Source organism: Aulonocara stuartgranti (assembly GCF_965226115.1).
Source record: "Aulonocara stuartgranti genome assembly, chromosome: 8".
NCBI classification, from domain to species: domain Eukaryota; kingdom Metazoa; phylum Chordata; class Actinopteri; order Cichliformes; family Cichlidae; genus Aulonocara; species Aulonocara stuartgranti.
Genome location: NC_138959.1, coordinates 20,312,706 through 20,591,824, shown reverse-complemented (window position 1 = coordinate 20,591,824; position 279,119 = coordinate 20,312,706). Strand labels below are relative to the sequence as shown.

General features: G+C 41.2%; 25 protein-coding genes and 1 long non-coding RNA gene across 38 annotated transcripts in view; 13 read left to right on the top strand and 13 right to left on the bottom strand.

Annotated features, from left to right (window-relative positions):
* The window catches only part of nptx2b (neuronal pentraxin IIb), a 5,967-nt gene extending 5,454 nt beyond the window's left edge, over positions 1-513 (top strand). The window contains exon 5 of the mRNA XM_082544005.1: positions 1-513. This exon is cut by the window's left edge and continues 794 nt beyond it. The gene's annotated coding sequence lies outside the window, so the exon portion shown is untranslated.
* Positions 514-8,160: 7,647 nt separating this feature from the next.
* On the bottom strand, positions 8,161-16,832 carry tmem130 (transmembrane protein 130). Of its 3 annotated transcripts, none has more exons than XM_082544378.1 (9): positions 16,768-16,832; positions 14,527-14,567; positions 14,373-14,455; positions 14,116-14,287; positions 13,880-14,025; positions 13,384-13,468; positions 13,011-13,213; positions 9,047-9,153; positions 8,161-8,662 (listed from the first exon to the last, which is right to left on the bottom strand). In XM_082544378.1, exons 2-9 carry the CDS (start codon positions 14,532-14,534, stop codon positions 8,522-8,524), a joined length of 945 nt encoding a protein of 314 aa, XP_082400504.1. In that variant the 5' UTR covers positions 14,535-14,567; positions 16,768-16,832; the 3' UTR covers positions 8,161-8,521. The 3 variants fall into 3 exon arrangements, with proteins under 3 accessions (XP_082400504.1, XP_082400505.1, XP_082400503.1); XM_082544379.1 differs by lacking the exon at positions 16,768-16,832 and adding an exon at positions 16,412-16,429; XM_082544377.1 differs by lacking the exon at positions 16,768-16,832 and having other exon boundaries at positions 14,527-14,747.
* A 56-nt stretch (positions 16,833-16,888) lies between these two features.
* Positions 16,889-46,729, top strand: baiap2l1a (BAR/IMD domain containing adaptor protein 2 like 1a). 2 transcript variants are annotated; one of them, XM_082544376.1, is made up of 14 exons: positions 16,889-17,194; positions 18,369-18,444; positions 18,637-18,723; positions 28,072-28,133; positions 34,362-34,433; positions 35,160-35,294; positions 38,133-38,285; positions 38,378-38,521; positions 39,016-39,136; positions 39,437-39,650; positions 41,117-41,176; positions 41,280-41,433; positions 44,981-45,021; positions 45,121-46,729. In XM_082544376.1, the coding sequence occupies exons 1-14, from the start codon at positions 17,144-17,146 to the stop codon at positions 45,191-45,193; spliced, it is 1,443 nt and encodes a 480-aa protein (XP_082400502.1). In that variant the 5' UTR covers positions 16,889-17,143; the 3' UTR covers positions 45,194-46,729. The 2 variants fall into 2 exon arrangements, with proteins under 2 accessions (XP_082400502.1, XP_082400501.1); XM_082544375.1 differs by having other exon boundaries at positions 41,277-41,433.
* A 265-nt stretch (positions 46,730-46,994) lies between these two features.
* On the top strand, positions 46,995-62,023 carry tecpr1a (tectonin beta-propeller repeat containing 1a). The gene is made up of 24 exons (XM_082543471.1): positions 46,995-47,207; positions 49,749-49,988; positions 50,512-50,694; positions 50,779-50,901; positions 50,991-51,110; positions 51,392-51,566; positions 51,647-51,747; positions 52,215-52,316; positions 52,443-52,591; positions 52,680-53,275; positions 53,435-53,580; positions 53,666-53,821; positions 53,992-54,141; positions 54,280-54,437; positions 54,536-54,766; positions 56,818-56,914; positions 57,117-57,196; positions 57,316-57,372; positions 57,634-57,808; positions 58,432-58,567; positions 58,708-58,800; positions 58,945-59,051; positions 59,268-59,387; positions 60,494-62,023. The coding sequence occupies exons 2-24, from the start codon at positions 49,764-49,766 to the stop codon at positions 60,635-60,637; spliced, it is 3,624 nt and encodes a 1,207-aa protein (XP_082399597.1). The 5' UTR covers positions 46,995-47,207; positions 49,749-49,763; the 3' UTR covers positions 60,638-62,023.
* bhlha15 (basic helix-loop-helix family, member a15) lies at positions 62,022-64,196 on the bottom strand. Its single transcript, XM_082543472.1, has 2 exons — positions 63,961-64,196; positions 62,022-63,363 (listed from the first exon to the last, which is right to left on the bottom strand). The coding sequence occupies exon 2, from the start codon at positions 63,312-63,314 to the stop codon at positions 62,763-62,765; it is 552 nt and encodes a 183-aa protein (XP_082399598.1). The 5' UTR covers positions 63,315-63,363; positions 63,961-64,196; the 3' UTR covers positions 62,022-62,762.
* Positions 64,197-68,007: 3,811 nt separating this feature from the next.
* LOC309712376 (uncharacterized protein) lies at positions 68,008-80,453 on the bottom strand. Of its 3 annotated transcripts, XM_082543100.1 has the most exons (5): positions 73,441-73,536; positions 72,331-72,383; positions 69,293-69,972; positions 69,049-69,142; positions 68,008-68,399 (listed from the first exon to the last, which is right to left on the bottom strand). In XM_082543100.1, the coding sequence occupies exons 3-5, from the start codon at positions 69,674-69,676 to the stop codon at positions 68,215-68,217; spliced, it is 663 nt and encodes a 220-aa protein (XP_082399226.1). In that variant the 5' UTR covers positions 69,677-69,972; positions 72,331-72,383; positions 73,441-73,536; the 3' UTR covers positions 68,008-68,214. The 3 variants fall into 3 exon arrangements, with proteins under 3 accessions (XP_082399226.1, XP_082399228.1, XP_082399227.1); XM_082543102.1 differs by lacking the exons at positions 72,331-72,383; positions 73,441-73,536 and adding an exon at positions 80,384-80,453 and having other exon boundaries at positions 69,293-69,940; XM_082543101.1 differs by lacking the exons at positions 72,331-72,383; positions 73,441-73,536 and adding an exon at positions 80,384-80,434.
* Positions 80,454-86,213: 5,760 nt separating this feature from the next.
* On the bottom strand, positions 86,214-88,077 carry LOC309712511. The gene is made up of 2 exons (XR_014278310.1): positions 86,509-88,077; positions 86,214-86,422 (listed from the first exon to the last, which is right to left on the bottom strand). It is a non-coding gene; the product is annotated as an uncharacterized lncRNA (long non-coding RNA).
* Positions 88,078-96,747: 8,670 nt separating this feature from the next.
* LOC309712339 (parvalbumin beta-like) lies at positions 96,748-98,983 on the top strand. Its single transcript, XM_082543063.1, has 5 exons — positions 96,748-96,877; positions 97,349-97,416; positions 97,778-97,910; positions 98,355-98,464; positions 98,556-98,983. The coding sequence occupies exons 2-5, from the start codon at positions 97,356-97,358 to the stop codon at positions 98,579-98,581; spliced, it is 330 nt and encodes a 109-aa protein (XP_082399189.1). The 5' UTR covers positions 96,748-96,877; positions 97,349-97,355; the 3' UTR covers positions 98,582-98,983.
* A 2,938-nt stretch (positions 98,984-101,921) lies between these two features.
* pvalb9 (parvalbumin 9) lies at positions 101,922-105,245 on the top strand. The gene is made up of 5 exons (XM_082543479.1): positions 101,922-102,192; positions 103,027-103,094; positions 103,587-103,719; positions 104,189-104,298; positions 104,965-105,245. The coding sequence occupies exons 2-5, from the start codon at positions 103,034-103,036 to the stop codon at positions 104,988-104,990; spliced, it is 330 nt and encodes a 109-aa protein (XP_082399605.1). The 5' UTR covers positions 101,922-102,192; positions 103,027-103,033; the 3' UTR covers positions 104,991-105,245.
* Positions 105,246-106,206: 961 nt separating this feature from the next.
* On the top strand, positions 106,207-120,906 carry ccz1 (CCZ1 homolog, vacuolar protein trafficking and biogenesis associated). Its single transcript, XM_082544285.1, has 17 exons — positions 106,207-106,390; positions 107,874-107,949; positions 108,919-109,015; positions 109,108-109,205; positions 109,474-109,567; positions 109,711-109,791; positions 109,880-109,927; positions 112,227-112,310; positions 112,940-113,115; positions 113,701-113,782; positions 114,289-114,350; positions 116,679-116,790; positions 117,140-117,173; positions 117,340-117,457; positions 119,448-119,606; positions 120,150-120,277; positions 120,416-120,906. The coding sequence occupies exons 2-17, from the start codon at positions 107,936-107,938 to the stop codon at positions 120,469-120,471; spliced, it is 1,443 nt and encodes a 480-aa protein (XP_082400411.1). The 5' UTR covers positions 106,207-106,390; positions 107,874-107,935; the 3' UTR covers positions 120,472-120,906.
* Positions 120,907-122,709: 1,803 nt separating this feature from the next.
* On the top strand, positions 122,710-128,759 carry dlgap5 (discs, large homolog-associated protein 5). 2 transcript variants are annotated; one of them, XM_082543551.1, is made up of 19 exons: positions 122,710-122,845; positions 123,738-123,985; positions 124,069-124,250; positions 124,425-124,499; positions 124,614-124,653; positions 124,752-124,829; positions 124,951-125,040; positions 125,155-125,235; positions 125,356-125,393; positions 125,487-125,737; positions 125,987-126,148; positions 126,240-126,328; positions 126,476-126,636; positions 126,726-126,827; positions 126,996-127,248; positions 127,336-127,913; positions 128,040-128,205; positions 128,366-128,409; positions 128,550-128,759. In XM_082543551.1, exons 2-19 carry the CDS (start codon positions 123,748-123,750, stop codon positions 128,658-128,660), a joined length of 2,739 nt encoding a protein of 912 aa, XP_082399677.1. In that variant the 5' UTR covers positions 122,710-122,845; positions 123,738-123,747; the 3' UTR covers positions 128,661-128,759. The 2 variants fall into 2 exon arrangements, with proteins under 2 accessions (XP_082399677.1, XP_082399678.1); XM_082543552.1 differs by lacking the exon at positions 128,366-128,409 and having other exon boundaries at positions 128,550-128,748.
* Positions 128,760-128,911: 152 nt separating this feature from the next.
* Positions 128,912-134,369, bottom strand: rsph10b (radial spoke head 10 homolog B). 2 transcript variants are annotated; one of them, XM_082543553.1, is made up of 17 exons: positions 134,031-134,369; positions 133,861-133,936; positions 133,625-133,693; positions 133,230-133,403; positions 133,070-133,155; positions 132,873-132,993; positions 132,597-132,773; positions 132,375-132,471; positions 132,165-132,280; positions 131,904-132,093; positions 131,706-131,814; positions 131,456-131,535; positions 130,988-131,127; positions 130,338-130,442; positions 130,105-130,242; positions 129,606-129,681; positions 128,912-129,145 (listed from the first exon to the last, which is right to left on the bottom strand). In XM_082543553.1, the coding sequence occupies exons 1-17, from the start codon at positions 134,135-134,137 to the stop codon at positions 128,979-128,981; spliced, it is 2,028 nt and encodes a 675-aa protein (XP_082399679.1). In that variant the 5' UTR covers positions 134,138-134,369; the 3' UTR covers positions 128,912-128,978. The 2 variants fall into 2 exon arrangements, with proteins under 2 accessions (XP_082399679.1, XP_082399680.1); XM_082543554.1 differs by lacking the exon at positions 133,230-133,403.
* A 486-nt stretch (positions 134,370-134,855) lies between these two features.
* Positions 134,856-140,366, bottom strand: pms2 (PMS1 homolog 2, mismatch repair system component). The gene is made up of 15 exons (XM_082543466.1): positions 140,162-140,366; positions 139,922-140,061; positions 139,726-139,812; positions 139,538-139,640; positions 139,269-139,452; positions 138,520-138,687; positions 138,273-138,370; positions 138,085-138,184; positions 137,919-138,003; positions 137,683-137,835; positions 136,319-137,189; positions 136,067-136,234; positions 135,873-135,973; positions 135,606-135,775; positions 134,856-135,233 (listed from the first exon to the last, which is right to left on the bottom strand). Exons 1-15 carry the CDS (start codon positions 140,173-140,175, stop codon positions 135,090-135,092), a joined length of 2,586 nt encoding a protein of 861 aa, XP_082399592.1. The 5' UTR covers positions 140,176-140,366; the 3' UTR covers positions 134,856-135,089.
* Positions 140,367-140,773: 407 nt separating this feature from the next.
* eif2ak1 (eukaryotic translation initiation factor 2-alpha kinase 1) lies at positions 140,774-153,816 on the top strand. Its single transcript, XM_082543467.1, has 15 exons — positions 140,774-141,194; positions 143,133-143,300; positions 143,425-143,561; positions 143,720-143,754; positions 143,844-143,943; positions 144,092-144,172; positions 144,265-144,358; positions 144,456-144,504; positions 148,407-148,788; positions 149,238-149,346; positions 149,504-149,610; positions 152,693-152,807; positions 152,898-152,977; positions 153,152-153,385; positions 153,548-153,816. The coding sequence occupies exons 1-15, from the start codon at positions 141,026-141,028 to the stop codon at positions 153,671-153,673; spliced, it is 1,986 nt and encodes a 661-aa protein (XP_082399593.1). The 5' UTR covers positions 140,774-141,025; the 3' UTR covers positions 153,674-153,816.
* On the bottom strand, positions 149,617-153,624 carry LOC309712576 (ankyrin repeat domain-containing protein 61-like). Of its 3 annotated transcripts, XM_082543469.1 has the most exons (6): positions 151,687-151,790; positions 151,402-151,496; positions 151,056-151,227; positions 150,681-150,881; positions 150,058-150,342; positions 149,619-149,943 (listed from the first exon to the last, which is right to left on the bottom strand). In XM_082543469.1, the coding sequence occupies exons 1-6, from the start codon at positions 151,786-151,788 to the stop codon at positions 149,737-149,739; spliced, it is 1,062 nt and encodes a 353-aa protein (XP_082399595.1). In that variant the 5' UTR covers positions 151,789-151,790; the 3' UTR covers positions 149,619-149,736. The 3 variants fall into 3 exon arrangements, with proteins under 3 accessions (XP_082399594.1, XP_082399595.1, XP_082399596.1); XM_082543468.1 differs by having other exon boundaries at positions 149,617-150,342; positions 151,687-152,696; XM_082543470.1 differs by lacking the exon at positions 151,687-151,790 and adding an exon at positions 153,542-153,624 and having other exon boundaries at positions 149,622-150,342.
* Positions 153,817-153,880: 64 nt separating the features above from the next.
* usp42 (ubiquitin specific peptidase 42) lies at positions 153,881-163,357 on the top strand. Its single transcript, XM_082543461.1, has 18 exons — positions 153,881-154,490; positions 155,726-155,975; positions 156,561-156,767; positions 156,870-156,980; positions 157,215-157,314; positions 158,283-158,350; positions 158,450-158,520; positions 158,612-158,694; positions 158,802-158,913; positions 159,030-159,170; positions 159,404-159,504; positions 159,688-159,853; positions 159,952-160,635; positions 160,743-160,822; positions 160,985-162,064; positions 162,314-162,621; positions 162,714-162,767; positions 162,853-163,357. The coding sequence occupies exons 2-17, from the start codon at positions 155,735-155,737 to the stop codon at positions 162,761-162,763; spliced, it is 3,603 nt and encodes a 1,200-aa protein (XP_082399587.1). The 5' UTR covers positions 153,881-154,490; positions 155,726-155,734; the 3' UTR covers positions 162,764-162,767; positions 162,853-163,357.
* Positions 163,358-163,649: 292 nt separating this feature from the next.
* LOC309712571 (cytohesin-3-like) lies at positions 163,650-194,932 on the bottom strand. 2 transcript variants are annotated; one of them, XM_082543460.1, is made up of 13 exons: positions 194,555-194,932; positions 179,366-179,448; positions 178,915-178,979; positions 177,328-177,394; positions 176,989-177,107; positions 174,732-174,812; positions 174,522-174,634; positions 173,341-173,489; positions 173,098-173,209; positions 169,863-169,939; positions 167,830-167,901; positions 167,527-167,681; positions 163,650-165,732 (listed from the first exon to the last, which is right to left on the bottom strand). In XM_082543460.1, the coding sequence occupies exons 1-13, from the start codon at positions 194,571-194,573 to the stop codon at positions 165,660-165,662; spliced, it is 1,185 nt and encodes a 394-aa protein (XP_082399586.1). In that variant the 5' UTR covers positions 194,574-194,932; the 3' UTR covers positions 163,650-165,659. The 2 variants fall into 2 exon arrangements, with proteins under 2 accessions (XP_082399586.1, XP_082399585.1); XM_082543459.1 differs by lacking the exon at positions 194,555-194,932 and adding an exon at positions 186,922-187,062.
* An 11,551-nt stretch (positions 194,933-206,483) lies between these two features.
* On the top strand, positions 206,484-212,402 carry rac1a (Rac family small GTPase 1a). Its single transcript, XM_082543841.1, has 6 exons — positions 206,484-206,858; positions 208,733-208,804; positions 208,970-209,087; positions 209,611-209,673; positions 210,076-210,235; positions 211,011-212,402. Exons 1-6 carry the CDS (start codon positions 206,824-206,826, stop codon positions 211,139-211,141), a joined length of 579 nt encoding a protein of 192 aa, XP_082399967.1. The 5' UTR covers positions 206,484-206,823; the 3' UTR covers positions 211,142-212,402.
* Positions 212,403-212,828: 426 nt separating this feature from the next.
* Positions 212,829-216,928, bottom strand: crym (crystallin, mu). The gene is made up of 8 exons (XM_082543840.1): positions 216,624-216,928; positions 216,379-216,529; positions 216,236-216,298; positions 216,037-216,138; positions 213,983-214,166; positions 213,695-213,816; positions 213,514-213,598; positions 212,829-213,401 (listed from the first exon to the last, which is right to left on the bottom strand). The coding sequence occupies exons 1-8, from the start codon at positions 216,911-216,913 to the stop codon at positions 213,328-213,330; spliced, it is 1,071 nt and encodes a 356-aa protein (XP_082399966.1). The 5' UTR covers positions 216,914-216,928; the 3' UTR covers positions 212,829-213,327.
* Positions 216,929-217,925: 997 nt separating this feature from the next.
* LOC309713458 (NHP2-like protein 1) lies at positions 217,926-219,394 on the bottom strand. Its single transcript, XM_082545100.1, has 3 exons — positions 219,179-219,394; positions 218,880-219,000; positions 217,926-218,399 (listed from the first exon to the last, which is right to left on the bottom strand). The coding sequence occupies exons 1-3, from the start codon at positions 219,179-219,181 to the stop codon at positions 218,137-218,139; spliced, it is 387 nt and encodes a 128-aa protein (XP_082401226.1). The 5' UTR covers positions 219,182-219,394; the 3' UTR covers positions 217,926-218,136.
* Positions 219,395-219,909: 515 nt separating this feature from the next.
* uqcrc2b (ubiquinol-cytochrome c reductase core protein 2b) lies at positions 219,910-225,588 on the top strand. Of its 2 annotated transcripts, none has more exons than XM_082543456.1 (14): positions 219,910-220,039; positions 221,091-221,192; positions 221,409-221,558; positions 221,864-221,928; positions 222,020-222,076; positions 222,322-222,446; positions 222,709-222,806; positions 222,898-222,955; positions 223,045-223,140; positions 223,279-223,478; positions 223,608-223,688; positions 223,782-223,858; positions 225,012-225,165; positions 225,249-225,588. In XM_082543456.1, exons 1-14 carry the CDS (start codon positions 220,007-220,009, stop codon positions 225,330-225,332), a joined length of 1,380 nt encoding a protein of 459 aa, XP_082399582.1. In that variant the 5' UTR covers positions 219,910-220,006; the 3' UTR covers positions 225,333-225,588. The 2 variants fall into 2 exon arrangements, with proteins under 2 accessions (XP_082399582.1, XP_082399583.1); XM_082543457.1 differs by lacking the exon at positions 221,091-221,192 and adding an exon at positions 220,987-221,055 and having other exon boundaries at positions 219,926-220,039.
* A 95-nt stretch (positions 225,589-225,683) lies between these two features.
* On the top strand, positions 225,684-234,936 carry LOC309712570 (modulator of smoothened protein-like). The gene is made up of 3 exons (XM_082543458.1): positions 225,684-226,529; positions 232,166-232,378; positions 233,661-234,936. Exons 1-3 carry the CDS (start codon positions 226,424-226,426, stop codon positions 233,843-233,845), a joined length of 504 nt encoding a protein of 167 aa, XP_082399584.1. The 5' UTR covers positions 225,684-226,423; the 3' UTR covers positions 233,846-234,936.
* A 2,448-nt stretch (positions 234,937-237,384) lies between these two features.
* On the bottom strand, positions 237,385-245,383 carry tmem235b (transmembrane protein 235b). The gene is made up of 4 exons (XM_082544899.1): positions 244,885-245,383; positions 244,714-244,794; positions 244,476-244,613; positions 237,385-237,997 (listed from the first exon to the last, which is right to left on the bottom strand). Exons 1-4 carry the CDS (start codon positions 245,060-245,062, stop codon positions 237,768-237,770), a joined length of 627 nt encoding a protein of 208 aa, XP_082401025.1. The 5' UTR covers positions 245,063-245,383; the 3' UTR covers positions 237,385-237,767.
* Positions 245,384-245,605: 222 nt separating this feature from the next.
* birc5a (baculoviral IAP repeat containing 5a) lies at positions 245,606-249,716 on the bottom strand. Its single transcript, XM_082543219.1, has 4 exons — positions 249,529-249,716; positions 246,764-246,873; positions 246,105-246,222; positions 245,606-245,926 (listed from the first exon to the last, which is right to left on the bottom strand). The coding sequence occupies exons 1-4, from the start codon at positions 249,634-249,636 to the stop codon at positions 245,834-245,836; spliced, it is 429 nt and encodes a 142-aa protein (XP_082399345.1). The 5' UTR covers positions 249,637-249,716; the 3' UTR covers positions 245,606-245,833.
* A 270-nt stretch (positions 249,717-249,986) lies between these two features.
* Positions 249,987-254,962, top strand: faap100 (FA core complex associated protein 100). Of its 2 annotated transcripts, none has more exons than XM_082543218.1 (8): positions 249,987-250,338; positions 250,606-250,724; positions 250,829-251,730; positions 251,919-252,075; positions 252,188-253,130; positions 253,210-253,326; positions 254,323-254,409; positions 254,619-254,962. In XM_082543218.1, exons 1-8 carry the CDS (start codon positions 250,183-250,185, stop codon positions 254,733-254,735), a joined length of 2,598 nt encoding a protein of 865 aa, XP_082399344.1. In that variant the 5' UTR covers positions 249,987-250,182; the 3' UTR covers positions 254,736-254,962. The 2 variants fall into 2 exon arrangements, with proteins under 2 accessions (XP_082399344.1, XP_082399343.1); XM_082543217.1 differs by having other exon boundaries at positions 251,916-252,075.
* A 3,837-nt stretch (positions 254,963-258,799) lies between these two features.
* fscn2b (fascin actin-bundling protein 2b, retinal) lies at positions 258,800-269,929 on the bottom strand. The gene is made up of 7 exons (XM_082545318.1): positions 269,038-269,929; positions 268,639-268,737; positions 267,791-268,517; positions 262,363-262,519; positions 261,939-262,060; positions 261,671-261,838; positions 258,800-261,545 (listed from the first exon to the last, which is right to left on the bottom strand). The coding sequence occupies exons 2-7, from the start codon at positions 268,729-268,731 to the stop codon at positions 261,340-261,342; spliced, it is 1,473 nt and encodes a 490-aa protein (XP_082401444.1). The 5' UTR covers positions 268,732-268,737; positions 269,038-269,929; the 3' UTR covers positions 258,800-261,339.
* Positions 269,930-279,119: the final 9,190 nt, after the last annotated feature.

Below are 279,119 nucleotides of genomic sequence, written 5' to 3'. Positions count from 1 at the left end.
TTGCGTGCTGTGTAGGAGGAAAGATTAAAAGGGTGGCTAATGTTATGCCACCTCTTTAACCAAGCAATAGCACTGAGCCAACAGCAATCTGATCCTCACATGTTTGGCTCTTTTAAAGGGATAATACTAAAAAAAACAAAACAGAAAAACCCAAAGACCATATTTCATGTGGCACTGATGGATGAAGCACATCAGCGATTGAAATAAATCTGTGTAAGACATGCTGCTGATTTCATTTTATAGCTTACGTAGTGAAAAACAAAAGTGGGATGCATATCTGTCACCAGTGCTGCTGCTCATCACTGTTCTCTCTTCCTGGCTTTTTCCATCACAGGAAATGGTGAATCATTTTGAAAACATACACACAGCTTCTGTGTTGTGATGACAAAGAGTGAAAAAAAAAATTAAAACCTTATAACATGTGCTTGAATGTAAATTTGAATGTAACTTTCCATTATGTAACGTCTCTGTCCAGAAAAAAAAGTATTTTTTTAATGTGGTCTGTTTTTAGCACATTTGTAAGGCTTTCTCCACCTTGTCCTGTGGCCTTTTCATAGAAGTGCCATTAAATGTTTTCTAAGTGTTTCCAAATGTTTACCATGTACAGAAAATGTGGAAAATAAAGATAATTATTCCTGCAAAATGAATTTACAAGTGAACACAAGTACTCTCTGTGAGACTGTTTAAAAAAAATCATGAATCTTATATGCCAGTTTTAAAACCATCTTGTTTGTTAGGCGTCACACGAGTAAGACAGACTTACTGTCTTACGGCTGTTCAGACTCTGATGGCTTCAGTCAAACAGCAACAGATGTCCCGGGTGGATTTAGCAACTCTTAACAGATGAGAAAGGTCAGGGGTGACATCACGGACACTCTCTATTAGACAAGTCTGCCACAGCCTTGAAACTACATGACACACATTCATTATTTGAGTTATTTAAGTTTAAGTTTCACTAAAATCCAGAATTATGAAATCATATAGAATACCATCTTTTTATATGTTAGCTTAGCCGCCCAGCTTGAGCAAAACAAAGCAATCGGTTAAGTTTGACAGGTGAAAAATATTTTTTGCATTTCTCAAAACCAAGAATTGTCAAAACCTGTTATACTCTAAGGGTCTTTGAAGATGGGAATATTAACTGTGCTCTTGTGGATTAGTAGCGAAGAATAATTTATATAATTCACACAGGTTGTTTTCAGGAGAGGTAAGCATTTAAGAAGCTTAGGCTGGTCAAAAGAAAGCAAACCCTTAAAGGTTCAGGACATAATAAAAATAAGCTGGTTCTTAGCAGGTCTTAAAAATGTAATAGACACACAGAAGCAGTGTGTAAAAACTAAGTACACCCTTCCTGGTTCCACAGGAATTAAGAGGGTAAGTATCAGCCAGATGCTGCTTGATGAATCCACTTGATTAACTGATCATCAGAAAGTGTGGCCATTTCTATGAAAGCAGAAGCTTTTGCAGTTCGCTGCTCTGGAGCATTCAGGTATTTGGTAACACAATGCCAAGGAGGAAAAGCATCAGCAAGGATCCTAGTAGAAACAACTATTGCTGCCCATCAATCAGGGAGGGGTTATAAGGCCAACAGATTGAAGTCCATTATCTGCCAATCTTCTCAGGACTGTGCAGTGCTCAGAGAAATTGAGCACTAGACAGTGAGTACATCAGGAAGATTACTAAGCACACTGTGAGTTGTGGCAAATACCTCAGGCAGCAAAAACCTAAGAAAGAAGAGGAGCAAGCCGAGGAACCATCATGGAAGGACAGGCCCCTGCATGATACAGTGGGGCAAAAAAGTATTTAGTCAGCCACCGATTGTGCAAGTTCCCCCACTTAAAGTGATGACAGAGGTCAGTAATTTGCACCAGAGGTACACTTCAACTGTGAGAGACAGAATGTGAAAAAAAAATCCATGAATCCACATGGTAGGATTTGTAAAGAATTTATTCGTAAATCAGGGTGGAAAATAAGTATTTGGTCAATAACAAAAATACAACTCAATACTTTGTAACACAACCTTTGTTGGCAATAACAGAGGTCAAACGTTTACTATAGGTCTTTACCAGGTTTGCACACACAGTAGCTGGTATTTTGGCCCATTCCTCCATGCAGATCTTCTCGAGAGCAGTGATGTTTTGGGGCTGTCGCAGAGCAACACGGACTTTCAACTCCCGCCACAGATTTTCTATGGGGTTGAGGTCTGGAGACTGGCTAGGCCACTCCAGGACTTTCAAATGCTTCTTACGGAGCCACTCCTTTGTTGCCCGGGCGGTGTGTTTTGGATCATTGTCATGTTGGAAGACCCAGCCTCGTTTCATCTTCAAAGTTCTCACTGATGGAAGGAGGTTTTGGCTCAAAATCTCACGATACATGGCCCCATTCATTCTGTCCTTAACACGGATCAGTCGTCCTGTCCCCTTGGCAGAAAAACAGCCCCATAGCATGATGTTTCCACCCCCATGCTTCACAGTAGGTATGGTGTTCTTGGGATGCAACTCAGTATTCTTCTTCCTCCAAACACGACGAGTTGAGTTTATACCAAAAAGTTCTACTTTGGTTTCATCTGACCACATGACATTCTCCCAATCCTCTGCTGTATCATCCATGTGCTCTCTGGCAAACTTCAGACGGGCCTGGACGTGCACTGGCTTCAGCAGCGGAACACGTCTGGCACTGCGGGATTTGATTCCCTGCCGTTGTAGTGTGTTACTGATGGTGACCTTTGTTACTTTGGTCCCAGCTCTCTGCAGGTCATTCACCAGGTCCCCCCGTGTGGTTCTGGGATCTTTGCTCACCGTTCTCATGATCATTTTGACCCCACGGGATGAGATCTTGCGTGGAGCCCCAGATCGAGGGAGATTATCAGTGGTCTTGTATGTCTTCCATTTTCTGATGATTGCTCCCACAGTTGATTTTTTCACACCAAGCTGCTTGCCTATTGTAGATTCACTCTTCCCAGTCTGGTGCAGGTCTACAATACTTTTCCTGGTGTCCTTCGAAAGCTCTTTGGTCTTGGCCATGGCGGAGTTTGGAGTCTGACTGTTTGAGGCTGTGGACAGGTGTCTTTTATACAGATGATGAGTTCAAACAGGTGCCATTCATACAGGTAATGAGTGGGGGACAGAAAAGCTTCTTACAGAAGACGTTACAGGTCTGTGAGAGCCAGAGATTTTCCTTGTTTGAGGTGACCAAATACTTATTTTCCACCCTAATTTACGAATAAATTCTTTACAAATCCTACCATGTGAATTCATGGATTTTTTTTTCACATTCTGTCTCTCACAGTTGAAGTGTACCTCTGGTGCAAATTACTGACCTCTGTCATCATTTTAAGTGGGGGAACTTGCACAATCGGTGGCTGACTAAATACTTTTTTGCCCCACTGTATGTATGACTGGCAGATAGAGCAAGTAGCAGACATCCAGAAATCCTACCAGTTGCTAGACAAAGCTGAAAGACACCAAAGAGGCAAAAATCATGGCAGCACAGGAACAACCAAGTACAAGATCCATAGAGGCTGCGGTCTACCACACCAGGCCAGACCCCAGGTGCAGGCTGTGTAAAGATGCCCCTGAGACAATCCAGCACATAACAGAAGGATGCAAGATGCTAGCAGGCAGAGTATACATGGAACTCCATAAATAAGTGGCCAGCATAGTATACAGGAACATCTATGCAGAATATGGCCTGGAAGTTCTGAAGTCAAAATGGAAGAGGCACCCAGTGGTGGTCAAGAATGACTGAGGTAAGATCCTGTGGGACTTCCAGATACAGACGGACAATCTGGTGGACAAACGGACAAACCGGACATAGTAGTGGTAGACAAGCAGAGGAAGACAGCCGTAGAGATAGATGCAGCGATACCGAATGACAGCAACATCAAAAAGAAGGAACACGAAAAAGTGGAGAAGTACCAAGAGCTCAGAGAAGAGCTCGAGAAGATGTGCAGGGTGAAGGTAACAATGGTCTAAATGGTAATTGGAGCACTTGGTGCAGTGACCCCCAAGCTAGGGGAGTGACTCCAGCAGATCCCAGGAACAACTTCCGAGATCTCTGTCTGGAAGAGCGCAGTCCTAGGAAAAGCTAAGATACTGCAATGGACCCTCAAGCTCCCAGGCCTCTGATAGAGGACCTGAGCTTATTTTATTTTATTTTTTGTTGCTTTTTGTTGGTTTCTTTGTATTTTACCATGCCTGCATCTGTGCATGCATCCATATCAGTTATGGCACCTTGCCAATCAAGCTTCGTCGTGTTAGTTTATAACTTAGCAATTCACTCTTTGGTCACTCTAGCAGCTAAAACACAGACCTTGAAGTTACAAAAAGATGGTGATGAAAAAAGAATCAAAGTTTGAAATTTGAAAAGAGAAGAAAAGAAGCAAAAACAAACAAAAAGCAAGTCCCACATGTCTAATTAAGTCATTAAAGTTTTTTTTACACATCAGTGATATGATCCATACTGTATGTATATTACATATATGTTCATATGTTTACATTACCACATCCAAACCTCAAACGTTGGTTTCAGTAGATATGAGTGAATATAACAGAGCTGAAATTTAATGACAGATTTTTCTCTTAAAAAATGCGAACAGCTGCAGACGTTAACTTTTTTTTAGCTCAAGGTCAGCCTGATATTCATCTTAGCATCTGCATCTCCCCGCAGTGTCTTTGACAACCAGCATTCATCAAAACACTCACAATTAATAATGCTGACGTCTCTAACAGAGAACACACTATCATTAAACACCATCAAGGTAAAAAACTGAATAAAAATAACGTGACTGATGCTAGAGGAGTTAGAAAAGATTCAAAGACTTTATGTAAGGTTAACTTTTACAACTCTTCCTGTTTTTCTACTGAATTTGAATCGATCCTTTCTTTCATCTCAGGCTGATGCTTCATTTTGCAGTAATTAGAAACAATATTGCTTTATATTTTTGTGTTTCTATCACAAAGTTGAATTTAAATAATTTTGATTTGTTTTGGTTATGATAAAGTTTTATTAAAAGAAGGTAATATGGCTCTGTGGAGGACTGGTCAGTCATTACCTCAGTAACTGCTGATGACACCACATTCATATTTGTGGCATTGATTTCTCAACAACAACTGGGTAATGGCTTAATCAGTAATGAAGAGAAAACAAACAAACCTGCATTCTGGTTTTACACAGGACTCAAACCCTGCCTTTCCAGGTGAAGGTCTTTTGTTGCCTAACCATGCCGTATCACTACTCTGCTTTTTAAACAAGTTTTTGCTATGCTCACTAGATCTGGCTTGAAAGAACTTGTCTCAAGCCTCGTGAGCTAAGCCTAAAAACAAAACCAGAGGAGGCGATTGAGTCTAGAGCCATATGAAAAACAAAGTACACCCTCTTTTTATTCTAAAATATAGCACATTAGTACACACTCAAAAACAATCTGTCAGGGTTCGGGTCCGTGACCCAGTGTCTTGAGTTTATTTTGGATTTTCTTACGTTATTGTAAAAATGCTAGTTCTTGTTCTTGTGCTATTATTTAGTCTTCTCCTCTTTGTTTAACGTTTAGTTATGCCCATGCTTGCATCTCCCTGTGCTTCATGTCTACCCAGTCTGTCATGTTTCTTGTCTGTGTGTTTCATGTTGTCAAGCTTGTGTTATTACGTCTTCGTCTCTCCATGCTTCCTGTTTTATTTTGAAAGGCCTGGTGGTTCCATGTTTAGTGTGTTAGGGTTTTACTTTTCCCTGTGGCGTCATGATCATTTGTGTCAGCTGTGTCTCCTCAGGTGTTTCCACTTCCCTCATTACCCTTCTGTCCTCATGCCCTGATTATCTCACGTTAGAGTTTTTCATGTTCCAGTTCAGGCCCTGTTCATGTCACAGTTTTCATGTTTTAGGTTTTCTCAGTTTAGGTTTCCAGATTAGTTTTTCTCCAGTTTGCCTTGCCTTGTTTTTTTTTGTTACACTTCGTTTGTCTCCCGTGTCTGCATTTTTGTCCACACCTCAAACACACCGGCCTGCTCGGCTGTGACAAATCTGGTCCATACCAGGTTCTACAACTGCTTAAAGACAGATGAATAAGATGTGACGTATTATATTAGGTATTTATTTAATAAAATAGCACTGTGTGTGTTAAACTAAGTACACCTCACCACATGGTTCACTGGTACAAGCTAATGAAGTAATGGTTTTCTGTATGACTTTCTCACATTGTTAGGAAGTTTGGCCCACTTTTCTTTGCAGCAGTTCTTCACTTGTCCAGTTTTCTCATTTTAAAAATCTAGGTAAAGCAAATAAGTGGAAGACAAAGGAAGAAGTAAATCAAGAACTAAATGCTATGTCCTTAAAAATATGACAAAAACTGAGCAAAGACCTAAAAGAGGACCCAGAGATACATTTGGAAGGCTGTAAAGAAGTCATTCATACAGAAAGGAAACAGATCAAATTGTCATTAATATATATGCAGGACGTCAGAGAGCTGTACAACAGTGAGTGTCTACAGCCATCTGTAAGATGGGTTGGAAGCACAGAGTCCAGAGCCCGGACCTCAACATTATTGAAGCAGCCTGGGATCATCTTGACAGAACTGAACAAAAGGCACCCAACAGCTAAAGAAGGGCTTTGAACAGGGGTGGGCAACTCCAGGCCTCGAGGGCCGGTGTCCCTGCAGGTTTTAGATGTGTCCTTGAACCAACACAGCTGATTTAAATGGCTAAATTAGCTCCTCAACATGTCCTGAAGTTCTCCAGAGGCCTGGTAACGAACTAATCATGTGATTCAGGTGTTGACCTGGCTTTGAATGTCCTTCAAGAAACCTAGAGAATGATTCTTGAAGACCAACTCAAGAGTATGAAAAAATGTGTTTTTGTATAGAGTTAGCATTTTCTCGCCGTGTTTACATGGTTACTCTCATGGTCTGTCTGTGGACTCAGTGGTTTTGGTTTTGATTATTATCTTATGTTTTAGGTTCATTCCTGTTAGGAATTTCTTGTTCTCAGGTTTAGTTTCTGTTTTGTATTTCGAGCTCCTTTTGTTCTGTCTCTCTGCCTGCCTGGTCCCGCGTCTTTGTGCTCCCTCCCTGTTGCCATGTCTTGTGTTAATTCTCGTGTCTGTGCATACCTGTTGTATTTCCTGTTTTATTTTGAAGGTCCTTGTCTCGTCAGCCTGTCACCTCCTGTATCCCATTCCCGGATTGCCCCTGTGTGTATATAAGCCCTGTGTTTTCTCCTGCTTGTTGCTGCTCCGTCTGCGTTGTCTCCTCGAGACTCCCTGTGTTTCTGCCGTATGATAGTTTCAGGTCAGTTTTGTTAGTTTTCTCAGTTTAGGTTTATCTGTATGCCCTTCTCCGTTCCTCCTGTATTGTGTTCACCTCACAAAATAAAGCTCAATCTCTGCATCTACGTCAGTGCCTGCATTTGGGTCCTTACCTCACCTCCACACGGCCTGCCTCGCCAGCCGTGACAGTTTCTCTCTAGCTTTCTCCCACAGTACAAAGACACATATGGCATTAGGTTAATTGGTGATTCTCAATTGACCATAGGTGTGACCGTGAGTGATGTGTTTTGTGTTAGCACTGCAGCAGCTGACAGATTAGCAACCTGTCCAGGGTGTTGCCTGCCTATTGCCCTAAGACAGCTGTGATAGAAACTCTTGAATTGGTTAGATGAAAGAAAATGGATGAACAGGTTGATTTCCTGTCCAGTGACACCAAAAACATGTTACCTACCACAACCTTATTGAAATTCAGTTCATGTTCATGACATGACCCAAATTTCAATGTAACATTCATTCATAGTACATTGTATTGTGTCAATATAACTGATACAAAACACAAGGTTTATAAAAGATAAAGAGCTTCACATGTACTTTCTGTAAAGTTCAAAGTAGAAGTTGTTCAGATAAATATGCTCATTTGAATTGTGAACCTGAGCATCATGCATGATAGGACAGAGTCGAGTATTAGCTCTCTGCAAAAAAATATATCTTGTGCAGCTGTGCCTCAGCGTTTAGGAGTGCAAGATGAAGGCCAAAACAAATATTTAATTGTTTTTCTAGAAAGTAACACCGACGCAAGGCCTCGATTCATACATCAATTAAAAACATGGAATAAATGAGTGGTCCAATCCATTCACAGCATGATCATTAACACTCATTGTTTAAACATGACCTGCGCTTGAGCTGTTAATTTTTTATGAGTTTATTTGAATGTCAACCTGAGTTCTGTGACTCATCAGTTGATCGCCATCATTATTTTATGACAAACGCAGTGTTTGACCTATTAGCCTACTGAACATTTGCGGTGAAACCACCAATTAACCCAGCTTAGAGGATAGTTCTAAATACATACAGGCACTTTATTTCTTCTTCTTTTTTCAAAATACAATATCAAGCTACTTGATCATGCACATATTAGCAAAATATATCTATAATCACACATGCAAGATATGCAGGGTCACAGTTATTAGTAGTTTTAGATTTTTCTTTGCCAAACACATGTGTATGCAGCCACAATAAGAGGGCAGAAAGAGAAGCAGTGTGCTGGTTAAGAGCGGCCTTGAGTCCCATATTGCAACAGGAGTGGCTCTTTCTCTGCTTTCTCAATGTTGGAGAGCTTTAAAAGAATTAAGCTTTGACCATCAGATTCTTGGTTCTTCAGAAATACGGCATTACTGGAAGCAGCAATCTGCAAAATGACATTTACCAGAAAAACATCAGCCAGCTTCAAAGTTGCTTTTAGATAAAAATGCAGTGTCACAGTTAAGTAGGTTCAAATATCTGAGCTTATGTGGTTTATAGTTTGTTGTTGTTCAAGTGTGATTTATTTCTGGAAATAGGCAGCCTCCTTGTGGTCATACACAGCAATTAACTGCAATCACTGGCACTCATTGAGCTACTGAAAACTAGGATAACAGGCTATTTGCTTAAACTCTAACCAGTGGGATACACAGTATTGATGAAGTACACAATTTTATAATCATTTACTAATATGGCCCTTAAGGTTTTTGAAGGTTTTGCATTGTGCCTTTATCTTGTTAATATGTGGTTAATGAACCACAAACATGTGTACCTTAAGTTTGCTGTGAAGATGAGGGTGACAGGCGATGACTGCGATGAAGGAGAACGTTGCCACAAGAATGGCAGCACATGACAGGATGAAGAAAATTTGAGCACCATCTATAATTAAGGAAGAAAGAAGCAGACAGAGTGTGGGTCTGTTGTTAAAGATGCAGTAAAAACAATTATAAGCAAATGAAACAAATATATCTCATATACTTATTCTATGAGTCTCTACTCTCCATGCTACACACTGTAGCTAGGATGCTGTGTTGGCTCTTTATTGTAAATGAATATGGTGGTTTTAGCAAGCGTACAATTTTCTTACTGGCTTTATGACCCTGTTTGGTATAATGATAGAAGAAAGTGAGGCACTCTGTTGTGTGTTAAGTAGCACAACACACTCTAAAACTGAGTCAAAAGTTCCAAATTTGTCCCAGAAAATCTGTGTTTCTGAGTAAGTAGGAAGCAGACGCTAATTTTGGCTCAATAGAAACTTTAGTAACATCACAACAACGAATCGATTGAGGACAGCAGACATGTTCGGACCCGCCTACTCTGATACGCTTGGATTCCTCCATTTTCACTCTTTCATCTGTGTCTGTGGAACTAACACAGCTAAACAGCACATGAAACACCTCATGACACAGCACAGCTGACCTTTGTTTCAAAAGATTTTGCTGTGTTTATTTAGATTTATTGTGATTGAGTCAAACTTTATTAAAGCAGAAGGTACACGATGACTAATACAAAAATAGTTCATATTTAGAGCCAAGAGAACTTTGCAAATGGCCTTAAACTTGCTAATTCATCTTACAACTCCAGTTTCAAAAAAGGTGCTGGTCTAGTTTTGTTTCATTGTGTTCAGTAGCATGTGTGAGTGTATATGTTCTGATGCTGACGACCAATAAGCAGCATTAACATTGCAAATGGTTTTGCATGTGATGTCTGCAGGCAGTTCACTTTAGGCTACTAAAAAATCTTTCTAATAGAAATTTCGAGACCAACATTGCATTGAAAAATGCATTAAAAGGGAAAATAATTGACATGAACATCAGTTCAAAATTCACAGAAAGTATTCATCTGAAATTTACAAACATTGTCCAAATATGCTTATCAATGTGTTTACAACCTGAAACGTTTGGACCAGCTATGACGCATTTAAAGTGCAGTTTCTGTGCAATTTCTATGAGCTAAAGGAGCAATGGTAAAAAAAAAAAAAAGAAAAAAAAAGGCAAAAATGCTTTAAGGATTTTTATTAGTAAATGTTAAAAGTTGCAATGCTGGATAAAATGTGAATAAAAATAGAATGCAGTGATTTGAAAATCTCATAAACCCACACATTATTCATAATAAAACTCATTAAAAGTACTGGTTTATTTTGAATTTGATCGCAGCAGAGCATCTCAAAAAAGTTAGTTCCGGAACAGTAAACGGATGGAAAAATAAGTGGTAATAAAAGAAACCGCTGGAAGAACATTTTGCAACTAATTAGGTTGATAGCGGTTCACCAGTAAGCCAAAACTGCATCAAGAAATTGTGGAACGTTCCTCAATGTAAAATTGTGAACATTTTGAATCATCAATATCTTTAAAGGATAGTGAGAATCTGGAGAAATCTATGCATAATGCAGATCTTGTCTTTAGGCAGGATCATTGGACGGGCTGAGGAAGCTCTATCATGCATGAAGACGACATATGTAAAAATTAAGTCAAATCAAGAAACGCTGCCATCTTCTCTGAGCCATTTAACATGAACTGAAGCAAAGTGAAAAAGTGCTCCGTTATAAGACAAATCCATTTTCTTTCACTTCTCTGATTCAGGGTTGTAGGGGGCTGGAGCCAATCCCAGCTGTCATGGGGCAGAAGGCAGGGTACATCCCAACACAGGTTGCCCCTCTGTCACAGACTAATTGGCTAACAAAGAGAGGCAAACATACATTCACACTCACATTCATGCCTATGATCAGTTTAAAATCATCAGTAAGCCTAAACTGAAGCATAACTTTGTATTCTGGGGGGAAGCTGGAATACCTGGACAGAACCCAGACAAACACAGGGAGAACAGGCGTACTCCACACTCAAAAGGTCCCAAACTGCAACAGCGAGGCAACAGTGTGTCGCCCATCATACAAATCAAAGTTGACAGCTGTTTTTGTAAAACATGGATTTCACGTTCTCTGGACTGAAAAGGAAAGAGACCTTCTGGCCTGTTATCAGCACTCAAGCCTGCATCTCTGATGGAGCCGCAATAGTGCCTATGGAATTGTTAGCTGCACATCTGGAAAGGCACCATCAGTGCTGAAAGGTATGTAACATATGATCCATCCAGAAGGTGTCTTTTTTGGAGAAGGCGTTTCTTATTCAACAACACTGTGCTAAACCCTCACTGCATCTCTTACAGTAGCATGGCTTTGTAGTAGAAGAGCACAGGTGCTGAATGGCCTGTCTGCAGTCAAGACTTTTCACTGGTTAAAAACATTTGGCACATAATGAAATAAAGAATGCAACAGAGTAGAGGACTGTTGAGCAGCTAGAATCCAATGCAAGAATGGAGCAATGTTCCTCTCCCAAAGCTCCAGCAGCTGCTCTCATCAATTCCTAGATGTTTACAGACTGTTGTTAAAAGAAGACGGAACTCTACACAGTGTTGAAGATGGCCAACGTTAAATATCACCTCATATCTTTCTTAACATTGAGCGTTTTCTCAGTTTAAACATCCGTATGTTAGAGTGTGAATGGAATATGTGATTTAAAAATCTTTGCATTATGTTTTTATGTACATTTCACACAGCACCCCAACCTTTTTATTGATGTATAAAAAGTAAAACAGTAAAAAGTAGATTGAGTAAATTTGCAAATTTAGGGGGTGCGGGGGACTGATGATATTTGGCATTTCTGACAGTTCATTCAGAAAAGAAAACAGACAAGATATCAAATATTTGCTGTGCTTTTGTTTCAGTTATGTCTCCCATTCCTTTAGTTATCCGGTAACCTTTTTAATTAACTCTGAGTTAATAAGTGAAAATGAAACCTCTTACTACAGGCTGCCACAAAGAGAGGAAAATGCAGCTTTTGCATTTTGTGTTCCATGTTGTACTTTTTGAACAGTAAAAATATGGTTTTCTACACAGGGTGAAGTGATTTGTCATGCGGCATAAACAGATTGTAAATGTTATGGGAGTAATTAGGGAGTCTTAAGGTTTGATCATATGTGAAACTTCAACCTGCCTCCCTTGTTTTAGATTAGTAAAGCTGGCCTGAACACCTTGGATGTCCCCTTTTTTTCCAGGTTGGCCCTTCAGGTTTACCTATAGCAGCAGTCAGTTGGCTTCCTGTTAGGTGCATTTAGAAGTCATTAAGCAGAATCCATTCTCAGCACTCAAAACTGAATATGCTGCTGAATCGTGAGCTCCTCTGTGTCATTTTTGATCAAGTAGCTTGGTTCCGCTAACTTTCCCAATAAATTCATCTCCCGACTCCTCGGTACTCTGTAGTACTAATGAAGCTATTAGGAAGATGCAGTCTTATGTTGATGAATGGGGCCAGTTTTCCAAAGTTTTCCGGCTTTCTTAACTTTTATTTCTGTTCTTTCTTTATTCTTTTGTATTTTTCAGCTGTGCTTTGGTTAGGCTTTGATTAGGTTCTGGTTTTGGTTAGGGTGTGAAAAGTTTACTGCTCGAGTTAAAAAACAATGATTAAATCCAGCAGAGCAAGTCTGGCAGGGAGCACTGAACGTACACTTTTCCCATGTGAGTTTCAGCTGTGTTTTCTGATATCATGACAGTGCATTTTTTTACGTTATCCAACACATTTTGTAACAAGGTTTCCTCTAAACGATCCTCTGCCCTAAAAGCATTTCGCTGCCACATCAGTTTATGTCTTTTCTTTCTCTTCTTCCCAATGTCCTCTGCTTTAATGTCACAGAAAGCAACATGTCTGCAGGTATTTCTGCTGGTGTTGTGGGTGGATACTTACTGTTTCTCCTGACGTAGAGGCTGAAGGAGGTCTGCAGCTTACTGATTTCGTTCCGGACACTGATGTCCAGACAGTGGTAGCCAGCAGAGGCGAAGGTGAGGTTCAGTTTCAACATGTTGTCATACAACATGGTCAGCGTGCAGCCCTCTGTCACGTCCGGCATGCAGTTGGGGAGAAAACGCCAGCAAACCCATAAGGGAGGACTAAAATCACACACAAACACAGGGTTGAGGAGCTTTTCTTTATAATACAATAACAAAATTAATATTAAATAAAAAGCTGAATGCAAAAGAAAGGGCACTATTCAGGGTCACGCTATTTTAAACTTGCATTGATCTAATATATAGCAATGTTCCTGGTAAATGCAGCTCACCTTCCATCAACATGAAAAATCAGACTGGCGTCCTGTGACACCTCATATTCTGATGGCCCCTTCAGCTCGATGTTCTTGATGGCATCTACAAATAAGTTTTAGCTATTAGTCATTTCGTTCCTTATTGGGAAAACTTTACAGAAGTGTTCTAGTTTCCCCACACAAAGACCACAAAATCAAGATGATAGCATTTTGGAAATTTTTCCCTACATAAATCACATTAATTCAACTTAATTTTACTCTATGCCCCGTCTGCACCATGAACTCCCTCCCTCAAGTTTAAGAAGTACTACTTTGAAACCACCTTAACTTAGAATTGCTACCAAATCTGCTTTCTTATGAATCCTGATAGTTACATCAGGTCATCACGTCACAGTTCAAATTAAATTTTCCAGAAATGTTGAGCCTACAGCAGACTGCTTTTTCCTATTGAAAATGACTGAAAATAATTTATACAGGAATATATTAATGCATATATGAATTCAAAGCCACAAACCAAGCACTTGAACCTCTGTGGAGTAGACTTTGGTCACCGGAGGTGAATATTTGGTCACATTTGCTCCCACTTTCAACCACATTGTGTAGTTTCCTGATTCTGGGTAATAATAGCGGACAACCGGCTCAGTGCCGTTAATCACTTGTCTGTATCAAAGATCAAAAAAGAATATGAGACAAAGAAAATCATCTCTAACATTTTTTTTAATCTATATTTAAAAATGTAAGAAATCATACCCGTTCCCTAAGTCCCAAGTATAGGTGAACTTTGCTGAGCTGAAATTCTTTTGGGGATCAAAGAGTTCAAACATAGTCTCTGTGGGAACATCTGACGCCAGTTCACCTCTGTCTCTCACGTAGGTGGCATTTCCCTCCATTTGATAGAAAACAAGCTTCCCTTCAATATTTTCTGGTCAAAAGAGAAGCTGTATTTAGTTGCGGAGTCAAGAAGAATGAACAGTAAAAGAGAGACAGATAGAAAATGGATGACATACTCAAATCTATCAAAGACTCTGTAGTCTCTGTTCCACCCAGGAGAACCAGTATGGGAAGCATCAACATCCACACGATGTGTTTTCTGGAAGCACGCGTATGAAAGTTTGAAAACGTGTCAGTTCATGATGTTAATGTGGTGGATGTTCGACTTACCCGTCCATATCTGCTCGTCCTCTCACAGTATGAAGTTAGTTCTGAAAACAGGAGTCGAGTGACATTGGGGAGAAAGGATGGAAGGCTGTTACTTCTGGTCAGTGAGATTCAGAGATAAGCGCCGTAAAGGCTTGAAATCATAACCATGCGTTTCAATCACATGGATGATGAGCAACAATCGGCTGTTGAGTAGGTGGTTCCGGCCTGGGTCACATTACTGTCAGTTACATGGGACAACTTCTTAAATGTGGTGGGTTTATCTCTGTGTTTATCAGATCTGGAAATTATCATCAGCTCAACAAAAATTGCACAACTACTGACTTGTTACTGGGACAATACTTAAATTGAGTTAACCCTAAAGAAGACTGAAGCATGAAATAATTGCCTGAAAATTTTCATTTTTATTTTTTTGAACTTTAGTGTTCATCAAACCTTCTGACATTTTTTTAAAGAGAGAAGTTAATTTGTATCATTTTTGCTTCATTTGGCCTTTTTTTGCAATTGTAAGAGGGTTACAAAAACAAATCACAAAGACGTACGAGATATACGTATGAGATATGACACACTGGATGTTACAGGGCTAGGTTTACTGTTGATTTTCTTTTTTTCTTTATTTCTTTGTTGTTGTTTTTTTAAAGTCTCTCTTACATGGAATCTGGTCAAATTACATACTTGGTTATTTTCCTAAATGATTAAATATTCAAATACATAAACCTTTCATTTAACATTTTTATGAGGGTAAAACATCAGTTATTTAGTGTAATTTAACTAACTTATAGATAAAATCCTAAAGGTCTTGCTTCACTTAGAGTTTAATTTTTCCCTCTTTATTTTGCACACTCTGTCACCAGTAGCAGTCAGGCTGTTAAGGTTGCAATAAAATGTAAAAAATGTATAGAAAATAATTTAACTTTTCATTTTTCCATTTTTTCACACACTTGTGTTTTAAAAATGTTGGTACAGAAACAAAATCACTAATGTGTAGCAAGATGACATGCTGCTGAGACCTATTGTTCTGGAAACTATACAAAGGTGGGTTTGAGTTCATCTGCAGGTGTAGTGCTGCATGTCTCTGGGCAAATTTTACCATGACAAAAGATACAGTTATGCAACTTTACAAGTCCATTGTTGATATCTAAATGAAGGCTAGTTTCAATGATGGGCGTGGTTTGCAACTCACTGGCATTGAGATTGCTGTGATTACGTCACAGAAGGTTCAGATAGTTTTAAAGCTTGTTAGTGTGGTGGGAGATCTTAGACCATTTTTAAGCACTGAGAAAGCAACAGGCTCAGTGTAAATCAGCATAAATTGTACCTGCTTTGAACTTAACTGCACATAAAGTGAATACTCAACTGGAGTGTGACAGTTGCATTCACCTCTTAGTATTCATGTTTATAACTTCCATGCATCCATCCTCTTCCACTAATTCAATTCAGGGTCATGGGGGAGTAACTATGTCAACAGCACATGCATGTACTTAAACAGAGCATGCTGGTTTGTGAACTATAGACATATTGTGTATAAATAAAGATACATAACGCAAGAGAATGGTGCAAATTGCATTGTTAAATAATATGTATATTACCTGAAGGTTTACAAGCTGATCCTGAACATTGATATAGTATGTGTCAAAATATGGCAGTGTATTTTTAACTGTAAATCAGTCTGGATTTACCACTACTAGGCTTGTGATTCATTATATCTTTCAGAGTCTAATAAAGTCCTAGTGTTTTGTACTACTGCTTTGGATGGATAGGTCTTCCTAATTACTCATTAAAATCCCCAAACATATAGCCAATCGTTTAAGAACTCATAGGTTGATGGGATATTGATGATGAATCACAATTATATAGCCCACATAACATAAAAAATATACCCACTGACCTTTCATGTACAAAGATAATATTCTGATGCATTTCACCTGTTGAGAGCTACTGATGGTGTATTCAGCATTAGAGGTTAAAAATCGCGACTAACTAAAGTTTAAAGAGAAGACTAGTTTGAGTTGAGAAATAATACGAGTTCTCGTTAAAGTACAGATTTCCAGTAAACCTTCTACGATTTATTCATGGTGCAAAACTTCCTTCGTCACTGTGACTGTACTAATTATTGTACAGCAGCGCCCTCTCCAGGCCAAAAGCAATATTATATCTAAAACCCACTGACAAAATACGTCACATTTCTATGGTGTTTTTCGCTAACAGTCCTGAGAATCAACAGCCCACAGCTTTCTAACTCACCAGCTGAGAACTTTGACCTGTGTAACACCTCTTGTGACGTCACCCTCCTCCACCACCACCACCCTTCCGCGCTGCCCCCCTCCCCCCCTCTTCGCCCCTAAAGGCACGGGGAAGTCTCTCGGTGTCCCAGTCAGTTCGTCCGCCGCCGGCTGCACGAGCGTTTCAGCTTGCTCGCGTGCAGTGTACAGACACGGAGCAGGATTCGCTGTGGGATTTATTACTCGGACCGAGACAACTCCTGGATTACCAAGTGTCTTTTTGTTCTCCGCTTTGTTGTTATTTTTTTAAATATAATATTTATATTGTGTGTATATATATTTTTCTTTTTTTTATTTCATTTTTTTTTAATTCTGAGATTAAGAAACAACCTGCCGTGATGGCTCGGGATCCGGAGCATGTGAGCAAGCTCACTGAAAGTACTTTTAAGGTGAGTGATGCATTCAACATTTAAGGAAATACCTGTTGTTGTTTTTTTGGGAGGGGTCGCTTTTTTAATGTAGTTCACTTCAGGTGTAATCAGAAATTTATAGTTCAGCGAGTCTGCTTTGTTGCTTTTCAACAGTGGCTGTAAACCACAGGTAAAGTACCATAAAATAATGAAGTGTTTCCCTTACCCTTTGTTACCTCTTGTTTCAAGGACCTGTTTTGTGAGGGGGTGGGAAAAAGAAACTGATCGAGCAACTGAAACTTTCTGTTGTTTACCAGGGGAAAAGAAAATTCAACAATGCCACTGCCACAGCAGGGACACTCCCTGTTATTAAATAATTTCGTAAATCACAGTGAACCACAGAAGTGTTAAAGCTTCTCACAGCTCAATCAATCTGCTGTGGCTTTATCAGAACATCTGAAATCACTGGAGCAATAATTTGAGTGTAATCTTGATTGGTTGTTCCTGGCTAATCTAATCAACATTATACTTCTACCTCTCAATGGTGATAAGCAGTGAGCCTTCACTGTCTATGACCTGAAGTAGAAATAGACAACAGTTTAGAGTAAAAGTTTAAGTACGACAGTTAGGTTGAATTTCGGTGCATTTTGAAGTGCCCTCTCTGGTTTGGGGAGCAGGGAAAAAGAGACTGAACTAGTCCTACCTGTAGTTTACAGTAGTTTACTGTTTTTCCTCTCAGCTGCCCCCCACTCATGTAAAGCCATACCTGCCCCCCTTCATTGTTCTATTGAGAGTGTGCCAGGGGAATAGAGGCAGGGGGTGAGCAGTGCTTGATTATTGGGAGATTACAATAGAGGGAGGGGGAGATGGGTGGTTTGGTGAGAGTGATGAAGTTGGTGCTGCAAATAGCTGGGACTTTGTGTGGGACTTCGCTCTTTCGAGGGAGTTGCATGACATACGTGAGGGGTCAAGTTAAAGATTGAAAGTTTTATTGTTCTCACATGGAGATATTTATAGAGCAACTGCACAAACACTTGCTCTTGTTTTCATGGATTTCTCTTCTCCACCCACTCCCACAAAAATAGCCTTATGAGGGTTTTATTGTTAATGACGAGACCTTTCAAAAAGGGGAAAACAAGTCTTAAAGTTAAAGTTGTTTGTTTGCTTTTTCTTGCTTTTATTCACAATAATAAGACTCTGCTCTTTACCCCAGAATGTAATGGAGCAGTTCAACCCAGGCCTGAGGAACCTGGTCAACCTCGGAAAGAGCTATGAGAAATCAGTCACAGGTAAACACAGTTTTCACCCTCATGGGGGACAAAAGGGCATAAACCCGTAATGGTCCGTAACCGCTACAATGAATTTTGGTGTACCTCAGCTGTTTTTACACTGGCAGCACTTTTAAATGGTCGAAGCAGAGCTATAAATGATCCTGGAAATCGTCTGGAGCTTAACAGTGTCTTGTCTGTCTGCCCGCCCAGCAATGGCTCTTGCTGGAAAGGCTTATTTTGATGCAGTGTCAAAGATCGGAGAAACTGCTATCGTGTCTCCAGTCTCCAGAGAGCTCGGTGAGTATTATGCAAGTCTACTTTAAATCTACCTGCAATGTGGGAGCTCTCGAGAGGGTCTGTCTGATATCCATGCTAGAAATGTCTCTGCTGTGAGATCGAAGCTTTTAAAAGAATGTGACTCTAAACTTCCTCTTATGTTTAAATACAATTAAAGGAATAGTTGGAGATCGTGGAATAATTATTTTATTAAAATTAATTTTAAGTTAATGTCTCTACACGAAAGTAAGAATATAGCCAGAAGCCATTAGCTTATTATAGACCTTGAAAATAAACTAAACCAACAAAATCCACTTTGCTACCCCAAAGAACAATTCACAAATATTCTGTGTTACTAATGTGCAAAAACACCAATTTGTATCTTTACAGCAGGGTTATGTGCCTCGTTGTTGTCAACAATTAGTTTGTGAAAGACCATTTTGAAGCCTCAGTTTGAGTATTTTTACAGTCACCATGAAAGACCTTGAAAGTGTGTACTCATACAGTAGAAACTAGCCGGAAAATGTCTGTTTAACAGATTATAATACCTGTACCCTGAATCATACCTTGTTCAGTTGTCCCTGTTAGGGTATTCATGTAAGTCGAGGAAGTTGAACACATTTTACATGGATCCCACTTTAATCTTAAGTGTTCTGGTAGTTTAACTGCACATTTAATCCCAGAGAGGACTTGATATATGCTAAAGAAGTGCGCGTCTCAGTTTTTCTACATGATACATACTATATAGGAGTAAATTGTAAGAAATAAATGAAATAAATTACAAAACATTTTCTGGCAGCTCGTTGCCCAGATTGTGCTGTAATTAACAACAATTACTGTTAATGCGTTAATTCACAAAAAATGTCCTTTTTTATTTATGCATTTTACTGTGAAGACATTGTAAAACATAAGGCCCAGGGCTGATTCTGGCCGCTGCTCAAAATGATAATTTTTCAAAATAAGCATTGTGCTCTATTAAATAAGACTTAAAATTAGTAACTGAGACCTTAAACACATTAGTAAAGTGCGTAGTCATGTCATAAATCAAGTGCAAAGTAACTTCATTTTCTCATAAATCTATATACAAGCAAAGTTCTTTTTACCAACCAGACAAGTCGCCCCCTGGTGGCTAGAATGTAGGTTTAAAGTACTGTAGCAATGGATTGACTTTGCAGACTTGAAGTTTAACACTTGTGCTTTGATTAATATCAGTGTGACAGATTTATTTTTGTTAGCTTGGGAAAGGGCAAGCTAACAAGTATAGGCTTCCTGTTTTCCTCTTGATTACTCTATTTGTACTAGCTGTGCAAAAAACCCCCACAAACCCTACACCTGTACAAGTTGACAACATTTGATAAGAAACCACTTTGTTCCCAAACATTTTACATATATTTTCCACATGGTTGAAGTTTCTCTTGAAATGATGCTAAACTCTCTCACATCCTGCCAGTATTACGTGAGCTGGACACGTATCAAAATGCTCTTTCCTGCAGTTTCAGCGTAATAGTGACACGTTCTGCTTGCATCACCCAATATGCAAGTTAAATATACAAGCATCTGAAAATAACAACGCTTCACCCCTGGAGGTGAGGTACTTAGCAGAAATTCATTATTATGTCCTGTCTATCTCTCACTCCAACTGAAGCACTTTCTCTTTTCAGCCTCCTCTGAGGCTGCCATCGAGCACGTACAGGTTGTTTTTCATCCATCCTCTGAGTCATCTCCAATTATTCTATTAGTGCTGAAATTTGGAGCCGACCCGCTTTGTTCGGGGGTGTGGGAGGGGGGGGGGGTCATATTGCAATTCATTAAGTTGCTTTTTGTATTCTGCTGCATCACTCTGTAACGCCGGGCTTTGCAGTTCGGCCTTTTTATGAATCAGAGTGATGTGACAGGAAATCAGAGCAGGGTAGTTAAAAGATGATGCTCTGTCAGTGTGTTGTTGGGGGTTTTTTTGTTGTTGTTTTTTGTAAAGGACTATTGTGATGACAGTGGTTGTCCCCTGTGTTGTGATTTCTTCGCTGTTATTTCTGAACAAGTTTTCTTATTTTAAATCAAATCTGCTTTCCTTTAAGCCTTTATTAAGCTTTGATAAGATTTTAGACTAAAAATCAAAGAATTTTTAGAAGAAAATAAAAATTTCAGTGAAGGACAAAAGCAGTCGTGGTAAAACACAGAGATGAAGAATGCGTTTTAATGCTGAAGTAGACTCCCAGACAAGATTCTCAGACTTTTCTTGCTCAGTTTCTTTTTCTGAATTTTGAGGATAAAACTCATAAAATAAAAAATCAGAAAAAAGCATAGACTGAAAAAGAATAGTGCAGCCCGTCTAGCTACAAAGTGGCAACGCACACAATGGAAATTTGTATTTTGACATTCTGACGAGGGCTGAAATGTTTTAATGTAATCGGAGACGTCTCATACTGCGCTGTTATGAAATGCTGCCCATGTTTGTTAAGGCGCTCTTGTCAGCGAACAATAGCAGTTTTCATTTCTTCATTTAACAATATGTTGGTGTTACGTAGCATTGTCTGAGCATACCAGAACCGCTGAAGTGAAACGGCTTTACGAGCACTAAATTCTACTTTCTTTCTTTTTTGTTCTCTTTCCTGTTGTGGAAAGTCACAGATGGGAGGACTCTGCGCTTTCTAGTCAAATCTAGCCTTATTGAAACAGACCCCTTCTGGTTAACAAATGCTCAAGAATAGAGTTTGTGCTACATGGTTTGTGTATTCTTCCTTTAGGTGCATTCGTCTGTATGTACTCCCATCACGTTATGTGACTTCAGTCATAAAAAAAATCAATTCGACTTTGAATAAGAATGAATGCAGAAATGGCAGGTGAAGTGTTGAACTCCAGGCTCCGTGGCCGTTCCTTCACCGCCTGGCGTAGACGACATGGTGGTGTGAATTCTCTCACCCACTGCAGCACGTAGAGTTGCAAACGTGCTGAACAAACAGACAGACAGGCAGATAGACAGAGGAGACCGTCTACCCACCGCTGATCCTCATCCTCATCCCCCTATCCCTCCATCTGCCTCTCCAAACGGTCTGAAAAAGACGATGCGAGTGTTTAATCTTTATTTACTCTAAGCAGCACGACTCTTCAGAATGAGGCACCTGATAGATTACTCTGCACTTCTCTGCTGCAGACACCTGTAAAGATCTTTTCTCTGTAGTCATAGATTGTGTTGTTTTTTTTTTTCTCTTCCTCCCTCAGTGAATGGCACAAAGGTTGTGCGCCACAGAGGTTAGCAGGTATTTGCTGAAAGCTACCCGAGGCTTTTACTTGGGTGCTGCTCAATTTCTCAGATTCTTGCTGTGACGGATGTGAAAGTAATAAGAAAAGATTTTTTTTTTCTTTTTGAAGAAACACTAAGTGCTCAGATGAGTGAAAGCCTTTAACCTGTGTCACTCTTCTTGCACTCCTTTAATTTCATTTAGTGGATTCATAAAAGGCAGCACTGTGGGGAATTCACTTTATCAGTAAGTTCCTTGGATAATGAGCTTTTCAGCCATGCACTCTTTTTGTCCCACATCTCCTTCCATCTGTGATCATTCAGTGCACTGCTGCTACTAACTACTGCTGTCTGTCTCTGCATAGCTGGTTTGCAGACTTCTATAGCTGTCACCTGCTTTTGCTAGTCCTAAATTACATTTCAGCAGGTCATTACAAAAAGATTTCTTTTGATTGATGAATGTCATATCCAGTGGGTTTACATTTTGAAATTGCCTATGCATGAGCAAACGGCCGGACTCCACAGGGAGCTATTCCACTTTGAAAAGCAGCAGGTATCGAAAGGCTGAAAATGTTACAGGCGAATGAATAGCACGAACCGCACCCTTTCCACCTTTTCTCTGCACTGTTTGTCAAGCCTTAGTTCATTTAAAAAAATAAATAAATATTGACGTAAACTGTCTGCAATAGAAAAATGGTTATGTCAGCCAGAATGATTTTTCTTTCACTTTAGAGAGTGAGAATTCAGAGCTGGGAGTCTGAGTGTGTCCTGCTGATAGCTTTTGTAGCAGGTTTCTGCTTTTGAGAGGCACCATTTCTTCTGGAGGCTGGTTAATGTTATGGTGAATAAGACTTTCTGGCACTTCAAATATCTTTTTTTGTAGCTGTTTCAGAGGATGGCTTTAATCTTTAGACAAGCCTATGTAGTCAGTGTGCAATTAAGCGGTTTATTTTTACTAACAAGCAGAAATGATTCAGAAAAGTCAAAAATGTATCTTGTTTGGAAGAAATCCTGCCCCTCAAAAAAGAAAAAGAAAACACGTTGCAAACTTAGGCCTACAATATTCTGCAGTGTTGAACTTTAATGAGCAAAAATGTGTTTCTCCTTATCAAATGTATTTTTATGATGCACGTTTTAGCTGGAGTGATGGTTCAGCTTCTTTAAGTGTCTCAGAAAGGTATGCTGGTGAGTCAGCGTGCACTTTACCATGACCCTGGAACCTGATCAGCTTAAAAGGAGCAGTCATTTTAAGTCATTAGTAATACCTGTGTCTTTCCTTTGGTGACATACCAACATTTTTTTTTTTCTCCTGTGGAGAATCATCTGTGATGGCGTTTCTTTTTTGCCTGGCTTTTTCAGGTCAGCTGTGTTTTAAAAGCGCTGTTCTCAAAACAGTGGTGCTGTGATACATTATTTACGCCCATTTTGAAAAATCAAAATCATTGCCATCATGATTGTGAAGTAATAATGGAATAACAGAAAATTATAGAAGTTGAGGTAAAACAAAAGTTTAATATTTCTTGAGAAAATGTGTTTGTTTCGTTCTGGGGGTTTAGCAAAACGATTGATGTCCTCTTTTAATTCAAATGCTATAACTTGGAGGAAATGGTTGGGTATAGCATGACTAAATTTGTTGTGACCACGTGCAATGAACTTGCAATCTCATTGCAAATGGCTGATGAGTTGTGATAATTAGCATAGACTGACTGAGATTGGAGCGTCCTGTCTGTCTGTGTTTAAAAAATTAGACAGCACTTACTTGCAAACCTTTACCAGTCTGTGAGCGACTGCAGACAGTCCAAGTCAGACTGCAATTGTGTGGAGACAGGTTGCTTCATCCCAGGTAACCTGTGGAATCGCCTTGCCTTCAAAAGTGGTCCCCCAGAGGCTCTCTGGCAATTTAGCTGACACAGGTACTAGCTGTTTGTCCCCAAGTGTAGAAATGTCCAGTTCAATCAGTGGATTTTTTTTTTTTTCCCAATTTCTTCTTCTTCTTCCCTGGAGACAAGGAGGTTGCTGTCCTATTTTTATTCTAGTGTGACTGCGCCATTAATTTACAATACAGCAGCCGGAGATCGTTAACTTATTTAGTTTAAAGACTGTAAATGAGAACATTGCTAACACTGTCAAGAGGTTAAAAAAAATCTACCAGCCTACATCTCAAAATCACATTTGGACTACTTTTACATAACATTTTATTTGTGTTATCTTTCTTACTCTCATACAGAGATTGGCTAAGATGAGAAATTGAGGCTGAAAGTTCTTTACGTTTATTTGCAGACATGGTATATATCCTACTGTCTAACCATGGGCGTGATTGAACTAATGAATCATCCAAATTAAAGTCTTAAAACCTAATATCACAGTGTATGAGAAACTAAACAGCTGACATTGTGCTTGATATGAAACTTCAATTGTGTATACTGTACATATGATGATTGTTTTTATGTAACAACCTCAACTAACCTCATCTAACCTTTAGAAGTCCTTTGAAGCTGGTGTTTAATTTAATCTATTAGGAAAATTGAGACTCATTGTGCTCGGGGTATTATTGGCTCTGGTATTAATAAATGATATTCTGTACTCTATGTGACGGCAAGTCATTGCTCTTTGTCAAGTCAACTTACTCTGATATTTATTGTCCACAGACCAAGTAGATATTTATTCACTGTAACTACTCAAACCATTAAACAACATTCAACCAAAAAATGTTACTGTGGGTGATTGTTATTGAATAGAAACTTACAATCAACACCCAAAATTGCCTTATGTAAATGATGATGATGACTGAAAGATTCAATCCATAATGCACTAAGCAGATAAGCACCTTCATACGTGTGAACTTTGAAGAATTTTAGGGGAATCAGACTACGAAATATTTTAAGTACACAGGAGGAAGCAGTCAAACTCAGAACTGTTCCTGCTACTTGAGATCTCAGTGTGTGTTAAAGGAAAGGAAGAGATCTGGTCAGAAAGTGTGTGTGTGTGTGTGTGTGTGTGTGTGTGTGTGTGTGTGTGTGTGTGTGTGTGTGTGTGTGTGTGTGTGTGTGTGTGTGTGTGTGTGTGTGTGTGTGTGTAATCATCTAGAAATCAGGCTTCCATTAAAGAAATCTCTCACAAGTCGGCTGGAGAATATTTGTTTGATTTTATGCCGGAGGTTTTTTTTTTTTTTTTTTTTTTTTTTTTTTTTGGAGGTGGGGTTGACAAAACTGCCTCACTTTAAGTGCCATTTGTTTAGTCATTCTGAAGCTTTTGATCTCTTAAAAAAAACAAACAAAGGATATTATAGTAATCAGTAAATGTTTGCCAAGCTATCATATCTGTATTTTCCTGAGAAGAAAAAATGTAAGCACATTTTCTATAATTTATTTTATTTGTAATGCAACTATTTGCTTTCTATTCATTACTTACTACTGTAAAAAATGTCTTCTTTGTTTCTGGCAAACCTTCAGCTGGCAGTGCCTAAAGAATCTACCTTGGTGGATTATGCCAACACCCAGCCGGCAGTGTGAAGGGAAATCACGTGAAACACTAGACGTACTTCATTTAATGTAGTCTACAGTTGCACTTTGTTCATGTAGTCATCTGGATGGATGAACTGCATATTGCGGTTCTCATTATCATCCTCGTTATCATTGATTACAGTGACATCATTATGTTGATATTAAGGGAGTAGCTCCTCCATGGCAACCCCCAAACACAATCCTTGTCCCACCTTCATTGCGATGTTTATAACTTGGATCCTGATTCACACAGGAGGCGGCCATGATTCACTGCAGACACTGCATGCTTGCTGGAACAAGCCCAGTGATGTGTCTCAGTGATTGCGAGACGATGGCCGATGACTGGGGACACTTCCTGAGCTAGTTGATTGCTGTGTACACTCGTTGAATGGGTGAAACATTAGTTTGATCAAACTTTCAAACAAAGAGAGTCTATGCTAGAAAAGTCAGTGCCGCTGTTTGCCATGCCAACATCACCTCATGTTCCTTATCTAACTCCACATAGGCGGGATTTTTTTTATTTTTTTTTATTTTTTGCTTTTTTGTTGGCACAGGCCATATCCGTCTCATAAAAGTCACCTGTCGACAGTGTCTAAGGCCTTGTCTACTCTGCCATGTATCAGCAGTTATTCAATAGTGCCAGTTGTGTGGAAACATGGTGCTGTTTGAAGTTTAACATAATCTCAAAGAAATGTCTCTTTAGGGGTTCATTTCAGCCTTTGCTTTGTTTTACAGCGCAGTTGGGTTATAGTTTTTCTTGCTTTGTTTAAGCTTCAGATCCTCCAAACAACATGTGTTTGATTAAAATCCAAAGGTCATTTAATGGCGTCGTAAGACACCTTATCTGTAATATACAGGCTAGAGTAAATTCTACATGGACTCAGCGGGTGTTGAATGAGGGGTTCGGCATTAATAATAGTGAATCACAGGTGTGAATCATGTGTGCTTTTTCCACAAGGATCTTTTCTCAAACTTGTATTAACCTGCAAAAAAAAAAAAAAAATGAACGTGGAGTTGTTCATTTGAAAAATTTGAGGGGAAGTTACACTGATATTCAGACACAGATATTCAGATGAACTGAAAAGCCCCGTTTTCTGTTAAAATTATGTAGTCAAAGACTTTTTTTTTTTCTTTACCTGCACTTAAAAAAAATGAAAAAATTACAGACGTCATACATTGTGCTGTTTTTCTTAACTCTGATTCAGCCGTCAGTTGTTCATGCACCCTCTGATGACTTTCTGTAGCATTTATCCTCACTGAGGCAGGCTTTCACACCTTGTTCACCCCAAAGGTGAAACTTGCAGGTGTACAATGGCCTCTTTGAACCCCGCCGCCTCCCCCTCCTGGCCTTTCTCAGCCTCCCCCTTCCACCCCATGTGGTCTGTTGTTGAGGCTGTGCAAACAGCTCAACATCCAGTGGCCACCCCCCACCAACCCCCGGGTCGAAACACAAAGGCAGCATTTACCAGTACGTTCTGGTGACCTTCAGAGGGCAATGTTGTTGTAGCTGGATGCTGCCTGCTGGACACAGACGTACACTTATGTATCGTTACGTTTGTTTGCTCTGAGCTGGGGAGGGGGTGTCATATAAAGAGGAATGTCAGGTGTTGGATCGAATGTATATGAGTAGGTGTTCAAAGGTGGAGTGTGCTGAACAGGGTGACTTATAGAGATTTTTTTGCTTTCACCTAAAAATGACAAAGTGAAACTGATGCTTGTGCTTTGTACACTTTCTTCACAAGGTGTTGAAATCCATGTAGGTCATTCACTTTTGCCCTTTTCCCTCATTGACTATCACATGTTCAGAAATGAGGTAGAGGGTGGGGGGTGAGGTGTGCTGTGCATGTTTTGCCGGTTTCACCAGAGCATTTTGCCCTGTAATAAACCTCGACTCTAGATTTCACCCAATTGTGATAGAGGTAGCAGTATAAACTGCTTGGCTATGATTGTCCCCTTCTGTTTACAGTATTGAGTCACTCCCATTGTTTCATGTCATATGCTGCTCGGTCTGTGCTTTAGCCTGTCTGTGAATGGAGACTGTTCTGTAATTGACTGCACAATACCAGAATGTTTCATAGGAGATTACTTATTGACAGCTGTTCAAATATTGAAACACGAGAGGTCATCTGTAAAATATGGACTGTAACAAATGTATGACAGGCTCGATGGATTTATACACAAAGTTTCTGAAAAAGTAATAACTGTTGATATTATGTTTTCGGATCTGTGCCTGCTGGTATCCAATGCTGTCTCCTACCCCTCATAAAGAAACAGGTTAAGATTCATGGTATTTAATATTTGAGGATTTGCTGCGCAAATTTTGATTAAATGATCGGCTATCTTCTTGTGTCCCTATAGTAAATGAAGTTAGAACCAGCAGTAAAAAATAAAAACAAGGTACTTTTTTGTGGGTGTAGAGCAAAATAATTCTGTCAAAGGGTGTTCTAACAATAAATCTCTGCCAGCAACTTTAAAGCTCAGTAAACCTTTTGTTAGTAAATCATTTTTAGAAATATGTACAAACCTTGTTTGGGACCAAGGATTGCATGTGGAACCCCACATGATACACAAATCAATGATTAGCTGTAATTACTGAAATACTAAATCTTCTCCTGAATTTTTCCTCAGGTGTGGTTCTGATGGAGATTGCAGAAGCCCAGAAGAAGGTCCATAATGACCTGGAAGATAACGTAAGTACCTTTTTAAAGAAGAAGTCATATTTTTATAATTACTGTCAAGTCTCTCACATAGCATTTTTAAAATATGAGTATCAAAGACGGAGTCACAAAGTAAGGAAGTATTGCAGGGCAAAAACACAATATGTGCTGGCCTTATCCTGAGCAAGCTATTAATTACATTAATTACTAGCTAGAAGTATTTATGGTCACAAATGCTTATCTCTAAATGTTAGTGAACAAATGCAGAACTTTTTTTTTCCCCTCTGTACTCTCGCTATCACAAGCCTCTACAAACTTTTGAGTTTAAAATCGTTGTAAGCAAAAGTGTCAGAACTGCCGACAAAGTAGAAAAGCCACATGATTATTTTCCGGACCTGACGCCTTAGGGCAGGGGTGTCGAGCTCCAGGCCTCGAGGGCCGGTGTCCTGCAGGTTTTTGATATCACCCTGGATCAACACACCTGAATCAAATGATTAGTTCATTACCAGGCCTCTGGAGAACTTAAAGACATGTTGAGGAGGTAATTTAGCCTTTTAAATCAGCTGTGTTGGATCAAGGACACATCTAAAACCTGCAGGACACCGACCCTCGAGGCCTGAGAAGATGCAGCAGCAGATCTCAGAGAATGACTCGGCCTCTGTGTGGAAAGGTTTTAGGAATATCACCAACTACAAGCCTAAAACCCCCCACTCCACTGATGACTTGCTCTTGGCCAACACCCTCAACGACTTTTACTGCCGTTTTGACGAGCCATCAGACAACTTTCACACCTTCAACGGCCCCAACAATAGAGACACTTTGGACACTAATTCCCCCACCTCTCCCCCCTCCATAGAGCCATCACCACCTTCAAACACGTCACCTACAACACCCCCCTCCTCACCCCACACAAAAGAGGATTTCACACCACCTCCTCCCACCACAACTCTTCATATTCATGAAGTAGGTGTGAGGAAGCAGTTTAAGTCTGAATGCTCGAAAAGCTCCCGGCCCAGACGGTGTGTCTCCTGCCACCCTCAGACACTGTGCAAACAAGCTGGCCCCAGTGTTTTCTGGCATTTTCAACTCCTCACTGCAGGTATGCCATGTGCCTGCCTGCTTCAAGTCCTCTACCATAATCCCTGTCCCCAAGAAACCTAGGATCACTGGACTAAATGACTACAGACCCGTGGCTCTGACATCTGTGGTCATGAAGTCATTTGAGCGTCTGGTTCTCGCCTATCTCAAGACCCTCACGGCCCCCCTCCTGGACCCCCTGCAGTTTGCATATAGAGCCAACAGGTCTGTAGACGACACCATCAACATGGCCCTACACTTCATAGAATAGAATAGAATAGAATTCAACTTTATTGTCATTGCACATGCACAGGTACAGGGCAACGAAATGCAGTTTGCATCCATCCAGAAGTGCTTTAGTGATATAGATATATTACAATATATATTAGCAATAATATAGATATGTGAGTATATTACAGAAATGGGTCTATTATGGTATGTTATAATGTACACGGTATGAAGTATGTTGTGAATATTCTATAACTATAAGTATGTACAGGCTGTAGTGAGTACAAGCTATGTACAGGATATGAACAGGATATAAATATGAAAAACTATACAGAATATGAAATAAATAACTTTACAGAATCTGGGATATACAGCTATACAGAAATGGGAACTATGCAAGTTGTAAACAGTTGTAGGATTAAAGATTATCGAATGTACAGAATGATTATTTACACAGAGCTATACATTAGTGCAGTTAAGATAAGTGAGGGTGTAGATAGTTTCTACAGAGGCTATATAAAGTGCTAGTGGTTGTGAGTGGTGGTTCAGTCCATGTTATTATTGTGTTTGAGGGTACAGTTGTCCATTGTGGGTGTGTGTATGTTCAGTCCATGAGTTTAACGTGGGTCAGATGTCAGGAGGCAGAGTTCAGGAGTCTGACAGCTGTGGGGAAGAAGCTGTTCCGGTACCTGGTGGTCTTAGTCCGGAGGCTCCTGTGGCGCCTCCCAGAGGGCAGGAGGGTGAAGAGTCCATGTGATGGGTGACTGGGGTCTTTGATGATTTTCCCAGCCCTTTTCAGACACCGCTTCCTGTAGATGTCTTTTATGGCAGGAAGTGGTGCTCCGGCGATGCGCTGGGCAGTTTTCACGACCCTCTGCAACGCCTTCCGGTCCGAGGCAGAGCAGTTCCCGTACCAGACTGTTATACAGTTGGTCAGGATGCTCTCGATGGTGCAGCAATAGAAGTTCACCAGGATGTCTGAGGACAGGTGGTTCTTCCTCAGAGTCCTCAAGAAGAAGAGGCGCTGGTGAGCCTTCTTGACCAGCTTGGAGCAGTTGGTCGTCCAGGTGAGATCCTCGGAGATGTGGACTCCCAGGAACTTGAAGCTGCTCACACGCTCCACAGCCGTCCCCTTAATGTGGATGGGTGGATGTGGGTCAGCATTCCTCCTGTAGTCCACGATGAGCTCCTTGGTCTTCTCGGTGTTAAGCAGCAGGTTGTTTCTGTCGCACCACTCAGCCAGACGATCCACCTCCTCCCTGTAGGCGGCCTCATCGTTGTCACTGATGAGGCCAATCACCGTGGTGTCATCTGCAAACTTAATGATGGTGTTGGAACCATCAGCAGGTCTGCAGTCGTGGGTGAAGAGGGAGTAGAGGAAAGGGCTCATCACACAGCCTTGTGGTACACCGGTGTTCATTGTGATGGTAGATGAGCAGTGGTTATCCAGCCGGACATGTTGGGGGCGGTTGGTCAGGAAGTCCAGTAACCATTTGCAGATGAGGGAACTGATACCCAGGTCTGTCAGTTTCCTGATGAGTTGTGAGGGGTGGATTGTATTGAATGCTGAACTGAAGTCTATAAACAGCATTCTGGCGTAGGTGTTGTTGTTGTCCAGGTGTGAGAGGACAGAGTGCATTGCGATGGAGACTGCATCCTCTGTGCTCCTGTTCCGGCGGTATGCGAATTGGTGGGGGTCCAGGGTGGGGGGGAGACAGGATTTGAAGTGTGCTAGGACCAGTCGCTCTAAGCACTTAGTGATGATGGGGGTGAGTGCTACTGGGCGGTAATCATTGAGGCAAGATGGGTTGGAGTTTTTGGGTATCGGGACGATGGAGGTGGATTTGAAGCAGGCCGGTACCACAGCGTGGGCCAAGGACAGATTGAATATGTCTGTGAGCACTCCTGCAAGCTCCCCAAAACACGCTCTGAGAACACGCCCGGGGATGCCATCAGGGCCTGCAGCCTTGTGGACATTGATCCTGCTCAGCACCGCTCCTACATCGGTGGGGGAGAGAGTCATAGGTTGGTGGTCTGGCGTCATGTCTGCTTTGGTTGTGGTTGTGGGGTTCCCTCGCTCAAAACGAGCATAAAAGTTGTTGAGCTCGTTTAGGAAGGAGACATCAGAGGATGCGGGAGAGGGTTTGGTGGTCCTGTAGTCTGTGATGGTCTGGAGTCCTTGCCACATGCGTCGGGGGTTGGAGTTGGAGAAGTGTTCTTCTACCTTCTTTTTGTAATGGTGTTTGGCTTTTTTGATGCCCTTCTTTAGATTAGCCCTGGCTGTACTGTAGGCGTGTGCATCTCCTGACCTAAAGGCAGTGTTGCGGGCCTTCAGGAGGAGACGAACATCCCGGTTCATCCAAGGCTTCTGGTTGGGGTACATGGTGATCCGTTTCTGGGTGGTGACACTGTCTGTGGTTTTGGAGATGTAATCCAGTACAGATGAGGCGTACTGGTCCAGGTCTGTGTGGGTGAACATATTCCAGTCTGTGTTTTTAAATCTGTCCTGGAGCACTGCGTCTGTCCCCTCTGGCCACACTTTAATTGTCCTCACAGCAGGTTTCACACGTTGGATGAGTGGTGAATACCGAGGTGTGAGGAACAGGGAGAGATGGTCCGATTGTCCAATGTGGGGGAGGGGTGTGGCTTTGTAGGCTCCAGCCAGGTTGGAATACACATGGTCTAAAGTCTTGTCTCCTCTGGTGTGGCAAGAGACATGTTGGTGGAATCTGGGGAGGACTGTCTTTAAGTTGGTGTGGTTGAAGTCGCCAGCAACAATAAAAGCAGCCTCGGGGTGTTTATTCTGGTGTTTGTTAATGGCTGCAGAAAGTTCTTTCATGGCCAACCTAGCATTAGCGTCGGGGGGTATATACACGGCAGTGAGTATGATCGAAGTGAATTCTCTGGGGAGATAATAAGGTCTGCATTTGACCATTAAAAACTCCGCATTAGGTGAGCAGTGACTCTCAGTAGTAGTGGAGTTCATGCACCAAGCATTGTTAATATAAATGCACAAACCTCCACCTCTGGTCTTGCCGGAGTCATCTGCTAGCCTGTCGGCTCGGTGTGTGTGGCGTCCTGCTAACTCGATAGCATTGTCCGGGCAGCTGTTGTTCAGCCATGTTCGGTGAAAAACATGACATTTGAGTCCATAATCCGTCTGTTGTTAGTGATGGAGAGCCGTATCTCATCCATTTTGTTTGCCAGAGAACGGACATTGGCGAGAAAAATACTGGGTAAAGGCAGCCGGCGTGGTGTTAGCTTTAGCTTAGCCCGTAGCCCTCCGCGCCTACCTCGCCTTTGTTTACGATCTCGGCGCCGTCTGCGTGCACTTCCGCCCAGCCGGGGAGAGTGGGCAGCCTCCGGTGTTCTGGAGATCTCTGGGGTGAGTCGGAGATCGGCGATAAAACTGTTGGAGTAGATAAAAAAACCGCTAAATAGCAGATTCTGGAGAGACACTGAGCCTCGCGTTGTTCACGCGCCGCCATCTTCATCCTGCAGCATCTGGACTCCCCAGGAACCTACGCCAGGATCCTGTTTGTGGACTTCAGCTCTGCCTTCAACACCATCCTTCCAGACCATCTCCGAGACAAGCTTTCCCAGATGAATGTGCCTGATCCCATCTGCCGGTGGATCACTGACTTCCTGACGGACAGGAAGCAGCATGTGAGGCTGGGAAAGAATGTCTCGGACTCCCGGACCATCAGCACCGGCTCCCCTCAGGGCTGTGTTCTTTCTCCTCTGCTCTTCTCCCTGTATACTAACTGCTGCACCTCCACCCACCAGTCTGTCAAGCTAATCAAGTTTGCAGATGACACCACCGTTATTGGACTCATCTCGGACGGGGATGAGTCTGCCTACAGGAGGGAGGTTGAACGTCTGGTGTCCTGGTGCAGCCACAACAACCTGGTGGTGAATGCCCAGAAGACAGTGGAGATTAATGTGGACTTCAGGAAGCACACAGCCCCACTCCCTCCCATCATCCTGACTGACACCCCCATCACCTCTGTGGACTCATTCCGCTTCCTGGGTACCACCATCACCCAGGACCTGAAGTGGGAGCCCACCATCACCTCCGTCATCAAGAAAGCCCAGCAGAGGATGTACTTCCTGAGGCAGCTGAAAAAATTCAACCTGCCAACACGGACGATGATGCAATTCTACACTGCAATCATCGAGTCCATCCTCACCTCCTCCATCACCGTGTGGTACGCTGGAGCCACTATCAGGGACAAACAGAGACTGCAGCGTGTTGTGCGCTCTGCTGAGAAGGTGATTGGCTGCAGACTCCCATCTCTGCAGGACCTGTACACCTCCAGGACACTGGGGCGTGCAGCTCGGATCTCAGCTGACCCTTCTCACCCTGGACACAGTCTGTTTGACCTGCTCCCCTCAGGCAGGAGGCTCCGTTCCATTCCCACCAGAACCTCTCGCCATAAGAACAGTTTCTTCCCCTCTGCTGTTGGACACATGAACAATAACCGTATGACTGTTCCCACCACTAACACATGACCCTACGCTGTGTTCACTGCATCATTCCATGTTTGGCACTGATCACCACCTGCACTCATGTATATATCTATCTACTTAGCACTTTTAATTCTTATTCTTATTTTTATTTTCATGTCTATTTAAGCTTAATTTATGACAGCATGTTTGCACTGAAGCACCGCAGCAATTTCCCAATGTTGTAAACCTGCTCAACATTTGGCAATAAAACCCTTTCTGATTCTGGAGTTTGACACTTGTGCCTTAGGGTAAAATGCTTCAGATACCTTGTGACAACATATAAACGGAAGACAAGTATTCCCAAATGAAATATGTCAACAACTGAAGCCATTATCAAATATTCCAGAAGATCAATCCATGCTTACTGTACACAACGAGTGATGTGACTGAACTGAACTGTAACTTTGATGTATGTATCAACAAATTCGTGATGTTTCCTATCTGCAGTTCAAGAGATTCCACAGAGATGTTATTATCGAGCTGGAGAAGAAGACAGAGATGGATGTCAAATACATGAACGTACGTGTCTCCATAGAGAAAACAGCGTTTTTCTGTCTCTAAGAGATAGGCATGGTGACCCTGACATCAACAAGTATTTTTAGATATCACATTTTGAACCCTTAATTTTAGCATTTTGATCATAACCAGTAGTTTGGAACACAGGGTAGACTGCTATGTTATCAGAAATGTGTACCAGAGTTTAAGCTTGGATGGTCTAGTAGTACAAATAACCACAGTGCAAGGCATATTTGTATATAATAACTGCATTACAAATCTTCCAAAATCATCAACACAGGTCGAGAGTTCAGTGGTTCTAATGATCTGAGGAGAAGCCCAGCAGGAAGCTACTAGCGACAAGCACCTGTCAAGAGGTCTACATGTACTTAATGTGGCCACACTCTAATAGTACACAACATTAAGCTTTTATTACAATTAAAGCTTTAGTTGGAAGTTAAAAAGAGCAGCTGGTATAAAAAGAATTTTATACCAGCCTTTTCATACCACATGTTGAGTTCTGTTGGAAAGATCACTTTTGGAGCCAACTAAATTGATTATTTCAGCAAATGCAGTTTTAGGCATTTCTACTTCTTCTTTTTTCCAGAAGTTTCCTCTTGCATAAATCTTGTTTATGTAACTATATTTCATGGAAGCTAAGCGTCCCTAAGGGAAGCATTGATGATGGTTTAGTTCTTCTTGTTTGTGTAGTGAAATGCCTGTTTTCCTCTTGTTAAATGACTCCTGCAGGCCACCTTCAAGCGCTATCAGTCAGAGCACAAGGTGAAACAGGAATCCCTAGACCGTTCTCAGACAGACCTGAAGAAGCTCAGGAGGAAAAGCCAGGGAAAGCACTCATCCAAATATGACCTCAGAGAGAACGAGGTGAGCTTGAAACAAAACCAGCTCCAATCTTTCCTGAACATTAAAAGGCGACTGTGTGCTAATACTTTGGATGTTTTTTAAAGTATGTGGAGTTTGAATGCTGACACTCGGCTGGCTGTGAAGACTGGATGACTAGTATAACATTTATTTGACAGGGTAATGAATTGAGGCCAAGGCTTCTCGTGATAGGGATTAGTTTGCCTGTAATATTAGGGCAACTCATTGGAATGAAATTCCATGTTTGCTTTTCAGTTATTTTTTTTTCTTTTGTATTACATAATAGCGCCACTGATGACAGGCGTTTGAGAAAGGACACCCTTGGTGTCTTCAAATGTTTTGACTTATGTGGGATAAAAGGGCATTTTAAAAACCTTTCATGTAGTAATAAAACTATCAAAGAAGTCACCGTGGTCAAAGCTGCGTGCAGTTCACCTGTTTTTACATGGTGCACAATAGAACAATCATATGGCTTAAATGACTGTTTTCATAGAAGGTACACACACCCATTTTTTGTACAAAGGAAAGCATGCATGCAGGCACAGATTCAAACCCTGTTGAGATTCAGGTTGTATTGGATGCAGCACATCTGATTGGTCTACTAATAAGTTTCATTCATGTAAACCACAAATGTAAGCAGTGATTAAATAAATACAATTCCATTTAGAAAAACCTACAAAAACAGTCAAAATACTGTTTTAAATATCCAGTTATTACTGACTGATGGACTAGTTAATTTGATTAACTTTGAATGCACTCAGGTGTGTGTGGGTGTTGTGTTGGTATATAAATACTACCCCTCCATCATTCTTATCGTTGATTTGCATTCTGCTCAGAAAGTTTCCATCCTGTAAATATGTTTTCTTATGACAACAACAATCATTTCTGTGGCTTTTTAACCTTCAGTCCACTCTGGAAAAAGTGGACTGATATGCTTATTGTGCAACGTAGTGTGATGCATTTATCTAAGTACGGAAACTTAAAGTGGAGTCCACAGTAGTGTCTACAGGTATAAGCTATTTACATTTAAGTATTTGAAGATCCTTTTTAATAAAATGTTCACAACCAACACCAAAAGTGAAAATTATTAAAATGAATGTCAGTTCAAAGTCCACAGTAATCGAAGGCAAAGTAAGGAAAGTGTGTAGCTGAATATTCAAATATGCTCACTAAGGCTTTTATTATTATTGCTAGCATAATGCTTCATAGTTGGTACTGTACAGTGCTGTTCATCTGCATTGTATAAAGACAATGCTAATGCTAAACTGGATCTACAATGACAGCATGGCTTCATAGTAAAAGTAGAAGAGTCTGGGAACTTGCATGCCTGCAGTCCAGACCTAAAACTTGTGTATTATGAGATTCTTTAAGGAGTAAAAACAAAGAGCAAAAGAGATCTAAGTGTTCTAGGTTTGCTCTGTTGTGTTTTCCTGCTGCTAAACTCTGTATCAGTCCTCTGTTTATCTTTGCATTTGAATGGCACTGTTTAAAAGACACCCATACAATAAGCCGTGTTGTCTGGGTGGAGCTTGATAGCCTGATCCTGTTTCTCAAGCCAGGTTGAAACTGGGGCCTTTCTTTCCACAGAATGGACTTTTTCATTATCTGATAAAAATGACACCAGTGAGCTACATGCGAGATGAGTCTAACTGCCCAGCTTTCTAATAATGTGTAGGGCTTGAGTAAGGGGCCAGTAATGAGCTCAGCCCTGTCGGCCTGCTCTTCCACCTCACGTCTGGGCAATTTTAGTGGTGAAAATGGGAAATAAAGAGCTTTGATTCCGTGTCTGAGAGAGAGACACACATAGAGGGAATGAGACCAGACAGTAGGGGATGGTCTTTGACAGAGCCCTTAGAGATAGGCTGCTTTACCATCACCATGACAACCTGGGGAAAATGAAAAAGATTGGGGGAGTAGGCGTTGAATAAAAAAGGGATGGAGTGAAGGTTGGGAAGTTTATTTTAAAGGGTTCAGTGTGCCTTGTGTCAGGGTCCAGCTGCCCGTGTGTGCGGCGTGACGCGTAGACTCAGTCTCAGGCTCTCTGTGGGGAAGGGGAAGACTGATTTGGTCTCCCGCTGAGCTAAGATTGATCCAGGGGCAGCAGGAGACTCAAATAAACTTGTCCCTAAGTGCAGGGACTTTGACTACAAAGCTCATTAGGAGCGTGATTTGTGCATCTAACCTGAGGACCCAAACAGCTTTTGCTCACAGGGAGCCATCAAGAGTCAGTTTTCCCAATCTTGGGTGTTAAAGCAACAAAAGTCCCCCGATCAGAGGCGTTGGCACCTGGTAGCAAAGAATTAAATAAAATAAAATAAACAGCAAGTATTTTGAATAGTCACCTTACTCCATTTAAAAGAGGATTTTATTTATGTTGCAATTATGGCCTGATACAGATGTGACTGAATATATGTGTATATATAAATGCAAAGTTTAAAAAAACAAAAGGGATAATGCATGTTAAAAAATTGCAAAAATACTTAATTAAATGGACCTATATTAATACTACAATAAATAAACTACAAATAGAATAAATAAATGTACATCAATATTAATGATAGTAATTAAGTTAATAGCTCCACCCACATGTGGTTAAACCCTTTTGTTTGTCATAATCTTTCTTCTGACATTTTTTGAACTGAGATAAAGATTATTTTGAACTGTGAATCATGCAAAGCTACTCTAATACAGCCAAACAAAACTATGGAGCTGAAAATTGGCTAAATAGATCCTCTTAACTATAAGCTCATCAATGCATTTAATGAACCCGATGAAGCACAGATTAAATTGTTGTTATTCACCCTATTCTGTAACCTCTTGTCCTGTGACCACCTTCTGCAGTACTTGCAGACTATCTCATCACGCCAGATGGACATGCAGAAGTTCATTGCTGACGGCTGCAGAGAGGCTTTGCTGGAAGAAAAGCGACGCTTCTGTTTCCTGGCGGACAAACACTGCATGTTCTCCGGTCAAATTAGCAACTTCTATGAGAACGTAAGCAAGGACTGAGATGAACATCCAGCACAGCCGCATCACACCTTCTATAATGGATCATTTAACTTGCTCTCATTCTCTGGTGCTTCCAGGCCAAAGAAATACTGTCGGTGAAGATCCCCACCTGGCAGGAAAAGTGCAGCGACATCACCAAGGTGCCAGACTCTGTGGTGAGCATGATAGAAGGGCTGTCCGTCGTTCCACAACAATCACCGCTGGTTGATCACTGTAACAGGGTTAGTTTGATTTTATTATTTGATTTGTAAGTGTGAAATCTGTAGATGTTAAGCATTCTTCTGTCATGTATTACCTTGTTCTATCACATATTCTCATCGTACCATGGGGGTAGTTTAGATTAAAACTGAGGATAGAGCATGCTGTAGTGCATAAGGAGAACAAAGCATTTGTAAAAGACTGGCCCTGCGGGGTTTTTATCTTCTCAAGTTGTTGTGTTGTAGTTTATCTTGTTAAAGTAATGAAATCTGTTGTATCAGATGAAAGCTGTTGTGTAAAGTAGTAAGACATGGGTGATTGTTATCAGCAGGAATTCTCAGATGTGTTGTTGCTGTTGTGTGGTGTTAAGGTCCAGTGAGGCAACAGCTGTTTAGTGCTTCGCACTTCACTTTGTGACTGTTTGATTATAGCACTAAGGACCTGTTGAGATCTGAATAATGCCAATTCACTTTGTCATATTGATGCATCCGCTAATCAGTCTTTGTGATCTCTTCAGGTCAATGTGGACTCTGGCCCTCCTCCAGCACCACCCCTCAAAGCTCAGTTCAGCCCACTTGCCAACATGTTTAATCAAGAGCCCACATTTCCATTTAACTCCTCTTCAGACCACAGCTCAGGTAAAGTTGGCTTATGTGAACTGCATAAATAAATATATAATCTTTATTGGTGAAGACTAAATCAACTTTGTTATCTACATGATGTGTGATTTTTATTTTTTTTCTGTCTAAAATAGGCCAGACTCGCTCATATTTCCTGTATATGTGTAAAGGAAACATTCTCATGCCAGAGCTGTCCATTAAATAGCTGCAGAAACAGCTAGCCATCCCCCCAAATTAAAAAAAACAAAACAAAACTTCGTTTACAACGGTTCAACAGAAATCTGGCAAAGTCTCATTTCTAGTCTCTTCTGCCTCCAGATCAGGGCAGTATTGGAGATGGCAGCCTGTCGAGATCTACATCCCAGTCATCTGGTCTGAACGTGAGCAAGAAGTTCCGGGTTAGAACCATTTTCCCTCACACAGCAGGCAACAACGACACGCTCCTGAGCTTCGATGAAGGCGACATCATCACTCTGCTCATCCAGGACGAGAAGGACGGCTGGTTGTACGGAGAGCTGGAGAAGACGCAGCAGTGAGTCTTCATCTGCTTTTGTATTCAGGGCTGTGTTAACGGCTAAGAAAACCTGAGCTTAGTCTCCACAATCTCATTTAAAGTTACATTTTGTAATCTAGTTATCGTTCATTTTATTCACTCAATAGATTTGTTGTCTACAAATCCCAAATATCTCTAGTTGAATATTATTTTTATTTATTCCTTTATTTATTCATTTTTAGGCAATATCAAAACATTAAAGGTACAGTTTGTAAAATCTCACCATTAGATGTCAGTGAATTGCAGATTGCAGTCAACTGAATTCTGTTTTCTTGTCCCTACCAGTCAAGTGCATAATCTTAGCTACGGTGGGCGTTTTAGCGTTTTAAAAAAATGTTAACTTGTTGGTACACCTAAGACAGGAATGATACTTCCATTACAAGAAAGACGTAGCAGTCGTGGCACACGGGTGGTTTTTTTTCCCCACATAACTCAGCTGACAGTACAAGTTTCTCTTTTGTGCTTTTGCTGCTTTGTCATGCTAGTACCACATGCCTCAAAATACAGAGTATGTCCGGTATGTTCAACACGACATTCGTAAAGCCTGATCTTAGCTCACTCACGTACACATGCAGAAAAATGGGTGCAAACATGCAAAAAAACCCAAAACAAAACAAACCAGGAGGCATCTTCTCATGTAGATTATACAACAACAACATTTTCCTTCCCCAAACACAAGGAAGGAAAATATTTTAGCTGGAACTTTTATAAATTCCAATGAAGTCAGACCTTTTTAGCAGCTGTGATTACATGTCACCTCCAGAGAAGGTGGAAAAATGTTCACAGGTGCTAAATGAAAGATCTCCCTGCTTTTTATTCCCTTAGACAAACATAGCACCTGTTAGCTTTGCATCCACTTGTACAAAGGATCAGGCTTGTTTATGTACAGCAGGCTGTGTTTGCATATGTGGCTGCAGCAGCATTACCCTCCTTCTGTGTATAATTACGTTCATATTCATCCTTGCCAGATCACTTAGGGCTCATCATGCAGGATTATGGAGTGCTTTCAGTTTGCGTTTGTCCCACTTTGAAAGAATTTACACGAGCCTTATCTGCTTGTTGTGCGTGGCATTAGGCGGCCTTTTTAATTTCAAGTGATTTTAATGCAGTCAATGGCTTTTTTTTTTTTTCCTTTTCTTTTTTTCCCCCAAGAAGAGGCCGTGTTGGGAGAAATCAGTGCTTTCTGTTTCTTAGCAACAAATCCACTGCATTGGTCTGATAAGCCATCGTTTTCTCCAGACGTGACTTGGAGACAACTTTGGAGTCTTAGTGAACAAAATCTTCTATTCTGTGTCTGATGTTAGAATTTTATTCAAGTGTTTTGTCTGCTGCGGTGATTCTCTATCGTGATGGATTCCAGATGACTGCTAAGAAATTGCATGACTCGTTATGTAATTTTATTTTGACGTTTTTTTAAAGATGAAACTATGTGCTTCTGTTCCCAGGCGGGGCTGGTTTCCCTCATCTTATTGTCGAACTTACACTGAGTCGGTGGTATCAAATAGGTAAGAGGTGTCAGAGCCAAGCATTGAATCAATAACTTTTTTTTTTTTAAAATTTCACAGCTGCTGTTGGATAACTGAAGCTTTATGTAATGTGTCTCAGTAGTAATCTAGGCACGCCGGTGCATCGTCTTAGTACGATTAGCCTGCCAGAGACTGAGGAGGAGGACGACGAAACAGTGTTGCTGCCACCACCAGACTACAGCGACGACGCCCCCTCCCGCCCAGTCATCCTCTCAATGCCTTCGCCAGTAAACACGGTCAGTATCAGCACTCGATTAAGTAAACCACCTGTCATCAGCTGTATCAGGAGCATTTCCAGAGCGTGACCTGATATCTTTTTTCCTCATGTTTTGATAATTCGGGTTGATATGACGTATCTTTAGGTGGCAATGCTTTGAAATAGTGCTGCAGTTAAGCAATTTGAGTTTTGTAGGTATTACCAAGAACACGTGCTCTAGAAGAAAACGGATAAACAACATGCCTTTACACTGGATGTTTTGCTGTAACACAACAAGCATGTATGGAATTTGTGCAATTTCACAAATGATTGATTTATTATGATGATCAGGGTTGTCATTTAGGGAAGCTGTTCAGTGAGTGTGCTACTCAGCATTTTTCTGAATCTGCTCTGTAGTTTTCCATTACATTGTAAAACAATAAGTATACTTTTTTTTCTGTGTATTTCACACTGCTTATAACAATCTTTCACATTATCATTTCTGCTCTTGGCTTTGTATGGCTGCAGCTATCCTTGATACGGTCTAATTCACACATCTCTTGGTGTGAGCACAGAAGCTGCTGTTAAAACCTTTTGCTTGTGAGAGGTAGCCAATTGCAGGAAAGCTAGCCAAGGGAAGCTAAAACAGCTTTATTGAAAAATGAGCATAAGCATTTATTTTGAAAAAAGACCTATGCAAATGATCAAAGACCCCGCAGTGGCAAAAAACAGCCCTTTGAGATCATGATCTATCCAGCAAATTCAGTAATCATTTCCAGGTGCCTTGAAAGCTAGTGCAAGACCTGCCTTTGCCATTCAAGTCCATTCAAGCAGCGTCTCACTGAGCCACCTTTTAAAAACAGGGAGGTGATGTCGATTTCCAGTCCAATAAAAGTAGTCTGTTTGCACCAATCACGCCTTCCCTCAGGGCTTTTCTTTGATGGGCCTTGTTCCATCAGATACTAACATGCTGTTAAGTTTAATATTAGGCACCAACACAAAGAACAGCTAAGAGTGACTGTTGAAAGCTTGGAGCGAAAAGAGTAGCTGCTCGTCATCTTCAGCCCTCTTTGCTATTAGAAATAGGTCTGAGCTAACTGCAACCCCATATCTCACACATGCCCTCCCCTCTCTCTGTTGAGTTTTGACACCCAGTCTGTGAACAGAAAGGAGTTAGTCTGCTGAAAAATCCAGAATGCAGTACTTGTCAAAGGATTGTCAAATACGACATGGTATGCTGTTCAGAACAGCTGTGCCTCAAGCACAAGCAAGTTTTTAGTTACTGATTTCAGTCAGATTTAAAGAAAGGGGTTTTTTTGGGGGGTGGTTTTTGGTCAGCTGTGGTTCTCTCTTCCACTTTGGACCACTCTGAACCACATGTCAAACTCTAGGCTACTTGGAGATAAAGAAAAAGAACCACCAGAGTCATTGTGATTCACAAAAATGAATTTCTGCAAAGTTTGCATGGGAGTCTTGATATATTTAAGTCCTCAGCAAACATTGCACTTTGTAGAGACATTATAAAAGCTAATATCCTGCAGCTGCTCTGTAATGTGACATGCATTTCTCCCCGGCTGCTGCTCATTGGCGAAGTTTAATGGCTGAAGTTTGTGGAGTTAGTCATCATTTTAACACAAGGTTATTTCTTCCTGATGGGACACGTGCCCTTGCTGGGTCGTCACTCCACACATGCACCATAAATGCCATCATGCAGGCAGAACTTTTAAGTCGAACTGATCGCGTCTTATCAACATCTCCTTAGTGCGCAGTCACCGGCTCCACGCCCTTGAAATGGCACAGCTAGAAGCACACCTGTGTTCTGTAAACAAGGTTCAAGGAAATGCGCTATATTTATTAAGACTATAGTTTCCACGAAGTATGTTTAATCTTCAGAGAAGTCACATTCAGTAGGGGCCTGTTTGTAATTTTGACAGATACAGGCATGACCACGGTACCTAGAAGAAAAGTGTAAAACAAATCAGGGAGGAGAAAAAGGTGGTAAAATACTCCCAGACAGGTTTTGACTAGAGAAGAGTTACAGAGGGAAGCATAAAAGATGAGAGAGTACAGTCTCAATTTAATTTTGTGACTGTGCTGTGCTGCCTGACTGGAAATGAACTATCTGTTGAGCCAGCAGGCAAGCCCAGGCACACTTCTTTCTCATCACCTTCCTTTCTGTTCTGGACTGTCTGTACTGTCCTCTGAGTTTGCTGCGTCAGGGTTTCACTATGAAATATACGACAGTGGGGGAAATACCAGCTCAGCGTACCCCAAAATTTTACATCCTGTTTGAGAAAGTAGGAGCTACAAATTTACCACCAAAAAAGTGTTTATGTTCAGATCAGCCCTATCAGCTAGCTATCAGTTACAATAATAGAACCCCCTGGGTGTCCTGTGAATTGTGGGAGGTAGGACTTCTTCCAGCACATCCCAAAAACGATCAGTTCATTTGGGATCTGGGGCTTTTTGAGGTGGGGTTAGTTTGTGTTCCACTACAAAAGCAATTCAGGACTGTCTCAAGGAACACATTGCCCTTCCTTCTTACCATATCCACTGCTAGGAAGTGCTGTTGCCATGGGGGTGTGTACATTGCCTGGTATGTGACAAAGGAAAAGCTGTGCATTATTCTAACAGTGCACAGTCACAATGGTCAGGGGTCACTTTACATCATAGTTGATCAGTGTGTGTTGGACACAATTATATTCTGTGCTGTTTGAGGGGGGGAATTGCAGGACACCTTTAAGCAAGGTTAGGGTGGGGTTTTTTTGTGACATAATCAGTTGAACTGGAGAAGAAATTCTGTTTTTTAACACAAATTTGATTGAGGTTTTCTCTTTGTGAAGCAAATCTGTGCTCATTTATTTGTGATTCATCTAATCAGAAGTAAAAGTTTGCTGAGAACTACAAAAAAGCCAGGATGTTTCAAACAATGAATGATGAATGTAATGCCTTCAAAGCCCGTCTGTGGCTTTAAGAACTGTCACATTTTTTTTTTTGTTGACACCTGGTGTTTCCTGCTCTCTAGGGGAAAAGATGGGTAATGTCTGTTTCCTACAAAAAACGACAACAAAAAAGGCCTTCTCATACACATAATAAAATTATCTGCATGAGCTGATGTGACCTACCATGAAAAACAGAAACCACTGATGGTTCATTTTAAAACCTTTTGTCACGGGACATATTGTGAGACTACGGCAGCCCTCGGGGCATGCAGCTCAGAGATTTCTGCTCCTGAACCTCGTTGTTTTCCATGCTCACCTTTCACTCTGCTGGCAGTAAGATTATCACCAACCTAAGGTGAGAGAGGGTAAAAAAAAAAAAAGTGTTTCAATTGCCAGCCTTTCTAGATTGTCTAGATTACAGGTTCAGTGAGTTCTGAGTTTTGTGGTGTAATTATATGTCAAAGGAAGGGGGGGGGGACAACTGTTGATGGGAAGTCTGATCAAACTAGTCCGACAACTAGTGCTTTCTTAATAGCTGGAGGCAGTTTTTGGAGATTGCAATGATGCCTGTTGAACTTTGTGTTGTTTCCATTTTGGTGACTTGAAGTTAAAGAGTCATTTCTTCTGCTTTATCTTTAATAACAGGTTTCTTTAGTCAACGGGACTCCAAAGGCTCCTTTTCTTGCGTGAGTGACACAGCTGGCAGATTTTCACATATCCATATGACTAATTAAAAATCTATTTGACAATAACCTCATACATCTTTGTTCATTTTCTTTCCGCAGAGGAGGGAACCCCTTTGCCATGGTCAAGCTGAAGCCGACTGTCACAAATGACAGATCTGCACCACTCATCTAACTCTAAGCTTATTAGGGTGGTGGGGGGGGGTTCTTCACCGCTGTTATGCCTTCAGGGGACTCTTGTACTGGAATCATACAACCCCCTCTGCGACACACTGACTATCTCCCCAACCCAACATCTCACTAGCCTGCATTTGCATGTTTTTTTCCTCAGTACCAGCGCGTGTTTTATCATCAACAAAATGAACATTTAGACTTCCCTCTGATCCATATCGTTTTAGTAAAAGTAGCATTTAAATTGGTGAACGTGTTGCATTTCCTGTGGCTGCTTTGCAGTGAAAGCCGCCATGTGATCTGCAGTGCCATTAGAAAGTATTTGCTTTACGTTGTTTACCAGGAACTTAATATGACTGCTGATACTGAGCGGAGACAGAAAACTGTAAACAGTGAGGCTGTTATCAAAGTAATCAAATTGTACTGAATTGCAGTCATGCGTCTTTAAAGCAGTACAGAGAAATCCACTAGAAGATTTTCCTCTGTCACTACCAGGAAAAAGTGCACATACACAGCTACTCCAAGTAAACAGGTTGAACGACCATTGCTTTTTACTCCTCAGTCGTAAAAGGCTGATGGGGTATTGTTGTCTACAAAATTGTTGTTACTGATATGCTATTTGGTAGATGAAGTCTTTGTTTTCATTTTGGAATGAACCAGTCTCTTTATTGCTTTGTAAGACACTCGGTCAGGCTTGTTTCAATGAAAAATGATGAGATCCAGATGTAAACCTTTGCTACCTGATACTGATGAAACAGACAAGCATACAGGTTGTCTTCCTGACTTGCCAAAATATCTGTATCTTTAGTTCTTTCTTTTTTTACTAGTTATTTTACTAGTTTTGTTTTTTTGTTTTTTTTAATTTGTCGAGGTATTTAGTTGTGAGAATGAAGGGAGAGTGATATTGGGAAAGAAGGGGTTTGTCATTGGATTAAAGGCAAAAACACTAAGTCACAGTTTTGAATGACAAAGGTATTTATATATAAAATAAGTTTGTATGAAATATTTAATAAATCTGTAAACAAAAGTCAGACACAGCAGTCACCACGCTCAGTCCAAGCCATGGATGCTACTTTCTTTTGTTGGTTTTTTTTTTTGTTAGGCCTGACTGCTGCTTTTGCATATTAAATGGATAAGATGACCTTTTGATGAAGGGAATTATTTCACTCCTCATTGTTTGTTTCGTAGTTGTTATATGTAGCTTCTGTGCACAACACAGTTTATGCAAAATGAGAATGTACTTTAACGGCAATCATTTGAAATGTGCATAAGTAAAATAACTCATTGTTTGAAATATTCAAAGTGTTATTTTGTGAGGAAAATGACTTTTCCCCCCATGAATTAGCTTTTCTGAGTTCAGCTGTATGATGAGCAAGTGATTCATAAGACAGTTGATTGAATCGTATTAACTCACTGATGTAAGTGAACCCATCACACTGCCATAATGAAACATGCTTTTCTTCCGAGTACCTTGCCACTGTGTTGACCGATAGTCTTTTTTTTTTTCTTTTTTCAATAAAACATAAAGCCTGAATGTTCATTTTCTGTTGTCTTCTCGCTAATTTAACTGTCTGTTAGCTGAAATGAAAGAAAGTGATTATAATCATAACTTAAGGACTGGAGTGAAAACAAGTGAAAAAGCAGCCAATGCCCAAAGAAAGACTGGAGAACTATTGCTCAAGGAAGTCTGGCTCCTTAGAAGCAAAATATAAATACAAGAGAGCTCGGGATATTTGCACAGTACTACTCCTGAATAGCCTGAACATGAATTATAGCTTTACAGCGCCCTCTGCTGCTTGTCTGCTAAACAGCACCTCTACAAGCGCCTGCTGCCACGGAAACTGCCAGTGGGAACAGAAGTAACAGCACTTCCTGTTTCAAACAATCATTTCTGTCGTGAGTGAGCAGCTACGGCACACAGAATGACTCGGACAGCTTACGATCCTTCTCCACTGGATGAATGAACAGCTGTGACTTCTCACCACCGCCGACAGCCGCTTTATGAGAGGAGGCTCAAGGTTGGCTGCTTGAACTCTTTCTGTTTGCTATTTCTATCCGGCTAAGCCCGTAAGCCTGTACCAAAACAAACTGAGCATCGTTAAATCATAGAGCTGGCTTTACTGCACACCTTCGTTTGGGGGCATTTCATTTCACATGTCCCTCTCCTGTCAGTCGCCTCTACAGAAAATAGTCCAATATTTCAAGCTAATCTTACACCGTTGCTAATAGGCAGCTACGTACTTTATTACTTGGTAGTAAGCCCCACGGGTGAACAAGCGCAGTCGCTTCAAACGTGTGTGTGTGTGTGATATCTCTATGTATTTTATTGTTACCATCAACCTGGTGTGTGCTGCATGTACAGCTGTGAGTGACAGGATACGCCTTGTAGCAGCAGCAGCGTCCCTACTTGTTACGAGATGCTGTGAAACAGTTGACTGCCACTTAGCTAGCCCAGAGCCCACTCTGTGATCTGTGTACATTTCACATACAAGCTTGGTTATTACAAATGCCACACGTATAGTGTGTTAAATGTGGGTCAGCAAATTGCGCTGAGTAGACATCGAGCAACGCAGTGCAAAGGTCATCGCCACTACAGCGCATGATCCAAACAACTAGTTTACAGATGGGTAAACAACTGTTCTCTAAGGAGGCCATTTGGCCCTCATCTCCCTATTTTCCACACACACTTTGTTCATATTTGTGTATAATTGTGGCCTGCTTTTTCCTTCTGTACTGTTGGTGGGTTATGTCTTCAGGCTCCTGCTCATTTTAAATTGTGTAGTATGCTTTGCTTGATATGCAGTGGTCATGAAAAATATATTTATATTAATCAAGCATGACATTCTGACCACTGACAGGTGAAGTGAATAACTCTGATTATCTCTTCATTATGGCACCTGTTAGTGGGTGGGTATGCTAGGGAGCAAGTGAACATTTTGTCCTCATAGTTGACATTTTAGAAGCAATAAAAATGGGGAAGCAAACAAACAAAATCGAGTCCATCACAGTTTGTTGCATATGGGGCTCCATAGCTGCGGACCAGTCAGGGTGCCCATGCTGACCCCTGTCTACGCCTGAAAGCACCACCAGTGAGCATGTGAGCCACAAAAGATGTGCCTAATCTGATGAAGCATGTTTATTTGATATCATGTGGACGGCCAGGTGCATGTGGGTGTTTTGCTGGGGAACACCTGATACGACGATGGACTATGGGAAGAAGGCAAGCCGGCTAAGGCAGTGTGATGCTTTGAGAAATGTTCTGCTGGGCAACATTGGGTCCATGTGGATGTTACTTTGACACATAACACATATCTAAGCATTGTTATAGACCACGTACATGCTTTCATGGAAACGGCAGGATAATGCGAGAGGCCTGAGTACAGAAAACATTCAAAAATTGAGACAGATAAATAATAAAAGACATGATCACATATTAAGAAAAAGATATGCAAAAGTAGTTGCAGATAGACAGATGCAACCATTTAAAATATTCCGCTGAAATCAGAGAGTACAGCTGCATTTTTAAATTTCTTTGTAGCTCTTTCCATTATTTATCAGCAGTGAAGTATTTCAATCCAGGTTTTCTAAGTTCAGACTGATCAGGAGGTACAGCTAATGCTAAAATGTCCCATGAACTGACATTGTAAGTACTGGTTTAAATTCAATCAAGGAGCAATGGTAAGCTAAGGGAATCTTGGGAGCAGAGCCTTGTAAACAAACATCATACATTGCTGCTCTCTGCGATTTGCTAGGGAACACCATCCCACTTTTTCATATAAGATATAGTGTTGAGGAAGAAAAGAATCACTTGTGATAAAATCATAATGCACTGCGATACAGTGAGGGAGATTGGTGGGGGAGGCAGATGGACCGGTATAGTGTCTGCAGTATTGTAGAATCACTGTATCCATCTGTTGTGATAAAGAGACTGTTTACTGTGAAAGCAAAACTGTCAGTTTTACTGGCTGATCGATGTTCCTGCTTTTATTTATAGTCATGTATGGTTTGGAGTGACTGAAAAAATGAGATTGCAGATAGAAGCAGCTGAAACGTGTTTCCTCCAAAGTGTTTCTGGGCTCAGCTTTAGAGAAAGTGTCAGGAACTCACTCATTTACAAGGGGATTTAAGGTGTTTTAACCATCTGACTAGGATGATGTTTCACACATGTCTAAAAGGGAGGGACAAATCCCATGCTGGCATCGGAACACCATGGTGTCTCCCAAGAGAACTAGAGGAGACGGCCAGGAAGTGGGAGTTCTAGACTGCCGGCTCCACGTACAAATCCACGCATGGACCAACTGTGAAGGATTCAAATTGAGTTTTTACTGATCTGCTTAAAGTGTCCAACCCTATCTCTGAGCCAATTTCGCTTATTTTTGCCATGTCCAAAACATTTTTATGAGGCCCAGTGTTTTTAAACACATACTTCAGCATATTTACACAGCAGCTGATGCCAAATGTTGTGGCACACGTCTCAGTGTTTTAGCCATTCATTCTGGGAAATTGTACAACGTAATTTCAAAGCCACATTATCAGCATTAACCCATTTTCTTCGTCAGGTTCCAGGTGCAGCCATGCCCGTCTCACTGCTGTGGGCTGTGGACGTCTATGGGCGGGTCTACGGCCTGTCCACGGCGGGGCAGCAGTGGGATCAGTGCCGCGATGCCCAGATGGAGTTCAAGCGGGTCACGGCGGCACAGCAGTGCTGCTGGGGCATCGCCTGCGACAACAACATCTACCTGAACGTTCACGCTTCCGACCTGTCCATCCGCTACCAAGAGGAGACCTATGAAAATCAAGTGGGTCTCTGTGACTAGTCGGGGGCTGTCATTCTTTAATGACTGTAATTACATTAAAATAAGTTATTGTAAAAGCCAAGAAATATGTAATAAGGAACCCACATTATTTGTCTGTCTTTAAGCAAGTTTGTAATACATTTTCTTTTTATTATTATTGCACAAGTAAAATTGAAAGTTAAAGTTCCCCATTATATGTTCAGCATCCTCATATGGCAGAGTCCCACTTCTCTGTTGCTAAATCCACAAGCCATTAGGCTACGTGCTTTAACAAGTGAACCTTAGAAGCATCCTAAACCAGTTTTTAATGGGAAAAAATTCTCACAGTGCAAGATCACGAAACCTTTTTTTAACACTGCTCTTTCAGATTATCCCCATTAGGTCGACACTCAGTCATTTTCATTCTTGTGGCTACATCTTCATGGGATATCTCACTAAAAGTGCTCTTGTTTTCCCTTAATATGAAATAAAAGGCAACACCACCGGCTTTAACGCAGTTCACTTTCTCTGCCCAACTTTTTGTCAGCGTTGGAATCCCGTAGACGGTTTTTCTGAACGTTTGCTGCCAAGCGACCGCTGGCAGTGGAGTGACGTCACAGGTCTGCAGCACCAACCTCTGGACAGCTTCCAGCTGCCCTCCAGCAGCTGGGAGTGGGAGGGTGACTGGTATGTGGATGAAAACTTTGAGGGAGAGCCCACAGAGAAAGGGGTGAGTTTAAAAAATGCGTGTCTGCTTCAGTTACTGCCCTTTTTTCCTTTCTCTGGTGTGACCTGTTCAGATGTTTGTTTCCAGGGATGGACCTATGCCATCGATTTCCCTGCCACCTATACTAAAGACAAGAAGTGGAACTCCTGTGTCCGTCGCAGGCGATGGCTCCGCTACAGGAAGTACAAAGCAATGGACACCTGGGCTAAGGTGGGTGTTACTGCATAACATATGCATGTAATGAGTGCTGATGGGTGAATGTGCATTTTAAGTTCTTGTTTTCCTTGTGTGCATGGCAGATCCCCTCACAGCACACAACTCTACCAGATCCCTTCAGCGACATCAGCTGTGGAGGTTGGGAAATTAGTGAGGAACCCAGGGGCCGTCTGTGTCTGTGGGCTGTATCCCTGCAGGGCAAGGTATAGATTATATATACAGGGCAGCACCTACCTTGTTTTAGGTATCAGTGGCAATGTTATTATGCTGCTATATGCTCAGATTGAGAATTTCTTGACTGTTGAAGTAATTCGTGTTTATTAACTGTGTATGCTTCAAATCATTTGCTATTAAAAGCAGAGTTAGACGTTAGCAGCATGGTAACTACTTTAAAATGATCCTGTCTCACACATACATTCGTGTCACACCAAAATTGTTTGATAGCAGCTCTTAATTTTCGGAATCTGTCTTTGTCACTGTTCAGGTGTGGTTTAGAGAGGGAATCTATCACCATAATCCTGAGGGCGCTTCATGGGAGGAGGTGCTTCTACCTGGAGAGGTGGTCCAGATCAGCTGTGGCCCAGCAGACCTGGTCTGGGCTGTGCTCTGGGAGGGGCAGCTCATTGTCAGGGAGGGCATAAGCAGAGACTGCCCTAAAGGTACAAATAGGCTCACTGATGGGAGGGTGACGTGGTGTTTCTGAGTAAATGTTTGAGAATTAATATTTCCTGCAATCCAGGTGCCTCTTGGGCAATAGTGGAGTCTCCCAGCTCCGATGTGGGAGCTACACACGTAGCCGTGGGAAACAACGTGGTCTGGGTTGTGACGAAGGACAATAAAGTAAGAAAGTGCTGCAGTCACGTAAAAAAAATCTGCTTTTAATCAGTGGAAGTACTTCCAAGATTTAGCATTTTCCTTTGTCAGTGGCTAATTCTGTTGGTCAGTTTGCACTAGCTGAATGTGCAAAGATGGCAGTGTGACCAAGCTAAAGCTTTCAAATGTTTCACTTATTTATTTATAATGAAGATTTATTTCTTTCCTCAGCTCAGTAAATGGAGCATAAAGACCAACAAATGCGAAGTAAAAGAACAGAAACAAATATTAGGAGCTGCTCTGCCAATCTTTTACTTTAATAATCTGTGTTGGCACTTCACAGTTCACTCCTAATTTCAACACTGTGACTGACACAACATGAAAAATGTCTAAACATAGTTAAACAGGCTTGTAACAGCTTGTTGTTAAAACTGCAGGGATTAAACCTGCGATGTCTTCAGAATACCTCTCACTCTACGCTCCTGCTTTACCAGGTGTGGTTCAGGCGTGGCGTGAATTCTCATAACCCGTGTGGCTCCGGCTGGATCAGCATGGTTGGAGAAATGATCATGATCAACGTAGGACAGAACGACCAGGTGATTCAGTGTGTCCTCAGTGTAACTGCTGGGAATCTTATAAGGACTGCTACATGGCTTTATTACTGCATGTTTGCAAGTGATGCAGTCATGCTGAGGTTTTCTGAAAGTTGCTGGTGTTCATAGGTGTGGGCTATCAGCTCTGAGGACCGAGCTGTGTACTTCAGACAAGGCGTGACCTCAAGTGAGCTGAGTGGGAAAACTTGGAAGGCTATTACCGTTCCCCGAGACGGAGACCGATCCCACTCCAGCGCCAGCGCAAACAGCCTGCAGAGGTGGATGCGCCTCAGAGGACACACACTCTAGTTAGCTTTTTAAAAATGTAATATTAAAGTTAATTCTCTCTCTGTCTGTGTTTCTCAGTGCCGGATGTTTTTTCTGTGGTGAGGTGCGTGCTCCGTCAGTAGCAAGTGATGCAGAATCAGACCTAGAGAAAGGATCTGCAGATGGGCCCGGTTGCCTGGTCACCTCCACCTCCCCGGATACCTTTGTGGACGCCCCATCTGACCCGCCCACTGACACTCCCAAACCCCGTATCCCCAAGGTCACCAGCGACAGCTTCATCTCTGAACTCGTCTCCGATCGAGAATCGGGGAAGACCTCGAGAGATGTTGGAAAAGCCACTCCCACTGTCCTAGAGGAGGACACCATCTCACACGAAGGAGATGCCAAAGCCCCCTGCGCTGGTGTTGCTCTCTCTCCTAGCCAGTCTGGCAGCCCTCTTGATACCCAGTGGAGTAATGTGGATCTGGAGGAGGCACAGAGCCAGCAGGCTCAAACTGGAGCAGTGCTGGACTCAGCTGACACCTGCAGCTTGTCCTCAGTAGCCACTTACACCCTTGCCATGGAGGATCCTTATGGTGGAGACGAGCACCCTCTGTGGGCCTGGGTCAGTGGAGGAGGCTGCTCTGTGGACAGTCACTCCCAGCTCAGCTGGTTTAACTCTGTGAACACTGCATGTGAGTTCAGTGAGCTAACTCACCGGTGATTGAACGTTTAGATTTTTATGTAACTTTAAGTAACATGTAACTTGTATAAAAGGATGATAAGTCAGTGCTTATGCTCAGTTTCAATGAAGCAGCATTGATGTCATTATTTTTGTCTTTTTATTCATCCAGCCTTAGTCCAGTCAGTCCAGTCCATGAGTTTGTCAGTCAGTCCAGCCCAGACGGCAGCTTGGCGAAAACAAATCTTTGAGCAACTCAGCGAGCGGACCAGGAGAGAGATTGATAATTTCAAACATTATGAACAAGCCATAGAACAGGTACCTTCTCAACCATGCACTTTACCACCCGTTTCTTTCATTAGCATGTCATTTGATTCGTTCACTTGATCCAATCCTGTTGCAGTCTGTGTGGGTGAAGAAGGGAAGCATGCAGTGGTGGAGAGACTGGAAGCCACATAAGTGGATAGATGTTCATTTTGCCTTGGAGCAGTTCTCAGGACCGGAGGGCAACAAGGACGGCATCCTGTTCATCTATTACAACTATTATGAGGAAAAGAAGGTTAGACGGAAGTGTGCGTTTGTTTAGTAAAAAAGTGTCTTCCTTAAGTTTCATGTGTTAACTTTTCTTTGATTATCATTTACCGCTGGCTGCGACATAACACCAAAGCAGACTGGCTTACTGAAGGCTTACTGTATATTTCAACTTCTCTTTTCTAACACTTCTTTTAGTACCTGCATGCCTTTATCAATGAAGTTACCATCCTGGTTCCTGTGCTAAATGACTCCAAACACACTTTTGCCATCTATACTCCTGAGCGGACCAAACAGAGGTGGCCTATTCGATTAGCGGCTGCCACAGAGCTGGAAATGCATGATTGGGTGGGTATGGAAAGAAAAAATAGCACAGTGGAAAGTAATAATGTAATACTATGCAGCATTTATTCATGTATATCATCTAAAAATGTCATTTGTTTCTCCATCTTTGCCTCCCTCCGCCTGCTCTGTCCTGCTCTTCAGCTGGCATTGTTGAGTGTGTCATGCTGTGACTCAAGGGGGATCCAGGGTCCTCCCGCCAAACAGGCCATCTGGTCCATTACCTGTAAAGGGGACATCTTTGTCAGTGAGCCCTCACCTGGCCTAGAGGCCGTGCCTTACCCGACACCCTGCGACCAGATGTAAGAATGAGCTGCACGTCACTAGACTGATGGCTTTAACCTTCTGCTATATGACTTTCTATTCTAACCACTTAGCTTTATTTCTTTCCTCTCTGCAGGTTCTGGCGACAGGTTGGAGGCCATCTGCATATAGTGGAGTGTAACAGTGTTGGGATAGTGTGGGGGATCGGCTTTGACCACACAGCCTGGATCTACACCGGGGGCTACGGAGGAGGGTTCTTCCAGGGATTGGCAAGCAGCACAGATAATATTTACACCCAGACGGACGTTAAGAGCGTTTACATTTATGAGAATCAGCGGTGGAACCCCGTTACTGGCTACACCAACAGGTACTGTGCAAGAGTGGAGCTTCTGTCGCTTTATTGTTGGAAAGTGTTGTCAGAATATATGCGATAATTTGTTTTGTAGAGTTAATTCTGCTATGTCAAGGACACAGAAATATCCAGTCTAATACCTAGCTGTACAATATGTCCACTGTGTAACACAAAGTCAGTTAAACTCCAGGGATACCAATCTGTCCTTTTAGGAACCATAAGAATTAATTTAATCTAAGCTGGTGCAAGTACAGGAGCAGGTGCACCGGAGAAGCAACAGTTCAATTCACTTGTATTTATGTAGCACAAATTCACATCAACAGTCACCTCAAGATGGTTTATTTTATATGGTAAAAACCCTACAGTAAAACAGAGATAACCTCAACAATCCCACAACCCCCTATAAGTAATCACTTGGTGACAATGGGAAGGAAAAACTCCCTTTTAACAGGAAGAAACCTCCAGCAGAATCAAGTTCAGGGAGAGGCGGCCGTTCCCATGACCATTTGGGGGGTGAGCGGAGGGAGACGGGACAAAATAATTTAATGATTACTAATGGTTAAATGCAATCGAATATAAACATAAAGAGGTAAGTGAAGAAGAAATACTCACCCACTACAGCCTATTGCAACTAAGTTATGGTTCAGGCTTAACTATAAGCTTTACCTAAAAGGAACGTTTTAAGCCTGATCTTGAAAATAGAGAGGGTGTCTGTCTCCCAAATCCAAACTGGGACCTGGTTGCACAGAAGAGGGGCCTGAAAGCTTACTTGAAAACTCAAGTAAGCCAGCAGTCTCAGAGTGATGTGCTCTGTTAGGATACTGTGAAGTCTCTAAGATCGGAATTTTAGAAAAGGATTTTAAGAGGGAGCCAATGAAGAGAAGCCAGTACGAGAGAAATATATTCTAACTGCTTCCTGTCAGTGCTCTCGCTGCAGCATTCAGCTGAAGGCTTTTCACCGAGATTTCAGAGAAACATGATAATAATGAATTACGATAGTCCAACCTAGAGGAAATAAATGCATGAAAATTTTTTTAGCATCACTCGAAACAGGATGTTTGTAATTTTAGTGATTGCACAAATGTATGAAGGCAGTTCTACATATTTGTTTTATGTGATCACTCCTGACTGAATTTACTCTAGTTTTGCTTTTTGGCATTTACATTGCACCGGTAGTACAGCTTGTCTAACATAGTACACGCATAAGTAAAATTGCAAGAATGTTTTGAGAGAGACAGAGCGTCAACCCAACAGCAGGACCGGTATTTGCTCCTTTGTGCATGGAGAAAAAGGAGCCCTACAAAAATACTTCTAATAGGCATGTTCATGTTTCTGAGCAAAACTGCCCAAAACAGACTCTGTGACGGTTTCATCCTTTAGTGGGACCTGTGCTCATACCAGTCCTGCTTCTGTGTTGATGCTCTTCTAGGGCCCTATCCAGCACTCCTCCTGTAACAGCCCATCTCCTGTTATCTCCTCTGCACTCAGACAAATATAACTGTAAAGAGGGGAAATTTTCACATGTAATAAATGTAATAAATCTCATGCATTTGTAAAAGCTGCAGTAGGTAGGTGTCATTTTTTTAGTCTCTCCCTGCCAACACCAGCAGGTGCAGGTGTTTCACTAAAAATAAGTTAATCGAGAATTTCTGATCCCATTCTCTTCCACTTTAACTGTTACAACAGTGGATTTTAGTTGTTTGTTTTTTTTTACATTAATATATGTGTGATTCTTATTTTATTTTTGTATTTTGGGGGGAGACGGAGCCCAGAAAAGAAACAGGATCCTAGTTTCCACAAAGACCAGCTGATGAACAGTGTACTGAAAGGTTGCCTAGCTACACCAAAAGCCAACATCTCATCAAGTCCATTTGAGATTTCTTTATTTTATTTTATTATTATTATGTTTACATAAACCGAGCAATTGTGGAAACATTTAAAACTTTGCCATTGCACTCTGATGTGACAAATAGACAATATATTTTAACAGTCATTTCAGCTGAATCACATGTTGTTTTGATTTGTGTGTGTTTTCTGTCATTGAACGTTGCTATTCTTTCTTTTAGAGGCTTACCAACAGACCGCTACATGTGGAGTGATGCTTCAGGGCTACACGAGTGCACCAAAGCAAATACAAAACCTCCCTCCCCTCAGTGGACATGGGTAGGCAAACACACCCACAGTGGGAGATTCCCCGTGTTGATCTGCAACCTTCTCTGTGATAATTACAGTAGCTGCTATTCTTGCCTTCTAACCATTAGTTTGAAAAATACTACTATCTTTTCTTAAATATATCACACATAAGGGGTGTGGCCAGATCTGCAGGTGCGTTGAGTGTTTCACTTCCCCTGTTTGCTGTTTTCAGGTGTCAGAATGGGCTATCGACTACAGCGTGTCTGGCGGGACGGACAGAGAAGGCTGGCAGTATGCAGCTGATTTTCCAGCGTAGGTTTCATATGCTGTTCCTGAAACCCCACCTGCTGCTTCACTTGGTTCAAACTATGATCTTGATTTATTTATCTTTCCTTTAATTCATTCTTTCGCTTCCCCATGTGTCTGTGCAGGTCATATCATGGCTATAAAACGATGAAGGACTTTGTGCGTCGTAGGCGATGGGCAAGGTACTATAAAAAGCATTGGTCTGTGCACTATTTATTCAGCAGGTACACAGCACTCTGAAAGTTGCCATCCCTGTGTTTGTTTTTTAATCAGACTGGGACAAATGGGCCATAATCAGCACAATATATTATGGTGTTAATCATATAACGTTTGTTACTGTAGAATTTTAAATTCTGGAGAGAATCTGAAATAATGTGCAGGAAGGTATTTAACTGAAGAGATTTGTTGTCAAGGACACCTGTTTATTTGGCCTTAATGCGCAGGAAGTGTAAACTGACCACTACAGGACCTTGGCAAGAAGTTCCCCCCATCGCACTAAGTGATGTGACCATCCTGCCATGTGCAGCTCAGAGCACCGTGGACATGGTTCCTGTGTGGGCGATCAGTAACAAGGGCGACGTGCTTTGCCGACTGGGAGTCACCGCCCTGACGCCTGCTGTGAGTCATTAATAATATGCAAGCGGACACCAAATGAACTGGTTTAACATCTTTGGAGAGCAACCATTAAAGCTTATTGTCATTTTTTCCGCTTGCATAACAAATGCACGCAAAGTACAGAGAGGTGCATTAGCACGTTGTCACTTATTTTTACTGTGGAGGTTCTTTTAGTTCTAATGTGGGCTTCTAGTGTGGAGAGTTTGAGAGATATTTGCATTTATTTCAAATACAACCACTTCAGTCAAAAGAAGATTGTAATTTCTATCAGCAGGGCATTAATGACAAGAAATATGATATGATGATAATGATGACTGACTAAGTCAGACGTTCCATGAATAGGAGCTGGTTGTGGGTTGAAAAGCGGCTTGCGGCATGCAGATTTGCCAGAGTTAGGGTAGCTATATTTGGCTTAATTTCTCATTTGGAGAAAGATAATTCTTGTATTATTTTATGCTAAATTTATTAGTGCTTCTAAAGACAAAAAAGGAAAGGGGGGAAAAAAAGAAATGATGTTTATCAATGGACCAAAAACCTCCAAAGTTTCTTTTATTTCTGTTTATGAACATCTGAATATGGAGAAGCAGGTTTTTGAGAGGCAGTGCTTTCTCTGTCTGCTCTCTCAGGGATCTTCATGGCTCCACGTGGGAACAGACCAGCCTTTCAAGTCCATCTCCATTGGGGCTGCCAGCCAGGTGTGGGCTATTGCCAGGGACGGAGCTGCCTTCTACAGGGGATCTGTGTCACCACAGAACCCGGCAGGTCAGTGGGGAAAAAATGAAAACTGACAGTGAAGGCTGAAAATTTTAATTGCATTTGTCATGTCTGCATATTGAAATAAAATTTACTCAAGCAGATGCATTTTACCTGTGTTTTATGTGTGCGGGTGTCTCCCTCTGCAGGAGATTGTTGGTACCACATCCCATCTCCAGCCAAACAGAAGCTGAAGCAGGTATCTGTGGGAAGAACATCGGTCTACACTGTAGATGAGAACGGTAAAGCACAAAACGCAGCACAGATTTTTATTTACAGCTTAGGTTTATAAGTTACTTTTATAGATGAATGATGTAGTGTGTTCTGTTTATAGTTCCTGGTATGTATTTTTACGAGATGTCTGATGTGGGTGTTTTTCTATCAAGGTAACCTGTGGTACCGACAGGGTGTGACCCCCAGCTACCCTCAGGGCTCCTCCTGGGAACACGTATCTAACAATGTCCGCAAAGTCTCTGTAGGCCCTCTGGACCAGGTAGGACATTATGGCACCACCTTCATCCATTTCATCCTTAAAAGCTGAATGCAGTCAACAGATTTTACCTCACATATTTATAGGCATGGAGGTTCAGACTTCTTGTCTTTCTAATTTGTGGCGCTTGTAATGTAAAAGTGATTCAGTTCAGGGAACACGTACCACACCGCGTGTTTATTTGTGGGTGATTTTGTTGCTTTTGTTTTGGGGCTGCAGGTATGGATCATAGCAGACAAGGTGCAGGGCAGCCACAGTCTAAGCTGCGGGACGGTGTGCCATCGACTCGCAGTCCAACCCATGCAGCCCAAAGGACAGTCCTGGGACTATGGCATTGGGGTAAAGAAACCGAACAGTATGACTGGAAAATAACAGTTTCTGAACAGTTTCTAACTTCTATGCTAGTTTCATTTTAGTGGAGAGAAAGAATATCAACCAAAAAACACATGATCTCAATTTATTTATCAAGATCCTCAGTGTGCTGAAGTCGTCATGTACCCTTTGCAGAAAAACAGCTCCAATATGAAAGCAATTCAGTTTCCATCCAGGTGATCAGGAGTATTTGCGATTGACTGGACTGATTGTAATCTGTAATCTTAGTTCAGTCAGTGATTTGCAAATCAATTTATAACTTTTAACGTAATATGTTTTTTCTGGATTTTTGGTTGATATATATCTCTTTCCAGTAAAGTAAAACTACCATGACAAATTAGAAACTACTTGTTTCTTCGTGAGTGAGCAAACTTATTCAACATGAGGTCCAATAATTTCCTCTACTGTATATGTGTCATGAGTGAATTGTCACCATTTTTTTTACTGATCCTGTCCTTCCCAAAATGCAACAAAATAAAGGCATATTGTTATCACAGTAATGCAGCATTTTATTGGTAGTTGTTGATATTTTGAGCACGGCAGTCTCCAGCAGATATATTTATACATCACATTTTCCCACAGACTTAGATTTTTTTCTGTTATCTGCTGAAGTTTGTCTCCTTGTTTTTTAATGCTAAAAAGCATCATCAAGCATCCTGTGCAGCTTGTTCAAGTAAAGTAAACGCTGCACATAATCTGGGGTGTGTTCAACATGCTAATTGTAATATTATTTTCTTTTGGCTTGTTTATTTTTTTCATTAAAAAAGAGGGGTCACATTTTATATATGCAGTTTTTATGGGGGATTTTTTTAATATGAGTTGGATGGGAGGTGTTGAAAACTACAATTACCAACACAAAGTATATCAAGCTTATTGCCGTTTGAAAAAAACAAGAACAGTAGAGTAAATATTAGTTGCTGGAACACTTCAGTCTTCGTGTGCAAACTGCAGTAGAACAACAACAGAAAGGTGTGGCTCCCAGTTTTCAAGGCTTTGTTTAGTGCTTATAGACAGATGGTAAACAAGCTTATCCTCAGTAATAATAATTATCACCCCTGTGTCACTGTTTTTAGGGTGGATGGGACCATATCACAGTCAGAGGGAACTCTGTAGAACCGCCCCACATCCGTTTTCCCTCTCTAACAGACACCTCATCCCCTCGGAGCCTGCTGGAAGTCAGGAACACGGAGGTCGACAGCAGTACTTCAGGATGTTAGACAAACACAAATTTGTGCACACAAACTGTATAAAAAGAAACAAAACTCAGATTACCTTTGTAGTATTTTTTTAAAGCACAGCTTATTTTAACACTGGAATAGCAAGGTGATCCTTAAATCCTGAGGTTGGAGTTTTCACACCTTGTGAGCCGGTGAAACAGAGCAATGGATCTCAGACAATCAGAGCCATCTCTGATGACAAACATGCTTATCTGATCTGTCCCTGTGTTGTTTTTCATTTGTACTAGGCATTCATGTGATGGTCACGGCATTTTTGTGTCTGTTTCTGTAAGTGCGGTTAGTCTTTTGCCATTGAACTTAGTGGTCTTAATTCATTTTTGTCCTTATTTATTAATCAGGATGTGATGTTCATGATATGTGTGGTTTTTGTGTATAGATTACCACAACAAGTTAAGGTTAAGATGGTAGGGGGGGTTTATATGAAAGATGTATATTTTTTAAAATGTGCTTGAATTGTAGTTGAATAGTTGCTGGACCACCAGCTTCAGAATGAGTGTTATTTTGCATTTTATCCTGTGAGCAACAAGTCAATAGGGCCAGTTAATCTGAAGTTTTATCTTTGTTTACTTGTCTGCTCCTTTTGTCTGCTGATCTGGCACAGCATCTGCACTACTGAATACTTTTATGTGCATCTATGTGTCATCATTTGGATTCTGAAGACAAGAATTGGGGTGATTATTGCATGTAAAAAGTCAGCTTGTGAGGTAAACTGAACCCACTGTTAGCTGAATGATACTGGCTGAGAGAATTGTAAAACTACACTCCAAAACACGCTGTGTAATTAGCATTAGTCACTTCTAATCAGTCAAGTATTGTTTCTAGACAGATCGTAGAGGTTTACCCATGGACTGCTATTTGGTGCCAGGATGTAGCAGCTGTTAGAACACCTACACTGGTTTAAACTTACACATGCCTTGTGCAAAGACTTCTGATGTTATTACCTAAAAAAAATATCTATCATTATCATGAAGCATGTACACTGGTGAATATTGTAAAAAAGAGGAAAATTACTGTAGTCTTATAGCTGAAACGCTCAAACTGAACCTTCCTCTTTCTCAGGAGTGCTGCATGCTGTTAACTTCCTTTGACATAATGGTTGTAGAATGACTGAGCAGTAAGGGGGAAAAAAACATTATCTTTTGTTGCAAGATTGCAAAATACTAGTATGTACTCAGTATCGTGGCAGTTGTTATATTACACGGACTACTAAACATCATGCACGGGCATCAGTTTATGTCAATAGCTGCTTAAATGCACCTTCGCTGTCTAAACCTGCTGAACTATTTGTAAATGTTGCAAGTGAGATCTCTATTATCTGTGAATACTGAACATTGTGTGTGGTCAAAAAAAGAAACAGTCTGTGTCAATAATAAATACATGTATTTATTAATAACAACTTCTCAAATGTTTTTTTTCCCCCGTTATGATGTTTCACACAAAGTTTGCAGCTTAAACACACATGGAAACACAGCAGGGAGAGGGGATAAGCAAGTAACATACACGTTAAATAGCATCTGTGCCTTTAAGAACTCTTCTGTGTGCAGAAGAAGAGAAATGAGCTACGCGTTCAGATCAAGGGTGGATTATCATTGTGAGCGCTTTCTTGCAACAACACCTCAATATTTAAGCCTTCTGCTTGGTTGTCTTTCTTTCATGGATGCAACAGTTATGGCTCGAGGTTACACTGAGCAGGTTTCTCAAGAGTCGATACAAGAAGATGGCAAGATAACACAAAAGAGAACAATCCCCTTCCCCAGTTTAAACCACAACACGCAAGAAGAAGAAGGAAAAAAAACATGAGGGTGGAAAAAAAAGCAGCCCTTCTTTCCTGGGCACATACATTACACAACTATGGTCCATTTGGTTTCACTTTCCAGTCTGCATTCTTCATGTCTGCTGTATAAAATCCTTCCATATTTTGCATGGAGTTCTGCACAGCTCACCTCTTGCTAGCATTTATTAGAGGTCTATGATCTGGGGGGGGGGAGCCCACTTCCTACAGAAAACACAGCTGAACGTCTCTAAGAGTGTGACTGTAGGAAGTGGGTAATGTTTGATTTGTCCAGCCCTCCTCCTGGTGGCTCCCCTTGCTTTAATCTTACTGTTAGCTTTGCTGGCTGAAGCTATGCATACTGGTGAGGTATTGGGTGAGACCTTCCTCCCCCTCTTCCTCCAGGTGCTGCTGGTAGCACTGGAGGAGCTTGGCAGCGCTGGCCTCTGAAGGGACCCCGCCAGCAGGCAGGCAGCCCCCTGACATATCCAGGATGATGGTGGTCAAAGCCTTGATGTAATTCTTAGCCAGGGTCAGCGTTTCGATCTTGGACAGCTTCTTCTCGGTTTTCACATGCGGGATGGCCTCGCGCAGTGCTTGGAAGGCGTTGTTGAGTTTGTGCATGCGCTGGCGTTCCCTTTCGTTGCTTTCCAGTCGACGGATGCTGCGCTCTTTGGTGCTGGAGCCGTGCTTGCGTCGCCGGCCTCCTCCCTGCCTCTTGCCATTGCCGCTCCTCAGAGAGCCCCTCCAGGAGCCACGGATCCGGACCGAGGCCTCTGAGCCTTCCTGCTCACTGGAGCCCGGCTCTGTGTCTGGCTCGAATTCCGGCTCCGGGTCGGACCAGTTCCTTCTGGATGGCTTCACAGCCTTCCCTTTGGATTTCATCTTGCTACTCCCCTTATCTCTGACAGAACAGATCTCAGGTTCAACAAACCTGGAAGACAAGATAGGAGTGTTAAGGACAAGAAAAAAAGGATATAAAGTGGCCCGCTTCATAGTTTTCCTTCAGTCAGCTCCAGTTTAAACAACTTGGCATCCTGTTGTATCTAATCAGACTTTTGCAGTGTGAAAACTCCATGATGTTGGTCTGTTACTCCACACTTCTTACCCCACAGTTCAGAGATAATACCCATGTCAAGGTTACACTCACAAAAACAGACCTGGCAGCTCACAGCAACAGCAAAGCTTTTTAACTTCACTTTAACTCACTGCATAGTTTGGTTTCACATAATAAGACTAAACCATCAGCTCCTAAACTTATTTAAGAAGAGGTTCTATTACTATTATATATTTTAAATGTGAATTTACAAACAGTGACAGTTTAAACTATACTATCACACGCTGTCAGATAAAGCTGTTTTACATAGATAAGTACGCACAATAAAAAAAAACGTGTATGTCTCCATCATCGTCATTATTTCCCTAACCTCAGCTTAATCACACCAACGGCAGTGCTGTGACCGATATGAAGATGAGTAGACACAAGTCAAATTCACTCACAACACAAATGGAAGGGAACTAAAAGCCTTACCTGGGAAATTATACTAATATTCTCCTTCCTGTTTCTTTTTACAGAAAAGGCGTCAGCATGCAGCCGGACATGATCAGCGACATAAAGTCAATTAAAGGAGCAGTGGGAATGAAGGAGCGCGAGAGCAGCACATCAGCGCGAGGCTCACAGATAACTGTCACACGTGAACGGCTACCTGTTGCTAACAGATGTACACGTCGCGCTGTTCAGCCAATCAGAGAGACAGCCCTTTCCCCCGCTAGCTCCGCCCTCAACCCTAAACCTCCCAACAACCTGCTGCTGTTGCTGCAGAAAGCCACAGATGTGCAAGAATTATACTGAACTTACATTTATACTAGGATGTTTTTGATTTTGATTTTTGGGGGATTCAGATTAACTTTGGCTCCCACTAATGTTTTCCAACGATACTTAGTAGTTGGTGGAAGCAGCATTCAAATCCAGGGATCATCTTATATAGACATGGTTAGGGAGACAGATCTAAGTGTCCTGCAGGCTGTGTGCTTTAATATCTGTGCTGTTCATTTGAGAAAAAGCACAAATAGCAGTCAGAACACGACTATTCAGTTCAGAAAGTGAAATACGTGGAGTACTTTTATAAAATATTAACTAAATAATTGGTTGAATATGCGTACTTACCATTCACAAGTTCCAGCTGACATTTGCATAGATTCTGAGAACAGTGAAAATTTGTGTGCAGTAGTTCAGTGATGAAAAAAATATTTAATTGAAACCCTTTCAGTGTTAGTTTGGCCAGTTTACCTGGTGAATTAGGAATATTCTGATGTGATATTTTTGCGTTTCCTGCTTCCCATTTCTAGAAAGTGTAGTCGTTTTGCAGTTGACAAGCAAAATGTTAAGGATTTACTGGCTAACTAATGTAACTGAGGAGTTTTACTTTACTGTATTTCATTTAAAAAAACAATTAAGGCAATATAATGAGATTGCAGTGGTGGAATTGAGTGGTATGGTCTAATATTTTAAAAACCCTTACAAAAACTGCTCTTTTTTCCATACTGATATGCTGATAACACGCTCAGCAACAGCATTTCCAACTGTGAAATGCTTTTTTATTCATTCAGGTGAATGCAAGTAAACCTTCTTCTTTTTCTGTTAAGCTGCAGACGTGCTCTTACCTTTAAGACAACTGTAGTAAAGTTAGTTCGTCTGAACAGTTAACATATTTTCCATTGTGACTTATCACCTTCTGCTGCTTCATTTGAATACAGTCCTCCAGGCTACAGCTGAATGTAGGCCTCGTTTAAACTTTGCTCCAATATTTGCTTTTCAACAGACAAACTTTTTGAGCTGCATTTTTTGCATTACATTACTTCTGATGGACAGCCTCAGGCCACTAGAAAACTAAAAAAAACACACACATTACAAAAAACATGCCATAAAAGAAAAGCAGAACAACTGCAATTATTAACACGCTCCTTCTTCACATGGAAATGTGATCTGCAGTAATCCAACTGTTTAACTTGGCAGCCTAATGCAGCTGTTGGCAGTTGGGATTACCTTATGTTGTGGTAGCAAGACTACAAAGACAGGGAGGAGTCACTACGGTGAGGTATACTGACTGTTCATCAGTGACTGCATTTGCAGTGTCTGCAAACATCTGGAAGATTATTGACAAACCCTGATGGTTTTCAATTCCACATTTTGCTTCAGTGACACATATACACAGGCAGAGAGACTCACAAGGTTAAATGATTGCAGTTATGCTATCGCAGTGCATAGATACTGGATGTTTATATATCAGGTGATGATTCCTCATTTGGGTAGGTAGGAATACATAAAAATTTAAAACGATGTTGGGGAAGGGCTTAAAGTAATGGGGCAATGGGCTTGTCGCTTCAAGCTACCTGCTTTTAACATTTGAGTTTTGGTGTTTTGAAATTCAATGTGGCGAATGAGAGGTGACTCTGACTGTGAATCTGAGACACAGTGCAGGCTCGTGGGATAGCAATTTGTCAGTCATAAGACTGACCCTGCTTTATCCTCCCTTTCGACTCTAAAGGCACCCATAATTTCCAGAATTAACATCACGTTTGATTTGGGGAGGTCTGAAGCTAGTGATGGAGAACATAATCTGATTAGAAAGGTGTTTACTGAGTTCAAAGGTCAGGAGTGCCCGAGGGCTGTTTTCTCATAGACTTCTACAGTATCAGCACAGTATTCAACAGTATCTATCTTTTAGAAACCACAGGAGTTGCTCCTGACTGGCCTCCACATATGTGGACATCACATTTTGGGTTATTTAGACCAAAATACTAAATTTTGCTCTACAAGGGCCTGATATCTTGGCTCTTATTTTTCTTAAAAACAAAAATAAGGTAAAAAAATCCCCAATCAGCCCAAATATCAAAGAGAAGTTAAAAATGTGTGCTGTGGAAGAGTTCGGGTCTTAGGAGGTTAAGACACATCCACATTGGCCTCACTTTTCAGATCTGGACACTATGAACCAGTTATGCGTTCATAGCTTTGTGTGCTTATTCTTACTATATGGCCTACACACTCACAAGACCTAAACAATGGTGTTGCTGTTTGTGACGAAACAAATCTCTAGAAAACATACAAAACCTCATGTCTATACACAGAAACCACACTGCTTCATGGCAGTTGGCCACTACATTTTTTCTATTCAACAAGTTAATGGTTAATGGATTTCTTATTATTTTAGTTACTCCCTTTAGGGGTCACAGTGGATTATCAGCCTCTATCTCACTCTATTTCTATCATCCACATTGGTCACTTCAACCCACTACTTGTCTTCCTTTTCTCCGTCCATGAATCTTCTCTGAGGTCTTCCTCCTTTCCTCCTGCCTGGGAGCTTCATCTTCAACATCTTTGGTCCAATCTTTCCTCTGCACATGCCCAAACCATCTCAGCCTCACCTCTCTAACTTTTTCTCCAAACCTCTTAGTCTGAGCATTAACAACATTAGCACAGTGTTGGGATGTCACAGACACAGCAACGTTACAGGTGTGAAGCTCCCAGCTTTTAGAAGCAAACACTTCCAGCGTTTGATGCCCTTGAGCAGCTTGTGTGCGTTTGTGTGTGTGTGTGTACTTCTATTACTCGTGTTGTGGGAACATAAACCTGTTTACACAGTCACACAGTGGGGACTCGCCTCCCACATAAGGACAAAAGCCCCAAAAGTCCACATAATGTCAATCATTAGAGGATATTTAGGAGGACGCTTGGCTTAAGGTTAGTATAAGTCTCATATAAATGAATATAAATGAATGGGATTTATTTTGATATCTTCTAAAGAGTGTGTGTGTGTGTGCGTGTGTGTGTGTGTGTGTGTGTGTGTGTGTGTGTGTGTGTGTGTGTGTGTGTGTTTGTGAACAGTAAGACAGGTCCTGCCAGGTTTCCTTCCCTCCTCAGCTACATTGTATCTAATCAACCAAACCTTGCTGAAGTTGCCTCTGTGGAAATATTATCTTTGCGCTTTAGTGTGCACAGTTTCTGCCTCCATTGGCCCTAAGGCTTACACTGTTTATTTTACCACAGCCGCTGATATGTTCTGAGCTCAACACACTTCAGTAATGAGGCAAGCAAACAGGGCCCCCGCAAGCATGCTCTGTTTGAGCAAAACAAACCATATAAACAACATATTTTCTTCAACACCAACATTAGCCTGAAAACTACAGCAATTTAAAGATAAAGTGCGACTGCAGAAGCACACAGGAGTTTGTTAAACACACGTAAGTTTCTGTTTCCTACATCGAGTCCAAGGACGCAACCTGGCATAAAGAGTAGCTTCCAAAGCAGTTTGCAGCTGGAAAGGCACCAGCACTCTTATGCAACTCTTATTTACCGTTATTTGACATCATGGGCAGTAATCTTGTCATACCAACAACTGTGAAAACTGAATGCGCTGTCAGAGAGTCCTGCTCGGCTGTGATGTCATGAATGGCAAGTGCGCTGAATCTATTTGGAGCAAAGACGGAGTGAAAAAAAAGCTATTAAAATCCCTGACTCATCATAAAAGGGGGAGGGCGGGTAGGAGATGAGTTAGGGTGAAGAGGAGAGATCTGGACGGTTAGTCAGTTTTTCCATTAGGCCAAGGCTGGCTCTCTGAAAGAAAAACAAGTGTGGATGTCACATTAGGCCATGGCGACAGTGAGATGGCCTTAGGCTGAAGGCAGACATTCTGATAGAAAGGCTGTCTTTACTTTACCACGTTTCATAAAAATCACCACATGCAGCTCAGTATGTGTGTGCATTTGCGTGTCACTCACCCTTATCTCACTCGAGGTCGGACTCAGTGACATAGGTGAGGAAAAGGCAGGTTTGGGGTAGACAGCCATTCTCTGGTCTGGACTGGGCAGTCCGGTTATGTGTCTGCAGTAGGCTGTAGGGATGAGAGTGCCCGTCATACTGAAAATGGCAGCTCTTCTCCAAAGCCGAGAAGTCATCCTCCCATTCGAAGGCTGCACGCAAAACCAACATGTATAATTAGCCACACTGACAACTGTGTGATATCCTGCAGTGCACGGTGCAACCCTTGGTCTTTTTACATTGTCATAAGCCTTTTGTTTGATACAGATAAAAAGATAAAACTGTTAATAACACTGCCAAATATTATTTAGAATTATACTGCTGTTGCTGATGGTGATAACATCACCATCATATTTTATGAGCTCATTGTTCCATCTCTCTGTAAATAAAAAGGAAAAAGTAATGTAAAAAAAAAAACACAGTAACTTCAGTGTAGCATTACTTCAGTCAAACTGATGACATGGCTGATACCCTTATCTCCGTCAAATTGATAACTGTCATGTACGTCAGCCTTTCTACAGCTTCATCTGCAAGCCACTTTGCAACCCACCTCGAGCCCAGCTCCTTCTTTTCATGCCGACCCCAATTTTGTTGCTATGGATACCTGCAATAGTGAGGTATTGCTACTGCTCTCTCTGGCTCAGCTTTACATGATGATACTACTAAATATAAATTACAGCATGAATGAATGTGTTAAGTAAAAGTGCAATATGTTTCACTGGTACAGTGTGTGTTTTGCTCTTTTTCTAAATAATGGCATACAATCTACAAAATCACTTGTGTAATTCTTGAAGACATTACCATTATCTTCTAATGTGACGCCTGGCAGGTTGGAGGAATAGCTGCTCATCAGAGACGTGTAAGACTCAAAGTGCATGTCCAGAGTTGGACTCTCCTAAGAATAAACAGGAAGTATTCAGTATTCAGTAACATGGTTGAAACAGTCCTGTTAAAAACATTTAATAAACACATTATTAGCTACAAAAAGATAAAAAGCCTCAAAATGCATTAAAATAAAGGTTAAAGTAGAACAGGAAATCAGTACCTGATCAAACAGGTAGACAATGACATCATCATCAAATGACACACTCTTCCTTATTTTCACTTTCCTGTCCCGTCCACATGATTCTCCTGGATGATTGTAGTTTTGAGAGGATGTTGGAAGTCTTCTTTGGTTGGCAGTATTTAAATTGTCTCTGTCAACATTTTCCCTCTGGTCATTCTCAGAGTTAGTGTTCGGACAGAAGGGGCATTGGGCAGTGGAGCTTTTCATAGCTGTCGTATTGTTGTTGTCACTGATAAGACAATCACTATTCCCAAGAAAAGTATTGCAATTCTGCAAGGAGTAAATGTCATTAAAAAGTTGTGCTGGCATACAGTCATCGCTGAAACTGATAAACTTATTGTGGTGATCTTGGCGGGCGGCCATATTGAAATTTTTTGTGTTAAAACTGTGTCCCACACATTTAAACTAAGTCTTGTCCAAGTGGGGAATCTGTACCAAAAAGATCAAGCAAAGCAAACGCTAGTTGCTTGATCCGTCGGCGCTGGCGACAGAGGGAGAAGGATGATGATGCTGTTACCAAGCTTGATCTGGAGTCAGTGTTCCTCCACGGTTTACAGGTTGAGCAGCATCTTTGAAAGCAGAAGCAGGTGACTGGTAGTCCCTCCTCGTCATCCTGTATCATCTGACCTGAGGACATCCACAAATGAAGCTCTTCATCCCTGTATGAATGATTCACAATGACTCAAACAGCTTCACCTCAAACGAATTAACGCACTAACCTACTGTCTGACCACCTACATGTGTTTCTTGCCTTGGTGTTGTCGTGGTGATGTTTGTGCTCTCAGCATATTCACAGATTGGCAAATACTTCAATGAATACAGAGATAATACAAATTATATTAAAATAAAATTCATTATGTAGGCCAATACACTCACTATGTTATAGTTATAATTAAAAAAAAACCCAATCTATATAGAATATAATTTTACTGTTTGCTCATTTTGTAAATTCTTGTAGCCAAACTGATTTTACCAGCTACAGAGTACCAATGTTTGTTCCACTTATTTACAGGTTTATTTACCTAAGAATGTATTTATTTACCTTGAGAATCTTAAAAAGCATATAGTGAAATGATAGTTGGGAGTGGAACAATTTATTATATTTTGTACATTTAGCATACACTAAATCCAGACATGTGACTAATGAAAGAAAGAATCTTGAACTTGTGACTCCCTAAGTTCTACTTGGAGTATTAGAGGGAGGGGGCACTGCAAATCATCATAAAGTGATTTACCTTTATCCTATGATGTAATATTTCTATCCTGTTAGAAGACTTTACACTCCTACATAGCACCTACTTGAGGTGGTGCATTGATTTAAATACAGAAGTTTCACCCTTGCAAATATTTTTGCAAGGAAGCACCCCCCCCCCCCCCCCCAAATTCATGCAGCATGACCAAAGATTTGATTCTGCAGTCATGACAGAATAAAGATGGGAAGAAAGAAGTAGTGTGAGGACAAAGCTACAACACGCATGCCTTTATTTACACCTCCAAATAAGTCCATATAACAACATTGGACCGTCACTGCAGTCCAGTAGGGTTGGAGAGGCATGTAGCAAAGGAAGAGTCTGAAAATTATGTGAATAACATGTTTGAAGTCATCAGATTTTTATTATTAATCCTTTATTTATCCAGGTAAAAAATCTCATTGAGATTAAAAATCTCATTTCCAAGAGAGACCTGGCATCATGGCAACAAAAGTCACATACCACATAGGTATATAACATTTAAAACAAATGTCAACCCAAGATCTCACTTGAGAGACTGGTGGCTTCTTTTTCTTTCTTTTTTTTTTAAAGAATGGCGCACTGTCGTTCCTGAATAGTTCGAGAAACAAAGAAAATCAATTGCAAGGAACAATGAGGCTGTTCTGGAGGTCATGCTGGTACACTTAATATTGGGTTTTCCTTTAATATGTCACCAATCTCCACAGTTTCATCACCTACCACCTAACGGTGTTGATGGCACATGCCAGTTAAAATTAAGTAGTCAGTGCTCAGGCTCAAATTGCCTTTTAAAAATTATGCCCCAGTAGCTTAAATATTGAAATGGACTTTTTATCGCCTGGCCAAAAACATTTGGATGTTGATGGTGTGAGAATGGAACCTGTCGCAATTTTAAAAATATGACTAAAAATGACATGCATGCTTTTTCTAATTAGGATTCTCTTTTGCGTCTCCTCTAAATACAATTCCTTGGCAGTGTCAGCTTATTAAGGGTTCAGTTGCGGTACCCAGACATCCATTCAGTGTCTCTCAATAACAGGATGTGCTGAAACTGATTTGTCAGCCTTTGCCCGTTGGCTGAAGCAGTAACCGCAGATGCACGCATGCACACAAACACGTACATTATTTGAACACTCACTCCTGAGCCTGAATAAATATCGAAGCCCATCCGTCCACGGAGACAAAGACGCAATAGGAAACTTTCACCGCTCTGCAGTAACCAAGCAACCACTGGATGAGTGACTCAGGAAAGGAAGAGAGGAGCTGACTCACAGCAGCTGTGACGTAAACGATGTGAAAAGACACACACACACTCTCATGGTCGCACACACACGTATGCAGCAGGCCGTAAAGCCTGTAATCTGCCCTGTTTCGGGTAAATTAACACCTCACTGTGTAACAGGTGGACAGACTCGGGATAAGATTATAAAACTTCCAACCAGCCAAACCATGAACAGATACCTCAGTAAGAAAAGGAAAACACTGCACATTACACCCTTAGTGTCTCCAATTACTACACAGACTCCAAGGCATTATTAAAAAGCAAATGATACCTTTTCCTTATTCCTTTGTTAGTGCATTTCCTCTTAGAAAGCAAGTTTAAACTATCCAATGAAATCACCAGTGCGGCTCCACCCCCGAAATGTTTTAACTCCGTAAAAATAAAGAGAAGAACCTGTTTATCAATTTATATGCGTTGCTGCATCATGACACTGCATAATGTGTTGCACCATAATCTCTGAGCAGCAGCAGCAGGCATGCACAGTACCAGCACATGTCTTTTCTTACCTTGCATTCAGTCGGCCCAAGTAAGTCCCCTGATTTTAATGCATTGCAGGAACCTTATCGAGGAAAAAACAAGAGAGATAAGCTAAGCATACTGAGACGAGAGAGAGAGAGAGAAGAGACGGAGAGATGCACAGAAAAGCAGTTGGTGGGGGTTGGATGTGCAGTACACTCTTCCGGGAGAATTCCCGGCAGCAGAGTGCAGGACGGGGATCAATAACTTATCCCGTCTAATGTAACACATCTGTCCTTGCTGATGGAGAATAGCAGCAGAGTGAATGTCACAGTGACATGTAGACTTATAGAAAATCTGTGATACTTTGTGGCTGTTACATTATTCTCAAAGATGTTACAGCATAAAATATGTAAACACGTGTGTGTTGGCAGCATTTCTTTACACTTTAAAATAAAACGATAAAGCATTTCTTTATGTTTTCCTAGGGAAATGGAAAATGGGTGCAATGATTTGTTGAATTATGTGCAAACATATATGGAGAAACAGTACATAAAGAGCCTTTTGTTCTGTCCTCTGTCGAGATGATCCCACAATGCTTGAATAATGTTGATGTCCAGGCTCTGAGGATGCCAATTCATTTTTTTGTCCAGGTGCGCCTTTAATGCACTGGCAAGGTTTTTGCAACCACTGTCATGTTGAAAAACGAAACTATGAAACTGTTGTCAGTCAAACTCTTCTAAGATGTATTACAGTATTGAATAGTGGATCAAAACCTGACGGTACTTTTATATGTTCACAGTTACACAACTTTTAACAAGACCCTCAACATCACTGGCAAAAAGCAAAAAACGCAACTCCAAACCATCACAGTGTTTTCACGTGGTTGTACCTCTCACTTTCCTCTCTCCTGAAAAAGAGCAGTGCAGCATTTTCCAAGATTTACATGAGAAGTAATTTTGTGACACACTACACTGCTGACATGCACACAAAGTAGGGCAAGTCAAATCTCAGAAGTAGAACCATTTACAGCTTAACCTTAATATTTGCATATTTGCCAACAAAAGTGTTTCCCTTGAAAAAGGAGTTTCAAATAAAAACACAACATGACCAAAAGATAACTTCATGCATTAGAATAAAGTGTCCAGTTTGTGTCTGACCTGCTGAAGATAAAAAAAACACAAAACCTGTCTCCTTAGCAGTGATCCTAAGAGTATATATTCCACGCATTTGTAAGGCCAAATACTTGGAAAGACCCCGACAGTCTCATGAGTATTGTTTCAACAATGAATAGCGCTCCCTCTAGAGGTTGGAAGCAGAATAGCAGGCAGTTTTAGGAGCCGTTCCTACTGAAAACTGGAGACCTGGCATAAAAAATAAATACATTCAAACCCCGATATGAAATACACTTCCTACTTTATACATATTAGACTGCTAATGTTGCTGTAGGCTATAATATGTTTCACCTAAAGATGGAAATAATATTAAAGCTGCTTCTGCTGGATCATTGCAGCTATAAATAATATGTTTACCACAGCTGTTGACACTGCTTCTGCACATTGTTCCCCTTTTTTTCTGGTTTTACTTTTTATTATCACCATACAGCTTTTCTGTTGACTTAGTCCTCCCCTTGGCAACAAAATCACTGATGCTGGAGTTCTGCTTTACACACCCAGACAGCATCAGGATGTTGTTCCCAGGAGGAAACAGCATTCACCATTCAGTCCATCTCTGCTTTTCAATAGGAAAAAAAAAGGATGTGAACCAAGCCAAAGAGACGGACAGATGGTGTTTCCATACAGAATCCATCCTTTTTGCTTATTGCCAAACTCCTCCTTCCGCTCATTTCACCAGTGTAGAGTCGTCTTCCCGGGAATCATGTCGCACGGCAACCTTCATCCATATCAGGTCAGCCAGGGCACCCTGACTGCTTACAGTACAGTGTTTCAGTACAGTCAACGTTTTATTTGACTGGACTTAGCAGTACATATGAGAATGTGATGGAGTGGCAGAGCTGAAAGCCTTCTCACTGGCACAAAATGCGAGCTTGTTCCGCTCTATTTCACGTTCTATTTTCACATTGGAGCAATGATGAATGTGTCCTGTCTGAGTTTCCCATAATCAGATATGTCGACAGCTTCTGCATCCAAATGTCAGATGTATGATGCAGCTTTAGTTTCGATCAAACAGGAAGAAGGCCGGTAGCTGTATTTTATTATTTGCTGTAGTTTATTATTTCTCTAAAGTACTGGAGAAGTGATGATAGTCAAGCTGGCTTATTTTGGGCCAACTCATCATGGCACAACCTGTGACATCGTTTGGAGCAGGCATCAAGAAGTGAAGGAAAGGAAAGACAAGAATTAGAACTGTGTTAAGCTCAAAAGGGGGGACACAGTACAACACTGACTTGACACATGTGACTTGAAGAGCTTTTGAAATTCATAATTGGCTAGTTTGGACTGGCTTTGGGTCACCGCTCCAATTGAGTTGTAAGGAGCACAGTGCATGCCAAGAGATCTGTGCGACTATCCTTTTACACTGTAGGCGCAGAATCATCATATTCAGCCGGCAGACGGCAAGTGACACCAAACAATCCGTGAGAGGAGGGTAATTGGAGATCACTGGGCTTATTCTGAGCGTGCCAAGTACACGGTGCTCAAGACCCCTGAGAGAAACATATGGAGCTCCAGTCCCTAAAGCCACTGTCTTGGCAGCCGTGGAATGAGACACGGCAAAGCACTGTGGGTAATGTACAGCAGCATCGAATGCCGCTGGTGCTCTTTGCAGCCTTTATTTGGACACGGCTCGGTCTCATGGGCGCAGATGAGAGAAGCTGAGAGGGAGTGAAATGCTACACTAAAAAAACATCATAAAACGTAATAAATATGTCACCCTGTTGGTTTAAGGTGTGCAGTCCTAGCAGTAATAAAACTGTAACATCCTCTTTTTTTGGAAAACTGTTTGAAGGAAAAGCCGGTGTGCCAGCTCTGCATCTGTGAAATGAATGACTAAGCTGCTTCGCATCAGCTGTACAGTGCACAGCTCCCTTTGCAGAGAGAAAATATTTTAATAGTGGCTTTTATATGAACACATGAGTGTGTAATCTGTCTCAGATCATAGGCCCTCTGTTGACAGCAGTACACCTGCTCTTCCAGATCTCTGAGAACACTGCCAGTCTGTCTGAACTAGCCAGTGCCAGGGGGCATACTGCATTGGGGAAGGCGTGACTGTGTGTTTGAATAAAAAAGAAGCGGACAGACAGATATAGGATCAGACAGGAGTGTATGAGAAGCTCGGATCTTTGTCAGCTGGGTAGGGATGAGGTGGAGTTGGGTGGGATCTATCTGAACTCATTCTTTGGTGATATGAGGACATAAAGTGTAATATATTAGTCTAAAAACTGTAGGCTACTTCAAGAATGACTTGCACAGGATGGGAAATGTGAATCATTTTAATATATCCATACTTTAATTAGATATTTAAGCCACGAGCCCATTATTGTTCTATTTTGGGCATGTCAAACATTTGGCCTCCAATCTGATACCCAAATCTGGCTCTAGCTTTTTCAGTAAATTTAAACATTTGTTTATGCCATTTTAAGCTCAAATAGTTGAGATATTTCTTTCGTTTACTACAGAAGCATTTCTTTCTCATGTAGAAAAACTGGTGTATACTGTTGAAACTGAACCGCTTTATCTCATATTAAGATCTCTGACAGATTAAATGTGTGATTAAACTTCTTTGCACTGAAAGCAGGGGGGTTTCGCCGATCTGGCCCACTTAAGGTCAAAAGTGGCGCATGGTGCAGAATTGCTTTGACATCCCTGTTCTACTTCCTTGGGATTACTAATTAGACCTGGCCTCTGAATTTGACTCCATAACCACTAAATAAAGGAAGAAGTGAAAAATATGAAGTGAAAAAAAGTTGAATGACTTTGTTTAAGGAAAATGACATAAAAACACAAGTTTGCTGATGCAAAGGAGCTGACCTTTATTAAAATAAACTTTACCTTTAACATTTTTTTTCTTAGTGATTAAAGAAAATCACACATTTAGGCTTAAAAAATGTTCATCTTATGAAGTGGATGTTTTTTTTTAAATACTGGTACAGATCATAAGAAACATTGAAAACAGGAGAATAGTCCAGCCTCCTACCACTTGGTGGCAGTAGAGTGTAAAAGTTAGCCTCAAGTGGCGTATTAAAAATTGCTAAGTACTTTATTTCACACACTAACACACAAACTGTAAAGCATCCTAGCAGGGAAAATTGGTGATGCTACATTTGCGATATTTGATTTTCCAGACATTCAGAGCAAGGAGGAGAGCAGCTTTTATCACTTAAACCGCTACATCAGCCGGTTGGTGCAACCAACAAACCAAGTGGTGAAAGGCCTGACCTGTCTGTCACTTGGTAGCTGTCGCACTTATCCATGTAAACACTTACCTCATCCAGTGCTGTAATCAAAGTGCTGCTAAGGGCTCAGCTCAGCAGGGCAAAGTGATACTTCAGCATTAAAAAAAGTGAACATGCAGAGTTCATACATGTGAGAAGGAATTTCCTTAAACTGTCAGGACTGCTGGCGAGCCAACGACAGAGAGAAAAACTGTTAAAAGGCTTGACTGTGACCTCTGACCTGTACATACACACTCACATTTAGGCACACATACTTGATCACAGCTGCGGTGCTCCTCGACTGGTTTGAAGTGTTTTTGAAGGAGCTGAGTTCAAGCACTCGTTGACAGAGCTCTAATTTACACACAGGCACACAGACAGCCCTGATCAGATAAGAGCAGATCTGTTTCAGCGGCTAATCTTACATGTGATGAGATTTACAGGGGCTTGTGGCATTGGAATATACATAACTATCTTTATTTGGGAATCAAGCTCTGCCCAGGGCTATATCCTCTATCTCACACTATAGGAACAGGAAACAGGACACTATGCTTTCATGATGAATCCTTTTATATAGTGGCTTGTTTTGGTCTGTGGTTCTCAGCAGTTTTTGGTTAGACCCTGTAGCAAACAATAAAGCCTGGAACACTTACATAAATCACTGTCTGTGAACACAGTTCACCGTGCCATCCTCGAATCCAGGTTAAAGCTCTGTAATGCAATGAAGCTATGTGTTGGCCGATTCAGAGACAAACCTCACTTAAAATGGACTGAGGCAAAGTGGAAATAGTGAAATGCCTCAGTTTAAACATTTGAGATGTCTTCTAAAATATGGGTTTTTGCAAATCAATGCATTCTCTTTTTAATTACATTTTGTGCAGCTTCTCTACTTTTTTGGAATTCTGTTTGTATATAATTACATTACCATAGACTATAAAGCATTGTTCAGTCCACTTGAAACACTGTTATATTAAAAGGCTACAGTGTTAACCAGTTACCACCTCCAAGCAATTTTTAGGTTGCTACTTTGCACTAAAACGAACACCATGCGACACAAACTGCCAACATGTAACTGAAAGTCAAGGGCTGTGCTTTGGCCAAAATTATATGTAAAACTGCTCCTCAGACAGACCACGCAAAAGAGTGTCTCATGTCTGCTCCCACATGACCTGGGCTGCTCCCACTGGCTGCCACTTGCTGTCACTGAGACACTTCCTAACAGGGCGTGGGCAGCTCATTAGCAGTAAAACAGCTGATTTGAAACAGGGTTAAAACCAGGGACATTGTAGAGATAGCATAACAGACAATTTATAAAGGATTTCCACCTGAAGATATTTAATTTATGTCATTTCCTTATTTAAACAAATGTCCCCTTTAAAACGTAATTGTTTACGTGTCACACAATAGGTATGTTATGTAGTGCTGTGCATCCATACATAGACCTACTTTAATCAGGAGGCAAATCAAGTTCAGGTGGCACTGGTCTGTATTCACCTGAAGCCTGAGAAAGGGAACACTCTAGTATAATATCCACACTGGAGTTAGTTGGTTGTGGTTGCTAGGTGTACTAACATGGGCTAGAGTAAGCTCATACTGCAGTGCTTAGACCAGGGTGACACCCCAATATGTACATTATAAATGTCAATAAGTCTTTGAAGCATCACAGTTTACTTACTGATTACCCCACAGGGTACCTTTCTTGTTCTTCATTATAAACATATTACATGTATGTGTGAGTTTTATAGCTTTAAGCAACTTAAAGGCAGCAACATGAACACACACTCAAGCAATATGCTTTGGGTTCATTCAAAATTGCGCACACTGTCTCATTGTACTGCATACGCACACTAACCAGTTGCACAAGAGTGCATCAAAACAGTGCATGGATGAAATAGAATGGCATGCACATGCACACTGAATGCCACAGACAATCACACATTTAGTGCTGAAAGACAGGTGCCAAAACAGAAGCACAAGACTAAACTGTTCCAAAGACAGAGGGTGGTGAGCAGTCCTGGAGGGTGGAGTTTAAGAGTACTTTTGAAGGGCTGGACTTGGCTGAATTTCAGAGTGTCTCTGACATGCCCACACCGCAGCTGGTCAGATAGAAATAGTCAAAGGTGTAACTGAGCCCAAAAAGAGGAGGAGCGACCACTTTCCCTGGACGGAAGGACGAACAGGGTGCCTCTCTCACTCATGTCTGAGAGGCCGAGCATTGCAGGCATTAGTGGGGGACTTAAAGATTTAGTTTAGTATCAGTGGAACATTAAGTCTAACCTGATGAGCCATCATAAATAAATAAAGCAGATACATGATGTCAGGATTTGATATCAAGACTGTAAAGTGCTTAATAAAATATATAAACATGATTAATAGTACATTTAGCGAGTGATTCAACTGATCAGTCCAGATTTGATCAACCCTCTGACTCTTCAAACCTTTTGGTAACATTCAAGAATTATACTACAACTAACTACAACTGAAAATTAGGCTTCATGACAAAGTAAAATGACATCAAGAAAAAATGTGTCCAGGGCCAAAAGAAAAAGGAAACTAGCCAAAGGTCCTGCGGGAGGTGCAGGAAGCCGTAGAAGAGCAGGGAGCGCATTGTTTCACCTGCACTGTGGAGAGCCTTCCTGCAAAGTCATCATAAAAATCCATCATCTAACGCATGCACCTGGATAAGCCAGGACCATGATGGAAATAAGTCTGTTGTTGGGAAAGAAAAACTGTGGAAATAGTCTGCTTCGGGTAAACCTGTGCACTTTTCGGTGGTGCAGAAAGTGCAAACGTCTGCAGATGTCAAAATTACTGCTTATTGTCACAGATTTGCAAACTTTGCATAAAGCTGTTTGTAGTATGTCATCATGAGACACTAAAAACGGGGGGTGAGAAAAAAAATTCTTGCTCTGTAACAAAAAATTGTGAAAAATTGTAAAATCCAGAACTGCAGTACATTTTATTACAGTCCATGTCTGATAAAAAGCAAGTGTTACAATTTTCAAGGTGATGGCACATGTTTAACATAAAGGATATTTACATATTCAAGTGTATGGTAGACACATTATGGCTAAAGCTGTAAATAAACAGCTGGTGTTGGTTCGCCTGGTAAATGCAATTAGCTAACTATTGCAGATTTGTTCAGGAAAAGCATTATATGTTATATGGACTCCACTTTCACAGCCAGTGGCTCCCATAAACCACCCATCTTCATTTAAGCTTTTTACTCAGGGATACTTGTGCATGCATGTCGAAGGAGCCCAGGTTTGAACCACCTGCCCTACAAATCAATCAAAAGCCCACTCATCCACCCGTGCCACAGTCATTAAATCACTCGTACTGAGACTTTATGAGCAAGATTCACAGAAAAAGCCAATGATGGGACAAAACTGAGAGTCGGGGATGCTGATAAAGTGAAAGTGAGAAGAAAATATTGAGAGAGACAAAGAGAAAAAACAGAAAATCATGAGCATTACATGTCAGCTGACTGCACCCAAGGATACAAATTTCCAAAGCTATAAAACTGAATACAACTGTCATGATGATGGTGAGATGATGCCCATTTAAAAAGTTTCATATTTGTATAGTTTTAGATTTTCATTTAAATCATAATGCCAAATCTCCGTGGTTGTTTATGCTAATAAATTAGATGCAGATACACAGAGAGAAAATGCTGTTTTTCTGCCTATCAAAGGTGAAGTGCAACCTACCTTCTGTTAATGGGAGCTTTACCTCTTCTTGTTTCCAGTCCTTTTGCTGGTTGTCCCATTATTCAGTGTTTCTCATTTTTGAAGGGAAAAAGGGGGAAAAGGCAAATATTGCTTTTTTGATTTGTGAGTGCACAATGTTCAAATCCAAGTCCAAAAAAACGAACTTGTTAGTACCCGTGAGAACTGATTGCCTTGAATAAATCCTTGTAGCTCATCAGACCACTCCCTGCTAAGCTGCCTTACATGAGACAAGACTTTTTGCAGGTGCAGTAGACAAAAGGTAAAAGCATGAAACGTAGCAAAAGATCTGCATTGTAATTTTCTCTTCTCTTGTTGCTTGGACTCCCTTACAGCTGCTCGTCTGTCAGGAAAAGAAAAAAGAAACAAAATGCCCCAAATCACAATGTGTTTTGGACTGATGCCTCATCCCTATCTGTCTCGCTCTGTCTGTCTTTTCCTGTCTATCCCATCCCCCTCTTCCTCCTCTCATCCATTGCTCCATCACACAGGAAGTCTGGTCTTCCTGAAAACAAGTCTCCGAGCATGGAAAGGGACAAGGACAAGGGGGGCAGGTACGTGTGGGGGCGCAGAGGATGTTTTTGTCATTCCACTGCCCCTCTGGTTACTGCAAGCCTCAATGTAGTCCATCCTGAGGAAGCCAAGCCCTCGTCACTCTGGTCAGGCCTTGGGCCCACACGTGCTCCCTCGTAGGGCCGGTGTGACGCAGTAACTGTAGCGCTGGAGTAATCCCTCCAAACAAACGCTGTTTCTTAAAAATCATAAAAGCTTTAACAAGCAGGAAAAAGTCAGCAACAATCACAGCAGACGATCAAATGTAGCATACAGCAGCGCTGTGTGGTGAGGCTCAGTGTTAGAACAAAAGTCGAAGACTTTGCCATCTATCCAGCCTCCATTTCCTGTATGTAATCACTGCAATCTGCCAAGCCACCTGCAAGTGTGGGAATTTATCTGCACATGGTTTTCCACAGAGTCCCACTGACTGATTTACAGTGTAACAAAAAAATGGACACATTGTCCAAAATGGGAAGTTTTAGTAATAATCTTCAAAAGTAAAAACATTTACTAACGTAGCTATGCTTTTACAGTTCGGGTGAAAAAAACTGAATACGTTTCATGCTCTGTAAAAAGCTGGATATTAAAGGTGCAGAGAAGTCAGGCTGCTTTAAATGCAACAATTCAAATCATTTCAGCGACATATTAAAGTGATAAAGGGAAAAAGAAAACATTTAGCTGGAAATAATTAAGAACAATAAAGAAATCCTAGAGTGGGCACAGAAACACCTCCGTCAGTGACTCTGCTTCATCTCTGCATCCACAAATATAAGTGAAATCTGCAGCCTGAAAAGAAAAAAAAAACATATTTAGAAGCACAAACGTACCGCATTACTGCAGTTATTACCTCTGCCATGTTTTTGGTAATGTTTACGAGTCTGTGTGTGCGTCAATCTGTCTGTAACACATAGTAACAGCTTAGCAGTCCAATAACATTTGCCTTACATCCACCAAAGTCTTCGAGGTCAAATTATGGTGGGTCAAATTGACAGAAAGCCTTATAACTTAGAAACTATGATTCTTGTAAGTGTAGTGTGCATTGTCAGCATATAGAAAGTATCATATAAAGATTTAAATATCATGACACATTTGACGTGTGACCTCTCATTCAATGTCAATAGATTGAGCTGAAAGTCAAAGTGATAATAATGCCAAACAGAGTGTTTATTCAAAGGTAAAATTATAGCCATTGTTTGTGCTGACAAATATAGACATATAGAAAATAATATTATGGGATTCTAAATATTACATTACTTTGGACCTCTGATCTCTTCAAGGTCGAATAAGGTCAAACTTTTTTTAAAAAGCATTTTATTTTGAAAACTATGCTTAAAATTCTACTTCCTTTGTTTGCATAAAAATCACGTTGTCACAATTTACCTCTGACCTTACTTTACGATTTCACATCTGCCTTAAAGAAACTATTTGGAAAGAAGTTTAAAGTACAGTGTAATTAATTTCAAGTAGAGTGTAATTTAGCCGAAGAACAATGATCTTATATTGTAAGTACACTGTACTTTTCAGGATGTGTTATGGAGCAACCTGCCTTTTTATATCATAATGTTTTACATTGTTATTTAATATTTATTCTGCGGATGCACACGATGAATAGTGTATTATTTAATTCATCTTTTCTTAAGATTACTTAATTTACTTATAAAAATTGCTTATACACAAATAAGTTACATATCATTTGCTTCTGCTTTCTTGTATAATACCTGGAAGTTAGGCAAGGTTAAGACACTTCATAATGCGTCACATGCAGAGAAAATTAAGATGCTTTTACCAATTACCAGGAAATTAAGCCGTTTTTAAAAATGCTTACAGTATAATTATTTTTTATTTCTTTGTAAAAACCTAGTGTACCTATTTTTAAGTATTCGTAACAGCTATAACTATGTTGCAATGTGCATATTAATACAATTACACCTTTAATGCATCGTATCTAAAAAATAATAGTACTCAAAATTATCTCATGTGTATTAAAGTATATTAAAGAATTAAATTAAAATTATTATTTTTTAAACAGGGCAAATAACAAAAGCCTGTACTGCAAACTTCTTATAGTCAGTTTAAAACAAAGAAAACAAAATTATTATGCATACAAAATGCATTACTATTCCCTTAAAAGCAAATACTGCAGAGAGTGTGAGCTGCCTGGGCAAATGTTTGTAGTTTGCAGTGTTTTGCCAGAGTAATACTGTGTGAATATAATAGAGGGGGGAAAAAATCTTACTTTAAGACGTGCGCTTCTCTTTATTCTCTGAACACAGTAAGAAAACGTTCGTGCGACGTGTCAGTATATATGCTAGTATTTCTGAAACACATATCATACTTCTCCAATGTATGCTCAATCATCCAACTATGTCCCACTTTTTGGGGCATACTTTTCCAAGCTTGTGAGAAAAGGCACAGCGATCCATACAAAACTAAATGCATTTATATAATGTAAGTCTAGTGTGAATGTCTATTGTATGTTCCTCATTTTCTAAATGCTAAATGTAGTATTGCTGGAAACAGTGTGGCTGTGAGCGGAGACAGCTCCATGGAGCAGAGCCTGAAAGTGACAGACTCCATAATAACAGGATGTTTACAGCATGCGGAAGCCCTGCCAGGGACAACCACAAGCAGGCAGCAACTTTGGCTGTGGCTGGAAACACGAGTGAAGAGGAAATGCAGGCCGGCCAGATTCCCTCCAGATGCACCGAATATAACCTCACTGACTGCTGTTTTGTTTACACAGAGTCTCTACCTGCTTGGGGTCTGTTTAAGTCTTTCTTTTTTCCACAGTGACCCCTGGAGAAAGAAAACACAGCTGTATGATGGCACACAGTGATGGCTGATGGGGTCAGACAGACAGAAATTGGTGGTTTCTGACATTTAGGGTGGGTTGAAGCTTGTTCACTGTCACCAGCTGTTTCTTTTCGACCATCAGTGTTCAAATTTTGCACCAGACATCACTTCTCCAATGAGCACTTGTGAACTTGAGTAAATAGTAGTGTAGGGTGTGAATACTTCCTGTTTGCCATAGGACAAAAAGGCCTTCTGTCACCTGGTGGGTATCATCATTTCATCTGAGTTGATCTGATCAGATTCCTTTGGTGTAAAGAATTTTATCAAAACAGTTATAAAAGAGAGCTTGAGTGTGTCTTTAAGCTTTTTGGACCAGGACAGAAGTGGCTACATAGAACAGGGTGAGTTACAGTTGAGTCACATGCACAGAAAGCATTCTGATCTGATATATAAAATCACCTTTTGCCAAGACAATTTTAGTGTGTTGTTCGTTTCTGTGTTTCTTGTTCACTTGTCACTTCACTGCTCTCGGTCAGGCTCTTCTTGGAGAACTCTGTGAAGGAGCAAGACCTCTGACCCCAGCAGACACCAGAGCTTTCCTCCTGGAGGGAGACTTGGATGGTGACGGTGAGATCGGCTGGGAAGGTCAGTGTGTCTGAGCACAACTAACCAAAGATATAGAGTTCACATTTTTATTTTTGTGCTTTTTCAGGCATGTGTATTTGATTTGATGCCATAGTCACACATCTGTCTGCTTCCCAGGTGTTGCTGCCCATTCTAAGCTTGACATCACTTCCGCTTTCCCACGATGTAAAGCTGATTGTGACATCACTAGTCTCGTCCAATCAGCTTTTTGCCAGCCTTCTTCGGGCCAATCAGCTGTGATTCTGTGTACTTTAAATCTCACTGGACATTAGTCATTGTCCCTTGCAGATGCCTTCATGCAACCCACCTCCTCCCCATCATCACCTCTCGCTCATCTTTCAGGCTCCATTCAAGCCTTCATCTTCATCTCCACCACCAGCATCTAGACTCCAGGGGGTCCTACCATAATCCCTATAACTGCTGGGATTTCGTTCAGTGACGCGCCATCGGAGTCTAACCACCAAATACCTCAAACTGAATTCTGTATATTAATAAATTATGTTCAGTTCCATCATAAATGATCCCTCCTTATTGAAATGAAGACAAGCACTCCTATAGAAAACAGTAGGAACAGCTTTAAAAATAGGTCTTTAGTCATCACATGTTTATTATATAATTCAATTCTAATTTATATTGTACCATTATATTTATTCACCAGCCTTGTGGTCAGGTCTTATTCTGAAAAAACAAAAATCATTTTCACACTTTTTTTTCTTTTTGTGGTTTCTTTGTTTATGAAAATAATAAAGCGCACTCATCATTAACAACAATAAGCAGTGATTGCAAAGAAAAATCTTTTCCTGATTATGTCCGTTGTCATTTTGAATCCCAGATCCCAGGTGCTGGTATCAGTGGCAGTCACCAGCTATAACATGATCTCTTGACAGTGATCTGTCAACCTTACACTGTCTTTTACTTTGCAAAGCTAAAATGTAGCTGGTGTCTTCATCTAATATTTTTATTTTTCAGAGTTCTGGTCAAGTCTGCACAAGATCTGAATGATTTACTGCATGGGGATGATCCTTTTCCTACAGTAAACCCCAAGTTAGATCTCGCTTCTCTGCTTTGTGTCCCTGCTAGAATATATGTTTCTTCATGGTGTGACTTTTACTAGCCAGTGAGAGACACGGATGAGTAGTTACAGTAAAACCTATTGTTTTGATGTTATATTGAGCACTGGGTCACATCCAGGCTAGCCAAGGGGGTTGGGGAGGAGTACACAGGAGACTTTTGAGTCTCCACTTAACCGCACGTGCAATTTTCCAATCAGCAAATGAAGTCGCCCCAGTTTAACACTCCGTGCGCAGTAATTGGTGTGAATATGTTTACATTTAGATTCCATGTGTTCAGTATTTATCCCGTGTTCCTTGAAATCATTTTAAAGAGGTGATTGATTGATTTGCTATAGATGCCAAAAAAAAAAAATCATCAAGACTACAGATGAGCCATTAGAAGAAATGGTTTCTTCTGCCTTTACATTTTACATTCTCGTACAGCTAATGCAGCACAAGGCTCTGGGTTAATATAACTCCTTATTTTAACAGATCGACTGCATGCATTCATTCCTACACCGGGTCTTTAGTATCTATGGAGAATATTAACAATTAAGGTGGGGATCGTGCAGTTTAATTTTCACTTAAAGTTTAACGTTACAAGAAAAGATATTCAGCCAGCATGCAACCAGCTTCAGTTAGAAAACAGTTTCCCAAGCATATCACATCTATTTGGTTTTTTCTTATTGTCTTTATAGATGAATGCTGGACAAAAAAGCTAACTTGTTACAGTTCGATGGTGAGGGCTCAAGCGCAGGACTCCAGAATCAGCTGTACACAATAATTTATTTGCAGAATCCACATTGTGTATTTATGGGAAGTGCAGGGCAGTGCTATATACAATTAGGTGAGGGACGGGGCTCCGGGGAAATCCACGGGGGTAGTCACGCATTCTCCAACTCTCCACACTCACAGCCACAGGTTCACTCTTCCACACTTGACACAAAGAATCGCACGGGGAGGGAATCCAGGAGGTCTGTAGACGGGGAGACGAGGATTAGTTACACAGTTCACTTTTAAACACTTGAGCTTAGCTTAGCTGTAGACTTGACATTCACTAACGCCTGGCAGACAACAATCCAGCGAAGAACAGCAGTCACCTCCTGGCTTAAATGCTGACCGCCCTGATTAGGCTCACCGACGGCGTGAACCCACAATGACTTCCGCCTCGGCGATAGAGAAGAGGAGAGAGAGAGAGTGGAAGTTGGAGAGAAAGACAGAAAAAACCTCAGATCAGCTGGACGACATAACTACATTATCACCAAAAGGAATTCAGATTGTTAAGAGTATAAATGGTCGTGTAAAATGGTGCTTTACCACTAAAAGTCCTGCATTTATTTGTAAGTAACAGAAAAATGTTCATCAGCTGTTAGTAAATTACTCATTAATCGTGGATAATGGAAGTAAGATATACCAGTGTAATCACAGACACATGACTACAGAAAATAAAATAATGAAAAAATGAATAAAATTGCACTTTTAAAAAGCTAGAGATAGAAAATTTCACTAAACTTTTGTTCATAGTGAAAAAAAAAGTTGTATTACATTTCCACCAAACTGTTTCACTGCAGTAGTAAGACGCAGGGCCAGATAGGTTGGATCAATACTAGTCCAACTTTATTTCTTCTTCTTCTTCTTCTTCTTCTTCTTTTTTTTTTATCTTACTTCAAACACTACAGACTAAAAAAAGCTTATTGGTGCAAATTGCACCAGGGGTGCACAAGCAGGGCACAGTTGGCTCATGCAACTGATCTCTGGCAAACAGGAAAGTGGCTGTGAGGTGACTGGGTGTCTGGCAGAGCTTCGGAGTACCTGCATGACCCAGCAGAGAAACTCTGCGACGGGATTAAATTTCTGATCCGACGCATTTACAGTTCTTTTTTTTTTTTTTTTTTTTTTTCCTAAATGACATCAGAAACAGCAGTATGCGACATTACGTGATGGCAGAGCTTCAGTTCATCCTTTGTCTTTTTTTTTTTTTTTTTTTTTAATAAATAGGACAGGGGGAATGAATGAGAGAAAGAGGGGGAGAGAAAGAAAGAAAACCAAAGGGGAGAAGAGACGGTGAGAAGGGGGGGGAAGAGAGAGAAAAAAAAAAGAACTCCTGGGTCACCTGTATGGAGAAAAAAAAAAAAACAAACAAAAAAAACAAACAGAGGAGACAGCAAACAACAAAGAGCAACATAATAATAGAGAAAACAAAGCACCATCACAATAAACTAGCTAGTCATAGATATCAATATTTACTAAATAATAAACGATATTGTGCAGCACGCAAGATAGACAGCGCACAGTGTGCTTTGAGGTAGCAGCCAAGAAAGCTTTAGTCCGCATCTGTGAATACCCATGTGTGCATACCTGTGTGGATCAGCATGCTTGCATTCCAAAGGTTTCTCCATGTAATGATCTGCTAGGGAGTGTGGGGGGGCCACAGCCCCGTCCTCCAGGGTGTGAAGCGGGTATGGAGGAGATCAAAACTCCAGACATCCAGAGGCCCCCAGAACACAAGAGACCATGGAAGACCAACAGAGGGGCAGCCGCGCCACTGTTCCAGTAAGAGCTGAGGAGAGTCCCAGATGAGGGCTCGCCCAGCAGCCGCGGAGCAGAAGTCAGGGGGAGTTGCAGTGACGCGCCCGTGAGCTCCGCCGGCCCCCAGCTGTGCCTGAGTGACCGAGCCCCAGGCCGAGAGGCCGGGGGCACCCCACCTCCAAAGGGGCCCGAGCGAGCCCCAGGCCCCAGGCCCCGACAAGCGGCCGCCAAGGAGTGAGCCGGTGTGTACCCGGACGCCCACCCCCAGACACAAAGAACCACCAACACACCGACACCTGAGGGAGTCCGCCACCGGCAGGGGAAGTGGTGGTGGGTGGAGATAGGCCTCCAAACCTTGGAGGGCCTGAGGTGTCCCCAGAGAGGTGGCGTCTGATACCCAACCTGACATATAGACACAGACATACAGGCACACACAGACACAAACATCCATTCCCACCCTCATGCTCTCATATGCACTCACTCCACACTCAACCAACGTGGAGATAGACATAAAGAGACGCTGTACACACAATCACACTCCCCAAGCGTACTCTACAAACCGGGTCTAGGTACCCTTGCCCCTGGAGGGGGGAATTGCACCCAGACCCAGGTGGTGTTACCCTTTTCCCTGCGGTGGGGAGAGGCAGACCACCCCGACTCCGCAGCAGCAGGGAGGCCCCACACCCCAGACCGCAGTCGGACGGCCAACTCCTCCTACTAGCCCTCCCGCTCCAGCAGGCCGCAGAGAATGGGGGTGGGAGAAGACTCCAAACCTCCCTCCACCCGCTCATTGTAGTGTTGATGCATATGTGTTCTAAGGTGCAATTAAAACCCAGGAGGGCTTGGAGCTACCTGCCAAGGAGCAGCAGGTAAGCGCATAGTCCCTCCTGCTAGCCCTCAATGACTAAGTGTATTTAAAATTGAGAGGTGGGCAACGACGTCAGGGGTGAGGTATACACCCTGATGGTAATTTGGACTCCGTGATTGTGCCCACCCCCAAGATCCTATATGTATGTGTAATGAGAGTGTGAATAATGTGAATGTCTAAGTTGTGGGATAAAATTGAGGCAGAGGCAGCCAGAAGGGGACGGGGGGGGGGGGGGGGGTAGCCTCCTCTGCACCCTGGTGACATACCCCCACTCCAAGGCCCTGCATGTGTGGGTGGTTGTGGAGGAGCGGGAAGAGGGAGGCAGCTGGAGATGGGGAGGGAAGGAAGGGAGGGGCAGGTAACCCCTCCCTGGGGCCAGCTCCCCCGCTGACCCCAGTAGGCACTCCCACCCTCCGCGACCCGCCAGGGAAGGGGGGCCCAGGCCCATCAGACCGGGGCCCAGTGCAGTAGCGCCCTCCGGCTCCACAGAGCCCTGGACAGTCCACCCAACCCCACCACAGAGAAAACTGCACCCACCCCACCATCCACACATCTTCCAGACTACATAAGACGGTAGACGCCCAGGCTGAGATCTTCCTCCACCTCTCCTGTATCTCCCCCTCCTGCAGAGAGTTCCTGAAGAGAAGAAAGCTCCTGCAAGATGTGACCATCCCCCCCACCAGTTGAAGAGCCCCCCAGGCGGCTCGACGCACCGGCGGCACCCTGCTCCAGGGCCGGGCCCCCATGCACCCACCCGCCCACAACCCCGGCAACACACCAACCAGGACCCAAGCCCCCGAGGCCCGGCCCGGGCCCCAGCCCAGAGACGGAGCGCCCCCAGAACCTCACGCCCATCCCGGACCCACCCAGGGGCAGCCAGGTTGCCAGGTCAGTAACCCACGTCCGTCAGCACAGACCCTCCCCTAGCCCCGCTGCACGCAGCCGCGAGGAAACAGTCACCTGAGAGCCAACAGAGCCCCCAACCGGACGTGACCGCTACCCCGGGTTGAGCCCCCCAAGGAAGATGCCTCCGGGGAACCCCCCGACGCCCTAAGCCTGTCCCTACCCCCTCACCAATCACAACAGTGAAGGCGGGACCAAACTATGACCCCCCACCCCCACTAGGTGATGGAGCTGATAAAAGGGGCCCAGAGCAATTGATCTAATGTGGTGGCAGAGGCTGTGTCAAGACTAATGTAATCTAATAGATCATTTCTATATTGGTTAGAATTAAGATTATTTTTATTTTTCCAGTTCATGAGGACTGTTTTCTTGGCTATGCATAGGGCAGTGAAGATCATATGGGCTATATTCTTTTCTGAAGTGACATTATCTAAGCTGCCCAGTAGACACACTAAGGGGGAAGTTGGAATGTTACATTTCAGACACTTTGATAAGTCTTCACATATCTCGCGCCAAAACTTTTGCACTGGTGGACAGAACCAAAGAGCGTGGATGTAATTGTCTGGTGTATTGCCTTGACAGTGTGAGCAGTTGTTGGAAGATGTAAAGCCCATCTTGAACATCCGATGACCTGTATAGTGCACTCTATGAAGTATTTTGTATTGTATTAATTGCAGACTGGGATTTTTAATTAATTTAAAAGTTTTTAAGCAAATCTGAGACCAGAAGTTTTGGTCTAGGTTGACTGATAAATCTGCTTCCCACTTTGCAGTAGGAAGGGATATTGATTCATCTAATTTAGAAAGTGTTCTGTATATTTTAGATAATAATTTGGGGGATTTAAGAGTAAGAAAATGTGCCGCACTTAGTGGTGTTTGTAATTCAACTTGACTGAGGTTAAATTTCTTTTTTACTATGGATTTAATTTGTTGATATTCTAAAAACCTTGTCTTGTTGATCCCATATTGTTCAACTAGTCTGTCAAATGGAATAAATTCTGTTCCCTCTAATATATGTTCTAAGTATTTAATTCCTTTACAACTCCATTCTGGGAAATTAATCATATTATTGTTTTGTAATATGTCAGGGTTATTCCAGATAGGTGTACGTTTGCATGGGATTAATGAAGACTCCGTTATTTTTAGAAACTCCCACCATGCTGTTAGAGAAAAGCTGATGTTGATACTTTTAAAGCATTCATGTCTTTTGATGTTTGAGCTAATAAATGGTAGGTCTGAAATCTCTAGATCCTTGCATAGTGCCTGTTCAACATCTAGCCAGGGCTCAACTAAGAAGGTATGTTTTAACCATTCTGAGATGAACTGAAGCCTGTTGGCTAAGAAGTATTGGTGAAAATTAGGCAGATCTAATCCTCCTCTATCCTTGGTTCTTTGTAGCGTTTTTAAGCTAATACGCGGGGGTTTATCTTTCCAAAGGAATTTGGAAATATATGAATCCAGAGATCTGAACCAATCTTGTGATGGTTTGTTAGGGATCATCAAAAATAAGTAATTTATTTTTGGCAAGATCATCATTTTTATAGTGGCGACCCTTCCCATGAGTGATATGGGTAAAGATTTCCATCTAGTCAGATCGCCTTCTACTTTCTTTAGAAGTGGGATGTGGTTTAGTTTAGTTAAGTCTGAAAGCTTAGGAGAGACATTAATACCTAAATATTTAATATTTCCGGATTGCAGTGGGGCAGAGGAAGAATTATGGAAGGAGCAGTTAATGGGGAGAACTGTAGATTTTGGCCAGTTAATTGAATAATCTGAAACGCTTGAAAACCAGTTTATTAAAGTAATTACCTCAGAGAGGTTGGTTTGTGTGTTTTGCAGAAAAAGCAACACATCATCCGCATAGAGACTGATTTTATGTTCTATGTTCTTACATTTTATGCCCTTAATTGTTGTAGCCTGTCTAAATGCTGCTGCTAGAGGTTCGATAAAAATTGCAAAAAGTGAGGGGGAGAGTGGGCATCCCTGTCTGGTGCCCCTCAGGAGACAGAAGCTGGAGGATCTCTGGTCATTTGTTCTGATACGAGCCGTTGGGGAATTGTATAATATTCTTATCCAGTTTATGAAAGAGTTTACAAAACCAAATTTGTGTAAAGTTGCGAATAAAAATTTCCAATTGACTCTGTCAAATGCTTTTTCTGCATCTAGAGATAATATTATGGTTTCGATGTTTTTATCGTATGAGTAGTCTATTAAATTAAGTAATCTACGAGTGTTTGTTGAGGAGTGCCGACCTTTTATGAAACCAGTTTGGTCAGGATGAATTAAGAGGGGGGTCATTTTCTCTAATCTCTTTGAGAGAGCTTTGCAGATTATTTTAAGGTCTACATTTAAAAGAGAAATTGGACGATAGCTTGAGGGAAATAAAGGGTCTTTGCCTGGTTTTAGCAGGAGACTAATGTTGGCAGAATTCATATTTGGTGGTAGTCTGCCCTTTTCCTCGATTTCCTGCAACATGCTGTGGAATACTGGTGCCAAAATTGTCCAGAATTCTTTGTAGAATTCTGCAGGGAAGCCGTCTGGACCTGGAGCCTTATTATTGGGCATACTTATCAGGGCTTCCTGGAGTTCACTTGGCGTCAGTGGCGAATCCAGTTCCATTGCTTGACTGTCTAGTAATTTTGGAAGAGTTACGTTGTCAAGAAACAGATCAATTTCATTTTTAGATGGGTTTATTTGTGGTGAGTATAAAGTTTCATAGAAATCCCTAAAAATGTTGTTTATTCTTCCAGGATCATATATTGTGTTCCCCGATAAATCTTTAGCAGCACATATAGTTATTTTTTCTTTATTTATTTTTAGCTGGTTAGCTAGAAATCGACCTGATTTGTTACTGTGTTCAAAATTCTGCAAGCGAAGTCTTTGTATAAGGAATTGTGTTTTTTTATTAATAGTTTCATTTAATTCTAGTTTTGTTTTGCATATTTTGTTCAATGTTTCCTGATCTTGGTGGGACGCGTAGGCTTCTTCTAGTGATTTGATGTTTTTTTCTAATTCCTGAATATTTTTGTTTTCTTCTTTCTTTTTGTGTGATGAGAAAGAAATTATTTTACCTCTCATCACAGCTTTCCCTGCTTCCCATAGAACAGAAGCAGATATTCCGGGAGTGTCATTAAAGTCTAAATATGAAGTCCATTCCTTTTTAAAGTATTTAATAAAGTCTTCATCTTTAAGTAGTGATATATTAAATCTCCAGTTTTTACTTGGCGTAGTATTATTCTTGTGCATTAGTGTTAAAGATACAGGAGCATGATCGCTGACAGCTATAGGATGAATCTCAGTGTCTGAAATGTCACACAGCAGTGAGCTGCTGACCAAAAAATAATCCAGACGAGAGTAAGAGTGATGAACATGCGAGAAAAAAGTATATTCCTTACTGGTGGGGTGAAGAGAGCGCCATGCATCGCAAAGACCAAAGTCGTTCATATACTGTTTGATTATATTTGTGGACTGCCAATTACGCTGAGTTCCTGTTGTGTTGAGCCTATCCATTTCTTCATTTAGTCCAAGGTTGAGGTCACCGCCAAGAATGAGTGTGCAATCAAGGTGTTCAGAGAGTGCACTAAAAAAACCGTGGAAGAATGAGGGTTCATCAACATTTGGACCATATATACTAACAATACATAGTTTTTTGTTCAATATTGATAGTTTAATAATTAGAAATCTACCCTCTGGATCTATAACTGTATCGAGTACTGTAAAATTAACATTTTTATGTATTAAAATTGCTACTCCCCGTTGTCTAGAATTATAACCGGCTGCAAACACGTTAGGAAACTCAGGTGTTTTAAGTTCATTTAAACCTGTGACAGGTTTGTGAGTTTCTTGTAATAAAACAACATCTGCCTGTAGTTTTTTAAGCTGGTTAAATATTTTTAACCTCTTTCCTCTGGTGCCAGCTCCATTTACATTCCATGTGACAAACCTCAGCATGCCCTTAATTGTGCGTGTATGTCTAATGATGTATGCTGGGTGTTTCGTTTAGACAGGTGGAGAGAATATGGAAACATCCCTTGTTTGTAAATAGAAAGAGAAAAAGAAGTGTGGTGAGAGACTCCATAAGTCTGACTATGTGTGTGAATATTCACTAATATGAACAAGCGTGGCTTGCTTATGTGTCCTGCAAGTCTGTGCGTGCTGTGAGGCTGTTGTGAATGTGCTGCCGTTGAGCTGATGTGTTTGCGTGATCGTGTTGTGAAAATATGGAGAAATAGAGGGTGTTGTTTGTAGGTGAGTGGGGAAGTAGGTGACCACAGCAGTGAAAGACAAGAGAAAGAAAGAAACCACATGAACTGTGAGCGACAACAACAAAAAAGAAACGAAACGGAAACATTCCAATTAAAGCAATGACGGAGGGTGACGGTGTTATATCTGCTATGACATCATATTGATATTACTAGCTTAAACTCATGTTAAAGGAGAGAGTGTGAATGAATAAGAAAAGAGTGTAGCGGGTTCTTATCTGGAGTGCAGTTAATATAACCACGGTGTGGTGCCGAGGTCGCGGTAAAGCTGTCCGTCCACGTAGAGCCGGTCCACGGCGATGACAGCACGGGAGCCTTTCTGGATGAAGCTACGTCGAACTGGGAACAGGACCTTGCGTCGTTCCAGGATCTCTTTGGGGAACTGGTCGACGCATTTACAGTTCTGTCAATGATGCACATTTATTTGCAACTTTCTCCCAGACGGCGAGTCACTCACCTGACTGGCAGAGGACAGAGCGACAGGAAACAAGGGTCACTTCTATTTCTGCTGCAGCACCAAAGAGCGACCTTCTGCTCTCAGGCGGAGATATTGATTCAATATGTGCACTCTTCTGCACACAGAAGGCAAAATATCTCTGTGGCCTAAACCCATTTCACAGGATTTTCTGAAATGTACATTTCAGAAGACGTCCTATGATCATTCGTTGCTGCTTCAGATTACAGGCTTGGTGGGTTTCATTCCTGCTGTGAGATATTTGTAATTTAAGCCTGATATTGAAGAAGGGCAGAAATAGTTACAGTATCTATGGCTGAGTCGTTTGAGGTGAGAGACCTCATTTGACCACAGCAGATGTTAAACGCCAAAGATTAGTTTTTCCAGAGTTTTTAAGAAGTAAAGAAAAAGCCCAGTGAAACACATTTTAAGTACAATTTGTGGCTTCTTGGACAACCTATGCCTGAAGACATTTCTGTGAAAGACTTATGGAGAACTGTAGCAGCAGCTAAACTAACAACGTATTACGTGTCCAGAGCTTGAAATTAAATATGTTTAATATAGATTCTGTTATGATTTGTACACACAATTAAATTCTGCTGGTATTTCAATAAAACTCCTCATCATCTCAATACTGCCACCTGATGTAGAATTACTGCATAACACCTGGCTATCCTAAAAAAAGCAAACATGATAAGGAAAGTCCCCAGGACTATCCCCGTTTAATTGTCATTTGTTTTGATAGTACGTGAGAACTCGGTGTCATTATGCAACCATCCGGTGCCAAACTGGATTAGTTAAAAGGATGATGATGATGATAATGGGTGCGATGATACCGAGGGTATCAGCTTTCAGCGTGTCCCCAAATAGCACCACAAATAGTTTCATCGCCATATGGAGAAATGGTTTGAATGGATGTAAGAGGTCCAGAAATAAGTTCCGGCATGAGAGCCGGTGGCTGTATGTAGGTGCATGATGATAGTGGTGATGTACTATTAAATTAAAGCGTTTCAATTAATCCCTGGAGCTCCCCACTTCATATAAACGTCTTCCTCCTATTCATAAGACTATAACTCACAGTTTGGCGTGGAAAATTATCATAACATTGTTTTAGTTCAGTATTGCTATTATATACAAGTCCCCTCTACGCATTCACGGCAATAAAAATGAATGAAACTTCAAAAAATGGGGCACAATGTGCATAAACATACATACGAATTAGGAAGATAGAAATCATAAAGACTCATAGAAACCGTAGTCCATAAGTTTGACGTAGATTTATATATATATTAATAATTCATATAACAATCATACACACATAATTGTTTTTATCAAGGGAATAGATAAGCAGGACAATGTTTTTCTCCATAATATAGTAGTATAATAGCTGATCAGCCTAGTGTTCTCAATGTTGCCATTATGTGAAGCTAAGAACAGCTGGAATAGGGAAAAGTGTTAAAGGCATTCCCCTGTTGTGGGCTAAAAATCCAAAGAACAAATAAAGAAATGAACGTTTACATTTTGAACGTGGTGTTTTAACTTACGTAGGTTTTCGACTACAACGTCCCTACCTGCAGTGATCAATCAGACCAATCAGCCTGTTCTGACATTGGAAGGTCAGCAAAGTCATCGCAGACGTTTTACGCACGCCAGTTACGCACAAGCGCCGTTTCAACCAAACCGTGATCAGCGATGATGGTGTAAAAGCACAGAGATAATATTACCAAAATGTACTGAGTGTTTGGGGGGGTTTACAAAAAAACAACAACAACAAAAACACATTGCTTTATTAAAGGAACTTTTCTGAAGGTTATTTAGAACCAAAGCTGGTGAAGATAGCTATTTAAGGTCATTTAAAGAGTTCATAATCAACACAACGCTTTTTCACATTAATACATTTGTCATTTAAACATGATTAAAGACAGCGTTTGAAACGACATTCATTAAAGCGCAGTCAACAAGTGAAATTACATAAACACAAAGCAAAAACAAAAAAATAATAACAGTATTAAGTACGGTTGACTTGGAATAAGACTTTCTGGCTGTCAAAGATAATATAAAAGTTTACCCCAGCTTTCACTCTGAGGTGTTCTGCACACTTTAACAGGCTGCAGAGTATGTTTCAACCAAATCAGCAACATATATTATTAGCCTTATGCAATATTAAGCACTTTCACATAGGCCTACGCTTAGCCTACCATTTAAGCATCTTCATTTATGTTCATATAAATAGAACAGCTCTGTCTACTGGACACATTTTTTGACTGACTGCTTTGCACACAGTGTCTGTTACATAGCCTATGCATCATATTTCGGGTGAGACAAGGTATATAAGCTGGTGAGAGTCGCTGGGGGCTTTACTGCAGTCACCAGATTCATCTGAGCGAATCCACTCTAGTCTTAGCCAGACCCTAAGGTGAGTTTCACTGAAGAGTTGCAGACCTGTAGGCAAGTCCACTTCCTGACTCAGAGAGTTACAGGGCTTCTACTTCTTCATGCAATGGGATGTAAATCATGTCCAGATTTTGAACATCACAAGGCCAGATTTCAGCTTTGGACTAACAGAGGAACGAAACGGAGAAAGAGAAAAAAAATTCAACTACAGATGCAAAGGAGATTTAATCTTTTGCCTTTTGGAAGGCTTTATTTTGGAGAAATTGGACTACCTTTTGTGGCTTGGAAGACTCACAGAGAGGGACTGTGAATTATACTGCATGGCATAATGAGTATTGCATGAAGCTCTGTAACTCTGAGCAGTGCACTACAAAGTGCACTGAGGGAAGTTAAAAGGTGGCCTTAGATTGAGAGTAAAGCTGCTTCATCGTGTCAGATTTCCCCACAGCCTGACTGACTAACCGATGACTTGTCCTCTTCTCTCCTCCCTCAGTTAAAAAATGGCATTCGCCGGAGTCCTGACCGAAGCTGACATCACTGCAGCCCTTGCAGCTTGCCAAGGTAAACATGATGAAACTCATAGCATTTTAACCTAGGGAAAGCCTAGACAACAGCCAAACTGTGACTGCAAAAACTTCGCATCCAGTTGCAAAATATTATAAAAAAAAGAAAAAAAAATCTCAGGTGTCTGCCAGTAGTATAGAGAGCTTTAAATGGCTGTATGTCTCAGCATAAAGCATGCACCAGTGCATCTACTGTAAGAAAAGCTGACCTGCACATTAGAAAAAAAGCTGAGTGATGGTCAGGAAGGGAAAGTGGATACAACCAAATGCCAGGCCTTACATGCAGAAACTACAGCCTCTGCAAAACACACCACAGCCTGTGTTTGTGCTATAACCTCCCTCTGTCCATCTTTCCACAGCTGCCGATTCCTTCAAGCACAAGGAGTTCTTTGCTAAGGTCGGCCTGGCAGCCAAGTCCGCCGATGAGATCAAGAATGCCTTTGCCATCATTGACCAGGACAAGAGTGGCTTCATTGAGGAGGATGAGCTGAAGTAGGCACCCTCTCTTAAATTTCACCCACAAGCTCCTCAAAGCTCTTGTAGCACTGGGATCATCTTTCTCTGGCTCACAGTGAAATCAGAATGATGTCAGAGGCCCAAAAGCATCTGAGAAGCTCGGGCTACTGGGTGTTCTCCTAGACTGCAACTCAATACCAGTTCTCTCCTTCAGTGCCTCTCGCTGTAGGGTGACGTAGAACAGAGGACAAAGGAAAGGAATTGTAGCCTGCTTACATTTTTTTCATGACAAAGCCCAAAAACCTCAGCATCCAATAGAACAAGAAGCATTCAGTTAGAGATATTTAATATGCTTTTTGAATAGATGATCGGTTTAGCACAAAATATTCACTGTGATCCCAGAAAACAACTGTTCAAAGAAAGGCTTCTCTTTTAAAAATAAAAAAAAGCTTATCTTTTGTCTCTGATTACCCTCTCCAGGCTGTTCCTGCAGAACTTCTCTGCCAGTGCCAGAGCTCTGACTGATGCTGAGACAAAGACATTTCTTCAGGCCGGTGACTCTGATGGCGATGGCAAGATCGGAGTTGATGGTGAGGAAATCTTTACCTCCAGAAGAACAATGTAAAGGCCATCCAACAAAAGCAAAACAATAACCTTCTTTCTTTCTTTCTCCCTCTACAGAGTTCGCTGCCATGGTCAAGTCTTAAATGAATGAACTGACCAACTGACTGACTTCACAACTCTAAAGGAACAACTTGAATCAAGACATCCTTTTCCTCTCTTCTTCTCCTCTTCCCATTCACTCTCTCTCTCTCTGTCTCTCTTCAGTTCTCCACACCACTTTTATACACTCAACCTTTCACCCCTGACCATGGACAAACTGCTCCCTCTCTTTCTTTCTCTGGCAGTGCAGACCCCAATGCTGTCCACGATGAATGTAACCAACTAAGTGTATAGCGTGGTTGACTCGTGTCTTTCTCTCTCTCTCTCTCACTTCTGTCGTCGTTTTACTGTGACTTCTGCTTTCTGTGAGATCAGTGATGATGCACTTTTAGGGCAAACGGACGGACGATGAGAAAACAATAAAGGTTCTTTTTTCAGTAAGACAAGTCTGACCCTGTTCTTTGCTATTCAGTTGTGAAGTAGTAAATCAATGATAGCTTCTTTTTTTTTAAAAGAAATTCAAAAACATTCTTTTAAATGCATGAGAAAACTTCTACATGTAACATCCACCCACCCACCTATCAATTCCCCCATTGCCTGTGAATTGGCTCTTTAGGTAATCTTTAGGTAATATGGCTCAGATGTGCCTATTTTAAGAAAATAAATCAATGCTAAACTTTTAACTAAAATGCTAAACAAGTAGGCGAATGTCACACAGACAGGTAATTGACTCTGTATAAATGATGATCATAGCCAACATAATGTCACCCCCATGGGTTTGTATAGTCCTGTATTGAAGTCACGAGTTCAGAATTTTGCATCACCGTCTGAGATTTTGGAGCCAAACGTTGAATAGGTGATGGATGGGTTAAGGGGGATTGTAACATGTAGTTCTTTTATTGAATCGGTTGCTAAGACCATAAAAGAAGGGGCATTTTCTCTTGTACATCCAGAAGAATGCAGTTTTAAAGCACATCTGCAACAGCATGTATCTTCTGTGAACAATTCATGGAAGTGATATGATATGCAATGTTCAGAAATCAACCCACCTAAAACACTTCAAAAATATCTATGTGCAAACTGACTTTAAATCATTTGATTACGTGTAGATTTTACATGTAGTTTTATTACAAGTACAATGTAAACCTGTGAATTTAATGGACTCTGTTCAAATGAAATGTACTTGATTTGTATGCATTCAGTTTATACTATATTTTCCTTAATGAGTCATTATTTAAATAAACAAACCTTTTTATTTTACTCAAAATTATCTATTATTTCTTGAAGAAATAAAAAAAAAAAAAAATGATGTGGTTCTGTTGGCTTCATCGGGTGAGGGCCTCCAGCTCGCTCTGGAGCGGTTCGCAGCCGAGTGTAACGCAGCGGGAATGAGGATCAGCACCTCCAAATCTGAGGCCATGGTTCTCAGCCGGAAAAGGGTGGAGTGCCCACTCCGGGTCGGGGATGAGTTCCTGCCCCAAGTGGAGGAGTTCAAGTATCTCGGGGTCTTGTTCGCGAGTGATGGGAGAAGGGAGCTGGAGATCGACAGACGGATTGGGGCTGCGGCTGCAGTAATGCGGACGCTGCACCGGTCAGTCGTGGTGAAGAGGGAGCTGAGTGTAAAAGCGAAGCTCTCAATTTACCGGTCGATCTACGTCCCTACCCTCACCTATGGCCACGAGCTGTGGGTAGTGACCGAAAGAACGAGATCGCGGATACAAGCGGCGGAAATGAGCTTCCTCCGAAGGGTGGCTGGCCTCTCCCTTAGAGATAGGGTGAGAAGTTCGGCCATCCGGGAGGGGCTTAGAGTAGAGCAGCTGCTGCTCCACATCGAAAGGAGCCAGCTGAGGTGGTTCGGGCATCTGGCAAGGATGCCCCCTGGGCGCCTCCTGGGCGAGGTGTTCCAGGCATGTCCCACCGGGAGGAGGCCCCGGGGCAGACCCAGGACACGCTGGAGAGATTATATCTCTCGGCTGGCCTGGGAACGCCTTGGTATTCCCCCGGACAAGCTGGAGGAGGTGGCTGGGGAGAGGGAGGTCTGGACCTCTTTGCTTAGGCTGCTACCCCCGCGACCCGACCTCGGATAAGCGGATGAAGATGGATGGATGGATATCTATTATTTATTAAGTGCCAGTAGTTATATCAGACCAAATAAGCCTGTTGAAGCAGACCAGTTGAGTGCACATACTGTATATGCAAAATTTTCCACTATAATGCGCTCAGTTTTTGATTTGTGTGAGGTGTAAGGTCCTGTTTTGGTTGCTTAAATGCATTTTTTTTTTAATTGACTTTTGCACTATTAATGCATTACAAGTACGTCCAGCTGTGCTGATGTGAGACTTACATAACCTCTTAATCTAGATTCACTAATACGCTGACACACACCTGACTCCTGCTCTACATAATCCAGCTCTTATCTCTTACAGTATCTGGTAATGCTTAAATTCCACCTCCCTTCCAAAGTGGGAGAAAAACCAACAACAACATACAAGAGCAAAACTTGATTGATAATCGCAATAATAGTAAGCAACCACAAGGTGTCGCCATTTAAAATAAATAAATACAAAGAGGGTTTTCAGATGCTTGATGGTTAAAGTTGCAAACGTCGAGGCTTGGAGATAAAGAGGTGGAGTTACTCTTGGGGTAAATAGTTCATCTTTTTGTGTAACAAGTAGGTGAGACTGATGAAAATGCTGTTACTTGCAAAGTGTTAAGTCAGAGATTTGCAGCAATTGAAAGTTTGAAAAAAATAATTAGATTTATTCCCCCTGGTTCTAGTTACAGAAAGCACCCGTCCCCCCCTCTTTCCTAAAGCCATTAGTGCTGACTGGATTCACCAGAGACGCTGCTGCGTCAGATAGTTTGGAAGGCTTCCCCCTTTGCAGGAAACAAATTCATCAGTTTAGAGTGGCAGGCTGCCAGCAGGCTCTTCAGCACAGGCCCCACCCAGCCTCTCACCTTTTAGCACAGGTGCATGAGTGAGAGCTTCAAAACCTCTGACAGTAACAAATGATATGCATATATCTAAATTCTCACTAAAGAAACTTGTAATCTTCATGTTAACTTGTTAGGCAGGTTGATGGCTCACTTGCAACAAACACTGAGGTTTTGACTTCTGAATTTTTACTATCAGAGCATGCGTAATGGAGTATTTCTGATAAATTACGACCTGCTTGAGTCATCCAAATCAAAGAGACTCTTCATTAAAGAAACAAAACAAAACAAAGAAATGATGCCAGACTGATTATTGGATACTTTTAAGGTTTCAAATGCACCTGCAGGGAGAGAGAGAGAGAAGAGAAGAGATGGGATGGGGAAAATGTAAGGGAGGGGGAGAGAGGGAGAGCAGTGTAACACAGGGGGAGAAAGTTGATTGGACGAACCACACGCTGCCATATGAGTAACGGGGGAAAGGGAGAGAGAGTAGGAGAATGTGCAGCGGATATAAACCGTATAGGTTAATTGGACAGGTGAGCGGGTGAGGAACACGAGACGGAGGCGGCTGGCTGCGGGAGAATTTGATCCTCGGACAGATTGGAAACTCAAGCATCGCACTCGTCGTATATAAGGCAGAGCCAGCTGTCGGCAGCCACCAAAGAGTCTTATTTGCTGCTGCTGCTGCTGCTGCTTTTGGACCCGGACCGAGGCAACTGCGGTGAGTAGCCCACAGCTGCACAGGTAAACTCTCAGTACAGGTGTGGTATCTGTCTGGTGTGGTCTGTTGGTGCAGTGGCACAGCCTTTAGACTATTTGGGTTACTTTTTCAGGGACGTGACGAAAGTTTTAAATTCGTCTAGCACTGCTTAATTCCTCCAAACATGACAGAAAGGTGAGATTTTTGACCAAAATACAGGTTCGGGCTGTTTCTGCTCATGCTTTTAACAGATTCCCCTAAAACAACCTGATAAAAACTTGCAGATCATTTTTTATCTACGTTTATTTTTTGTTTAAAGACAGCAAGCTGTCTAGCGCTCAGGGGAGGGTGTTTAAACTTTTCCTAGTTCTCTTTTTTATTCGTTCTGAAATGGAAGTTTAAGTATCACAAATTTTACTCCTTCCCTCCCTCTGTTGATTTTTTTTCTTGTAAAGTCCCTAAGTGCCAATTATTTTTGCACAGAGCCAATTAAGCACTTCAAACAAGGCCAAAAAAAAAAAAAGCCCATTAACAAGCTCGCAGGGGAGATCCAATCAAAAAGCACAATTAACCTGGCATCAACGATAAGACAGAAAATATGTTTGGAGTTTTTTGATAAAATAGAGATTGTACATAAAACACATGAAGCCCACTCATCAAAAACTCATAACCTGAGGTCTTATGGGATGATGATATTAACCTAGATACCACTACAGATATTAAAAAAGGTAATCCAGTGTGATACAAAAGTGGGCTGAGAGGATATCAAACAGCCAAATGTAGGTTAAGATCATTAGAAAAAAGAAAAATACAGACCTATGTGTGTTTCTTTAAGACTTTTCTTCTATTTTGCAGGACCAACATGTCACTCACATCCATTCTTTCCGCTGACGACATCCAAAATGCCATTAAGGACTGTGAAGGTAGGATGTCAACTTATGCACACTGGACCACACAATAACTAAACATGATCAGTTATGACGGTTGTATGACTTATATGCAAAATAAAATACATTAAATGCCGAATAAACGGTTGCTGTAGTCGAGTTCTTTGGTTTTGTTTTTGTTTTTGCAGAAAGGTGCATAATCTTCTCCACAGCTTTTCAATATTGTACAGTGTCCTCGCTACTAAAGTCGCACCCGCTTTAAATCGGAATTTATTTATTTATTTACTTTAAAAAGGGGGTTTTAATAATCTTCTCTGTTTTTTATATTTGTGGGGGCATGGCTGCTGGCTTTAAAAGTTTAAAAAAAGAAAGAAAAAAAGGGGGGGAGGGAAGAGGAAAATCCCTCCCTCCGTCGCTGCAGACACATGCCGTTTTAATCTCCACATCACCTCCCGGCCCGGTGAACCTCACGGGTCAGCTCCGTTTCTGTATTTGTTTCTCTTTTTTTCAACATTTGTATGCTTTCAGCTCCGGACACTTTCTGCTACAAGAAGTTCTTTAAGCTGTGCGGCCTGTCCTCAAAGACACCCAAGGAGGTCAAAGATGTGTTCCAGATCCTCGACGAGGACAACAGCGGCTACATCGAGCACTCTGAGCTCAAGTGCGTAAAAGGATACGGGGTGTCTGCTCTCCCAGAGGCGCTGAATCTTAGTCTTTTCTTTTCAATATGCACTTTTGTTCCTCTACCTGGATTTACTCCGTCAACTAACTGACCCAGTGCGGTGTGGCTTCATATTTAATGTGAATCTATCTCGTATTATTTCTCTGATAGAAAGAAAAAAAGAAAGAAGGAGGCTCGGTACATTAAATCACACAGTAGTACTCTATTACTGTGATGAATGTTAAGCTGTCTCGCAGTAATCCACTGTGAGTGGTGTTTTCATTTCATTTCTGTTACACAATTCATCCTTTTTTTGATAAGAGGTTTGACTTGTGCAGTCCAGTTTAGGAAGTGGTGTCTTTCTCCATGTTCTTATTATTTTCTGTTTTTAAAACATGCCGTATATTGTCATCCATAAATATCAGTCATGGATAAATATCATTGTGTTGCATTGTGTGTGTGCGTCTAGGTTTTTTCTGCAGCGGTTTATCCCCAGTGCACGGACACTGACTGACGCAGAAACCAAGAGCTTCATCTCAGCAGCTGATGATGACAGCGATGGCAAAATTGGAGTAGACGGTTGGTATCTGGTTTCTCACAAAAAAATCAGCATGTGGGCAGAAATGATCTTATTAGTTGGATTAAGACTCAGCTGGTGGAAATGAACCAACACAGGCTGTGCCAAAAGAGACGAACTGGGTGATATATGAGATTTAGTGTGTGTGTGTGTGTGTGTGTGTGTGTGTGTGTGTGTGTGTGTGTGTGTGTGTGTGTGTGTGTGTGGGAGGGGGGGGGGGTGTCTTTCACAAAGAATCAGAAAACATCAGAAAACCTTAAATGCACTATACATCTATGAGGTGAGAGAAGGTATTGTTTTTCTATAATGTTGAAATCCTGGGAATGTTTCATTGGTGTATTTTCTGATCCCTATTTAACCATTATGCCATGTGTGAACCACACATGTTGATATTAAGGTCATCATCATGCTCGATCATTTGCCCCAGTTTTACCCATTATCCATTTGCAAACAAAAAAGTTGTCTTAGTTAATAGGATGAAGGATTTAGGCGATCCAAAATGGACCGCTTTAGTCTGTGTTTATTGTTTATTTACCAGCTCTTCCCTAATCCTGAAGGGAATTGACACAAGATTTAGATTTGCTTGTTTTCTTGATTTTTGTCACGTGGCACATGCAGAGCTATGATTAATTCTGAGTATTCCTTTATTTGTTTATTCTTTTCCCCAGAATTCCAATCCATGGTCCTATCCTGAGTTTTCAGATGAAAAAAGTTCAAGCATTCAGGTCCTTTGGTCACTTTCCCACATCTGGAGTCTTCTGATCCACTTCCAGGGATTAAATATGTTTTCTATTAATGTCTGTGTGCACAAATTGCTTTAAAAAAGGCCTTTTTTTTATTTTAAAGGCATCACAACTTAATGTCTCTTTTCATTATATTGGTATGTGGTTTCTCGTCTGTAGCATTCCCCCCTGACAATGAATGTGGTAAATAAACATGTGGAAACACACACACTTGTGAACTGACTGTGTATATATTAAACGAACTCATATTATGGTGTTTAGTATGCTTTGATGATAAAGTTATACATAAAGCAGTGCTTAGCACTGGTGCATCATATCAAGACGTTTGTGGGTCTAAATTTCCCTGTCAAATGTCAGCCTTTGTTACAGAAAAGGCCTCTCCATGTGTTGCTCAAAGTCCAGAAGACATGCCTGTTAGATTATTTGGCTGTAGGTGTAGAAAAAAGGAAGATAAAGAAGCTTAAATTTATAGAATAAAATGGATATATGTAAATATTTGGACACAACTTGTAGTGTAAAGCACATTGTTGTCGGTAAGACCCGAAACACAACATATAAATGGCAGTCTAAATCAAAAACAAATACACACAAGATTACAGCTTTACTGGAGGTCAAAGGAGCTTGCAAAGAAAAGCATCTGGACTTCTTTAAGTTGCTTGAAGACGTTTCACCTCTCATCCGAGAAGCTTCTTCAGTTCATGAGAGGTGAAACGTCTTCAAGCAATCAAAATAAGTCCAGACGCTTTTCTTTGCAAGCTCCTTTGACTACGATGACCTGGATGACTGAGAACCTTCACAGACAGCTTTACTGGAGAATCAAAAGAAAAACAGTCTGGGTGCAGGCATGTTTTGGTGGCACTAATTCCTAAGTATCAACTGTACTATTCATCATTTATAACCTGAAATGTCCGTAATTAAGAAATGTATGTTTTAAAGATTTAATTTTATATAAAGATAAGATATAAAGGGTGCAAATTAAGAAAAAAAAAAACATTTTAAAACGAAAAAGACAAACTTTGTATCTTGCTATTATGTATTTAAAAATTCTAATTCTGTAATATTATTGCACAGCAGTATGCTTACTCAGCAAAACGTGTTGTGGTCAGTTAAACTGGAGCACCCCACAGATCATTTGAACCCCCTATTTGGAGAGTAGGAAACTTTGTTTGAAAGCGGTTTGACCCGAGCGACTGAGCTTGTAGCACCTCATAACTAAAAGCAGGAAGTTAAGGATGTGAAGTAGAATGCAAGCGGCTTCGCTTCCCATTAACACCATTTACGCATTAGTTCTTTTAATTTTCACTGTCTGTATCAGCGAGTACATGGACGTGTTGTGTTTATCTTCTGTAAGGTGAGTGTTACTGTCACGGTTCACTGACGGTTCCTCCGACAGCCAACACAAGCCTACAGCTAGCAGAGCCAAGCTAACAAGCTAGCTGCTCTGAGTGACTCCGGCTGGTCGCTGACTGGATGTTTGTCAATAGTAGTACACAATCACATAAATTTCCTTATGTGTTTGTTTTGTAGTTTATTATAACACATATTGTATAAAAATATCCAAGTATTTCTCTCTGCCGGCTAAAGTACAGTAGTAGCATTTCATTTGCAGTACCGTATGTGTACGAGACAATAATGACAAAATGTAAAACGAGTAGAAAACAAACACACCCCTTAAATGTAGAGGTGTAAGCGTCTGAACTATATCACTTTTATCTCCAGTAAATGAAGTGAACTGCTAAAATTTTACCTTGCGTGACCTAGTGCCTCTAACTTTAACCAAAATGGTCAAAAACTGGTACACCGTTTTATTATTATACACAGCAACATGGCTGCTAACTTTTAAATGCAAATATCTAATAAGCAAATCGCATGGCAGCAGTTCAGTGCATTTAGACACGTAGACATGATCAAGACGACCTGCTGAAGTTCAAACTGAAAATTAGAATGGAAAAGAAAGATGATTTTAAGTGGCTTTGAACGCAGCATCGTTGTTGATGCCAGACAAGCTGTTCTGAGCATTTCAGAAACTGCTGATCCACCGTCTCTAGGGTTTCCAGGGAAAGCGAAAATATCCAGTGAGCATCCAATTTTGGAATTAAAATGACTTGTTGATGGCAGAGGGGAATGTTTCTAGGTGATAGAAAGGCAAACTTATACAAATAACCACTAGTTTACAACCAAGGTATGCAGAAGAGCATTTTTGAAGGCATGACACGCCAAAGCTTGAATTGGGGGCTACAGCAGCAGAAGACCACACCGGGTACCACTACTGTCAACTAAGAACAGGAAATTGACGCTGCAGTTCACACATGCTCGCCTAAATTTTGATTTCTCCTGCATCATTCAGAGGGTAGGCTTAGATTTTGGTGTAAACAACATGCTTTGTATCAACAGTTCAGGTTGCTATTGATGGTGTAATGGTGGGTGGAATATTGTCTTGGCACTCTCTTTGCCCCTCGACCATTGCTTAAACACTACAGTCTACTGTAGCATTCTTGCTGACCATGTTCATTACTTTATGACAACAGTGTAGCCATCTTCTGATGGCTTCTTCCAGCAGGGTAACAGAAAATACTCTGTGGAGGCCATTTAAGTACAGTAAGCGCAATCTTTAGATCTCAGTGAAATAGAGAACTAATGGAGTGAGAGATTCCCACCATGTATGTGTAGGCAACAAGTCTGCAGCAACTGTGTGATGCTATCATGTCAGTATTGGCCAGAATTTCTTAGGAATGTTTCCAGCGCCTTTTAAAATGTGTACCTTACCAGTAGTGTATTATTACCAATGGATTTGTGTCACTATATAACTGGATGTTGTTGTCTTTGTTTTGTAGGAACACGGCATGCTAACCAAACGGCCACTGGAGCAAAGGAAAGGCAGACACAAGTTACACTAATGCTGATGATCAGGTGAGTTTAGGTGACTGAATATTTTGGTCTTCCCTTTTTCCATGCAGTATTTTGGCCCCTATGCAATGTTTTGGTCTCTGTGACCTTACCATTCCCATCCTAAATGATCATAGCCCCTCCACCCTTATTTATTTATTATATTATATTACTGCCCTTGTATACACCCCCACACTGCTTCTGTTTCAGTGTTTCTACATACACCGTGTATAGTCAGGGGTGCACATACGTGGTTCGCAGGTGCGCATTCGTTGTCAAAATAAAAGACGCGCACCAGATAAGAAGTTGCAATGCGCATTTGCGTACATATAAAAGCCACTGTTTTTGTCCGCTAGAGTGGGATTTTCACAGCATATTCTGCACTACATCTGTGTGCGTTCATCATTTGTTTGAAGCCAGTTCACCTCCTGCAACCACGTTTCCGAGTATACGCACTTCTTTTGCGGTTCGGACTCTTTCTGGCATTTCTTTGGAGGTGGAGGACCACCAAAGTAATTGCTTAAAGGAGCTTGCTTCTTCGACATCTTCAAGAGTTCTAGTCAAAGGTCTGTCCTCCTCCAGAAAATCTTATGTACGCAAACTGGCGTTGCAACTTCTTATCTGATGCACATCTTTTATTTTGTTAGCGAATGTGCACCTGCAGACCACTTATGTGCACCCCCATATTTAGTTTAATCACACACACACACACACACACACACACACACACACACACACACACACACACACACACATGTATGTGTATTTATATATATGTAAATATATATATATATATATATGAAAATATGAAATATACTGCTTTTTCTTCTTTGTATATTATTTTCTTTACTTTTGCACCTTTGTGGTCTTGCTACCCAATTTCGCTGTGCAAAAAAGTGCACAATGACAATAAAAGGTCCAAGTCTAAGTATTACATAAGAGCAACTTGGATGGAGTCTAGAGGTATGTCACCTTTCTCTTTGTGTGCCACAGCCCCAAAATGGCCTCAGGAATGCAAGAGAAACAGTACACACCATCTTTACTCAGTTTTTTCATTTACAACCCCACGTTTGGACCTCGAGAAGGAGAGGTGAGTGAGACTCCCTGATAAAGAGTTCTTATGCAAACCTTTTTAGCCTTTAGATGAAAAAAGCATGCCTAATGCAAATATTTTTGTTTTAGGAAGAGAAAAAGATTCTGTTTTACCACCCCAGTGATGTTGAGAAGAACGAGAAGATCCGAAATGTCGGCCTTTGTGAGGCCATTGTGCAATTCACCAGGTATCAGTATTATGGTGTATATATTACTGCAGCAGCATCATGGCTGTATTTGCAGTCTATTTATCTGTACTTTGAGCATAAATTTAAGCGTTTGTAGCTGTGATGAAGCAAAAGGAAGCCTGAAGCACAATAGAAAAGGGAAATGTTGCAATAAGTGGTCAGATGCACACTGATAAATATCTAGTGTAAATACAGACAGAAATTTAAGAGCCGTGCGTGTTGTTTGGGTGTGTCGCCCTTCTTCACTGTCACATCCCCTTTGTTCCAGGACGTTCTGTCCAACAAAACCAGCTAAATCCCTGCACACACAGAAGAACCGGCAGTTTTTCTTTGAGCCCGAGGAAAATTTCTGGATGGTCATGGTATCTTGCAAGCTTATGTGTACATCACCTTCCCAGTATTTAGTCTTTGTCCAGAGTTTGTCTCCTTCATTTTAAATATCATTCTGCTCTTAACTCTGTAATGCTCCTTTGTGCTGTTTTATTAAAAAAAAATCCATCCTCAGGTGGTTCGAAATCCAATGATTGAGAAACCAAACAAAGATGGCAAACCACCTACAGTAGAATATCAGGAAGAGGAAATGCTTGTGAGTACTGAAAAGTATTCGTGTATGTCTTCATTGTTTATCTCTGAGTATTGCCAGTTGTACTTAGCTTCCCTCTTGCCTTTTGTAGGATACTGTTTATGGTGCAGTGGTAAGGCAGTGCTACAGCATGTATAAGGTGAGTTTGAGTGCGGTTTTAGAATTTGCCATACTTTTTAACATTTACAACACAAAAATCACTTAAACCACCAGTGTGATAAGTTGTTATTTAGCAACACAGACCCAAACCATGACACATCATGTTTTACAGATGAGGAAAAGGTTTTTATACTGGAATGCACTTTTTTTTAATGCATTCCATTTTAAGTCTCTTCTTTTTCTCTTCTTCAGAACAAAATGTTTATCATTCACATCAAAACGTCCTTTTTAAAATTATTTAGTCATTAAACATTCTCGCTTGTCAGCATGACTTTGAACAGAGTGCAGATGAGCTGTGGTGATGTTTTCAAGTTCAAGTTCAAGGTTCTTTATTTGTCACATGCATAGTTATACAAGTATAACACACAGTGAAATGTAGCCTGACACGCTCCTCGACATGTGCAAAAATTTGGGGGGGTGTAGAGGAAGAACATTATATATATATATATATATATATATATATATATATATATATATATATATATATATACACAGACATATAGTATATACACTGGGTGAATGTGCAGTAGTAGCAGCAAGCAGGTGAATTCTGTACATTAATATGAATAGACATCTGACTATTTTACAGGATAGACAATATAAACATATTTAAAATTAAAGGAATTGAAATGTACATTGTGCCTTGGTTTAGAGTGTCTGGAAGAGAGTCCTGTCTCAGTCAATTATAGATGATGTGAGAGGGCGGGTGTGTGTGTTTAGGGCACGGATGGCTTGGGGATAGAAGCTCCTCTTGAGTCTCTCTGTCCTTGCCCGGAAGATGCGGAACCTTCTACCAGATTGCAGAAGTTGGAACAGTTTGTTGCCTGGATGGGACGGGTCCTTCAGTATCTGCGCTGCTCTAGTCCGGCATCTCCTGGTGTAGGTGTCCTGAAGCGGGGGGAGAGCAATCCTGCAGCAGCGTTCTGCTGTACGGATCACTCTCTGGAGAGCTTTTTGGTCCTTCACACAGCTGTTCCCAAACCACGATGTCATGTTCTGTGTGAGGATGCTCTCCACAGCGCCTGTATAGAAAATCCTGAGGATCTTTGGAGAGACCCTGAACTTCCTCAGTTGTCGTAGGTGATACAGGCGCTGCCTAGCCTTTTTGGTCTGGACCTGAATGTGGGCAGCCCATGTCAGGTCTGAGGAGATGTGGACACCAAGTTTTGACACAAACATCGTTGCTGTTCATTGTTCTTCTGCCGATGAGCTACTTAGCAAATTTGAAAGCGTCCTAGAGTGTGTGCTAGCTTACCATCTTCATAATGGTGATTCGTAAATAGTAAAATAGTTGTTATATATCACTGATCTATTCTTATCTTTCTCAAAGCGCTTTATACAACGTGGCTCATTCACACACATTCATACTCTGAGCAACGCATTGTGGAGCACGACTTGGGGTTCGGTATCTATCTGTAGTCAAATGACTACTCTATTAAATCTTAAAATAATTTAAATAAATATGTAATTAATGTTAAATTACTAATGCTAGAGGTTCACAAACATTTCCCCTCACAAATACACATTTCACGGCTCTTGAAATGACATGAAATAGTACAATATATATTTGTTTGACTTGTTAAGAAATATAGAAAATGTCAAAGGGTTCCTGCTGCTGTGTGTAGTGATACATTTATCTTCTGGATGAAGAAATCTTTGACTTAAAGTTTAGTAAAGTAATTAAAATAAATGTCATTGCTTTTATCACATTTGTGTTAAAATTGTATTTTACTGCATTGGAGGCTTATTCTAATAAAAAGACCTTATTCGCTCAAAGCCATGTAATGACACCCTAGAGTAGTGTTTCTCAACTCTGCACCCCCAGAGGTACTCTGAAGTGTTGCAGGGGATTTTTTTTTTTTGTTCATTTATTAGATGTGTTCTTAATTCCCGAAATTATTCCTGAAATAAATAGTATTTTAAGTTCCTATTATTACTATTTTAAGGTTAATCTATAAGAGAAAAATGACAGACAAAATGTAAAAGTTGCAATCAGCTGAAAACACAGGAAGAAATGAAAAAGAAGGCAACATGGAGTCAGTAAAATACTGTTGTTTCATTTAAATTTAGTGCTGGTCTTTTCCGGTTGTAACACTTCTCATGAAGTCAGGTCTGTGCATTATGTTGAGGGAATTTTGCTTGAAATACGTAATGAAAGGATTACATTACTGGGGGGAATGTTGAATCATTGCTCTTGAGTGTCACACATTACTAATTTATACCTGTATGATGCCAAAATAAGTCATGTTTTAACAATGCTCATTTTCCTCATGCTGTAGCTCTTCAATGGCACCTTTTCCAGAGCAATGCAAGCTGGCGGAGTGGAGCTGCTCATGCAGAAACTTGAGAAATTCTTCTACAGGGTAATAAATACTCACAAGCCATAACATTTTTGTTGCTAGGCGGATATGTTTTGAGTTCAGATCATGCATGCATGTATATTGACCTTGCTTTGACAGGATGATTCCCTTAGAATGCCGGCATGTGTGTTTTTAACAGAACTCATTCGAGCCTGACTGTCCTTGTTATCACAAGGGTTTCCCTCACTGATGACAGTTGTCATAGGGACACTGTTTATTTGTGAATGCTCCCGTTACTCTTGGAAAGCTGTAAGATGTTTGCAGTCATGGTTGACGTCTTGATCGTTGTCTTGCCCCCATTATTTGTCTTCACGTCACACTTCTGTCAACTAGCCGGAACATTGCTTTTAAGGAGCTGCTTTAAAAATTAATTTCTAATTAGGGAATACCCTTCATCCATTAACACGGGCTTCCCTGTCCACCATGAAATCTAAAGACGGGGAGAAAGAGAGAGGCTGTGGTGTGCTTGTCAGAGGTTGAATGTCAATGCGGTACAAGTCAAAGAGTTTCTTATATCCTCTTTTCTGTATTGAACTGTAAGCAAGCACTTGTGGGCAGGTAAACTAAACCCTTTCTTTTTTGCGTCTCCTGTGTCTGTGTGTGTCCGTGTGTTATCACGCTGGGGTTTCCAGTATCTGCAGACTCTCCACTTGCAGTCCTGCGACCTGCTCGATGTATTCGGAGGCATCAGCTTCTTCCCATTGGACAAGATGACCTACCTGAAGATCCAGTCTTTTGTCAACAGAGTGGAGGAGAGCCTCAGTCTGATCAAATACACAGCCTTCCTGTATAATGACCAACTTATCTGGTATACAACACTTGTTGATGCTGTGCTTTAAACTGTATGTTTGTCCATCAAACCCACCATCTGTCAAATTTGACTGAGCCATCCGGTGTATTAAGGTAAAATCCTGTGCTGGCATCAGCACACGAATAATGGCATGCTGGGTAAACAGTGGTGGTTCTAAACACAGCAGTTAATCCTCTTTGTGGTTTATGCGCTCCCTGACGTGTCACTTGTTTTTAATTGTGCTGTCGGCCACCGGCTCTGTGTGTAAGCACAGGGGGAATTACATGATCGCTAATGAAATTACTTGAGAGCAGCATAATCGTTCACTGTGAACTGAAGATGGACAAACAGGAAGGAATATTTAATTACTGTGCAAATTAAGCAGCTGCATCTGCTGCACAGCACTCATTGAATCCCATTTATAGCCACTGCTGAACAGCAAATAGTAAGGCATTTTCTCTTAATATCTATCCAGTGATCCATAACACATTTGACAGCACACCTGATAAAAATGAATCCATGCATTTAGTTTTTTTTTTTTTTTCATTAGTGCAATGTGACGTTTACAAGGTGTCATTTTTGGCATCGTGGTCGTGTTTACAGGAGCGGGCTGGAACAAGATGACATGAGGATCCTGTACAAATATCTGACCACCTCGCTTTTCCCCAGACACTCAGAACCAGAGGTAGGTGGAGTGAAAAAAGTGGACTTCTGCAGAACTCCAGCCCACTAGATTATTTTAAGGGCAAATCGAGGAATGGTCAAAGGAGGTGTCATGACTGTAGAGAAGAGGACCACTGCTTCACGATATTGCATAGTGTATATCATATGACAACATGGCTAACTTGTCTTGATAAATCTGTACAGCTAATGCTAAGCTTTTTATATAATTTGTAAAACAGGTCTGTGTCCATGGTTTTGTTAGTTTCCATAGAAGGATCCACCGTCATTAAAACATACAAAGCTACTGTAGCATTTAGAGCAGTTTGGCTCACTGGGATCATTTGCACAAACGTTGACCCCATTATCTGAAACTTTGGCTGTGTTTAATATAAATATCTGACACTTTAGTAATATAATGATTATTTTCTGACAGAAAATATGACCTAAAATAAGGAAAGCATAATAGATCTACTTAAATAATTGGCTAAACAATCCATAATTTTACTCTCTTGTATTTGCTTGTTTCAGTTGGCTGGCAGGGACTCCCCAATGAGACCAGAAGTTGCTGGAAATTTGTTGCACTATGGGAGGTAAGTCTATGATCCCTGCGCCCATCTCTTTTAATCCAACCCCCTGCAGTGGTGCGGTTACTAGAGTAATGTCATTCGTGGGCCAAGGCATCCCAGATACGTCAAAAGGCATGTTCTGGATGCACATATGAATGATAAGATACAGATGCATGTGTGTGTGACACCATGTGTGATTTCGACCCACTGACAAGCAAATTAGATAACGAGGTAACTCCCTTGGCTAACACACCGTACTGTTAGCCAAGGGGTGGAGTATCACTCCAGCCTCGAGAGGTTTCAACTTTCTATTTTGTTTCCGTGTCCATGTGTAACAGGAGAAAGTTTGCTCAGGTGTTGCCTCCCTGCCAAAGCTTATGTCTGCATGCTGCTTAAATAACTTGTGTCTCACGATGATGTAAAGTTGCTACAGTGGTCCGAGTGTGACTCTTGCTGAAATTACACGGGACAGACGACACAGCATTTCTTGAAAAATGCTGAGAAATGTTTTTTAAATCAAGACAAGGTATTGCAGTAATGGAAGTTGCATAGGATTGCAGAGTCTGTTGGACAACACTACACAATAGACGTGCATTTAATTGGAAACATTAAATTGTTACACATAATTTTCAATTCAATTCAATAAAACTTTATTGATCCTGAAGGTTGACCCCGAAGGAAATTGGGTTAAGGCTGCCGACCTTTGCCAGCGCTGACTTACCCTTCTGACCATACATGCATTACACAAACATCACATGGGGAAGACAGGTCAGAGAGGTATAACAATGGAAAATGCACCACATAAGGAAAGATAAGGAGAAAAAAATAACTCCTCCCAGACTGAGCTCCAACAGGGAGACCAGTTTGAGAACAGAAAAAAACACCTCTGCACATGAAAAAACTCTAAATACACCAAAGAAACACATGACAAGCAACAGGGGTGGGTAAAGGGTGAGAGACAGCCGATTTAGACAGTGCATCCGGGCCTGCGTGCGCTGGTCTCCTTGATCCACCGTCAGCATCGGAAGGGAATAAGCGTCGAAGGCGTTTGGAAAGGGAGGGGGGATGAGTGTGCATATCAGTGTATATGTATGTGTGTGCGTGTCCAGAGTTCAGCTGAGACAGTGTCCTTTGCCCTGCTAGGCTAAGTAAACAGTCTTCCAGCCAACCCAGGTGGCCTTGGAATGGGAAGGAACAGACTAAACACAGTCGTTATCAGGGTGTTTTTTGTTCGGCTCCAGCCTTGCGACCGCAGCTGGCGCCGAGAGGGTATCCGCATGAAGTGATGGTGCTTTTTACTTTAGTGCGAACAACTCATATGAATTTCAAAGCTGTTCTAACTGTCCAACACTGGTCTCTCAATCTCCCGTTGGAGAGCCGTGAGCTTTCTATGATGTTATCCAAACTTACGTTCTGTGATGTTGTCGTTTTTTTTGCTCAAAGAGCAGGTTCTGAGAACTCACGACCGCAGTTTAAGTGGTTTCTCTAAATTCCTGTGTAACTATATAACAGTGAATTCGTTGTTCTGTTGTGAACAAAAGAGGCATAAACGGTTTTTGCTCCTGAGAACATTAAGCTCATATTTGTGTGGTAAATTCCTGATTAGATTTGGTGCCATCCATTATTGGCTTTAGGCTAATATGCTACTTTACTACAACTGTTGATTATTATGGAGAAACGTGCACTGTGATGATTCATAACACATCAGTCAAAACAAATAAATACTTCGTCTTCCGGAGATTACAAATACATCTACGCAATTTCAGGGCCATCCATCCAACAGATGTTGAGATAGTAGATAGATTCATAGAAATCTAATGTGATTAGAAATAATACCTTAACTGCTTCTCAGAGGATGAGCTTTTCCTGTTTTGGAAACCTCATGTGCTCCCAGCATCACGCATATCTTAATATTTTCATTCCCATCATTCTTCAGGTTCATTTCTTAACTCTTTCCCCCATAAAGATGACATTTGATGACCTCCCCTGTACCCTTAATGACGAGTTTATATCAGTATATTTTAATAAAGATGTGGTTTGATAACCATTAAAATAGTTTCCAGGTTTTTCTAAGGGAAGCTGCATTGGCAGAGACCACCCTCTCACATCCAGTCATGTTGTTCTATAAACAGGCCTGAAATATGATAGAAACCGTTCAGCTCAGGGTTACTCCTGGTTTCAAGGGGTAAAGAGTCAATAGCATCGTGTGCTTTTGTTTTTTGGTGTGTTTTAGGCACCAATTGAGCTTTCTGATTTTCAGTCATTTGGTTTTGAGTAATTAGATCATCTGTTTTGATTTTGATACCTGGTCTGTGAATATGAACCCAGGCACACTGCGTCTGTCTTTTTCAGGTTTTTGACAGGACCTACAAATCTGAAAGATCCGGAGGCCAAATTCCGATTTCCAAAAATATTCGTCTCTGCAGAGGACGGCTACGAGGAGCTGCATCTGATTGTTTACAAGGTACAGTAGGTTAAATGCAACACTCTGGCATGACAGGCTTGTTTCATTTCTCTTGATTTATTTAGTTTTGATTCTTTTTTTTTTTCTAATGCATTAAAAATGAGTGGGCAGTTGTTATTCATTTTTAGGAGGATTCTTGTAATCTGTGACTGGGGGGGATTTAACCTTTTTTTCTGTTTATGAATAGTAGATTTGGGATAAAATATATTCCACTGCTCTGTCAAACGATGTGGACTTCAGGGATTAGTGCGCGGAATTTTAAAATGATGAAGTATATCCCGCACATTAGTGTGATTCCTGGCCTGTGTGACCTTGATTTTAACCTGCAGTGATCTGCTTTGATCTCCAGGCAATGAGCGCAGCAGCTTGTTTTATGATCAGTGGTAAGTGTGTGTGCCCTCCCGGTTTAATGATGAAAGTTCACTTTCATTTTGCTTTTTTCAGTTCGGCATTTTGATGTTTTTGCTGCTCTTATAAAACGTAATTATTACATTTTCCTCACCTTATGTCCAGTAACAGCTGACAGTTCACTCGTCTGTTTCCTAATAGCCTCTGTGGAGCTGACGAGGGAGTTCTGTGAGCAGTTGGACAGCTTGGTGGGTCCTCAGCTTACTTTGCTGGCTTCTGATATTTGTGAACAGTTCACAATCAACCGCAGGATATCAGGGTTTGTTGCAATTTCTCCTCTTTCCTAGCTTTTAGCTTGGCATGTTCCTGATCTAATCTCTATGTGGTGCTGCTACGCTTACCTCAGCTTCATTTTACAGAGAATACAGGGCATAATGATGCACCTCTGGGCAAATTACAAATATTGTTGATATAAAAAGTGATACGGACAAAATGCCATACCTACAGCAGATATTTATTCATTTTATTTTAAAATTATACATAAAGATTGCAACACAAAACCAGGGTTTAGAAACTAGACATACATCTTATTGTTTGTAGCTCAAGAGTTTAATATTATATGTTTACGACATATTTGTGTGCTTACAGTATTGTGCAAAAATCTTGAGCCACCCCTTATTTATTTATTATATTTTGCTTCCAAGCAGCCAGACTTTCTTGTAATATTATAACATATAAAACTGCATCTTTAGATACTTTGTTACTAGCAGCCTGCCACAAAAACACATCAACGTTTTCCCAATTCCTTAGTTAAATCTTCAAAAATGGCAAAGAGAACACAGTTTGAAATGCATGAAATTGTATTTTTGCACCAAGTAGTTTGATTTTGTGCAGTGTTATGAAGAAATGTGGAGAAACTTTACAAGTGGATGTCAAGAAGTCATTTTTAAAGAACTGGAGTGAAAATCAGTGGCGACTAACTAGAGTGATGAATCCACATTTGAAATGTTTGGTTCAACTTTTCATCAGTATGTACTGAGGAGTCAGGTGAACAGTATAACCCTGAGTGTCTGCTTGGTGGAGGCTTTATCATGGTTTGGGCTTCATTGCAGCCAGTGGGGATCTTGCCAAAATTGATGGAATCCAGAAAAGTACCAGCAGGTTTGGTCCACCATAAAATACCATCTAGAAAGTATTTGATTGGCTCCAGTGTCATTTTTCAGCAATGATAGTGATCCCAGACCCAAGGCCAAAGCATACCTGGGTAGAAAAACACGAGACTTTTGCACATTACTGTATTCAAAATAAATCAAATAGTTTTTTTCTACTTGTGCCTTTGTACAGTATCAGGAAGACTGGGAGGATATTTAAAGGCAATCTGAACTCCAAAATTAGAAAATGAGGCTAGAAAAGAGCGGTCTCAGGTCTCTTTTCAGAATAACGTACCTTAATGTCATTTGTGCGTCATATTTGTAAGTATCGATGACATTCATGTTTCTGTCAGTCAGTCTGCTATAACTAGAAAGCTGATTGATTTGTGTGCTTGGTGATTACACTTCCCACTTTGCTTGTCATTGGCCTGTAGCATTAGCTCTGCCTGGCTGGCAGTGATAGATGAGACTCTTACTATCACTGGGTAGCATCATGTCACTACTTAGGGGTAACTCAAGCAGTACAGCTTTAAGGACTGGCATCCTGGTCAACGCTCCTTTAATTCCAGCAGTTAGCTTCAGACACGGCCCGGCAGGTAATCCAAACCTGACCGAGGCAGTTTGATGGGCTCCTTTTTAATCACCCTAGTGAAGAATCCACTCAATAAATAATGCCACTGCAAATTTATCAGCTAGCTTTCAGGTCTGTGTCCTGGTTTGGCCTCGTCCAATGGTAAATAATTACACACATCATGTATAAAAATCACCTATTTGAATACATTCACACACATGTCCATAGATGCAGTTTAGGCACTTTTGTTAAGTAAACTCCAGCTCATTAACTTGGCACAGCGTGGGTAACCAATGAAGCAGGGATAAGTAAAATGATACCTTGGTTTAAGGCTTCATTTGGTAACAGTATGATTTTAGAGACTGGCCCAGCCTCTTTAACTTTGTTTGTCTCTTACTCTAACCGATCTTACTGGATATCAAGGTAACACACATTTCATGCAGATTTTGAAAAGCTGTGCTGGCACCTTAAAGTCATAAATCCCAGGTTCTCTAAACTATCAGGTATAAAGGATAATTTGTAATACTAACATTTTATCGGCACTTTTTATAAGTTGCTTAACTTTTGCTTACTTTTGTTACTTTCAGGCCAGAAAAGGAGCCCCAGTTTAAGTTCATTTACTTCAACCACATGAACCTGGCAGAGAAGAGCACTATCCACATGAGGAAGACCGCCAGTGTTTGCCTCACCTCTGTCCATCCTGACCTCATGAAGATCCTGGGAGATATCAATTGTGACTTTGCCAGGTAAAATCAGAGGACACTTTAGTGAAACTTAAGCTATATTTACTAAGTGCCATCAGGCATTTCTTCGAGAGTTCTCTAATGACAGTTCACAGATAAGATAGGTGGTACTGCTGGTGTTCCTAATGGTGACCAGAGAGGATAAAGAATTGATTAGTTTTGGTTTATATAAAAATAAATAATAATAATAATAATAATAATAATAATAATAAGAGTGATCACAGCAGCATTAGACCATCTTTAGTTGTGTATTTTAGAATCAAACAAAGAAGATGTGTACAAGTACAAACTCATTTTCCCAGCGTTTCAGCACAGCCGTGTAATTTTCAGTTTTATTACGACACTCCTGGGATCTTTGCATATCCACATTCTTTCCGTCTTCGAAGCAACTTATTACACTGCAATCCTGCAGTGTAATAAGTTGGGGGGTTTTGAGTAGGTTAAAATGTTCTCTGGTACATTACATGATCTCTCAAGCAACAAAGAGCCCACTGTGAATGTGGTGAACACCTTCGTTTGAAACATGTAGTTCTTTCTGTCTTTCAGGGTTGACGAAGATGAGGAAATCATCGTAAAAGCTATGACAGACTACTGGGTAGTCGGCAAAAAGTCAGACCAGAGAGAACTGTACGTGATCCTGAATCAGAAGAACGCCAATCTGATCGAAGTAAACGGTACGTCTCCCCTATTTGGAATAAAGCAAATGTATGTCATTCTTACCAAAAGTACACCATCTGTCCCAGTAATCTCCTCTTCTCCTTACGTTGACCCTTTTTTTTTTTTCCCCTTTTTCTTTTTTTTTTTTACTACAGAGGAAGTTAAGCGGCTTTGTGCGACGCAGTTCAACAACATATTTTTCTTGGATTAATGGTGAAGACACTAAAAACTGTTGCAGGGTATCTTGACAGCATCAGCGTAATGCAATAATTGCATCGTGAAATTAACAATAACAATGAAAAGATTCCTCACATCGATTTGTTTTTTTTATTTAACCTTGAAAAATTGTAATTTTTCTTCTGTAATTAAGTGTAAAAAAAAAGAGAAAAAAATCCAGGTTTTGACTGTATGTGTAATTTTCTTTCTTTCATTTTCTTTGTACATACTTGAGCGATTTGAAACAATTTTCTTTCGCATTAAAATGTGTTCATACACTTTTATAATGAACATATGACACTTTTTCAAATATATTTAAAAACTGACATGCTCATACTCTGGCTTTATTTGATGATTCCGATGCCATGTCAAAAGATTTGTGGTTTGTAAACAACTGCCCTAACTTCAAATAAATTAAGAACCAATTTTCTGCAGTGTACTGAATATTTTAAGTCTCTTTGGCTTTAGACACAAAAGCGAGTAAAGGTTTTGGAAACTCCACAACATCATTCTGATCATGAGTCACTGAAGTCAGGAAAACTCATTAAAATGTAAAGAATAATAAGGTGTGGGTCACCTCTTTGATAACTGTTCAGTGCAAATTAATTGAAGGTAAGTGAGTAGATGGTAGCATTACTTAGGTTTTTGTGGCCTGTTTTGCTTTGTTTTGCTTTGTTGTTGTTTTTTTTTTACATTTTATAACAAAGACATCTGTTCAAAATAATTAATTCCAGTTACTTTAAAAATAAAAAGGATGAGGATGGGCTAGAATAACACAAATATTAACTTGTGATGAACTCCTGGAGCACTTGAAACATGCCAGAGATCATAGAAATCTACTGTTCCGTGGTTCTTGGTAAATAACAGAGAGCACTGAATTCTTGGCACCTATGACATATTAAGCTTGTAATATCTTTTTTTGGTGCTTTTACAGGAAATGTAGTTAGCAAAATCTTACAAAAAATCTCATGAATTAGGCTTGAACAGCTTTTTCTTTTGGTTTTGTCTGAACTACATCCTAACTTGTACTTCGTCCTTTGTCCTGCAGGGGAAAAGGACAGAAAATGTGATGACATATTATCTCTTAAAAACACAGTTGCGAGTTTTGTTGACAGAGAGGTTAGAAATGTAATATTTAGTCAGGTTTTTTTAATGACCTTTAAAACACAAGTGTTGTTACTATTTTAGGACTTAAATCCACCATAAAACAAAAATGATCATGACTCAAAAATGTATTTGTGTTGATGTTACTTCATTTGGTTGTTGAACTACACTACACAGAGTTTCATGTGGAGAGAAAAAAAGGTGTGTACATTTATATATGCTGTTGGAAATTTTCTCACCTGTTTATGCTCTCCTTGTTTGAGTTATGACTTTGTCGCTGGTCTCAGAGTCAATTCTGGTCTAACAGGCAAGTTACACAAGAGTGATGTGGACACTGAAGTCTGCATAAGGTACACAAAGGAGTAAATGGAGTGTGTATAGCACTTGGTGCAGTGGCCCCCTGCCCCCAAGCTAGGCAACTGGCTCCAGCAGATCCTAGGAACAACATCAAGATCTCTGTCCAGAAGAGTGCAGTCCTAGAAACAGCTACTGCGCAGGACCCTGAAGCTCCCAGGTCCCAAGCTTGAAGGATAAAAATCACCTGCAGGGGGAAGAGGAGGGGAAAAAAACAGAGATATTATAATTTATTTGGCTTCAAAATATCACTTTTTAAATCTTCTGTCTAATTGAGAAATGTATTAAACTTATTTATGATGAACACTTTTATTTGCATCACATTGTACAATCATTTCATTAGTTTTCTGTGGATGCATGTGTATTTTTATTTTAGGTTGCTTTGCAAAGTAACAAATAATGATTTACAGTTCATTTCATTCCACATGGATTTAACCCACATAGCTGATTGCTGATTATAAATAATTCCCGTGTTCAACTATATCAGCTAAACAACTTAATATTAATACTAATTGTTACCCTTCCTACTGTAAATGCCTGATTTTATCAGACACATGCATATTGTGTAATTATACAGGGTTTGACCTTTAAAAAAAAAAAAAAAAAAAGAATTTGTTCCAAGCAAACGTTTTTATACAATTTTTTTCTCCACTTTTCTGGACTAATTTCAGCACACAATGGAAAGTTGTTACAACAGCAACAAAATAATCAGAAGAAGAAGAAAAGAAACTAACCAATCAGGGCTCACGTACGACTTGCAGCCAATCAGCGTAAACTTGGACAAATTTTAAAAACTCACCCGCCATGATTGTTATGTTTCTGCACTGAGCGTGTACGTTGCGCTGTCAGGTTTTAGTAAGTAGACAAAAAAGAAAAGAAAAATATTGTACCTCTTTGGAAAAAGAAAAAAGGTAAGTTGGGTTTTTAATCATAAAAGTTGTTCACTTAGATATATTTGTTAACGGAACGTTGAACTCTGCGCGAGTCCTTCTGTCAACAGTCGCGGTGGAGTGGGTTACAAAACTAGCATTGGTTGAATAATTAGCTCGTGTTCCTGGTTCGCCTTTAAAAGTATCTATTTCTACTCACTACACTTTTTAGTAGCAGTAGAACAAAACACTGTGCTGGCTCACGTTTATTTTCTCCAATTTTTGCCTTATTATATTTTGCTTTTACTCAGGTATGTAGTTGGTGTAAGGTTCACGTCTCCTTCAAATCATACTTTAATCCAGTAACACTGACGTTGACATTTGTTTGCAGAGAAACCACCAAGGAAAAAATTAAGCCATCGCGACGCCATTCCTGTCGTTGTTTTAACGCAATTGTTTGAATTTCCGGAGAATAAGAAAAGCGGGAGGGGAAAAAACACAGCGTCAATATTTTTGATCAGTTGGTTGTTGCGTCTGCAAGCTTGTAGCTAAACAGGCCAAAATGAAGCCGTTTTTGCCGTGTTACCATTTATAGTGCCTAGCCTATACCACATACTAAGAAGTGTTTTTTTGTTTTTGTTTTTTTTTCCCCTGACAGCTCTTGCTCAGTACATTGTCCATGTTTTGGGAATTATTTTTGTGTGGTTTTAAAATTGCCACCACATGAATAATGACACTAATACGTTTAAAAACTGCCTAATTTCTATTCTTATAGCTGATTACAACACAAAAAACGAAAAAATTTTGCCATTCAGTTTTTGATCCCTCTCGTTTTTATCTAATATGACAAATGTCTCCTAATGTCTGTAATATCTATTGCATGCAATCTGCAGTACCTTTCAAAACATTATGTTTCCCTTCTTGAAAAATCCAGATACCTGATTATGGAGTCACGATTTGCTCACCTGCGGCAGCGGGACACCAGTGTGTCGATGCTTAGGGTAAAAATGTCTCGGAGAAGGTCTCATTCCCAGAAGGAGAATCGAGAACGTACTGTGAACACCCGGAGGCAGCTGGATAAACTCCCAGAGCTGGAAATGTCCTCCCTGAATGCCTCTATTGCAGTGGCCAATATGTCAACCATACAAGAGAAGACGAAAAACAATGAAAAACCTGCTAAAGGTATGGCTTCACAGTTTTTAAAAAAAATGGACTGCTCTAGCTCTAGCTGATTTGTGCCCTTTCCCATGCTTGTTACTCCACAGCAAAAGCAGTGGAAGATAGGCTGAAACAGCTCGAGCGCTGGAAGGAGCGGAAGGCTCTTGAGAAGGAGAAAGAGAAGAGGGAAAGGGAACGTAAAGGGGTGTTTAAGATTGGTCTGTATCATCCAACGGGAACCATTACCTCACTACCTGCTGTCCCAGATGCCTCAGCAAAAATCCAAGAGGTAAGAGGGGACTTATCAAAAAACACTTTAGGTAACTTATTATAAAACAAGTCTGTGAATCACATCCCTATCTTTTTGTTGGTTCTTTCATAACTGTGATGACCACATGATATCAGAGGATATTCTTTTTGGTCTCAGTGGAATTTATTTATTTATTTTTGGTTATGTTTTCAGAAAAAGGCGAACACGGCTCCATCCCAAAGTATTAGAGTCACTCGTTCAATGAAACAGCAGCAGCAAGGGGAGAAGGTACTGTTTTCTTCCACGCATGCACCATTGTTTTCACAAGTTTCGTATTTAACTATTTAAAACAAAAAACTAATACTTTGTTCATTTGTTTTTCTATTGCCTCAATTTCTGCAGCCTCTGAAGATACAAGATCCAAATACTGGACTGAAGAAGGGTAAATTAACTGAATGCCCCTTAACTGAATTTTTATTTTTTTAAATGCAGCTTTTGATTAGAAGCAGTTTTAGTAATGACCTTCTTCTCTTTCTGTAGGACAACCTGCTGTGGAAAGATCAACAAGGACCCGGCTAGCTTCTGCCAAGCCTGCATCAACTACGACCAAGACCAAAGGTACAAATAATTTAAAAAAAAACTGCCCTTGAAACCAGCCATTGAGCTTTGTTTGTTTTGCAGTACTGCAATCCTGTGTTTAGCTCTTAATTTGTGTCTGTATTATCCCATTCTACCATAGAAGCACCTGCCGTACGAGCTTTGTCAACCAGATCTGCCAACAGACCTCCAGTTCCTGTGGTAAAAGGCAAACCTAAGGACAAGACTGCAGGTATTGTCTGGTTTGGAAGCTCATTTCATATCGAAACTGGGAAGGGAAGTTAAGAAATGGCGTTGAGGGATTAAAACAAATGGATATTTGTTTGTGTTTAATGTCTCTCACCAGTGTCCGATGCAAGAACCACAAGGAGCCGGGCAAATCTTAATCCTGTGGCTCCCCTGTCTGGTGCACAAAGGAACTGTAAAGGTATCATGAACCATAAAACCAAAACAAAATTTGTTCCAAATGTGTCTGCCTCACTTTACATTGTGAACAGTTGTTGGAATTTCTCTCACCATTTTTGTTGTCCTTCTTTATGAAACACAGAAGCAGGCAATGACACTATCCATCATGCTGTCTCAGAGGTGAGCAGTTCAGTGAAACACACGACAAACTAAACTTGTGAAACTTTTAAGTAACTTGGAGTTTAATTGCTTTGCTGCTCCTGTCGTGTGCAGGAACCTGAGCTGACAGTGCCTGAGATGCAGGACATTGAGAAAAGACCTAGTCCTCCCAGCCCGACACCATGTGCTGAGGAAGAAGACATGGTGGTGGATCAATCTCCAGCCAAGCCTGTTTCTGCTGATCTCGTCCCATCGACATCCTCATTTGCTCCAGAAGGTTTTCTCTTCCAGGCTCCGACTGGCTTGTCATCCTTCAAGTTTGAGCCTCTCACACCTCGTTCAGCAGACTCCTTCCTTACACCAAGGTCTGCTTCTTTTTTCCGTTTCATCTGCTCAAATTTTCCTTTTGCTAAATATGTACTGAAACACTGATGTTGGCCACAGTATTGCAAAACACCAATTAATAGATGTGTTTACTGCTGTTGTTACTCAGCATTACTGTGACGAGTCAGGCAGTAGTATCTTTTCTTTTTTCTTTTGGGCCCTTTTTAAAGAAAATATGTAGGCTTTAGAATTTCAGTCAATCTAAAAGCAGTGCTGTTCTTTCCATCCAGCTCCAGCTTCAACCTTCCACCAGCCCCCGTATTCAGTGATGAGCAGAGCGAATCGTGTCCACCTAAATCTCCTCTGCGCTCTCCTCCTCATACCTCTCCCACGGTTGCCCCTCCAAGTCCAGGTGGATCAGTGGAAACCAAGCACGACGTACCATATTTCAGGTACTTTTCATATTGTTTAGTCTTTCAAAAAAGAACGCCTTTTTTTTTTTTTTCTTTTTCTTTTAAAAACATTTTCTTTTAAATGCTTCAGATCAGAAATGGCCAATGAGACAGAGAGACTGATGAGCTTGTCTCTCCACTGGGAGTCTAAAGTGGAGGATGAGTCCATCCCAGAAGAAAGTGAGTTTATCTTCTACACCAATTGATTATTAAAACCTTGAATATTTAATTTTGGTTCTGTAGATAGTGGTTGTTTTTCATATGAGGAAAATGGTGGATTTCTCTGACTAATAGTAATTTTGTTATCTTCTTTCTCATCGTGTTCAGTGAGAGATCGCATGCGCACAGCTGTTGGCCAAGCACGGCTGTTGATGAAAGAACGCTTCAACCAATTCAGCGGTCTGGTGGACGACTGTGAGCTAGGCCGAGGGGAGAAGATCACCACCTGCACTGACCTGCAGGGGTTCTGGGACATGGTTTATTACCAGGTGATGCCTCGAGAGGTGCAACACACACATTAACACGCAAACAAGGAGAAGTGACCTAACATCTGTTTTGCACTCTTTCCGCATTCCAGGTCGAGGATGTCAACAAGAAGTTTGACGCTCTGAAAGAAGCGGAGGAGCGAGGCTGGGTGGAGGAGCACAAGCCTCCACCACGACAGAAGAAAGTAGTTAAGGTAAAGATTCCTAATTTAAGCTTTGGTTCAATAACACTGCTTTACTTTTGTCAACACACAGCTGTGCCATCATAAAACTAATTGAGTTTTATGGTTGCTGTTTCTGTAGTCATTTGCATATGAAGGCCTCCGTGTTTAAGAAAACAGCTTGTCCCGTCTTTTTCACAGAAACAGCTAGCAGCATCTGCCAAGCCTGCAGGAACTAATGCAGCAGCTAAGGCTCGTCTGGCTGCCGCAAAAGCAGCCATGAAAGCCAAAAAGCAGGCAGCTGAGGCAGAGAAGGCAGCCGGTGCTGCTAACACTGAAGACTGTCTCGTCTTGAGCTCTCAGAATCCACACCCACAAGCAGGGGCTCAAAGGCAGGACACAGTGGTCTTTGATGGAGGCTTCTTCCAGGTGGAGAGCCCAGCTAAACAATCAGGTGACTTGCATGCCAAAAGTTTGGACTTTGGATGACTCTGGATTTGGTCTAATCATATTGCACATGTTGGGTTTTTTCTTTGTTCAGTTAGGAGATCCAGCCATTTAAATGCTGCTGTGCTGCCTGGGGTCTCTCCCTGCTCCACATATCTCTCACCTAGAAGGGTCACCCGGCGCTCCCTTGCGTTGGCTCAGACACCTGTTCAACATGTTCACGCACCCGCACACCTCCGCCTCACTCTCAGACAAACCCCAGAACCAAAGTCTCAGTGCGGCACTCCTCAGGCGACCCAGAGCAGAAGGGACATCGTGAACATCTCAATGGATTTCTCACCTGTCAAGGAAGTGATTTCAGATGACACCCAACCTGACGGATGCCCTGCACAAGTGTCAGAAAAAGTCTTCACAGACATTCCCTCTGTTCCACAACTCCTTCCAGCAATCCTCGAGCCAGCCGAGGATGTAACTGTTGATAACCCTGCCAGTCCAGCAGTTCCAGGCTCTCCGTGCAAACAACCTGCCGTGCCCCCAGCTCCTGAGCCCTCATCAGCCCCGAGCTTTACACTGTCGCCCTGTGCAACTCCTAGCCAACCTTCGGTCTCTTCATCTGCTGTGCAGGGCCTAGTGGAGGCTCTGTGTCACACACCAGACAGCACAGTCGTTGAGGTAAAATAAATTTCCCTCTCAATTCTGTTTTGTGCTTCAGAACAAATTTTTTTTTTTTTTTTTTTTTGGGGGGGTGGGGGTGTTTTCTAGCCATGTAATGAATATATTATTCTCTCGTAATTTTAGGAAATTTCTGGACTGGATTTTGAGAGATACCTCCAGCCCTCAGACAGATGCAGCCTGTCACCAAGGGACACAGTTGCGACAGAGACACTGTCACCCATGGCAGTGGATGTAGCGATGGAGAGTCCTAGAGGACAAGCTACGAACTTTCTTACTGAGAAAGAGTCTGGTAAGACTAATGTTTTATAACTTGGCAACACTAACTAATGAAAGAGATTTTTATGTTGAAGTGTTGTTGTTTTTTTGGGGGGGGGGTTTGTCACCACATTTTTAAAAACTACACATTTTCACCATTTTATTCATTCTTTTGCTCACTTCTGTCACGACAGCACTGCCAGTGGTGTCTTCGGTGTTAACTCGTCACTCACGACAGGTCAAAGTTTTTCCACTTTTCTTCTAAACACTAGGGTTTTATGGAGTGGTTAAGTAGATAGATCGATCCTAATGTTTTGTCCAAAATTGTCTTTGTGATTTTTCTCTTTGGATTTTTTTTTTTCCCCTTTTATTCTTTAGGTACAGACAGCAGAGTCTGCCTTGCTTCTCTTCACCCCAGACCTGAAGGACAAGATACGCCAGTCAGTCTGTCCGAGTGACCTCATGGTCTTCACCCCTCCTAATATTTAGTAAAGAGACTGAAGAAAGTAAAGAAGTGTTTATTTTTGACTTGTTTTAGCAACTTTTTACACTTTTTAATATTAAAAAAAAAAAAAAGATTTTTGACGTTCTTAGATGAGTAGAAAAGTTTTCTCACGCAAAGTTCTAATTAAAGTTTTGGTTACAACCAATAAAGTGTGTGAGGTCATTGTATTAATATTTTCACTTCATAATGCTCTAAACTGAACCAACAAAACTAAGGACATGATAGCTGCATGTTGTTCTGACAGCATTATTTGGCTTTTGTTTCATCTTATCTAGAGCAACCTGAGATTCTGGGTGGTGCTTTTATTCCATTATGTTTCTTGTGACCAGCTGGTAATAGTCAGAGGCTGGGAAGAAAAAGTGGTTGAAGAATTCATCGACAGTCTTCATCTTAAGTTCCAATTTGCAGTCTTTAGTGTTGTTTTCTGCTGGTCTGCACATGATTTCACCTTCAGGATCGTCTGTGTACTCTAAAGGAAATAAACATGTTAGGCATTTTAGTTCTGACACAATCATTCTGAGAATTTGAAAGTACAAACCAGTTTTAAATATGTGATTTGTGAAGTGTGTATTTACTGTGCATGTCTAGCTTACATTGAATACAATAAATGTCCCTTCATTTTCTGAACCATTCTTATGTAAAACTTTGGGTCTATGAAATTTTGAATCTGTAATGATGACAGTAGGATAACATCAAGGGAAAAGAATTTAAGCCTTCTTAGGTGGTCAGTCTGCAAAACATTTAAGCATTTTCAAGGCGAAGTTATGGACTCGGTTTACATCCCAGTCACCACTGAAATGAAAGGTTATTGGTTTAAGTTCTTCAAAAAAAACCCTGCCCAGGCAAGATAAGACCTGCTTCTAGAAGGCCTGAAGTCCTATATATATATACACACACAGGCATGCATACACTGAAACTATAAACCAAACCTGCAGGCTCGGGTATCTCGTTGGCTTCCGTCTTGACATCCCACTGACTTCCATCCTGAGCACTGGAAATCCCAGTCTGCAATAAAGATGGGATTTTATCTTATTAAATATTTTAGCAAAGTTACTGCCAGTTTTGTGGCATATTCCAGAATCACCCTTCACAGATGCAGCCCCAGTCATCTTTTTGTGCATATAGTGTTGGTTGTTTTGTCAACCAATACTGGCCTGTATCGGCTAGTAAAACTGCCAGAAGGAAAAATGAGTAACACTGAAAGTAAATGAATAGGGGAAAAAATACAGGAGCTTGTTAATTTTGAAATATATAATTATGTCACAGCTTGCAAAAATATGTTTGGTCCTTAATATGTTTGAACAACTACATATTTTACATGTGACATGACATTACAAGGTTAGCAGATACAGAGATTATGAAAGCGTTGAGACAGGATCTGACCAACTGGAAGGGGCTGTTTTTTGTCTGTATCATCTCTTCACTGACCTCCACCTCAGGCGAATCCTTCCTGGTTTCAGTGTTGGACCCAAAAACCCGATGGTCCTCCTTCAGTGTTTCAGAAACCTGCTCACATGTAACTTCTGCGCAGCCCAGAAGCACCTCAAAAAACTCAAGGAACGTAATCTGCAATGGAAAGAACAGAACAACAGCTCTCATGATTCAAAAAGAGTAATATTGTACCAAAAAACAGCTGAATGAGTTTACTGATGTAAACAGACCTCCAGATCAACACTAGCAGAAAGGTTGTCGGGGTTGTGGCTTTCTGTATTGATGATCTCCAATAACCTCCTTGTGGTCAGCTTATGGTCCAACAAATGGAAATCCTGCAAGTGGTTACAACATGAGGTTTTAACTTTGATTAATTGTTTTTGTGATAAATAGGCATGTCATTCATCCTATCTGCTGTTGTTGTTGATAAAGACATTTAAATCAGATTTGTTTGACCATAAATCCACTTTAATTTTTTTAAAGTATTGTATTAATGTCAAATCTGGGACATAAAACTTTCATTCAGTTTTATTTATATAGTGCCAAATTACAACAACAGTTGTTTCTGTGTGCTTTATAATATAAGGGAAAGACGATGCAATAATACAGGGTTAACCCAAACAATCAGATAACTTCTAACAACAAGCACTTGGTTATAGTGGGAAGGAAAAATTCCCATTTAACAGGAAGGAAGAAACCTCCAACAGAACCAGGAGGAAGAGCCACCTGCCGTGACCAGCTGGGAGTGAAGGGAAAGAGGGAATAGAGCAGCAGTAATCATTTAATACTGAGAAGCTTTTAGTTTGCACTGATGAAACAGGCAGCAAAAATGTAATGTACTATTTATACAAGCAAAGAAAAGTGTTACAGTTTGTTGCACCTTGAACATCCACAGCAGGTGATGGCAGGTCATGGTCTGTTCATCCCTGGTGGCTGTGCAGAAAAGCTGAAAGACTTCCCAGCACCTCTTCATATAGTTCATAGCCACCACTCCAACGTCTGGCTGCCTAAACAGAAAGCCTGGACAGACGCAACTATTGTTAATGAACAGTTAGTACTACATACTATAGAGTTAAGCAAGAGTGTTAAACACTACAACATCAGGATTCTACAGGAGTATCAAAACCTGTGAAGAAACCCAATTGAGGAACCAACAAACTACTAAACCAAAACATTAGTAGTAACTGAACTTTTCTTTCACCGATTTGCTCTTTTAGTTCTGATTACAGTGTCGTTTGCTGTTACCTAGCAGTACCGCTGATGAACGGATTGTCTCTGAAGTTCACCAGCTAGTGAAATACAATTTAAATGAATCACATACAATTGGGTCTGTAGCATGTGTAAGCACCTTTTACATTCTTAGCATTTGGAAGGATGTCATCTGTCATCAGTTTGGAAAAACAGGCAGCCAGAAGGTGCTTTGGTGACCTGTAAATAGAGAAAAAAATGAATTATTACAGATAACTGATCATGATTAATCCCGATTAAACAAAGTTTTCTTGAGTATAAACAAACTGATTTTATTAAGTTTATTAAGGGACACCCCAGGCAGTTTCATTGTGATATCTTCTGATAAAGATAGGAACAGGTTCCCTTACACCATGTCTTTACTGTGGATGTGGTGGGCCACAATGACAAGATAGCTGATGAGCTTGCGAAGCAGCACAGGCGTGAAAGGCGAGTGTATCTCTGCTGGATCAACATCCTCTGAAACACACAGAGTGAAAGCGGTTAAAATAACCTATAAATACTCTCAGAGGATCATTCAGTGTCTGCTGTGGAGCAGTCCCTTTCACCTCTGATAAGACGGTCTATCTGTGTCAGAGTTATGCCGTGATGATGAATGTTACAGTCTTTGAGCAGGCGCCAGAACTGAAGACGGGACAGCAGGAGGGTGTTCACCGGGGAGTGGGCATAACCAAGCCTGCTGTAGAAACTACAAATTGACCTCAGCTCTCTTTCTTGCCTCAGCACCACAAACTCCACCTGTTACACATGATACACGGTTTCAGGGTGGGAACACGGCTATAAATGAGGACGCTGGGCTGAGGACTGACCTGTTTGCGCTCTGTGTCACGTTTTCTTTCCGGGATCATGTCCAGGAGACAGTCAATGTTCAGAGCCATGTCTGGTCCCAGTAAAGATGAGTTACTATGTGACAGTGGGAACGCACCTATGACAAATTTCAGAAGGATTTCAAGACTGCAGGATTGCTTATTTCCTCCTTTACTATTTTGAACATACTCTTGAATACTGTTGCTCCTTACCGAGAGGAGCACTATGTGCTCTCAGGTTGGGTGTGATAATTTGGTCATCCACAAAGTGTCCCTCGAATGCACGCCCGTCACTCAGTGTGAATTTTCCCTAACAAAGGTGACATTTTTCTGAATTTTACAATCAGAGTTGATTCATTCTGCACTTTTAATACATCAATAAGAAAGCATACTGTGGATTTCTCTAAACTTTTTCCAGCTGACAGTGAAACACACCTGCCCGTGCTTTTTATTGTTCTTCCATTCTCCTTCATAGATCGCACCACCAGCGTAGTAAAAGGTTCCCCATCCATGCCTCTGACCCTGAGCAAATTCCCCTGTGTATCGATTGCTCTGGGAATACTGAGATCCATCTTTTCGTCTTAAATTCCAGACATGTGTGCCTTGGCCATGCTGCCGCAGGAGCAACCAAAACATAAATCTGATTCAAGAATTAATTTTTTTTAAGCTTTATAACTTCATATATAATTAAACTAGGGTTTTCTTTCATACCTGCACTCCATCCTGCCATGCCCCAACATACTTCTGTCCCAGATTCAGCCACCGCATCGTGCCCTTTCCATGCCTCTGGTTGGTCTTCCACTCACCAGAGTAAGTGTTCCCAGAAGGGTAGCTATCAGGAACAGATGTTATTGCAGGGTAATTCAAATACAACACCAGATGAGGAGATATATTCACCTGATGCATACCATCTCAGTCCACATCCTTCTCTGTTGTTCCTCACCCAATCTCCTTTGTACCAAGAGTTTTTTTCCTCGTTATAATACGCCGTACCCTAGCACAAACGAGACCAATTAAAAAGAGACAACCAAATTCCTAAAAAATGACAAAATCAATGGTAAATCATACCTTTCCATGTCTCTTGCCCTGATGCCACTGCCCGCTGTAAAACAAGCTGTTTTGGGTACATTTGTAGGTTCCTGTCCCATGTGGTATACCGTTGTAAACCTCCCCCTTATAGGTGCTGCCATCTGCCCATGTATAAGTGCCCTGGCCCATGGGAATATTGTGTACAAACTCTCCCTATTAGATAAATTCAATTCAGTATTTTGCCTGCATTCCTTTATCAAAGACTTTGCCTCCACATTATGTTTCATTACACCTTACTGACCTGTATTTTTATGAGTGTGTATATAAAGGATGGCTGTTTTTAGAAATGTTACATATACATTGACTTTTCAAAAACCCTGCTTAAGAAAGGATACTGTACAGTTAGTTTTTAATGCATAATTTCTGTATGCTACCTCATATTTTAGTCCAGCTGCCCGTGTGAATGTGCCGAATCCATCCATAAGTCCTTTGGAAAACATGCCCTTCACAAAAATACAATTCAAACATACATTTTTGTTATTTGTTTGATGCATTTTTTTTTTGGAAGGATATAAACACATTTCAAAATATATTATAATATAATAAATCCTTAATTGATTTATGAAATTCGGTCATTATTTGTATTTGAAATTCATTTGTAAAGCTGTACCTTGTACACATGGCCTCCTTCAAAATAAGCTACACCTTGTCCATGAAACTGCCCTTCACAGGTTTCCCCTTCATATCTGTCAGAAAGACACCAAACCTCACACCCTGAGTAACTTATACGTTCTCTAAAAACAATTATTCACATAACTAACGTCGTGAATAACAATGTACCTCTGTTCAGTTAAGATAACAAGTGGGGGAAGTTCATAGTTGCCTTCGTCCTCGGGCTGCTCGTCACTGTCAGGATGATTCTGGAGCTTGATTTGGCTCATCGTCATCGACTTTTAAGATCGTCTACCCTCCTCCGTTTTGGATGTCATACCCAACTGTTATTGTTTTCCCTTTTTATTATTATTTTTCCCAATCAAACATTTTCCTTAGCCTCTTTTCTATTTCTCATCTTGTCTCAAGTACTGCACAAGCTGGGAATAGGAACTTAACCATGGCAACGGACGCTTACAACTACGGAAGCCTGAAAGAAAGCCTTCATTTGAGTTTGCTAGGCTAATCCTTGGTCACACCCTGACCTGGTGGGCTTTGAATGCGCAACTGATCTAGTATTTACGATAACCTTAATAAAAGGCATTTTGTGAGCGCAAATAAGTAAATAATAAAACATATTTTCCAGATACAGCAGTCGGACACTTTCAAGCGTCATTAAACACTCATTATGGATTTCAAAGTAATGGAAAATACATTATTTCCATTGTTAAATTACTTCTGCTAATCTTAAATCGGCATTTGCTACTGGAAATTTAGATAGTCTGATGTGTATAACGTTTACAAATCCAGTGGCTGATAAAACGATCCCAAATCTTGTGGTCCTAAAGTGACGATATTTACAGATCGTTTGCTTTTCTGCATTTGCCTTCAGTAATTTTACCACTCAGGTGTGAATCTAGGTTGACCTCACTCCAGTAGCAGACCCATTCAGTCAACACAACACAATGCAAACCTGTAAATAAATGATTTAAAGTAACAGAGACAGAATACATATATTTTTCCAGTATCTTTTTTTATTGTTCTGTGTAGTGTATATTAAAATAAAAAAATATAATATGTAATATACATTTTTAAAATCTAAACACAACTAAACATGACATTAAATCAATAACAAACCATTTAACTCTACAATATACCATAAGAGTGGTTTGACAGAAGTAATCTGGAGTGAGGACACATTTGAGTTATCTTAAATCAGTTACTCCAACAGTTCCTTCCTTTGCAGACTCAGTATTGTGAGATGACGTCCAGGTTAGCGAGGTGCCTCATGGTTGGCCTGCCGTGAGGACAGTTCCATGGATGCTCGAGCTCCCCCATGTGAACCACGAGCTTCTTCATCTCATTAACACTCAGAGCAGTGCCGATCATCACCTGATGAGCAGAAAATGTATCAAAAAGCATTTTTAAAATAATGTTATGCAATTTCCCTATAATGACATTTTTAAAAGATCTTAGATAACTACAAATTACTAGCATTACTAACAGGGTGTATCATACCATATAGTTTATGTATGTAGCTTTCCAAATCAAGCTTCCTCAAAGATGAATATCATTTCTGAGTCCAAAAAAACGTAATATCACGATGGGCAAAACAATCTAGAAATCGAGACTTCAAAAGTGGACTTTAGAAACCAATAAGTGGCCACGTCCATCCTTTATATACAGTCAATGCTGCAGTCTATGACTATCCAGTCAAAACTTGAGTGAGCACTTAAAAACAACGTCACAGTGATATAAACTCACAGATTTCCGACAAGCTCTGGAGGCGAACATCTGCCTGACTCTGGATGGTCGACACATAACCCCTGGACTGTCGCTCAGCATGAAGATCAGTTCTTCGATGTCTGATGGACCGAATGTCCAGTTTTTACTGGTGGGCAGTGAGACCAACTTCACTCTCTCCATCACCTGAGCTGCAGTCCCCAAAAAATAAACAACAAATATAAGCTTCATATTTGTAACTGTCAAAATAATCAGATCACTTTTAATCCCTGGTGCAAATTGTATTACCGTCCTCATCAATCAGAAATTCAAAGCCATTGCCCTTGAAAATCTCGATGTTCTCTATGAGTACGTTCTCACTGACTGCAGTGAGGTGAAGTTTTTGTGGGCTGCAAACGGAAAAAGAAAATAAATAAAAACATACTCGGATTGCCATTGGAAACATTCCAAACACGGTTTTACTCAGTGATTTACACTCTTACACAATGAGCTTCTGCCCTTGGAGTACGGTGTGCTGCTGTAGCATCTCAAAGTTGTACTTCTCATCTGTGGCATGCTGATCAATCATGAAAAGGTCCGACTTGAGTTTTGTGATAATGAAGCCCAGGTTAAACTGACCGATGATCTCCATTTCTTTAAACATTTCTTTACTGAAGGGATTAAAAACATTTTTCTTTTAATTATTTGTTTGAAAATTGCACACCGACAGTTAAGTCCATACCTCTAAAATCTACCTGATCTCCTTCTTGAGCTCTTCTTCTGCACTCTGGTTTTCTCCTGGATTGATCTTGGCTCTGAAGCGTCTGTACAGCAGCTCTTCCCCGGCCCTTTGTTTCTGCTGGTCATGTAACCTCCTCATCTTCTTTGCAAGCTCTGCTAAAGAGAACTGAAGATGCACAGTCCTCCTCTGCAGGGAGACTGGAGCATCCACTGTCAAGGGAGGTTTCTCACCAGCGTTTGAAAAAGTGCTGGATTCTTCTTCTGAAGGGAAATGTGGATCGTCTTTCCTGGCCCTCTTGGCCTCTGGACTGACAGCAGAGTCCTCATAAGGAGTGCATGCTTCAGTCTCTAACTCTGGATCTTCGGGAACAGTGTGAATGTTGCCTGATGTCTCTTTAAAAGTTTCATTATTAACACTCGTTCTGTCCACTTTTGGAGGACTGGACTCCAGGTCAGAACACTGAATATCGGGTTTTGCTTCAGCTGTGTTACAACTGGACCCAGCACTGTCTTTTTGAGAATCAGTGTCCTCGCAGGACATCACTCGGTACCTAAACCCATCTAGCACCGACTTCCCTGCCGACGAGCATTTATCCAGCTGTCTTGTGTATTTTAATGGAGATTTTAAACTTGAGTTGCAGGAAGTTTTTACAGGATCCTTAAAAAAAGACTGCAGTGTTTTCTGTGTTGTGCCACTGCCGGAAGCTTTTTCCTTACTCGACTTCCCAGAACTGGAACTGTAATGACTTGAAAAAGCAGCTTTTAGGCCGGCCAGATTCAGGGATGACTTTGGGCTCAGAATAACAGATTCGGTGTCCTCCTCACGTTCTGCCTTGTTCTCGTTAGACAAGACAGTTCGGCAAGGTTCAGATGTTGATGTTGCATCTATGAAGAAGCACAGAAACAAAATGAAACTTTTAAGAACAGCTAATAAAAATACCATTCATTGGAAAAGGGATAATTAAATACTGAACACAAAATGTGCTGATTTGATTAAACCTGGCAGGGTCCATATGCCTATGATATCCCATGAAGTAACTGTACATTATTGTCTTGGTAGGACATTTCTGAAAATAATATATGAATCCATGCTTCATTTGATAATACTTTGTAATACTTTATGGACTTCTCCCATAAAGTAAACAGATTTTGTAAAAAGATTCTACACGTGGCCATGCATTATTAGAAGATAAATACTATGTAGCTCTCATGCTCCCACACTTAATTAACTCATAACCATGGCGTTATTTCCTCCTTCCCTTACATTACTAACCAGTGAGCGCAAGGACAAATATTCCTAAAAACCTCTCAGTGTTGCTATTTTACCGTATTATTAATGTAAAGATATGAGGGTCTACATGTAAAGGTGTATTCTTACTGGTGCTGGGTGCAGGTGTATAGTTCAGGCTGATCTTATTGACTCCACCCTCATATATGGCGATGAGAGAGGTCTTCAGAATAGCCAACAGGAGTTTCTCCTCCTGAAGGAAAATCTGTCGCTTGTCCGGGGTTACATTCACATCCACACACTCTGAAAACACAACGCACATGCACTCAGGGAAATCAAACGGGTTCCATAAATTACATCAGCTTGATTAATCCCCATTTTCTCACCTGAAGCAACAGCTACGTTCAAGGCAACAAATGGATACTGATGTCTGTTGTACATGTGATACACTTCGTTTACGAGTTTGGTCACCTGCAGGGTGGGAATAACCAGAGTTCAGGCAGGAATGATGAATTCTGACACCTCCTCATAAAGCCACTCAGCAGGAATTACCTTCAGGGGGTCACAAGGCCGACTGTTAATGAAAAAGAACTGCCTGTCTGTGGTGCTTCTCCCAACACCGTGGTCACCTTGAGACACAAAACCTGTGATCCTGTCAAAAGCAAACAAAATAATAATAATTACAAAAAAGAAAATAATAACAAGAATTGTGCAAAAAGGTCTTCCTATAAAACACTCACGAGAAAAGCTGTTTGGGTAGATCTGCACCCTTGAGTCCATATTCTTCAATAACATTTTCAGTGGGAGAAACTTGCTGGAAAGGTAGAAGACTCTGCAGCTGCAAGATGTACAGCCAGCACATAATCACAGAAAAAAAAATTAATATGAAATAAAACATTTAGCAAGCACATGAACCGCTTTTTGACAAGCCTCTTTTATGAAGTATCAGGCCAGTGGCTTTGTTGTTATTAGCAACAGCATATTAACCTGCTTTGGTCCAAATATGGCTCCAATGTTGTCTCTCATACTTTGGCTGCCAGTAGTGCTGAGGACTGTGCTGCGCTTTCCCTGCCCATTTTGGTTGGAGCAGGTAATGCGCACTCCTGTAGAAATGATACAGTAGGACTGCAGCACATGTATCATTTTGGCATACTCCTAAAAACACAGAACAAGATAATAGCCGTTATTAAGGTCTGTTGACATTGTTGATCTAATTTGTTACTTTAAAGTTAAACTTGGCATAGAAAATACCCACTCTTGCCGCCGCCTCTCATCTAGGACAACTCCAGAGTAGAACAAAGCCCAGGAAACTGGCTCTGGAGCCCGAGTTGTATGTTGAGGCGAACCAGCCCATCTCAGAGATGTGACCTACCACGTACCACAAGCTAGTTTTGAAAGCCACGGATCAACACACCAGGACCTTGTCCCTGATCACCGCTCACCGCACTGGGACTGGCTCACGGGTGGAACCCTGGTAACCCTGAGTTTTTAACCCTTGATTTTTTTTGGACTTGTTAGAATCGCTCTTTGTCTGGCTCCTCACCCAGGACCAATTTGCCTTGGGAGACCCTACCAGGGACAAACTGCCCCTGACAACATAACTCCTGGGATCACCGGAACGCACAAACCCCTCCACCGCGATAAGGTGGCGATTCACAGAGGGGGCACCTGAAGCCCACTTTTGGAAAACTCAGTATGTGAAGAAAGACAATGAAAGAGACGACTGAATGCCCAACCTTCTTAATATTGCGTTGAAACTCCTTGTGTCGAACAGGCAGGGTGGAAAAGAGCTGCTGCAGGCTGACCGTGGTGCCCTGTTGCCGAGGATGAGGGGTCCTCTGCACTAGGTGGCCTTTGTGGTCAAAAACCAACTTTGTGCCCACCTGGCTGGACTCGTGGCAGGTAATGACACTTAAGTCACTACAATAAGGAGCAAGAGCAAATTTTAGCTGGCAAATAATTTAGTTTTATATCTAAAATTACCGCAGAACGTGAAATACTTTACCTCAGAGCACATAAAGAGCTCAGGGCTTCACCTCTGAAGCCAAATGTTTCCACGTGGATGAGGTCAGAGAAATCCCTCAGCTTTGATGTGTGATGCTTCAGTGCTGTGGAACACACAGATGATTTCTTCTTAACAAACAAGCACAGGCAGATATTGTCTAATTACACAGATACAAAGGTGACACTTACTCAGTCCTTCAAAGTTGGCCTCCTCAACACCTTTGCCATTGTCTGCCACCTCCACTTGTTCAGCTCCACTCTCCTTCAGCTTGACATCTGCAGCATGCAAACATGTGATACATTAAACTATATCTAACAATGCAAAACAGTATTATTAGGCAAACGGGACTCTATCGAAAAATACTTTGGGTAAATATTTAATTACCAATGTTGGTGGCTCCTGCATCAATGCTATTCTCCACCAGCTCTTTGACAGCAGTGGCCAAAGTCAGCACCACCTGTCCTGAGCAAATCTGATGCACCGAGTGCTTATCAATAGCTCTGATGGCCCCGGCAGGTTCAGAGCTGCAACAAAGAAAAGCAATGTTGAATTCCAGTGTACAAGGTAACAAAAGTTTAAAAAACACAAATATATCCATATGAACAAATGCTCTCGCTAGCTTACCATGCATCAGACATCTTCGAAGAGTGGAGTGACTTGAGAGTTTAAATTTGTTTTTTCTGTAAAACACCGAATAGTTAGTCCCTGCCGTCCCTTCTGTCAAATAGTATCATTGGCACTGCTTGCCAGTACATCCACTACCCGACACCATGCTGTAAACACAAACCTAAAGCAAGTCCCGCGCGAACTGCGCAGATTGCTCGCGAGCGTCACGTGTGCGCAGAACAGCGCAGCTTCCTATTAAAAGCAGCAAAACAGTAATATAATGAGTGCGTAAGAACACAGCCTCAAAAATAAATACAATAGTAGCAAAAAAAGTAAAATAAATGGCACTGTTAGAGTAAGTATTTTCAAAGCTGTTGCCTAAAGCTTAGTATTATTTCATCACCAAACCGACTCCGTAACGTGTCAGGGCGAATGTGCAATTATCCAGTTTTTAAAAACGAAAAGACGACTTTTTAACTACAGGGACCACCTCAGTGTCTTGACTTTTTAGTTTCATATTTTTCAAATGCGCTTATGTTAATTTTACTTTAAGTTTTTATTTTATTTTATTTTACAAAAACATAGATTAAATAGAATAAATAAGTTAACCTTTTGGCTTAATACGCTTATTGTCAGACGGTCCCTGTAAGGCTGGGGAACGCAAAACATGGCTGTCCATTGACATGGTGAACCTTATGGCATTTTTCATACAGCTTTTCGGACTTTTCTGCCGTTGTACATTTTCACAAACTGGGATTTAACGTAGAGTTTGACTCATCTTATTGCAGACATGGGGCAGCTTTTTTATTTTTATTTTTTGTCGGGCAGCGTGGTGAATTAAGCGTTTTATTTTGCCATGTCATCGTTATTTCCCGTACTAAAATGTACAGCTCACCGTCCGACAACGGACTCGTGCAGTCGGAGGAATGTTCTGGCAGCAGCGGCCTTTTGCTTCGGCATAACCGTAAACCCAGCTGGAGGCAGGAGGCAGACAGTATCGTTAGCCTGCTAAACTTGGCGACTGAAGAGGACGACGAAGTCCAGTTTGACAGTAAGCAGATTTTCGTTGCTGTGTTTTACAACTGCTAAACTCAAAGGTTTTGTTTACACCGGTGTCAACCAAACGTCCGTGACGGTTGTCCACATTGATTGAGTGAAATGTGAGTTTTGGAGTTGTCGAAAGTCCACGCCTGCATTTTTACTTATGTAATATAGCAGGGGCGTAGCTAAGAAGTTAAGAGTCCGTGTGACAAGCCATCCTCTGAGAGACCGTTTATTTTAACTGCATGAACAATTTTAAGGATCAGCTTTAGTCTTCAGCCTCAGCCTCCAGTCATGATATCGTGCACAGTACCCTCCAATAAGTATTAATTGAATATGGTGCTTGCAAGCATATTCAATCTTTTCACCTTTGCAAAACCCATTTGAGCTGGGTATGCATTAAAATGTTAACTTAAAAAGCAATCTCATTAGTTGGATGACGTATTGTAGTATCCATTGTTTGAGTTTCCTTTAACTTGAAGCAATCAAAGTAGCATGAATTAGTACAGACATTAAAAAAATAATACAAACACTCCCTTTATTGTGGATAGCTGGTACCCAGCCAGATCCACTTATACTTAAGTATAGTGGCAGCTGTCCTGTTTAAGGCATGTTTAGAGTGAAATGAATTCTGTTAAATGCTACCATTTACCTCAGTGATTGTATTAGATTTAGGATTTGAAATAAACTTCAGTGAATGTGGCCAAAAGAAGAAGCTACCGTAGCTTTATAACTTTTGCTGATTTTGATTGCATGTAAGCTTCCTCTACTTTTGCTGTCTTCATCCTGCACTCTCTCCTTCTCACCCTCTCTATCCTCCTCCCTCAGGCTTTGTGCTGTCACCAAAATGTAAATGTGACAGTGAAACAAAATGTACAACAACAACAATAAAAGCAGGATTTACATCGTTTTATGATAGTATTCTAATTGAATATAGGCTTCCACTGCCCGTTGATAGCTAACATCCTTCTGGCTTGCTCTGGAGTGCTGTTGTGCTGTAAACAAATAATGAAGCCCAATTCAAGCAGAATGGGAATAAAATAAACTACACTGGCTCCTTGGCTGGCATAAAGCGATATGGCAGTAGACTTATGGACAGCTAATAATCTTTAGCGCTCTAGCCTACATCGGCTAAGGTTTGTGATGCTATTTAGAGAATTTGGTGATGAAAATTAGGGGTGCTTGTCCCCCCACCAGAAAGGCTCCAAACCCTTTGAAATACACTCGTATATATTTGTGTGTTTGAGGTCTCATTTATGTTTTGGGTTTTGAGGTATGTGCGGCTGAAATGCCTGACTGAATTAAAGCAACCATACCTATTTATGCATGGCCTATCCCTTTAGTTCTTAGTGTCACAGAGAGAAATAATAGTCTTTACATGTGAATTTACTCCATAGAGCCTTCAAATAAAGTGAGTCACAAAGAGGCAGGTCTAGCCTGACCTTCCTCCTTTACATAAACAGGATTTAAAATACACCTGGTTAATGTTTGCTTCACACGTCAGGCCCTCCCTGTGTACGAATTCTGCAATATTATAAAATGAGAGTGACGACGGAGACCATGCAAAGACCCCTACATGCACATCTTCTCCTAAGCTCAGTCATTTTGTGCGATAGGTGGAGGGGGGCCTGTGTCCACTGGATAAGGCAGATAAGCATTACTGTTGTGCACACCCCCTTATGCATAAACAAGATGAGCAAATTTTTTCTTGAAGTTGAATCATTAGTGTAGCTCTGAGGCCTTAATATTGCACCGAAAGGGTTTTCACACAGAAGAATGGATATAGGAGAAAGAAACATTGTAGAAATTATAGCAAAAGTTATTGAAGAAGGTAAGACAGCTGTGTCAGAAATCTACTCTGTGAACTTTACAGAACAGTCAGCTGCTTTCACAAGTGCTTATTTGATCTCATTTTCAGTGTTTTTCTTTCTTTTTGTCCTATGTTTAGCTTCAGACACAGACGATAACCGTGAGGTGTTGATGGCTGGTAGGCATTATCCGTCAATCCAAGAGTTTGCCTCAGCCATCCCCAACCACCTTCTCCTCGGGTCTTTGCTCGAGCACCTGTGCTTTGTTTACGAGAGCAATCCAGCTCGCTCACGCATGCTGTTTAAAGGTAGCCATCGAGATCCTATACTAAGAACTGACATTTAGTTAGAAGAGAAATCCAAATACAGTTCATGTTTAGCATTTGGTTCATGTGTCACATAGGTTTAAGTATTTTATTGCTCCTCTCACAGTCATAGGTCAGCGTTTAGCTGCCATGAATCTCCTTTCACCTCTGGCAATAAGTGATGAATTCAGCACCGTCAGACTCCAGCATAACCGGGCCTTCACCGAGCTGCTTAATGCTGCCAGCTCCTCACTCTACCCTCAGGTAAGTGGATCTGTTGCCAGCACCTACACTGCGTGCTTGGAGTCAGTATGTTAGTTTTAATCAACATTTTTGAGCAAATTCTGTACTTTGATAAACCTTCTTTGCCGCCTGCTGTGTCAAAGAGTGATCATTGTGATTATCCTCGTCTTGGTTTGCAGGGCCTCGGAACAAACGCACACAATCCTTCTCTAAGGTAAATTGTATTTGGATTTTTTTCTGATGCATGTGTTCAAAAGCATATTTCAGTACATTTTTAAGGAAGCCTGTTTGTGCCTTAAGCAGACCTAAGGAGGGACTGTTTCAAGCGCAGACATCACGGTATCTCAGTGAGTTCGAAGAAATCTGTAGACTTGGGAAAGGATCATATGGAAATGTATTTAAGGTATATATAATTTTTGTGACATTCTTTAAGAAACTCTTCTAAACTTTTCATTTTTCCTCACAATTTCATTGTACATGTACAATGACAAGAAAGGTCTATTCTGTTCTAAAACTGGATTTGAGTTAAATCATTGTGTTATCGTTGATAGGTTATGAACAAATTGGATGGACAGTATTATGCGATGAAGAAAATTCTCATCAAAAAAGTTTCAAAGGAAGACTGTATGAAGGTAAGCCTTCTGAGCTGTGCTCATTAGAACACTTATGTAACTTAAATACAGAGATATGAAGTACCCGCTTTAACTTGTTTTACTTGCTGTAGGTCCTTAGGGAGGTCAAAATGTTGTCCAGCTTGCAGCATGTAAATGTTGTGGGCTATCACACCGCATGGATGGAACATGTCCAGCCTGCAGCATGTGAGTATTTCAACTCTGTCCTGCACATGTTTGCTTGGAAGAAATGCATGATGGGACCGCTGATGGAGACTTTGTGTGTAAACTGTCTTTGTTGCAGATCCTGAGTCAAACTTGCCTGCACTAGAATCTGCTGGACGACAAGACAGGTAGGCAGTGTGATTATTATCCGTTTTGGCTTTGTGATTTATTAGGTTGTTGATAATTACAGTGTTACTATTATTCTCATTTATGGGCTCAAATTTTCGTTTCGAGGGTGTGCTAGAATAGATTTGCAGGCGTTAATCTTCAGATGGTACACAGATACAGCATTACTTCTCACCTTATGTGTGCAATGCTGTTTGTTTGCTCCCTTCCTGAATCCCTAATGTGTTCCGACTGGTCAGTTGGCACGATATTTCCACAGTATAACGGTTTAACATTTTCCTAACAACAAAGGATTCCTGGTTTTAATCCTAGGAGGAGACACAAATGCCATGGGTGGGTGTGCTAAATTAGATGCTGAGCTACCCATTGTAACCCTTTAGGGACTAGCCAAAAGTAACTTTTTGTCAGTGGTTACTAAAAAGACAACAATTTAAAATAAGCAGAAAGGTTTCCTCTTGCTTCTAATGTCCTCTCTGTGCAGTTTTTATACAATTTTTTAAAAAAACCTAACAAAACAAAAAAACAGCACTTATGTAATCTTTAGCTGATTATATTAATAGTTATTTTTTCAGACCACATTACTGTTATATTAAGGGTTTTAGTTATGAGCAGCAAATTGGCACATGATTTGGAACATGGCTTCTGGTTTAAATTTGTCTCAGTGAGCCAAGTTTGTTTGACTGTTTCATTTTTATGTTGTCTGTGAACAGAAACAGAAAAATCTACCTGTATAAATGAGAACAGATTTATTGGGAATATTGCTTGACTAAAATTTTGTTACCGGTAGTGTGAACAAAGGCATATGGGAGAGAAGCAAACATAATGTTAACCATATTACTGTCACACTTTCCTCCTCTTGTTGGAACGTTGCCATCTGGATTTAGTTGACTCAGGTGCTTAAAGTAGCTACCAAGTAGGCATCTTGCCAATGTGTTACATAGTAGCATAGGTAACAGAAGAAAAGACTGGATTACAAACCAGATATTTAAGGCAGTTCAGTAGCATTGTTTTGTGTGCGAGTAAATAACTCCATTTGTGGCCTATGTAAATGTTTTACAAGTATAGGCTATACAAATTATGAACGGCATTATTAAACTCTCTGGGGAAATGTCATTTTTTTCATTATTTCACAAGTGTTGTTAAACAGAGAAATTGTCCCACCATGGTGTCTCTCTCTGTGGGGATTGTGTTCTTTATAATGTGTGCCTCTCCCTTCTTTCTTGAAACATAATCAGCATCTCTGAGGTTGTCCTTAGCATACTTCAGTCTGACTTGTAGGTGTCTCTAATGCAGAAGTTGAGTTTTTCTTGGGCTGCAACCTCATAGTCCATTCCTGTGTATGGCTCTATTGGATTACTTCTTTTTTTTTTTTTTGACACTGTAATTTTTATTGATAGTTTTGTCACAGTTTAAACATAGACATGTATTGCATTACAGGAGAAATAACCATGCAAGCACACAGTCAAAACAAACAGAACTAAAGCGAACAAAAGGTGTGGGTGCCAATTCTAATCAACTACCGTATGCATGCCTGCCTTTACTCCGCAGCATACATACTCCAGCTTATATACGTACTTTTATACGGGCATGCATCAATAGATCTACAGAGTCATAGACCTTAAATGTTTTGTTCGTTCATTAATTTTCCTTGGTGCCATATAATGTCCACTTCTCCCACTTAGCAACGAAAATATCTTCCTTTAATCTGAGAATGTAAGTCATTTTTTCCATTGCATAGATTTCTCCAACAATATTTAACCAGTCTTTTGATGAAGGCGGATCCAGTTTGTACCAGTTTCTTGTTATAGCTTTCTTTGCAGCTATCAATAGGATTTTTGTCAAATACAAGTCGTCGTACAGAACATACTCTCTAATATTCCCAAGATATACAGTTTTAAAATTGTGTGGTAATTGATAGCCCAAGATATTGCCTATTACAAGAGTCACGTTCTTCCAAAAATTATGCAGTTTCAGGCACTCCCAAAACACGTGCGTATGGTGTGCTTCCATGTTACCACATCTTCTCCAGCATGGCAAACTGTCTTGAGTCTTTTTACTTTTGATTTTTGGTGTAATAAAGAATCGAGTAAGGTGTTTCCACCCAAATTCTCTCCAGCATCTTGAGTTAGTCGTTGTGTTCTGGGTTTCACACATATCTAACCATTCCTCAGTTGAGATATCAGTTTTTATTTCCTGCTCCCATTTCTTTTTTATGTATTCAGTTGATGTTGCCGTGTTCTCTCTTAGATTTTTATATAGTACAGAAATCTCCTTGAATTGGAGGCCCTATTGGATTACTTCTTGAAGTCTACCATTCCCGACATGGCTAAGTCATTCATTGGTGTCTTGGCAGTTGTTTTGGGGTCTTTAGACACGTCTCCCTCTAGTTTTCTTTCCACAGTCTTTGAGATCTTTCACTTTCTACCTCTACCAGGCTCGTTCTTTACTGTGTGACTCTCCTTATATTTCTTGGTGATGCTTTTCACTCCAGTTCTTGACGCTTCAAAATGCTGTGATAATTTTGTATAGCCATCTCCTTATTGGTAAGCATCAACAATTCTTTTCTCAAGTCTAAACTGATTTTATTTGTCTTTGGCATAATGCTTTCTCATGTGACAGCTAAAACTCTTGCTGAAGTTTTAACTGTGTAAATTAGAAGATAACCCTTAGATTTAACTTGATTTTACAAGCTTTGAGTATTACAGAGTTACATCATTGCACAGCAATGGTTTGTGCTATGGCTCAATAAAAAGGTCAGTTTTTCAGGAGTCTGATAATGTTGTTTTCTTTTTCTTTTTTTCTGAAAGAAATCTGGATTTTTGTAAATGGTTTTCTTGGGAACACATACATTATGTATGTTTATCCTAGAAACCCTATGTTGATTTCTTTATGTACTAGGTTTCTGACTTGTTGTGTTTAAAAGCATTTGGGAAAATTTTGACAAAACTAATAATTTTCTCCTGCTTTTGTAAAATTACCTTGAAGTGGAACACTTTGGATGAATTATTCGTTTTAATCTTTTAACTTTATGCATCAAGCAAAAATGTAATTATATGCAACATTCTCTGACTGGAAGAAATTTGTTTAATATTTAAACCTATTTTCTGCACATTCCAGCACATAAAAAGTGTTTACACTCAGTCTTTCAAATAGATGCAAGTAAAACACAGCAGAGAATAAATAAAATCAAAGACTAGCGGTCCTTTTGCTCTATTTTCACCTGTAAAGCAGGAGCGGGGTACGCGGAGGTTTACCCTGGTGCAGGTGTGCCGCAGCGGTCAGTGGAAGGATACGGCAGTTTCTCTGTGAATTTCCCATTACGTGGTAGCGCACTCGGAGCTTGCTTGGAAGCTCACTCACATGTACTGTACCAATGTACCTGCACATGTGATGTGACAATAAAAGTGATTTGATTTGATTTGATTTGAAGTTTAGGGGTTTTTTTTCGCTGTAAAAAGAAGTTTTCTTCCCACGCACAACGGACACTAATGTTTTTGTCACTTTTTATCAAACTTAAAGTAAGGTCAGTACTTCCACGCTTTAAATGCTGCACGCTCATACTCTCTCCAGTACTCGATATATGATCCACTGTTGATCTGCACACAGCTGTTGTCATGAACGTCGCACTCGCTTACGTCACTGTCATGAGACATTCTCGCAAAAAAAAATCACGGTTGTAGTAACGCAGTAACGCAGCGTTCCTACGGGAAAGTAACGGTAATCTAATTACCGTTTTTGCAATAGTAATCCCTTACTTTACTCGTTACTCGAAAAAAAGTAATCTGATTACAGTAACTGCCCATCTCTGCTAGTGAATGACTAGATATCTCGAGGCATGTACAGGCAGCACTAGTAATTAGTTTGTGAACTTGCACTAAGTCTGTCTCGACTCTTTCATTTACAGCCTTGATGAAAGTGGGGAGAAGAACAGCAGCAGTTCCTCTATAGTTTTTCAGAGCCACAGTCAAACACCCGCAGAGACTGCTTCAAGTGCCAAAGTACCTCAGAGAGACACGCAGCCTATAAAAGCCTTAGTTCCCACCCAGGAGGGACAGGTGGTGTGTCCCAAGACGATGCGTCGCATCCCAGAGAACTATGTCCCTTGCGTTTTTCTGGGACAGCAAGGTCCCATTAAGGCCTCCAAGTGTCCTGCCATGGGTTGGGACGCTTCAGCAGTTTTGGATGAGGAGTCCAGTAGGAGTAGCATGGAACTAAACAACAACTCCTGCATTGACAAGGAGTGTCATCAGTGGACTGAGAAGCGTCCAACGAGGCCTTCTAAAGAGGTAGGTGATTTAAAAAAACAACAACAAAAAACCCAAACTTTCTTGGATTTAAAAAAGCTAATTAAACTAATTTCAGATACTGAGGTAAGTGTATGTAGAAGTCATAAGTTCAGGCTTCAGACTGATCTAAATTATAATATTTATAATTATTTTATTTTTATAATTTTTCACAGTTTTCACACGGATGTCAGTGAGATTGAATATCAGTAATATGATCATCTCCAGCACACTGCTCTCGAACAGTGCATTCCTATCAGAGAATAAACTGAAAGGGTATACCTAGTTTAAGATAATTTTATATAGGCTTGCAAAGCAACGCTAGTAAAGCCCATAAATTATAATAAATAATAGACATGAAGGTGGAAATGAGCAATAGGAGTTTTTTCTTTTTCTTTATTGCAAAAAAGAAAAGCAGAGGATGTAACTTTTCTGTTATGGCATATCTGCAGGTGCACTTCCACCTGATGCTTTATATCCAGATGCAACTATGTGAGCGCTCCCTAAAAGACTGGATCTCTGAGAGGAACGCCAAGCCCAAAGAGGAACAAATCTCAAGATGTAATTTCTCAGTTATACATCCATGTTTATTTCAGATTACTTACAGCCCAGAGCTTCATGTTGCTTATAATATATGCAGATAATATTTTTAGGGGTATTCTGAGATAGAAAATCTTTTTGGGGGAGGGGAATAAATAGATGTATTTTCTGTTTTCAGGTCCTTATGCCTGTATTGATACTGAACACACGCTCAGACTGCTAAGACACATACTTGAAGGTGTGGAGTACATTCACTCCAATGGAATCATGCACAGGGACCTGAAGGTATGATTTCTCTTTTCTTTCTTTCATCCACACCTCTGTTATTTTAAGGTTAGTCAGCGGTTTGATGCAAAAGTTTAAAGTCAGGTGGAGTTTGAACTGGTGTCAGGTTGGAGTAATATGAAATTATTATTTTACATATTCCTGTTCACTGTCTGTCACAAAGGAGATGTTGTGTACATTCTCCCAATGGTTGAAGATAAATTTGTACAGCTTGTCAGGAAGGATTTTCCTCGTTTCTTCTTTCTTGCCTCTGACGTGTGTTAGATAAATGTCACTCTTACAAATATCCTGAAGTCTCCTTGGCTGTCGAGTTAGGTTCATGAGGTAGTCTCTCTGTTTAAAGAAACATGGTTTTGTTAAGGTTAAGGGCAGGTGGCCTTTTTGGTTGTAGACAATAAGCGGTGAGGTCAGGCTGAGGAGCTTCACTAGCAGAGAAACATTTCTCACATTAGGCATGTTGTTCAGGAAAAGGTACAGACAGTTCTCCCCTGCTTCGCTTAGCTTATACATGCTAGCTCCGTAGCTCAGCAGCAGGTCTACGAGCTCCTCATTTCCCATGCTACATGCCTCGTGTAAAGGTGTCATGCCAGCGTTGTTCACTGCATTGGGCTCCGCGCCTTGTTCGAGCAGCTCAGTGATGCTGCTAATGGCGTCTTCTGGGGTTTTAGTGGTCTTTGTAGCCATTGCCACAGCAGCGAGGTGTAGAGGGGTGTTCCCAGTGTGCTGCACTCCCTATTAAAAAGAATAATACAGACTTGTTGATGGACACAAGATATTTCAACAGTGTTGAGAGCAGAAAGGTTAAAGGAAAACTGAATCACATGCTGCCATTGTGCATCTTTACAAACTTGATCCATGCTTTTGGATGGGAAGGGGCTTTTTATAACCACAGCATATATAATTGAGTGAGTATGTAATTAAGATTGTAAGTAAATATTTAATTAATGATAAGTTGGTGTTGACAGTTATAATTAACTTTTCCTATGTCTTATTATCCATAAAGCACAGTTGATTAAAAAAACAAACAAACAAACATAATACTGAATATCAAATTCTCAAACAATACAAACCATGTTAACATTTGCGCCATGCCTGAGCAGACTGGCAATAATATTCTTATGCAGTATCCCAGCAGCCATATGCAGAGGTGCCATCCCACTGCCATCCACAGCATTAACATCGGCACCATAGCACGCCAGTATTTGGACAGCAGATAGTGCTCTGTAGCGTACTGATATGTGAAGAGCTGTCTGGTGGCCTTTTCTCTCCACCTACAGATGAACCACAATTTAACCAGTATTTATCTTAAAGCAGAATTTACTTCCACAGACTTATTACAGTATGCTGACTTTGACGTTGTTGGTAGCCCTTTTGCATGTTGAACATCAAAGTTAGGAGATTGTAAGAAGCAGCTAGACATCTATTTGCCTACATGGAAAACTCACCTTAGCATTGATGTTTACACCATGGTCACAGAGGAGCCTTAAACAGGCCTCTGCCTTTGTACACACACCGATCACTTTAGTCTGGAACTTGGAATCTGGTTTTTGGGACGTATTCAGGATGCTTGGCCAACCAATTATCACCAAGTGCAGCGGGGTTCGACCAAGCATATCTCTGTGACAGAGGTAAAGGTGAAGACATGGAGAACAGAAGACTTTTAACAGAAAGTACATTATTTTTCTTGTTCTCAACCCCCTATAAAATAATTGTATGATGATCAAATGCTTCAGGAAGTATTAGGTGATTCTACCTGAGTTAGATGTCAGGTTTTAGTGCTTACATCCATACCTCAATTCAGTGTCTGCTCCTGCAGACAGAAGACTCTGCATGCTTTGGATTTTTCTGTAAGAGGCAGCCAGGTGAAGGGGAAGAATAGCAAAGCCCTACCGGGAAAAACGAGTGAAGAAGAAATGGAATAATCATAAATTTAAGTTTCTTGTTTGCCTATAAACAGTTGACATTTATTTGCTATCAAAGTTGTTTTCTTTCTTTGTTTCTGTGAAGTGAGACTTGCTTGCAAGCATAAAAAGATCCTTGCAGTATTTTATAAGATGGTAGCATTGTTGCATTTACCTTGCAGAAGGCTTCTTTATATACTTTGCCTTGTGGCTCAATGAGGAAATTGCTCCCATGTTTCTCAATCAAGTCTTCAATGCGTTGCAAGTCCTCTTCCATGACTGCTGTGTAATATTCATTGCTGTGAATTTTGCTAATGCTACCTCTCTTATCCAAACACTCCTTGTGCTCCTCCAGCATGGTCAAGTGCTGCAAATTCACTGATGTTTTTCATAGAAAGACATCAGGAAGCAATACTTTACGGAAGGGAAGTCGAAAGCTACTTCTGTTTTCTGTGGTTGGTGTTTTTCTAACTTTGATGTGCAGCCTTCCTGTCTGAACTGATAACTTGTTGCTGCACTCGGGGCCAATTTTGGGGGCTTGCTGCATCCGTTCCTGCAACTAACTGTGTTTGCATCACATAGTTACCTTTTATTTACCTGTACTTAAAGTTAAATCTTGATGACTGTGGGGGGATGAAATTGAAAAACAATTGACCATGTTTGGTTACCTTCAATTTTATTTTCATATTTTTACTTTCTCATTTTATTTTTTCCATTTTAAGTTATCTTTAGCTAGACTGAGCAAGTGCCGCAGTTGTCTAGCAATCTCATAAATCAGTAAGTTCAGGGAAATAAATGGGGAGAAAATGTAGGTGAAGTCACTACAAATAACGTAAATAAAAAAATGAATACAATTGAAAAGTAATGGAAAAAACAAAATACAGTATAAATAGTCCCATTATTAAAAATATGCTTTCTATTGCATTTAATTGCTTATTTATATATTCTTTTTGTTCACTGGGACAGACTGGATTAATTATTCAATGTATTTTCCCATCAGAGCCTTTATGTGGAAAAAAATGTAAGAAAAAATATTGCACATTTTATGTAAAGTTAGATTCTCTCAAATCATAAGAATGTTTAGTTTTTGTCTTTATTGTATTGCAGATTTCACATAAAAGAATCTGTGTCCTTAGTGACATATGGAACTTAATTATAACCTTTTTTTTTTCTCCCCACAGCCAAGGAACATTTTTCTTCACGGCCATGATTGTCATGTTCGGATTGGGGACTTTGGTTTGGCCTGCAGGGACATCATAGCGGATGGACTCAAAAGCAACACTTCTCCTTACAGCGGTAAGAGTTTACCCACATAACATGGCATGTTTCAGAACCACCAGTAGATGGCAGCGTTTGCTATTTAATGACATTTCTGGTGTTTTCAAGATTGCAGCCATACTTCAGGTGTTGGCACATTTGTGTATGCTGCACCAGAACAACTGAAGGGCTCCAATTATAATTCAAAGGTAATGGACTGCCTTACTTACTAATAATTCATGTTTTCTTTTCATGTAAAAATCATTCTGAAGTGTTAGCAATTTATGATTAGAAATGGTAACATTTTATTAGAATTAATTATTTTTTTCTGTTGTCTTTTAACAACTGTGCTGAACATGAATCTTCATTTGCTGCTCACTCAGTCTGACATGTACAGCATCGGAGTGCTGGCTCTCGAGCTATTCCAGCCTTTTGGTACCGAAATGGAGCGGGTCCGGACACTTGGGGACCTGAGGGAAGGGAAAATCCCTGACTCGTTCTGCCACAGATGGCCAGTTCTGACAAAATACATCATGAATCTCACAGATAAAGAACCCAGTGTTCGTCCCACAGCCAGCCAGCTTCTACAGAGTGAACTCTTCTGCAGTAAAGACAAGGTATGGTGTAATTAAAAGACTATTTCTTTCTTTACTTAAGGAAACAAAGTAAATAAAAGTTACTCATGTAAAGAGTGGATTATGTTTTACTGTTTGAAGTTGTTGAGGTTTTTGTTTTCATAATAATTCCAATCCAGTTTTAAGAATATTCCTCACCCTCAGGTGATCCACGGTTTGCAGAGGAGGGTTGAAGAGCAGGAAGAAGAGATCATGCAGCTGAGGAGACGGATCACTCAGCTCCAGACTTCACAACTCACAGTTAATTTCTCCGAGCTGGAAAACACCTGAGCCTTTGAGGGGAAAAAAAAAAAAAGTTGCTAGCTTAGTGCAAATTAGTGTGTTTGTATGTTTGAATATTTAAGTGTGTCTCATGCATCTGGATTGCAAATACTTTTCTTCATTGAGCAGTTTAATAAAAATTATTTCTAATATATTCGGCAGAGTTTCTGCAAAGCACCGTGTCACTTAAAATCATTTGAGGTATTTCTTTAAAATCTATGATTTATATTATGAGTTTGACAAGTCGATGTTTAAGCAGAACTGAGCAGCAGAATAGTTTATCCTGAGAGTTCAAGGTGCAGTCTTTACTGTTTGACACAATAAGTCCTGTCATTCTTTCTTTTTTCTGAAAACATAGGCACTTATTGTATTTACATGATGAGGGGTTTCTATATTTCCTGCATATATGTTTGAGATTTGTTTAAAATGAGATACAGGGGGTGCGCTCTGTTATGTTTCAATAGCTTTCAAACGTTAAAATGCTGGGAGCACCCAATAATATAGGGAAAATAGCATTTCTACATAGTTTTTGTTTTGTTTTAGTAAAATAATTAAATCTGGACCACTTCTATAATCACGATAAAGCTATAGAGCTCATACTGTGGGGTGGTACACCATGTACACAAAGTTTAGAGGTATGTACATGCGCCGGATATTCACTAGGAACGTTTGACGATTTTAGGAACCTATCAGAGGCCTTGTTTCATCCCAGGTACCCGGATGTACCCGTGGGGCAATTAGCTACGTCATTGTTCACCGCCGGACACCCGCTAGAAATAAGGAATGGATTTACAACCTCTACTAACGCGATCATAACAGGTTACAGGTGAGTGTTGTATTGCCTTTACGATCAAGTGCCACTTTAACTGTGCGCCCGTAATATTTTGGTAGGCGTGAGCCGCTGAGATTTGTTGTAGTAAGCTTACACCGGTTCTCTATGTCGTGTCGGAGAGAGCAGCGCAGTGATCATACACAAGCGCCGGCGTCGAGCCCCTCCTTTCTCCTCTAGCTAGACGCCCCGTTGCCCAGGCCACACATTTTTAAATAAAATAAATGTCACCGCACAGCCAGGAAACTACCCGTCAGCTTGCTGGTCCGTAACTACGCTTCTCTGCGCCATGTCAGCCAGCGTCCATAGTCTTGTGCTAGCTAGCAAGTAGGCAAGCTAGCTAGCCGCACAAAATGCTAGCACAGTTCGATAGCTACGTTGCGTTCGGCGTTTCGATGGTTTTTGCATCTTCTTTAAGTGCGCGTCATTACATCTCGGAATTCGACAAGACTGGTAAGCTCTCAACTTGCTCTCCGTCTGATGTGCTCAGGGTTTTTTGTGTGTTTTCTTGAGGTTTTGCGACGCTGCGTGTTAAAGGCCTAGCAGCCGTCATTTAGCCAATGTGAGCCACTCTGTAAGAGCAGGTGGGAGGGAACAGCTGCTTCTGTTGTAAACGTGCTTCCGACTTGGAAATTTCCTCGGTCGAGTGGGTTATCTGGCATTTCCCCTCTTGAGTTTTCTAAACACTAATTTTTGTCGATATTTTAAGTTTGTTAGTTGGACAGAGTTAAATTAGATGTCGAAAGTTACTCTTGTCTCCTGGTGTTTGTTATTTAAAAGGAATCTGACAAGATGATTCAAATAAAAGCAAAGGGTCAAAAACAAATATTTGGCGCTCACTTATGCTAGTCTGTCTGTGAATGTAAACAAATCATCCAATCTAACACAATTTCTGATACTTGTTTGCTGAAAGTTTAGGCGATGGTATGAGGGCAGTGTTTAATATAGCGTTATTTAACTATAAGCTATAAGAGACTTAGAGCTTTTTATTATCATTGTGCAGTGTTTTGCACAGCGAAATTGGGTATAATCTGTTAATGTGGCTTTTGTATTTAGTAGTTGTTGTCCAAACTCACTGTACTGCTACCTAACCAGTGTAGGATTAATGTAGTATTTAAGTTTTCTTTCCCTTTTTCCAAAATAACAATGAGAAAATTCAAACCTAGCAACGACTTAGTTTTTTTTGTTTTGTTTTCAGTTCATAAACGTATGTGTCTTTGTTCCTAATGCAGCTATGAACAATGACCATAGTTGACGGATCTTCAGAAAAGTCTGACCACGAGTCAGCCGGATGTAACCGACCCTCCTTCACCAGTGGAGACGTGGGGATGGACGGCAGTTGTTCCAGCAGCTGGGCAGTGGGCCCCACTGTACCCAGTGACTCTCCAAGGCTCAAGGCTCCAGTAGGCTGCCTGGCCCCCACTCCTGGAGCTGCTGTGTACAACAGTACACCCTCCTCCGTGGACCGGCCCAAGGACCAAGGTCAGAGCAAAGCCTGGCTTTTTTTCAAAATGTCTTTTTAAGCTGTTTGAAGATTTTTATTGTCAGACAGAATAGTTTTCCAACCTGTTTTAGCAAATATGGAACCACACTTTTTAGCCATTATTTACCCATATTTGTCAGAATTGGTTTTAGTAACATACAGCTAATCTTTTTGCTTCTGCTTTCACACAAGTTTGACAACTGTTTTTGTGGGTGTTGTGTTGCTGCTTCCCTTCTCCGTTCATTCATCCAGTTATGTAATGCATCCAGCTTTGCATGATCAGTCACTTCAGCTCATGATGCAATTGCTGTTTTTATATAAAGACCGGCAGCCCAACTTGTTTAGCAGAAACAAAGGAGAAGGCAAACTGTCCCGTCTTTCTTCCTGAGCCTGTTTAGGAGTTGTTCACAGTGGCCAGAATCACATTATATAACTGTTAATAGTTGTAGCTATTACTGTGATGTCCTGACATGACTTTGCCATGTGCCAGTGTGTGGTTGTATAAGTAAGGTAGCATTAAATTATGTCCTTTTTAAAATGTATTGAAACAGATTTTTAGTAATAATTGTGGCTCTGTGTGTCAGTGATGAGCAGTAGCGATGGAATTGACTTGCCCCAGAAGGTGCTGTTCTCACCAGATCGGCTCAGCCTAAAGTGGGCCCAGGTTCACCGCATTGGTGCAGGCCTCCAGAACATGGGGAACACCTGCTTCCTCAACTCAGCCCTGCAGTGTCTCAGCTACACCCCTCCTTTAGCAAACTACATGCTGACGCGGGAGCACTCCAAAACATGTAAGTTTATTTCACCAACAGTGGTGTTACGCAGTCCTGCGCTGATTCTCACATTGTATCACTCCTTACTCACTCAGTATTTTGTCTCTGTCTCTGCTGCAGGTCATGAGCCAGGGTTCTGTATGATGTGTACCATGCAAAACCACATCATTCAGGTTTTTGCCAACTCTGGGAATGTCATTAAGCCCATTGGTGTACTCAATGAGCTTAAGAGTAAGTGGATGACTGTTGATGCTGTGCTCTGTGCAAAGTGTTTACCTATATTTTAATGATAGGAGGCGCTGTGTGACTGTTTACCTTTTGTAATTTTGGAGGGAAATAATCTGGAGGGATTTTGAGTTCTGTTTTTAAATAAGTGTAAACTTGCATTTAACTGTGGTATCCTTTACAATAATTCACCTCCTGCTTTGTTTTTTGGTTCTGTTTTTCCTCGTTCCCCTCACCCAGGGATTGCAAAGCACTTCCGCTATGGAAGCCAGGAAGATGCTCATGAATTCCTGCGGTGCACAGTGGATGCTATGCAAAAGTCCTGCTTACCTGGAACCAAGTGAGTGTCATTTTACATTGCATGCATTCTAAACAAATTAAACACACAAAAATATTTTTACTTGGGCTTGACAGTGTTTGCACTTTATTATGTAGTAAGATCCATAATTAGCTACGTAGAGGTAACACCGTGACAGTAGGAGAATATGAAATAAATCCTTTATCCTGTTTTTTCAGGAAGTGCAGTTTATACTAGTTCGTTTTAACTATTAATGCTTCAATTGCTGAGAGTATTTTTCAGAAATGCAGATTCCTCAGTCTCTTGCCTGACTGACACCTCAGTTTACATACTAGGCAAGCCACTTGATATAATACCTCATTATTATATCAAGTTTTTTAATGAACTTGACTGCTCCAACACAGAAAGTATTCTTACACTGGGTGTGGTAGCTTGTTTTGGTAACAGGGCTTGAAAAGATCAGAAGCGGCTTAAACGTGTAGTAAAACAGGTGTCTGGGATTATGGGGGAGAGCTGCCAGTCTTAGTGTCTAGTATAGATTTCTTCTGAGGCAACAGGGTAAGCAGTGTGAGCAGGAGCACTCAACCCCTCAGGTCACCCTAATGGCATTAGTGCTATTATTGCAGCAGCAAAATTCAGAAAATCCAGGTTTTTCTATGTGTTACTATAGAGCTTCAAAGTCTATGTGCACATTTAACCAAAACTACACGTTTAACAGATGCACTGGGCTGAGTGTTGTGCTTCTTGTTAGACTCCTAAAAATAATTTATTAATTCTTTTTTTTTTTTTTTAAGAACCTAAAGTGTCAATTCTCATCAAATCAATTCTTCCCGTGTAGCAGCAGATGGCCTCTTAAGTAATTAATCGTGCTCCAATTCCTCCTATTGTCTTTTCTGCTACTTGAATACTATAAAGTGATCGTCTGGTTCCAAAATGCTAAAAATAAATGGTCAGTTAATTGTTGCACTGTCCTTATTAGTTAACTTTTGTGCTTTATCTTTTTATTATAGATTGGACAGGCAAACGCAGGCAACCTCTTTCATCCATCAAGTGTTTGGCGGGTACCTAAGATCCAGAGGTAAGTCACTGTTTTTTAAGGTTTGATTTATTTTTCTTTTATTTGTCTTTTTATGTCTTACAGCTTGTGTGATACTCATAGCACTGATTTCTGTTTCAGTTAAATGTTTAAACTGCAAAGCTGTCTCAGATACATTTGACCCTTTTCTGGATATCACTCTGGAAATTAAGGTAATTGGACAACATTCAAAGTGACGTTGCTACTATGTATTCTCTGCATTATGGAGTGTGAGGTTTTTCCTCTCTCTCTCTGTTCATATAGACTGCTCCAAATGTCTCCAAAGCTCTGGAGCAGTTTGTCAAGCCAGAACAGCTGGATGGCGAAAATGCTTACAAATGCACCAAGTAAGTCAAAGAGATGCCAAACCATGATGAGTTTTAGTGTTTAGGTGTGATTTTTTTTATTTTTATTTATTTTTTTGGTCAACAAGCTGAATGTTTGTTTCCTTCAGGTGCAAAAAAATGGTAACGGCCTCAAAAAGATTCACAATCCATCGCAGCGCCAATGTGCTCACCATCTCACTCAAACGCTTTGCAAACTTCAGTGGAGGCAAAATCACAAAGGTAAATGGCCAATAGTGTCTGCTTAAGTCATAAAGATACATGACAGATGCTTTGTTTTATTATAAAACAGGATATTTGCATGTAATGTTTGAAATTTTTTGTTTGGTGGTCATCAGGATGTGAAGTATTTGGAGCATCTGGATCTGCGGCCCTTCATGTCTCAGTCCCACGGGGAGCCCCAGCTCTACAGGCTGTATGCTGTGCTGGTTCACTCTGGATTCAGTTGTCATGCTGGACACTATTTCTGCTATATTAAGGTACTGGCTGTGCCCGAATCTGTTTGAATGTTGCTGTTGCTTAGTACAAACAAACACACACCATAAACAACACATTTCAGCAGAAAACTGAATGCAAACAGAGAAAAATACTTTGTATGCATTGAAAGAGAAAAAAAAAGACCCCTATATAACCATAAGATTCTTCTTTTTAGCTCAAATTCAATTCAGAAACTGAATCTGCTGTGTCACATCTCTCTCATTCTGTCTCACAGGCCAGCAATGGGCAGTGGTTTCAGATGAATGACTCGTCCGTGTCAGTCAGTGACATTAGGAACGTCCTCAACCAGCAGGCCTATGTCCTCTTCTACATCAAGTGAGTAAACATCGGTATTTTTAAACATTCTAGGCTTATTCCTTCAGTAGAACTTTTCCCATCATTATTTAATAATGTAGACATGTTTATTCCCACTTTTCTTGTAGAAAATGTATTATTATAACCTAATGTTATAATGTTGATGCTTTGTCATGGTTAATATTCTTTTTTCCATGTCATCAGGTGCACAGATGTGAAAAAAACTGGGGACTACAGCCACGTGAACCATAACGCTGGCATATCTGGTCAGTCATCTCCCCGGCCGGTGGTGATCCCACGCACCATGGCCACCATGCATCACAACAGTGTTGGCTTCATAGGTCCCCAGCTGCCACCACACATGAACAAGGTACTTCCTCACCTGAGGGTACTGCTAATGTTGTTGTTTTTGTTAAACCCAGTGTTTGTCTTCTAAAAACCTGTTGTTGTGACTTCTTGTTCCTTCAGAGTTCGCTTCATGTTAATGGGAATGGATCTCTGAGGGACTATCCCACAAGCTCCAAGCCCAGCACCAGCGGCAGTGCGGTGGGGAAACCAAACCATGGACTAGCTACTTCTGCTTCCTCTGCTTCCATCTCCCACTCAGTAAGCCGGCCCACAATGATTCCAGACAGCGACAAACGACAGAAGCTTTCATTTTCAATTGGGCTAAGCAAACCGAACCGCCCATCTGCTTCTTCCTCCTCTTACTGCCAGCCGTCCTCCGCCAGCAGCTCCTCCTCCTCCAGCTCTTTGTCCTCCTCACAGTCTACCTCAGACGTCCAACCAGACGTTCGTTTTATTCCGCGTCCACTAAACCGAGTCGGCGGCATGCCTTTCAGTAATGGGGATCACAACCCTGTAGGAAACGGGGCATCCTTCCTGGTGCCGTACAGCCAAGAGTCTTCAGAGGAATCAGACCAAGAGAACTGTGGCACTCTGGATAACGGCAGTTCATCCAAGTCTCATCCTAATGAAAATAAAGACACAGGAAATGTCTTTGATAATTCTCCCAAAACCGCCAATGGGGAGTCAGGAGTGCACCATCACGGCAATGGATTAAATGGACAAACGTATGGAGACTTCAAATCCAGTCAAAATGGGCACCACAATGGTCATCACAAAGTGAATGGACACAGCGGCCCTGACAAGGTAAATCTTGTCTTTATTTTTAGAATGCTTGTCTGTTTGGGTTTTTGTTTGTTTTTCTTAAAGGGACGTATTATTAATATTTCTTTTATTTATTTTGGGCACATCAGATCTCTGGCAGTAATCATGGCAGTTTGACGTCTACGGCTCCTGTTGCTAATGGAATAGGCAGTGACCATAGCCAACCAAAGTAAGCCTAACACTGAACTTAAAAAAAACTTATTGCTCTGCTGTCCATTTTATGCATTTAAATTTTTAAGTTTAGAGGAGTGATCTTAAAACTGTGCAGACTTTCCTCTCTGCCAGTGTGACAAAGCATTGCTCATATTGCTTTTGTATTTTATTTTTCCAGCAAAGATGCCTCATCCCAGGCCAGTTCTTCTCAGAGCATTCATCCTGCTGCTAATGAAAGCCAGGATTTCTCCATTCCTGTCACAAGGGCTAAAACTCCATCTGAACCCCTGCCTCACTGTACAGAATCCTCTGCTGTTAGCGCTTCACCCTCAGCTACTGCTACAACTACCCCTTCTGTTGCAGCTAAAGAATCTGCTTCCGCTCTTTCTTCTTCTGGGCAAGATGACAACCCTGCAGCCTTACCCCCTCAGCCGGGCTGCTCTCAAAGCACCAGTGGGGCTTCTGCAGCTCCACAGAAAGTTAGCGTAAGCAAGGATGAAGCCAAGGATCTACCACAAGATAAATGTGCAACAACAGGGACTGAAGGACGTAAGGATACTAAGGAGCAGTATCAGTCCAAGCCTAGTTCTAGTTGCAATGAAAGACGATCTTCCCGAGACAGGGAAAGACTGTACTCTAGCTCTGGCAGAGATAGAGAAAGACACTACAGGGATAGGAGTCACGAACGAGAAAGCGACGGCGATCGTCACCGGTACAGACGGGACTACAAAGACGGTCACCACCGCCAGTACAGGGATCGTTTCCCCCTTTCTGGACGTTACTACAGGGAATGGGAGGCCGATCGTCACCGGGAGCGAACCTTCCAGCACCCTCGGGAGCGTGATCGCGACAGGTGCTCTAACCATTACCATTACTACCGCTACCGGTCAAGAGAGGACATTGACCATGAGCGAAGGGGATATGGTTACTCCCACCGAGAGGAGTCTCGTGGCAGTCGGAGGTGGCTGCAGGATAGTAGAGACTCCTGGGCAATGAAGGATAAGAGTAATGGCAAAGAGAGAGAAAATTACTCCTCAAAGGAAGGAAATTTCTCCCCTTCTACAGCACCAGAAACAAACAAGTTCAAGGGCTCCCCGCCACGGGCTCGCCTTTCCTCTCCAGACAAAGAGGATCAAAATCACAAGAGGACTCTCAGCAAAGACAGGGACGACAGCTCTGAGGCCCGCCACACTAAAAAACACAAAAAGAGTAAGAAAAAGAAGAAATCAAAGGATAAAGACAGACACCGTGAGAGTGGGTGAGTATTGCCATCTTTCTCTCAATCCTTTAATGAAAACAGAAGGAAATGTTTGTTTGTTTTAAGCTAGATTTTTTTTGAAAATAATATGGGGTTAAAGCTCACTATCAGTATTAATATTTTCTTAAAAACGGAAAGAATTTTCATCATTTTATTGATAATGGGTCACTTTTTCTGTCTTAGGCTGGCCGTAAAGCTTGAGATCTTGGTTTTGTTAAACAATGTGATTGGTTCTCTGTCATCCCATAGAAGTTCTGACGGAGATTCAGACAGAGCTGCGGAAATGAAGAAGAAAAGGAAAAAGAAGAGACATCAGGACAGCGATCCCGAACTGCACAGCCCAGATGCAGCTCGGAGCCACAGAAACAGAAGCAGCGAGGAAAGGGAGAGCCGCAAGCGACACCACTCTGACAGAGACTTTGAACATGACAATGGTTTTCCATCGGAAAAACGTCGCTGCACAGACTACGCTGACGGCAGCGGTGACCATCTACTACCTTCCGATCATACCGCACCGGCAAACGGTTCAAGTTACGGCCATCTCAATGGACAACCAGGTATTCATTTAGTCTCCAAAATCACAGGAATGCTGAATTAAATGGTGCTGACGAGCTAGTCCAATTTTAAAGCATCAAACCCTGTTTTGTAGGTTACAGCCAAATCAGCGGCAGTGGATTTCCCAGTGACCTGAAATACTGACTCTGTGAGTGGATGTCTTTTTAAATGGTCAGCGTTGATGTAGCTACTAATACTTTCTCTTCACTAAGACCTCATCTTTGTCATTTCAGATCCATCAACCGAATTTTAACAACAGCAGAGGAATGACATCAACTTTTTTGACGTGGTGCTTCTTCATTAGGAATAATATTGTATTTTTACCTTAAGTAAAGTGTTTTAAAATTTAAACTATCCCCCCCCCTTTTTTTTTTTTTTTTTCTTCCCCCCTCAAATGGGCTTATTTATTTGCCGTAATTTCTCCTAGCTATCGGTTAAAAAGAAACCTGTTGAACATTTATGATGAAGAATATTAATATATACTTGTATGAACACAAAGCCTGGAGCTTAAACATCTCAACTGCTGCTCAGTGGAACTCAGGACTTGAAAAAAACGTGTTAACATCAATCACAGATATCCACCTGCTTCGAAGAGGAACGAAACAAAGGGAATGACGTGATGCCCGAGAGGACTGAAAGGCATCGGAAGTTTAAGATGTCACCATATCTACACAGCTGCAATGTTTTACTTTATTTCTTTCTGGGAGCCGTGAAACTAATGGAGTTATTTGTGCAAGGGGAGGGAGGGAGGGAGGGTGGGGTGGGGGGTGATGAGTGCAGTGGTGGGAACAGAGCTTTGCTGACTGATACCTCCATGTTAACCCTGGAAAGACTTGAGAACATTTCCCAGCTTTCATTTTCATCTTCGTTCCCATTTGTGAAGCCTAAGATTCACTCTGTAATTTTAACTTTCTTCACCAGATGCAGAGGGGTTTTTTGTTTTTTGAAATTAGTTTTGTCATGCCGCTCTCTCCCACATTCGAAAAACAAAAAGAAGCACCACGCTATTGCTGTCATGGTGGTGGACCACTTTTTCCTTTTTTTTTTTTTTTTTTAAGATACAGTTTGTCGTCTAGCGTCAAAAAATACTGTGAATTTAATTTTGAACTGTAATATCAGTTACTTTTATATGTTAAAAAAAAAAAAAAAAAATCAAATCCTGTATCAGGATTCTCAGATTTCTGTTTTGTGTTTTTAGAAGAACAAATTTTGAGCATATTCTCTGGACAAATTCAGTGATGAATATGCTTTGGGTTGTTTTTTTGTTCTTGTTTTTTTTCCTTTTCAACTCTAGACAAAAGTTGGAAGAAAAACTGCTGTTATACCTTTAAGTTTAGCATGTACGAATTTATACATTGTATAAGGTAAACGCCTTAAAATACATTTGTTAATGTCAGAAATTGTAATTTGTTCTTGGTCTTGGACTTTGTTTACAAGCTGCATTGAAATGAATGGGGAAAAAATGCTGATTGAGATGAGTTGCAGGGATTTTGCTTTTTAAAGCCCCTGTGTGCTTTTGTATGATATAGACTAGACTGTATGAGACTCTTGTTGAGCAAACCTTCCACTACGGTTAAATTATAATGTAGATCCACTAACGACACTCCTATGTATTCAGGTTTTTGTTACATACAAACACTTTTCTAGCTGTTTGGGCTCAGCTCACTCTAATTTTCTCACAGCACTGTATCCATGTTTGAAATAACCAAAGACCTGGTAAGTTTGGTGAGTCGAGCACTGCTCGCTGAATTCACATGCACGCAAAAAGCTGTTTTCTTATCAGCATGTATTTTTTATTCAAAGTGTACATCAAAGTATTCGAGAGCCGTTTTCCCGCACAAACGCCAAACTGTGCTTAGAGCTGAAAGCTGCGCCCGTGAGGAAAGTTTTGGCTTTGTGGGGCGGTTTGATCTGTCTGGGGAAAACGGTTCTCAAAATTCCAGTTAGAGCATTCACACGTATTCCAGCAAATTCCAGTATCTTATTTTGAAAGGGTTTGTCCTAATTCTCTTTCATATTACATATACTATCTGAACCTCAGTAATAACAGTGTGAGGGGAAGCTGCACAATGACCCTCTTCCACTATTGTAAACTTGTTAGCTGTCAAACTAAAAATGAAAAGAAAATGAACGGGTAAAGGCTACAGCCATTATGATTTCCACACTACGTGAACACAATACAGAAAAAACAAAACGGTATGTAAATTATATACTATACATGCATAATGTGAGTCGGGGGGAGGGGTGCTTTTTTTTGTGAAAAGATGAGAAAATAAATACAAAAACGATCGCAGAGGTGGATCTTCACTATGTGAGTTAATATGATGCGTTACTGCTGGCGGGCTTCGTTACACACGACTTGGTTTGCCTTTAAAAAGGAAATATCGTAAATGGACGTGTACGAGCCCATGTTGAGTATGTTTGCATATACAGGTACAGTCACTTAAAGGCTACATCAATCAGACCAGCTGACTGATGAGCTTGAGTCTTTCTGTAGTTGCGAATTATCTACAAAATATTGTTGGCAGTTGTCGAAGGAGGTGAAGGTAATGAAACGCTGAGACCAGACAAGTTGGTCTGAGTGGCTGGGAGCTGAACATTCAGCTTTCAAATCCTCCCAATGTGTTGCAGCACCTTATGTGTCCAGCAGGGTGTAGTCTCACATTAGGGCATGCTGAAAAGACTAATGATTACAGCTATGGCTATCTCCAGTTACATGAAGTCCTCATGCTGTTCTCCATCGTCGTCTAGTGTGGTGAGAATTTACCTTCTTTTTTTTTATTATATTTTTTGCCTGTAGCAGACTGAATTTGAATCTTTAATTCCCAACAGCCAAGAACTGAGGTGCAGACAAATCTTCAGGCAGAAGTAGGGATGATCCACGTTAGTCCCATATGTTTTACTGCATGTCCCGCAGGGCTGACGGAGAACGTATGAATCGGACGCCTTTGAGACTCTTAAACACACACACATACACACAAGGATTCCTCTGATGACAGAAATGCTGCTGACACTTGACGTAAGTGAGGGTGAGTCATCATCATTTCTTGTTGGCTATCCTCCTCTTCCTGGTGGCCAGCATGTCGTAGAAAGGATCCCTGCTGATGCTTGCTCTGTGGAGGACAGGAAGGAACAGATTTAACAACGACAACACCTATTTTTAATATCAGCAAAACTGCTTCTATCTAGTCTGTCTGTGTCAGCCCTGCGACAGGCTGATGGTTTTTCCGGGATGTACCCTGCCTCTCACCCCATGACAGCTGGGGCAGGCTACAGCCCCTCCTGTCACCTTGAACTGGATATCTCTATCCTATCCATCCTGTTTTGTCTGTATAGTTGAAATAAATCACCCATCTACAAGTTCATCAGCACCAAAATCTGGCACTTACACCTCTGAACGCTGTTCTTCACAAACAACACACTCGCTGAGCTAGAAATCTGTGCGACTGATAATTGTGTATCTTAGTTCAGTGGAAGTCAAATATTGAGTAACAGAATTTTAGGATGGAGCAGACATGCTGCAAGTTCATGAGCTTTTAAGTTGATGTGCATTTTTTCTTGTCCAATATTTCAGTGAGGTAGTTGCTAACTTTGCGTGCATTAAGCACTGCTGTGCTGTGAAGGTGAGAGACTGAACCAAAATGAGCTGCGGGCTGTAAAGTCAACACGAGCTAAAAAAAGCTCCAACGCTTCACGAAGCAAAGAGGAACTGTGGGTTAAAGTGTGAATCATGTGTGGGTTTGTCACAATGAGCATCTTTCACCTCGCACATGTGATACGGAGCTGCCATAAAATTGTAAAAATTACAACTTCAAGTTTTTCATTAACGCAGCTGCTCGTCAACCACGGCGTATTTAACTTGGACTTCTATAGCGGAGTCACAGATTGCTGATGGGAATAACGCTGAGTAATTAGCTGCTTTCCCACCACATGACGGCTGACATGTGTGCAAGTGCAGAACAGTTTCTACAACAGTAGTTTCCAGCCTTGCAGGTTGAATCAGGGCCGGACAGTGTGTGTGTGTGTGTGTGTGTGTAGTCGCGTGCTTGTGTGAAATCTGCTGACCACAGGACAGTCTGCCGCCCCGGAGTGTGGTTGCGGCAGCACAGCTCTGCCCCGCTGAGTCTAATGTGTAATCATTCCACTGCCAAAGTGACAGGAGGAGACTTCATGATGTGCAGCCACGAGAAGCCAGCAGTCCCCCCCCCGCATGTGAAATTTTCCAAACCAAGAAAATTAGCAGTTTTCAGTCTATTTAACCATACCCCAGGCCATGCTCACCAAAATAAGATTCCAGTAACTCACCCTTAAACTTTCCCAACTTTCATCAAACATCTCTCCACACCAAGGGTTTTTAAATCTCATCGGGGCACGGGGAAGATTCAGCAGTACAATTTTTCGCCTGATATTGATCGCACTGAAGCAGAGCCGATCATAACCAGCATGCTCGAAAGTTACCCAGTGGGTCCAATTTGCAGCAGCACCTCCACTCCTCTCTGTGTTTAACAAGTGTTTGGATGGGAATGCATTAAAACTGTCATTATGTTTTTAAGTGTACAGCAGTGCACCGAGTCTGAGCAGGTGTGTGTGTTCCCCCCCTTTCTTGTTGCACGCTAATCAAAGGCAAGTGTGCTTATCCAGCAGAGCAGACATCACCTCCGAGTGTTATCTGCATGGAAGTGTGAGAAAATGAGTCACAGTTAGTCACCAGTCTGCATGTGTGTGTGTACTCAAGCCTCAAGCATAGTTATGATTAAGCTCGCAGCTCCGTGTATGTGTGTGCGCGTGTGTGTGTGGGCTTCTCACAGTCAAGGTCAGACATGAGAAAGTCCCACATGGGAGCAGGCAGGCGTTGGCTAAGTGCCCTCTCAGTGTAAATGGATCCACACTAACGCAGCGTCTCTTACTTGATGGATTTGATCCACTCTTCTTTCTCCTCCGGGGTGGGGGCAGATATCCTGTACACCACGTGGTTTCCCTCGACGACGCGTCCATCCGCCTCCGTTTTGCAGGCCTTGATTACCTGACCTTTATGGTTGGGGTTGTAGAGCTCAAAGCAGTTCTAAAGAAAAATCATGAAACTGTTGATTTACATGATGAAAGAATCCGAGAACACATTGTTTGTGTGTTGTTGTTTTTTTGGCAGTGCAAAGGTATTTAAATTTAAATGAGATGAGGATTTATTCGCAGGGACAGGAGGTGTTTCTTACAGGTTTTCTCGGCTCATCCACTTCTCTGATACTAAGATTTTCCAGAGGTATAATCCCACGAGGCTCTTTATCCTGAAGAGACACAGAAAAACAGTCCTCAGTATCACTTATTCATTTGCATGCACATCATTTACAATAATCATATCTATGTGCAAATGAAGTCACAGTGACAAAAGATCCGCCTGGATCATTGTCACATCACCTGTGACACCTTTAGCCTTATGCTGTAGCTGTGCTGTGGCTGCCATGACCCAGTCACAGACTGTATATAAAAGATGGATGTAGCCTCCAATTTTTAAAAAGTAGTCTGGACAGAAACTAACTATTTGCTAACCTGATTTATGAATTCAATAAACACCGTTCCGGTGAGTTTATGGTCTCAGTTGCATGTTTCAGGTATGATTGATATAATATGATGTTATTCTATAAATTATGGAACCATTATGGTAAAATAGATGATAAAGCAGGGCATGATGCTTCTGGATGAGTGTTTCTGAGCCAGATCCTCCGAAAAATGACAAAAACCAAAATGTGATTTATTTATTTTTTTTTAAATTATCCATCTTTCATATACAGGCTATGCTGGCTGTCTTGTTTGTTGGTGGGACAGAATATGATTCATTAAAAAAAACAAAACAAGAATTTGTAAAAATGTAATTGCAAACAACCTTCACACTTTTATCATCACTGGTAATATTGAAGACATTTAGTACTTTTTGTTTTCTAGTGTGGAGTTTTACTAAAGGCAGTTTCAAATAACAAGACCTCAAAAATATGTGTGTCACAAAATTTTCCCAGAGTTTTTGATGCAACACATTTGCTATTTAGGTGCCATTTTTACCTTTATGTTAAGTCTGAATGCATCCAAGTAAAAATCAAGGTTCGATTAAAGCACTTTGAAGGTTTTTATTCATCCTGGTCACCCAAAGGAGATGTAACCCGACTCTCTCCATCCCCCCATTGTGTCTGCGGGGCCAGATGTGTGTGTGTGTGTGTGTGTGTGTGTGTGTGTGTGTGTGTGTGTGTGTTGGGAGAGCTCTTGAGGAACAGCCCCATGTCCTGCTTGTCATCTTCCTTCTAATAAGGTGGCAAAGCGTGGGGGGAGGAAATGCCCTGGGAGAGCTGCTCACAGCTGGCTCTGCGTATGCCCCCCACCACAGAAGGCGTTTGTATGTGCTGAGGGATTCATGGTCGCGGGCTTGAGGGAGACACTTGGCTTATAGCTTAGCAGGGCCAGATGTGTGTTGCAGACTTTGCAGATGTTTCCTATGATGTCTCATGTTAATTGCTGGAGTGAGGTTCATTTAGGTCAAGGGGGCGGCATCTGTTAAATAGCAAAGCTGGAAGGCACAGACCAGTGCCAATATGTGTGCGCGCATGTGTGTGTGACAGACTAATCTGATGCCCCTTTGTTTAATCCGTCTCTACTATATCTATTCACAAAACTGTACTAAACAGTCCTGGGTTAAATATTTTAAAATAATGTGAAAATTTATTACAGATGCATTCATAAAGGAACAGTCTGACATTTTAGAGATTATATTTACTGGCAATTCTGCTGAGAGTTGGCCACCGATATTGAAAACCAAGTCATGACTGCAGTGCAATTAGCTGATTATCTTAGCATAGATTATTTTAACACCAGCATCATGATGATTGATTATATGTATGTCTGCATGTTTGTTCCCAAACTCCACCTGGACAACTGGTTTAATATTGATTAAACTTAACCGATAAACTACCGAAGGTACCAAGGCTCGTAACATCTACATGATGACTAATTATAATATTTCAAATAAAAAGTACTGTTTCATTTTCTTTGGATTTAAATATAGATCGAGGTCGGTGTGTGAACATACGTCGTTTTTACATATAAATTGCATAAATTTGCCACTTGTGCATACGTTTTCACGGTCACTAGAGGTTTTACGTTTTAAGAATTGGCAAAGCACACCTTCACCATTGTGCACCATGAAATGGTCAAATTCTGTCCTGACACACACACACGTGCACACACCAAATTGCCTACTTACTGTTGTGTATTCAAAGTAATAGAGGCAGTTGTCAGTCAGAATAAACCACCTCCTCTTCCACGTCTTCACTCGGCCACCTGCGAGGGAGAAACAAACAGCGTATGAGGGTAAACTGAAGAGGTGAATCTGTTTGTGTATGTGGAAGCTAACCTGCTTTGTTCCACGTTCCACATCTGGTTCTAATCAACATTTCCCAGCATTATAAGACCGAATCAGACCCTTATCCCTCAATCCCTTGAGACCGATGCCTGCAAGGGCAATGGTCTGGAGGGGAATGAAGGTGTTTCTCCTCCAGGAGGAATCACAGACACATACGAACGCATACATGCGACAGCTAAGAGAAGCAGCGCCATGACCCGATTTGAGAAAAGCCTGACACTTTTTAAATAGAAAGCAGCAGAAAAAAATAAATAATGGCCTGTGATTGTTGCAGTGACAGTCTTAGAAACATTTTAATGCATCCATCCATGCATCTGCTCCTGCTTGTCCTTTTCAGGGTTGCGGGGGAGCGCTGGAGCCTATCCCAGCTGTCATAGGGCGACATTTTAATGCATTAATGCAAAATATAAGGAATTCCCCACAATCTGTCCATCTAGCTCTGTCATTGAATAAAAAATGGATTATTGGGATTATTGGATTTCCTGATAATTACCCCATCAACAACATGATAAACAATTTGTCTATGTAATCAAAAAATAAAAAATAAAAACTTAATGGGACTTATGTCAACATATAATCTTCATAATAACTTGTTTGCTGACTGGATGAAACGTGCACAAAGCAGCTGTCACTGATGTAATCAATAACGTAACGCTTATGTGACTCAGATTATCATCCTAACACCCAGTATGATTTATTGGACTAGTTAACGAAACAGAAGTTTTACTCTGCTGCAGTCCAGGGAACCACATGTACACTTAATATACAGAGCCATCATCAGTTTGTTTTGTTTACAGAAAGCTCAAATAAATGTAGTTTTTATGAAAATTTGTTGCTATGATTAAACTATAAGAGTTTGAGTTGGTGGATGAATGGATGGGCTGGAGCCAATCCCAGCTGCCATAGGGCACGAGGCAGGTACAACCTGGACAGATCGCCAGCCTGTCGCAGAGCTAACACAGAGAGACAGAAAACTGTTTGCACACATTGACAACAATAGGAAATTTAGTATTAACTTAACCCACTTTTATGTCCAAAGACAGACACACACACACACACACACACACACACACACACACACACACACACACACACACACACACACACACACACACACACAGAAAGGCCTCGGCCAGATGGCCTAGACCTTCTAGCTGTGAGGTAACAGTTCTAACCGCCACCCTCTGTGCTGCCCTCAGGCAAGTCAATGAGTTAAATTTACACCTCCCTGTTTAATTCACCTTATTTGTGCCTGGGACTACCAGCACAACATAAATCAAGAGTTTTAAGGAGCTTCGTTGCTCCTTAAAACTCCTTAAACATTTGAGGTCGATGTAGCTGTGATTAGATTAGAGTCCAATATACTGCTGTAAGAATTCAAAAGATTTAAAACAGTCTAGTGAGTGCAGCTCATTTGCTAGAGGACAGAGAAATCCTTGAATGAGCGGGAGGTAATAAAGCCTGCAGGGCAGGAACAAATGGAGGACAATGAAGAAAGGGAAAGGCTCTCTCTGATGTTTCGCTGCATGACCAGCCACGCAACCGTAGGTACGCATTCCCACAGTGCAGACACAAGCAGCCACATTCACTAAAGCCCGAGCACGACTGCGTGTTCTGGCAGGAGGAGCAGGAGATGTGTGACGTGCAGGGAAGTGGTAGAGAGCATGAGATGACCCGTTCAGCTAATCGGTATGAATCACGATGATTCCTGGCATCTACAAAGAATTGACGTTCTATTGACGAGTAATTTGGCCTAACCTTTTGGGGTACTTGCTGATATTTTCATGGCTGTTATATAATTTTATGCTTCCTTTCAGTGAAGTTGCAGAAAGGATTCTAATCGTTGTGTGCAGGTTTTGAAGCTAATGCTACAGCTGATACAGCTTTTTTTGGTATGGAAAAAGGCAAGAAATCTTAGAAAAACTGAGTAAAATTAGAGCTCTCGTAAGCACGAGCTTAGCTGTGTCCCTTGTGCCTTCTCAGTAGCCACAAGAGGAATAATACAGCCAATCCCCACGCAGAATGAGCCAGATCATTGACCTCTGACTTAACTTCAAATAAGATAATCCATCACATCACATTGCTTATACACTTATTTTCCCATTTACAGCTATGATACAACAACACAATTATATGAGCAGGTCAGCATGTTCAAGGGCCTGTTGTGCTAAGGAGATAATGGCAGCCAGTGTCAGAACGAGGGCGCTCTGTGATGAATTGAGCGGCGGAATGAAGACAAAGTGTTACCTTCCTCCTAATACAGAGATTTAAAGAGGGAGCAGCCATCACAGAGCAAAATGGAATAGCAGAACGAAGAGTGAAACAGAGGTCAGAGAGAGGGAGGGAGGAACCAAAACATGGGAGGAAAAAAAAGAGAGATAAAAAACACCATGGCAGGAAGATGAAGAGAGAAAATGCAGAGATTACTATAAAAGGACAAGAGAATAGTAGACAAAACAAAGAGGAGAGGTCACAAGCTGATGGATAAAGACAAAAGCAGACATGCTGCAGGTGCACCACAAATTTCCTTTGAAACCCTTTGCCAAAGCCAACTTAGTTTTGCCTAGCTCTTTGTTTCCTTGTGATCTCACTTGCCTGACAACCAAGTCTCCCCTGTGTTTGAAGCTCATGCTGCCCACAAATCTGTCTCGCACCATCAGCCACAGCAGCTCTCCCTGCTCGACTCTCCACTCCTTGCCTACCCACCTCTCATCGATCCTCTCAGCCATGCTTCCACCTTCAGCACGATCAACCCCAGCCCTCTACATTTGCTATTATTTTGCTTCTCCAAGGTTTTAATTATTCTGGAGTGAATCTGGTGAAATATTTAATCGAGTCAGTCTACCCTAGGTGCTTAACATTTATTCTTGCATGCTCGCATGCGACAGCGGTAACAGGCAAACGTCATTCGTTGGTCATAGGCACCATTTTTGTAGTTTTTTGTGGCACCTCACTATGTGATGTCTGTCTGTCTAATCTATTAACAAAAATACAGCACACGTTTGCAACCAACATGACCAACATGAACTACCATGGTGAAGGTTAATTTTGCACCTCTGAGGCGCCCCATACATACCGAGCTTTAAGAGCCAGCCTTCCCTGTCGGGGTTGAAGAAGGTGTGCGTCAGATCGTTCCCGTCGTCCTCTGGGATTTTGAAGGGCTCGTTTTTGATGCTGTCGTAAAGATTCTGCATAGAGAGAGAGTGGTGGTTCAGGGGAAGCTAGTAAATTAAATGTCTCATTTGTATGGAGTGCGTGCAGCAGGGCAATCGCACATTTAAATCATCGCGCCACACACTTGGTACAGACAAATCCTCACCCTGAGAAGCTCCTCTGGCAGATCTCCCCCTTCATTGATCCCCCTGTTCATGGAGATAAAGCGCTCCACGGGGGGCTTGTCTCTGACGTTAGGGTTATGCAGGCTGGTGTTCAGCATGATGATGGCGAACGACAGCACATAGCAGGTGTCTGAGACAGAGAAATGGAAAGGGCGCGATGCGATGGATTAGAAAAAGCCCATGTCCAGGCACAGTGAGCACATTTATCGCTGCTGTTAATATACAATTATCACTGTTAATGATTTTAATCAATTTTGGTTACATAAAAAAAAGAATATTACAATTTATTAAAAAGCGTGTGCACAAGAGGGAGAGAGGCGCGTGTGTGTCTGCAGAGGAACGAAGCGTTTACAGTCTCGCAGACTCACTCGCTTGCTCGTGGGAATTTTTAAAAACCTGAGGTCGTGTTGTGTTTTTTCCCCAGTCTTGATACGCAGTTTACGTCAATGAACAGGAGCCGGTGCACCCACACACGTACCGACTGTCACACACACACACACACACACATAATAAAAATTCCCACCTGCCTATCATCAGATTCTGTTACAGGCTGGGGAAACGTCTACCACAGGAATCTCCAGTATGTAAATGATACAAAAACTTCATGTATCAAAAAAGAGGCTTTTAAGCATGTAGCTTAATCACCAAGCACTTTTACTTTTTAGCATTTGGATTGGCTCAAATGCTAAAATGGGACCACATACACCAGCCATGGTATAGCACACAAAAGGTTCCTGTGAAACCTTTTACATTATTTATTGACAGATGTAGCTGCTGGCTTTGTTTACCACAACACTATGTATGACTCAGGACAGGTTGAGCCTCCCTGAATAATGCATTGGTTTTTTACTCATAAGCTCCAATGTAACTTGCTTTAATCTGGTTAATCCTTGTTGAGCTTTAGTTACAGCAACTCTTATGGCTTAATGGTTGAAATGCATTAATAAAAACAGGCCATCACTCAGGCAGTATATCTGCAGGCACATTAGATTAGATGATTTCTGTGTGTTGGATTTCACATTTTCCTTTCATTTACCGCTGGGGTAAAAAAAAAATGATGCCAAAAGAACAGTTTATTAATCTGAAAGATTTGATTTGAAAAGTCTTGAATACATGGGAATCACTGGTTTACACCACACCACACACATGTTGTGCCTCTGACCTGTCGACTGGAAAACTCCAGGGTTGCACTGACAGTACCGCGAAGCAAAGGCCTCCATCATACGGTCGATCTTCTGCGCCTCGCCGGGCAGGCGGAAACTCCACAGGAACTGCCTGCAATAACGAGGCGTAGGGTTCGCACAATGCAGTTAACTGTTGAAATTATTATCCCCCCCTCCTGCTCGATATTTGAGTTAATCGCTCCCCTGACCGTAGTGCTTGGACGAGGTTTAGGTCTGCAAATTCGTGCAGCTCCACAAAAGCCTGAAGCACCTTGATGTTGAAGTCGTCCCTGGAGAAAGCAATAAAACCCCAAAAAACAAAGAAGGTAAAAGTCAAGTTTACAGTATCATTCAACAGCTAATCATTTTCTTTGAAAATACAAAACGTTTAATGGCGATAAAAACCCTGAAAACTATGTAAACCTAGACAGGTTGGGGAAATCATATTAATCCATGAAGGCGTTTCACAATCCGAACTCCTTTTTTCGTTGCATTCCCTTCATATTTGTGCCCCAGCTCATATCAGACGCTGTGAGGGTCTGGAAGCAATTGAAACAGCTGGATAATAGTGCGTTTCTCTCCACCGCAGAGGGGAGGATGGGGGTAAACGGTGCATTTGACTGATGAAAAACAGCTAAAAAGGACCAAACCCGTACAGGCTCCTCTTTGTCAGAGTTTTGTTTGGCCATTGGAGGGTTTTCAGAGGAAAAAGTCGGCAGCTGCTCTCAGACTGCGGTCACGGCTTCTCTGATCATATTTGTTGTACACCGGGCTCCACGATCCTGACCCCTGTGTAGTCTCTGTATTGTGTATATTGTTGAAACCAAACCAGGAATTTTAAAGACTTAGCTTTTTGTTTTTTGTGGAAAGAAATTGTAGAAGGGTTGAAAGTGCTGGCTTATAAGAAACCTACAACAAACACTCTTTGAATTACTCTCAGAAAGACTTCTTCTTTTTTTTTCTTGCTTATTTGTAGTTCTCGGTCTCGTTTGTGATTACAGTGCACGCTCGGCTGTCATCTACAGCCAAATAAATGGACTCCTGTCCCGTGAGAGTTACATGCAAGGTTACATTTATCCGTGCCTCAGTGTGCAATAATAATAATAATAATAGTACTAATTCGTCTCCTAGTTGTTTTCCTTTTCCACCATCTCTGTCTCTATTTTCCTTCTCTTCCTCCCCCCCTCTGCTCAGCATGTAATGATAGGTTCCTGGTCCTTGCATAAGCTTAATTAGTGATAATTACTGAGTGCAAACCCCCATCCTGTGCTTAGTGTCATTTCCAGTGGGTAGATGGCCGCTTTGATGATCCTCCATGAATAAAGCCTGTTAGTAATAGAAGGAGTCTTCAGAGCCCCCCCCCCCCCCCCCAACCCCCCCTGTCTTTCAGCGTGTGTTTCATTGATTTACTATTGTCAGACTACATCTGTCTGCTGATGCACAAGCAGCACCTTTACTCGTGTAAGCCAATGCAGCGCGTTGGTGATGCAATTTCCTGCATGGACTAAAGGGCAAAGGGTCAGGCGGTGGAGCAGATAGTCTATTTGAAGCTATTTTAAAATGCTCTGTCACCAATTAAACATTCTGCGCTCACAGAAAATAAAAAGAATCCATTTATAAGCTTGAACACTGGCAATAAAAGAGGCTACTTTTAATTAAGCTTGTTCAAATGGCAGTTTAAACAAAGCACCAAATCCAGCTGGGACAGCATCAGAGGAATGCAGCCAGTCCAAATAGCTGAGGATTTATTCACCACCTGCAGATACACCATCACCTGACAGAGTCTGCGCTCGGTGCTATGTGATTTCCTGTATTTTATATTGGCTCCTTGGGGGCATATGCTTGTTGTTAGGTCTTGGTTGCAGGCAGCTGAGCATTGCTGAGCATAGAAATGTTTGAGATTCAGATTTTTCTTGCGATATTTGCATTTTAGATTTTATATCAATGACAGAATAAAACTCTTTAATGCCTTTTTTCTACAGACTGTATATAAAAAATGGAGGTAACCCCCCCAAATCCCTGGCTCAGTAATAAATAACAGGGTTTATTAGTGGACAGTTTTCTTTGTTGTTCGTTTTCTATCAGCTTCCATGTCTTGGTGTGGACTTCCTGTGTTTCTATACGGTTAAAATAGCACCATCCATCTCACTAGTCTTTCAGCTATCTGAGACAGCTACTGCGTTACAGCATTGTCACAACTTGTCTCTTTCTTTATTATCCTGCAGTCTGACCTGAGATATAAAAAGCTGGATGATGGTTTTATTACCAGCTATAAGTCCCACTGGGCGGACTTATAGACCAACACGCCTACGCTGCCTCCAAGATTTATGTTAGAAAGGGGTCAATCATGTTCCCCCTCTTTAATCAGTAAATCCAGTCCATAATTTCCTTCTTTAATCACAGAGGGGGTGTAAATCTCCTGTAAGGAGGACTTTCTCTCTAGGCCTGATAGACGCTTTGTCTTACCGCTCGCCTAAGTAGTCCCCGATGACGGTCTTGTTGAGGCCCTCGCCTTTGTAGAGGAACTGAGCGATGTCTTCTGGAGTGTGCTGGAGAAGGTCGTTCTCCAGCAGGAACTGTATTCCCTGGAGAGGAAGAGGAGGAGGAGAAAGCAGGATGACTGCTCATCTCAAATCATGGTGGGATGATAGATCACGACAAGATTTCACAGCTGTGAAGAGATTGCGTTTCAGTCCGGCACACTCGCTTCAAGGCTACTGACACTTTAAAGGCTGTGGTGGGTTTTGCTAAGAGTTTCAGAGCATTGACAAAACTGCAAACCGCAGAAATAACACAGCGGAGTACCTTTTTAGGATCCATGTTGAATTTCTTCCTGCCCATAGCGATCTGTTTGTTTCTCTGGGAAGTTTTACTGGAACACAAAAATAAATATAGAGACTTTATTTATTTACTAAAAAGAACTCCAAACATGAATGATTTTCACCATCTAGCATGACAATAAACTCACGGTATCAACACTCTGATATGTTTTCTTACACGTGTAGGGCTACACATGGTCTCCTTGATCCACCCTGAGTCAGTGGCTTTGTTTCCTAAACCAAACACTGAGTGATGGCAAAGCTGGTCCCAGACAATAAATGAGCTGCCTCCTAACGTCGACTTTTCACTCACTTCATGTGGAAACAGCGCAGTGACCTCTGTGCTGCTAACATTCCTTTTTTAAAAACATAATAAAGGGGCAGCGTCACATCTTGAGAGTGCTCAGGAACAACAACCAAAAGCTGCTGGTGACCTTTTAACACTCCTCCACAGAGAGCGTGCTGACACTCTGTATCACGGTAAGGTCCAGGAGCTGCACCGACGCACAGAGGAGACGGCTTCGACACAGCTCAGAAGGCTGCTCTCCGCCCTCCCTGCAGGGCTTACTCACCTCCAGCTTTTAAAGGACCCCCTCACATCCTGGCTCTCACCTGTTCAACACCGTTGCCCCTCTGCAGGTGCTACAGGGCACACAGACTCGGAAAGAGCATCTTCATAAGTGCCATAATCACCTGGCCACTACCACCAACATCCCCCCCCCCTCTCCTTCATTCTGCGATAATTTCCTTCCTTTACAATATCACAGCTAAGTGCAATGAGCAATATTAGAATATTGTCTATTATTGCTTAAATCATTGTGCAGTTCTTAAATATTTGCATGTTCATGTTACTCCATAGGATGACCGCTTGTTGTTAGCACATTGACTTCCTCACCATATTTTAAACACATCTTATTTATTTATTAGTTTTAATGTGAAGTACTTTCTTTATGTCTACTGTGTAAATGACTGTACGCTTGTTTCATCATACATTTAATGACAATAAAAACTTTTTAATTCCCATTCTAATATACAATAGATATGATAATTCATACAGCCAGGTGTAGTTATGTATGTAGTTATGTCACATAATGCTGGTCTGTCATCAAAACTTGCATGCAAATCCTAAACGCAACTCAGACAGAGGCAATGAGCCACAGTCACAGAGATAGCTTCTATGAGGCAAAATCTAATCAAATGTTGCTGCTATTTATTGCTGTAGACCATCATCTGTCATGGAACAAAATCAATATTGTATATGTTTGTGTTATTTTAAGGGTGTTTCTGTCAACGCTATAGAAGATTTGTTGTTTTTTTAAAATGTAACCCAGAAAAGGGTTTGGTATTTATCTCCACAGATCGCTGCCATAGTGAGAAGGGCTCGATGAAAGCCTCATAACAAATAGGGAGTAACTTTGAGACACACTGCTGCCATTAAATCCACACTAAAAACAATTAACCTGTTTCCACACTTAGACATGCCTTTCCACATGAAACAAGATAATAAGGTAAAAAAAAAAAAGACTATAGCAATATCTCTGTTTAACAAAGCATCTCCACTATTTTGACTTACCTTTCTCCGACGCATGTCAGTTGTTCGATCTCCGTCATCACCTCTGCTATCTCAAACTTCAACCTCTGTGAGAAACACAGAGAAAATACAAACCCCAGTTGGTTTTCTTTATGCTTAAGCAGGACAAAGCAAAGGGATGAGACGGGACTAAGAAAGAAGTGTACTCAGTGGAAAACTAACTTTTTTCTTATGAGGAAACTGCGTGTGCAAAGATAGGCCCATTTGCATTACATACAGCATGCAAATGCCCACAGTGCCGCAGCAGCGTATAGACAACGGAAAAAGACTGGGAATACAGTTGAGCAATTACAACAAATACATTCAGCACTGTCCTTAATTTGGCAATAAAATGATTTTCAATCAATATACAACGGTTGTAGTTAATGAACTTAGCTGCTGAGATGAAGCTAAGTCTATCCAGTTAATATACTGTATATATTCAAGCACACACCTCTATGTCATCGAGCAGCTCTCTCTTCCTCCGCCTGATGTTCGACAGTTCATCCCTCTCCTCCACGGACAGATCCTCGGGGACTGAAAAGCATGATGGAGAAAACACAGAAGACATTACCTTAAAAGAAAACAAGTCAACTAAAAGGAGCAAAACAGGACTGCTAAATCAAATCTAGCAGTTCACTGCAAAGATGTAAAAGCAGTTTTAAGGCTTATTCTCCTAACACAGTAAAGTGGGACCTTGAACAGCTGGAACAGCAGATATCAAGAGCCTGCATGTTAATTTATGAAGACAAAAAGAGAAGGCAAAGGGTCTTAATTATTCCACTTGAAAGTGTTTAGCCCCTTCCCTCCTTCCTTCTCCATTTGGCTTGGGGGGAAAATTCTATTAATAAAACCAATCCAGATTATGTTTCTTTCATGTGAATTTGGTAATTTAACACAGCCCATGACCCCAACCCCCTCCAGCTGTGTGTGTTTTACCACTCTGAGCAAGAAAAAAAACCCAAAACATGCAAGAGAAAAAGATGATTTGCTTTCTTTTCCAATGTTTCACTCTTGTTTTTCCCTCTAACTTCATCCCTCTTCCATCCAACGCACGCTTTACTTCTCAATTTTCTACATCTTCCCGAGCACAGTGAGTCTGTGAAATCCTGCTTCATTAAGCCAACCAAAAAGCAGAAAGCGTAAATCTCTCAACAGGAAAGTGGCACATCTAAAAATCATGCGCAGCTTCACATGTTGCTAAAGGGAAAAGAAACAACCCACCCCCCCAAAAACCAAGAAAAACCCACCACTTGTTATTTCCCCCTCACAGTCGGGATTCTGCGCCAATTAAAAATAAAACAGGGTCACTGGGCTCAAGAGGAAGTACTCAAGCCCCTTTTAATTTGACAGCTTGCCGAAGAATTGCATTCAGGGCGGCCAAGTATTGTTGTCGATGGTATTCGCATTTAGCAGTGACACAAAAGGTACTTTCTAACCCAGTTATGTAATTCTGAAGCAGCGTGATGAGGGTCAGGTAAAGATGGGGAGGGGTATTTTCTCCCCAGGGCCATGATTTTAATAGACAGCAGATGGGAACATGAAAGCACAACGAAAATAAAGATGTTAATTAATTAGTGTTGCTCACCTTCGGCTACCTCACATCACTTACACTACTTGCAATTCTATTGTGACCATGAATGAATGTGGCTTTGAAGACAATTACTTGGGAAACTCCTAAGTTTCCCAGTTTCAAGGCTCTTTCACATGACTTTTTAATGTTTTATTTAAGTGTTTTTGAACAATTTCGCCTGCATACATCAAAGTCTGTTTGTGAATTTTACTGGTTAAAAGTTCAAGAAGGATTGGAGGCATCTAATTAGTTGGAAGGATGTGCTCCCTGTGTCCTCTGCTTTATGAAATCTCAATCTATGCCTATATAAGCACAGTCGAGTTGTTTCTAAGCGTTATCTTATGCTAAACTATAGCTTCGTATTTAATGGACAGATATGAATATGGTATAAAATTTTTCCACGTTTATTGGGGGTGATACCAGTGCCAAAACCAGGGAAAAAAAATCAGACATCAACAGAATACAATCTGGGTGGCCCTCCTGTCAGCTAAAAATGGGAAAAATGAAGCTTCAATTCACAAAATTAAACAACAGAAAACTGGAATCTGATCTGAAGAAGTTTAGGCTTGCTGGCGGTGGTGTGATGGTGTGGGGGGGATCATTTACTGCCTCCTCGTACCAAAATGAGTATTGTTTAAATGCCACATCGTCAACACTGTTGATGGTGTCCATTCCTTTATGGCCACAGTGGGCCACCATGCGCCCTGTCACAAAGCTCAAATCATCTTAAACTGGTTTCTTGAACATGACGATGAGTTCACGGTACTCAAATGGTCTCCACAGTCACCAGATCTCAATCCAAAAGAGGACTGTGGGATGTGATGGAAACCTAAACACTTTCTATCATTAAGTTTTGTTAAAAACGAAGTATTATTAGCAAATACTGGATATTGTATCGTAAGTGTTAATGCCAATATATATCAAATATGTTAAGACAAAGACTAAAGCATCAGTTGAATGTGTTTTTCTTAGAAAACTAAATGGTAATCATGGTGAATGCTAACAGCTAAACAGGCGGATAAAACATTTCCTGGCACCAGCTTTCTCAGGCTAAACAATCAAATCGTATTCCGGCATCTGACACCGTTTGTACCAGATGACTAATTATTAAAACAGGAAATAATCTATAAAGCAAAAAATTAAAAAGGTTTTCCCAATCACTGGGCTTCTTTTATGCCTTTTGAATAATTGTCCCAGAGGATGATTTTATGCAGGAGGCATACAGCTCCATGTTTTCCATTAGCCTATGGCTGTGCATTAGCTAATAGAGATATCCCACGGCTGCAACAACAACGTGCAGGATTACAATCTTGATTCATTACAAATTGAATGAGAAGAGGATGCTCCCTTTAATGAAAGCCAAGCACCATTAGTGGCATAGCGTTATCACGATCCTTCGATCGAGGCTAGTCTTGCTGGGTCTACAAGCTTTTCAAACCACATGATAACAGAGAAAGCCATAAAGTCCCTGCTATTAGTGCTTCTGGTCTACTGGATGCTCTTGCTTAGCAGTGTATGACCTTTCTTCAGAGGTGGTCCACCAATTAGATTATTAACACACCCGCCCCGTGACCTTCTATGACTTACTCAGGAAATGACTTTCGTGTCTTTAGCAAACTGGTCGCTACCAAGCCAAACGCAGCCATGCTTGAATGATAATCTACTAAAATCAATTACGGAGTGAGTCACTGCCTCTAAGTAAACAGCAGATCTTGAGAGGGTCAAATCATACAAAAGTTAATGGCACGCTGGCTTCAATTTGTGTCTAAGAAAACAAAAAAAAGCTAGACACACTTTAACTTCGTGACCTCTAGAAGAAATCCCCAACAGGCGACATTAGAAATACACGGCATCGAGTGAGAGATTCCAAAGGTTAACACTCCAACATGTGTGCGGCAAAACAAAAGGGTTCCAGCAATTTCCTGCCTTAAAAAACAAAATCTCCCCAAAATCTACTTTTAAGTGTAAATCTCCTGCTGCTCTTCACACCCAAAAGCAACAACAGTCCCACAAACACCCACTAAAACCATGCAGGAAATCGTCTGCAAACCATCGATGTGTGTATGTATATGTATATGTATACGTACATACACATATATATATATATTATATTCAAGTTATTTTTTGGAGTCGACAGAAGAAAGGGGAAAAAAATTCCCAGGCTTTGAGAAATGAGTCTCTAAATCCTGTGTTCAGACCATTCGTGCAGGAAAAGCAGCGAGGTACTTGCAGCACATGGAGCTCACTTGAAACTGGCTGTGGTCCCAGTTGTCACTGACTCGTGTGACTGAGAGGGGATTTGTCTAGATTCACTGCCTTTAAACTGACTTTAAACGCTATAATGTATTTTAAAGTGGATGAGCTTTGAGAAAAAAAGGCATCCTTTTTATCCCAGTTGGCTCTGAAGCTCTATGTGTCACATGAGAGGAAGGAGGAAAGACCAGGAAGGAAACTTCCTTTGGATCCAGACCCTAATCCGTGCTCTGCTGCCCTCAATCCCTCAAACGGTGGACAAAGGCATGCTTTATATTATATTATAGCCCAGATCATACATACCAGTGGACATGTAGATGAAAATACATATGATTACATGCACACCAAAGCCAGCTGGCACTAATCCTACACACACTCTTTACAAGCCCTGTACACTCATACAGTGTGATATATGGCAGCATATACACAGATGTTCCCAGCTGCTAGCCGCTGCCTGGCTCAGTGATGCTGGATAAAGTAACGTGATAGTTTGCGCTGCAGCAGATCACCATGTGGTACATAACGGTCCTGGCCTATCGTGTCAGAAGAGACGTTCCTGGGTGGCTAACATGGCCTCTAGTTTTAACTACCTCTGGGGGTCACCATCAAAATCTGGGGCTTGAGCGGCTGAAGAGCCTTTACACTGATTGCTCTGTTAATCTGCTGTTTTGGGGGCTGGGGACCTCCTGCTGTGAGTGCATTTATGTGTGGTTGCATAGGAGGTGGTCTGCACATGATGTCCTTGTTATATTGCACATCTGTTCGGCATCAGCACTATGTCAATATTTGATGTGATGCTTCCACAGCCTTATGCCGGTGGCTAAAGTAACTATGATCGGATGATTTGATTGGCCAGAGAAGGCATTTTTGTTGGAGCTGAGAGGATGAGTGCAGTTCAAACAGCATCAGTTTCACACACTGGAACTCTCCAGTCCTGGATGCTCCAGGTTATAGACAGATTAATGTTTTTCCGAGCTCATAAAGTCAAGTTCTCACTGAGAAGTATGGCTACACCCAGTACACTACACGTACCCAGACACTGTACTCATGATAGTGACAAAGTTTGATGTGGAAAGTTGTACCCGTCTGACCCTGCACAGTCACTGTCTTTGCTGCAAGATAAAAAGGATCTTTGCTCACAGCAAATGAAAAATAATATTTCTATTGATGCATTAAAAGCCCACATTATGGCTGCGGCGTGAAACAGTGACATCACTAAGTCCAATCATCATTTGCATCTGCGCCGAGGGTACAGGTACTTGCTGCAGTATTCTTCTCTGAGCGATAGGCGTATCAGCGCTAGCCTTGGAGTAGAAGAAGTTGGTGTGCACCGATGACTGTAGAAATTGGTGTCGACACATTGAAGATTATGTTTGATAAATGGCTGAACAGCCTGTAAATTATTACAAAACTAAACAACCAGCACAACTGTTATCAAATGTTACACAAAACAGAATAAGCGCTACACAGAACAGTAAAAAAAAAAAAAAAATTAGTCTCCACCAGCATCGTCGCTTTTATACGTGTAAAATTCAAGCCTTACACGGTCAAACCTCATTTGGATGCGGTTCCAGTTTCAGCCGGCAAAGATGGACAACACTGATATGACAACACATTTTGAAAAACGACATGTATGTGGCTGATCATTTCCTTTGCTTCCTGTGGGTGTCATCTGACAGACAAGCAGCAGAATACAACGCTTTATCTGATATGTGCATGCTCGCCTCCAATATTGTGATAGATATCTAGCCAGGGAGCAATTTTGAAATCCGAATTTGGTGCCTATTATTTTGCACGCATCACTGAACAAGAGCAAACTTCTGATATCTCGAGTGATGCAGACTACATGCAGGCAGCGGCAGAGAACTGGAGCTGGATGATGGGCACAGACTTCTGTTAAACAGGAGCTCTGCGCTGGCCTTCAGCCCGCTCTGAGATCTGGGATGTGTCGCTGTCTGCAAAAACACAGAGTCTGGTGGACCACCCTGATCATGTTCACAATGAGACCAGAACAACACTTTACAAGCCACCCACAACGTCAAGGTAATTGCTCTCTCTTGGTATTGACTCCCAAGTTCACTATAGTTATTATACACGGATCACCTCAAAATATCCAGATGGCCACCTGGCAGATCAAATACTTTCCATTTAAAACAAAAACAAAATTTCAGTTCTTATCCAAGTCTAGTTGAACACAGACGTGAAAATATATACTTGATCGAGAAAACGGTGCAGGAAATGAAAGGAGAAAGTGCCCGGATATTTTATTAAACTTCAAAAGTTTTCTCCAAAGAGGGAATGATTCATTTCCATGGATTTAGGAGAGTCTGATGTTAAGCCTCACTAATATAGGATTTTAAAAGTCGATACAGATATCGATGCCAATACTGACATTACGCAGGTTATTTAAAAATCTGATATTCCAACATATTGGCTGATTTTCAGACATACAAAACATTAAAAGATACCCTTCCTCATTTATGCTCTCCACCGACGCTGCTCGGATCAGCTGGTGGTTGTATTTGTCGACTTTGCAGAGCGCCCTCTTTTGGACAAGCTGTGCAACATCGAGCTCGACATGGTTGAAGGGTGTTTCTCCAGTCTCGTTTTTACTTTTTGAACTTTTCATCTGTTGGATGTTATAAATGCAGATACTGATGTATCAGGAAATAGCTAATATCAGCCAATAATAGGTTCAATGGCAGAAGTGCAAATCATAGAGGTACACCTCTATGAACTACCCGGAAAACCTAACCAGCAGTATGTATTTAAAGGGACATTTCACCCCAAGAAAAATGACATTTCTATATTTTCCCTCTGGCCTGTGCAGTCATTTATGCATCTTGATTGTAGAATAAATGAACAGAACTGTAGAAATGTTTGCCTTTTCTTAAACACACGCATAAAAAGCGCAGTAAACAAACCTTACAGTGGGTATTTTAATGCACAATGTTTTTCTTTGTATAAAAGTGCAACCACAAAGCATCTTAAGGCAACTGCTGTTGTGATTTGGCAGCATATAAATAAAACTGAACTGAAGCAGCAGTGATATCGCTGTGCAGACGGACTCATGCAAAGGCTAGGGTTTGTATCAAGATGTTCAAAGATTAGGGGCGTAACAATTTTGTAACTGATACAAAACCGCGATATAAACCTCCGCGATATCATATCGCAATTGCATCTTCCCATAACGTGACAGCCATGCTGTTAATGGGTGATTAGAGAACACAGCTTTGGAGTCTGCAAGAAAACTAACACTCACAGATCATTCAGATAACGTACTAACTGCTAATGTATCATAATAATAGACAGTTTTTAATCCACTCACAATCGAGTGATCAGCCCTGTGGTAAAAAAGATTTTCTTCAGTTATTCTTGTAATTCACCCCCTCTGAAAGAAAAACCAAGAATGGATTGTTTGCTGGTTTTAGAGAATTCTTATGCACAAAGCAAACATTTATGACCTTTCCCCTCAGCTGTGCTGTATTTTTAGTAAGCACTATAACAATACATGTCAGCCAAGTAGTTAATAATAAGCCTACTGTTCAGTTGTAGTACATAACAGAGGAAAAACACATGCAGTTCATTCTTGGGATGAAATGTTCCTTTAATATATGGCCTAACATAAGTGCCGACAGTGAGACTGACCTAAGATATGTAGTAGTGGTTGAAAAGTAACCCACGTATTTGTGCTGAGGTGAGAAAGGGTTTGGCGTCCTCCATTTCTATCCAGCCAGAAGCCAAGAAAAACATGCAAGTCTCACAGCCACCCCCACTACTCACTCCCTCCTTTCAGGCCTGTATGATCGGCTGGACCCAGTTTTCTTCATTCTCCTAAACTGGATGCAGCGTTCCCCTTCAGCTGAAATTACTCAGACACTGTAGGCCCAGATCTCTGCTGCTGTCTCTCTGTGTTGGTCCCCACAGTGAAACACACTCATTTAATTTGCCGAGCCTTTTGTCTCCCATCTGCTCTCTGTCTCGCACTTAAAGAGATTCCTCCTTTCAAAGCTCGGAGCAATAATTCCAAGCAAAGCGTCCCCCTATTTACAACAGCAAAAACATTGCCTCACTGACAAACAGTTGCAATGTCTTGTTTCTCTTTTTCTCTCTCTCTCTCACACACACACACACACACACACACACACACACACACACACACACACACACACACACACACACACCTACTACCATGGAGATGGGAACATGTTGCAAAGCCTCCACAGTCTCTCTTCTAATCAGGTCCATATGTAGCCGTCTCTCCCGACACTTAAATAATGCAGTTTGTTACGAGCCCCGACTCAATCCTTGCGCATCACCCGCCAGCGCTGTCTTTGTGTGTTTGTCTACTTACATGTGGTGTAATGCAACTGTATGTTTAATCTTCTAATGTTGCACCACAAAACCCATAATCTTGGCAGTCAAAATGAATTTCTGTTCTTTCCAAATCTCCCCTTAAGCCTTTAAATAACACAGCCTGCCTACTGGGTCAACCAGCGAGATTTTAAGAGTTCATTTTAGCACTTTTTTTTGGCAATTGCTTGTGATGACACAAAATAGACGCATTTGCCTAAACCACTGCAGACAGTCATTTCAGACTACTCGGGTGCTGTATGGCGTTTGGAAGGGTGAATTATATGGAGCTCTATGCTCTATGGATTTTTCTTTATTTTTTTAATTACATTTGGATAAATGTTAAGCTAATTTAAACTCACCCTCTTCTGGCTTTTAGCTTTAAGCAGCATTAATATTAGTCTTCTCACATAACACTTGGTAAGAAAGCGAATGAGTGCTTTTCAAAATCCCCAGCTATTCAGATGACTGGCATTTCTTTTTTTATGTAACACAATAATCTGCAGATTTTACACTTTTTATATACAGTATTGCTCAACTACATGTTGGATACGGGAAATCTAATTGTCACCAAAATATATTACTGGATGTTGCTGCGGGGTTATGTTTATCTTCATTCAGTCCAAAACAGAAGTTATTTTGTTTTTTATCACAGAAAAATATGCAAAGCTGAAACAAATGGTTTCGGCTTAGTTGGACTATACTTAGCACCTGACAACACAACTGCAAGTCATCAACTTTGGGAACTTCTTGTTCTTGTTGTTTCTATTTTGTCCCGTTTGTTCTTTGTGGTCTCTCTGTGCTCCTCTTTTTTTTGTCTTCTCTTTCCCCTCAAGAGCCCATCTTTTCAGGAAGTCTCATCTTTTCAAGCAGTCGTGACATCTCCCTCTGAGCTTCTGCTCTGATGAAACCAACATGATCTGGCTGTATCGCCCATGTGATGTTACAAAAGACAGAAAGCCCCCCCAGAAAAAAAACAAAACAACAGGCATATGACCAGCTGAAACAATCAAAGCGTGGCTTGCACCAGTGGATGTGACATCATGTTTGGTGTTTTCAACCACTGGTTAGGGCCACAATGGCAGCTACACTAAGGCTTTCACTGGGGTCGTCAAGGAGATTTCTTCATGTTAAAAAAAAAACAAAAACCCACTGTCTGCTCTTAAGTATGATTTATGTTTAACTGCAAGGACTCTGTAATCATGAACACTTGTCAAACCCTCTGCCTTAACTTATGGTAATGTACCTACACGCACGCTCAATCATCCAAGTAAGTAAATCCCCAAAAGTTGATTCTGTTCATCTGGCCGCTGCGTTTTCAGTGGGAGAAACGTTCCGTTACCAATCCAAGTGACTTCTTCAGTCTCAGAAGACCCACCTCATCAGGCCAGGACTCCTCAGTCTATTTACACCTACAGACCAGTGGACACTCTTTCAAGGATGAGGATGTACACACACTGGATGGGGAGGAGCGGGGTTTGAGCGTGGAGTCAAGGAGGCCATTTACATGGAAAGGGAAAGCATCTCTGAATCGTGGAGGGGGCCTAAGGGTACATGCTGTGATTGCATGCCATTCCCCAGTGAATGGTACTCATGGCCATTGATCAGTGGTTGTTGATCAATGAGCTCTGATCAGTGGTTGTTGATCAATGGTCATGAGAATTTGCATGTTAATGATCAAGGAACTGACCTCCCAGCCCATTGTTTCTTCAGTGGTGCTAGTTTAAGTCATTATGCAAATGTACTGCTTATAAGATTGGGGAAACCTGCAGTCAGCTGAGTCTGAAGAAGTCACTTGGATGAGTGACGAAACGTTTCTCCCACTGAAAACACTACGTCCAGATCAACAGAATCAACTTTTGGGGATTTATCTACACGTTGCATCGACTGCAATGACTGATTGCATTTTCAGCTACTTCGGCTTTTCCTCTTTTTTTGAGTCGACTGGAAGAAAACACACCAACTTGAAGAGAGAAACTCCACCATCAATGAGTATTTTGGCAGCAAACATGAAAAGCAATGCAGGTACACCAGCACAAGTATTAAAACTGGTAGCCCTGTTGGCCTATTCTGCATGCTGCGTTAGACATAGATTGAGTGCAGTAGTATAAAATCATTCACTCTGTAATATTGTGCTTTTACAGCAGTTCAGACCACAGCTATCATCAGACAGCAATGTTATGTCTAATGTGACATGCTAAGTATTGACTGCATCTTGCAGAGCTTGTGGCAAAATCTTTGCACAGACCGACACATAAACCCAGGTTAAAGTACTCTAAACCATCTTTGGGGTAGGTCCGTCTAGAGTAGGTGTCTCCCAGACCACATTTTCAACCATAATGCCACAGAGAGAGAGACAGACAGACTCACAAAGCAAAAACAACACTATTCATGCTGTCGCCACTAGTAAACATGTATCCACCCATTCAGCACCAGCACCATTTACTTTCAGCCGCCCAGGGTGATGGATACCTACAGAGCAGCCACAGCTCGCCTCAAGTACCCGTTTGATGTCCTCCCACTCACTCGCCCTACAGCCACAACAAAGACCATACCCCAATCACACCAACTTCCCCTTCTTACCAACTAATCTCCCTCAGAGCTTAAGTTCTGCGTAGACTCAAAAGCCATCTTATCTTGAGTTTCACGCCTGCCGGGGTGAATATGATATGAAATAATTGCATCCAGTCTGATGTCCATTGAGAGTTGATTGCACAGAAACGCAAAGAAGAAAGGCATTTTTTTTTTTTTTTTACTCAAGCTCTTTCACTGCAAGAGAAGACTGATCAGAAAGCCTGGATGTGCTTTTAGGAGACACAGTAACTGCCATTGTGGTGTGTACCATTAACAGGTCTTTACATTCAGATATGAGATGTTATTTCAGAACACACTCACAGTCCAAAGACAGCAGGAGAATGGAAGGAAAGGCCTTTCACATTTAACTTTTCCCACGGTCAGATAGAGAGAAGAGTGCTGATTGACTCACGCGGGTTATCGTGACAGTTAAACAGGAAACATGGACAGAAAAGCCTGACGGGGCTCAACAAAGACAAACAGTTTTGCACATTTTGGGCGTCTGCACCAATTTTGCCACAAAGAGCTTCATTCAGGCTTTAAAGGTGTTGGAAATTTCTATTCACTTCAGCATTTTAATACTCCCAAGTCTGCACAAAAAGCTCAGCTCGCAATAATCCTTGACTGAAGCATCACAGAGCTCCTACGAAGGAAAGGAAATACTAAAAAAAATAGTTTTTTAAAATCCAAGAGTAAAAATCCATGGCCTCAATCCAGCCATTCAGCAAACTGCTTCCTAGCCAGCTCCTGCGTCTGTGTTCTTTCCACTTCTCCATTCAGCTATACAATGATTCTAAAAATAGACACATGAGTAATAAAAACATTTTGAAGCCTGTTGCTGATTTCATCCAATCTGAAGCCAGGCCCTGTCTGCTCTGTGGCATGCAAGCTGAGCAGAGAAGCGCCAACTCTGATTAGCGAGTGCAGTAAACATGCACTAATGAATCCCATGCTGCAGCTGAGTACCACAAACAATGCACAGTGGCACCGTTTATAGTTTCGTTCAGCGTGGGGATAACTGTAGTTAAGAAATATAGGTTCTACTTGCAGGATGGGACAACTCCACACACTGCACAGTAGTAGGTGCTTTACAAGTTCTTGATTCTGTCTGCGAATTTCAATAACCCCGCCCCCCCAGATCACACACTTTGAGGCAGAGCAACAAGTTGCAAACACAAGCATGACTTTTCCCCTTGCAATGAGTTGCTTACTGTATGGTTGTTGACATGGATTGAAATCTAGCCGCTATAACATGCTAAACAGTGGGAAAAAATGGAGGGTTGCAGGACTGGAGCTACGATCTAAGTCTCTTAACCATCCAACAGAAATGCAGCATGCAATGAGGAGCAGATCACACTGGCACCACTGTGAAGTAACACAAAACAAAACTCATTCACACCTGCCAAAGGAAATGTTTGGGATTCCATAAACGAATGTGCCCATTATGGACTCTTATGTACGATGTGTCCTCCAGCTGTTATAGTGATAGCACCACGGAGGCCGCAGCATGGAAGGAAAGCTTAACAATGTGAAATAACTGTGAGGCCATTGGACAGCCTACATCTGTTTGTTTTTATTTTTGTACTGAATGTATAAGATTCCTTAAACGTGACAATCGGCATGTGTTTAAGAGATGAATGGTAAATCCTTTTCCCTCTGTTTTGGTCTCCACCTGCTCCTGAAATAAATAACTAAATGCTCCACTGTGTTTAGTGGTTTAGTGTTTATGTGGTCGCTTACTGCAGGGACGCCAGCACGCAGTCGTTTTAGCGGCTTTTGTTTAGCTAGATGGCCGCAAGTTGCGACTAGAGAGTGAACAACACCAAGCATAGTGAAAACCTTTCAACGAGTCGTGGGCGGCAACTGGATTTAAACACAAAAAATTAAAGTCTTTTCACATCATAGGCTGATTTTATTTGCAGACTGTCAACACGGTGCGATCAGTTAGTCACGCCCAAAGCATATTCTTAATGGGTCATTTAGCTAAAGAGAGCTGCAGAGGCGGGTGGTAATTTTTTCCCTGATTGGTTCATGATTACAAGCAAAGCCAGCTAACAGTATACATCATCGCCTGATCACCTGATAATCAGTGTCAGCAGAAAGCATTGATTATACCGATTTGGTGCACACCTGTAATCTACCAAAAAAAAAAAAAAGGCCTCTCATATCAGAAACCTCAGTATAGCCTTGTCATTTTGGGCCCAGCTGCATGTTCCCATACACTGTTTAGAGTTACAGAGGAGGAGGGTTGAGGGAGCATTAGCTCTTTGTGTACTGTTGCTTAATCCTATAAAATATGATGTCATCTGTTGGGCCTCTGTTGTTCTCAGATTGGTTCAACGGTGCAGAACAAATGATGCCCTTAACTTTGAACATATGTTGTGCAGTTTGCGTGCAGGCTGGACGTGCAGGCGTGGGAACACGGTCCCATAATGTGCACATATGTTAGAATGCAAGATAAGAGAGCTACAAAGCACAGTTTGCAACAAGGCAGATCATCATGCATTGAGCTAAAGGTCTGCAAAATCACCACGGCACTGACATCACAAAGTTTTTTCAGTGATCTGACATAAAAATGTAGCAGAACACACCTCTGAGTCTTTGACATTACTGACTTTGTGCAGCTGCCCGTTAAGTGACTGGCAGACAGATTCAGGCGCCAAATGCCTTTCGCTTAGCATCAGCGTATCAAGGTGCGCATGCGAACAATTTTTAAGCGATGGGAGGAAGCGAGAGTGTGAGTAAGTGCTCCAGAGCTCTCAATTAGTTTAACATGTATGGAAAGTTATTTGAAAAATCCGCTACGCACACCGCTGCGTGTAATCTCAACAAGCTCGTGTCCTATATTTCAGATTTAATCACACACGGCGTGCCTCTGTGCTCTTGAGCTCTCTCTTCTTGTCACATGATTTTTTTTTCGAGGGTGGGGGGGAGAGAAATTGGTATCGCTATGATTGACCTCATATGAGGAGATGGCTTGTAGTGCGCATGATTTTAAGGGAAAATGGAACAACCACACTAACTCCTCATGGGTTAGAGTCCAAATAGGATGACTGTAAAATAATATTCATGTCTGCAAGCCTCTGAAATAACACATTTAAAACTCTTCTCCTAAAACACACGTGAAAAGAGAGATCTTTGTTCATAGCTGGCTGTTTTTCCTTCTGGTAAAGCTAAAATATGAATATTTCTTGCCCTTTGGATCATGAATCAGCACAGTTACCTTTGTGGCACATTAGATCTTCTTGTTGATAACTAGCCCTAGAGTGAGAGCGTGGAGTGAGAAATCAATACGCCTGATTTTGGCAGCAAATATACAAACATTAATATTCACACAAATCCTCCAAAATATAGTCCCTTATTTGTCTATTATATAAATATTCCTACACTGATGGATGCTCATATTAAACAGTTTCAAATAATGGAGTCAGAGTGTGTATAAGTAGTCCTTGTAAAGCAAGAGCTCAGCTTTCAGACTGCTGTAAATGTTCAGCTCATGTGTTTCTTTTCAACTCTTAACACGTTGATCTCAGGCAAACAGCTCTGATTGTTTGAGAGGGGCAGCCAATACGAAGGAAGCTAGCCTAAATGGAGACGCGCTAAAGAATGCCTGTTTCAGACAGAGAATGGAGAGGATTTTTAAGCGTGAATCATGCAAAGCTACCCGAGTGGAATTCAAATAAAATTGAACACGGACATCAGCTAAAGGGCATACTGACTGGAACATTTGGAAATATCTGTGTCATCTATATCACTTTCATTCAAATTCAGGGCAGAGCATGAAGCTTTCCTTATATTCAGGTAATTCAAGCATGACACCGATGAGGGTAAAAAAGAAAAAGTGGAAGTTCAGAGGAACGCCTCTCCTGCCTCTACTAATCTCACAGTTTAACCGCCAAACTGTTATCAGACTATATCCATTTGTTTACACTACATTGTATTCAAGGACTTCAGGCCAGAAGACGGTTAGGATTATCTGCTTGGAAGCATCCCGTATGTGTGTCGCTCGCCACCATCATTTAATAACCAACTCAGAGCTGCAGCCACCATGTGTGGTAATCTGGGTTATGTTGCACTCGCCTGAACTGGTTGAATTCATTCAGCTTTAAAACCAAAACCCACCATCAGGACTGCATTATACTAGCTTTAATACCCAAGTCAGGACAGTCAGCGCACACTGGATATCACTAGTGAGCTCATCATGCTTAATTTCCACCTACATCAAGATCAAAAATGTAAATCTTGCATCTAATTCAATAATGAGTATTACAGTATTTCATTTTACTACAAGATCTAGCAGTAAAACTTCAGACAGAGTTTAATCAAATGTGCAATGGGTGTCACTATCCTAAAAAAACCCCTAATTTTTAAACACAGAACTGCTCATGAAAAAAGAACATTTAACAAGAAAATGCACTATCCTCCATATGGAAGGGTGCCTGTCAGATATCTTATCAATTTCCACCAGTTTACAGGCTTCACATGGCGCCAAGAGATAGTGAGAGATACTTCAAAGCAAAGCAGAGAGACATCAAACAGATGGAAAAGAAGCATGCAGGGAAAATTTTGCTTTGTGTAGCTTTTTTCCACCCTTCTTTCCTGATTTCTGCCAAGATCAGGATCTCACCTGCGATGAATGAGGGCATGCAAATCATTACAGGGCTGCCCTATATCTGAAAAACGCTCTTTTATCAGCAGGTATGTATTATCAGGGTACACGGCGGCCGACCGTGGAAGACTGGGAATGTCTAAACAAGACAACCTCATGTCTTCGCGCATCCTTGCGTCCTCGCACACATCCATCCATACCGTCCTCTCCGTGTCCCCCTCCCCTGCGCGCAGACTGAGAGGGAGAGAAAACCAGTGTGGGAGAAAGGAAAACAGCCTCACCGTGATTGTCTTCGTCCATACCAGCGACCTGGCACTTCCAGCAGAAGGTGTGAAACCTCGCGGGAAATTCTGTTTATCTGTCTTTACCGGGATTTTCTTTCCGTCCACTGACACATAGGCGACGCCGGCGGTGTGTTGACAGATGGAGGAGTGGACCGGTGAGCAGATGTCAGCGGCAAAATTAACAGAAAACAAAAAAGAAAAAAAGGGAGAAGAAGGGAGGGAGGTGAGGAAGAAGCCTCCTTGTATATTAAAAGAAGCTCTTTAATTGCACGAGTGAGGTGAGACGATGAGATGTGAGGCAGCCGCTTTCTTGTCCCTCTGCTCCATCCTCAGCTGCTCCGTCTGCGTTCACACCAGCGACACTGCAAGAGCGACGTCATCAAGGCCCGCCCCCCAAAAATAACACCCCCCACACCAACGATACATTACACTACACACAATGTAACCGGCGCTTACTGATTAACCAAACAAAGTAAAATGAGTGATGTGGGGTATTTAAATCAAGCAAAATAATTGTAAAGCATTGTGATATTTAAAGTGAAATTACTCACTCAAATAAGAAAGAAAAAACACAATCCCTGCACGTGATTTTTTTTAATGTAGATTACTATTATTCTTGCAATTTCTTTCAAGGTTTTTTCTAAAAAAAAAAAAAGAAAGAAAGGAAAATGGTAAGAAATTCCCACAAAAGTTAGATTAAATTGAATCCAGTTTTCTTTATTTAGCGCCAAATCACAACAACAGCTGCCTCAACTGCTTTACATTGTAAGGTAAAGGTAAAATTTTTTAATAAATGACAAATTAAAAAGGCATGAACATTTTTTTGTATCGAAAAAATATCGGGGGGGCAGCATGGTGGCACGGTGGTTAGCACTGTTGCCTCACAGCAAGAAGGTCCTGAGTTCAATTCCACCATCAGGCCGGGGTCTTTCTGTGTGGAGTTTGCATGTTCTCCCCGTGTTTGCGTGGGTTCTCTCCAGGTACTCCGGCTTCCTCCCACCGTCCAAAGACATGCAGCTTGTGGGGATAGGTTAATTGGATAATCCAAATTGCCACTAGGAGTGAATGTGAGTGTGAATGGTTGTCGTCCCTATGTGTTAGCCCTGCGACAGACTGGCGACCTGTCCAGGGTGTACCCCGCCTTTCGCCCTATGACAGCTGGGATAGGCTCCAGCGCCCCCTGCGACCCTGAAAAGGATACGCGGAAGCGGATGGATGGATGAAAAAATATCGAACCGTGACACCAAAGTATCGAACCGAACCGTGAATTTTGTGTGTCGTTGCACCCCTAACATATATATATAGTGGATATTTGGATTTATTTAATCTTGTACTTTTTATTATACGTTGCACAATGAGTTGCTTTACAAATTAAAAAATAATGACTTACAGTTCATTTAATTCCACATGGATTTAACGCACATAACTGGCTGCTGATTATAAATAAGTCCCCCGTTTTACCATATCAGCTAAAGAACTTAATGGAAATACTAATTGTTGCCCTTCCTAATGTAAATGCCTGATTTTATTAAACATGTACATCTTTGTTATCAGTTTGATGTACAGTTAAATGGATCATTTATTAACAGTTTCTCTGAACAGTCATGTAACTCCAGTGTTGTTGATGCAGTGATGACTTCAGCAGTGTTAGATTCACATGACTACCCAGAAAAACTGTTTGTATCATTCAAAATGAAAACATTATCCAAGCGAGGATGCAGCATATGAATTATACACTATGTGGAGACTATTGAGACTATTTATGACCACAAAAAAAGCTCAGTTGGAGATTAACCTCATTAATCAATGATGTGAAGATAAACCAATAAGAAACATGTCATAGGCGTTGGATTATGGATCATGGATTGTTGTTTTATCCCTTAAAACTAGTTAGTTCACATTATAGTTCATAATAAGGTGATTACATCATATCATATCATTTTATTTAACATTATTGATTTGGCCAGATGTTTTCCCGATGTATTTATTTGCATCAATTACAAGATCAGTGGTTAACTTGTGAGAAAAGTCTAAATATCTGTTTTAAAGGTGCTTTTTGCACTCGACCTACAGTGGGGCAAAAAAGTATTTAGTCAGCCACCGATTGTGCAAGTTCCCCCACTTAAAATGATGACAGAGGTCAGTAATTTGCACCAGAGGTACACTTCAACTGTGAGAGACAGAATGTGAAAAAAAAATCCATGAATTCACATGGTAGGATTTGTAAAGAATTTATTCGTAAATTAGGGTGGAAAATAAGTATTTGGTCACCTCAAACAAGGAAAATCTCTGGCTCTCACAGACCTGTAACGTCTTCTGTAAGAAGCTTTTCTGTCCCCCACTCGTTACCTGTATGAATGGCACCTGTTTGAACTCATCATCTGTATAAAAGACACCTGTCCACAGCCTCAAACAGTCAGACTCCAAACTCCACCATGGCCAAGACCAAAGAGCTTTCGAAGGACACCAGGAAAAGTATTGTAGACCTGCACCAGACTGGGAAGAGTGAATCTACAATAGGCAAGCAGCTTGGTGTGAAAAAATCAACTGTGGGAGCAATCATCAGAAAATAGAAGACGTACAAGACCACTGATAATCTCCCTCGATCTGGGGCTCCACGCAAGATCTCATCCCGTGGGGTCAAAATGATCATGAGAACGGTGAGCAAAGATCCCAGAACCACACGGGGGGACCTGGTGAATGACCTGCAGAGAGCTGGGACCAAAGTAACAAAGGTCACCATCAGTAACACACTACAACGGCAGGGAATCAAATCCCGCAGTGCCAGACGTGTTCCGCTGCTGAAGCCAGTGCATGTCCAGGCCCGTCTGAAGTTTGCCAGAGAGCACATGGATGATACAGCAGAGGATTGGGAGAATGTCATGTGGTCAGATGAAACCAAAGTAGAACTTTTTGGTATAAACTCAACTCGTCGTGTTTGGAGGAAGAAGAATACTGAGTTGCATCCCAAGAACACCATACCTACTGTGAAGCATGGGGGTGGAAACATCATGCTATAGGGCTGTTTTTCTGCCAAGGGGACAGGACGACTGATCCGTGTTAAGGACAGAATGAATGGGGCCATGTATCGTGAGATTTTGAGCCAAAACCTCCTTCCATCAGTGAGAACTTTGAAGATGAAACGAGGCTGGGTCTTCCAACATGACAATGATCTAAAACACACCGCCCGGGCAACAAAGGAGTGGCTCCGTAAGAAGCATTTGAAAGTCCTGGAGTGGCCTAGCCAGTCTCCAGACCTCAACCCCATAGAAAATCTGTGGCGGGAGTTGAAAGTCCATGTTGCTCGGCGACAGCCCCAAAACATCACTGCTCTCGAGAAGATCTGCATGGAGGAATGGGCCAAAATACCAGCTACTGTGTGTGCAAACCTGGTAAAGACCTATAGTAAACGTTTGACCTCTGTTATTGCCAACAAAGGTTATGTTACAAAGTATTGAGTTGTATTTTTGTTATTGACCAAATACTTATTTGCCACCCCGATTTACGAATAAATTCTTTACAAATCCTACCATGTGGATTCATGGATTTTTTTTTTTCACATTCTGTCTCTCACAGTTGAAGTGTACCTCTGGTGCAAATTACTGACCTCTGTCATCATTTTAGGTGGGGGAACTTGCTTTATTTACAGTGGCTGACTAAATACTTTTTTGCCCCACTGTATATACCTGCCTCAATGTTGGTGATGCACGCATGACGACACCTTTGAGGGCTCACCGCCAAAGGAGTCTGACTCACTGAGGATTTTCCAGCAAAGCCATGCCAGCAGTCCAACTGCAAAGAATATGAAATGCATATGAAAGTGCAAAACCCAGAGCTCAGGAAGGGAGTTGTTGCTGAGGACACATTGTGCAGAACTACAGGGGCACAATGGAAAAAAGCTACAGAGCAGGAAGTGATGTGATGGGCCTGTCCTCCTCCACCCTTGCAGCATTATGAAATCTGACCTCTTTCAAAGTGAAGGTTCAATAACAAACAGCAACCATATCCACGGTGGCTGAAATATTTGGGATAATAATCCATGAATGTGAGCACAAGCTTGCAGCATGCAAGACTTAAACTCTCATTAACTACAAAGCATGCAGAGTGGGAGAGTGAAGACACACGTGTTTAATTTGGAAATAAACATAGTGGTGGCACAATATATACAGTTTATGACTATAACATGGGAGCTTATTTGGAGGCAGTGGCTTTTTTTTTTACCACTAACGGTTTCTGCGTTAGTATGCAAGCACATGCACAAATACACTTTTTTTTTTGCTTTTTTTTTTTTTTTAAATTGTATTCCCAAAGGCAACTTAAAGTTGTGTTTTGCACATTTTAATAAATCGCTGGACCTTTTCTCCACTTTCCTACCAAAATATAATGAAATGAGGGGCAGCTCAAGACTTAGGCAAGTAATAAAAGTTAAATTATAGTAAACATTAAAACCTGATAAGCTACTTTCAGCTTATATTTTCAGTAGTTCTACTTTACTTCAGTAACTCCTGCTTGCTTTGTGGGTTTGTTTCATGAAGACGTGTGGAGGAAACATCCAGGCCTGAAGTAAAAGCACCATAATGCTACAAAGGTTTCATTCACTTGAAAAGTTTGCAGTTTGGAACATCACAAGAGCGATGTAAGGAACATGATTTATTTTCAGTCTTTTGTTCAGATGCTTTTTTGTACTGCAAGAAGAAAAATGAACTTGTTGAACGCCACACCTTTAGTATACCAAGAGTCTGATAATTGCAAGTCTTTTGTTCAGTCAAACCTTGAGCTATAATAGAACTGTTACTGGAAAGCCGAGTAAAACTCCCGTGCTTAGTTTCCCTTCTGTGGCATAATCACAGTAAACTTCTCCTGATTTGAAAATCCCTCTGCTGGCTGAACGGCTGACATAAATCATGCCTGCATTCATTGTTTCATGCCTCAGCAATGACGTCATTGTTACCAAGTAGAACAAACACGTACACATACTTCCAATCACAGCAGATTTATCTATGATATAATGGATCTATGAATCTGAGTGGGGTAACGTTTCATTCTAATACAAACTTAAAGCTAAATCACTCTCTACATATTTGATATCTGACCTGAATAATATCAACACTCTTGACACACAGTTTAATCTACTAGAAATACAAACATTTAACATATATGCACGCATTCATTTATTCCCAGAGTTAAGTATCTGGAAATACTCATTATTTCAATTTGAAGAATGGGTTTCCGTCTTGTGATCTGATCGTATGTTTCTAATCGTGCTCTTTCCAGAAAATAAAAAATGAACAGTTACTTCATTTCCTCATTCCTCACTTCAAATTAAAGACAGACCCTACTTGTTGAGCAAACTACACTTCTCTTCCTAAAAATAGTAATTTAATGGCCTTCCTTGTTTTCCCACTGCAAAGCTCATGGAATAAACAGATACTGAGTCCACAGCGTGGGTAGCTGTAATTAATTTGTAGCATGTTTCCCATGAATTCCTCCTCACTCCCCCTCAGAGGCATGCTTGTAGTCAGATGTTAGAGTTTTCATACAAACCTTCTTGAAGAAACTTGAGGACTGAATAATTGGATATGTGACAGTTTCGGCATATTTCTCTTTAACTAGTATTCCTGGCTGTGACAATAAGCAGGAATGCAGGGAGGTGACAGCCATAGGTTTGGGAATCATCCTGTCTTGCATGCAGATGTCCGGACTGGAACAGGAAGAGGCTCCATTTCCAGCTTCATTGAAACCAAATGGGTGGACTCAAGCAAGAGCTTCCTTCAAATCACTGAAGCTAGACTTCATACATCTGCTGTTTATGGTGTACACTTTGTTTTGAATAATTTGGAATACTTGGAAATGGAACATTTGTCTTCCAGAGGTGTGCCTAAAAATACTTTGTGAGTCATCTCAAATTTCTAGCGAATTTAAAATAGAAAGAGACAGAAAAAGTAAGAATCAGTCTTTCCTTGCCCTAGCATTCTCATTTTTGTTGACTCATAAAGTTGGCCCCAGTCGGTCATCACACTTGACTTCATTAAAATGTAGTTATGCATTTTGTTTTTATTTCTTTAGAAGCCAGAAAAAAAAAAGCTTTGCATGGACGCACATCCTGTAAGGCAACTTGTGTCATCTGCATTAAAACATCATGTGCAGGGTCATCAATGGGTGCACGCATGCAAGAGTTGTCCTTTTTGTGATGTTTGTGGACGCGTCAATTTAAACTCTTCAAACATCAGTTTATTATAACTTTGTAAATGTGTTACTGTTTCACAAAAAAAGAAATATAGAGAAATCATTTGGGGATGTTCTTACTGTTGGTAATGTAGACATTGTCAGGGGTTTGTGGTTTGGTTGCTAATATTATAACTTTGTGTGATGGTCATGCACACATGCTAGGAGATCAAGTTTAAGGTGGGTATGATGGCATTCTCAGATGTGCTCATTTAACCAGATCACCATGCTGAAGTATGCTACGTACCACTAAACCATAGACTGTATATGAATAATAGACATAGCTAAATGATCAACATTATACAGTACATAAAGGTTCAACTATATACATGCACCCCTACTAATATTTGATCCAAGGTTTTGGCAGTCATCAACAAGCTTCTGTCATAATTCTGACTGGATGTTTGATCACACATCTTAGCAGAATTTGTAAAGTTCATTTAAACTGGCCGGTTTCCCGGCACAGACTCATCTTTTCAGTGTATTCCACAAATTTCCAGTGTATTCCACAAACCACCGACCTTTGGGAAGGCCATTCCAGTATATTAATGTTAGTCTGCTTAATCCGTTCCAAAACCATTTTAATATGTATTCGGGATCATTGTCCTGGTGGAACATCCAACTGTGTCCAACTTACAGTCGTCTAGTGTCATGATCCTAAGTCTGTGGCCTCACTCCTCTTAGAGTCCCTTGGATTTTCCCATTGTTCTGAGCATTCAACCCAATATCACGGCAAAAGGTGTAATAAACACATCAGTCCACAGTGTCCATTTCACACTTTATTAACATTACTACCACATTTACAAGTGTAAATGTACACATTAGCCGCCTAGCTTGATCATTTCTGATGATTAAGGACCCTGGAATGTACTTAATATATAAATCTATCAATTGTAATCAGTAATGATCACTAGTTAATAGGTTAATAGGCCTCATCCTTGTCAAGTTCAAGACATCGTGGAACCTTCAGAACCACCAAGTTCTTGTTTTTTAAAGTTATACTAGATGTATGCTTTACAATCATTTCACCCTGGAAAAGAACAGTTCAAAGAAATCAAGTAACGATGACATTCATGTCCATGATGAGTGTATGTAAACTTCTGACCACAACTGCACCTCTGGCAATAAAACACACACACACAAAATCCCATGACTAATCCACATTCACCCTCAAAAGTTTTTCTCCAGGAAGTTGTTGACTTTTTTCTTTTAGCTTACAAACTTTTATGCCCTGAACTTTTTGTTGCTCTGAAGAAGAAAATTACAAGTCAGCAACGCTGTAAGCTGCTTCCTGACCCATACTGATATAATGAGGCATAGGTTGAGCAATGTAGCTCCACGCTTTTTCTATTTTTAAGATAGAAAAATGCTGATTACTGAGCTCTGTTAGGTAAGTAGTGGGATTTTAGATCCCTGAAAGTGAGATTTACAAATGAAAGTGATGAAATGTTAAATGTAATTAGGCAATTAGTGAGTGCACTGCATTTGATTCATCACCTCCTGTGTTTCGGTCTACCACTGCAATGACCCTGCTTATCAATGTCTGTCATCAGATACAGAATTTATTTTCTTCAAACACATATTTTGTTTCATTTGTATCATTTGGCTTTGAACCTGCTGAGTTTCTTAAGAATTCCTCAATCCTGTGAAAACCATCATGAACTTCCCCCACACATTCCTGCAAATCCCAACACACAAGTAATGTGACACACTTCCTGTCTGACAATGGTGGAGAGACTGAAGCAGGCAAAGCTGGTGAAGGCCGGAAAAGAAACCGGAGAAAGAGAAATGCGCACACACCGAATGAGAGAGAGGGGACAAAGGGAAACACGTGGGACGTCTTTCCAGCTGGGAGCAAAGCTCTGCAGTTTTTCTGTTGTTTGAGCAGACACAAGCTTCCCATCACATCCACCCCTGCAACATGTGACTCACCAGGACATTTGATTGTAAAAAACTCTGACTTGTATTTGATTGTTAAAATGTAATTGCATAGTTAAAAGATGGGTGTTTTTTTTTAAAGAAATGGGACTGGACATTTGCAGGGAAGTCCCCTTTCATCTCACGACTAAACCATGCACATGTTGCTTGTCATACTTCAAAAGCGCTGCTTATTTTTAGGGAGCTTTCCATCTGCTGCCACTGGCTAATAAACAAGGTGCACAGCACTGCCTGAAGCCAAACTGAAGGAAAACATGCATCCTTCTGTTAAAGCTCGACATCCAGGTGGAGAATATGCTAGAGGAAGCCTTCGGGAAGCACCTAGAGGAAGGTTTCAAAGAATAAAGCAGAGTTTATTTCTGTTTCTAACACATTGTCATGGGGGGATTTGCTTCATAGACTTGTGCTGTAAAAAAGTAAAGTTATGAAACCGAACTATGAGCTCCAAATGAACATTTGCAGTGACTTAATCAGAGTTGCAGTCGCAGCTAAATTTTTGGAAAGTCCATCATGAGCTACTGAATCATTTATGTAGGTTATCTCCTGTCGCTGTGGCATAGGCTTACATTGATCATGTGGGAAGGAGAGATAGCAGCAGCAGCAGCACAAATGGCAAATCCTCAGCTGGGATCAGCCATCTGCTTTATGTGCTCAATTCAGCTGGAATGAGGAAATCCAGAGAATGTAGCTTTTACTTCATTTAAAATGCTGAATTTTCCCACATTGTGTGATTCCCCACATGCACCATTGCAAGCTATACTCAGGCACTTGAGTGATGACTACGTGCAGACTGTCAATATGATTCCTATGCAAATGGCAACACCATGAAAAGGGTCATTAAATCTCGGTGCTTATTAGACAGCATAATGATCTGATGATATGTCTCTCTGAGCAGCGGTTTGAAGGAAGATGCATATGGACTGATGGCATAAAAAAAGACTTGGAGGCTAAGTTCATGAATAGTTTTTAAAACCTCCCTAAACTCAGGTGTTACAGCAAGACAAGGCCAAAACAGTCCCAATGATAAAACCCTCACATCTTTATTAAAGGTCGGATGTTAAAGGTATAAAAAAAAATCACCCAAAGTTGACCATGAAGAAAACAGATACTGTATTCTATAGTGTAAGTAATGATACATCCCTACCGCTGTCAGTGAATGCACCGGAGATCAGATTACAGTCTTAATCTTAGGTTTTATGTGATCTGCTTCATTGCACAAGTCAACCACATCGGCTTTTCGTTGCAAAACCGCAAAATCTAAATGAGATGATAAAATATAGACAGAGTTTAACTTTCAGGGAAATGCTACATTTCTTTTCAGCTAGATAAGAAAATTACTTCAACTGTCATGCCAGTTGCAACAGTAACATTGCTGTAAAAAAAGAGAGAGAGAGAGAAAAGGAAATGTGTGCATTTTAATGTACCTTTCTTTATGAATACACTTGGGTGCTATAAATGATCATGACTTTAAAGTCTCAGATGGTTATTTTAGGTAAGTTTATTAAAACGTTTTATTGTTGGGGATGCATGATGCTGTTCCCAGTGTTTATGTGACTGTGTTAATGTTTAGCTAGCAATAGGACAATGTTCATTGCCCAAAAAGTACAGGAACTGTGTGACATAAGTAAGGAGATTGTAACAGGAACATAATAGAATAATGGTATAATGAGGGGACAAATCCATTACGATATTAGAGTGTAAAGCAGTAAGAATACAGTAGATATGCAAGAAAATAGCTTTTCACCTTTAATGCAACTTTACAGGTTTTTAAAAAAATGTGAGAAATGTGGTGAGAGTAAATTAAAAAAAATATCTGAATTTATATTCAAAAAGCTCAAATACTGTAAGATCCAGTGTTGCTAAAACTGCCTTTACTGGTAATATCACTTGAACAGACTCAAAATATTAACAACATGCTGCTAAACTAGATGCAAACATTAAAAAAGAAACTATTATGAAAAAACTTTGTGCTGTGTAAAATTCACAGTAAAACATTAAGAACAAATTTTCTTTGTGTTTTTTTTTCTTCATTAGGATGCATGAGTACAACCTCGGGGAAGATTTTCTTCATTCATTTTGTCAGTTTGACATACAGTAATCACGCAGTGTGACGCCCCTCTGCTGTGTTTTACAGCCTCCCCGTTGTGATGGCGACAGGCCTGCTTATCCTTCATTAATCTCTCTCCCCTCCTTCTCCCCCTCACTTAATGGTGACGTTTATCCTATTAATGTGTTGTTTGCCGGTAAATCTCCCCCAAAACATAATCCAGAGACATGGTTAGTAATGTGTGTGAGCGGGGACATGGTTGCCTTGGAGTCTGTGATTAGTTAATGGACACAAAATAAATGTCAAGAGATGATGCTCAGAGACGCTGAGAGAAAGAGAGCGATCTGTGATTCTATTATACTTTTCCCCAGTGGCAACGAAAAAATCAGCACTACTGGCTTCCCTTTCACAGAGCTACAAAGATGTACAATACTGCCCCCTGCTGTGTGCATGTACAACTGCAGTTTGATTGTACCACGTTGATGAGTAATAAAAGTGTTCAGGCCCTTAAGTAAAGACAGCAATGCCACAAGATAAAATAGATCATTACATGTATAAATCAAAACATGGAAAGAAGTACATAATTTTTTTGCTACATTTTGTAACCCATTTAACACACATTCTTCCTTTGCCGATTCTGAAATATTTACTTGTTGTACATGATATTACTGCTTCATATGTACTTATTCCACTTAAGTGTATTTATTTTGATCTCATATTGGCTTTCATTTTATTAAAATCTTTGTTCAGTCAAAATGTAATGTAATTTAATTTATTTTAAAATTATTTCATTTACATATATGCCTTTAATATATATATATGTATGTATGTATTTGATGTATTTCACTCTCTGTTTTTCAAATTTAATTACTGTGACAAAAGAATTCCCCAAGTCCGGGAATTATATCTCATCTTCTCTGTCAAATACACTAGTTCAGGAAGCCTTTTACCTATTAATTTAATGCCCTTTAATTGTATAATGTAGTGGCTGGAAATCAAATATGCCATGCCACAGAAATGGTTTTGCCTGCATCCTCATTTCTTGCCTTTTTCTTTCTTTCTTTCTTTCTTTCTTTCTTTCTTTCTTTCTTTCTTTCTTTCTTTCTTTCTTTCTTTCTTTCTTTCTTTCTTTCTTTTTGTTTTGTTTGCATAGAATTTTCATCTCACAAAACAAATTTTATTATTAGTTAATGATAGCCAGAATGAAAATAAATTGCAGGTTTTAAATGATGATTTCGTTGTTTTGTTTTTTTGCGGTTTCTTTGTTTCTTAAACGTATTTTTCACGTGCATGTTGCTAGTTTTATAAAATGACACTGCTTACCCCAGCCAGTTACATTTAACCAATAAAGACAGCAGGAATGCACACTTGAATATTTACATGAATGTGCTTAACTGTCCCTACAGTTATTTAACAACTCACGTTTCTTCAGATATTAAGAGATAGATTGCACTTATTAACCTCTAACTAGACATTGCCGTTATAAAAAGAATTATTCGGCAATATGAAACATTATTATATAGCTAGATGTTATTCCAAAATATTCCAAGTATTTTAACTTTTTTTTGCCTTTTTTCCTTTTTTTTCTCCTTACTTTTTACATGACAGTGCATTGCTGCAAAGAATCATATGTTTATGGAGTTTTTGTTATTTTGTCACTTTTTTGGAGGCTGTCACGTTGTTATTTTAACCAGCAGATGGCACATTTTGACTACCATACAATACCCATCTCATGCCTTGCAGGAATCTCCTAGCCTCTGCTTCCAAGTTGTGGGCGTTTTTTCCTTCTCAGTCTTGACTTTTTTTTTTTTTAGGGTGTTGCCTTTACAACTTTGGAGTTTCACCGGAGTGCTGCTAACAAGGACAGTCAAGTCGGATACGTCCTGTAGCAACATTTAAAACTTTTCGGACCACCGTCGAGGACCCCCCGCTTTGTTTATTCCACACTTTTTCAGACGGTACGGGACCGCTTTATTATAGCCGCTGTTAGCCAGCTAAGCTAACGGACGCCGAGCTGCTGTAACGTCGGCTGAGTCGCCAGAGAGAGAGTCGTTCGATGCAGGCCATAAAGTGTGTGGTGGTGGGGGACGGGTAAGTTAAAGGGCAATTTTATTATCAATTTGAGCTCTTAAATGTTCACAGTTTGAAGCACAGTACGATGTTTTATGGCTGTTTTAGTTGACCCAGTTACCAACAGTTGGCTAGCGGCTAACATGCCTAAGATAACAGCCAACATGAGCGACAGCTGTTGTTGTGCCTGTTCTCCAGCCCAGCTGGGTCAGACAGATTTATCTGCATGCCCCGGTTCGGTGTGACTGAAAGGCTCCACAGCACGTTATTTAGCAGGCATTTCGTTTTTTATAAAGTGTTATGATTAAGTGCTTACATTTGTCTGTTTAAATGATGGTTTTACAACAGCTGTGAAGCTGCCCAAGGCCTTTGAGAAACTTAATTCACTCGTTGTTTGAGGCTTTAAAACAACAAACCACCATTAAAATTCAGCAGAAGCCATTTAATTTTAAATTAGCTGGGTCATTCCTTCTCAATTCCTCATATTTTTAAACATTTTCTGCTCAAACATCTCCGATTTGCCTACCAGTCAGAGTTTGGACTCCCATAGTGGTTGCTGTGAAAATTTAGCTTTATATCTCAAATATTTTTCTGGATATTTATTAAGTTTTAAATGCCCGTTCATCCACTTTCAGGCCTTTTTTGCACATTGAAATCTGAGTCAATGTTTGAACATGAATATCTCAAAAACTAGAAAAGACAGGGCCTGAAATTTCCCTTTCCCTACCATAAAAGTGATTCAGCATCCGTAATATGGGACAGATGCACATAGAAGACTGAATATTGGCAAGTTAAAATATTAATATTTGCGCACACACTAGTTAAATAAATAATTAAAATCTTCACATTGCAAACAAAAAAAGGAAGAAAAAATTGTGATAATTTGTCAATAGTGTATATTTGTATTGTTTTCTCATTTTGTTTTATGCTGGATTGAAAAAAAATTAGAATTTTTTTTTTTACACAAAACAAAAATATCACCAATTAGCTTATTTCAAATTGATCAAAATTCTGGAGTATTCAGATGGTACTCTTAATTATTAATACTGATCCAATAATTTGATTAAATATTTGCTAAACCTACAGCCCTGAAGGAATCTTTGAATTCAGGTTAAGTTTACAGTGTTGTTAGAGATATTAAAAGGCGTTTTGAATACCCTTTTTTTCCCGATTTTAAATGTAAAACATGCATTATCAGACTCCTCTAGGGCAGTGTGCTTGCTTACAAAGTTGTTATTGGGTTGGGGTTGGATGTAGAGAAAAAAAATGTCTAGAATAATAGTTGATATATGAAGCAAACATTTCAATTTACTACCAAATTTATATATTGGAATAAGCTTTATGAAAATGAAAGTGAAAATGTTAAGTGAAATAGTACTTATGCAAATAAAAACATAATGTCTTTACCTGTGCTCAGCACAAAGTTTTATTTAGTAGTTGAGACCTATCATAGTTCACCGTATGACTGGGTGGCATTTAATGATCTGTGTGTGTGTGTGTGTGTGTGTGTGTGTACAAATTCTCACTTTGTTGAAAATCATGGATCAGATATACTTAGGATTATGATGCATTTCTAAGCCTACAGTTCATTTTGTAATGTATTTGTATGTGCTCTTATCCCCTATACTATACTGTGTGTGTTTTAGATCGTATAATATAAAAGCTGTTTCAGGACACTCCTGGGCATAATTAAACTTTTGCGATTAAGACCTGACATCTCTTAGAAAGATCACAACAAAGCCAAAGCAGTAGGTCAGCAGTGGTCATCCAAAGCTAGATCTTTTACATGAAACCTGTAACTCGACATGTTAACCTGTCAAGTAGCACAGTTTCCCCATTCACACATTTCAAGTAAAGTGCTCCACTTCTCATCATTCCCTCCTTCCTCCTCTCAGGGCTGTGGGTAAAACATGTCTGCTAATCAGCTACACTACCAATGCCTTCCCCGGAGAGTACATCCCCACGGTGTAAGTATCACACACACAAAATCCCCCACTGGCCAGCTGAGGTAGGGGTGTCAAATTGACATGTGGCAGTTAATCTTGAACATTAAGTTGCATATTACAGAAGAAAAAAGTTTTGTACGTTTTTGCATAGTTTCAAAAACATTATCCACCTCTCATTCTCTGCAGCTTTGACAATTACTCTGCCAATGTGATGGTTGATGGGAAACCAGTGAACCTGGGACTGTGGGATACAGCAGGACAGGAGGATTATGACAGGCTCAGGCCACTGTCCTACCCGCAGACAGTATGTATACAGGCATATATTACATGTGTTTATCCACTGTCTTGCATAGTTTGGTGTAGCCAGACAATGTTCACTTACCCAGCACCGATTTGGAGTTATTCACTGGCCTCTAATACTCAAGACAGGGTCTGTGCATTCTGCAGAGTAGAGCCTTGTATCCACAGTACCTATACACTGTCTGGAGGACGGCTGGAGGAAGTGAAAAGCAGCTCTTGCTTTTGAAAAGCAGCTCTTGTTTGCCCTCTTTGTCTTCGCAGTCAAGTTGGCCTCTGTGCCAATGACTCGATTAATGGGAGTCACTTTGTTTACCCAACAGGACCAGCCTGTGTTTGTGTTTATTTGTGAATCCTCACATCTGCATTAGTCAGTCTTATGTTCAAAATGTTCATCCTCAACTGTTATGGTTAATTAGTTCTTACAGTAAGTTTGGGTTATTATTTTCAAAGTTGGAACACAGACGCCTGCACAGCGATAGTGAAGTTCTTAATGTCGTAGTGATTTGTGTCTGTTTTGTCCTCCTCAGGACGTGTTCCTGATTTGCTTTTCACTCGTCAGTCCAGCCTCCTTTGAAAACGTCCGTGCCAAGGTCAGTACAGCATGCTCTTTAATATTAACTTAACTGTTGTCCATGAAATGCCATTCTCAGATCAGCTTGGCTGGGTAATTGTGTTAGTGTGATACATAGCCAGATGATGGTGTGCATTTTTGACACAATTCTAAGTCTAGCTAAAGAAATATGCTTAATTTTAGGATTTTTTTTTTGTCACAATGGTTTCCAAAAAACTATTAAAAAAATGTTTTAAAAGCAAAATGTAAGTTTTAGTTCAAATGCAGCTCTTTGATGCAATGATCACACTTCTTAAAGGTAACACTGTTTGAAACTGGAAACTGTGAAAGAAATCTGTTGTTTTAAACAATGCACTTGCATTCAGTATCGTCTTTTTATTTAATAATAATGCATGCCAACACTTCTGTCCTCACCCTGCAGTGGTACCCTGAGGTGAGGCACCATTGCCCCAACACACCTATAATCCTGGTGGGAACCAAGCTGGATCTAAGAGACGACAAGGACACCATTGAGAAGCTGAAGGAGAAGAAACTCTCTCCTATTATCTACCCGCAAGGGTTGGCCATGGCTAAAGAAATAAGTCAGTTGTAGCTCCACACTTTGACAAATGCTTCCTTTTAAAAAAAAAAAAATAATAATAATAATAATTTATTGACTATTATTTTAGAGGATGAGGATGCTAGAAGGCAAACTCTGCAAGGGACTATTTTAAATTTGGCAGATTCCTGTTAACTTGGCTGCAGACTGACAGCAGCAGCGACTGGCGTCTGTTTGTTGCTCGTTTGTCGATTCATTGTTGGCATTTCAGGAATATTTATTGACATTTTACACTTGTTACAGTATTTAAGTAGTGACTTTTCTCCTATAATTGTTTTTGCTGCTTTAGAAACAGCATTTTGTTTCATTTTCTTTTTGATGATATTTTTCTCATTTTAATAATAATAATAAGAAGAAGAAAAATAAAAACACTTATTAATTAGCATCTGGACAGGTGTGCCTAATTAAGTGGCTGGCGAGTATATTGTGTCTATTTATAGTCACATAGTAGTTATTTGGAAGAGACCATCTCCTACCTTCCAGATGGAGCCTCAGAAACTAAGCCTTTAGAAATCTGATAAAACTGCGCACAATTTGTTTTAAACTTATAATTCATTATGGCAATTAAAATATTTAACATTTCTATTGCTGAGTTGTTTTTTTCATCATTGATTATTTGTAATTGTGTTTTTATCCATTTCTTTCTTTTCTATTTAGAAACCTCTGCTGCCTTTTGCTGCCTAAAGTGTAGAAGGATCTTAAAATATGTTTTGACTAAAAAAACGAGACTGTTCTTCTTTCCCCTTTTTGTTGACCAGGTGCAGTGAAATACTTGGAGTGCTCAGCTTTGACCCAGCGTGGCCTTAAAACGGTGTTTGATGAAGCCATCAGGGCAGTTCTGTGCCCACCACCTGTCAAGAGAAGGAGGAGGAAGTGCAGCGTGTTGTAACGGGGAGCAGCAAATACAGTCGAAATCAGAACTCGCCTACTTGGAGGGAAGAAGACGGCTGGGTTATTTTCACCCTGTGTCCTTGCTTACATAGAAGCTTTAGTAGATCATCTGAAAGAACTTTACAGATTTAAGGGGTGCAGAAGAGTTTCTGTCAGATCTTTTCTCTGGGTTTGCATCTGTTTAGTCCTTTCAGATGGATGGGAAAGAAGTGATTTTTTGCTAAGGCCTCGGGGAACGGGAGGGCAGGGGATGTAATTGTTGAGCTGGGGAGAGAGGGAGGATTTTACTAAAAGAAAAACAAAAGTCGTCGGTTTTCTCAGACATTGTGAAGAAACACTACCTGAAGGTGAATTTCTCGTGACACTACCGTAGATTTAACACTAAAAGAAGGAAGTTCTGCACGGCACTCTATCCCCTACACACTAAGAGATTCCTGTTGCCTTGATTAAAATTTTAGTTTTAAGAGGTAAAAAGATTTTTTTTTTAGATTTTTTTTTTTTAGATTTTTTTTTTTTTTTTTTCCTCCATTGGACCATTTTTGTTTACACGTGTCATCCAACTAGAGGTGCTGCGAAAACTCAGCCATCTCTTGCTAGTCCCTCTGTGAACACTTTAATACTGTTTTTACCTGCACAACGTGTCGTCATGCAGTTGTGAAGAAAACCTTTAAACCCTAAAATGACTGCAATAAATTTTTGAAGCTCCTGCTCAGAATGATTGCAAGAGTGCAGTGATCAAACATTAAAGAGACGGTGTCTGGTTAATATTTTTAACATTTAGTTGTCTTGTTCCTCAATGTTTTTTTTCTAAATGTATCCATTGGTCTTGTCTCATCATATGTGAGCACAGTATTTTATGAATGACGGTCAGACATGTGAAGGTGTCTGTGCAGCAGGTCTTGTTTTGCTCTCCTTTATTTTTCCTTTAAAGTTGGGCCCTAGCTTTCACCAAATTTTACCCAGACGATGCTTCTTGCTAGTATGTGATACCCACTGTGTCATAGCCATCATGGAAGTGTGTAACATTTCATTTTGAACCCATCTATTACTGTCTGTTATGAAGCCAGTGAAGTAATTTTTGAAGGTCAGAGCTGATTTGAATGCATTTTGTTTTACAATTAAACTTCAGTAACAGAAAATTTATTATTTTGAAATGATCAAGTTGTGCGATTGCTCCAGGGAACTCAACATTTTATCAGCGTTTCATTGGCACAGAGGAAGTTGGATTTAATTTCTTAATAAATGTGGTTTCATTTTCACATTGTAATTTGCTGTGATTTCTTTTTCTTTTTTTTTTTCTTCCTTTTTTTTTTTTTAAGCAAATTTGTTAAACTCTGTTTTTACATTTTATATGATGCCACAGACATTCTTTTGTCAAGGTAAAGGTTTAAAAATGTTACTATTTCCAATGAAATGCTTTGATTGGAGTAGTCCAAATTTTAAAAAGGGGGAAAATGCCCCATTAACACTCAGTTTTGCTTCTGTACTCCACCACAATGGAAGCGGTGTACAGAAGCAAAACTACAAAAAGAGTCTCAGAGCTTCCTGTAAATTAACAGACGACATGGAGCCGCTGGTCTGTCCATCTCTTGTAGCGCAGCAGCAGTTGTCAACTTTTTCTGTCCCCGCTTGGAACCAGAACATGGTTCATACCTCCCGACACTTTAATGATCAACAACATTAAATTAAAAACAAAACAAGGATCCAAATTTATTAGTGTCAGCCAACGTATTTTTTTCATGCATAAATCATTTCCTTTCAACTTGGATTTACTCCAGATTTTTTCTTTCAACCAAGGTGGGAAAGTGTTACAAAAGTTTAAAAAAACAGACATTTGAGTCTGCCTCAATTGTGGTCTATTATTTCCGAATATTAGTGTACCATATTAAACAATGTGGTGAACACTATAACCACAGTAGAGGAACATCAGCATGTTAATCTCACAGCCTCACTTAACTCGTGCAGTTGTAGATTTGTTCAGGTTCCTCGATATTACTTAAGTCAGTTATCTGCTTTCTTCCCTACCCTGACTTTGTGATTCATCGGCTAACAGCTAAACTTAATATTAAAATAAGCTCTGAGGAAAGGCCAGACATATTTCTTTTGCTCCTTGATAATTGTTCTTGTATGGCTTCATTCTTGGTCATTTGTGTGATGTGTAAAGGTTAAAAGTACATGGCCGCTTCACAGTTTGTAGGCTTTGGCTTTCCACTGCTCGTATACCAGGTTAGCAGCCACTGCATCTTCAACTCCCATTCCTGTTATTAAAAAAAACAAAAAACAAAGACATTTTCAAAGCATTAAATTTCTTAATGAGATGAAAACATGAAGTAGAGGCCAGATTGTGTGGCTTTAAAGAGTGAGACTTACCAAGGGACTTAAACACGGTGGTCTTCTCTCTGTAAGCAGGTTTGATCCCATTAATAACATCTCCGAGCTCTGCAAACACCTCAACCTGCAAACGGCACAAACGCTGTAATATTCTTCCTCACATAAGATGCCAGTGACACACACACTGACCTGTAAGCATAACAGGAGATGACACACTGACCCCAGAGAGGATGACATCACCGGACTCTGCCATTGCTCCCTCCCTGCTGTCAGCATACACCACAGCCTCCTTCATCAATGAGTCATCCAGTTCCCGCCAATCTGGCCTGCAAGCTCCCACCGCTGGTTAGAGGAAAAGTAGAGAAACTGTTTTTCTTTTTAAAATTATTTTCTGTAGTAACCGGTAAAAAAACGCTCCATCTGTTTCCTCAGTTTTGCATAACCATCAATGTAAAAAAAAATCTCCCCCACTTCCCTTAAAATATTTTGTGGGTGAATTACTTCTCACCTGCCACATGGGCCCCTGGTTTGACCCACCGGCCACACAGCACTGGCTCTATAGACCTGGTTACTGTTACTATTACATCCGCTCCCCTCACTGCTTCCTCCACTGAACCACACACCGTCACGGGACCGCCAACTGAGCGGCGAAACTTCTCCGCTCCCTCCCTTCTGTGGTTCCACACCCGTACCTGAAATGAAGTTTCAGGGGAAGCGAAACAACCAACAAATCTTTGATTAGTTGGTGCAGTTAATGCATTAATATAGCTGTGATCAGTAACTGAGTAAATACTAAATGCAGTTTTTAAGTAATTTAATTTATTAAGGGATAAAAAATATCCAAACCTACCTGGCCCTGTGTGAAAATGTAATTGTCCCCTTGTTTGCAGATTTAAACCATGCTGGAGCATGAATGGCCTGTTTAAGGTCCTGTCAAAACATCTCAATCTGATTTAAGTCTGGTCTTTGACTAGGCCACTCCCAAAGCTTAATTTTCTGTTTATTGAGCCAATCAGAGGTGGACTAGCTGGTGTGTTTCAGATCATTGTCCTGCTGCAGAGCTCAGGGCATGAACTGATAACTGGACATCCTCCTTCAGGATTTTCTGCTAAAGCAGAACATCCTGGAATCATCAAGGAAACCAGGTGCTGATGCAGCAAAGCCTCCTCAGATCATCACATTAACATCACCATGTTTGACTGTTGGTTTGATGTTCTTTTTATGAAATGCTTTGAGTTTTATGGCAAGGTTTGAGTCCCATTACATGTGACTAATGGGAGTTCAGCTTTTCTCTCGTCAGTGCACAGAATATTTTCCCAGGTGTCTTGGGAATCATCAAGATGTTTTTGGCAAATGTGAGACGAGCCTTTCTTTTCTTTTTGGTCAGCAGTGGTTTTCATGTTGGATCTCTCCCATAGATGCTATTTTTGCCCAGTCTCTTTCTTAATGTGGAATCATGAACTCTGACCTTAACTGAGACAAGTGAACCCAGCAGTTCTTTAAATGCTGTTCTGGGCTCTTCTGTGACCTCCTGCATGAGTCTTCAAAGTGCTTTTGAAGTAATTTGGTAGGCCGGCCACTCCAGGAAAGGAAATTTTCTCCATTTCTGCATAATGGCTCTCACTGTGGCTCACTAGAGTCCCAATTTTGGTGCTTCTTAGAAATAGTTTTACAACCCTTTCCAGACTCATAGATGTCACTGATCTTGTTTCTCAGCTGTTGTGTTACTTTTTTAAATCTTTTAAGCCTGCTTCAGTTTGTCACAGAAGTTCTGTGTAAGTGATTTCTTTATTCAGCAGTAGGGATGGGTACCGGTATCCGGTTCTGACATAAACGGTAGTAACCAGACCAAAAAGCAGCACACATTTCGGTACTCTGAATGGGACATTTTGGACCAACATTTTACACAGCACTCTCTACCACTATAATAGAAAACACCACATAAGGAAATATCTTCTGGAGGAATGGTACTTATCTCTAAAGAACAGCTCCAAATACCTGGAGAATTAATGCTAAAGAGCATTAAGAGTGTTCTGGTGGCACACGTCAAAAGACTATTGGTTTTTCCTTTAACATGAATGTATGGGTCATTCATACAATGTTCAGGTACTGCTGCTACTGTTACTGGTCAGAGATCATTTTAAATACCGACATCTGGCAAAATATAGAACACATTTTTATCACTTTCTCACCGACACCGCTAGCAGGTCGGCAGCAGGGACTGCTCAAAGGAATGCTTTGTGCACATGCTTACTACTGTCCCTCTCTGTCAGCCCCACGAAGCTCAGCAAGCTGTGCTCTCACACATTTTGCACATTTAATAAGAGCCGACATCCTTCAGGTAACTCACAGTATGTTCAGTTTTGTGCAAAAGTCTGGGGTCCCTTATGTTGCACAGATTTCTTTAAATGAAAAAATAAATAAATGAAAACCCCTGCAGCAAACAAGCTTCTTAGTGGGGCAGACGTTGCACTTGCTTCTTATTCTTTAATAAATATGTAATAGTATGCTGTACTTAACGTATCATGTTCTCTAAAATAAATATATTTTTTGGAAGCATACCTCTTTAAATGAAAGCATTTCAGTGAAGGCTTTATAGTGACTCAGGGCTTGTTGGCCGGTCCCCAAGATGGCCAGAACCTCGGCTCCATGGCGCATCAGCAGCTGCATGACACACCAGGGCAGACCCAGAAGTTCAGAGCTACAGCAGGATTTCCAGAATAGAAAAGGCATGCTGTGAATAAATCGAGAGCGGAAGTACCTTAGCCGAGATTGCTGAAGCTCCAGCAGTACGCATGTTAGTGATTGCCTCTCCATCCATGACCTGCGGGTTGGAAGCATGAGACTGCAGCTCATAAAACCAAAGCCATCAGAAAGACAGGTGCATGCGGGGATTGAACTCACAGCTTTCATATGCCCGGACTCGGGATCCAGCAGCAACACTGTGGCTGACACTGATGGCAAAGTGGAGCCAGCCCCCCTGTTGTAGAAGCACACTAACTTTGTGGACAGGACTCCGTCATTCTCCATGTATGTAGGCATCAGCCCCAGAAACCTAGAAACGAGAGCGAGTTTCAACCAGCAGTAGCTGCACCCTGTTAATGGTTGATTTGTGCTGAAGCACTCTTGAAGCAGACGGAGGGCCTTACCCGTTGTGTTTCTGCAGGGGCACCGTGGAGCGCACAGGCTGGATAACCTCCGCGCTGTCCCGGCTGGAGAACTTACCTAAAGCCTCCTCCAGACGGGGGATCAGCTCTTTGTAATGCAACAGGCTCTCAACTTCACGCTCCCATATGATAACAGGAGGAGCCCCAGCCATGGCTGCTGCTTCTGAGACGCTGATGCGGAACTGACTTAACTGGTTTGGTACAAAATTTGAGTCAACATCGAGCGGGATTTGAGCTGCGTTCAAGAGCCGCAGTAAAGCTTTTTTAAACATGTTGCGCGGAGAGAGGCGGGACGCACAGAGGAGGCTGTATAATCCACTGCGCTTTCCAAGCGCCAGGCTCCCGTAGTCTGTGATTTGGCACCAGTTTATGGGGAGAAAGTATTCAAACAAGCCAATCTCAGGTTGATACCCACTTAATCCGTGTTTAAGTGTTGCAGTTTCTACGCAAACGATTGTGAAACAATGTCCTGTCTTCACATTATAACCAGTAACGGGGCCAGCTAGATGCTGCTTTCTTTGACTTCCACAGTTGTTAGTATTTGTATGACTGTAGAAATTCGGAATTATGAATTCATTACTTTTAATTGACAATTTACATCCGTGCTTTTGAGAACGTTTCCCGACTGATTATTTATCCTGATGCAAAAAAAGGAAACAAATTGTAATTAACATTTTGATGTAGTGATCAGTGTAAGAACGTGTTTTATACAGTACTGTACAAAGGTTTTGAGCCAGAAAAAATTGGAAAGAGATGATCGATTTATCAAAACACATGCAAAAACATACGGAATTACAGCATATACAGCAAAAACAGTTTGTTGGGTCAGTGTTTGGTATGACCACATTTATTCTTTCAATTCTCTTAGGATAGTTTGCCTGTCATTTCTTTAAGTAGTCTTTGAGAATAGTTGTCAAGGCTGCTTGACTTCTGCCATGCTGAAGACAGTTTGAACCAAACATTTCAAAGCCATCACTAAATATGACCTGTTTGCCACTGATTTCCATCCCAGTGTTTCTGTAACCTGGTGTACCTCAGCCTTTTCTCCATGTTTCCTTCCACTGAGACCATTTCTGATAAGGCTTCAGTGAAGAATAGATGCATCTCTCAGGTCCTGGGTCAGGTCTCTCAAGGACATGATTTTCAGATAGTCCTCATCTGCTATTTTCTTTGACACACATCAGACCATGCAGAGATACGCCCCGTTTTCTGTTACTAACCATTTGGGAATCACTTTGTTTGAACTCATCTTGAAAATTTTTTTTTAATGAACACAAGACCAGGTTTTAAAAAATAACAAAAAGAATTATTTTATTAAGTGAGCAGGGCTACTACAAACTCCTGATGAGAAACATCGGTCCCAAAAAGCAAGAAACAAAACAAAAACACAATTAAACATGATTTCCCCCCCTCATGTTTAATCAAACAAAGGACAGCACTATTTAAAATGGGTTTTTTTTTTCCCCTCAAGGAGTTTTTGTCAGTGAAAGAAAAATCACACAAGCAGTCTCTCAATGGCCATCTGAACAGACTGGATCTGTGGCTTGAGCTGAGACCCCTCTTTTATAGTGACTGAGGTAGCGATAACGGGGCGCGACACCCCACAGGCCCGGCCCAAGGCCTGCTTGGAGCGGACGAACACGTAGGGGACGTTCTTGTCCTCGCAGAGCAGCGGCAGGTGGAGGATGATCTCCAGTGGTTCCGCATCAGCAGCCATCACGATAAACTCAGCGATGCCTCTGTTCAGGGTTTTAGTGGCTGGGGAAGAAAGAGCAACTTGAATACAGCAAGTTTGTTCTTGGAAACAAAAAAACAAAACAATGCTCAGCATATTACAGGTTACACAAGAAAAAGTGCCCTTCATTACTGCTGCACCGTTATTCTTTTTGTGGCCCACAACAAAAATACAAGTGTCTGTTTAACACATTTTTCACAAGCACTTAGTAATTCATATAATAAAAGCACTCAACATTGGCTAATCATTAGCCTCCACAGGAAGACACAGCTACGGTGTAATTTAACAATTATCTGTGTAAACAATACTAAAAGTTATTTTTCTTCTCGCAGGCATTCCATTCATGCAGAAATCAGAGGCTTGTGACTAAAGCTTGTTGTTTAAAGTGAAGAGAAACCACGTTTCGAGCATGCTGGTGTCGCCTGTCCACTCAAATGCGTTCATTAACAACTTAAATATTAATTTGCACCGACCGTGTCGCACGGCACGTTGTGTTTACCCACCTTCGTTGGCTCCCTTCCTCAGTTGCTTATAGTTTGAGGCTTGCTGCACCAGATCCAGGATAGTTTTGGTCAGCGTGGCATCGGCCAGCGGGTAGGCCTTTGGGTTGACTTGTGCTTCAGTCTGCTCACCACACAGAAACAAAGTAACTCCATGTTAACCAAGAGAAACCAGTTAACGGGGGAAAAAAGTCACCAGCACCGTTTCTGGTCACTTCTACTGAATTCTGCACTTAAATTACTATGCTCGCTGGTAGCTAACTAGCTACTCTGTTAGCTTGCTCGTTCGAGAAGACACTCACCATGGTGTTTTTGTGCTATTCGGGCCCTCTCGGCGAAATGCTTCACGGAGGACTATTTTAATTCGACTGGCTTCTGAAAGATTAACGATACGATGCAAAATGCGATCTCCTGTGATGTATTTTACAGCGGTACCAACTCTCTAAGCTCCGTCGCATGCAACGAGTCCAAACGTTTGCCACACGTGTGGTGTGAGGCGCATGCGCGCTGGCGAAATCACAGGAAGTGCTTTGGGAGAAAAAAAACGTTGTTAATAAATTGAAAAATACAACGAAACAAGTCACTTTCATTTTTTTTTTTTTACCAAATAATAGACAACCTGGAAAGGGATTACATTTTTTTATTGAACAACAAATACCTTTTAAAATGAATACACAGAATTTTTTTTCTTTTCCCTTCAGCTGCTCCCTTCAGTGCTCAGCATATCTGCCCTGTGCCAAAGTAGTTCAACCTGGCAACATTCTGTTCTTTCACAGCAACCCTCCGCATGTGCTTCTTCACTACATCCATGAACATCCTCTGTGGTTTTCATTTTATCCTCCTGCCTGGCAGCTCCACATTCAACATCCGTTTACATAATTTCTAGTCCAATGAAAAAAAATATTTAACACATAAAATTATTTTATTTTATTTTATTTTATTTTATTTTATTTTATTTTATTTTATTTTATTTTATTTTATTTTATTTTATTTTATCTCCAGGGCAGCAGAGGGCGCGCGGTCACTGACTAGGCACCGTTTACAAGCGAAGAAAGCGCTGAGCATTCTGGGTAGGGCACTTTGAAGCCAGCCATATTGCTTCATCGTCCTGACCCAAGGCAAGAGGGGAGATGAAGGGGATTCGGGGAATCAGTCAGTTATCGGTGAGGACTCGGGCAATGTGTCCTACGTGTCTGTGTGTCGGAACATTTGCACACCGAGCTGTGGGCTGTGTTTGTTAGACGGTGTCTAAATTCCGGGTCGTGTCCGGGCAGGCTTTGATGAAGAGCAGACGAGGAAGCAGTCAGCTAAGTCTGGTCATGAATGACTCCGAGCATAACCAGCAATAACCTGCTAGTTACATCACGAACCCCGCGGATTTTAAGTCATTGTACACCCAGCTTAATACTGTCTATTCAGTTAATTCAAGTAAGGCTTAGAGAAATCAAACTAGTTGGCGTCTGAGAGATGAGAGCTAGCTAGGTTCATGTTTATGAAGGACCTAGCCGTCGAGTTGCTTAACTTACATTTCCATTTCACTATCTAATTATATCTTCCTCTTTCTAATCTGCAATATTGTGCAATTATTGCAGTTTGGATTTTGCAGTAAACATCTACACTTATGTGTGTTTACTGAGTGAGAACCTTTGCAGCCTGAAATGGTAGATTGTAGCTAGTTTTAAAAAGATAAGTTCTTACTTTTTCACATTTGTCGTTAAAGGCTTGTAATGTTGTTTGCCATCGTTCTGATGGAACACACCAAGAACCATATAGAGGTTGTTATTACATTTCAGAGTACATTACAATCTTACAAATCCTTGATACCTTCAAAGATAATTTGGAAGAATTAACCTGCAGATTAAAACCAGGTGATATGCTTAAACAAAATGCAGAACAGAGACTTAAGTGGGCCTTGTCATAAGATTATTTTTTTCACCTGCATAATTCTAGCTTCATAGTTAGTCACAACATTCAGTTCTTTTAGTACAGACTGCCCTACTAATGCCATTGATCCCATTATTTTAAAGTTTGTGCTCATATCAGCCAAAAGGCCAGCAAAACATTAGTTGTAATGTCCTGCCTTCCTGTATTCTTTGTTTTTTTTCCCCAGACAAGGTTTTATGCAGCCCAGGCTGCCCGTAAGGTGGAGGTCACTGGTTTTCATCCACAGGATGTTCAGGTCAGTGGTTGTTGACTTCTTTTTCTTCTCTGCAGAAACGCTTCTATGCGGCTGCCAGAAAAGACCAGTCCCTTGCTCAGCCCCTGGCTGGCCTCAGCCTCTCTCCCAGGGTTGGCCATTCCTACCAGGATGTCCACGTATGTCGGGCAGTGATGAAAATTGTAGTATATATTGGTTGTGTTTTAAGCTTTATCTGTTTGTTTCACCTTGCTGAATATAAATGTTAAGTAATCTAACTAAATGCCCGCATTATCTGAGCTGTATAAATGAAAGCCAAGGAAACCAGTTAACTGAATCACTGCCTATAACTCAGGGTACTAAGAATGCTAAAGGACATCTCTATATGTCTCCAGGTGACCAGGCTGCCCAGTGGGCTGGTTATCGCTTCACTGGAGAATTATTCTCCAGCCTCCAAAATTGGAGTCTTCATCAAGGCTGGGTGTCGTTATGAAACCCCTGAAAACCAGGGTGTCACCCACCTCCTCCGGCTGGCGTCCGGTCTGGTATGTAACTTAAAAAAAATCATCACATTTAGCTTGAAGTAACCATTGTCATCATCAACCTTGGTTCTTTGGTGTTGTTGAAAGACAGAAATGAGTAAAGCTGCAGAAGCACCAGAATACAAACCAAATCTTTATTCAGTTTTAGGTAAAAGTCTTATTTTGAGTAGAAATATAACAGTGTTTACATATTAAAAAGCCTGCACAACTGTTGTTAATAAATGGAGCTTAAGACCACTGCTTTTGTAATCATGTGTAACATTGCTGCATTTCAGTTGACATGTTACTTAACTTTTCTACCTTTTCAGACAACCAAGGGAGCTTCAGCTTTCAAGATATGCCGTGGAATTGAGGCAGTGGGAGGCAGTCTTAGGTCAATAACTAAAAGGTTTATCCTGTAAATAGTCATTTAATGCTGATTTTTTTTTAGGTGTCTAATTGTATATCTGTTTATTTCTGTGCAGCGTGACTTCATCCAGAGAGAATATGACCTACACCGTTGACTGCTTAAGAGATGACATGTGAGTCTCTGCATATCACCTGTGTGTATGATGTGTGTTGACATGATTGAGTAATAGTAATAATAATGTAATGAAAATGTTTGAAGTACTAGGAGATACTTAAAGAACTTTGTCTCTTTCTATTTACACACTTTTCCATATTTTGTTGAAATGACTACATTCACTGGAACATATGAATGCTCTGAGATGTGATGTTGCAGGAGTGATAACTGTCTTTTCCCGCTTGCTCTATTATTGGTCTCTAGTGACACAGTGATGGAGTATTTGATCAATGTGACAACAGCCCCCGAATTCCGTTCGTGGGAGGTGTCAGACCTCACCCCAAAAGTAAAGGTGGACAAGGCACAAGCTGCACAGAGCACCCAGATAGGTGGGTCCTTTGTTTCTCTTACAACACTCAGTTTTTGAAAGATTTTTAAGGGATCTGTTGTTTTAATATAGAACTACTTAATTTATATTCCCAACTGTGAGCCTGATTAATATTTTAAAAAGCTTCTTGGTTGTTCGATTAATCAATAATTACCCTGTAGAGCCTAGATACCAAACTGTCATATAGGGACAGTAATGTTCTCTCTGTTTTTTCTTCACCATGAGTGCGCTGCAGCTAACAGTCACCCATCCATCTTTTTCAGGTGTGGTTGAAGGTCTGCATGAAGCTGCCTACAAGAACGCCCTGTGTAACTCCTTGTACTGCCCAGACCACATGATCAACGACATCCACTCTGAGCATGTGAGTATATATTTTTATTTGTCTTTTATCAGTACGAAACGTACAAACTAAAACAATTATGAATTATTGCAATGTTTCCATTTTTCCCCAGCTGCACCAGTTTGTCCAGAACAATTTCACCAGTGCAAGAATGGCCCTTGTTGGACTTGGTAAGTGTTAGGATTTAAAGTACTTTCCATATAAATTAAGAAGTAGCCAGATTTTGGATAAACGATAACAATGCTTACCTTTCTACTAGGTGTTGACCACACTGTGCTGAAGCAAGTGGGAGAGCAGTTCCTCAACATCCGCAGTGGAGCCGGCACCACAGGGGCTAAGGCACAGTATCGTGGAGGTGAGGCGAGCTGGCTGAGAGGGGGAAGGAAAAGGAAAAAATATAGGATTTAAGCAAATTTTGAATGAATGATTCCAACCTGAGAAATTGATAGACCTTGCAGACTTCCCTGTCTCATGACCTCGTGCCCATTTCCAGGTGAGATTCGCCTGCCCAGCACCAGCAGTCTGGTCCATTCAGCCGTGGTGAGCCAGTCAGCAGCAGCAGGCACCAGCGAGGCTCTGGCCTTCAGTGTGCTGCAGCATTTACTGGGAGCTGGGCCGCACGTCAAGAGAGGAGCAGGCGTCGCCAGTAAACTGGTCCAAGGTGTTTCCAAGGCAACAGCAGACCCCTTTGATGTGAGTGCCTTTCACTTTTGTAAGATAAATTGTAAATAAGCCATACGCCTACAGAGCAGTGTGTCTGCACATTAACCACAAAAACACAATCCCGCTTTATTCTAATTCAGTCTTCGTCTCCCACACCAGGTCACTGCTTTCAATACAAGCTACTCTGACTCTGGTCTGTTTGGGGTCTACACCATCTCTCAGGCTGCAGCTGCCGGTGATGTGAGTATGCCCCGTAGTCTTGAAAATAATTTTTCTTTACTTTTCCCCCAAATGAAACTGCTATTGAGAGCACTGTTTCACTCTTCTCTGCAGGTGATCAAGGCTGCTCTTGCCCAGGTGAAGGCTGTTGCTGACGGTGGAGTCACAGCTGCTGACCTCACTCGAGCAAAGTGAGTCAGACAGACAGAAACAGGATGAGAGAGACCCGACAGAATGTACCTCTGACAGAAAATGTACATTTTCTGCTATTTGGCTATAGAAACGCTGGGGGAAGGAGGGGGGAGGGGTGTGTACTTAGCGTTTATTTTAAAGATTTTTAAATTTTCAGGTTTAGGTTAATGAAAGAAAAATCTAGTGACAAATAATGCTGATAGATTCATCGGTATATAGAGTAATTAAAATTAGCTTCTTTTTTTTGTTTTTCAAGGCAGGAAAAATATGAAAGGGGCCGCTGGCCTGTATAAAAGGAAGATGTTACATGCGCACTGGATTGTGTTATGTAATTTAAAAATCCTTTAAACACGCTGCAGTAGAGAGAAGCATCTCATTTTTACTGGCATTGTATGATTTATCTGCCTTCAGGAAGTGAGTTCAGACTTCTCCCACAGCTTGTAATTTCTGTTTTTGTTTATTTTTTTGTTTTTTGTACAGCTGCCACTTGTTGCCTTTTTTGTGGCGTCATTGTTGATATAGAGCTAGCAGATGTTTTGGACATTGATCCCAATTATGAATTTGGCTTCTAAGTGTTCACTACCAAATGCATCCTTTCATTTGCAGTGGTGCATTTTCAACCCTCCCTAAAAGCTCAAACCCACCTGATGTTTAGAGTCTTTAAGGAACAGTCTGTCTTGGGTCTATTTGATGAGTCTGTGGAACGGTTCTGGTGGCCTGCAATTACTTTTAATTTGATTCGGGGTGTGTCACAGTCTGCTTTTGGTAGCACGTAATAGCTGACTGATGGCTTCACCTCTCTGTCACTGGCCCCACTAAAGAATGCAGGTCCACTGCCACTTGGGCCTTTCTTCACACCTGTCTGCAGCTGCAGTCGACCCCTGGTGGAGGCTGGCCAGCTGGACCCAGCAGCTGCTCTTGCCAGACTGGTTTCATGTTCAAAACACCCCCTAACTAGGACCTGACTCACTACTGGATGAAGCTCTGCCCTCCATCACCTCCATATTTCTTTTTTCTTTTTACTCATTCCTGTATTTTTTTTAAAATAACATTTGCAGATAAATAAGATTCCTTATTAAAACTTTTAAACAATTTTAAACTATGCTAACTGCATAATGTTTAATACATTCCCCTCCTCATTTCTTTCTGCAGGGCTCAGCTTAAGTGCCACTACCTGATGTCTCTGGAAACCTCAGAGGGTTTGCTGGAAGCCATGGGCAGTCAGGCTCTGACTGATGCATCCTACCAATCCCCCGAAGAAATGTCCAAAAAAATTGACAACATTTCCTTGACTGATGTTGCTAATGTAAGACTTTGTTTTGTTTTTTGTCTGTGCTTTGTCGTAGTGTAAAAGTGGCGTGTAAACTTAGCTCTTCTTCTTTTTTTCAGGCTGCCAAAACATTCGTATCTGGAAAGAAGACCATGGCATCCAGTGGCAATCTTGTAAAAACACCCTTCGTGGATGAGATCTAAATCCCACCCTCATCACCACACACTCAAGCGTGGTTGACAGCAAAGCAGAATTCGTTTCTTCTACATTTGAACAACAAAAAAAGGATTATTTTACAATGGTGTTCTCCTCAGACATTTGTCGTAACAACACTGGGTATTTATAGGTGTTGAAACAGTATACTTTCAGGTGATGCTGCTCTGGTGCATCACACTCATGTGTCCACGTTAACTGTATAGCTGATGTAAAATAAGGAATAAATTCTATCTACCACACCGAGTTTAAGGTCATTGGTGTCTTGAATAAAAGTTTGAGTTGGTGGAAACTGATCAAATCAGACTTGAGTTTACTTGATCTGATAATAACCACAGTGTGGCTGCATGCTTTCGGGAATGGGGCTTTAGTCCCCACCGTGTGTGTCCAGGAAATTATTACCACCTACATAAATCTGCACGATGGAAAAAAAAAAAAAAAGCTGCGAGAGTTTACGGATTTTCTCGCGAGAGTGACGGGCGTGGAGACGGGAGGGTAGAGGTAGGCTGTCTAGATTTGAGTTTGTCTTCCTCTGAGAAAGCAGGGTCATTTTGCGAGGAAAGAAGGCGTTCAGTGAAGAAGTAAGAAAGCTGGATGTGCGAGTGTGGGGGGTGAAGCTCCGGAAAGCCGCTTTAATGTGAGCATGGGCGGCGTTTTCCGCCTGTGGTCTTCCCGAGGTAGGAAACAGCTTCCATATGTGGGGAGAGAGATCGGACTGTTCATGCAAACTCAGGCACCAAGTCCAGTGCATGCATAAAACAGTATTTTGTTCTTTAAATATAATCTCCACTCGTGTTTTCCCCACGAATATCACCGAGATGCGGTGGAGCGACCCGTGACCCCCTGCAGCGATACTCCCCTCCTGGGCCAGCAGGTCGGGTCAGTCAGTCCACTTTCGGAGGAACAACAAAGAGAAATCACCCCATGCATGGACATCAAACCACCGGAAATTAAATACAATGTGAAGAGAGGGCGTGGAAGAGGCACAGGCCAAATTCCACAGTGATGGGACACGACATGCGGGTTTAGGTCACTTCTCGATGCCCTGTCTCCCTCGGTCCCTCCTTTTGTGTTCACCGACATGGATAAACTCACGGTGATATCAGGATGTCTCTTTCTAGCTGCGGACATCTTCGCCATCGCCAGCGTTGCCAACCCGGACTGGATCAACATCGGAGAATCAGGCGGTAGGTTGCGGACACTCCAGCACTGTGTTTTGTTTTTTGTGCTTTGCATGTGGGGAAGTCGGGGTGACACAGGAAAAGGAAATCTACCAACAACCACATGAGATGAAAAAGTTTACCCACTGTAGAAAAATAAGCAGACAGCAGAACAATTGTGGAAGATTGCACTCTTAATTCTGTCTTCTTATTAAAAACAACAACAAAAAAAGCTGCTCAATAACAACCAGCTGCACACACTGTTTCACTATTTAGGTATGCAAGGCTTTCCTGTTTGTTTCAAGGGATAAAAGTCTCTGACAAGCACATGGCCTGATGCCACAGCCACCATGCTTTACTGTAGGAGGGCATCACCTGGTTTAACCTTGCATGATGGGTGCAGTTTTCGTCTCTTACGCTGGAGAATCTTTTTTTCCCTCCAGCTCTCAGAGTCCTTTAAATACCATTTGGCATGCTGTCAGCTGTTTTCACACATGCAGTGCATCCCTGAACTTTGGAAGGTCAGGTTCTGGACTGTTTTCTATTATTAAGATGAAAATAGTCCAATAGGTTCATAGCATGAGATCACCAGACCTGACTTCTTCACCTTCTACCCTGGCAGCACCCTCACCTAAATCAGAATATTTCCAGAACATGCAAAAAGTGGCCTTTCTCCTGCGCTATTCAGCACGTGAGAAAGAACAACAGGGAACTCAAGTGTCTTCCTTTTGCTGCCCCGCCATTAAGACTTGTTTCATGGACTACTGCTGAGATGGCTGTTCTTCCTCCAGGTTCTTCTGGCTCTACCGGGGAACCTAAAGCTCCATTATGGTGACCGCTCTTTGATAAGGACCTACTCACTCTTTTGGTCACTTTGGTCATCTGCTGTTTCACAATTACTGAGGTCATGGTGTTTATGGAAACACAGTTTCTTTGATCTGTGTTTCACCAACGTCACACTGTGGATGTCTACAGAGTTACTTGGACTATGGTGAAGTCCTGATAGATGTGTTTTACAAACTATGTCCAGTCCATTCAGTTTGCTGACAGTAGAGTCCTGCCACGGTTTTGACACATAAGGATAATTTAAAGCAGATAGTGTGTAGTTGGCCTGCGTTTGTGATAGGCTTGCAGCAAAGGCACCAAACCCTTCCAAATGATAGATTAATACTTTTGCAAAAAGTCTATTAAAAAGGCATACACTTGTTGTTACAGGTAACTAAATGTACACTGGAGGACAAACATTTATATTTTAAATGATTATACAATTTAAGAGTTTGGTTTGCTCAGTTTGGTTTGCTCAGCTGTTTTTGTATAAAATTAGATGATTAGTGGTTATTGGTAAGCGTGCGCTACAGCTGAAGATGTAGTTTCAGCCTTCCTGGTTATCTGCTTATTGCAGTAAAGCAATACACAGATGCAACATCCAAAGCTAAACATTGACTAAAACTGGCACAAACGACTGTGTGCACAGCTGCACGAGGCTCTTGTCACCTCCATCAAAATGCTTCAGAGGAGCAGAGACAAGGATATAACAGCCGTACTGAGTGGTCATTACAGGATTGAATTTGTTCTTTAAAAAATAAATGGTTTCAGCTGCTCGTTAAGGATATAAGAAGCGGTTATTTTTGCACGATTAAATGAGAAACAGGTAAATTTTTCTTTTATAAAATGCCGTAGTTGTAAACGAACTGAAGCTCAGAAAGAGCTCACATTGTGAAGCTCTTATCTCCCGTTCCTCAAAGTAAATAATAGTGTGAAATGACTGTAGTAAAAGCCTTGTGTGCCTGTCTAATTAGCTGGATGGTAATTACCTGAAGGCAGGAAGTGCTGTGTGGGACTGAGGATGTTTGACTTTTAATTGGACCTCTTGGGAAAGTAATTTTTTCCACCCGGACAATTAAGTTCTACATGCTCAGTTCTGACATAATTCATTTTAGCCGTGTGTGCTCAGTGTAGTCACGTCTTCCTCAAACTGATAAATATATATCGTATTGTGTAAAACAAATTCTAATCCTCATTTAGGTGATTCAGTTTGAAGTAATCAGTATTTTCCTTACAGGGACACCGTATATTAAATTACTAGTGCAATCACTCTCAGAGAGATTGTCAAAGGTTTTCAAATATGTCAATGAGTGCAACTCGAGAGGATTCAACTGGTTTCAGCTGGTTGTATTTTGGTTAATTCCAACAGAAAAGGAAGGCTGAGCTCAAATGTAATAGTTACATGTGAATTTCTGTCTATGTAGACAGTAACAGATATGTGATTTTCGATGATTTATTGCAGCTAATTGCTGTATTATCAGAAACAGACTGCATGTAATTGCCAACTTGGCCCCATTTAATTGCAGACTGATGGCAGACTGACTGTTTTATGAGAACATCTGTGGCAGGTTTTAGCGACAGTGTTGATGTGCTTGATAGTCTTATTTTGCAGCAAAAAAGTAACTGTGAGAGTTAGAGAACCTTATCTTATTGGATAAAACTGATATTGACAAAGCATGTCACAGAATGGTAAAAGTCGGAATAATATTGTATCATGGGATGTCTGGTGATTCCCATCTGTAGCCTACATGTATGACTGAACATTTTCGAACACGCCGAACACTTCAAGCACAATTGATGCCAAAACATTCAAAAAGTGCTCGAGACGGAAATCTTCAGCCACCACAGGGTCAAATGGCACATCAGGTGTTAAGTGCCTGAGTTTAGGTGCTTTTTATATGACCTCCACAGTTAGCCATTCGCTTTTTAGGTGTTGATTTTCTTAGTTAGGTTATCGACTGCATACTTGCTGGAAACCTAGCTTCGTTTCCTTTAGGTAATGAAAGATTACTTGTGAAGTTCTTCCTCCAGTTTCCTGTAGACAGCTGATTGCGTTTAGTGACCCAAACAAGCTGTAATCAGAATCTTGCATTTCTGTTCCCGGTCTGTTCGGATGAGCAGATGTTTGTCCCTCAGGGCAAAAGCTTTCAGAGTTTGGATGATTGTGTGAATGTGTAGCCACAGCAGACTTGATTTTTGGATCATTAGGGCAGTTTCCAGGGAAATGGATCCACCATTTGCACTTTCCTCCACCCTGTGGTAAGAACAGGATGTCCTGTGGAAATGGGGTCTAGGTCAGCCTGCGGGGGGATCTGACTCAGGCCTGATGTTTCCTTCAGCCGGCCGTTCTATCATCACCCCAACATTAGGATCTTTGTTAACATGCATGGTCTAAAGTATTCGATTCTTTTTATGTGAAGCAGCTTTTTGTGCTGTACTTGTCTCGTGGGTGGAGTGAAAAACCACATGTGCATTTACAAATACTTAACAGTTAAATCTAAATTGACAGCGGCTTGATTGCTGTGAGTACCAGATGTTTATTCAAATGCGGTTTATTGTATTTAATTCCCTGCCAAATTAAAAGATGTTTCAGTGCTTCACTGTTTTTTCCTTCTCTCTTTTTTTATGCGGTTTGCTTGTAATCACGTTAAGTGTGTTAATACTACACTCATTGGGTCGAAATAACCTTGATTGCATTGCTAAATGCTAAAAATGAATACAGCTTCTCTTCTAAAGATAATTCAGGGAAAGAAAGAAAACAGAGTGAGGCGAGTGAACAAATGATAGTGTGGGAGGATTTTATTTAGCTTTTTTTTTTTCCACTCTCAGTGCGCGCACTGGTTTGCTTGGAGTCTTATCTTGTTGGCGTGGATGCAAAGTTGAGCAGATGCAGTCTCTGTTGGGCTCCAAGTGCAGACAGTAGCCCTCCTACCTGATATCACAGCACCCACCAGGCCTCTGGGAGACAGGAGGCCATCAGAGGACTCGCGCCACTAATCTCTTCATTTCCGTTGCTCTCTCTGTGCATGATGCTTTGCCGTTTTGTGCCAGAACTCCTGACCTGTTTGATATCATACTGCTGCTGGTGTTCTACCGATCAACCAGTTTTTTATAATAGCAGGTTCCTCGGGCCCCTGTGGACTGTGGTGGGGAGGGGAGAAAGACTCCTGCAGGGTCATCATGTCAACACAGTGTCTTTCTACAACATTAAACACTACTCACAGTAGACGTGAAGCTTAAAGGGAAGAGTCTATCAGTCACATACTGACTATTTAACCACATTAACTACATGCAGATTGTGTGTGTTTGTGGCATAGACTGTAAATAAAAGATGTCTCCTCCATTTCTTCACCCATCTGATCTAAATGAGAAAGTGTGACCACTGCATGCTGCCCGCCGCAAGGTATACTCTGCTTTGTCGTACTTTTTGTCTCTAATGTGGGACAGAATGTAAAAAGTGAACATTATGTTGCACTCAGTAAACTGTGAAACTAGTGATAAAAATCATAAACTCCTCAAGACGGTGTTTACTGAGCTCTTAGATCAAGTGAGCATACAGTCTTTGAAAGCTGCCCCCTTCAGGTCATTAGAAATGATGCCGGAATAAGGTCCTTCACCATCGGCTTAACTTTCTCAACCTGAAAGTTCATTGTCTATTAAAGTCTATGGTTTGTGTTACAGAAATAACCCACCCCACAGCTGTGATGTCATTTCTTTCCGGTGTTACTGATTGGTCCATAAAAACAAAGCAATGTTATATTTTTCCAGCTACAAAGGGGAAAGAAACACAAATACATAAATCTGTTAAGTGAAATAACAAAAGCTGCTGTGGGAAAACTGGGCGTGTCTTGCTAGCAGAAACCAGACCTGGAAGTTTCAGAGGATAAGCACAAACAACAGCAGAGAAGTCTTTTTGTGTTTTTGAGGTTTTTAGGGCCAAGTACAATAAAGTAAGTATTGTCTGCATCTAGAAGTATAAAACTGTGGGTCATCCAGGCTTCTAGGTAAAAGTTTTAGTTTCATTTCTTTCATCTTTCATAGATGAATATATCTGCACAATGGAAACATATATAAAGTGATAAGTATTGGGGTCTAAATGACCTTTAATTTCAGTGGGAACCAAGACATAAAACGAGTCATGGTTTATTAAAAAGATGCAGAATTTGCCCCAGCACAAAGTTTTAAATAACTCAGTTTTGGCCCTAGAAGTTGTACTTCTACCACCATCTTTTCTGTGGTAGAAATGGCCCATGTTGCCCTCTGATAATATTTTCGGTAGTGGTCCTAGAACAGATCCCTGTGGAACTCCGTGACTTTTATGTGGATGGATCAGTGTAAATAAGTCTATGACAGCACAACTGTAAATAGTGTCATTAGTAAAATACTGTGATCAGTATGCAGCACTGAAGTCTAATAGCAGTGTAGTGATATACTGACTGAAACTCTCCAACGATCCATTCTCATGCATTTCGTCACATTTCCTTTGCAGCAGGCTTTCTTACCTGTCTCACAACTCCTATTAGTGGAGAAGAGATCTTTCGATTCATACTGTGCCAATGACAAGATTTATCCTGTATTTCAAAAGGTTTTTTTTTTTGGAGTACCTTTACCCGTCATTCTTTGGTGAAAATGTACAGAACCAGCACTGCTTTGATGAAAACCTGAATCGATATTCACCTGAAATAATCAATACCATGTTCTATAGAGACCATTGTGTATGCCACACAATGATGTTTGCTTATTGTGTGTCTCAATGTGATTTTTCTGCTTTGTTGATGGATGCAACATCACAAACCTCATTTTTCTCATATTTCACCTACCTTCCTTCCTCTCCCCAGGCTCTTTGACTTTGGGTCTCGTCCGGCAGTGCCAGACCATCCATGGCCGAGATCGGACCTGCACCCCCCCACGGCTGCCGGGAGAATGGATCACCGTGCTGCTCTTCATCATCCTGGGCATCATCTCCCTTACAGTCACCTGCGGTCTTGTTGTGATGTCACACTGGCACCGAGAGGCCAGCAGATATGCCCGATGGATCGCCTTCACGGGGAGTACGTATCCACTGCCACAATTTGCACTCAATCAAAAAATGCGCTCAAATAATCTTTTTCAGTTTCACCTGCGAGCGTGGCTCTGGGATGTGTTTACAGGCCTGTGGTTACTCACAGCGGGGATTGTAAAATGACTTTTTCCCTTTCTGCAAATGACTGGCTTATGTGCTCCAGCTAAACTTGAACTTGCTGAGATTTGCAGTGCAGCTGTGTGCTAATGGATGTAGAGTACCAAACCAAAATTATATAATAAATTCAGAAAAAAGCTGTGAAATAAACTTCAGCTACCTCTGCATCAGAATTATTTTCACTGTGGGAAAGCTCAGGTAATCATGAAAACATAAAAATATATATAAGGAGCTCTGTTTAATAGCTGCTAGTTTTTATTTTCGTAGAAAAGAGACATAATTAGTGTGCAGAGAGTGTCATATTACTTTAAATGTTTAAAAGAAAAACATTCAGGTTAATAACAGCTGGTCAGTGTTTTGGTAAGTGGACTGGTGCTTATATAGTCCTTTTCTACTCTATTACAGCACTCAGAGCATTCACACACACGTTCATACAAGTGCATTTTTTACGTCTAATGCTTTTAATCTAACATTCACACACTCACACTCCGATATCAGGGGCAATCTGATCAGCAGTTTGGCCAAGGATGCTTTAAAATGCATTCTGGTGGAGCCAGGAATCGAACCACTGACCTTCTGATTAGTAGGAGATGCACTCTACCTCCTAAGTGACACTTGAGACCCCAAGATTAACTCCATCACTGACTCCACCATCTCAACAGCCAGAACGGCCCACTGTGTAGGCTGCAACTGTCTTCAAAGCGGCTTTGGTGAATCAAAACTGCAGTAAAATGGAGTTTGTATGCTATCAATTCGGGTCAAGTTGGATTTTACATGCAATCAGTTTAATAATCAACTGTGGAAATTGTTGCATACTTATAAATTCACCTTAACTACTTACATTCCAGCCAGCACCCACAGATTTGAAACTCCAGGGTTTTCTCCACAATTAGTGACGTAACTGTTGCACGATGGGGATTTAACCATCCTGCAACACAGGCTTTCAGCAATGTTGCTTTTCGGCAATTTTTTGCAAACATTGGGGTTGTTGGACACTCAAACGTTGTGGAATCAGCGGTCGATGCAACTTGGTCACTTGCAAAAATATTTTCGGGGCTGCTATCCTGTTTTTACTCTGGTATGACTGAGCGATTAGTTCTGCAGCAGAATCATTGGTGCTGATGCTTCTCTATCCTTGTATTTTCTCATTGCAGTGATCCTGTTCTGTATGGCTGCGTTCATTTTCCCAATTGGATTCTACATCAACGAGGTTGGAGGACAGCCATATAAGCTGCCCAACAACACAGTGGTGGGCTCCTCCTACGTACTCTTCATTCTGTCAATATTCTTCACCATAGTGGGACTGCTGTTTGCCGGGAAGGTGTGCCTGCCCGGCTGACAAACTCACGTTCTCTTTTTAAACGCATAAAAAACCGCTACCACTGGAAGCCAATGTCGTTAGAACGAACTCTCCTGCGGCAGAGCTGGAAGCGTCGCTGAAAGCTGAGAAGTACTTGTCTTTCCCTCGCCGATGAATTGTCGCAACCGGAGCCAAAACCGCTGCAGTCCATCTGTGCATGTGTTTGTTCAGAGGCCGAGCAGGTGCAAGGAGCTCTGAAACGGCCCTCCTTGTTTTCCTTCGTGAACAAGAAGCAGGGAAGTGAACAGAAAACAGATTATAAAATGGCAAAAGTGACATGTGAGCTTTCGAGGAATTTAAGGGGGCATTGTGAACGTCTGAGCTGTCATCCTAAAAATTCACAACAGGCGACGGAGAGCTGTTGTTCTTCTCATCTGAACCATCAGGGACGATTTGCACATGTCAGGCCTGATAGCAGTCTGAGGCCCTGATATTGGCCAGTCAACCTCTGTATGATGTCTGTTCTTCCCCCAAACACTGCTACAAAATAATATAAGCTGCATTACTTTTATTTATATGATAGATTTGGAAGTGTATGTTTTAAAAGGCCAGCTTCTCTGCAGTGCTATGTCAAGTGGATCATATTGCCTTGAGGATGGTTTACTGCAATGGAATAAATATAAAGTTCATGATACAAGAAGTCATAAAAATGCTATTTCTGAGTGGAATGTAAAATGGGCTATTAGCAACAGCTGCCCAAAGTTTGTAATGCTTGAGTCTGTGAAATGTGTCCGCACTGAAGGAAGAGGAGCTGTTGAACGATGTCAGAGTTTTAAGCTTTTAACATTGTGAATAATCAGTGAGGAAAAGGTCAAGCCTGTTGTGGTTCTCTGTTAGTTTTACTAATCTTATTGATGTAGTAAACTGATTTTTCACCTTTTTTTTTTTTTAAAGAATATTTTATGGATTAAACAGTGCAAAGAATGATAGAATCATCGACTTGTTTTATTCATCTATAATGCTGATGCCTGTGTGTGTGTCTGTGCCTTTTTTTTTTTCAAATCACTGATGTTTGTAATTGTGCATGGAAGGTGTCATCGCATTAAAATTATGACAAGGGAATACCCATTCCTTTTATTTTTCATGCTTTTTCTCAAAATAATGCTGTGTGCATCTATGATGTTTGAACCACACACACAGTGTCTGCAGTAAGAGCAATCAAGGTCACACTTGAAGTTGTAGTGTGTGTTTATTGTCCTCAATGTCAACCATTACCATACTAAATATCTACACTCAACACTTTGTTAGGTACACTCTCATTAAACAGCTGATTAATCTAGCCAATCATGTGGGAGCAATTCTGTGCACATATAGGTGTCGTTCAGGCAGACTGCTTCAAGATGGTGAACACTAACTCACAAATAACCAGTCATTACAGTCAAGATATGAAGAACAGCTCAATTCAGTTCTGTTCTATTCATATGCTGCTAATTCACTGTAATAGTCCCCTCAATGTATATTTATTGTAAGATAAAGACCCTAAAATATTAGAGAGAAACCCCAGTTAGCATTTAGCCTGAAGGCAGCACATCACATATGAAGCACAACCAGAGGAGTCCCTTTGAGCAACTCAGTGACAGTGGGAAGGTAAAACTCCTTGGCAGGAAGAAACCTCCAGGGGAACCAAGCTCAGGGAGGGGCAGCGATCTGCCGTGACCGGTTGGGGGGGTGACAGAAGACAGCCAGAGTTCAATAATTGCTCATGATTAAATACAAAGTGGTGTAAAAAGAGGTGAGTGAAGAAATAATGCTAAGTGCATTACGCTGAGCACCCCTCAGCAGCCAAGGCCTATTGCTCCATAACTAACAGAGGATTCAGGTTCACCTGATTTAGGCCTAACGAATCAACATCATCCAAAAAAAAAGTTTTAGGTCTAATCTTAAAAATAGAAAGTGTTTTTATCCCAAATCCAAACTGGGAGCTGGTTTCATGGAAGAGGGTCCCTTTCTACTTCTAAATATCCTTGGGACTACAACTAAGCCTGCAGTGTGAGAGCAAAGTGCTCTGTTCAGATAATAAGGTACTATGAGGTATTTAACATTTAATCAATAAAGATTTTGTATGTTTGGAGAAAGATTTTTAAAAATCTGAATTTAACAGGGAACCAGAAACAGAGAGGCTTACCATGGTAACGTGGAAACCTTTCGAGTTCCAGTTAGTCTTCTTGCAGGAGTGTTCTGGATGAAATGAAGACTTTTCAGGGAGCTTTTAGAGTAACTAGATAATAATGATTTACAATAGTCAAGCCTTAAAGTAACAAATGCATCATCTAGTTTTTCAGCATCACTTTGAGACAATAACTTTGTCGAACCTCAAAGCAAATGAGCAGAAAATTGAGGCTACATTTCACACAGGCTCACAAAAATTGCACAGTAGAGGACTGGAAAAAGTAACCTGGTCTGTTTAGTCTCAGTTTCTGCTGCGACACTCAGATTGCAAGGTAAGAATTTGGTGTAAACAGCATAAAAAGCATGGATTCATCTCGACCTGAATAGACACTTAAGTCTAGAATCCTTCAGTATACAGAGGAGTTTGTGATTGTGTTGATACTGCGAGGTGTGCAGCTTTTGTGGGTAAAAACAAGCCCAAACGATCACATCTCTAATGCTCACCAGGCTTAATCGTTAGTATGAGGTGTTTGGCTGATATAGTGTGTTTGGTTTCCACCAAACATCTCCATCCTTGTCTTCTTTGTCCAAAGGACATGCTTCCAGAAGTCTTGTAGTTTGTTCACATGCAACTCTACAAACCTAAATTGCGATGCTATGTTCTTCTGCCAATCCTTTAAAAAAACAAACAAACATCAGTACTTGTTCAGTATTTTTATAATTGTGCTGTTATAAACGTGAACATTTGACATGCTAACCGAGGCCTGTAGAGTCTGAGATATCGCTCAGGGTTTTTTTTTTCTATAAGCATTGAATGGTCTGATGCCCTTTTGCTGGGACGTTCATTCTTGTGAAGATTGTGGAATCATTTTAACAAATACTCAAATGCTCCAGACCAGCAAACTGCCAAAACATCTGCTTTTATAGAGATGCTGACACTGATGATAAATTAATCAAGTGGATTTGAGCACCAGCGCCTGGCTGCTACCGTATTAATTTGAATTTAAGAGGTAATGTTGTACCTGTTCATTGTCCATATGACTGTTTCTTTCTTTCTGTACTTTCTTTTCCACATGACTGTAGTTTTTGAGCCTCTTTGAACCACTTCACAATTGTTCTATTGGCTGGCAATAAAATTAACAATAAAAGGAAAGAGATTTAATTATTTTTTGCTCATAATTTCATTAATGTGATGTGTTCTAATGACAATGGAAAATTAAAGTACAAAATTATGATAATTAATTTACACTTATTAGAAGGACTGACATACTTGTGTTACCTTTCTCTGGCCCCTTTTTGATTTTTTGGGTTAATATATATATATATATATATATATATATATATATATATATATATATATATATATATATATATTTATATTAACATATATATTAACAAACAAAGCGACTCATATGAGATAAGTTAAAGAAACATTATATTATAGTGAATTGAAAGCTTGTCAGTTTAGTTTGGCACAACAGTATGATCAACAGATACACTCCGTGTATGAGGTGCAAATTCAACCCCCACCACAAGAGGGCGTCATTGGTCAAATGTAATTGACAGTATAAATCCGCCTCCTTACTTGGACCTCATCGTCAGAAAGTCAGAACTGCCCAAACTGAAGGAAAATAGATCCATAAAACAGTTCGCTCCACATCAATTTTTATGATAGCCTTTGGAGTCTGTGTGAAGGTAGAATCACACCGCATCGTCATCCTTTCCTTTCTCTAGTATTCACACACAGTTCAGTTCTCATCTAGAACACCATAGGCCCACTGCACTGATTATGTTAGGCCATGATGGGACTGGTGTGCTGGAGCTTGGCCATTTGTGCAGCTGTAAGCAACAGTACTCCAGTGAGGAGCTCCAGGCCGTAGGAGAGCCAGGCTAGACCGAAGGACCAGCCGAAAGACGTGTGAATGTAGGCCAGGCCCTCCTGACCCACCAGCCTCTCAGTCTCAGCCAGTGCCTGGTTCGAGTAAATGATGTAGAGACTGGCGCCGCACATAGTCAGCAGACCTGGAGATTCACACATATACACACAGGAAGAGGCAAGTAAGTTCAGGGTCTTCAGATTCAAAGCAGTCAAAACTGGTATATTTAAAGTATATAGTTAGAGCTGGATCAGGGAACTCTGAATCCTCCCTTTGTTTTGGCTGCTGGGGGCTTCCCATGCTGCAGTAAGTGTTTCTTCACTCACCTCTTTTCACAATATGTGGCTTTACACCACTCTGCATTTATTCATTATAGTTATTATTAATTTCTGACTCTCTTTCACAGAATGTATTTTGTCCCATCTTCCTCCCCTCACCCCCAACTGGTCGTGGCAGTTGGCTGCTCCTCCCTGAGCCTGGTTCTGCTGAAAGTTTCTTCCTGTTTAAAGGGAGTTTTTTCTTCGCACTATTGCCATGTGCTTGCTCATAGAGGGTCTGATTGTTGACATTTTCTCTGTATTATTTTAGGGTCTTTACATTACAGTATAAAATACTTTGAGGTAACTGTTGTTGTGATTTGTATATTTATAAATAAAACTGCATTGAATTGAAAATTGAATCAGCTGAAAATAGTTTTTTAGTCCTAACACTACTTCTTTTGTCCCCCACTTAAACTGGAAACACTACACACCGTTCTCAGACATGCTGAATTTTTGGCTAATAGCTCTTTCAGAATCACCTCGTCGGTGCAAAAATACTATTTTATGTCTGTCAGAGAGTGTTATCGTTGGCATTTTTTTGTAGATTGACTAAAGTAATGGGAACAAATTACATTCAACTGGTTTTGAAAAAGATTGCTCAAAACCATTTTTTGCTTCTTAGAAGCAAAAAAATAACTTAGATGAATGAGGGGTGGTTACTTTTTGTCCAGATTTAGTGTCACATTCACTTAACATTTTCTCCAACAAAATGTTTTCATCAGTGTGGCCAATTATGACATGAAAAATGATTGATTATTACTGAGAGGCCTTTTTGTCTAAATCGTCATACTGATTAGTTTTTTGAGTTTTATTCTGAGCTGATAATAAATTCCCAATTTCTCTGCCCTTATTATAAAAGTTATGTTAACATCTAACTGACATTTCAGTGCTTGTAAAGAGCTCAGTCTCTGCAAAGCAAATAGGAGCTGTGATATCGACTGTATGAATTAGGAAATGAAACAGAAAGTTCAGACGTAGCAGGAGGAGAGGAGACAGATTAAACCCAGACTTTTAGCTCAATAGATAACCTGGGATTTAAGTTGGCTTCCTTTATGGAACTGAAAGCTTTGCATTTTCCTCGATCTCAAGTTTAACAAACTCAGAGTTTTCACCAAACCTGCATCCTGTATCAGGGTTCTGGGCGAGATAGATAAAGGAAATCCTTATTTGGATCTGCTATTAGTTTGGTTCCAGGTTTAGAGGTGACAATAAATTATATACCCTGTTGAGGAGGATAGCATTTTAGAAGCAAACACCTGCACAAGCTGGCATCGTACTCCAGCAATTCTGAAGCGGAAATGTGTTCTAGTCAGAGCTCTGTGCTGAGAGCTGAGAACGGTAACTCATGAAGCTGCCCAGAATCTCATATTATGAGAGACAGGAACAGCACTGACGCATGGATTGTCTGTTATTCTACTCATCAGAGACTAGACTGAGACACACACACCCACACACACACACACACTGTTCCACAGTGTTGCTATTGGAAACCCTTTTAATTCTGACAGCTTGCTACTGGTTTTAAGGGGATGCAAATGAAGCTACCCGGGGCGGGACTAATAAAGATTTTATTACAATTACACCCCAAGGTGCAACAAACTAGGAATATGATGAGGAAACCGCATCTGACGCCTCATTTTTATGCACTTTGCCAAGAAACAAATAGAGAGACAGGAAATGATTGAACTGCAGCGCATATAGGAAAGACAACTTTTACCATAATAGAGATAAGGAAGTCAAGTAATGGAATAATTTTTCATCAGGTGTGTAATCAGTTTTAATGATTGAGCAGACAGCTAAAAGAATAAATAAAAAAATAGAAATAAAGAAATCAAATCAAAGATATATTTTATTCAGTGTAAAAACTATCGCTTTTCATTATATCCTGTAACAGGACGTGAGTGTCACTGAAGTTTAGATTAGATTTAGTTAGAATAGGCATCTTAATGTCAAGTTGGTTCGCTTCTTTTGTTCGATATCTTAAGAGATTAATAGACTGTCTTGAATTTTTTTTTTTTTTTTACAGACATTAGACCAAATATTCACCAACTGATTGTGCAAAAATGAGAGTGCCTACGTAATAACACTAGTATCTGCTCAAATAACCACTTTTATTTGCCATCTTACAAATCGGGGGATTTATTGAAAAGAAACAGCTACTAAAGTCTTGAGGGACTTTTCATTTCTTTAGAGATTGCTACAAAAATGGTAAAATAGTTGCAGAGATGTATCGAAACATCTGCAAAGACATATAGAAATGCAGTAAATAAAGCAAAAACAGAGTTGGTACAATTCTAATGAGTTGAAATGAAAGTCAATATTTGATACGATCACTTCAACATAACCCTTAAGCAGCTTTTTGCCCCTTGAAAGGCTTCTAGGAGTGATCCTTAAAGCTCTTTCTGAACTAAGAAGTTTCATTAATGTTTCAGGCCTACTGATTGAATGAACACATGGAAACTATTGACATTTGCTGGGGTGTTTGGGATTATTGTCATGCTGAAAAATGAACCCATTTCTAATTAAGATGTTTTCCAGATGGTGGATCAAAAGCTGATGATACATTTTTGCATTTAGAATTCCATCAGTTTTAAAAAGATCCTGAACACGACTAGCTGAAATGCAGCTCCAAACCATCATGTTTTACAGATCGCTATGGACACTCACTGTTGTACCTCTATCCTGACCTCCACCAAACAGATTGATGATTTTAACCAATGGCTGAAATTCATCCCAACCGTTTTTCTTGTTTTTCTAACTTAAGAATGATTTCTTGACAGCCACCCTTACATTGAGCTCATTTCTGATGAGGCTTCATCAAGGGTCAGATACAAACCTCCACTTGTCCAGTTTTTGAATTTTTTAAGGACACACTGCAAACCACGCTGAGATAGGCCAAGTTTTTAGCTAATAGCTCTCTGTGAATCACAAAAATACCACAAACTGCATTTCCTTCTCCATTTTTCATTGGTTCAGCTAGATTTAACAGAAACTGGAACAAAAGTTTCTTGTTAAATTGTTGTTTATTTGTAGCCACAACACTGTCTCAGTTAAGTATGTTTTTATGCTTGAATGATTCATAGATCAGTGTTATGTGGCTTAACAGATAAAAAACATTCCCCTGAAATTTTGAAGTTACGAGGATCGGACTGAAAATGAGTGAAAAAGCTGTCAATGTCCAAAGAAAAACTTTGAAAGGCCTTCAGAAAGCCTCAAGAACTGTTGCTCACGACCACTTTTTAAAAAAATGACAAGAAAGTGTGAATGCTTGGATGCAAAATATTAAGAGTGGGTCAAGACTTACTACAGAAATGTTTCTGTTTTTAACCCCTCTTCTGCTGCTGAAGCATTTGTTTTAATGTCACATTCAGGCACTGCAAATCAGACAGCAACAGAATGCCATTCATAGTTATTTACTCATAAACACGGTTTGTATCCAGCACTGAAGCGCCGTTGCCATGGGGGTGTGTGTGCTCAGTCTGGAACAATGTTAAAGTGGGCGGTTAATGTAAACATCTGCACGAATGCCAAGGCCCGAGGCTTCTCAGGAGAACGCTGCACTGAGATAACCAATATTAGCCGTTGGTAATTTTAATTTTGGTTGTGTTGTGCAAATGAACAATTAAAGACTTCATCCTGTAATATAGCAAAACTCTTGTTGTCTTCCTCATCACACTACGTTACAATCGTGTTCATAAATGCACTGCACGCTTACTAATGGGCTAACTCTAAAAATACTCCGACATTAAAAGTTAATTAAATGCTTACAACTAAGAGCAGCAGAGCGCCCAACGACAGAGCAGAGTGGCAAAATCGAGAGAGATTAAGAAATGCCCGGCTCGGAGGCTGAGGTCTTTTAAAAAGTCCAACAGTCAACAAGTTCACAAGATGACTCCAATCTAATTCAAGACTTTATTTTATTCCACACTTAACCATGTGCTGCTTGTTAAAGTGAGACTATGAAGAGTCTGTTTAAGTATGTGTTTGTCTATCACAAGGTCCCATTTATGGAGGTCATAAGGCGTTGGCAGAAAAGCGCCCAGGAGATCCAGAAGCTCAGGCGCTAGGTTTATGCAGACAAGAATAACTTAATTACTGGAAATAGCTAGATTAAGAGAATGGCATTAACAGTAATCTAACTATTTCACATTTACAGCTTTTTGAGCTACTAAACTAATAATCACTGTAGTTTCATTCATCTTAACACTTTCTGTCTTAGTTGTGACCTGAATGCCACTTTTATTACAGTTTCCTGTTTTTTAGTTTTTCAGTTTTTTCTGTTATCGCCCGGCACAGATTCAATACACACCAAAAAGAAACAGCTCTGTGGTCTGTAACTGTTTAATTCAAAAGTCAAATGAGTAATTCAGCTCTAACTAAGCTATTCTTACTCAGATCATGTTCTGAATTTGGATCAGATAACCAGGTTCAACATTTTACATGGCGGCTGAAACATTTGGAATATTATCTTCGTCTTGTTTGTCTCTTTCACAACTGGGGTGTCTTAACACATGCCAGTTTGCTCCGGCCATCTTTTTGAGGCAAACGGTCCTCACTGATTAATGATGCGATGAGAACATATCAATTTCAGCAAACCCACTGAAGTTGAATTATAAAGCTTTAAAATTTAAGATGCGCTGAATTTGAAGCAGGAACAGTAGTTTAGGGGAGCAAAATCGAAAGATGTGTGCTAAAAGAGGCAGCCTGACCTTTAATCTGTGTAATTCATACAGTCATTGGCCATTTTGTTAGGTAAGCCTCTTCAAATGCTTGTTAGCGGAGGAGTCGGTTGATTGAGGGGCTGATGAAGAGGATGCAAAAGACCCACAGTAAGCAGAGAAGACCTAATTATCTGGTCATGTAACAGCAACCTGATGCACACTGCATGGAGACATGGTCAAGACGACCTGCTGAAGTTCAAGCTGAGCATCAGAAAGGTGATTTAAGTCACTTTGAATGTGGCATAGTTGTTGTTGCCAGAGCAGCTGGTTCAGAAAACTGCTGATCTGCTGGGATTTTCATTCACAACCATCTCCAAGGTTTACAGAGATTGTATCAGTGGTTCAGGCTGCTGCTGTTGGTGTAATGTTGTCTGGATCATTTTTTGTTTTTGGCATGATCACAGTGTACCCATCTTCTATTGGCTGCTTCCAGCAGGATAACGCATCATGTCACAAAGCTCAAATTATCTCAAACTGTTTTCTCAAACATGACAGTGACTTCACTGTACTCAAATGGCCTCCACACTCAGCAGATCTCAATCCAATAGAGCACCTTTGGGATGTGGTGGAACAGGAGAGTCTCATCATGGAAGTGCAGCCAACAAATCTGCAGCAACTTTGTGATGCTGTCATGTTAACATGGACCAAAAATCTCAGAGAAATGTTTCCAGCACGTTGTTGAATCTGTGCTCTGAAGGCATAATGAGGTGCAACGCAGTACTAGCAATTTGTGCCTAATGAAATGGCCATGGTTGTACACAGACATGCTGTTACAAAACCACTGCGATTCCTTAATAACAGCACACTAATTCATATTTTCCCCTCCTGTCAGAAGTTAATTATTAATAAATGTTGCAGAGTTAATAATCACAAGTCAATCAAAACGATTCCCTAAGTAATGCTGTGTCGTTATTAAGACCGCTTACATTTCTGGAGTGAAGTTTTGCTTAAAGATAATTTTTTGGGGAGAGCAGTATCATCGTCAACATATGGTTACATGTAGTTTTTACTTAATTCCAAATGCGATGCATTTCATGTATGAATGAAAGAATTTCTATAGTCCGAATTTACTGCATAATACAGTGTTTATGAAAATAATGACAACTGCAATATAAAATTCTCATTGAAAGTAGATTTCTTAAAACCCATATCTGCTTGTAGTCCATTTACGTGTGCCACATATGAGTCATGACCTATATTTGTAATACTTCTGTGGTCTAACTGACTCATGTGCAGGTCTCATGATGCCCAATAAACACGATGTGAAATTACAGACTATATAAAAAGTACAAAGTGTTAGACGGACACGTTTGGGTGATTGATTGCGCAGTCTCTTTCGGATAGAGCTCTCTGGCCACACTGGCCTGTGGCAATTGTGTTTTAATGGATCAGAATTGAATGGAGGGTAAATGGATGCACTAAAACCCTTAGCAACTAAGTGTTTTCCGTTTTCACACACCGCAGTGCCCTCACAAAGCGGCTGACCTCACGCGTATTCAATACTCAGAGCTGGACATCCGGACCGATCTTCGTGGGTCTAAGGTTAAACAGATCAGAGTAAATAAAGTGAACCCGAACTTACTGCAGATGAAGAAGTACGACGCCGTGCCGGTGAGGAGGATCGGGCTACGAGCCAGGGAGCTGACCAATCCACAGATGCCTCCAAAGAGCAACAGAACCAGGCTGAGGGGAAGCATCACCACAATTGCACTGTGCATGTCTGGGTAGAAACAGATGGATTATGGAGCATCAGCGGAGTTATAGCTGCCTTGACAGTGAAAGTTCATTAGCAGAAAAGCTGGTGGTGTTTCTGGACTCACTCAGCATGCGCAGCTCGGTATCGGAGACCCCGGAGTAGTCAACTGTGAACGAGTCGATAGAGCCCGTGTGCATCTTCCCACCTGAATATCACATTTAACAACACGGTGATGTTGGTTGAGGGTTTAGATCTCAGCATTTAGAGGCAAAAGTTAAGAAAAGTGGCAGCCTACCTTCGTTGATGCTCCACAGTCCCGAGTGGGAACTCATGTTCTCAAAGTCGCTGACATTCATGGGATTCATTTCTATAATGTACCAATAATCGGTGCCGAGGGAAGTGGCCAAAAAGGCAAAGCTTAGCATCCCGCAGATGCCAGCTGCGATAACGAAAGCGCCAAAAGATACCTTCATCTTGGACAGGTTAAGGTTTGAGACACGCGTGAAACTCGGTGGCTTCAGCTCATGCGTAACGGAGGTCTTCTGCTGTCGAGTGTGCTTTGGAGTGCTTTTACGCACTCATCACCGCCGGCTAAGTAATCAGGAAAAAATATCCCTCCCCAAAATCTTTCCAATTGACTAATCAAATTGTTAAGGGGAATCGATATTCATTTCCGTTCTCAATTAATGAATGATCACACAGTAACAAAGAGATAAGAACCTGCCTGAGCAGCAGCAGCTCCTGTCTGGGAGGGACTCGGATTCACACTGAAACGCACACGTTTACGCAAAACACGGAGGGAGCAAATAGCGGAGAGTTAAGAGGCTGCACTCATTTGTGTTTGAGTAAAATACTTTAACCTCAATTTCAAGCTGTGGTATGGAGAAAGCTAGAGATGCAAAGGCTTATATAAATATAATCAAATCTAAATACATTATAAATACAGCCAGACCTTTTGAGTGGAGGATTCATGTTGCTCTAACAGACTACATCTATATTAAAGACACCATAAATAATTATGTTACAGAATCCAATATTTATTAGATATCAGATTACATAAAAACAGAAAGTGTTAAAAGATAAAAACACATACGTGAAAAAAGATGACATGAAGGCACACAAAGGAAACATAAAAATGAGTTTGGTGAGGAACAAGTCAATAATTCTGACAGCTACAATTATTCTCTCCATCTTTCTCAGATACACAAACGAGCTCATGTCATTCATCTGAATCTGTCGCTGTGTCACTCTTCTCCCATGGCCGTCTTGATGATGTCTGCTCGCCTCAGTTTGGCTGCCTCTTCAAACTTGGTGACGGCCTCATTACAAGATTTGTTCTGTGAGCAAAGAAGATCAACTGCAGATCAGTAATTAAGGCCTTGTTGTCATGGAAATAATTAGCAGACATTATTCTAGTCGGCAAAGTGTTCGCTCGTCAGACATATCCCAAAAAACTATTTAATAAATTGTTATTACACAAGACAACAGATTCGTGACTTCCTATAAAGAACGTACATTGATGAACTTGTGCCTCTCTTTCTGCAATCTGTAGAATTCCTCCACAGTCAGGTCTTCCACTTTTTTCTTCAGGGCAATGAAGTGGCAGGATGGCGAATGAGACTTGTGCTCCTTTCTGGCAAAAACAAGAGATAGATGGGAAAGTAAAGAGCTGTGGGCATGTAGTCACAAAGACTCCTAAATAATGCCACTGAAACACAAGTCTTGTTAATTATGACAATAAGAGTCAAAATGGGGGACCGGGGGTCACAGGCAAACTCTCGCACATTAAAGGAAAGGCTTATAGGAGTCAACAGCTGTTACTGGAGGAGAAAAACAAACAAAAAAAATAATAAATCACCAAGCCTCACCAAACACTCGTGTCACTGGATCGCTCACATGTTTTTATTACGAGTGAGCCAAAAAGGGGGAAATAACCCAGGGTGAGCACAGATGGTTCTGAGCTGTCATAAAATGTTAGCAAAAATCACTTGGCAATAACTTTGACACCAATTTGGCAACATGTTTGAAGTTTGCTTAATAATACTGAAGACATGCTGGAGACATTATTAACGACTTGTAAAAACAAGAACGGCTTAAATTTATGGAAGAAATTAACAACTATTGGGCAGTTTATTTTTTATTTCTGAGCCCAGTAATGTGATGTGTGCTCTTACTCTGGGTCATCCTCTGGCTCCCAGCCCTCCAGCTCTTTCAGGCAAAAGAAACACATGGCGATGTCTGGGCTGTTCTCTGAAGGTGTGTGAATGAAGCCGGCTTTAGCCATCTGCAGGAATAAATGAAGATGTCATGTTGCACGAAAAAAAAACAAACAAAAAAAAACTTCATATAGAGCTTTTCACACGTACCACTCGGGTTTATTTAATTAAAATGAGTCATTTAATATATTTATTACTCACTTTATTTTTTCTTTATTGTATGTCATCTAGACTTTAAGTTATTGAGCTCCATACTCCATTATATTAATCTTTTGAGACTGTACTGTATAAGCTATTTGTTTTGTCATAACACTACTACTACAAATAATAATGACAACAACAACTACTGACAGCAGCATTAACTCAAATAACCAGTCATTACAAATGTAGTATGCAGAGGCGCATCTCCGAACACACAACACATTGAACCTTGAAGCAGATGGGCTCCAGCAGCAGAAGACCACACTGGGTGCCTCTCCTGTCAGCTAAGAACATGAAACTGAGTTGCAGTTCGCAGAGGCTCATTAAAATCTCTGCTATAAAGTCTCAGTATCTGTTGTGGCATTCAGATCTCAGTGTCAGAATTTGGCATAAACAACATAGAAGCCTTCTGCCTCCTGTCAACAGTTCAGGTATGTGGGATATCTTCTTGGCTGACTTCGGGCCCTTTACTACCAACTGAGTGTCATTTAGGCAACACCACGGGCAACTGATTATTGTTCCTGTCAATGTCCAGCGCTTTAGAACCACTGATGGCTACATCCAAAAGGCTAACCCACCATGTCACAAGGCTTGAATTGCGTAAAGCTGTTTTTTTGAGCTTGACAGCGAGTTCACTGTACTCAAATGGCCTCCACAGTCACCAGATCTCAATCCAGTGGAGAGATTTTGGGATGTGGTGGATGCATCATGGATGTGAAGTCTACAAATATGCTATCATGTCAATAGGAACCAAAATCTCTGAATGTTTCCCGCACTTGGTTGAATCTGTACCACGAAGAGTTAAAACAGCTTTGAAGGCAAAAGGGGGTCCAACGCGATAGTAGCAACTTGTACCTAATAAATTGACAGTACATGTCCATAGTGATGTGACGTTCTGTATCGAGGCTTCAAAGCTTGTGTCGAGTAATTTAGGGGGCGTTTCCGCGATGCGCGTATCGAGGCTTGCCTCATTTATGGGAGGAGCTGAAAATGATGACGTCCGAAGCCTCGCTGCCCGGCTGTACCAGGTGACTGGTTCGTGAAGTGGTTCGAACTTTGCCGCGAGCTATGACAGCGATATAAACCCCTCAGACTTCATTCAAAATGTGGGTGTTTGATGGAGAGTTGCGGTTAGTGAGAGTTTGGAGACAGTTTGGAGGTTTATGAGAGAAAGTCAGGAGAGAATGGAGCCAGCTAAGAAGAGGAGGATGTCCTCACCTGTGTGGGAACATTTTGATTTTATTCCTCCCAACAAGGTATGTAAATTTCTACAGAAGATGTATTTTCATAATACTGATGGTGCAATACAATTTATGTTAAGCTGTCTGTACTTTTGTACAAGGTGAAGTGTTTGCTATGTGCCAGGGAGCTGGGATATAACAACAACACCTCATCCATGCTTAGGCACTACAGAGCTTTGCATGAGAATAAGGGTAACGCCGATTGAGGAGCAAGACCAGGTGAGCCATCAAATGCAATGATAATATTACTAATATTAGTAACATTACTAAATGATATAACAATATTCTACAACTGTTATAAGTTACGTGTGTGATTTTATATTTGTGCTTTGTCTTTATTGTCTTTCCTCAGGAGAACAATCTCAAATAGATGAAGACCTGGTTAGCATGGTGATTGAGGACTCCCAGCCATTTAGCATTGTGGATGACAAAGGATTTAAAAGATTTGTTAAATCATTAAATCCTAGCTATGTTCTCCCCACTAAAAAGGTCATAAAAGCAGTGAAAATGTAGTTTTTATAGAATAAAATGTGAACGGGCAGGACTGAGGCTCAAAGCCTCAGTGTGTAGCTGTCCATACCTCAACATTACAAAAGCACAACCACTGTCCACACCTCACCTCACAGTAAATGATCATTTCCATTTTAAGCATTTCCAAATAATCATTTCCCATACTGCCAGTATAAATATACACAGTATACTTCCATCACTACAATATACATGTTTTACACACTCCTTTTGTTGTTGACATTTACAGGCTGTATGCAAAAGGCCACACTCTTCAAATTCATGCCAACTAATATTTTTACGTCCAATAGGTGTCCTGCTAGAGCAAATGAAGCTTCAAGAAGCTTTGCACTGGGGTGAACCAATTGGACGAAGAGCTTCAGTGCTTCGTGAAGCTTCATCTGCCCATCACTATTTAAATTTAAGCAGTTTTAATTGGAAAAAAAATAACTCGGATGAATCAACAAGGAAAACAGTAGATCCTTGCAGTTAATGTGTCGGTTTCAGCGCGTTAAATGTGAGAATTTGTCGTAAATTGAGTACATTTAGGTTTAGGGACTAGGAGCCAAAACAAGTGTGTATTTAGGCATACAGATGGGGAGTCAGAAGATTTGTATTTCATTTAAATCTACAGCTAAACCAGAGTTTAGCTAGATTGTATTTCATCTGAGCCGCTTTTCTTTTTGCTTTCACGCCAGCTGCTGTTGTACTGTTAGCATGTCAACAGTAAGGCGTCGCTCACCGTTTCCAACCTCAGTTTAAACGTTAACTCACGTTTTCAGGCGTGCACTTGCAGTCTTCGTCGAATGGCCACCCCCCATAAGTTTTTAACCTATTCTCAAAAAAATACATTTTGATGTTTTCCTCGTTGTATGGATCCATTGTATTCACTGTCGCACGAACCCGTGAGCTAAACTACAGAGCCTTTTCAAATTTCGACGACACTTCAATTCGGCTGTTTTGATTGGTTGCCCACCTTCTTCGTGTGTATATTAGTTAATCGTATGAGCACAAGAGCGCCATCATGTGTTCTTGACCGAGAGAAAAAATAAGGAAATTTATTAGACAAATGCGCTCAAACTACGTTTAAAATTTGACTCGACTTTATTTAAAAAACAAAACAAAACTTGCTCTCATTCATTACTCTCTACCTTCTACGTGAGCACGAGTCAACCTTAAGTTCAAGCATCCGTTATACTTGCGTCCCACTTCCGCTTTGTGGTCATGGGCAATGTAGTTCATTACGTTTATTGGTCGAAAGCACAACGCGCGGAACTTTGTGAGACAGTGTCACATCCTCTGTCAACAACCGGTTCACATAACCTCACATTAGCATCCCTCACTGAGCTGATAGTACCATTAAAGTGAGCTTAACGTGACATATGCTCATTCAGCGGCTTCTTCTTCTTCTCCCCCCGGGTCCAGGTTATGGAGGGACGGTGTGCTGTCGAGACTTGGGCACAGTTTGGGTTTTCGGGAAGATCTTATAAAGTGAAGATCCTCTGTGGTTTCGGAACAGATGTTTTAATCTGCACTGGCACTGAAGAGATCTACGTGTTCAGTAAACGTGAGAGGAAAATCACGGCAAGTATCCGATTTACATGTATCAGACACAGATAAATAGATATAGATCTATGTACTTTATTTATCCCACACTGGGGAAAGTCACTTGTTACAACACCACAAGGGTCAGAAAGCAAAAAAGTTAACTAGAGATATATTAGGGGAAAAAAGATACTAATAAATCTAGATATCAATCAAATATTAAGCTATACTAAGACATAAGCTACACTGCAGGGCATATCTCTGGATTAACCATACTGTGTGTTGCTTCGTATTGTGCTGTTGCAGACTGTCCTCCTGTTACCTGCTGCTGTTAATGACCTGGTTGGAAACCAGGACAAGCAGCTAATCTATGTTGCATGCAGGAGTGGAGTTTACCGTGTAAACTTACAGTTTCTGCTACACAGGTATGAACCCTCATAGTTAGATTTCAGTAAACCTTTTTTAATTAATGCTGTTATTTCAACTCTGCTAAATTGCTCTTATGTAATATGACATTTCTCCTCTGCAGGGATCAAAGCTCTCAAGCTGATGCATCCTCCAGTCCAGCTGAACTGAAAATCTCCCAAGAGTGTCTCGTTGTTGGAGCAGATGAAGTGTCATCTCTGCTCCTCGTTGGCTCTGTGCTCCTGACCCTTTGCCAGAGAGACGCCTCCTGGCTGCTGACTTTGTACAAAACGCCAAAGCAAACGGCGTCTACTAGCCACAAGGAGTTTGGCTCGTTCCATCTGCCGGTGGCCTCAGCTGTGGACTGTGGCGCTGCTGAGTCAAATAGAGGACCAAGAAAGGGCTCTGTGCTAATTTGCATCCATTCGGGTGATGTAGAGGCATCGTCTTCCTCCAATGCTTCTGCAGAGTCAACTGTAGCTCAAGACCACTTCCACCTGGAGCCTCTCCTCTTCAAACTGTTATTTGGAGTTGAAGCCGCCCTTGCCAAATCTCCAGTCATCCTTTGCGGCCTGCCAGATGGGCGCCTGTGTTTCCTTCCTCTGCGTCTCCCGGGATCGCGCCTTCGAGTCCTGCACAGCCTGGAGCAGCCGGTCTGTTTTGTCGGTGCATCTGTTGTCACGGAAACGGGTCACGCACAGTGCTTGGTGGCGGCGGGCGAACAAGGCAGAGTGGCACTGATCAAGACTGACAAGGCAGGCTCAGAGGGGGGAAGCGCTGTGGCTGCTTTTACTGAGGGGTGTGTACCAGGGCCTGTATGGTGCGGCTGCATGGATAAAAGCTGTTTTTACTACAGCACTGGTGCAGATCTGCTCCGACTGGATCTGTCGGAGGGATCGTTTGCGAGAGAAAGCAAAGAAAGAGGGGAAGAGACATCTGGGACGACAGCGGCCGCCCTCCAGAGCCCCAGCAGTTTAAATGTGTGCAGAGTCATCGCCCTGGCTGAGCCTGCATGCAGCACTGCGGGTGAGCAGAATAGACGTGCTGACTTTGAATGGATTTATTATAAGTTCAGCTTCAATGTGCTCTTCAAGTTAGGAAACAGGAAAATGCACAGGTTCTACATGTTGTGCACTCATGTAATTCTGTCTTGTATTCTAATTTAAACTCTCAAACTATTTTTCCTAACTCTAAAAATGCTTCATGCACAGCAGGTGATGTACAGCTGCTTGGAGTGTCTGCCAGAGGGCAGCTCCAGAGGATCTGCTTACCTGCGGGGAGGGTGGATGAAGGATCGTCTAAGCTTTCTTCCACACAGGTGTCCCGCAGTGTCAGGGACCTCCTGTCTGCCATCGGGGATGTTTGTGAGAGGTATGCCCGTCAAGTATTTGATCGGGTGTGAAAGACGACATTTAAATAAAACACAGCAAAGATCTGTAAATATATATGTGATTTTTTTTTTTTTTTTGCTTTCTTCATATAGAGCATCAGTGCTGAAAACAGTCATCAAATCCAAAAACCAGTTTCTGAGGCTTCTGAATCACGCCGTCAGCGTCAGTTTCCTGCTGATGGCAGACACAACTACTGATCTTCCAATTAAGGAGAAACCAATCAGATGTCATTTCGAGACTAGCTGGAGCAGACTGCTTCAGAAAGACTCCTTGAGCCTTGTGTGTTTCCTGCATAATTCAAGTCCATTTGTCCTGGAACGAGGCTGGACGCTGAGCATTACGGTGTCCCCTCTGTCTTATTCTTCCTCCCCAGCAGGAGAAAGCTCCTCCACTAATTTTTCATTCCCGTTTCACGACCTCCGTCCGGGGCAAACATTCGAAGCGTCTCTGCCTATCGCAGCTGCAGGTGATGCATCTTTCCCCATGACTGTGAGCTGCTCGCTCATCTTCTCGCTCTCGAGTCTTCTGGGAGAGGAGGAGGTGGCGGCGAGCTTTGCAGGCTTGCAGAGCAGCTGTATCAGTTTGCCCCTGTCCACACTGACAGTGGACTGGCTGCATGCTCTGCAGCTAAACAGTCCCACAGCTACTCATAAGATGGCCACAGTTCAGCCCAGCAGCGCCGCAGCAGATAGCATCCAGACCTTTTTAAGCTCGCGCCAGCTCAGGTGCGGCGGTAGAACGAACAGAGGAGGAGAAAGTGCTGCAAAGCCTGAGCCTGAGAAGTATTCAGCAAGCGTATGGGTGTCATCAGAGATAGTGAGGGATACGCTGAAGCCAAAAAAGAGTTCAAATTTGGATGCCAAAGAGTCGATACGAGACCCCGAAGATCTCTGCCTGTCTTTGCTTGAGCGACTGTTGTCTGAAGATACTGAAGGAGTGAAGATGGGTTGCCAAGGAGACAAGATTGCTTTGAGCACCTCAGTGGCCCACGCTCGTGGTCCAAACGGAGCGGCAATGAAACTGACAGTGAAAGAGGTCAGTCGTTATCTAATATGATATAATCATATATTGGTATGTTTTATATCCTCATCGTCAATGCTCCTTTATTCTCCAGATAAACGTGGGGGAGGAGGAGAGCACAGACAAGGAGGCTACAATCGAGGTTCAGATCGAGAGCTCATCTTTAGCAGCGGTGTGTGGCCTGCACCATGCTGTGCTGCGCCGGATCCAGGTCCAGAACACACTTATATAACATAAGCTAATTTCTGGCTAAACTTAGGTAGTTGCAGATTTTGAATATTTTGCATTCTTCTTTTTTAATGTAAAACTGTACAGATGTATAACAGGGATGTCAAACTCACTTCACATCAAGGGCCACACTATTTGATCTTAAGTGGGCCAGCCCAATCAAACTCCCATTTCTGTCATTGTAAAGTAGTTTAACTGCACATTTAATCCCAGAGATATGCTAATATAAGAAAAAGAAGTACAACTTCAATATTATCCCAGTTTTTCTGCATGATAGGGAAACGCTGCTGTAGCAAAGGAAAGAAATCTTTCAGTGTGACTATAAGGGGATAAAATGTAAGACATTAACAGAAAAGCTTCTGGTTGCTGATTGGCCCAACTGTTCTCCAATTATAAAGCAGATAGTTTTTGTTAATTCACAGAAAATGTCCTATTTTATTTTATTTCTTTTACCACGGACACAAGAATTCAATATTTATCTCCTCTTTCAGCTTTGCCAAACATGTCTAGATGGGCCGGATTGGAGTCTTATGTTTGACACCACTGATGCAGAACATACTGCTAGACTTTTGTGATACGTGCAAATTTGCCATTCCACCTTCCAGCCACTTGAATTGGCATAAATAGAAGGAGCGTAAAAATAGCGGCTCCCTAGTGCAGTGGTTCACATGTTAGCCTAACAAGCGAAAGACCCCCCGCTTCGATTCCAGGAGGAGACACAAATCCTTTGGGAAGGGGAGGGGAGGGCTGCATCAGGGAGGACGTCCAGCCTCACAAACACACTAAGCTACTCGCAGGAGAGCTGCGAGTCAGTGCTATGACATGGAAACTGGGACGATTCTTTTAACGTGTGCTGCAAACAGTGTGGTCGGTTTAAAAGGAAGCGTTATCGTGTCTTTGGGCTTGAGAACAACGCTTCATGTCCCTGTTTTACTTGAAATTCTTTAGGTTTGAATTTTTCCTCTGCTCCTCGACACAGACTCTGCTGCAGAGCGCCACAGAGAAAGCCGCCTCTACAAAGAATGTCCAGATTTTAGGATTAAGACGGGCACTGCAGCGGGCCGAGGTAAGTGGGCCCGCGCTTGACGATTAATCCCATTAATGTCAAAGCCCTCCGTATCATTAAATACACGTAATTATCCAGCTATTTTCTCTTAGTTCAATTAATTGATTAGCAAGACTTTAGAGCTTTTGAGGGCTTGGGATGTCTGTAAGTGTGTTAAGATTAAAGCTCGTCTGTGTTTTTTGTTTCATGTGTCCTCTGTGCGTTAACAGATCCAGCAAAGTCAGATCTCAGGAGCCTTTGGTGAGGTCGTGTCCACAGTGCAGAGAGATCGGCTGCTTCTCAGTGTTTACCAAGAACTCAGACGAAATCCTCTGCTCATAGTGTAACACCTACACAGCTGCCCTCGCTTGTTTGGTGTTGTTGCGTAATCTGACTTTGCTGCCAGCCCTTTCACAGTGCAAAGCACATGTAATACTTTAGACTGTAAGATGGTTTCTATATGACATTTTACAGTATATTTTGATTTTGAAGAGGTTATAATTTGGTGATGTCTAATAATAAAGTTTCTCTTGTTTTTTCACATGACAATAAATTCAGTGAAGTATTTCTGTAACTTTGCTCCTGTTTGTGTTTATACTCATGTAACTGTTTTAGTTTCCAAGTATTAATATTTTACTACACAACCTCCAAACAGGACTCGGTGCAAAATGTACATTTAAAACAACACAATACTGTGCATGTTACTTTAACCCTAAGTATAGTTTCCCAGATGGCTGCTCCTCCCTGAGCCTGGCTGTGTCAGAGATTTCTTCCTGTTAAAAGGGAGTTTTTGCTTCCCACTGTTGCCAAGCGCTTGCTCATAATGGGTTTAAAATTGTATAAAGACCACATAATTTGACAAGCTCCAGAACTGTCTTACAGGTGCATTTTTACAGTCTCCTGATATTTCAGGTGTGTGTGTGACACAGTCACTACATTGGACACTTTATTAGGCACACCTTGCTAGTTGATTGGGTTAATTAACCCCTCTTTTAACTTCCATGCTTTCATGTTGCTTAAGCCAAACTCTGACTCTACCAGATGTCACAGCAGAAATTCACATTCATCAGACCAGGTAACATCTTTCCAGCCTGATATTGCCCTATTTTGTTGAGTCCATGTGATTTGCAGCGTCAGTTTCCTGTAACTAGCTGACAGGAGTGGCACCGGTGCCGTCTTCTGCTGTTCGTCTTCTTCAAGGTCTGCCGTGCATTCAGAGATGCTCTTCTGCGTAGCTTGGTTGTAACGAGTGGTTATTTGAGTTAATTCTGTTGTTGGTAAAGCAGTTTGGTCTGACATCAAGAAGGCATTTTCACCTAGAGAACTGCCGCACACTGGATATTTTCTATTTTTCAGACCTTTCCCTGTAAACACTAATGATGGTTGTGCACCAGTAGATCAACAATTTTTAAGATAGTCAGAGGAGCCTGTCTGACACCAACAACCACGGCACATTCAAAGTCACTTAAATCACCTTTCCTCCCCCTTCTGATACTCGGTTTGAACTTTGTCAGGTCATCTTGACCATGTCTACATACCTAAATTCACTGGGTTTCTGTCATGTGATTGGCTGTTAGATATTCTGTTTAGTGTAGGATCTGATGCGTTGTGCTTGAACATGGAATAAACATGGAACAGACAACTGATAGATTTCAGTATCGTTATGTTTTCAGCCAATCATTTAATCCACTGCAGAAAAAACACATTCCTGATATGTTTATGTGTGGAAAATTGTCTGAGGAAAAAGTTGCCTATGCCTTTCTCAGCATTTTGCGATGGATTGTACATTTTGGACATAAAATGGGTAATCACAGCCATTTTAACTGACACTATAATAATTGCAGGGACTGAATGTTCTTGTGATGGATAAGCTTCCTAAACCTGGTCAGGGAGATGCAAGTCATTGAATGTTATTAGCGATCTACATTAACTGTCCCTTTAATTGCCCGAGACATGGAGCAATTTCTGTTTTAAAGCTCCGATGAGTTTTTAATATACAGACTCACACAGTCAGTACAGTGATTACAAACAGTTTACATCACTGCAATAAAACAGACTTCTAATGGATACAAACCGCAGAATAGTAATTGAGTTTAAATGCAATTATTTTTAATAACTTCATAGTTACTCATTTGTAGACCTTGCTGTGAGCGCTATGATATGAAGAACTCAGTCTAAGAAGTGAATCTTAGTGGTTAATTTTTCTTAATGTAGACCAGACAGAGAGAAAATTAAAAGGACTGCACAGGATTGCATTTTTTTTATTATGTTGAAAACTTGTTTTGTTTATTTTTTCTTAGTCTGTATCATTTCTGATCTGTCCAGGGTGTACCCACACTTCAGGCTTCAGCCTCCTGTGGCTCTGAACTGGATGAGTGGAAGAGAATGGATGGATCAGTCATTTCTATATTTTACTTTTCTCTAGGACTAGCACAAGAAAAAGGCACACAAATGTACATTTGGAAACTAAAATACTTAGCACTTAGCAGATATTTAAATTACAGAGGTTTTTCTGTGTGAGTGGATCAGGCACCATGTCCTGCTGTTTTCCCCTCACCTGCTGCAGGTAAGGTAACACAGTACTTCTACAGGTGAAGCCTTAGTGTCACTGGCTTCTTTTTTAGGTTCAATCATAATGAAAAGGTGACTCCTAACCAGACTAGTCCTAATCATTATTAGTATAATGATTATTCTGTTACAGTTTGAAGTCTTGAAACTAACATGCAGAAATAGCTTCTGCATGAAGTTGAATAAATGCCTCCAGATTGTTTGAAGTATAAAGTAGATTACAGGATTGTATTTGTCATGTTGTTGCATCGCATTCTAAACATATGTAACTCACTGAATCCTTTTTACTTAACAGCCATTGTCCCTTAAAGGTCTGGCTCAGACTCACAACTTAAGCAACACTCTGCGGGTTATTGTCTCATAAGTACAGCAAGCCGACTGATTAAAGTGTGAGCCTGCTGAGGTTCTAGGTTCAGAACTGGATTAGTGACTTAAATATCCTGGAAATAATGGGCTTGATCACTTAGAGTCATGATAGAAAGAAAATCTACCCTATTTCAATTACAACATTTCATGTATGAGGATATAATACAAATAATTTAGTCGTAAGGAGGTCTCACAATTAGATAAATACAAGCATAAATGATCAACAACACATGACATATTACTCTGCATCCATATTTATTCAACAAAAACTCAAAAGCCAAAAAGAACCACCGTAACTGATAATTAGCAAATGTGAGCAGCTCTATAAAAGCAGATATTTTGGTGATTTGCAGGTCTGTGTTAACACAATGCCAATAATTAAAGACATCAGCAGTGATCTTACAGAAGCAGTAGTTGCTGCCCATCAATCTGGGAAGGATTACAAGATTGAAGTTCATCATCCTAAAGTGAGGAAGATTATTCAATATCATTCAGGACAATCTTCCAAGGGGAGGATGTCCCAGCAAATTCACCCCAAGGTCAGACCATTCAGTGTTCAGAGAAATGGAAGAAACCAAGACCAAGTTGCATTTGAACAAACCACAAGACAATAGAAACAATATCCTTTGGGCAGATAAAACCAAACTAAAGATGTTTGGCCACAATGCATGATACCACGTGGAGAATACCAAACACAGCATAGCAGCACAAACACCTCTTAACAACTGTTAAGCACGGCGGTGGAGGGGTAATGATTTGGGCTTGTTTTGCAGCCACAGTAGCTGCGCACCCTGCAGTCACTGAGTCGACCATGAACTCCTCTGAATGCCAAAATATTCTAGAGTCAAATGTGAGGTCCTGTCTGACAGCTAAAGCTTGGCTGCTCATGCAACAGGACACTCATCCCAAGCATGGCAGCAAATCTACAAGAGAAAGGCTGAAAGAAAACAAGGTGTTACAGTGGCCCAGTTAAAAGTCCAGACCTGAACCTGAGCAAAGTGCTGAGGGCCATAACAGAGCTGTGCATGAATAAATATCTGCAAACCTTAATCAATGAAGCAATGCTGTAAAGAAGAGAGAACAAAAATTCCTTCTTAACAGTGTGAGAGAGTGATAAAGTCACACAGAAAACGATGCATTCAAGTTATTGCTGTTAAAGGAAATTCTACGTGGGCTGCTCTTTCACACTCTGCATCCGCATGTTGGCTCAGTTCTGTTAAATAAATAATGACACAGTTAAATATGTCATGTGTTGTTGTTCAGCTCAGGTTTAAGCCCTGGCGTGGACTGGATATTTTCTCATTATGGCGACATATAAACCTAGGAATTGAAACAGCCTTTGCTTTCTTTTCACCATGACTTTAGATCTAATATACCAAGATTTTAAAAACAGATTTTACTACAGGGTTCAGTCTCAACATCGGATTCCAGTGCTAGTTTGGGTCCACTCTCTTTTATGAATGAGCACACTGACACATAAACAGAACATGAGAATTTATTTGCTTAATTTAGAGCAGAACATAGAAACAGTGACAGCGGTCAGTAGCTTGGGCAGTCTTGCCAGGACTTTTTCATTCTTGTCAAAATAACAATCACTGTTATTAAGAAGGGACTGAAAAAGAGCGAGAAGGACATTTAGGAGGAGAAAGCCAGTAAGCACCTGACAAATGTGCCATAATTTCAGCAACCATTGCTGCTGCTGAAACTGATGGTATTTTCTGCTGCCATCATGGTGTGATGTGCGAAAGCTGATAGCGTCAACACGCCTAAAGCAGCAGCAGGTGAGTTCTGTTCCTTGCTGCTAAACTCTTTCACTATGACAGCCAAGGTGCATCCAAAAACAGCACCGGCTTTGAGAATAGCAGGTGATGATGAAGAACAAAATTGCTAAATTTGATCCAACAAAATGTAAATGATTTTAACAGCAAACGCAAGAGCTGATTATAAGACATTCAACAGTTTAACCCCTTGAAATCTTGAAATCGCCAAAAGATGAATCTCTCAAGAAAACATTGCAGTTTTTCAGCTTAATAAAGAAAAACAAAAGTCGACTTTCTGACTTTTATACATTCTGTCTCTCAGGCCACAATATCAAACGTCAGTGGTAAACTTGATTATAGACTGACCAGCCACTTTATTAGGTATACCTTGCTAGTACTGGGTTATGGTACCCTTGGATTGTTTTTATAGCTTTGTAGCAAAGATTCAGCAAGGTGCTGGTCCATAGTTACATGATAGCATCACACACTTGCTGCAGATATGCAGGTTGCACATCCATGATGTGAATCTGCCATTCCACCACATCCTAAAGGTTGTTATATTGAATTGAGATCTGGGGACCATACAGTGAAGTCATTCAATATTCAAGAAACTAGTGACGTGGTGCAGAGGCAGCCACCACCACCAGCAGTCTGAACCACTGATACAGGAGAATTCAAGACTCATCAAACCAGGCCACATTTTTCAGGTCTTCAGTTGTTCAATTTTGGTGAGCCCTTCTGCGTTATAGCTTCAGTTTCTGGTTTGTAGGTGACAGGAGTGGCACCCAGTGTGGTCTTCTGCTGCTGTAGTACATCTGCTTCACCATGTGAGGTGTTCAGAGATGCCCTTCTGCATACCTTGTTTGTAAAGAGTTGGTTATTTCTGTTTCCTATGAGTTTCTCCTCTGATCTATGACATCAATGAGGCATTTTCATCCAGAGAACTGGTGCACACTGGATATTTTCTGGATAGTAGTGTCAAAATATCCCAGCATATCAGCAGCTTCTGAAGTACCACCTTGTCTGGCACTGACAACCATATAACGTTCAAAGTAGCTTCAATTACCTTTCTTTATTATTCTGATACTGAGTTTGAACTTTAGCAGGTTGTCTAGTGTGCCCAAAAGCACTGAGTTTCTGCCATGTGATTGGCTGATTAGGTCATTTTCTGCCAACTGTTGGTCTTTCACCTCATCAGGCCCCAATCAACCGACTTCTTCAAAACACACACATGCTAAGTGCAGTTTTTGACTTCTTGATTTCAGCTATTTAGCACTTGATCAGATGTACCTAATGATGTGGCTGGCAAGTGTATATTGAGTGAGTTCATAATTCCCTGCTAACACAGAAGAAGTTGCATGTAGATAATAAGCTTCCAGCTGCATTGTTTCCATGTAGTCAGAACGAAATAATGTCCATCATAAATCCACAAGGAACACTTTGAAATTGGTCATAGTGTTATTAACTCCTATGGCACGCTCACATGATGTAGTACTGCTAATTTTGTGACATTAATGGGAAGGAAGCATATTTTCAGCTTTTTATGATATCCCTGGTTCCTTTATTTTCATAAAACAATCTTTACCTAAACAAAATAATGCAAGATATGCATTTTTAAAAATCTCTGTGTTCACAAAAGAAAAAGAAAACACACTCCAAGTACGAGTCTCGGGTACAGTCTTTCTCTGTTTCTACAGGCAGCTATTTGAAACCTTGTCACTCTCGTCTCCTAATAACCTCAGTCAGTAGTACCATGCATGACTTCACCCACCTAGAGGGTGACATCACTTCTAATGGTGACTGCGTCTGCCTCAAATGGCACCCTGTGTCACTTGACCTAATGAGTGAACGGTACCATTACATGCCCACACTACAACTTTACTGGCTTGCTCATGTAATACTTGTTTTTAGTGGTTAAAAGGCAAAAAAGATATAGATGGAATGATGAATATACATAAAAGGATGTCATGTCATGTTACGTTATGTCATACTAATAACTAAATCTGTGAAAACATGAAGTGTTCATTAACACTAATTGTTAAAATCCTCACTCAAAACACTGTTCACTTCATTGAGATTCTCTTGGCCTAATATATACATATGCAGTCCTCTCTTTGTTCACCTAGCTATGTGAGCCTCTCTCAATAATGCTCTTTGCAAAAGGAAAAAGAATAACAGTGATTTAGATTCACATTAAGCACTTAATGCCAACAATGAGATGAGCTAGGACTCAGGTTTGGACTAATATTGGTTTGTATTAATACTCCCAGAGGGCTGAGCTGCTCAGGCAGAGTCCATCTCCCTTAAGAGTGCCTCCCTGGTCTCCACGCAGGTATTTGCCATTCTTGCCACGGATGGCGAGACGGCCGTGCTCAAGGAGCTCCAGAGTGAAATCCTCAGGGGCCTCGCCATCTGAACACACCAGCCCGGCACTGTTAACGTACCAGAACCGGCCATCAGCACCTGCAGGGGTTTAAAGTAAATACACCAAAGTCAGACAGAGTAGACAAATTGCAGTAAACAAGCAAATTAGAGGAAAACTAAGCAACCTGGCTTTTTCCAGAAGTATGTTTGATGTATGTGCTGACCTTTAATATGGTAGGCTCCATTGCTGAATTGCACAGTGAAAATGTCATAGACAGATCTGCTGGCATCCAGTGTGTTCGAGTTTCTGTGGTGGCAGATGAATCCATTCTCTCCTCTAAGGATAAGCATGGGTCGGTTGATGAGTTTCAGAGTGAACTGTTCATCATCCCCTGGCAAAAGTCAACATAGTAATGATCAGAAAAAAGAGAGGTAAGAGCCACCTCTTAATTACCAAAGAAAGGGGTTATAATATAAAGGAGTGTCCCCTACCGATGGAGTCACTGACAGCGACTAACTGGCCGTTTTTCTTGGTACAGATGTATTTGCCATTGCTGGCTTTTAGTGCCACCTTGTGGCCAAGCCACTCCACTGAGAACATGGTGTTTGCTGACCTGTGGTGGAAAAGATTTCACACTTTTTTGAAGTTCGGTGTTTTGGATAATGTGTAAAATAAAACGAAAATTGCCTAAATTTGCTGGGATCATTCCTTCATAACAGTTATTTATCATTCTATGTGATTCACCTGTTTGCTATCTCATGCACTCATTTGACCATCCCTCTTATGTTAACCCTTGCATCTTAATTATCAGTTGCAATGAGTCAAATTTATGTAACGTAAAATGTCCAACTGACTCGTTTTCAATGATAAATTCATTAATTTTTCTCTATACAACATATAAAAGTCTTCTCTTACAATTCAGTTGCAGTACACTGGACGCCTCCATGAGCCACCAGAGCCCAGCAGTTCCCTTGGCTGGTGCGGAACGTACACTTCTTGGTTTCCTTGTCAATCTCCATCTGAAACGTCTCCATGTCTGTCTCATCTTCCTGATTGGCTGCAAGGCTCACTCCTGGGAGAGACGAAATAAACACATGCTGTCACTGTTACTTTGCTTTAAGCTGGAAAATGTGAGGTGTTTTTAGTGTTATAGAAACACTGTGATTAAAAATGAAGTCGCACTGATTTGTTTAGCTTGGTCTACAAAAGATCTTGTAATTATATCTGATCCTGTTATTTTTAAAAAATCTTTTAAACTGCACTCTTTATCCCACGTGTCGTCCTCGAATATCTTCCTGAGGGTAAATACATTTTCAGTGATTGCAGCTCTGGATGCAGTTATGAAAAGAGCATACAGGAAATGGAGAAACAAAATAATTATGCCAAGGCAGGAAGATGCTTCTTAAAGTGAAAGTGTTATCAGCTGTTTTAGAGACACAACACTCTCACCGTGAGGCTTTGTGTTGATTACACCAAGACCACTTAACACCTGAACAAAAATCTCACTTGTGACTGAAAAACACTTTATTAAAATCTCTATTATTATTTTAGTATTTCTATTATTTACACGTGAAACAGAAACAGCTGTGACAAACTCTTGCTTGGGTACTTTGTCTTCTAGGTTCAAAGGCAAACAGGCTTTACAATTAATCCTCTGTTATTTACTGAATGTAACCCATTAGTTTTAAGTAGATAATTTGCTTCTTGTCTATACATATTTTAGTTATTTTGTTGATTGCCACATTTTAACACTGTCCTGAACGCAGAGAGGAAGACAATAGTTTGCCACAAACTGCAAGACAGCTTGCAGAGGGCTAAGCCTAAATTAGATGCATTCCCGAGTATTCTCAATACATTTTCCTAATCCTTTAACAACACTAATCTGCATGCCTCTTATCTCTTCCTGTTCTATTCCCTGGTCATCATTCTCCACCTTCATCCCTTCCCCGATCTTTTCCTGCGTACCCCCTGACCCCCCTCAAGCCCCACCTCCCACCCTCACCCCACCTTTGGCCCTGTCAGTCTGCCCTCCTCACAGCAGGGCTCTGATATAATCAGCTTTCGAGTGCTACCCGTCCAATCCCTCAATCCCCTCAATAAAAGAATAAAGGAAAAACAGGAAGAGACCAGAGGATTTTATGGTCCACACTTAGCAGGATGTGCAGATAATTACCAAAACCTCTCAAAACTCAAACTGAAGGAAGCACGGATGATAAAGCAGAGGGATAACATGGTAAAAATGCAAAAGAACCAATGGCACCGTTTAGTTATAAATAAACTACACTAGTGGGTTACAATAACTTGCTAGGGTCCATAATGAGTATCTATGCTTAGACCTCTGAGGGTATAAGGTCCAGCTTTTTTAACTGTTCCCAGAATTTGATCTAATGTGTGCTTTCAGTTCCTGTGGTCCTTTTCTTTGGAACAAGCTTCCCCCTGACCTGAGGTCAAATAGAACTGTATCTACATGCAAAAGAGGAAAACAAGAGGAAATAAGTCAGACTACACTAGAAGTGTCTTTGATACTAACCACTGTGGGTTAGTATGTAACATGCATGCACAAATTAATGTTTGACACTGAATTTTCCACCTAGGACCATGTTGTACATTGTCACTGAATGAGTTACTAATTTGCTGAGCTGTTAACCTTGTGAAGCAATGGCTTGAATCTGAGACAAGGAGCATAGCAATGACTGATTCTCTTCCAACTCTTAAGAAGACACATAAGATAGTACAAGAGTTCTACTTTACCCCGTTAACTCATTTCGTGGTAGTATCAGCCACCTCAAAAATGATCCCTTTAACTGCTAGCTGCCTGCTCAACTAATTTGAGTCACAGAACTGTAACTCTGTTTATTGTATTGGTGTTTTTGGGGCCTGCTCTAAGATTACTTGTACAAATAGGCTGTGCAATTTTTTTTGCCCCATTAGGTGAACAAAATTCAATTATTTTATTTGTATGTAAGCACCAACTAGCAGCTGGCCGTGTTTGCACATTCAAACTGTGCTCTTTACTTATGTAGCTAGCTAACCAAGCTAGCTAGCATTAGCTGATAACTTGGTGCTTCACCCTCTCCTCAAATAAGCTAATAAGCTAACAAGCGTCTGTGTCCAAAAAAACAAAAGGGCAGTGACCAAAATCTTAGGGCTGAGGTTTCAGCTGAGACTCCAGCCGTGGGTGAGGTCAGTAAGTTATAAAAAGAAAAATGTAGCAGTAGCAGTGAGTAGTTTGTAAGTGTTTGCTGCCAAGATGCTGTCATCTATGTAAACTATGGGTGACTGTGGTAAACTGCTAGCAACCAAAGCAATAACAAGGAGGTTTTTGTGCAGCAATGAATACGTCTTTGTGACCTTGTAACTGCTCATTATGATCAAGACATCAAGTGGTTAAAGGTTAATAATGGATGCATGTAAATAACTTTGGCATACTCCAAGACAGATAAACATTCAGCATGTGTGAGAGGCCCGATGACAAATTTTTTGTTGCTTCACTCTACAGCTAATTTCAAATCTCACTGTTGGAAGGAGAAAAGGGGGCTGACACGTGACAAAGATGTCATGGTTACTGAGCCACTGGGATGCTTTAATCACATCTTATTCACACCCGATAAACGTGGCATCATGAAGTCTTACAACTGGTGAAATTATCATTGATCTTAAGTGCATTTGAAGCATAATTTTTAGCCCTTCCACTCTTCAGCTATGCCTGGGGGCCTATCACTCCCATTCTCTCTCATCCCAACTCAATGTCATGCTTTGTCTACCTATTCCATGTGCCCATTTCACACTAATTCAACCCAGAAATGATCTTCACACAGGGCTCAGCTGGGACCTCACAGCTGCTATTTGATAGATGAGAGAAAGGGAGGCAGAGGAAGGAGAGAAGGATGAAGGAAGAGAAAGAAAAGAAGAACAGATAGGGAGGGAGATTAGATATACTGAAATCCAAGCCAGCAATCTGAGGATAAGAAGTGAGATGTTGTCATCAAACAACAAGCACAGCACACACATATCAGTACACTCTCAGGTGTATCTGGAGGACAAACAGGTAGATTCAGTAGTGCATTATTTTGGATCAGACCCCAGAACCAGCTCCACTTCCTGATGTTGTCTTACAGAGCCTGCAAGTGGAGCAGGCCTAACTAATCCATCAACGATAGATGGCTCTGGCGTCAATTATTAATGGTAAGCTGATGCTACTATCCCCATGTCCCTTATTTCTCTCTCTCTCTAAATTCTTCATCCTTTACAACTGCATTTCACTCCAATTATTTTTTCGGCTTATCTGTTACTGAGCTCTGCACGCCTGATCATGTATACGGTATGTGTGCTTTTATGTGTCTGTGGACCTGAAAAGTTTGTGAAAATTTGGACTGTCATCTCCTTTTCACATTCAGGGCAGAGCGGGCCCCTTGTGCCCGAGGAAACGTGATGAGAGGTTTGATAACAGATCTGTATGACACATTAAAACATGCACACTTGTAAACTATATACAAGGAAAAGCACAAACACACACTTGCTTCAGTGTTTGATGCTGGTTAAGAATTTATCTGATTCACTCACCTTCCACTGAAACCCTACAAAAAAAGCAATATGACCTGTCACAATGGCATAGCTTGCTAAATAGAGCATATTTACTCTGTCTTTGATTTTTCTTTCCAGTAGCATATAGAGGTTGACTCAGGCTGAGGTTAACAGGTTAGATTAACTGGTTAGAGCGGGATTCGGTGGGGGACAAGTTTTGGCCGCAGGTATGAGGAAGCTTGGGTTTCTGAAAGCAGACTCCCCTCCCACCCTTGCCTTCCAGGAACAGGGGCCAACTTCATCAATAATTCAACACACCTCATCTCACCACTCGCCGCAGTAGGATGGTATGGTAGTGAGTGGGCGAGTGTCTCAAAGAAAGATAAAGCTTTTGTTTGTGCGGGACAAGCGTAGGAAGGGGAAGGAGAGAACAGATACAAAGTATGCTGCAAAAAGTATCCTTGCATGCATGCATGTGATGTGCTACATATATGTGTTTAGGGTTTAACCATTTTCTTCCTTTCCCTTTAACCAATCAGTTTTCAATGCTTTGGTTCCTGCTTGCAGCCCCCACTGCTAACCAGGAACAATGAGTGGTGGGGAGATTCAATTACAGCACCCAGGCCTGAAGTAACTCAACCCTGCAGACAAGAATCTGCAGCCTGTGGATGGCTGTCATGACCAAGTATGCTGACAAGGACTGGGGGGTGTATGCTAATCTGCCCCAAATCCAGTTTCAAATCAGACCAGCAAGCCCTTTGGACCATCAGCAATTGAAACTCTGTGCAAGTCCCTCCTAATGCAAGTGCATTTGTAGTCACATGTAATGTAACCCTCACAATTATAGTTTTTGTAGTTTTTCTGCTGCGCTAAACAAAGCCTAATGTCGACGTCAATGAGGAGCAGGTGTAATCCATCAGTACAGTAGTGTGGTGTCGTGCCTGCGCGCTGATCAAATAACTCCCCTCCAACAGCCCGATCACAAGACTGAAGAGTAAATACATAATACAGTATCAACAGAGCATTACTCTGCAGTATATTGGTTACAGGCAGCTGTTTCAGTAAGCTCAAGGGGTAAAAGCGTGTTAACAACATTGCCCAACAAAGCCAGAAGGTACATTTGAGAAGGATTGAGAAGGGATTTTCGAAAAGAGCTCTATTTGTAATAGATTATTTAGTGAAAGAAAATGAAAACAAAGGGCCCTTTTTCTGAACATTTCACAATGAGGTATCTGATATTTTAGGAGTATGGAACCATCTTTTTTATTCTTAATACATAAAAAGTGATTGCAAGTTGTTCTTGAGAAGTCTGCTTCTGTTATTCTCCTTGAAATGTATGCACATTAAGTCTGTTATTTAAATAAAATAACTTATTAGTTTAGGCTCGATACTGATGTAGGCCAGCGGCCATGAACACAAATGACGTGCTTGTCTCAGGTCTCAACGATGGGGCTGATAGTCTCCCATATCAGCCCCAGCAATCTTGTTTTCTTTGAGACATGCAGCCACGTACTGTGTTGTTGATGCAACTTGATGTGCAGACTACATTACCCATAATTACCATGCATCCCTTATCGGCTGTCAATTTCTCCTTCATTATGTATGCACATAGGTCTGTGTCTGTCAGCAAAAGCTTGTGTGACCACTCTCGATGGCACCTAAGGTCAGCCTTTGTCCATTTAATCAGACATGTGGGATTCTTTAGGGTACTAGCAAGCTGCCAGGGGAGCAATTTGTGTGTGTGTGTATTGCAAGGATTTAGGATAAAATCTAATTCGCTAGAATATCCTGTCCCTCTGATATTTCTGTGTTTTCCTACCTTGTCTTATGGAGACATATCGCCCATTGGCTGCTGTCAGAACTACTTGAGGGTGACTCTCCTCCAGGTCAAATAGTTCATCTTTGCCTGGTTTCGAGCATCGTCCGGACCTCAGGGTCCCTGTAGGACCCATGGGAGACAAATACTTCCCCTCACAGTCTTTGAAGGCCAGCTTCCCACACTTCAGCTCCAACGTGTACGCTGTGGCCCTCCCGCTCTCCATTAGGAGCTTTCCATCATTGCCGAGGAACCGGCTGTCACAGGTCTTTAGGCAATACTTTCCTTCCTGGTAAACAAGGGTCAGGAGCGCTGCCACACCCCAGGGAATGTTCAGATGCACAGCAATTTCCCCATCCTCCATAGAGAGGTGGGCATAACGCTTACGGGCCACAGACAGCAGGTTAGCCTGGGGATGCAGAGCCAGGTGCACTGCCCACAGCTCTGCATCTGTGATCACCTGGGCAAAGCAGGACAGGTAGTCCCGAGAGCCGCCGAAGAAGCGGAGGTACTGCTCAGACTGCAGCGCCCAGCGGCCATCTGACTGAGCCACGATGAGGAAGCGACAGTCTGAATTGTGGCCATCTGCCTCACAGGTGACTTTGCCGTCCTTGTTGGAGGCCAGGTAGCGTCCCAGGTGACTGCGTAAATAGACCACCTGGCTGTCCTGGGAGTCCTGCTCTAAAGTCCATATCTGCTTTTTCTTCAGACTGGGAGCTGACGCATTCACCTAAGAAGCACGAAAAGGTATCACTTGAAAATCTTGCATATACTGATCCAACAGCAAAGCATCACCAGCAGAAATGCAAATCGACACCTTATAGTTTGTCACTCTTATTGTATTTTTATACCTTAAAGCCAAAGGACTCAGCAGTAAGGTAGCGACCCTCGTGATTGATCAGACCAAACTGCAGCTTCAAAGGACGGTTCCCATTTGTGGGCATTTTCACCTGTGGAATTGGAAGAGCAAGAAGAGAGAAGAGTGGAAAGGGAGAAACAAGTTAGCGATGAAGGGGGAAGAAACTTAATTTGAGGTAAAACTGAACACAGAAATAATGGAGGACTAGTGGGTTTTAAAAGTGGAATGGTAGGTGGTGATGTCACGAGGATGATGAAATATTAAAGTTGCAAAGGCAGGAAATCAATTCATTAAGGTACAGTATATAAAGCACTTCCAAGACCACAAATTCCTTCCCCCGCCCATGGCGTCATTACACATTTTTCCAGCCACAGCCTCCTAATTTACTTACTGTGGTTTTGTGGCTTTCCCTCTGCAGTTCCTACGGCTCTAATTCCAGCTCCCAGATTTAAGAGGCTTCTTTCACCGAGCGTCCTATTGTAATTCTTTTTCTTTTTGCTCTTGCCGGCTCTCACATTCGGTTGATCGGGTCTCCCGGCTCGCCTCCACTGCCGCTACTATTCTCCCTAATCAGGTTAGAGGCAGCAAAGACTTGAGTCAACCTTGATCTCTCTTCAGTCCGGTGTCAACCCCTCTTTCTCTGTAGACTAATTTTGCTGTGGACTGCTTATCTCTGCTTCTACAGCCTACCCTCGCCCTCTCTCTCTTGTGCTGAACAGTGCTCTCTTGTCCGGCTTAACTCTTGTTCTTGCATGACTTGTTATTCACCCTGAAGGCTCAATCACTTGTTCCCCCCTCTTACTAAACTTCTCTGGGGTTTTGCATTTGCTCCTCCTTTGGCTGCTTTGCCAACTATCTTTAGATCAGTCACATCAAGTACTCTGACCTTCTTCTTCTTCACCTTCCTCGAAGTCTGGGGTTCCTTTTCTTTCTTTTCGTCAAAAAAAAAAAAAAAATCAGGCACAGGTTTGATCAGCGAAGGATAACATCCTCCACAGTCATACTAATTTTATGGTAGAGGATTGAAGAAGTCCTTCACTCTTTCCCTAAACTTAAGCGGTCCATCGCAACTGAACTCAGCAACAAAAGGTGCTCGACTCTGTAATCTTAAGCCTCTCTCTGTCGCTTTTTCCTCCCATCCTCTCCTTCTCTCTCACCGCCTTTCTCTAACCTGCCATGTGTGTAATCCTGCCTTTCTCTGCCTCTGCACCTTATTCCGAGCTCAGCACTTCACCTTTTTCTGTGACGCATAAAGAGGAGCAAGTAGAAACAATGCAAACAAAATATACACACACACAGCCCCGTGTAACCAGAGCACTCCCTGTGCCTTTGGAGTAGTTGCCTGAGTGCAGCTCTCCTTACCTGGCCGTGCTCGGCTTTAGTTACACTCCTTCTCTGATTGCAAGCTCTCTGGGTCAGTCCTTGTGGGAACTATGTCTGAGAGGCAGGGGGAGTCGGACTTTACAACTGAATTTAGGAAAGGAGATGGCGGGCATTAGAAAGGCAACAATAACAAGCTAATCAACATATGGGGTTTTGAATGAATGTGTTTGTGTGTGTGTGGCATAAGCACCTGCAATTGTGTGTGTGTGTGCAATCAAGCTTGCCAATCAGCCTATTGTAAGTCTTCTTTGCGGAGTAAACAGACGTGTCTGTTCCCGAATCCATCTAATCCTCAACCCAATCATCCCAACCTGGCTAATCTACTGACACAACCCCTCCCCAGTCCCTTAACCCCCCCTCCACACACACACACACACACGCACGCACGCACACTGCCCATTCTGCTTGTCAGTGCCTTTAAACGCACACATAGGTGCAATGACCCACAGCAACATACATGTCATCACTGCACACACAAACACATACACACAAAGGTCAGAGGAGGGTCTCAGGGTTCATAGTAAACACCACCCACCTAAAGATTTACTCTTCCTGACCCAGACTTGAACTACACTAAATGTAATGAACAATGCGCACTGCACACAAAATCACACGCTTGCAAACACACATGCTCTGAAGGACGCGGGTGGTGCAATTTTTCCCTTAAGCCTTTCTGGTGGTGACACAATGCAAAGCAGAAGCAAACATCTTAGAAAGAAATTAAAATAAGACTAATTTTTAGAATAATAAACAACTAAGCAAAAAACGAATTTACTATTTACTTTCACATCCACATTATACCACACACAGAGCTCTGTTGCTTAACCTATGGAGGACATCCCTTTTTTTGCACACAGTCCGATATAAACCCGCCAAAATCATTTTCAGTATTTGAGAGTTTTTTTGATTCAACAACTGAGACATTAAGGTGAAAAGCAATAGCAGAGAAAATAAGTTTGCAGTTCATTCTACAAATTCTATCTGGGCGCAAGCAATTGAAAATTTGATGGCGTCTTCTTAAACACACTCAATGATGTGGATAAAAATCACTTCTTAGAAATGTTCACCCTGCTCTTCATTGGATCTCTTGCTGCTAAAAAGCCTGCTGCAGCGTGCATGCACGTGCGTACATGTAATATTTTAATAAGAACAGAAAAATAACAGATATAACACACTTCCATCGTTAAAAATCATCATCAGTCGACCTTTTGCCCTTCTTCATTTGTCTTCAGTTCTGCCTAAAACGGGCAAACTGTACAAACACAGAGGCTGAGGGGGGAAGCGATGGGAGGGGGAGACAGACGTGCTGCTCACCAATCAAAAAAGCCATAAACTGTTATTGTTATCAGTGCTATTATTTTCATTACTATCACTATTATCACTAGTACTGTACTTCCTCCTCAGATGTATCCTATCCCACGCATCATTAGCTCACTCTCTGTGGCCCCTGGGGGCTGCGTCATCGTCTGCTGATGTGCCGCCGCTCCTGCTGCTGCTGTCGGCACGGTGATGCCTGTCCATAGCCCAACCAGATGTTTTTTTTTTCACCTCTTACTCTGGGACAGCGGCTGTGCCAGGTTCACCGTGGCAACCGTGGGATGGTGCTTTAGAAGCCATTACAGCGATCCTCTGATGACACTCAAATAGCTATCATTACACCTCCTCCAAGGAAACACAGTAAGGGAGGGAGGGCGGGAAAAGAGAGAGATGAAGCAGGGAAGGATGGAGGAGAGGAGCAAGGAGGGGAGGGAGTGGGAGAATCAGATGAAGAATAGGGGGGAGGAAGGGAGGAAACGAAAGGAAAGGAAAGGAAAGGAAGGAAGGCAGCGGGAGGTGGGTTAAGGATATCGGGAAATTACACAGGCAGGCATGGATGGGAAGAGTTAAAGACATACAAGGTGAATGGAAAAGTGGAGGAGCAGGAAAGAAGTGCTGGAGAGAGAGAATGGGGAATTCAAAATGACCGTTTCTGAGTTAACAGCCTCCAGCCTTTTTCTACCCTATTAAGTTCTATTCTGCCATTACTTGGGACTGCAGGGTGCTGCTGCATACCCCACAGTGTCCCCCCTGCTCTTACCCCATCCTAACAGGCACACAGCCACAAATACACAGTCACCCTTTGGTCGGTTTCCTCCTGCAGTCATCTCCACTTTTTTAAAAAATATCTATTTATCTGTTTATTTTTGTTTATCTCCAAGTCTTCCCCATTCTCCCCACTCTCGTGCTCAGTTCATTTCCAGAGGTTGTGAAGTGAATGAAAGAGAGATCAACTGGATCAGTCTTTAAGTCCACTGGTTGTCCTTGTTGTTTGTGCAAAGGCACACCAAAACAAGCTGTAAAGCTGCTGTTGCTGTTGTGCAACAACAGCATCAGCAACAACATACAGTTCTTTACTACCGTAAATCACCTGGCAGGAGGACCCAGTTTTCTATCAAATATTGGTGGGGTAGGGGGGTCTTTTACAGAGTTACCCACTTAAGAATAACTAAACGTACCTGCATTGCTTAGATTTAGATTTAACTCCTCCTCTGGCAGCTGAAAAAAATGAACTATTAAATCAGAATCTGTTTTTTGCAGCTGCCTGTTTTTCATGACAGGAACGCGGGAACAATAGGTGTAAATAACTCTTGAGAGTTCACTTCAACTTCAGAGACTGTAAAGGGAAAAAGGGCAGTTCTTTCAGTGCAAATGAACCAAATGTGCTCATTGTAGTTAATATGAAAGTTCAAGCGTCTTTATAGTAAAAATTTGCGCTCTCCATCCCATCTTGCGTCGTATCAGACTACCTGTGTCCACCTTTTTCTTCCCTGCTTCGCTTTTCTTTACACGCACTTCTGGGATGAGCAGTTCAGAAGGTCACGCAGTGGCTGAGTAGAAAGGTGGAAACCTTTGAAAACAATGGCATATGTCACATGTTGCAAATGAGTTTGCAATTTTTGTTACTTTTCCCTCGTGTTAAAAATAAATGAATGATCATCCAATAATTCATTCAATAATTCATTCAATTAGCAGCTGTGATAAGGCCTTTTTGATGGCTTGCAAAATTAGACAGTTGTATCATCATGCACACACACTGACCCTTGACACACACTGCATGCTCGAAATTTTAATTCCCAAAGCCACCGCGGAGGGGCGGTGTCAGCCTTCTACTTCGGCTCCTCCACAGGATCCTTGCCTATGTATTTTTTGGAGGCTACGAAGACAAAAAAAACCGAAAGAGAAGATTGATGCTTGGTTTGTCAGTGTTGGTGCCTGTATGACTGCATGGGGTAGGAGGCAATGAAGTTCTTTAAAAAATGCTTTTAATGTGTCTTGCTTTATGGGGGGCGGTGGTAGTGGTCGGACGAGACTTTATAGAAACTGAAAGGCGTCAACACGTCAAACCTTATCAACTGCAAAACACCAGCGCAATTAAAATGAAAGGGGGCGGGGAGTTGGGGGGTATTTCCCCAGTTTCGGTGATTTCGAGTCGTCACCGTACCTGAGCCCCTTTGCTGCGCCCGTATAACCACGCTTGTACGTGGCATTATAAGTGCAGGTTTGACCCTCGGTTTTAGTGCCTGGATGTGTGAATGTGGGTTATACCTCACTGCTAAGCATGCACTTCTCATGTGCTTTTAATCTCATTGGTTTTCTTGCATGCTGATTTGATTATGATCAGGCCAACACACGCTTGAAAGGGTTCAGCGCTGCTCCGGGCAGCCCCATGTGCTCTACTGTAGTATAGTATATTACCCTCGCTTTTCTTTTAAATGTGTCTGAAACGAGGCTTTGAAACAGTCCGGATTAACTGATGTATTGCGTTTCTAAAAACAAACCGCCTCTGAATCATTCATTAATTCACATTTGGCTATTACAGTGCGGGTTTGTGTTTTATGGGCAGAGTAGCTCCTTCCTGTGTGGTAGGAAAGAGTTAATAACGATGGGCTAAACGTGATGAGTGAGGGGACTCTGTGAAAAGCAGCGGGCCAATCCGCGTCAAGATTAACACCTTGTGGCGCCGTGATTGGACTAAAGCTCGCTCGTTGTCGTATGGAACTCAATACCCACGTGGGGGCACGGACCCTCAGTCGAGCTTTCACTGGCTGAGACCCCGCATTTAAGACCCGCCTATCAACGATCTCTCCATGTTATTGGCCAATCTTCAGCATTCAACCACTCCCCCTTCCTCCCCTCCCCCTCTCTGTCTTGTTTTTCTATCCGAGAGGAAAGGAAATATCCCTCTCGCGAGCTCCGTGGGCTCGCGCGGGCAACCGCGCGGCCGCTTGCGCCATCGCTTCACATCTATCAGGAGGCGCGCGAACTCAGAACAGACATTTCGCTCCGGTCCTCTTCTTTCTTAACGGCTCGAAATTGCGACATAAACCATGGTTCTCTGATATGTTATTTAACTGTATGTCGACATGTGGGTGAAGAGTCAGTCCGCGTTACAGTCAGTTTCCACGAGACGTTGTCTGTTGCGATGTTTCCTTATCTTCAAAGCAGCCAGCCGACTCGCTCTCCCACGAAACTGAACATCCACCGCAACACACACATATCCGCGCGCGCCTTTGCCCGTGTTTATATGTGCAGTGACACGACCGTTAACCTTTAATAAATTAATTATATTACAAAAGATTAACAGGCAAAGAGATTCAAATAGAATTGTTGCGTGAGTATCTTTCTATCTATCTGGGAAGGCTATTGGAAGCTAACTGAGAACATTTTAATATTTTATCTATTTACAGTGAATGACAATTTTAAATGTCACTTATGGGACATCCAGTGTCTCCAAAGAGACCAGACCACTGCATCTGACTATACAAACTGTTCAAACCAACAAAATCTGCGGACTTGGGAAAGCGTTTTATTCTCAGAGATTGTTCACCTTGTTCGCAGCACAGAGTGTGCAAGCATAGATTGCAGCCCCTTTGTGAAAGCTGATTAGCTTTTTAAACCAGATGTCACAAGTGCAGAGGCGGATATGACTGTGAAACCAAGTTATACTACACATTCATTGGCTTGCAACTTGTCAATCACTCAGTGAAGAATAAACTGATTTACCAGCCTGCTGTACAGTTTTTGTATAAACTAATAACGTCCAAAGTGCTGTATTAAATAAGACGTTTACAGAGGCTTCCTAGGTGTCTTTTTTTGCAGCCCCAGTAAGTTGCCATGTGCTAAGCTTTGGACACAGTAGAAATTTACGGCACATTTGCTTCACTTTTCAGAACTGGAAGCTACATCCATGTATAATAAATACAGTCTGCATTTGCAAGCTCAGCACTTGCTACCTTCTCACTTTTTAATAAGGACAAACTGTAACAATAATTCAGGAATCTGACCCCATCCAAGGCCATCCTGATCACACAACCACCAAACTGTTAATCTTCTAGGTGAACCTTATTTTTCAATTAAACCTCTATTACAGCATACACTGATTTTGCACTGAACGTCGATGATGATGGCAGCGTATTCCTGTTATTATGTATTGCACCAGCCATGCAGGTGAGCCTTGACTGCATTCTGTTGTGAACACAGATAGCTGTTCCTGTTATATTTCTTTGAAGTCCACTGCCTGGACCACATGCGCAGATGGTGCATTGCTGTATTAAGTCTTCGCAGGAATAGTCCTCATGGTCACAAAAAATTGGCAGGCATACAGATGATAGCATGGACCCTCGTGCATCACTTGGGTCCTAGTGGACTTGTGTAAAGTATAATCAAAGCTTAACTACTAACGCCAGGATTGCTGGAAAAGAAGGCTAGCCCTTACTTGGACAAATTAACCTGTCTGGGCCTAAAAAAAGACAGAATTAAAACTTGGATTATACTTTCCATGTCCGCAACTCAGCATCTCATCTACTAATCACGAGGTTGGTTGTTTGATCCCTGGTTCTTCCAGTATGCCAAACTATTCCTGGGCAAGATACTGAACCCCAAGTGCGCACTGATGCATTCAGTGGTGCATGAATGCTTGCAAATGCTATCTAGAAAGTATTTTCACATATTATAAAAAAGTGCTTGCATGAATGAGTGAATGAAACAAGTTGTATAAATTGCTTTGAGTGCTCAAGAAGAGTAGCAACGCTCTGTATAAGAAACGGTCCACTTACCATTTACAAGCCAGTGCACTCCTAGTTTTGATCCCAAGGGGATGGTTGCCTCAGGAAGGGCATCTTCACCAAATCAAACATGTGGACCATCAAGACTTCCATACCGGGTCGGCGACCGCCTCCGTGCATCGGGAAGCAAAAGGTTTTTATTAATTGTCAATGGCAAAGTATATATTTTAGTTAAATGGAGTAACACTAGCTTCTGTCTGAAGCTAGCATTCAATACTATTTAAGGTCGGATAGCAAAGGAAGAAAAAAACTAAACATCCATTTCATTTGGAACATAAGCAACTTAGGACATCTATTAGTAAAATCGCCAAACATTTCTAGTGCTAGTTTAGTACTATTAAAGTTGACTATGTTCAATTAGCTTAAATCAAAGCACATTTCAGTTTAAAAAAAACCTACGTGAAGCAGTGTATAAAAAGTGAAGCACTCAGGGCCCACAAGAAGCTCACAGAACACTTTAAACTCAAATCGAATTACAAAATGGTAATTCTCCATGCCCCCCCCACCCCCCAAAAAAGTGCAGTGCATAAGCTCCTAAGAGTTTAAAAGCTCTGACATTGGCATGATGTCAAAATCTCATAGGAGCTGCACTGGGAATTGTTGAATGCTAACAAAATAATTGTTCTTTCAGTTTGATTGAAATGATGACGGATTCAGATTTTACCAGGAAGTTGATTTAATTTTTTTTTTTTTTTTAAGAAAAAGACCACAGTAGTCTTAGTATTTCATGTTTCAGAAAAATCTGTGACAACCTCCACTGTAAAGTCAATCAAAGGCTATTGAAATGAAGCGAGCCGCAGCCTGTTTGAGACTCATTCATCTTTAGACAGTATCAAATGGCAAAACTGGGTAACTTTTTTTTTAACCTCGAGGTAGCTGAAATAACGAAGCAAACTGACAGGACTGCATGTGTTTGTTTGTTTTCACATTTGAGTCATGTTTCTGGCATAGCTGGTGAATGTGGCTTTGAGATTACACAGATTTCAGTACCATTACAGGTCCAGTTATTGATCATTCATCCCCAAAACAGGTGCTTTGTTATCTGTGTCAAAAGAAGTAAGTGTTGTGCACATAGCTCCTCTGCCATGAGTTTGACACAACTGTTTTTGAAATAAACAACTTTCAGCGAATCATGCCAGCACTGGTAAAAGGGGCTGATAAGCTTTGAAGACATATTGTTCCGAAACATTGGACATATCAGTGTTTGATTCCCGTCCCCACTCTTTGCCATGGTCTTAACTGACTCCTGAACTCGTCTGGTGCCAGGCAAGTTGCATGCTGTAGGCTTATCAGAGTTATTTTTTGCATGAAAGCTGCCTGAGCTATGTAAGCGGCTGTTAGTGAAATGTGGTCAGCAAAACCAAAATAAGATAAGGCTAAAAACCAGAGGTGGAAATCTCCACCCTTCCTTGATTTTTTGCATTCATATATGTTGATTTCATACTGTGGTAATGGTTTATGATACAGACAGATAAATCACCAGTATGCTATGTAATCTTATTTTTCATCTAAAGCTTTTACTGTTTGGACGAGAGCAGTTATTTCGGGCTTGTGTCTCCCTCGGAGGCAGCACTGCTCAGTGGGCCTCACAGACCCAGCCGCAGTGACTCCTTTTGGGATTTCTTCCTCTGGAGCATCCCTTACCCTTTGTCCTCCTCTTGAAATGTTGAATAATGCCGCTAACCTCAGCTCAGATTGAGTCTCCTGTCAATATTCAGTTCAACCTCGGAATCGAGATCAGTCAGCTTTTTCTCGCCTCATCCCATGCTGGAGTCATGCTGTGGATTTAGCTTTCTTCTGATCCAGCAGCAGCGGGCACAGCGGCCCTCGCTGTGTGACGCCTGCAGGAGGTGAGCTGGGCCAGCAGGGGAGGGAGGGGGTGGGGGTAGGGATACCCGCTACCCCCTTGTTGTCGTGGCGATGGTGGCCATAGTGGTGGTTGCCAGGGAGATGGCAGTTGCTTGTCTGACCCGTCCCCCTCGTGCTGTCACTGGCGTTATTGATGCACGCCGCTGCTCGGCATTGTGGGAGTGCGGGAGGGAGGGCGGAGAGGACAACGGTTAATGAGTTCAGGAGGAACAGGGACTCTCCATGCTTGCTCTCTCTCTCCTTTCTCTGTTATCCTCTTTCTCTCTCTAACTGTGTTCCCCCATCGTCTCTCTCTCCTTCCCCCCTCTCTCTCTCCCTCTCTCTCCCCTTCATTTCTCATGGGTGTCTGTCTTGTGCGAATGTGCATTAAGAATGTGGGTCTCTCATGATCCATCATGGCAAAATACACTTTCCCTCTCCTTCACGCACATGCTCCATGCAACACACATGAAGCCGCATAGACATTGCACTCACAAAAACATGTTCTCCCACACCTTTACTCACACACTGTAACCGACTCATTCGCTACCACTCCTTTCTCTCTCACTTACACACACATGCACACACAGAAATGTGGCCCTGCTGTTATGCCTGAAGGTAGGAGAGCTAGCAAGATTAATAATGACCCCTGACTCCCCATAGACAGACCCAAATATACACAGTTTGGAGAGGGAGAGCGAAAGAGCGATGGTGAAGGGAATAAAGAGGAGAACAAGGTGAGGCCAAATGCTGACTAAAAATATACAGTTTGGAAACAAAGAGAGGGGGAAAATGTATACAGTTTAGAAAGCGGTACAGATGAGAGAAGCAAGGGCGGGGGGAAAAAATGGGAGGCCAGACGCCAAAGCGCAGTGGCAAGGGACGCGGGAGCTCATGTCGGCTCTAAGCGGGTTGAATTTAAGAACTCGTTTTTCTTTATGCTTTTCAAAAATGGTCACTAGAGGGGATAAATCTGAAAAACTGGGCTCACATTCATGTGTGGACAAGGACAAATTATCTTTTGAAAAACAATGATCCAAAACAGGTTAGGGTGTGTGCAGTTAAGCTGAAGTGAAAGTGTACTCCAATGATTTAACGCCACGCACGCGCAAAAATATTAACCTCCTAAAAATAGAAC

Coding starts and splice junctions, on each gene's coding strand:
- tmem130 (XM_082544378.1), bottom strand. Junction 14,288..14,372: donor AGAGTCTTTGATAGATTTGA/GTATGTCATCCA, acceptor TCTTTTGACCAG/AAAATATTGAAGGGAAGCTT. Junction 9,154..13,010: donor CCTCTACGTCAGGAGAAACA/GTAAGTATCCAC, acceptor CCTTAATTATAG/ATGGTGCTCAAATTTTCTTC.
- baiap2l1a (XM_082544375.1), top strand. CDS start 17,144: ATGGCTCGGGATCCGGAGCATGTGAGCAAGCTCACTGAAAGTACTTTT. Junction 17,195..18,368: donor TCACTGAAAGTACTTTTAAG/GTGAGTGATGCA, acceptor TCTTTACCCCAG/AATGTAATGGAGCAGTTCAA. Junction 39,137..39,436: donor CTCTTCAGACCACAGCTCAG/GTAAAGTTGGCT, acceptor TTCTGCCTCCAG/ATCAGGGCAGTATTGGAGAT.
- tecpr1a (XM_082543471.1), top strand. CDS start 49,764: ATGCCCGTCTCACTGCTGTGGGCTGTGGACGTCTATGGGCGGGTCTAC. Junction 54,767..56,817: donor GTTACTGGCTACACCAACAG/GTACTGTGCAAG, acceptor TCTTTCTTTTAG/AGGCTTACCAACAGACCGCT. Junction 57,809..58,431: donor TCACCGCCCTGACGCCTGCT/GTGAGTCATTAA, acceptor CTGCTCTCTCAG/GGATCTTCATGGCTCCACGT.
- bhlha15 (XM_082543472.1), bottom strand. CDS start 63,314: ATGAAATCCAAAGGGAAGGCTGTGAAGCCATCCAGAAGGAACTGGTCC.
- LOC309712376 (XM_082543102.1), bottom strand. CDS start 69,676: ATGGCCGCCCGCCAAGATCACCACAATAAGTTTATCAGTTTCAGCGAT. Junction 69,143..69,292: donor TTGTCTACCTGTTTGATCAG/GTACTGATTTCC, acceptor GTTTATTCTTAG/GAGAGTCCAACTCTGGACAT. Junction 68,400..69,048: donor CGTCACATTAGAAGATAATG/GTAATGTCTTCA, acceptor TTTTGCGTGCAG/CCTTCGAATGGGAGGATGAC.
- LOC309712339 (XM_082543063.1), top strand. CDS start 97,356: ATGGCATTCGCCGGAGTCCTGACCGAAGCTGACATCACTGCAGCCCTT. Junction 97,417..97,777: donor AGCCCTTGCAGCTTGCCAAG/GTAAACATGATG, acceptor ATCTTTCCACAG/CTGCCGATTCCTTCAAGCAC. Junction 98,465..98,555: donor TGGCAAGATCGGAGTTGATG/GTGAGGAAATCT, acceptor CTCCCTCTACAG/AGTTCGCTGCCATGGTCAAG.
- pvalb9 (XM_082543479.1), top strand. CDS start 103,034: ATGTCACTCACATCCATTCTTTCCGCTGACGACATCCAAAATGCCATT. Junction 103,095..103,586: donor TGCCATTAAGGACTGTGAAG/GTAGGATGTCAA, acceptor GTATGCTTTCAG/CTCCGGACACTTTCTGCTAC. Junction 104,299..104,964: donor TGGCAAAATTGGAGTAGACG/GTTGGTATCTGG, acceptor TCTTTTCCCCAG/AATTCCAATCCATGGTCCTA.
- ccz1 (XM_082544285.1), top strand. Junction 109,928..112,226: donor AGTGCTACAGCATGTATAAG/GTGAGTTTGAGT, acceptor CTCATGCTGTAG/CTCTTCAATGGCACCTTTTC. Junction 116,791..117,139: donor TGCATCTGATTGTTTACAAG/GTACAGTAGGTT, acceptor TTTGATCTCCAG/GCAATGAGCGCAGCAGCTTG.
- dlgap5 (XM_082543551.1), top strand. CDS start 123,748: ATGGAGTCACGATTTGCTCACCTGCGGCAGCGGGACACCAGTGTGTCG. Junction 126,149..126,239: donor CACGACGTACCATATTTCAG/GTACTTTTCATA, acceptor TAAATGCTTCAG/ATCAGAAATGGCCAATGAGA. Junction 128,206..128,365: donor TCTTACTGAGAAAGAGTCTG/GTAAGACTAATG, acceptor CTGTCACGACAG/CACTGCCAGTGGTGTCTTCG.
- rsph10b (XM_082543553.1), bottom strand. CDS start 134,137: ATGACGATGAGCCAAATCAAGCTCCAGAATCATCCTGACAGTGACGAG. Junction 133,404..133,624: donor CAGCTGGACTAAAATATGAG/GTAGCATACAGA, acceptor TTTATCTAATAG/GGAGAGTTTGTACACAATAT. Junction 130,243..130,337: donor CTGCTAGTGTTGATCTGGAG/GTCTGTTTACAT, acceptor TTTCCATTGCAG/ATTACGTTCCTTGAGTTTTT.
- pms2 (XM_082543466.1), bottom strand. Junction 135,776..135,872: donor ATTTCTGATTGATGAGGACG/GTAATACAATTT, acceptor TGGGGACTGCAG/CTCAGGTGATGGAGAGAGTG. Junction 135,234..135,605: donor CCAGAGCTTGTCGGAAATCT/GTGAGTTTATAT, acceptor TCTGCTCATCAG/GTGATGATCGGCACTGCTCT.
- eif2ak1 (XM_082543467.1), top strand. CDS start 141,026: ATGTACAGCTCACCGTCCGACAACGGACTCGTGCAGTCGGAGGAATGT. Junction 143,301..143,424: donor CTCACGCATGCTGTTTAAAG/GTAGCCATCGAG, acceptor CTCCTCTCACAG/TCATAGGTCAGCGTTTAGCT. Junction 153,386..153,547: donor TCTTCTGCAGTAAAGACAAG/GTATGGTGTAAT, acceptor CCTCACCCTCAG/GTGATCCACGGTTTGCAGAG.
- LOC309712576 (XM_082543468.1), bottom strand. CDS start 151,869: ATGCTGGAGGAGCACAAGGAGTGTTTGGATAAGAGAGGTAGCATTAGC. Junction 150,882..151,055: donor GTGTAAACATCAATGCTAAG/GTGAGTTTTCCA, acceptor GTTCATCTGTAG/GTGGAGAGAAAAGGCCACCA. Junction 150,343..150,680: donor ATGGCGCAAATGTTAACATG/GTTTGTATTGTT, acceptor TCTTTTTAATAG/GGAGTGCAGCACACTGGGAA.
- usp42 (XM_082543461.1), top strand. CDS start 155,735: ATGACCATAGTTGACGGATCTTCAGAAAAGTCTGACCACGAGTCAGCC. Junction 155,976..156,560: donor GGACCGGCCCAAGGACCAAG/GTCAGAGCAAAG, acceptor TCTGTGTGTCAG/TGATGAGCAGTAGCGATGGA. Junction 158,351..158,449: donor CGGGTACCTAAGATCCAGAG/GTAAGTCACTGT, acceptor TTTCTGTTTCAG/TTAAATGTTTAAACTGCAAA.
- LOC309712571 (XM_082543459.1), bottom strand. CDS start 186,985: ATGGACCTGATTAGAAGAGAGACTGTGGAGGCTTTGCAACATGTTCCC. Junction 174,635..174,731: donor AACCTCGTCCAAGCACTACG/GTCAGGGGAGCG, acceptor TCGTTATTGCAG/GCAGTTCCTGTGGAGTTTCC. Junction 167,902..169,862: donor ATTACTTTGAATACACAACA/GTAAGTAGGCAA, acceptor GTGTCTCTTCAG/GATAAAGAGCCTCGTGGGAT.
- rac1a (XM_082543841.1), top strand. CDS start 206,824: ATGCAGGCCATAAAGTGTGTGGTGGTGGGGGACGG. Junction 209,088..209,610: donor CACTGTCCTACCCGCAGACA/GTATGTATACAG, acceptor TGTCCTCCTCAG/GACGTGTTCCTGATTTGCTT. Junction 209,674..210,075: donor TTGAAAACGTCCGTGCCAAG/GTCAGTACAGCA, acceptor CTCACCCTGCAG/TGGTACCCTGAGGTGAGGCA.
- crym (XM_082543840.1), bottom strand. CDS start 216,913: ATGTTTAAAAAAGCTTTACTGCGGCTCTTGAACGCAGCTCAAATCCCG. Junction 216,530..216,623: donor CCCCTGCAGAAACACAACGG/GTAAGGCCCTCC, acceptor TCTCGTTTCTAG/GTTTCTGGGGCTGATGCCTA. Junction 213,817..213,982: donor ACCAGGGGCCCATGTGGCAG/GTGAGAAGTAAT, acceptor TCCTCTAACCAG/CGGTGGGAGCTTGCAGGCCA.
- LOC309713458 (XM_082545100.1), bottom strand. Junction 218,400..218,879: donor GAGGAAGGGAGCCAACGAAG/GTGGGTAAACAC, acceptor TTTCTTCCCCAG/CCACTAAAACCCTGAACAGA.
- uqcrc2b (XM_082543456.1), top strand. CDS start 220,007: ATGAAGGGGATTCGGGGAATCAGTCAGTTATCG. Junction 222,447..222,708: donor TGCACAGAGCACCCAGATAG/GTGGGTCCTTTG, acceptor CATCTTTTTCAG/GTGTGGTTGAAGGTCTGCAT. Junction 225,166..225,248: donor CCTTGACTGATGTTGCTAAT/GTAAGACTTTGT, acceptor TCTTTTTTTCAG/GCTGCCAAAACATTCGTATC.
- LOC309712570 (XM_082543458.1), top strand. CDS start 226,424: ATGGATAAACTCACGGTGATATCAGGATGTCTCTTTCTAGCTGCGGAC. Junction 226,530..232,165: donor CAACATCGGAGAATCAGGCG/GTAGGTTGCGGA, acceptor TCCTCTCCCCAG/GCTCTTTGACTTTGGGTCTC. Junction 232,379..233,660: donor ATGGATCGCCTTCACGGGGA/GTACGTATCCAC, acceptor TTCTCATTGCAG/TGATCCTGTTCTGTATGGCT.
- tmem235b (XM_082544899.1), bottom strand. CDS start 245,062: ATGAAGGTATCTTTTGGCGCTTTCGTTATCGCAGCTGGCATCTGCGGG. Junction 244,795..244,884: donor ACTGTGGAGCATCAACGAAG/GTAGGCTGCCAC, acceptor TGTGATATTCAG/GTGGGAAGATGCACACGGGC. Junction 237,998..244,475: donor GTCGTACTTCTTCATCTGCA/GTAAGTTCGGGT, acceptor GTGAATCTCCAG/GTCTGCTGACTATGTGCGGC.
- birc5a (XM_082543219.1), bottom strand. CDS start 249,636: ATGGATCCATACAACGAGGAAAACATCAAAATGTATTTTTTTGAGAAT. Junction 246,223..246,763: donor GAGCCAGAGGATGACCCAGA/GTAAGAGCACAC, acceptor TGTTTTTGCCAG/AAAGGAGCACAAGTCTCATT. Junction 245,927..246,104: donor AGAGGCACAAGTTCATCAAT/GTACGTTCTTTA, acceptor CTTTGCTCACAG/AACAAATCTTGTAATGAGGC.
- faap100 (XM_082543217.1), top strand. CDS start 250,183: ATGGAGGGACGGTGTGCTGTCGAGACTTGGGCACAGTTTGGGTTTTCG. Junction 250,339..250,605: donor AACGTGAGAGGAAAATCACG/GCAAGTATCCGA, acceptor GTGCTGTTGCAG/ACTGTCCTCCTGTTACCTGC. Junction 254,410..254,618: donor GGGCACTGCAGCGGGCCGAG/GTAAGTGGGCCC, acceptor GTGCGTTAACAG/ATCCAGCAAAGTCAGATCTC.
- fscn2b (XM_082545318.1), bottom strand. CDS start 268,731: ATGCCCACAAATGGGAACCGTCCTTTGAAGCTGCAGTTTGGTCTGATC. Junction 262,061..262,362: donor CAGTGTACTGCAACTGAATT/GTAAGAGAAGAC, acceptor TTTCCACCACAG/GTCAGCAAACACCATGTTCT. Junction 261,839..261,938: donor CGCTGTCAGTGACTCCATCG/GTAGGGGACACT, acceptor GACTTTTGCCAG/GGGATGATGAACAGTTCACT.